We start from the raw sequence: 288,358 nt of genomic DNA, 5'->3' as shown, positions 1-288,358 counted from the left end.
TGGACAACCAATTGTCTGACATGGTGTAGGGTTTCCTGCTTGGATGGAGGTGGATCCCAAACTAAATTTGCTCTGATTAAATAATGTAAACAGAAGGGCACCATTTCTCACTTATTAATGAAATAAGATTAATCTTTAAGCCCAGTTTCTTTCCAGATGTGGAAAGAGGAATGGACAAATTTTTATCCTTCAAGTTAAGCAGGAAATTGCCTTTGAGCCGGCTCTGCTTCTGAGCCTCCAAAGATGACAAATATAAAATATAAAATAAAAGGCCAGGTAGATTACTGTAGAGATATAGTTTTATAAAACATTTCTAGTTTAATACTTTTCAAATGGAAAACCATATGCTATAAACTGCTGGGCTGAACAATAAAATCTAATGGGATATAATACGAAGACAATGCATATTTAGAAGTGAAATCAATTTCTTTGGAAATCCCTTCTGCTAGCATAGGAAAAAAATGTTGATATTCCCACACTAGAAATAATTGTTTATGTTCTCAATGAAGAAATCAAAAGTATCCTGTCCAGAGCAGCTAGATTTTTGCAATAACAGCTGACAAAGGGAATATACCCATGCTAGTAATGTGGAAAAATAAAAGAAAACATTTTTCAGTTGACCTACTCAGAAAGTCATTTAGCTAACAGTATGCTGACAGCATGAAAAGTAAATCTCCCAAACCTCCTCAGGAGATTTTTCATAACTGTAACTGTTAAACATAGATCCAGTTAAGTAGGTGAACATAAATTAAACAGTTAAACATAAAATTGGTTAATGCAGTTATCTTCCTAGCCAGCCCTAATTATCTATTGGACTCCTAACTATCTCTGATTGCAATGTTGTTGTTTTTTCAAAAGGTCATAACATACACAGCATACATTGAAAGTTTCTCCCACCAGTCCGTTGTTAATGAGGATATATATGCTCTAAACAATTACATGTTAATTCAGATAAAAGAATGTTTCTGTAACTACAGTGTGATTTTTTTTTTTTTTAAAAAAAAGTTCCTGCTAACAAATGAGTTAATTCATTCATTCAAGACTACCTGGGCTACAATTTATTGCTATTCGAGGCAAATCTTGTCTGTAAATATATACTACATAATAAGTACAGAGGCAATCATACTTCTATGGAGATTCATGGGCTGTTTTTGCATATTACATTAAGCCATAATATTACTTTTAAAAAAAACAATTAATCACATGTAATGTATGAAGTCACCTATGATGTCACAGTTTAATTTATACCTCATCTTTCCTTGGAAAATGTAAGAATAGTGCATCCAGTTACAGACCACCCGCAACAACTGTCCTGTAAGATAAGTTTGGATAAGAGATAATGACTAGTGAGAGTTATCCATTTAGGATGAATTTGAATCTGGGTTTCCTTACCCTAAATAAGCACCTTACTTTTACACTTACATTTAAACATTGGGATCCTAAGGTTGCCAAATAGACCATGAAAAAGAGGCTATATGTCAGATCTGCCATCTTCAGCCTTGCCCTTTGCTGGTATTCTGTCATAAATTGTTGGGAAGGACAAAGAAGGGGTAGCAAACTATTGGCATGTAGAGGGTAGATATGAGCAAGTGGGTGGGAGGGCTGACAGGCTTGGTGAAAGCCATAGGTGTGAGAACTGGTCTGTTCCAGTCTTCAAGGCTGCAAAGCTTGGAACATAATGCAAACTGCGCCAAATGGCACCAATCAGCAGAGCTGTTCCCAAAACACCTATGCAGCATGCCATTGGATGAAGACACACCAGTCAAGGGGGAAGTGCTTGAGAGAAGGGAATGCTTTGTGCAGGAAATTAAGTTCTAGCCTTGCTTTTGCCATAACCAGCAAAAGAACCTATCATTTCAATCAAATGGAGCCAAGGGTCTTTCTTTCCTAGAGAATGAGCTGGGGCAAGCCTGACACTATATCAATATTAAATATCTGCCTTTCCTTAAAGAGATTTATGCATTCCATCAGGTCGAATAGGATGAATACCTAGTTCTTTCCCTAAAATATTGTTATCCAATGAGAGCAACCCTTTTCCATGGCAGTCTCTGCCCTTTGAAACATCTCTCCCTGTGAAGTCCAATAGGCCTTCACCCTTTTTCCATTCTGTAAAGCCTTAAAGACCTGGTTTCCCCCTACCACCCCATGTCTTGGGAGATGAGACGATGGCACATTGGCATGGACTGATGCCGTTTTTAATATTTTATGCTATAACTGATTGTGCTTTATAGTTTTTACAATGATTTTATACGTTTAAAATTTTTGATTGTGAGCTGCCCAGAGTTGGCTGAAAGATGGGCGATTGTGATCAATGTTTTTGGTAGATAGACAAATAAATATAAACCAATTGTTTATATAAGAACATAAAAATGCTAATAAGTCTGAATATTTTTCCATTTAATATATTTACAAAACTTGTGTGCAATCATAAGCAAATAAAGGATATTTAATTTATTAAATATTAAATTTAATAATTTATATTAATCTTTAATTTAATTTAATAATGAAAAGAAGGACTAGGGGAGAATTGATAGCAGTGTTCCAATATTTGAGGGCTTCCACAAAGACAAGGGGGTTAAACTGTTTTCCAAAGCAGTAAAGGGCAAGTTAAGAAAAAATGGATGGAAATTAATCAAGGAGAGAAGCAATCTAGAACTAAAGAGAAATTTTCTGACAGTGAGAGCAATCAACCAGTGCAGAAGCTGTGGGTACTCCACAACTGGAGGGTTTCAAAAAGAGGGAGGTCAACCATTTGTCTGGTATAGACAAGTGGTATAGAGACTCCTGCTTGAGCAGGGAGTTCCAAGGTCCCTTCCAACTCTATAATGTTATGTTCTATGTTCATAGGATGGAATCTAGACAAAGAGATAAGATTCTTTAATTGAGTCTGGGACTACAGTAGAGGATCATGACACAATATGATTCTATTTGTATATATCAAATTGGTGTAAGCAACCCACAGAATAGAGAGCTTCATAAAGAAATAGTGCAAATTGTCCTAGAGAATCAATAGAGGAATTGATTGATTACTAGACTTTCAACACTTACAATATCATTCCATAATCTTAATAGGAAGCATCAATAGGAGTCTTGACATAGTGAGAGGTGGAGAAACTTGTGTGGGTTCAGCATGGAAATTGTACTTGTATGCAGTGTGAAAAGTCAAATGTTATGAACAATTTCCTCTCATCACTTTCTAAATTTTATATGTGTATTTCTCCAACTATGTAGACTATGATATTGTTCCAAGGTTGTACACCAAAAATTAGATTCCAGATTTAGAGGAGTATAAATTTAATATTGGAAGATAACGACTCAGCTATCACAGGAATAAAAACAAAGTCAAATTGGGAAGTAGGAAGGGAGACATTTTTAAAAAAGATTTCAGAAGTGATATTCCCATTTTAAAAATAGCTTTCTATGCTCTCAGTAGAAGTTTGACACTGAGAACTTTTAAAAGAAAATTGCAGAATTTGAAAGAAACCATGCAGGTGAGCCATATGGGAAATCTTCTGATAAAGCTTCCAGGAATTATCTCAATGCAGTTTCATAAGTACCTGAGCCAATTAACTTGCATACTCAAATCTTGCTGAGAAAGCACTTCATCAAGTGGATTGTTTTGAATTTCTTTTTTTAGCCTTGGATAATTTGGGAATATATACCATGTGAAGAGTATTAAGATTAATTTACAGCATCTACATGTTATAACAAATGACATAGAAGACCAGTTTTAAGCATCTAACAGCAATAACCTATGAATTTTTATTCAGAAGTAAGTAAAAGTGATCCACAGAAGGTATTTCCACATTAGCATGACTCTGTGTTCTATATCTTAAATGTAAATAATAAAACTACTAAAAAGGAATAAAACAGGAATAATGTTCATATAAGACTGAAGCAACATGTTTAATAAAAGTCATGTAAATTTCAAGACCTCAGAGATTTGGTTAGACTGCCCAAAAATTTGGAACCCACAATTAAAATAAACATTTTCAAATGTTTCATAGACAAGGAATAAAATCATAGAATTAAATGATTATAACTTACTATAAGTAATATGGGATTCTACTTTATGGAGCTGAAACAGAATAAGAGTAATAGTGTTGCTTGTAGGCAGTAAAACCCTGACAAATTTGATATCCAAACAAACTTTTTTTTAGGGGATGGGATTTCCTTCAAGTCATTATATACTCTGGAGACTGTCCTTGCAGTTTTCTTTCTTTTCTTTCTTTTTTGAGGAGAGAAGTATATGATTTGTATTAAAACTTTTAGAAGGAAGATAAAAACTAATAAAAGCTACTTAAAATACATAGTAAGAAAGAAAGAAAAGAAAGCTAATAATGCAAGAAAAGGAAAAAATAAAATAAAAATAGAATTAAGATACAAAGAAGTGGCTTCCAATGTTCTCCACAGCAGTTATAAGCACAATAATATCCAACCTCTCTAAAGTTACATCATGTTTCTCTTCTTTCTATAATACAGGGGTGTCGTCACGGCATCATCACATGATGTATCATGACTTTTACCCCTTCACTAAACTAGGCTTGGGGATGGCCAGTGCATCACGTATCTGGCCCACAGGTTGTTAGTTTGACAGTGCTGCTATAATCTATCCTATTTAATCATCAAAACCATAAACCACTAATACTTTTTTTTCACTTTTACACACATAAAAATGGTGTTCTTGCAGTTTTCTTGACTTTGATTTTGGATTGCTATTGTCTCGTTCCTGGGGCTAAATGAGAGTCAGAGGCCAAAGTCACCCACATGGCTTTGGGTCTAAGACAGAACTAGAACTCATGGTCTCCTGTTTTCTAGCCCAATGCCTCAACCACTTGCTCTAGTGTACACCAAACTTACATCAACTGAGTTATTAATTGGTGTAAAACAAAAGTACATCAACTGAGTTATTAATATCCTAGTCTTCTTCCAGGATCCATCATTCTGGCAAAAAAGGAAAAAAAAATCACACAAATACACTATTTTTGATACTTACATTTGAGAAAATCAATAGATGTTCCTTTTTTCTTATGGAGAAAATATTTCAGTATTTTCTGATCAACCACTGTGCTGAGAAAGAAAAATCAAAAGAAAGTCATTAATATTTTTTCAGTTTCTGTTTCTCCAGCCTCTCATTGTCACCATAACTTGTGTTATATGAATCTTTGGTATATTGCTGTTTCGATAATTTGATCTGAAGTTGCATTTGCACTAATCTGCTATGCTTCAGAAATCCAATCAAAGGCAGAAGGCTGCAATTGCCAGTGGAAGAATGCAATAAAGAATAGACTGTAAAAAAGAGACATAAATCCCACAAAAATGTTACTTTAAGTCCAATTGCAGAATCAGGTTGATCTCTTGAGTATCTTTCACTAAATCCAAAGTTTTTTTTAATAATTCCTGAGATCTGTATGTAGCTTTCAAGGCCAACAGTTTTCAAAGGATGAGATTCAGAACTCTTTTCTAGTCAATAGATCAAACTATTTTTTCTTTGACTTAACTTGTTTTGCTTTGTCTTCTTTATGAGAAGAGCACTGCGATCTCTGCACACTCCAGGAAATGCAATTTGTCTACTTTGACTCAAGTCTTAGTATTGATGCCATTCTAGGTGTGACATTGCAGTCCTGTGTTTCCATGGTATCCTCTTCCTTTGGCAACAAAGTCATTCCCCGCTCCCAGTTTTCCCATAACACAGCTTAAATTTTGGGCCACCTTTTGATAGTGATGAGGATTAGTAAATTGTGGAGATATTATAAAAAGTCAGTGGACTCTTCAATTAATCCTGAGAGTTATACCAAACAAATGAGTCTCACACTTGGTTAAACCAATTCAACATCATGAAAATATCAGATTAAGAAAATTATCCTAACTTCTTCCAGAAAAAAAGAGTTATAGAGTTAAAAACAGCTGTTATTTTGTATTCCCTCCTGGAATTGTGGTAGTCACTGAATATTTCTCACTAATGGTTAATAGCTACATGGAATGTCCCTCTCCCCGAAACCCATTTATTGCAGATATGGCTCCTTTAAGAAGTTACAACCAACAAATAAGTCAAACTGGAATTAATTCCCAGGGGCTCCTCTGATACTTCTGTTCTGAAAACATTAACACATTTCCAAATTAGCTGTACCTAAGTAACACTCTGGTACAAATAGTCCTCACAACAGTTCATTTAGTGACTGTTCAAAGTTGCATCACTGAAAAAAGTGACATGACCATTTTTCACACTTACAACCATTGGCAGCATCCCCATGGTCACATGATCAAAATTCAGACACTTGGCAACTGACTCATATTTATGACAGTTGCAATCTCCCAGGATCAGGTGATCCCCCTTTGCAACCTTCTTGACAAGCAAAGTCAATGGGGAAGCCAGATTCACTTAACAACCATGTCACTAACTTAACAACTGAAGCCATTCATTTATTAGCTGTATCAAGAAAGTTTGTAAAATAGGGCAAAAGTCACTTAACAAATGTCTTCCTTAACAACATAAATGTTGGGCTCAATTGTGGTCTTAAGTCAAGGACTATCTGCATAGGATTCCTAAACGTTTTGGGCTCACATCTCCCAATAATCTTAATGTGCATATCTCCCCTAAAAATCCAATCACCCCAATGAATAAAACAATACAATTAAACTTTATTTTGAATAAAGACATAAAAAAATAGGCGCAACATTTGTACCTTCTCCATCAGAAATAACTCTCTTGAAACCAGTATTTTGAGAAAGGTGGATTTATTCTAACAATGTAGAACTAAAAGATTTTTCACACCTCCCGTGGACTCTGTGTGCACCTCCCCAAGTGATGTAGACCTCAGCGTTTGAGAAAGCCTATTCTAACAGCTCGATGTGAAAGAGACATCTGGTGTCTCTGTTCTTTTCCAGTGGCTTTTTATCCTGGCTGTGTATCCTAGCTATCACGGATGTGTTGCAGGTTATTTATACATTATGCCCTTCCTTGTCTCCTTCTGGCTTTCTTTAGGTAGCTTTGGACATCTGAAAGGAGATGGTGTTCTTTTTTGCCTACCCCATTAAAGACTACTTTTTCTTTTTTCAATATGTATTTTTGTTCCTTTAAACAATTTTCTTCTCCTTGGCTTGATTGCTGGGATGTACAGAGCACATTGAAAGGCTTTTCGGCACTCTGACAGCATTTGCCTTGATTGGCAGTGTTGTGGCTGATGCTGAACAGGTATTGTCAACATGGAGGATGGGAGAAAGGGATTTGAAAGAAGGCCAAGCATAGAGACAGGCAGCCAGAATCAGTGGAAATTGCAAGTCTCTTTCTGTGAATCAGAACTTGGCTAGCTGCCGGTTTCCATTTTTATCCTTTCCAACCCAATGGAATATTGGATATAAATTATGTAAAAGGCTCAAGATGTTCTTGCCCATCTGTCCACCAGCAGGTTAACTCTGAGAAAACTGAACAGAACTGAACCAAATTTGGTATGGCAAGAGAGGCAGTGGATGAAAGACTGAGTTGGCAGAGGGGCTAGATCTGGCTGAGAGTGCAGGATTAGCATTTTAGCACACACACACAAAAAAAAGTCAATGGATCTCTCTAGGACAGCCTATTGGACCACAGGTTGTAATGCTGTTGATGGCTGCATTCTAAGCCCCCTTCTCCTGTTCCTCCTGAGTATACCCATCCGCAATGTGACTTGGGATTTACAAATGCAACACAAGCGGACTGGCAGAAACATACCTGAGTAGCAATAGCAATACCACTTAGACTTACATACTGCTTCATGGTGCTTTATGGCCTTCTCTAAATGGTTTACAGAGTCATTATATTACCTCCAACAATCTGGGTCTTCATTTTACCAACCTCGGAAAGATGGAAGGCTGAGTCAACCTTCAGCTGGTCAGGATTGAACTGCTGGCAGTTGGCAGAGTTAGCCTGCAATATTGCATCCTCACCACTGTGCCACCATGGTTCTTCTGCAGTAAAGATACTGCAACTTGTTACTCAGGAAAAAAAAACCAACAGCCCTTTATAGCCACTGCTAATAAATAAATAGGTTAGAAAAAACTCCAAAAGACGTTCTACCTGCTTTCCCTACCTTGCTCCCCGACTCTTTCTTTTTCCTTCCCATATCAACCTGCCTGACTCAGATAAAAGGAAAGGTGAGGAATAAAGCTTTGTCCATACTTTCCTGGAACAACGGCTCATGAGAAAGAAACAGATTGTAGTTGGGACATTATGCTTCTGGAACAGTTTTTTTAAATATATATATTTTTTATACATTTTTCTTTAGAATATATAAAACTACACGAGCAGTGTGTTGTCTGGGTACAATTAATGTTGAAAAATAATAATAGTAATAATAACACTAATATTCATAACATTAATGATAATTGCATAATGATAATAATATTTGCTTATCCATACTAATAAACCTTCATTGTATAGTTGATTGTTCTCTTAAACATTTGAATTTCTAACTTCTGTTTCTGTTAACTAACCCTGTTGTCCAGAATAATGAGTTTTGACCCAGGTAATGCCCACTGCCTGAAGCACTCCAGGCAAGAGCTAGTAGCTAAACAGCTTAAGAACATGGCAATAACTGGCCATTAAAATTTTACCTGATGGCCTTGAGGCCCATGTGATGGGCAGTCATACAAATACACGCACACTATACATACATACATACATACATACATACATACGTGTGTGTGTGTGTGTGTGTGTGTGTGTGTGTGTGTTTTCTTAAGTTTTTGTGGATACTTACATGTATGGTATTCAGCTTTGTTCAGGTATTTTCCCATGTCGTTATAGTTGTGCTTTTAAAGTTGTAGCAACGTTTCGACAGAATCTCATCTGCCATCATCTGGCTTCTGTATTGTGTTCGTCTGTGAGTGATGATGGCAGATGAGATTCTGCCGAAATGTTGCTACAACTTTAAAAGCACAACTATAATGACGTGGGAAAATACCTGAACAAAGCTGAATACCATACACATAAATACCCGTGAAAACTTAAGAAAACAAATATACATATGCATATGCATATGCATATGCACATACGTACATCTATCTATCTATCTATCTATCTATCTATCTATCTATCTATCTATCTATCTATCTATCTATCTATCTATCTACCTATCTATCTATCTATCTAATAAAAGGCATGATTGCTTGGAAGAACTTTTCATAAAAAAACAACAACCTGTCATAACATGCCGTGGTCACAGCTTTCAATTGAAAGTTGTATTCAGGAATAATGATGACTTGGTGGCATTATTCCAATAGCTCGTTTTTTTTCTTTTACAGCCACAATACCCACAGTTCAAAGCACATAGTGAAAAGACAGTGAAGCTTTCTCTTTTTTTTCTCTTCCTGTATGGAACTAAAGGAATTTTTTTTAAAATTCAAGAGATGACATTGTTCAGGACGTGGAGATTGATTGATGGTTTTTCTATTTGCCTTTCATTGGCTGGAGGAAACACTGATTGGCTCGTAGTTCTTCCTGCTTATTCCAAGGTCAGCAGGCATGAAGGCAATCATATAGTCAGCTTCAAAATACTGTGGAGGAAATGTAAACAGTGCTGTAAAAGTGCCATCATTTTCACAGAAAATCCTCGGAATAGTTCTAACTATAGTCATTTTGCTGGCAGGTTCTTTCCTAATTGGAAGTTTATAAGCTATTTATTTCAATATATGGCTTTCTGAATATATTTTCCAAATGCTTCTACTCAGACATATGGTTTTCTTCAGTGGCTGTTCAGAGGTTGTATTCAGCAGGTTCTGACCAGTTCTGGAGATCCGGTAGTGGAAAATTTGAGTAGTTTGGAGAACTGGCAAATCCCGCCTCTGAATGGCCCCACCCCATCTACTCTCTGCCTCCTGAGTCCAAGTTGATTGGCTGGGTCTTCTTTTGTTGCCCTGCACAGGAGAACAGAACTGGAAAGCAGGTTAGTGGGGTGGGGAGGGAATGGGGATTTTGCAGTATTCTTCCCCTGCCATGCCCACCAAGCCACGCTCACAGAACCGGTAGTAAAAAAATTTGAATCCCACCACTGTGGCTGTTGATGAATATGATAGCCTTATGTAAACACCTCCCATTTGGTGAGATTTTCATCTTGCAAATCTGGTTTAAGGTGCAGGTTTACTTATTCCTATATCTGCCTGCTTTGTGTGCAGAACTAATTCAAATAACCCAGTTACATCCAGACATAATAGAATACAGAGTTGGAAGGGACCTTGGAAGTTTAGTCCAACCCAGCACTCAAGCAGGAGATCTTATACCATTCCAGACAAATGGCTGTCCAGTTTCTTCTTAAAAACTTCCAGTGATGGAGTATCCACAACTGCTGAAGGCAAGCCATTCCCACTGGTTAATTGTTCTCATTATTGGCAAATTTCTCGTTCTAAGCTGCTTATCTCCTTGTTTAGGATGTCTCTCTCTCTCTCTCTCTCTCTCTCTCTCTCTCTCTCTCTCACACACACACACACACACACACACACACACATTCAGTAAGTACTTCAATTTTCTGTTCTCAAGCTCTTCTCCATTTCTCTGATTCAGCTGCTAACATTCCCCCAATGTCTTCCCCAGAAGGTGTAAGTGCTCTTACATCTATTTCCTCCTGGCAGTATGAGTAAACACTTGGGTTATGTCCCTTGTCAAACTAAAGATATAACCTTTTAACCTATTAGATATACACTATTAAATGTACACTATACATTTCTATGGTGTGGCTATCCTGAACCTCTTTCCCTTTCTCCAGGGGTGGGATTCAAATTTTTTAACAATCGGTTCTGTGGGCATGGCTTAATTGATGGGCATGGCTTGGTGGTCATGTGACTGGGTGGACGTCGCTTGGTGGTCATGTTATTGGCTGGGCGTGGCCAACTCAATATCACTTACATCGTGGCACGCATCTCCTCACCTGGCCTCTCATGACTGTTGGGATGCTGCAACAGTTGTAAGTGTGAAAAATGGTCATAAGTCACTTTTTTCAGTGCCATTGTAACTTTGAATGGTCACTCCGCATAAGCAAAGTACCAGCAAAGGAGGGGAAAAATACTCCAGAGAGGTTCCTGAGACAGGAAGTCTAGTCCTGCCAAGAATGTAATAAGGGTTAACGGAGAGGCAGTTTCTGTAAGCAACACCAGAATGTTTCCTTCCTGCCTTCCTTACAGGATTAGGCCAGTAATTTCTTCTAACAACCGGTTCTCCAAACTGCTTAGAATGTTAGCAACCAGTTCTAGAGAGTAGGTGTGAACTGGTAGAATCCCACTCCTGCCTTTCTCCATCCAGCTCAGACTGCACAGTCTCTAACCTGGGCCTCTCTCTTACTGCCTCCTTTCTGGGAAAGCTTTTTGTTGCCAAATTATTCTCCACTGATTTTCCAAGTGTAGATTTCATCACAGGTTGGAACACCCTTGATGGATCTCCCTAAGCACATTAGCCATGGTGCCTTAGTTTCTTTTAGCCCAGATTTTTCCCTTGAATTCTGGGCTGATAATGAAGATTGCTTTTAAAGTCCATGGATTCAACCCATAGTTTATCTAGACACAGAGAACAAGAATTATATTTCAGGGTTATACTCTTTTCTACTGTCATAAAAATAAGCAATGCTTCATGTTATAGTAGGTTGTTGTGGAGTGATGTAAGATTCTTATCTCTTGCAGTATTGTAAATATATTTCTGTCTCCAATTTGATATGCTTTTGTTTTGACACATAGGTTTAATCTTTCTGTGGTGTCCTAGGCTAGGCTTCCTGTCAGGACATAGCTTGAACAGCATTTAATTTGGTCATTTTATTGGTTATTTCACAGCCAGGTGGCAGCATCCATTGATTTTCCCCAGTGTTTTTATTTTTTTACTAGTCCTGCAAGTTCCAACACAAATCTTTTCATCTCTGTTAAAGAATGATCCCCCCTCCCACTTTTCTATTTTGTTCTAGCATATAGGGCATAGTAGTTTGATGTATAGCTACATGATGCTGGTTTGAGGCAAGTAATGTGAATTCACCCCATTATCTGTCTAGTACATGAGTATTGCTCATTAAAACTACATATTTTTCAATCCCTATGTGCTCAACTGTTTTTTCCTAGCACGTGGCAAGAGGCAAAACTAGATTAATCAGCAATGATTATTTATGGTATAATGCTATTATACCATAATATAATATAATGCATTTATGATATAATGCTATCATCATGAATAGGGAATGCTTCATGTAGCATGTGCACGGATAAAGCTGGTAGCCTAAACTACTTTTTTTCCTTTTATTAACAGGCATAATGTGAATAGGGCAGTATATATTGGCATATATGATAAGTAACTAAGGCATATAGAAGATGGTATTCTGAGAAGTAAGAGAAGAAAATAATCCACGCAAAGAGCATGGACTAATACTTGAAGGGGAGGGAGGAAGGAAGGGAGAAAGGGCTGTTCATGAATGAAATTAAAACAAAAGGAAAGTATGTGAGAATAGAATGAAAGCGGTCTGATCCCATGGAGTGGAGTTGATGAAAGCATTCGGGGAGGGATACATTAAATTGTTAATGAAAGATTATATATAAAAAATCTTTATATACACACACATATATTATACACACACACACACGCACACACGCACACACACACACACACATACATATGAATGAATGAATGAGTATTCTGACCCAAATCTGGTTCCAAAAGAGCAAACACAAGACAAAGGCAGCAGTATAATCTTTTTAAGTTTCAGCTAAGAATCCTGTTTCTTCACAGATAAAAGGCTGCTTCCAACTAATTAGCTCCAACAAGAAAGAGCCTTGCCAAGTTTTTTCAAGTCTGACAAAAAACAACAGATAAGAAATAGTTTACAAGAGTCTTCAAATACCAACTGTCCACGAGGCTGAGTTCAAAACTTCTTTTCCTTCTGCAAAGTGCATTTGTTCACAGCTGGCTTTTATCTTCTTGAAGGAAGGGGCCATTACCTTACTCCCAAGTTGCCCGTGCTGTTGTTCTTTCCTCCGAAGCAATCCTGCACATACGTGCACTTGGCACAGGCTCCTCGGGAACCTCCTCATCACTGCTGCCAGCCCCCACTATCTCTGAAGGCAGCAGTCCACTCTCTAATGGTCCTGGCCCCTCGTCTGAGTCCTCGCTCTCCTCAGCCATCCACACCTGCTGCCAGCTAACCACAACAATGAGTGAGTGAATGAATGAATAGATGTGTGACTATGAGGTTGTATATGAAAAAAAACTAATCAAGCAATTCAACAAACCAAGAATTAATGATAATGGTGATTGGTGAGTTTCCTGTATATGAGTACCTTCTTGTGTATGTGTATGCACATATGTGTGTATATATGTGTGCATGTGTATACAAAAGCACACACATTTGTTAAATATGTGCAACAAATAAATTAACATAAATCTAAAACATGACTAATGTAATTACTTATTATAAAAGCTTTTGATAATTCATTAAGGATACGGGGTGATGAAGGGTTCTAAATGTGGGAGAGATTATTATTTGGTAGTATTAAGAATGGCTGTTTTGCAAAAATGATGTGCAGCTACTGTGTTTCTCCAACAATATGGCCTCCCCCAATAGGAAGTCCCAGCATGTTTTACAGGCATAAAATGATATTAAGCCCCTCCCCCCAAATTAAGGCCTATATTAAACATGCAAAATGGGGGGAAATGGTGGGGGGGCTTGCCGTTAGGAAGTGGTTTTGTTGCATACCCAGATATGGTGCTGCCTGCATTGACCTCGGCGTTGGTGGGGCACTTCATATCGGGAGACCTTCCGCCACCATTGCTTTCCCTTCTCCCTGTGCTGCCGCGGCGTTTAGAGCAATGCCACAGTGTTTGGCGCAGACATGTGCGGCCAGCCAGGGCTCCTCCCTGCAACCAGAGCCCGGTGGAGACACTCGGCTTCAGGCGCTCCTGTCGCCGCCTTCCTGGGCATCATTCAAAGGCAAAGCCCATTCTTATAAAGATGATGCCCTACTACCAGTACGACAAAGCCTCCCCTGCCCAAGAGGGCAGCCCAACCCTATGTGGGGAGGCGAATCTCCCAGGGTTGCAGCGCAGGATTCCCCCGCCTCGGGAGAAGCTCCCAGCCGCCATCCCTGCCTGGCGCTGGGCAGAGCACGAAGAGCTTCACCTGGGGCACCCAGCGCAGCTGACAGGTGGGCCCTCCTGCCTGGCGGCAGAGCTCTTGCCAAGACAGCGAGCGCCTCCCCGCCGGGGCCTCCGCTCATCCTGCCAGGGCCGCACTGGAGAAGGGTGGGCTGGGCAGAGCTGGGAAAGCGAGCCGCGGGTGCGCACCCGCCTGCCAAGCGAAAGAGCCGGGCCGACCCGAGCTTGGCTTCCCAAGTCCCTCCAGCCCGAACCCAAAGGGACCACTGGGAGAGGCTGCCCAAGGCAGTGATAGTGCCCACCCATCCTTTCCACCCCTCCCCCAGCCCGTCCCCGTCCCCACACATCTCCAAACGTGCTGATAGTCAGGCAAAGAAGAGCATCATGAGGTAAAGAAAAGAAAAGAAAAAGGTAGGGGGGAAAGGGAAACTCCCCCTTCACACCCACTGCAACCAATCACAGCGCAGATTGCCTCATGCAGGAGCCAGCTGTCTTCAACCAATATAACTGTGTGTTCTGATTCACAGCACAACTCTGCTTCTCCAGCTACTAAATTCTTAATTTGGCCACCATTTAGAATGTCATGAACCCTTTTATGGAACAATGGGATGAAGCGGGGGGAGATATATATTGCAATCACTTGGTCCAACATTTCTCAGATAAAATCCCTCACATTTGCTCCAATTTGAAGCCAGATGTATGGCATTCGTGGCTTATAATATTATCTGTGAAGTTTTTGAGCTAATGGATCTTGAAGTAGACCAAATTTTCTCTGGTGGTGACCTTAGTTCTGTCCTATGTATTTTGGTTTCTTGCCTTATCTGTCTGGGAATAAAAGTTAGAGTAGGGACCAAGAGTTGGATTCATAGATCATCAATACTTTTTAGAAGAGAAGTTTTCCTTATGGAATGGCTATGCAATCTGTTTGATGTAGACTGAATATTACCAGATGATGGAATGAATGCTGTTATTATTCCATTATATTTAGAGAAAGGTACCAAATTGGAGACACGATTGACCTCTTTTGTGTGCCCAGGAAACAGTAAGGCAGAACAGAAAGGTTATAAAAAGTGACATGTTTGGGAAATATGGTGTGGTTTTATGTCAAACAGGCTACATAGACCACATGCTACATAGACTAGATTTTTGTTCTTCAATAGGTCATTGAGGAATGTATGAATGTAATGGGGGTGGGGGGTGGGGGGGTGTCAAAAGATTGCTTATTTATTAGTTTGAAAAACTATGCGGTAAATTAAATAGACTTGAACTATGGAATATTTCAAGTAAATGTGGAGTTAAAAGTTGATTTCTAGATGTAGTATTAGCAATGCATGATAAAAGTAAAAATGGGTAAAGAAATCAAATACTATTAGCAAATATTGAATTAACTATCAGCAAATAGTTTAACATTGAGCACAGAGTAAGACAAGGATAGGGTGATATTCCTTTAGCTGTTTAATATATTTATAGACACGTGTACAAGGAATGTTTCTGGTGACATTAGAGATGTGTTGCTGAATGTTTGCAGATTATGTTCTGTTTTGTCATGGAATCTGAACAATTTACAGTACACAAGTAAGATGGATTTTATAATGCAACAAATGTAGAACTAAGAATTAATTCATTAAAGATTAAAGAATATGTGTTTCGCACAGAAACTGGAATGAAAGGTTGCAACTTACAAATAAATGGAAATAAACAAGTGCAAGTACATTAAGTTGAAAACCTTGGTTGAATTTTAGAGAAAGGAATTATAAGCTGTCCTAATGCTTGTAGAACTGTAGTGGATGCTATGTAAGAAATGAAGGTTTCTCAGAGGAAGGGAAAATGTGTAGAATAACATTTTGCTATATGGAAGTGATAATCAACTACCATAAAACATGAATGACAAATGGAGTGCTTAAAAGTGTTGTGTGATAAAACAAAGAGAGAAAGAGAAGTCAAAGTGTTGAATTGATGTGGATTAAATGCAACAATATATCTCCACTGTGAAAGAGAGTGAATGAGCCAAGATATAGGAGAAGACTGAGAAAACCATGATAAGATAGAGTTCCCACCAAAAGAGATAAAAAAGGGAAGGTGTAAATCAGTGCATGCACATGGGACAACATCTCTGGTTCACAAAAACACCAAAACACAGAGAGTTTCTTTTTGTTGAATTACTACCTTTTACATTTTTCTGCAGTCTGCATGATATTGATCACACTAAAAGTGAATAGCATCAGAGGTGGTATTCAGTAGGTTCTGACCAGTTCTGGAGAACTGGTTGTGTAAATTTTGAGTAGTTCAGAGAACTGGCAAATAGCACCTCAGATTGGCCCCGCCCCATCTATTCTCTGCCTCCTGGGTCCCAGCTGATTGGCTGGGTCTTCTTTTGTTGCCCTGCACAGGAGAATGGAGCTGGAAAGCAGGTTAGTGGGGTGGGGAGGGAATGGAATTTTGCAGTAACCTTTCTCCAGGAGTGGGGTGGGAATGGAGATTTTGCAGTATCCTCCCCTGCCACGCCCACCAAGCCATGCCCACAGAACCAGTAGTAATTTTTTTTTTTTGAATCTGGCCACTGAATAGCATGATCTATGTGTGAATACTTTTATTTTTGGGGGGTGATCTACAATATTCTTTGAAATGCATAGTTCTTCAAAATCCCTAGTAATCTATACAAATCATTTCCCAGTGTAATCTTTCACCTTTTAACTTTCAGTTAGATAACTGGTACATAAGCTTCTACTTATATCTGTGTGACATATAAATAGTTCCATTGGACAAATTGCTTCTGTGATAGACAGATGCAATATCCTTAGTAACAGGAGCACTCAAGCATTTAAGTCTGTATAAATGCAACGCCTCCCAAGTAAACAGGTTTTTATGCAAGAAAAAAATTTATGTGACATAAATGGAAGAAGCAGATCCTATTGTACAGTATATAAAAACTCTAGGAATATGATAATATTTTAAAAAGACAAAGAAAGATGTCTTCAAACATGGCAAAACCTTGTCCTTCTTTTAACAATGCTTATTTATGAAACAATAAAATTTTAAAGGCGTTTCTGAATTCAGTCCACAGGGGAAAAAATGACCTTAACTGTGATATATGAAATTTGTCCGAAAATCAGTACAATGCTCTGCACACTTGAAAGTGGATTTTCAAAGCTTCATGTACTGTCCTTTTTGCAATTTTCACTGTTTGCAAGCGTTAAAAAAATATTTCAAAATTCAGGTCACTTTGCCCTCCCTCTGAACTAGCTCTACTGCCTTTTCTTTGTCACATAATCAGATATGATTGGCTAAATTGCATCAAATGGTGCATGGCAAATTTGTTGGATGGATTTGTCTATACTCTGTCTCTAAGAGCTTTTTTTTGCAGCAATTACACAAAGGTTTGTTTAACAATTACTCCAGTGATTGTTTCTACTACATTTGCTTTCTTGTAACTAATGTTTGTGGGCCTTCTCTCCTTTTTTCATTCTAGGATTATCCAATATTCCTTTTCACTTGCCTTCAAAGCAGCATATTCTGTCAAGCATGCAGCCACTTTACTTGAATTTTTAATGGTACTTCTCTTTAGCTTTCAATTTTAAAAAAATATCCCTTTTCCTTGTAAATGTAATAGATCATTAATTTTTGCTGCTTGATGCATTTTCCTACAGCTCTTTACAACCCATGCTATTCCTGTGGCTGTTACCCAATGCATGACTTAGACATTGGATAATAGTAAAAATATTTGATGTAATAGTAAAAATATTTGTTCAAACTTTGTTCTAATATAAATAAAAACATCATTCAAGCAAAACTATGAGAAAGAGAAATAGTTCAGTCCTATAATCTCACAACATTTCAGTTATATTTTATTAAAACTTTCCACATATTCATATATCTAGGAAGAAAACAATACTGTTAAAAAAATGATCAAGACCTGGATTCAACCAAATCAATTTCCACTGAACAGGCACAATGATAACAGACTGAAATTCTTAAGATGAAAATTACTGCAATTTATGACAGGTAATGAATTGGAAACCTAATTGCTAATGCTGCTTTTGGAAACATTTATCAAATACTTTTCTTGCTTTTTTTTAAAAGACATAAAGTATGCTGCTGAAAAACAATGCTGAGAGGTAAAGCTCATTTGAAAATTAGCCTTTAAACATTTTTCTTGCTGAGAGGTGAATAGAAATTTAGTTTGGCCAGGAAAAAAAAAAGGAAAATGGCCATATTTCATAAAATACATGCTTTGCATAATAAAGTGCCTCTGGTTCAGACTCTAGCATTCCCAGAAAAAAAATTAAAAATATATTTATTTCAGTGCTGTATGATTGCCAGTCATGCAGAATAGAAGTGGGGTTTCAAGCTTAAATTCCTTTCTTGGGAACTTTCCAAAGGCCACATGTCAGAGATAGAAACCTCCTCTAGAAAATGTTATTGTGGTGAAAGCTGGCACAAATAAATTCAAACTAAGTTACATACACTCGTAATTAGCATAATATCAGATTTGGAAGGTACCTTGGAGGTCTTCTAATCCAATCCCTCCACTGAAGCAAGATTTTACAAAATTTTCAGGTCTTGTATTTTTTTTCCATCTTGAGAAGTGTTCACCATACTAGGATGATAAATAGCAATGGAGCCTTCTATTTGAAAACATAAAAAGTAGGCAAGAGGTGTTTTCTAAGTTTGATTAATATTTAAAATGTTTAATGCACTTATAGTCATAATGGATTCTTCTCCTGTCTCAGATTCTAGAGTCAGATGCTAGACCTGAAGCTGAAAAAAAATGTTCCAGCTCAACCTTTGGAAGGACAGGAAGGACAGGAAGGACAAAGCCAGTTACATTTGATGCTGATCAATCTCAAGCACCACCTGAGAAGCTGGACCTATCCAGTGAGGATAATCTAAGTTCTCCTAGTCCTTGAACCAGACAAGTAGAAAAGAAAGCAGAACAGAGGAAGTCTATTGGGTTCCTTTCCAAGCAAAGGAGTAATTGTTCTGATTAGTGACAGCTTGCTGCAGCCTATAACAAAGACTTGCTTTACATTTTCTCTTTGCTGGAAATAATGTCTGGTTTGTGTGTGAATTCTATTCTAGACTCTTGGACTGACTGACAACCTTGATCTAGCTCTTGAAACTTACACTGACTTTGCACAATTCTTCTGTATTCTTCTGTATTCTTCTTTGAAAATGAATTTTGCTTTCTTTGACATTTGATTTTGTGTGTCCATGTGTGGTGGTATTCAATTTTTTTTACTACTGGTTCTGTGGGCGTGGCTTGGTGGGTGTGGCTTGGTGGATGTGGAAGGGGAAGGATACTATAAAATCTCCATTCCCTCCCCACCTCACTAACCTGCTTTCCAGCTCCGTTCTCCTGTGCAGGGCAACAAAAGAAGACTCAGCCAATCAGCTGGGACTCGGGAGGCAGAGAATAGATGAGGATGGGGACAGTCAGAGGTGGTATTTGCTGGTTCTCTGAACTATTCAAAATTTCTACTACCGGTTCTCCAGAACTGGTCAGAACCTGCTGAATACCACCACTGGTCCTTTCCTTTCCCTGCAATCACCATTAATGTGTTCTTTGCTTAGGCTTTACTGGCACTGTTGTATGTATTCCAAGTTTCAAACTGTTATAACTGGGAAATGATCTGTGGCTACTTCATACTTTAAAAAAAAAAAAAAAAAAAGAAAAATTAGCTAATCCCTTTATATATTTATGTGTATGTACATAAAAAGAAAAATTAATATTGGCTTGATTTTATTTATGGCTCATTCAAGTTTGGGTTTGTGCTGTGGGAACATTGAGAGATTCTAATACTTTGGCAAAAGAATTAGCTGCAATGAGATTTGAGAGGGGAAAAAAATCAGACATTAAAAGAAGGAGAAAATGCTGTGTCATCTGACCATCCCCTTATTTCCAGATGAAAACAGCTTCCTCAGAGGATGAGGCTTTTAGCTGCCAGATCCGCACCAGCTTTTAAAGCCTGTTTTAAAAGAAATCTTACCTTCGGGAAGTGAAGTTGATGCTGCTGATTGGGAAATTTCAAATGGGTGTGTTGGCCTTTCAGGTTTGGATCTGAATCCAGACTCTCTTGGACTGTGCCTGGGATTACAAGATTCGTCAGGAAAATGAGAGAGGATGAGAGAGAGAAAAATGGGATAAAGAAAGCATTGACACAACAAACGGGAGGCGAGGCAATATTGTGAAAAGATGTGATCTAGTTGAGAGTTAGTTTTGACCATCAGTTATAAAAATTGACCTGTGTTATTAACATGTCCTTTATTTTGTTGGGCTTGTTCTGTGAGTTAAGAGGCAGAATAAAGAACTGGGATATAAAACAATGTGATTTTTTTTTAAAAAAAATCCTTCCTGGAAAAAAAATCTAACTGAAGTGGTAGCAAAATAGGTAGATTTGTAAATAGAAGTTCACCACTCCTGAATTATATGAATCTAAATCTGAAAATCCATTTCTGGTTGGGAAGGCTGTGTGTGGGTTTAATAACTACTAATTAATAGCTATAGAAACCATGCATGTTAACAGAACAACAAAATTAACATCCAGCAACAGTAACAACAGTACAACCAACTTTTTTTAAAACTGAACAACAAATAATCATTAAGGTAAGGTTTGAATGAGAAATGTGGATTTGTCAGAATCGAAGTTATTTATTATCTTTTCTCCAAGATCATGTCCTTTAATACATTCTGTGGCATTATTCCATCAATCTGATGATCTAATGTTAGTGGCCAAATACTTTTATCTTATTTTTTAAAGGATTGCCGAACTTGGAGGAACTAAGTGTTGAAGAATTAAAATAGATAGTAATAAACTTCTAAGAAGCTAAGCACTACCACCTGATCTTTAATTAATCCCACCTAATCCCAACCACATGCACCAAACACATTCCGGATACCTCTTTTCCACTAGCTGCAACTGTCTCTGCAGAGTTTGCAGATCTTTTATGAATGGTTTGATTTAAATGTCACCTAGAGATATTTTAATTGGGCAAATTTTTATAACATCTGTCCTATACAGATTTTTATAACAATTGTCCCATTGTCATCCATCTCTGTTTGCCTCCCAGGGCAAACCAGGCAGGAATTGCAACATGATCAAATTATATTTAATCACAAGGCTACATTGGCAGAAACTTGTAAGTGTGAAGTAGAATTCTCTCCCCCACTCCATCTTTATATTGCCCATGAAACTAGGGAGAGTGTCTTAGAAGCCTCTTGCCCCATACAACATCTTGATGAGGGCTGTTCCCTTGGCTGCATCTCTTTGCACAGCTTCTTAAGGTCTTGCATACAATTACACATACAATTACAGAGTAACAGCATAACAGAGTTGGATGGGACCATGGAGGTCTTCTTATCTAACCCCCTGATCAAGCAGGAAGCCTATACCATTAAAGACAAATGGCTATCCAATCTCTTCTTAAAAACTTCCAGGATTGGAGCACCTACAACCTCTGAAGGCAGGTCATTCCTCTGATTAATTTTCTGTCAGGAAATTTCTTTTTAGTTCTGGGTTCTCCTTGATTAATTTCCATTTGCTTCTTGTTTAGCCTTAGCTTTGGAGATTGGGTTGACCCCCTCTTTTTGTGGCAGCCCCTGAGATATTGGAACACTGCTATCATGTCTCCCTTAGTCCTTCTTTTCATTGAACTATACATACCCAATTCCTACAACCATTCTTCATATGTTTTAGCCTTCAGTCCCCCAATCATCCTTGTTGCTCTTCTCTGTACTCCATATTCTGCCTCTGGTTCTGTGTGTTTATGCCCCTACCCTATCCCAGTCTGATGCCATTCTTTTTTCTTAATTTTCTTCATCTATAACTTCTGAGATGGCAACTGTATATTTTCCCCTAGGCATTTGGAAAGAGACATGAAATCTATTTCAAAGATAATATTCTTAGAAAAAGTATTGAGAAGTAGAACATAAGATTTATTTGCTATTTCAGCTAAATGTGAATGATAAAATAGTATGTTGTTTGCTTTTTACGTTTTAAAATTCTATCCCAAATAGTCATATTTTTATATTTTTGTTATGAATCAGACAGTAGTTCCAAATGTATTTATTTATAAAAGTTATTAGCTGCACATTTTGCCATCCGGTAACTCTGGGTGGCTTAAAATGTCAAAAGATAACTATAAAATTTATATTAATATAAATACAACACTATAAAATCAATCTAGCTAAAAAGAATGCATGTCTTTCATGTTAAGACCAAACAGATAAAAATTATTTTATTACATAAAGTATCATAATGTATTATTTATCTGGTTCTGCAAACTACATTCCTCCTATTTCTTCAGAAATGGGAATGAAAGTGAATATATACACACATTCAAACTCAGACATATTTATCCACATATTCATGAAAACAATACATAACATTAAGTTCTATTTAGTATTTGATCTGTATTTAAAGCATGTTCATTCTTCATTACTGGATTGAACAGCCAGACTTTAATAAATAGTAATGCATTCTGTTAGCATTACCTATGTTTGCCAATCTTATTTCTATGATATAAATTGCAATGCAATCTTTCCCTCTCCTTCCTTTTCCATGCATCTAGTTAGATTCACAAATCTGACAGAAGGATTTCGTTATTTTTATTCCAGGTATGAGTCCTTAATAAACAACAAAGCCTGGCAGTCTATCATCTACGGATACCAATTCCTTCATATATCTCTTTAAACTGTGGCTTTAAACTGAAACTGTTGCCTGCATCATGAAAAAATAATACTCTTTTTGGCACATTTATCATTGGTCTGCTGTTATATCTTATTTACAGCTCTTCTCTTATGATAAATCCAAACTTAATCATGGATAAATCAAACAAGCAGGTTTGTTGTATTTATTCATTAGATTTATATTTCACCTTTCCTTCCGGAGCTAAAGGCAGTATATTCTTTCAATTTTATCCTACACAATAGCCAAGCAAAGGTTGATGTGAAAGAGTAAGTGCCTGTAAGTTATGGGTAAGTTTTCATGGTTACGGGTAAATTTGAACCTGGTTCTCCCCAGGTCCAGTTTAACAACTTAAGCCACTGTAACACACTAGTCTGAGAAATCCATAAAATTCTGTAGGGTGAAAATATATTCACACAAAGTGAGCAGTGGAGCAGAGGGGGAGAGAGATATCTGAAGTAAGGAAAAGTGAATAGTATTTTTCAATGTTGGCAGCTTTCATATGTGTGGGCTTGAATTTCCAGAATTTCTCAGCCTGTAAATAATAATAATAATAATAATAATAATAATAATAATAATAATAATAATAATAATAATAATAATAATAATAATAATAATAATAATATTTGAATTATGTGTCCCCAGATAATTTGTCATCTGTGAATGGAGAAGCACTTGGGGGTTGGGCTTATTTTACAGTGTTCATTTCAGTTTTGCCCAAATCACCATGATTGGAGATTTTGTTACTTTCTTGGTCAGAAAAATAACAAAGTTCTGAAGAACCCCCAAATGAAGATTCCCATTCTTGGAACAGATGCCAATTGTAGTTGTTTGGAAAATAAATATTGTTAGTAAGAACAAGGTACACAACACAACAGTCATTCCATATAAGGTATTATGCAAAGAAATTTCCTTTACAGTATCAGTATCAGGAAAGGTTGTAACAGCAGCTTACAGTGTGAATGTATATATTTCTCTCAGATGAACAGTTTCTTGAAGGAAAAGGCATCTTAAAGGAAAAGGCATGCATGTGTTAGGGGTGTCTACTGTACATCAGGGGTCTTATTCAAGCTATCCAGAAATAAAAGAATGAGTGTGTAAGAGAGAGACAGTGAAGCTACCTGCTAAAGCTGGCAATTCAAACTACAAATTCTCTAAAAGAGTTTAAAAAACTCAATTTAACCAAATCTGTGACAGGTGATAGTCATCAATATCTATGAGCTTATTGGGGATGACCATACAATATAAGTTTGATTGTAAAGAATAGAAATTAATGAATGAAATGAAATGAATGGCCTGTGAAACTGATCATACAGGGATAGATGTAATACAGGGCTGTCAAACACCCGGCCCGGAGGGCAGATGTGTCATGCATTGGACACACCCATGCTTGATTTAGCGAAGGGGGAAAAAGTCCCAATATGTCATGTGACACTGTGGTGATGACATGAGTTTGACACCCCTGATGTAATAGATCTGAGCAAAGGTGGCTTGATTTTGTGAAGAGGGAAGCAGGCAGGCAGGCAGGCAGGCAGGCAGGCAGGCAGGCAGGCAGGCAGGCAGGCAGGCAGGAAGGAAGGAAGGAAGGAAGGAAGGAAGGAAGGAAGGAAGGAAGGAAGGAAGGGGAATTTGTAGAAATATGTATTGTATTCTTAAAATATGCTCATGAGTAATAAGTTGAGTGGAATTGAAGTGAATTTTATAAATGTTAGTATTTAAAAATATGCCATACATACTGTAAGAATAATGAAAAATAATAAGTCTACAGGAATAGGCTTTCTAACTGGAGAAATGCTTTGCTATTGACATGCTTGCTTATGTAGTATTGTTGCATTTAACATTGTATTTTGATTAATATAAACCATAAGGAAAAAAGGAATAAATATTTTAAATATAAAAATGTATGCATATAAACATTCAAAAACTATAATCAATAAACATGGAAATAGTTCAGTTTAAATAGCTAATCACACATTTTAGAACAGATGTGATAGAGATTCAGTTTATAAACATGGAATTAAAACTTACCAATGCAGTTTAATGTTGTTTAGTCTTTGAATTATACAATTAAAAAGCAGCTCACAGGTGGAAAGTGAGCACATACATAAGCTTGGAGTCATTGTTTCTTTCCAACAAAAGAAGAGAAATCCAGAGATATTTATAAGGCAATCCAGAGATAAATGCCAGTTATCAGTATATATACTTCAGCATCACATCAATATAGCTTAAACTTATTTCTCTACACAAAATAGTATTACTGATGGTTTGAATATTGGCCCCAAATGCAAGTACTGTAGAGCAAGTCAATTTCATACGTGCCAGAATCTCCCTAAATATATTACACCTTCAGGCTAAAAAGATTGACACCCAAACCTTTTAAAACATCTGCAGAAGTGTCCCATAAATATAGAATGTATCTTTTGATGAATTAGTCTCATTTTAAGATTTTAAGATTCCTTAAAGCATGAGATTATTGATTTATTTCAACTCTTTATTCCAAAGTTCTTTTAAATTACCAGTATCTATCTTAGTAATACTTTTAAGCTGTCTGGTTTTTTTTTAAAAAAAAAAACTACACGTTTACAATCTTCTAAAATATCTTCCAATAAAACAAGTAATTTGAGAAGTTTAGAGACTGGTAAGGCACTGAGCCTGAACGGAGCAGTCAAAAGTTTTAACTGAATGTATTGCTACTTGGCAGATTGATGAAGCCTACGTTCTTTTTGCAATAGTTAACTGTCTTGAAAGAATTATTAACAATAAGATTATTTAAGATATTACCGAGCTTCTCTATCCAAGTTCTCTGGGGAAAAAAGTACATTCATCTGAATCTTTAAACTGCTATTATCCAAACTGTCATTTTTTCATGTGAATAGAGATTAAAATGAATTTTTTCTCAAAAACCTTCTAAATGTGTCTAGCAACTTTTAATGCTGGGAAAACAACTGTCTTGATTAAAAGAAGAAATGTCCTTGCCAAAACATTAAAATCCAAGCAATAACTTTCCAGTTGTTCCCTAATGAAAAAAATCCACAAAGAATCAAAAATGAAAATATAAACCCAACAATATAGCTGAAAATACAGAAAAGAAAGGACACTTCTTCACATATCTGTGTGAGACTATTGTAGCGACTTGACCTATAATGATGTTTATACTTCAACAACTTCCTGATTTTGGGATCAATTCCCAATTTTTTATCAATGGTTATGCTGACTGGGGAATTCTAGGACTTGGAGAATATATCTGTGGAAATTGCCTATACAATGAGAAATGAAAGAAGTTAAAAAAAAATGCCAGCATTAGTTTGATAAATGTTCTGTGGAAACCAATTGGAATTCTTTGAAAGGATATAAGAGTTGGAGTGTAGTCATGGAAGCGAATGATAAAGAGCCCCCCCAAAAGCATAATTACATTGTCTATAACAGATGTATCCAACTGCACCATGTGCTGTATGTGGTGCCAGAAGATCACAAAAATATTTAAAAATGAAAAAAGCTTATTATTCATATACATTTACATACATTGTATATATTAACTATATTATATATTCTATAAACCAGGGGTGTCAAACTCACAGCGTCACATTGTTGTCACATGACATATTTTCTCCCTTTGCTAAAATGGGGATGGGCGTGGCCAGCGTGTGACACATCTGGCCCACTGGCCATGAGTTTGACACCCCTGCTATAAGTGATGCTCCTTTGTTTCTTCAAGCACACATTCCATCACACTATCCAATCCCTAATCCTTGGCAGAGGATCCAAATAGGGATAATCTTAATCCATGTAACAATATATATTGTCTCTTATATTATGTAAATTATATATCATTGTGGAGATTACAGGTTCCTGAATGTTAGCACTGAACAAAATATCTTCTAGCTATTGGATGAACACAACCTATCGAAATAGGGAAAAAATGGTCTTGTTCACAGAAAGATACATTTTGCTCAATATTTCCGTTCAGCAACTTCCCACTAGAAGTTTTTGATATCTTTTAAACAGGACGTTATTGTGGTTATAATCCGTTGTAGTTTTATCTTGGATTTGATATTGCTACTCTATTTCAAGTTATCTTTTGTCTTGTGCCTGATATTTTTGGCCTGTATGCTCAAATAATTAGAACAGCTGCAGAGATTCACAGATAGACATAGCAAAATGCAAGTTTTACCTTTAGATTGTGTCCTTGTATATAATTACCATTGCTTAGAAAAAAAGGATAAGGTTTTGTATATAATTGTCTAGAGAAATGCCACATTATCAATATACAAAGCTCAGGGTTTGTTTTTTTCTAGGAATAGTCATAGCTTTATTTTGTTATCTTCTACATTTAGAAGAAAGGATATTTTTCATCACTTTGCAATAATGTTCAGAATTAGCCAGATTGTAGGAAAAGAATCCAAGGTTCATGACAGGTAACTCAATGAATATTTTGTGACTGCTCAATTTGCTGCTGCAGTAATTAAAACTAATAGAGTGCTCTTGGGTATGGATTAGAGAATCCCATAAAGATGTCAAACCAAATATTGCAAGTGCTTTTTTTCTCAGTCAACCAACTAATTTCCTATTGGAATAAGTGTAGGAACTTCTTTAGTCAAGTACCTATCATCCAATAGCAAGCTCACAACCTCTGATTGAGTACACTTAGTGTGGGGATCTATGAAGCAACTGAATTCTCCAAGTTAAAAAAAAAAGAATTCCTATGTCCAATGGAAAATGATGTGTATATTCTACTTCTGTAACCCACCAAATTTCTATTGATGTTGATTTTATTTTCTTTTAATGATCTTGTCATCCCTTGCATTGAAATGGAGTCAGGATGACTGAAAGGAGCTGAGTGTTTACTGGCTGGATACCCTTCCTGATACCTACATGAAGTTCACAGCAGATATTTTCTCTTTTTTCCCAGAGAGAGAATTATCTAGCTCTACTTAGGATCGAACTCACAGCTTCCTGATTGTGAGGTGAGAGCTCCACCTCTAGGTCATAATGCATTATTAATTCTTTATTAATTGTTACCTGTCCCAAGACTTATGCATAATTGATGAGACTATTCAATAAGTAAATTATGTGTAAATTAATGATTCATGGTCCAACAGTGATTTATTTTATTCAATAATGGCATAAATCATGGCAGTACATTTGCATAATTATTATTTATATGCAAATTGTCACAAAGGGTGGTATTTGATGTAAGTTGCATCTTAGTTATTGGTAACCATCATGGCCCAGAGAAATACTTTTGTCAGCCATAAATCAACTCAGAATCTTCATGAACCCCCATCAGTGTAAAAGATTTTATAACAACTGTAAGTTGATAGAACAGTTTGGCACTTTTTTAATTAGAATGTAGTTGTTTAGTTACTTTTAATTTCTCAAAGACTACTGAAGGCTTTTAAATTCTTACTTTTGAGTAAACTTTATTGAACTCAATGATTAGTACTATTACAATTACATTTCCCAAGGCAATCCATTGCAGCAAATTATACAAATGGCTAATTCAGCCGACAGCTGTGGTAAACAAACAAAATAATTAAAAATAGAGACAATATAAAAAGATGCAACATGTAGAAGGTTGAGTTGGTATTTATTCATTTCATTGTAAGTAAACAGGACCAAAGGCATTATCTGTTGACATTTCTTATTTCTCACTTGGGGTAAGCAAGCATTCCAGATTGGTATTTAATATGTGATATCCTACAGGTATTGATATTAACATATGACTACATATTTTTGTAGTTATAAAATCATCCATATCTATCTATATCTATATAGATATATAATGTAAACTGTTCTTGATCCAGTGCTATAGCTTAAAATTTATAAAATTATCCAAATTTCTTATATTGAATTTTGAATGTATTTACAATAAAATCAATGACTTGTTTTTTTAATATCATCTATTGTAATGGATGTGACTTTCAAGATTGTTATTTCACATTACTAAAGTAAAAACTATTCCTTGAATCTTGATCTATGTTTGTTCCCTATGCCCAAGGTCAATTCTAAATTCTTTTATGTAAAAATATCTTCAGAGAAAATAGGTGTGATTAATTAGGGTAGCTATTTCTTTGGGGATTTTTAGAGAATATTAGAGACCCTGTATTGGCATAGATATTAGAGCTCTTCAATTATCTGTATCTGTATAAAAGATTATAACACCTATGGTTGCACATTTTATACCTGTTAGCAATAATCTAATAAATACCCTATATTTATACCATTAATCTATGCCTATTTATTAAAAGGTGTTTCTCAATAAAACTTGTCCAAGACTCTTAGTAGACAATTTATGCATCTTTTCTCATTTTGCTTCAGTCCTATAGAAAATCTTCTTGAATCTATGAGATGGGAGGAGGCCTTATTGGCATTATAACAATACAAAAGCAATATCCAGCAAAAATTACCAACATCTCTTTTGAATGCCATTTTGGGCTGGGGATGCTTGGAGCTAAAGCAATTGGCTGATAACTTGGATAGATTGGTTAACTAAGTTAGGAGGAAAAGAAGATTTTTTTAAAATTATTATTATTAAGCAGAGGCATGATGAATCTAAGACTAGCCACCAGAGAAGTGACAGTTGAATTCTTGGAAGACCAGATCCAGTGGTAGGATTCAGCTGGTTTGCACCAGTTCAGGTTAACCGGTTGTTAAATTATCCACCCTCTGCTATCAAAGTGCATCCTTGGAGTGGCTCTGTGCTGCAATGGAGAAATGGGCAACAGAGTGGCTGGCATGAGGGAAGGAGAAGGCCGCTTTCCCTCTTTCTTCTCCTTGTTCCTCCTCCCTTCATGCCGGCCGCTCTGTTGCCCATTTCTCCATTGTAGCACAGTGCCCAGGATCCACTTTGATAGTGAGGGGCATAATTTAGGAACCAGTTCACCCAGGGTCAGGTTGGCCATTGCGAGAGGCTCTTCCGGTATGTGCGGCGGAGGTGGAGGATGAGGATGGGCCATGCTTCCCATGACAGCCAACCTGACCTTGGGCAAACCAGTTGTTAAATTATTTAAATCTCATTACTGATCAGATCCCATTATTTCTGGGGCAAAAACCATACGCACAGACACACACACACACACACACACACACACACTAAAGTAAAATAAAGATAAGAATCCTCATTTAGTTCAAACTTCCAGTTTGTCGGCTTCGCCAGCGGCAGGGATTCGCGATCCTGCGCGATCCTTGCGGCGCTAGCCGTCTTGGTGCCTCCGATCCTGGAGGCTAAGGCTGCCCCGCAGAGGCAGCCGAAGATAAGGGGGAGCTGGTGAGGGGTTTGGGGGTGTTGCAGACCCCCTCTCCAGCCGGCAAAACCCCCTTTTCTCAAGGCGGTCGAGCGGCGGTCTGTAATGGCCGCCACAAAGAAGCTGGCAGCTGGGTAAGACTGAGCAGGAGGAAGAGAGGAGAAAGTTTCAGAGAAAGTTTTTTGGCTGACCCAGGATTTTAAGAGACGTCTAATCCTGAAAAATATGACTTCTTGAACGATACTTTGTTTCCAGAGGAGAATTTCAAGTGGCAAAATTGAGGTTCTGAAATGGAAAGTTTACTCTCCTTCCCTATGGAATCAACAAATGGCCATTGAGAAACCTGTTGTTTTTTATAAAAGGTAAAAACTTGGCTTCTTGTTATAAGTGGGAAGGAGAGGACAAAAAAATATTAAGATCTTGCTGGAGGAGATGCCTTGAAGATCTTGAGACTAGAAATTAATTGCAACAAGGCTTTAAAATACAGACTGGGCTTTTTTTCTTTTCCTTTTTACTGATACCACCCCAGGAAGAGAAAGTGAGAACTTTGTGCTTTGTCTGGACTGATTGATGTCTCTGGGACTTTGGGGAATTGTTTTAACTTTTGAAACATCTTGGTTGCTTTAAGAAGAAGAACAAAGAAAAGATTCACAATGGCTTTACCTGTTGATGAACTTAGAAAGGAATATGGAGAAAGAAAGAAAGAAAGAAAGAAAGAACGCTGTGAAAGAAGCCTTCCTTTTTTTAGAAATGCCGCTTGCTATTTATCAGCAAACACAACAACAGATGGAGGAAATAGAAGAAGAAGAAGAAGAAGAAGAAGAAGAAGAAGAAGAAGAAGAAGAAGAAGAAGAAGAAGAAGAAGAAGAAGAAGAAGAAGAAGAAGACGCCATCTTCAATGAATCTAAAAATTTAATTAAGAGAGAAAAGAGAAAGAAAGGAAGGAAAATGAAGGACTTAAGACTTAAAAAAACACTTAAGAAAGAGAAAAATAAGATGCAACTCAATGTTACTAAGCAAAAGGAAAAAGGAATACAACAGAGAGGGGAAGCTAAAAAGGCGGAGGTTAGTAGAGGGGAGGGTAAAAAGGCCAGGTGGGATAAAAAAGGAAGGGAAAAGGGAGGAAAAAGCCACAAAGGTATGAAACAAGATGGGAAAAAAGGAATTTTTTTAGGGATAAAGGGTAATGTATAATTTCTTTAAAAAAGAAGATTCTGCAAGGTACATAAGATGGTATTGTAGTACTTGTATTAGAAATAGAAAACTAGAATGTTATAAGAATTAATAAAAGACCAAAATATTGAAATGTTTAGTAACGACAGATTTTAAAATTTAACAAAATATTAAAAGGAATGTTTAAAATACTGAGTTTAATTAAAAAGTTTAATTGACTATTGTTTTGATTTTACTATAAACTCATTATTGTAGCACTTGTCCTTTGAAATAGACAATTGGAGTGTTATAAGATTTAACATTTAGATTTATTATTTAATTATATTAATTATTATGGACTTATTTTTTTTTCTCTTTTTAAAGGTTAGCAGGTAGAATGTACTAAGCAGAATCAGATTGGGTACTAGGCATTATTTTAAATATTAAGTTAGGGGGAGGATAGAAAGGCATCATACTCTGATCAGTGATTTCAGGAGAAATCCTTTCTTTTTCTTACTGTAGGGAATGAGATAAATGGATAATTTGGAAAGAATGGACAAAAAATACAAATACAATGATTTAAATTAAAATGAATTAAATAAAATAGAAATAAGAAGTGTGAAAAGCGGGAGAAGTTATATAGAAGATATAGAATGGTAAATAAGATAGGTAATGGTATATAAGATGAGCACGAATTTAATTGAAGTCCATACAAAGAGAGGTAATCTGGGGCCAAACTACTTTCTTAAAAGAAATTTTATATTTTTGTGTTTTGTGTGTTCATGTTTTGTTTGAGAATTAATAAAACCTCGGAGGAATGTTGGATGAGAATAATGGTAATCAAGTCAGAGAGAAATGTAGATGATGATTATAAATTGGATAAATATAGAAAATAATAATAATAATAATGAAATTGAATATGAAAAGAGAAATAATGAGAAATTTGTTAAGAGATATCTATATGTCCATATTGAAATGGTGTAAAACAGAATTATGTTGTATAAAATAATATTTTACTTGATTTGTAAAATTAATAATGGAAAGAGGTTTTATGTATTAAATGGTTAATGATGGTTTGTTTGTCTTTAAAATCAATAAAATTTGTTTCAAAAAAAGAAAAAAAGAATCCTCATTTAGTTCCCTAGTTGGAAGCATTAAAATCATAAACAAAAGATAAAAAAGATGAAGAAAACAACTAATCATGGTTGGTGATAAGAATGAGACATGTGTAGGGCTATAACATAGGTATATATATTTATATACTACTGTATTGGGTGTCATTACAGGTGGAATCGAAACAGCGTTCAGGGGAGAGGTTCAAAAATTATCCTCATGGTGCCTAGAAAACAACCTGCACCTGAACATCAGCAAGACAAAGGAGATTGTGTTTGACTTCCAGAAGAGAGAGGAACCTGCCCCAATTTACATCAAGGGGGCTCTGTGGAGAGAGTTTCCTCCTTTAAATTCCTGGGAGTCTATCTCAGCAAAGACCTTACCTGGAAAATCAACACAACCCAGGTGACCAGAAAGGCCCAACAGAGATTCCATTTCTTTAGGGTCTTGCAAAAGAATAAAGTGGGACAACGACTGATGACCTCCTTTTACCGATCCACAATAGAAAGCATCTTCTCATTACAGTGCATTATGGTGTGGTATGGTGGCTTGACAGCCATGGATAGAAAGACAATAGAAAGATAGATAGAAAGATGTAATTCCCAATTGTAACTTCAAAAAAGGCAACTATGATCTTATACACAACGATCTCTCATCCCTTGATTGGCAATCTCTATTCACTGGATGCAATACTGTTGAAGACCATTACAACATATTTTTACTTGAAGTCAAAGAGTCATCAAACTATATGTACCAACAACAACTCCCAAAACAAAACAAAAAAGCAGATTACCCATATCAATAAAGGAAACTTCAATCCAAAAAGAGATCACTCTGGCAGAAAAACAAATCTGGTCACGTTGCCAATTTCAAAACCGATACAAAAATTTATGCCACCAGATAAAGACCGAATGCACCAATTATCACATTAAACAAGAGGAAAACCTTCTAAGCACCAATTCCACCGTGCTTTTTACAATTTTGTAAACAACAAACTAAAAGACTCAAGGTCCATCCCTCCCTTGATAGGACCTGATGGTAAAGATTACTTGACGACACCATTAAAGCCAACATCTTTAACACATTCTTGGCTCAGTATTTGTAAACAGCAATGGATCATGCCCAGTATTTCCTAGCCGTACCACAGATAACAACAATGATCTAATACATATCGATTTCACAGAAGACAATGTTGAAAAAGCACTACGCAACCTAAAACCATCTCTATCTATTGGACCGGATGGAATATGTGCCTACTTCTTAAGAAAGCTATCCACTGCCATAGCCAAACCTCTAAGCATAATCTTTGAAAAATCTTTCAGAACCAGCTCCTTGCCTAACCTATGGTCACAAGCCACAGTCATCCCCATCTTCAAAAAGGAGACCCAAGAAACTTCCGGTTTGTCGGCCGCGACGGCAGGGATTTGCGAAGCTGCGTGATCCCCTGCGCTAGCCGTTTTGGGGCTCCGACCCAGCCAGTGCAGGCTAGGCTGCCCTGCAGGGGCAGCTGAAGGTAGGGGATCCGGAGAAGGGTTTGGGGTGCTGCAGACCCCCTCCTGGCCGGCAGAACCCCCTTTTCCCAGGACAGTGCAGCGGCGGTCCGTAATGGCCGCCACAAAGAAGCTGGCAGCCGGGTAAGAATGCGCAGGAGGAAGTGGAGAAAGTGATTGAGAGGAGAAAGTTTTCTTGGCTCCTAGGACTCTAAGACATATTTAATAAAATTCCTGAAAAGTATGACTTTCTGAATAATACCTGCCAGAAGAGGAAAAAAGCGGCTGCTTGAAGGTGCTGAAAGGATAGCTTTCCCTCTTTTCCTACGGAATAAATAACTGGATATTAAGAAACCTATTTTTAGGTGGAAGTTGGTTTTAAGCGATGAGTGGGAAGAGAGAGGATTAAAAGAAAATATTTGTATGCTAAGATTTGTTGGAGCAGATGCCTTAAGGATTTGAAGACTAGAATATATTGTAACAAGACTTTAAACAGATTTGGACTTTCTTTCTCTTTGATTGATATCACCCCAGAAGGGAAAGTGAGAACTCTGCCTTGGTTTGGACTGATTGATAACTTTGGGACTGTTTTATCTTTTTTATTTTTCTTTTGAATATTCTGGTTGTTGTAAGAAGAAAGAAGGAGAAAAGAAAAGAAAAGATTTATAATGGCTCTTTCTGTTGAGGAACTAAGAAATGGTGTGGAAGAAGCTTTCCTTTTCTTAGAAATGGCGCTTACTAATTATCAACAAAAATTACAACAGATGAAGACAGCAGAGGAACAAGAAAGAAAGGAAGGAGCCATCTTTAATGAATCTCAGAATTTGATCCAGAAAAAAAGAAGAGAAAGAAAAGAAAAGAAGAAAGAAAGAAAACTAAAGGATTTAAGGACTTAAGATCTAAAAAACATTTAAGAAAGGGAAAAATAAAGTGCAAAACCAATATGATGATTGTAAACAAAGGGAAAAGAAATACGACAGAGAAGGGAAGCCGGTAAGGCAGAGGCTAGAAGAAGGGGGTAGAAAGGTTTGTTGGGAAAAGAAAGAAAGGAAAAGGTGGAGAAAAGCTACAACGTTTTGAAATTAAATGGAAAAAGGAATTTTTATGGATAATGGATAAAGTATAATTTTTTTTTTTTAAAAAAAAGATTTTGCAAGGTACATAAGATGAGATGGTAGTATTGCAATGGTTTAAGAGTTGATAAGAGATTAAAATGTTAAAATGTTTAAAAATGATTGGTTTTAAAACTTAATAATAGGAGGGGTTTAGAATATTGTTTTAATTAAAGAGTTTAATAAAATTATGGTATTGATGTTATTATAAAATTTTTATTATAGTATTTCTTTTTAATATTTGGATTTATTCTCTAATTATGCACTTAATTGTGTTGGATGTATTAGTTAGATAGAATGTACCAAGCAAAATCTGATTGGGTATTAGATATTATTTTAAAGATTAATTTGATTAACTTAGGGGGAGATAGAAAGGCATCATACTCTGATTAATGATTTCAGGAGAAACTGATTTTCTTTTTTTTCATAAGGGATGAGACAAAGGGATGATAAAAATGGACAAAAGATACAAATATAATGATTTAAACTAAGATGATTAATTAAGGTAGAATTAAGAAGTGTGAAATATGTGGAGAAGTTAATATAGAAGGTTTAGAATGGTAAATAAAATAAGTAATGATATGTAAGATGAGCATGAATATAATTGAAGTCCATGAAGAGAGAGACACCTGGGTCCAAGTTACTTTCAAAAAGATATTTTTTTATGTTTTGTGTGTGTGTGTATATGTCTTTTTGGGGGAGAATTGGTAAAAACTTGTAGAAATATAGAATGAGAATAATGGTAACTAAGTCAGAAAGAAACAGATGAAATAATAATAATGATATTGAATAAGAGTAAAGAGAAGTAAAGAGAAATTGAATAAGAGGTTTTGGTATATTATATGGAAATGGTTTAAAACAGAATCATAATTTATCTGACTTGTTAAATTTACAAGGGAAAAAGGTTTAAACATGTAATGAATAATGATAATTTGTGTGTTTTAAAAATTAATAAAACTTGTCTTAAAAAAAAAAAAAAAAAAGGGAGACCCAAGCCTAGTTGAAAATTACAGGCCAATCTCCTTATGCTGCGTCACCTGTAAAGTCATGGAATCAATTATTAACCAATCCATCATCCTTCACTTAGAGACAAATAACCTACTCTCCAATAAACAATTTGGTTTCAGAAAAAAACTATCCTGTAATCTGCAACTCTTACACTGCAAAAACATATGGGCGACACAACTCGACCAGGGCAAAGCAATAGACGCAATCTACATAGACTTCTGTAAAGCCTTTGATTCAGTGGTACACGACAAACTACTCCTAAAAATAAAATCCTATGGTATCTCTGGACAACTGAATAACTGGATAGAAGCATTCCTGTCAAACAGACAACAAATGGTCAAAATCGGGAGCGTACTATCAAATCCAGTACCTGTCAATAGTGGTGTTCCCCAAGGCAGTGTTCTAGGACCAACTCTCTTCATACTCTACATAAGCGACCTCTGTGATCATATTAAGAGCAATTGCGTTCTCTTCGCTGATGATGTAAAGCTGTTCAATACCACAGACAATACTGCTACCCTACAAAAAGATCTTGACTATGTATCAGAGTGGTCAAACAAATGGCAACTTCAAATCTCAACAAATAAATGCTCTGTCTTACATATTGGCAAAAAAATCAGAAAATAAAATACAAGCTGAATAGTCAAGATCTTGTTGATGACTCAAGCTCTGTAAAGGACCTTGGAATACTCACCTCTAATGATCTAAATGCTAGAGCCACTGCAACTACATAGCCAAAAAGGCATTAAGAGTTGTTAACCTAATCCTACGTAGCTTTTTCTCTGGTAATATCACACTACTAACCAGAGCATACAAAACATTTGCTAGACCAATACTCGAATACAGTTCATCAGTCTGGAATCCACACTACGTATCTGATATTAGCACAATTGAGAAAGTCCAGAAATATTTCACAAGAAGAGTTCTCCACTCCTCTACTCATTGTAGAATACCTTATGCCACCAGACTTGAAATTCTAGAACTTGAAAACCTTGAATTATGCCGTCTTCGGTCTGACTTAAGCATGGTATATAAAATCATACATTGCAATGTCCTACCTGTCAATGAATACTTCAGCTTCAACCATAACAACACAAGAGCACACAATAGATACAAACTCAAAGTAAACCGCACCAAACTTGATTGCAGGAAATACGACTTCAGCAATAGAGTGGTCAATGTCTGGAATACTCTACCCGACTCTGTAGTTTCTTCCCCAAACCCCAAAAACTTTAACCTTAGACTGTCTACTATTGACCTCACCCCTTTCCTAAGAGGCCTGTAGGGGCGTGCATAAGCGCACCAACGTGCCTACCGTCCCTGTCCTATTGTTTCTCTTATTCTTTTATTTTTCTTGTATGTACCCATTTCATGTATTCACAACTATGTATACATTTATACTTATTATCTTGTAAACAATTGGCAAATCAAATAAATAAATAAATAAATAAATAAATAAATAAATAAACATTACAGAGGGTGGTGAGCATAGCACAAAATATTGTGGGCTGTTCCCTAATACCACTAGATGACATCTCTAGGGCTCGCTGCCTTAGAAGAATGAGGAAAATTCTCAGGGACGACTTACACCCTGGTCAGCACTTCTTCACTCTCCTACCATCAGGTAGGAGATATAGAAGTATAGCCAGTTGCACCAACAGGCTGAAGAACAATTTCTACCCGTGGGCTGTCAGACTTCTGAATGGAAAATAACTTCATGTCAACATAGTATGATAGACTTGCGGGGCTGGCACGTTGTGCAACAAAGTCACTTAGTGTAATAAGATTGGGACTGGATGAAGGACTTCTGTCTTCACTGTGAGTTGTGTTGGGGAGGGGTGCATGAAGGGAGTCTCAACCAATCTCATTGTACACATGTTGTACTCTGACAATACAGATAATAATAATAATAATAATAATAATAATAATAATAATAATAATAATAATAATAATAATAATAATAATAATAATAATAATATAGACCTAGCCTTATGGAGAAAAATGTAAGTATTATACATAAAAATCTCTGGTGAGAATTTTGGGTGTAAATCCTTTCAAACAGGAGCAATAAAAAGTCAGTGAGTTTGAAGGGTGCATCAATTGAGAAGCTAACACTGGCTGATTGCTCAGCCTTCCTGTGTCTCAGAATATCTTTTGTTTTATCTGGTTTTATCCAGTTCCATATTAGGTTCATTTGCTTGATTGCTTGTCTTTTTTTTGGATTTTTGCAAATGGGCGGGAGAAATGTGCATGTTGTTAATAACACTTCTCATTGGTTTTTCTGGAGTTTTACTGGTTACTTCTGGTGATTATGGTTGGCTTTATGCTCAAATCATGGTTTTCATCATTTTGATTAAAGAACCACAAGGGTAACTGCGGACTCCTACAAAAAATTCCTTTATAAAGCTCCAGATATAAATCCCACTTACACTCTTAGTATTCCATAGTTCTTTTTTTTTTTTAATCCAAGTGATGCCTTATCATAAAGATGGTAATTCATGTAAACACCTTCTCCTTCTCACACCTTGTACATTCTTATAATTCTCCTTGAAACCCATGACAATGAAATTTATATAATATTGATATGGTGGAATTACAGATATGAGATCAATGGCAATTCCTTTGAATAATATTTGACCATGGAAATTAGAGTTGGATTAGAGATGTAGTTAAAGCATAATTGAACATTTCTACAGTTTGGAATAGCAAGTTCTTATTGCTAATATGAGTAGTAAAAATAAAAAACTAATTCAACTTTCTCTGGAAAAAAAGATTTGTATATTATGTAGATTTTGGATAGCAATGAGAAGTTACAACTCTTTAGCATTCAGATTACTTAGAAATGAAAAGATAAATAACAGTATAGCATAATGGAAAATTGTCCATAATAAGTCTAGGGTATTATGATTAGTTAGTCTGCCCAGAGGGTAGATGTGACTAAGCTAAAACAAATAATATCACAAAAGCTCTATGAGTTGTAATTCCATCATGCTCCTGGCATTCTTTTATTGGCTTTCCTGCTTATACAAATTTTCATCCTGGAATATTATTAAAAACAAAACAAAGGAGAATCTCATTCTTCAGCACATCAAGTTAAAACCTCAGTGGATTTATAGAAGGCAAATAAACAATGCTTGCTTCTTTGAGGAATTGTCTTGGAAGAATATGACATATGGCTGTTCTGCTCTTCTGCAACAGCTATCTCTAGAGTAAATACTTAAGACTTTTAGTAACAGGAGTTCAGAATAATAAAATTGTAGAACTAAGGAAAAAGAAAGTCTGGAAATAACTGTGGAATTATTATTATTTTTTAAATGATATGCTTACACCAAATGATTTTATATCCAGATTAAATATTCTGCAAGCAAAGTGAATTAGCACTCTCTAATTCATATGGAATAAAGATAAACTGTAGACTGATTCAGATGTTATCATATACTGGGCTTTGCTTATAATGATTCTGTATTAGTTATATGCATTGTTTATTTATTTTTATTCTTGTGTAGAAGTGTATTGGATACATACCTTTAAATAAACATCTATTAGGATGCAAAATGTGAAGTAACATACTTTTCTTTCACTGAATTTGTCCTGCTTTCCTAGATTTATGAATAGTTACAAATTATATCAGCACTAATTCTATTATTAAATATTAAATCCCAGTTCACAATTATACTAGGTCAAAACATGTTTAACATGTTTTGCCCAATATTTTGACATCCTTACCCCTTCCCCTTAGAGACAACCTTGGCCTAATCACAATTCCATGACCCCCATGGTTAATAACAATTGCATATTTATGTAGGAACAAAGTTACCATATTAAATAAACAGTTGTTTTTAAGTCTTAAAGTAAAGCTATAATTTCTTCTTTGTCATAAAACAGATTTCCAGAAGATATGCTTTGATAACAATGGCTGTCATGCTTGATATTTATCATATATTTAAAAAAAAACTAAGGATGCTTAAATATTACTATTTGTATTCCAAATTGATATGATTTTGTACTTTTGTAAAGTTTACATTTTAAACTTTAAACTGTCTCTGTTCCAATTTTGGCTGACATTGAAAAAAACCTAAGCAGAATTCACTTTAGTTCTAGTTAATATTTGGATTAGAAATCACTAAGACTGATATATTCAGAAGAAAGCAATGATACAAGAAAACTACTTGAATGGGTCTATATGAATACCATTGTTATTGTTTTTATTGCTTCTCTATGATTTTTTTTGGGTCCTGTGGATTTATTATAATTGTTTTTTACCATGGATTTTTTTTAAGCAGCAATATATTGCAATAATATGTCATGGCTTCTAACATATCAGAGTACAAATTTAATGAATAACTTAACTAATCATTAGAAGTTGTATCTATTACAGTATATTCTCAGAAGCAAATTGAAATGGCATGTATTTCTTAATTTCATAATAGAAGCTAATTGAAGTGGGTATCCCAAGAAATTTCCTAGTTCTTGTATTTTCTTTCAAGTTGCTTATTTATCTTATAGTTATCTGAAGATTTGCTTGATTGTGCAAGGAATTTAGTGGCATTTACTGTTTTATTGTTACTGGCTGACATGCAGGGAAGTACAAGTTGGCAGAACCACTTCAAAAACAGGATACTCAGCTATTTTTTGAGTGATGAACTAGCAAGCCTTAGTTCAAACTGTGCCTTTTCCATCCATGAACATAAGATGGAACTGTAGATAAGCTGTATTATTTCAAACTCAATCTGTCCTTTGACTTGGGAACCTGAGTGAGTTCTGTCAACCAAGGTTGTTGTATCAAGGTGATGAATCTGTGCCCCCACAATAGTTGTTAAAATGTAATTCCTACAAGCCTCAGCCACAGTGTCGGTATTCAGCCGGTTCGCACCACATCGGGCAAACCGGTAGCAAAGATTTGGCATGGGTCACTGAACCGGCAGTAAGTTCTGGCTGGCCAGGCCCCTGACCCGGTCACTCGGTCTCCACCGGGTCGCTTGACCCATCCACCTGATGCTCGCTCACCCCACCTGCCTGCCACTCGCCCATAAAGGTATTTCTTTTTTTCCCCTCCTGATAATTAGCTGTTCATACAATCAGCTGTGCCGGATTCCCTTTGCTGACACTCAGGAAGACAATAATGGAGGGAGGGGCTCCATTTTTTGCCTTTCTAAGCCCCAGAGGAGCCTTCTGGGAACAAAAATGCCCTCCAGAGGCTCTTCTGAGGCCAGGAAGGTCCCAAAACAGAGAGTGGAGGGGGGGCTGCGTGCCCCCTCCAGGCTCCATTTTTTTTCTTCCTGAGCCCCAGAAGAGCCTTCTGGGAGCAAAAACACCCCCCTAGAGGCTCCTCTGAGGCCCAGAAGGCCCCAAAATGGGGGGGGGGACTGCAAAAAAAAGCCATGCCCACCCAGTCACATGTTCATGCCCACCTAACCACGCCCATCAAGCCATGTCCACAGAATTGGTAGTAAAAAAATTTGAATCCCCTCAATACTCAGCCAGTATTGTCAATAATAAGAATGAAGGGAGTTGGAAGGTCATCCTGACAGGTATAAACATTTTTAAAAGTATGAGATATTATGTATGTTCTAAGGTTGTAATCTTCTGGTCATTCATCTAAAAGAAAGCTTATTGGATTTTATTTCTCAATAAACATACGAATAGCTGTAACAGGTAAGGTTCCAGTTTAGTGTAGTTTCTGTTGATTATTTTCAGAGTAACAGAATAAAAGAATTAGAAGGGACCTTGTCAATCTTCTAATCCAGGGGTGTCAAACTTGTGGCCTACAGGCCAGATGCATCACGCATTGGCCACACACACACCCAGTTTAGCAAAGTGGGAAAAAATCTCAATACACGACACCACCATGATGACATGAATTTGACACCTCTGTTTGAATCCAACCCCTTGCTCAAAGGAAACTCTATGCCATTTCAGAAAAATGGTTTTCCAATATCTTCTTAAAAGCCACTAGTGTTGGAGCACCCACAAGTTCTGGAGGCAAGATGTTCCTCTGTTTAATTGTTTTAACTGTCAGGAAATTTCATCTTAGTTCTAGGTTGCTACGTTTCCATCCATGCTTCTTGTTCTGCCTTCAGGTGCTTTGGAAAAAAGATTGAACCCGTCTTCTTTGTGGCATGACTTGTATCATGTCACCTCTAGTCATCTTTTTCATTAAATTAGACATACCCAATTCCTGCAACCATTCTTCATATGTTTTATATCTTTTCCACATTTTACATTTTTGTCTTCCAAATATAATAGTGAGAACTGTGCACAAAATTCCAGATGCAGAACAGTGGTGGCATTCAATTTTTTTTACTACCGGTTCTGTGGGCATGACTTGGTGGGCGTGGCAAGGGAAGGATACTGTAAAATCTCCAATCAGAGGTGGTATTTGCCGGTTCTCCAAACTACTCAAAATTTCCACTTCTGGTTCTCCAGAAGTGGTCAGAACCTGCTGAATACCACCTCTGATGCAGAAGGACCACATATTTCAATAAGGTTTTCTAGTGGTCATTGTATTTTCAGACTCTTTGTTAATGAACCCTATGTCAAAATTTGCCTTTTGGCAACTGCCAAATACTGAATTTATAATTCAACTAAACTGTCTCTTATGATTCTTTATTGCTTTTTTGGTTTGATACAGATCTGCATTTTATATATAGCTTCTTGGAAGCTCTGTTTTTTGATAGGCTACTTGGTTTAAACAAGATTTCTGCATGTAATTTTTAAGCATCCCTTTTTTCTGTGTTTACTGCTTTGAGTGGGAAATACACGGAATGATTCTTTAATACACTGCTAAGAAGTTTTTTTTCTGGGAAGCTTCGCAAATGTTAATTTTTAAATGATTGTGTTTCAGCTTCTCCTAAAATACCAGAGGGGACCAGTTTTCAGGAGGCTGTACGAAAACAAACAGAGTAAAAAGAAGAAAATATGACTATAATTAAAAAGTGAAATACCAGGATAATGGTTTCTGCATGTCAACAAATCACCTTATGATTTACAAATAATTCACCTTAAAGTAACATCAGAGCCAGCACTCATAGGAAAAAAAAGTCCCCACAGGATTCATGTAGATTTAATTTAATATTCCAATTAGGAGATTGCCTGACTTTGTGTGACTGCTAATTTACAACGAAGTGGAATTAAAAATAACATATATCAAAGAAAATAAGAGCTCCATATTGTGGAAGCTCAGCTTCTCCAAACATTGGGTTACAACTACCATGCGAATATGGAGGTCAAAATCAAAGATGTAGGATCGTTCAGAAGGCCACATATGTTCCACCTCTGATTGTTATTTTATAAGATGTAGAAAGTGACTTCCCTTGATGGTAACAATTGTGCTAGCTCAAATTGTACTACTTTTCTTTGAGAACTGTACAAAAAAAATGAAAGAATGTTTAAAAGGCTAGGCAAACCATTGCTCTGGAAGAACGAGTGCTCTTGCAAGTATCTGACATGAGCTATAAAAGTAACAGATTTTCTGAAACTGGGAAGCAAGAAAAGATGAAAGAGAAAGAGTAAAAAGATGGTTATATTTGGTGAGAAGTCAAGAGAAGAATTAAATGGTCCCTTATAGGCAAATATAGATAAGTCCCCTATTATATTTTAGAAGGACGGAAACATCAGCTACTGATATGAAACTAATCCCAGTTGCAAATAATACAGGTTGTCAATGCACAACAGCTGAGGTAGTTGTAATGGTAAAGATTTAATTTACTTTTGTGTCATTAACACAACAGATGCAAACAATAAAGACAAATGTGTTCTATTCGGTTGCCAATTAGATCTGGGAGCAAGTTTATTTGCTCTGAATAATGCATTCAGTTAAAATACTTTTTTGTTTTTGCAAATACTTTGTAAACATTGGTATGGTGATTTTCTTTTCTGAAATAAGACAAGAATTTCAAATAAGAGAGACATAATATATGGTAAATAGCCTTTCATCTAAAAGATTTGTTCCTATTATTTTTAAATAGGTTTTACTATGTCAATATTTTTTGTAAAAAAATAAAAATAACATATTATTCAGTCTCTCTGACACAGAAACAAATTCTCTCTCTCTCTCTCTCTCTCCCTCCCCCCTCTCTCTGAATTAAGCCCATTGATATTTTCTCAGTCACATCCTTGAGGATTTGGTCTCAACCTTCATTTTTAGTCACTGACAATGTAAAAAACTCTCAGTTGAGAACTTCTATGAAATTATATCAAACAAGGATTTGTTTTCATGGTAAACACATTAAAATTTTCTTGAAACTCTGGAAACATTATTTATGTTACATATTTATGCTGCACTCTCAACTTTCTTCATTTCCTGAAATGGAGAAACTTACTTTTTGAAAATATAAAATAAATAAATCTAAGATTCCTAATTTTGTAATACTATAGTTCTTCCTGATGGAACCAATCCATCACATTTACCTTATGCAGGTAAAAATCTTCCAAGTTCCTATCCTGGGACCATGCAGCTTATCCTGGAATGGGAGATCTTGACTTGTGTGTTCAGAGTATCTTCAAAAAGTAATAGGCAGTCTATAATAAAAAATATATACATACACACATATATATGTTTATTTACTTAATGGTTTCCTCTTTATGTCACATTAATTATTAAATATAGTAACAGCTTTCAGACACTTCTAGGGTTTGTCCTCAAGCTTCAAATTCCTCAGATGATGCATCTCTGATCTTCAGAAAATACTTTTAAATGTTCCTTAAGGTAAACATTAATAGAGATTTTGCTTTATCCTTGTAGCAGTTTGGAATTAGATTTATTGGGCGTGATGAAGGGAGCATATCTCTAAGTTCTGTAATATCAACTCTGCTATTCAAAAACTCAATGGAACACGTGTCATTTTGAATTTAATTGCAGAGTTGAGTAAATAACCAAGAAATAAATACTACTTATTGTCAGCATTCCAGCAAACCTCCATTCCAATCAGTAAAACAAGCATAATCTCAAAAGTACCTTTATTAGAATAGCACTTGGCACATCTGTGGAATCTCGAACTAACTTTTCCCAGACTTCCCACAATGTCCCAAACTACAATCCATCCCCCTTTCCCCTATCATCACATCACATGGACTAATCATGATCCGTCCCAGTGTAAAATCCTTTTTCTCTGCTGCGCCACACTTAATCACCTTGAACTAAGAATTTTTTTTCATTTTGTCTACTTAGAACTACTCAATTGAAATCACCCCCCTCCCACTTTCTCAAACTATGTGGCGGCGTGGAATATGGCTTCCAAAGCTGACACTTATGACAATTGAGCCCCAAATTTCTGTTGCTAAGTGTGACATCTGTTAAGTGAGTTTTACCCCACTTTATGACCTTTCTTGCCACAGTTGTTAAGTGAATCACTGCAATTGTGAAATTAGTAACCCGGTTGCTAAGTGAATCTGGCTTCCCCATTGATTCTGCTTGTCAGGAGGTTTCAAAAAATGATCACATGACCCTGGGACACTGCAACCCGTCATAAATATAAGTCAGTTGCCAAGTGTCTGAACTTTGATCATGTGACTATGGGGATGCTGCAATGGTTGTAAGTGTGAAAAACGGTCATAAATCACCTTTTTCAGTGCTGTTGTAACTTTGAACAGTCACTAAATGAACTGTTACAAGTCGAGGACCACCTGTAAAACACAGCTCTGTGACTAGCCTTAATCTGGATCCAGAAGAAACAATGTTTCCCTATCTTTTTAGTATAAGAAGTGAAGCAGAAAGCAGTAGCAATAACCCTAATTTTGTTTCCAGAATTATACCAGCTGGTAACCTTGACAAATCTAGACAAATGTAGTGGCTGATCTGCAGAAGGAAAGTTAGAAGGTCCCTTAATGGGAGACAATCCCATAACCCTTGTTTCACAAAAGATAGGGTGCAATTTGAGCCAACCACTATCTGGGCAGTCAACTTTGTTGAAGGTTCCCTTTGCAGTTTGATTTTAGCTATATATTCCTTTGAAGACCAGTGACTAAAAAGGACCCAGTTTAAAGGCTGGTATCTCTGGAAAAAGCTTGTCTCAAAGAGGCAACTGGACTGTTTTTTCCTTGAGGAAAAAGAAGAAAAGGTTTTGCTTCTCATCCAGGAAGCTTCATCAGTTCTGATGATCAGTCCACTTGCCCCTTTTTTTTTTTTTTTTTTTTTGTGGAAGAGGGTGGAAGCACCTTTGAGACAACTATGACCTAGATGACTGAGAATCCCCACAGATATTCTGGAAAAAATTCATCTTAAAATTGAAAGAAGTGAAAAGCCAAACCTCAGAACAAAACTCTGGTTTAACAGATTTATTGTTGATTTCATTGATTAATAAAGTGCATTTTTATCCTCTTTTTTTCTAGAAACTCAACACAGCATACAATGGTAGCTTCACCTTTTCTTTTATCACCAGATAAGAACATTTTGAAGTGTGTTGATACTTAATAAAGTAAAATATTTGTAGCTCAGGGTTGGAATGAGGGGTCCTTGGTGCTCTCTGAGCTTGCTTGTTTTCTTGCAGAAGTTTCATTACCCAAACTAGGTAACATCATCACTGCTGAAATATATTGAATTGAGAAAGCTCAGCCTTACCAATGGATCAGATAGGAAAAATGACCAGATGAACTAGTTCTGTTTAATTGCACATTTGAAAGTACAATTCTCCTGTCTCTTTACACCTCAAGAAGTTAGGGAGGCTCTGTTTTTTGTGTCTTGCCTCATCCATTATCTGGCTGTAGACTATGCTCTTATCTGACCTTTCCCTGGCAGCATCTCTGGACTCAGTCTCCCAAAGCCATTCCCACTTATCATTACAAAGATATTACCTGGTCTGAAGTCTCCCAGTGATGTCCATGACTGAGTTCCTTCACAATTTTCCACATTCCAATTTTAGCCTAGCAATGGCTCCATAATACTGGCTGTCTTGGCAATTCCTTGCCTGTGATGAACTGTTCTTCTTTTTGTGTTTTTACTTCCTTTTATTCCTGCATTTTACTCCATCCTGCAATGGACTAATGTACTGTCAAGTAAGTATAGGACAGCAACTCAAAACTGAAGTCACCTATGCTTATACAGAATTGCACAATATCCCATTGGAGCTAGCAAGATCTCCGGGAGCTCCGTGGATTGTTATTGGATTAAGCAAGCGTAGAAGATGTAGAAGCGTAGGGAGAGAAAACAGAAGCGGGGATGCAGAGCGGGTCTGCTAAATCAATTGAGGAAGAGACCACAGAAACCCCCATTACCATCTATGTTCCTTACAAACGCCAGATCCCTCGTAAACAAAGTGGATGAACTACAGCTGCAGATCTCCCACAATCACACAATTCGTGAGTGCTGTCTACTAATCGTCACAGAATCCTGTCTGCACCCTCAATCCCTGATGTTACAATGGAGCTAGCAGACCAGACCTTGCACCGTCAAGATCACAATATAGCCTCCGATAAGAGAAGGGGAGGGGGCCTAATTATTTATGTACATAAAGACTGGTGCACAAACAGCAAAATAACAAACAGCCATTGCTCACCAGATTTAGAGGCCATGGCTGTTCAGTGTAGACCGTTTTATCTGCCACGGGAGCTAACAGTAGTTACCATCACTGCTGTATATTTACCTCCAGATGCTAATGTTAGCATGGCGCTCAGTCACCTTCAAGACATAATTACCATGCAACAGAGAGTTCATCCTGAGGGCATTCACATCTTTGCTGGGGATTTCAACAGAGCATGCCTAAAAACTGTGCTCCCCAAACTTTACCAACATGTTAAGTGCCCAACCAGGGGAAAAAACACACTTGATCATGTGTACTCAAATATTAAGCATGCTTATAGAGCAAAACCTCTTCCCCACTTAGGACAATCAGACCATTTCACCATGCTTTTACTAACAGCCTACACTCCCCTTAGGAAGAGAACAAAACCTAGCAGTCAAACTATTAGATGCTTGCCTGAAAATGCCCTCTCCCAGCTTCAGGATTGTTTTGGCCACACAGATTGGAGCATCTTCAAACAACAGGACTTTGAGTTATACACAGAGACTGTGCTTTTCTACATGAAGACCTGTGTAGAAAATGTCACTGTGGACAAACGCATATGGATTTTCCCAAACAGGAAACCCTGGATGACCAGCGAAGTCCAGACTCTGATCAGGGCCCATGACCTGGCTTTTAGAGCAGGTAACACCTCACAGTACAGCAATGCCAGAGCTGAGCTGAGAAAGGGCATCAAACATGCTAAGGAGATGTATAGGAGGAAGGTTGAGGGCCACTTTACTGACAGTGGCCCATGGCAGATGTGGAGGGGGATACAGTCTCTGACCAACTATAAAGGCCAGGGCCCAACAAACAGCGAGAGCAGTAGTACTCTGGCAGAGGAGCTAAACAGCTTTTTCGCACACTTTGAGACCACCAAAAACCTGGACATACTGCCTCACGTGGACCACAATGCTGCACTTCTCTCTCTTCAGGTGCATGAGGTGAGAAAAACACTGACAGCAGTAAATCCCAGGAAAGCAGCTGGCCCTGATGGCATTCCTTGTGCAGTAGTTAAAGCTTGTGCTGACCAGTTGGCAGAAATACTTACAGAGCTGTTCAATCTATCTTTAACACATGCCATCATCCCACAATGCCTGAAGGCTGCAACCATCATCCCCGTTCCCCCAAAAAAAACCAAATATAAACACTCTCAATGACTATAGGCCCATAGCGTTAACAAGCTCCATTATGAAGGTCTTTGAGCGACTAGTTTCACAGCACATCAGAGACTGCCTCCCGCCCTCCTTTCATCAACATCAGTTTGCTTATAGAGCAAACCGATCTACAGAGGATGCTATGGTCATCACACTTCATAGAGCACTGCGTCATCTGGAGAACAAACAGAGCTATGCGAGGATGCTCTTTGTGAAATACAGCTCTGCATTTAACACTATCATCCCAGATACACTAGTAACCAAACCATATAATCTGCAGTGCCCACCCCCACGTGCTCCTGGATTAAGAACTTTTTGACAAACAGACCACAGTCTGTTAGACTTAGCCCCCACCTTTCTTCCACTATTACACTCAGTACGGATTCCCCAGGGTTGTGTCTTGAGCCCCTTGCTATATGCCTTGTACACCTTTGACTGCTCACCAAGCCACACACCAAACATCATCATAAAGTTTGCGGACGACACGACCGTGATTGGTCTCATCTCCGGAGAGGATGAGACGGCATATAGGGCAGAAGTAGAGAACCCGTCTGTCTTGTGTTCACAGAACAATCTGAATGTCCATAAAACCAAAGAACTGATTATGGACTTCAGAAAACATGGACAGGGCCATGCCCCACTCATCATCAATGGAGAATGAGTGGAAACTGTCCCTACAATCAGATTCCTTGGCATCCATATTTCAGCTGATATCTCCTGGTCCCCGAACACCAAGGCCATAGTGAAGAAGGCTCAGCAGCGGCTGCACTTCCTGCGGGTTCTCAGGAAAAACAATCTGGATAAGAAGCTGTTGCTGGCTTTCTATAAAGCCTCTGACATACTGTCTGGGTGTGTGGTATGCAGGGTCCTCAGCTGAGGACAGGAAAACTGTACAGAGGGTGATAAACACAGCTCAAAAGTTCATTGTTTGCCCTTTGCCCTCCCTGGAAGACTTAGCCAGGTCCCGCTGCCAAAGCAGAATCAAGGCCATCATAGAAGACCCCTCACACCCTGGCAATTATCTTTTTGACCTGCTGCCATCTGGACGGTGCTTTAGGTCAATAAAATCCCACACCACTAGACTAACAAATAGTTTCTTTCCCTGGGCCATCCGAACCGCAAATAAACACAAAGTCACTACTTTATTAAGATGTGAAAAGATGTGAAACCTCAATATCTCATTCAGATGTATAATAACATATTACAGTACAATCCATCTCTTGTGTATTACACTCGGCAAAGCGTCACAGTCAGTGTTGGATGTATATTTTGTGTATATTCGTAGATATTGTACTCTCTAATTGCAAATGGAGATGTGGGTACTCTGTTTTTCTTATCTTCATTTTTAAGTGCTCTGGTTTTATTGTATTGCAAACAGTTGCTGGGGTGCATCCACAGTTTTGTTGTACTTGTACAATGACAATAAAGTTCTTCTTATCTTCTTATCTTATCATTTGAAAACAGGTTCTTGTGACAATATATGGCTATATATGAAAGTCAGGACATGTGTATGCCTATATTGAACATTAGCATCATTTTTTTGCTTTGACTATGCTAACTACTGGCATTGGATGCAGAAGTTAAGCATGAAGAAATATAGCTATTGGGTTAAAATATTTTTCCATCATTATTTGGTGTATTCCATTCCCTAAAAAATGCAAATCACTTCCTTTCCATTATTTTTGCTTTACTACATGAATTCTATATAATTACAAATTTAATTTTAGTGTAATTTTAGTAAATAATTAAATGGGTGATTAATTTTAGCTTAGACTACTTATATTCTTAGAAAAGAATGAAAATTGGATAAGGTTACAGGTATACTAATGTGCAAATAAAGTAAATACTTTGAAATCTTTCTTGTTGCATTACAAGGGATGCAAATGAATGAAACAAACTAATGTTGCATGTTAATATTTAGAAAGATCCCTATTATTTTGGCATTTTATTTCCATAGTCAAAATTTTCAGAGACTTTGATTCCCGGAGGCAGCACATTTTTTAGCCCGATTAATTCAGACATCTGGGCATATATCTTGTCCCAAGAAATTCATCTGTACAAACATACATGAATAACAGTTACATATTTTGACACATTCCCCCATGTAGTTTCAAATTTAGGCTCTAATTTTTTTTTCTGACTGGAATCCAAATTCCAAATAAAGAATTATTTTATTTATTTGTTTACTTATTTATTAAGCATGCCAAAACAACTAGACACAAAGATATTTTTCCCATCATGCCATCACAGTGCTAATTCCCACAGCACTGTCTTATATCTAAGTATATTTACCCATGTAGTAGAGTTTGATTACTATTATCCTTCTCATCTTTCCTATTATCTTCTACTATTGCTATTTTAAGATTATATTACTTGTTATTTGTATGTTCATGCCTCTAAAGTCAACACACAATTTCAATCCGCCATCTTTCTTCTCCACTTCTCCACTTCAAAAATCACGAGAACCAATTAACTGCCACTGGAATTTCTTAATATGACATACAGAATAACCCTGAACTTTTCAACTCCTCCAACTCTCTTAAAAAAATGTGGCAGCTGAATTTCAAAGCTGACAGAGTATGGCAGCTTAAAAACACTAAAACTGCTAGACATTAAAATAATAAATAATGACAATAATAACAAGTAAAATTAATAGATGGAGAAAACAGGAGCACTGAGTACACAGGGAGAGGTCAAGGCTTTTCTTATTCCAATAGCCATCTCCAGAATGGTGCACTCCCATTTTGATCCCAGGCTAATTGGAAAAGTCTTCAGGGTCTTAAGGAAGATCCACAGGTGAAGACCTCACCTTGGCATCACAATGTGGTGAAGATCTCACCTTGGGGACCACAATGTTCCTAAGGGCAGTCTTCTGGACTGCCAGTCTTCTGGATCCTGCCTGCTGAAATTCCTTGACTGCTGGGGTTTACAGCATGTTCCTCCTACTGCTATGGGTAGGGTGGTCCAATCCCACTGGGTTGAAAATGTTCTTCAGATAACCTGGACCTATGCCATGAAGGGCTTATGGTGGCATTTACCAAATTATGCAGATATTTTTTCCCCTCACAGGAGTAGGAAGAGTACAGTTGGGCTTACGGAAGAGCTTAAAGATCCTACAGGAAGCCATAGGAGCCAACCAACCATATCCCAGATGTAAACATTTTTATTTTATTTTATATGTCATAAGTCTCACTACCAAAGCAACTTTGGCTGGCTTACAATACAATAAGTCAGGGGTCCCCAATCCCTGGGGCTCTGCCCACTACTGGGCTACAGCTTGTTCGAAACTGGGCCACAGGAGAAATGGCCAAGTGCTTGCATGTGAAGCATCACTCTTATAAGTGTAGAGTGCTTGAACTCATGTACGGACCTCCATTTGCATGAATGGAGCTTTATGGGTGAGCACCCTCCACTTGAGCAAGTGGAGCTTCACGTGCAAGCACAAGTGCCTACTTCTCACATAAATGGAGCTTCATGTGTGAGCACAAATGGCCTCCACTCAATGCCCTCCACTCGCACAGGGCCTTCTGCTTATGCAAATGCCGCTTCGTGTGTAAGAGCAAGCACCCTCTTCTCATTTACAAAGCTCCATTTGCACAAGTGAAAAGTGTGCATGCAAATGGTGCTGTGTATGCATGTGTGCACCTGCCATGTATAAGCCCCCCTCCACAGCTGGGCCATCAAGATGGAAAAGTTGGGGACCACTGCAATAAAGGCAGAAATACAAAAACATTAAATTCATGTTCACCACCTGTCATAGATGGTATAGCTGTGCTGTTTTAGAAGAATGCTTGTTTTGTAGATGACAGCTAACAAAGCTTATTAGCAATCCTAGATTTTACAGAATCATAATTTAATCAGAACTAACACTTGGTAGAACATTCATGAAGGACTTCAAAAAGATATTCAGATGCCATAAAGATCCCTCCAAAATCAGAATTGTTCAAGCCACACTATTCACTGTGAGACTCTACAAAAGTAAAAATTACATTTGAAGAATCAGGTAAGAACAATATTGACACCTTTGAACTTTAGTTTTGAAGAAAACGCCAGACAGTACTGTAGGCAGCCAAGAAAACAAATGACTCATTGAATAAATCAACCTAAATTTCTTGCTGGAGACAAAAAATATTCAATCAATCAATCAATCAATCACCCTTTATTTCAATAAAAAACAGCATAAGGAGGTTGAACACAGAATTTTTTTAAATAAAAGATACAACAGAATAAAAACTTTACCTAAAAATAAAAATGAGCCTCTAGTTCCTTATTTTGAATACTCTGTATTATGTTTGTTTTGCCATGCTCCCTTACATTCATCTATTGCTACTATAGTACTTCTCCATTTAAATTCTTTTTAGAGTTTTTTAAATATATATTTGTTTTTATAATGTTTATTTGTATTCAAAAGAACTTTTGGTATCTTTTAATTTTTTTAATTCTATGTATCTATGCCCCTTATGGAGGTCTTTTACTGTAATAAAGGTTTAATTGGTCAATTGACTAGGCTTAAATTATCCTTTAGATACATTACATGTTCCCAGTATTAGAGCCTTCAGTAGAAAACGAGGTGTTTGATAATGTGTCTGAAGGATAATTTGAGCCTAGTCAATTGCCTAATCAAACTTTTATTATGGTCAAAGACCAGCATAAGGGGTATAGATACAGAGAATTAAAAAGCATAAAAGAGAATAAAAGAATGTGTAACAGCAAGGTGGACACCTCAGTTAGAATAGTACATTGTTCAATCCCTCACATAGATTATCATAGAGACTATGTGGTTGATAAATTCTGATTTGATGACATACACTCAATCAATAGCAATAACACTTAGACTTATATACAGCTTCACAGTGCTTTACAGCCCTCTGTAAATGGTTTATAGAGCAGCATATTGCCCCCAACAATCTGGGTCCTCATTTTATTGATCTCAGAAGGATGGAAGGCTGAATCAACCTTGAACCTGGTGAGATTTGAACTGCCAAATTGCAGTCAACTGGCAGTCAGCAGAAGTAGTCTGCAGTACTGCATTCTAACCACTGTGCCATCACTACAAGCCATTATTCAATTAATTTGCAATAACATAGAAAAAACTAGTCAATGAGGTATAACACCTCAGAAATAAGCTGACACAAGACAAGTGAAATGGCATTGGTAACTTTGCCATCTCCTTTTTTTAATCAATCAATCCTTTAAGTCTGGTTCCATGAGGGTAGCCCAGTATCCATTTTCTCATTGTTGAGTCATTGGCTCAAAAACCTGCCTCAGTCAGGCTGAATGTAAAAGTGTAATGCTAGCTGGACTAATCAGCCCTGATCCCATATTCAGAGTGCATAGAGCAGAGAGCTGGGAGCAGAATTGTATTTGTAGTGGCAGGATCAGTATGGAGCAGATATTTCTACTACCTTGAGGGACAGCAAAACTGAGACTTGTAAGCTGGCTGCATCGAAGAAGTTCAAAGCTGAGAAACTGAAAGATGCCCAAAGGAATGTTAGCCTTGCCATCCAAGAAGGATTCTGACAGGCAGAGAGTTTAATGAGGTGATAAAACTCACTGGATAGCAATTCATATCATTGTCAGGGAGCCCATCACACCCTTCAACAGTCTACATATCCAGAAGCAAACTTATAACATCTGTAAAGTCTGTAAACACTCCAGAAGTAGCAGAAAAGCCATTGGCTCTGCAAAGACTTTGAAGAAATGCAGTCTTTTAAAGCCACTATTTTGATTTGTTGTTTTAAATTAAGGTTCATAAATCTGATTTGAGTGCTTGATTTGACTCAAATGGAAGCCCTCTTTGAACCTTTGAACAGCTTTGCTGTTCATAGCCAGTACCTCCAGACTTTCCCATAATAAATTTATTAGGATTAAAATCAAAATCAGGTGTTAATGTCAGACCTAACTTTAGCTTGAGCCTCTAAGTAACAACAATCCTTAACACCATTGGGTTGAGAAAAGTATAGTTTACCAGAAATCAAATGAAATACAATAGTACAGATATACAGATTAGATTAACAGAGTTGGAAGGGACCTTGTAGATCATCTAGTCCAACCTCCCACCCAAGCAGGAGACCCTGCACCATTTCTGACAAATGACAGTCCAATCTCTTCTTGAAAGCCTCCAATGGAAGCCCCACAACTTCCAATGGCAACTTCTGTTCCATTAGTTGATTGTTCTCACTGTCAGAAAATTTATTCTTATTTCTAGGTTGAAATAATCTCTCCTTGTTCAGTTTCCATCCATTATTCCTTGTCTGGCCTACAAGTGCTTTAGAAAATAGCTTGACTCCTTCCTTTTTGTGGCAGCCCCTCAAATATTGGAATACTGTTATTATGTCTCCCCTGGTCCTTCTCAGTGGTGGGATTCTTTTACTACCGGTTCTGTGGGCGTGGCTTGGTGGTCATGGCAGGGGAAGGATACTGTAAAATCTCAGTCAGAGGTGGTATTTGCCGGTTCTCCAAACTACTCAAAATTTCCGCCACCAGTTCTCCAGAACTGGTCAGAACCTGCTGAATACCACTTCTGGTCCTTCTCTTCACTAGACTAGCTATGCCCAGACTAGTGCAAAGCCAGAACTGAAATTCACATGCCAAAATTCCAAGTGTAACTTTTCCTTCTGGAAAGTGCCTCCCACAGTTGTTCCCAATTGGTTGATCCTGACACAGCGCTTGGAAAGGAATGGTGAACTTTCATTGCCCTAAAATTTATTCCTCTCCCATCTGGCCCTTAAAGTTCATGGCAGATTGGCACTGAAAGAAGTTTTCGAAGCACAGTAGCAGAGTATTGAGGTGGCAGCTGATCAGTAAATGGCAATTATGCTGCCTGAAAAATTTGCACGTTGGGAATGGTCCCCAGCTAGCTCATTTGAAAAGAATAAAAGTTGGATATGGTTACAGGTACATGAATGAATAAATAGAAGAAATATTTTGAAATCTTTATTGTTGCATTACAATGAATAAAGCCATGAATCAAACTAACATTGCATATTAATATTTAGGAATATTTAACATTACCTATTATTTTATCATTTTAATTCCATGGTAAAATTTGATTAACCCAATGTTAACTTATATAAACATGTATAGTACTTCTCTCTTTTTTTTATTACAGTTCATTTTAGTAATTGTGATGTCCCATGGCTTAAATGTTTTAGTGATAGATTTTTGTAGTGTCCTACCAAATCTTAGAAAAAGGTTGTTGCAAATTATTTTGAATATAACTGTTTACATAAAATAAATAACACGGCAACATAAATGCTTACTCTATGTTTTTGGTTTCTTTTCCCCTCATGCCTAGCAGAAAAATTATTCTTCTGTTTGCTATATTTGCTGAAGAAAAAAAAATCATCCAAGAATATTTATGTTTGTTCCATGAATTGATAATAAAATATATGGACATCTAAGTATAAATTGATGCTTTGAAGTAGGAATAATGTCTACAGCCTCAGCTAAAGCACAATGCATCATCAAAAGGAAGCTGACAGTTGCTGCAAAATTCTTTTTCTGCAAGAGAGAAATAGAATAAACTTGGTGCAACCAATGGCTGGTAGGGAGTTACTTCATATACAGAGTCCCATAGCTGGTTGCATATTGTTTTCAGGAATTTGGTTAGTTCAGGTATATTTTCATTCTTTGGAATGAAAGAACTGGGAAATATTTCTAAGTGCAGATTATCAGGGATCACATTGTGATAGCAGAAACATGTAGCTGTCTGTATTTAATCCAGATAAAATATTAATTTAAAGATTAAATCCATAGTATTTAAGGAAAATTTTGTAGCTACTGTTGAAACTAAATTATTTCCTGAGCATCCTGAGTATTATTGGGACAATCCAGATTTTACTTCTTCTTGTTCGGATTTGAAAGATTCTTGACTTTTCACATGCTTAATGTACCTGAGCAAGAGTCCTTTGTGTGATGATATAGGACAACAAATGTCTCTGCTTGACAAACTTACATTTGGAAGAATATCAAATTGCATTAAATTTTGCCATTAATGTTAGAGGGTTCTAACAACTTATTTGTTTATTTTATTTTATTTATTTTGATTTGTCAATTGCTTACAAGATAATAGGTATAAACATAGTTATGAATACACGGGTACATATAAGAAAAATAAAAGAAACAATAGGACAAGGATGGTAGGCACGTTTGTGCGCTTATGCACGCCTGCTATTCAGCCATGACTTGATGTAGCCTTACAAGTAATAGATGCTGAGATGAATAACAGGTGCAAGGACATTCCCATAAGAAAGGCAGAAAGGGATGCTGATACTAGGCTAGCATTAGAGACCAACTCTTAAATTACCAGAAGAACTTTGGGCAAGAGAATTGGGAAAGAAGTAAAATGAACAACAGTGGCAGGCAACTAAAATGAGCTGTGGCTGCTCTCTTTGTTGAAGATTTGTGCTTTTAATAATGAACAATATACCCAAGTTGTATCCCCAAGTTGGATTCAGCAATGTTTATATGCTGAAGGCTTGTTAGTTGAAAAATGGCCTTAAGTTCACAAAGTGGAGGCAGCCAAGTCCAGGAAAGATTGTCAAAGAAGAAGAGGAAAAAGTATTATGGGACTTATGTACCCAGTACAGTGTGATGCACATTGATGAAGATGATGGAAATTCAAAACATTTAGACCAATACTCAATGAAATTCATAAGTGCCACCCACATTACACTGATATTAGGACAATTGAGAAGTCCAGAAATATTTCACAAAAAGTTCTCCCTCCTCTACTGGACCACAACTTGAAATTTAAATAATAACTGGTATAGGTAGTCTGACTTAAACATGAAATAAATTCATACATAGCCAACATATACAGCTTAACATAACATAACTGGATGTCCTCAAAGTAACCGCACCAAACTTGATTGAAAATATACTTCACAATAAGTGTCAAGAATATTACCAGTAGTTTCTTCCCCCAACCCCAAAAACTTTACCTTAGACTACTATTACCTCACCTCTTCTAAGAGGTCTGCAAGTGCTGCCTACCGTCCCTGTCCCCTCTTATTCTCTTTTTTTTTTATATGTACCCATTTCATGTATTCACAACTATGTATACACTTATACTTATTATCTTGTAAACAATTGGCAAATCAAATAAATAAATAAATAAAATAAATGTACCCAGTACAGTGTGATGCACATTGATGAAGATGATGGAAATTCAAAGATTTGACTATTCAATGAAATGCTAAGTGCCACCCAACACGAAGGAAATTGTTTCAAGTATCTGTAAAATTCTTCCTAATGTTTTAAATAAGGTATAGGTAGCGATTAGAAATAAATTTACATAGCCAACATTACAGAATGCATATACTGGATGTCCTGAGACCAAACATTGATATACCACATAATAAAACCAAAAGTTCAGCTCCTCTACATTTTAGAATCACAAGTGGCTGTGTTTATCTCACAGTGGGCAGCAGAAGATAGGAGAAATGTAATGCAGCATCCTTATTATAAATCATCCTCACTAAGCTCGGCTAGATGCAGTTTATTTGTTTAATAACATGGAAGCATTCTGAAATGGGATTTTGCACTACTGTATGTTTCTGTCAAACTGTGATCTTCACATAAAGCCCAGTCACAGCCAACTTGAATCTCATTTCATAAAGATGGCATTAGTTCAGCTATAGAGTTATTTTTTCCCCAAAAATAAATCTGGTAAATCAAAACATTTTTGGCTAAAATTATTAGCTTGATGAATCTGACACAGTGGTTACCCATAATAAATGAAAGACCACACCGTATAAGAAATTTGTCTGATTTCTTAGGCATATAATTGCAGAAGATCATATAGAAGGTGTTGGTTTCTGGAAAGATAGGCTATATGAATGTAATAAATAATAGATAAAAATGTGATAAATAAATAAAATCATTTTAATTGAAGATTCAGAATAGAATATAGAATAATAGAGTTGAAAGGGACCTTGGGGGGTCTTCTAGTCTAACTCTCTACTCAAGCAGGAAACCCATGATTGTCACGTTGCCATCATGTGACGTATCGTGATGTTTTATTCCGTTTGTAGAGATGGGGTGGGTGTGGCCTGCATGTGATGCATCTGGCCCACAGACCACCAGTTTGACACCCTATACCGTTTTGGACAAATGGCTGTCCAGCACCCACAAGTTTAGAAAGCAAGCCATTCCACTGGTTAATTGTTCTCACTATCAGGAAATTTCTCCTTAGTTTGCTTCTCTCTTTGATTAGTTTCGTTCATTGTTACTTGTTGTGCCTTCTGGTGTTTTGGAACATAGATTGACTGCCTCTTCTTTGTAGCAGTCCCTCAAATACTGGAACATTGCTATCTTGTCTCCTCTAGCCCTTCTTTTCTCTAGACCAGCCATACCCAATTCCTGAAACTGGTCTTCATGTTTTTGTATCCAGGCTCTTAATCATCTTACTTGCTCTTCTCTGTAGTCTTTCCTAAGATTAAACTTAAGTTCTTGTCCTATACCACTGAACTGTTGATTTTCTTCTATATGATCTTTACATTAGAAAATAAATTACGATATTGTGCAATATTTACTTATTTGTGTTTTGGATGGAAGAAATACATCTTCATTTTATGCCTGATCTTTGCCTTTGGTCATCCCAACATATGCAGAATGTCTCAGCAGAAGGTATAAAATGCAGGCTTGTGGGAACAAATCAAATAAAACTTCAAATCCATGTTCTATCACAATGATGAAAGGGAAACAAATCATCTTTAAGTCAAATTAGTTTTGGCAGCCTCATTCTTGCAGCCTGAGTCCTATGGTATTTTTTCCATTGATTGTATTTATTGGTTCAAAGAAAACAAACTGCTAGCTACAGATGAAAATAATTAACAGCAAGAGGAAAGAGGTGGTGAGAATCAGCTGTCAAGTAAAGTAGTGCCTTAAAGGAGATATTGATGTCCTTTCACAGAAGTGTCAGGAAGAAATGGAAAGATAGCTGGGCAATTTCCTTTGCTGTTAAAACTACAAAAAGAACCCTCTAAATTCTAACAATCATATATACCTAGGATATAATACTGCTTTAGAAAGAAAGTTCATCTGGTATTTTCTCTGAAAGGGGAGGGGAAGAAAGAAATGAAACAAAGATAACAAGAAAAATGTTTGTCCTTTTGGGATGACTGCAGCTTTGTGTCACTGTGAAATTGACAAAAAATGAATCTACATATATATGGCATGAGACTGAAGGACTCGTTGAAAAAAAATATTTCCATCATTCATCCATTGGGTTTCTTTTTTTCCAGTGTTTAATAATTTGGGGGAGAAATGTCCTTTAGGTATAATTTGATATGTATGTTTCCCCATAAGACATTTTATACCCTTTATAAGGTAGAAATTTGAATTTGTTTGTAACCAGAAAGTGGTACTGGAATATTCTGATGTGCAGGTAATCAACGGCATGACATAAAACCAGTCCTAGAATGTACTCTTTAGAAGTCAGAGTTATAGAAAGGCAGAAGTGCAGAAGGAAGTAATCTGTCTTATATGAGAAGTGTGTAATCTTGATAATGTTAAGACTTGTGGACTTCAGCCCCTAGAATCCCCATGGCTGCCTGGGGAATTCTGGGAGTTGAAGTCCGTAGATATTAAAGTTGCCAAGGTTATAATCACCCCTGGTGTTATAATCACATAAAGGTAACTAGTCCAAAATTTTGAAGCTATAGGAAGCCTCCCCTCCAAAAATCTTAGTACACCTGAAAATTTATCCAAATATTGCTAGAATGATTCAATTTTTATTGAATTCTGCATAGTAATATATTTCCTTTAATGTAATTCTAATTACATTTAAGTACAATGTATTAAATATTTGTGTTGGGTCCATTCTCTTTGTGGTCCTTGTTCTGCCTGCTTATTTGACTGTAGATCTTAACCTAGCCGACAGGCAGAAAAAGGTTGACTCCACCTATCCCATTGGAAAATAATGAGAGTAAGGCAGAAGTTATTTCTTGTGACATCTACAGCTAGAACTGGACAATTGCCCTCGTCACACCAAAACTTTATTACAACTTTCCAACCAATGATATGCATTGCAGGGAAATGAAAAATGAGCAGGGTGACAATGGAAAAAAACTTCTGCCAAATATGAAATGGGTAACTTTTTTTCTACTTCCATTGGGCTAACACAATATTCCTGGTGGGGGAAAGCTGTTTTAAGGGGTAGAAAGTACCAGTTGCCCCAAGATTAGGAGATGAGAAATTGCTATGATAGGATACATGTTCATAATATGTTTGTTGATAGCATGGATGGATGTCACTTTGTAGTAATGACAATAAGTATTAAACAAGTTGATTAAAAAGGACCAGATTAGATACATGCCCTTTGGAGCTTTATTCCATTTTGCATATAAGAGTTGCTAAATGACTGAGTAGCTACAGATGTTGTAAATGTTCCCCTTTATTATAACAGTTCCTCTATACTAGATGATAAGAATACTCTTCCCAGGAGAGTCCAAAAATGAGTTCTCTTATTCATTATCATTTATCATCAGAGGTAAAGCTCTGATGGTAAAGCACTCTACTCTCATCAAGAGTGGGTTAAGAAAAAAAAGTCAAGGAAATAAAATGAACCAAATATGCAATTAAGGACTGGGATCAAGAAATCAGAACTCAAAAACTGATTATCAAGAAGGAACTAGAGTTTCACAGAAAGCAACAGCAGAAGGGCCAGTAAATTGCAGTATCTGAAACCTCAGCTCTTTCTACACCAGTGGCCAGATTATGTTAGGCAATCAGAACTAGAGATCCTAACTCAGAAAGAACTATCATGTGATGGGCATCACTGAAACTTGGTGAGATGTTATTCATAATTGCTAGATAGTACTAGACTGCTACAATTTATTCATAATCCGATCATGGGACTTGCAAAATGAGTTCACGAGTATGTCTGCTTTTTCTTTTGATCTTTGATCATAGTTTTAGAATCCTCAGTCTATGTTGTTAAATAAAATAATGTTCATGGCTCTTCTCATAATTCATTAGTATATACATCAGTATTATATATGGATTATATTTTATTGTTATTTTCCCTTGAATTTCATATGCTGACTCTGGCCTTGATGCAACAAATTGATGAATTTGGATGAGTTGTAGTACACTGTTAATTAGTCTATGTTAGAACCAGATGGGGAGAAAACAATTCTGGCTCTATCCTATCAAGAATGAGTGGCTTGTTAAATTGCTGATGCTTGTTACATTTTGCAGGCCTAAGAACTCCTAGTACCCACTTTAGACATAGACTGGCATTTCTGCTCTGCCCCATGGATTCTCAACTTAGCAGGAGATTGAACACAATGACCCATAATATCCATTTGAACACTGTGATTCAGCATCAAATATGGATATAGAGAAATTATTTTATCATTGTCATTGTTAAACAAGTATGAGACAGATCAGAAATCATGTCCTACTTTACCTTCAGTACAACCCAGGATTTCTCTTTTGGTTAGCACAGGGGAAATTTATCCTGCCATGATAATTTTCCATAGCTTTTATGTGCTCTATTAATTTTTTGAAAAGCAAAAAACAACAACCGATTGTGCAATTTTGTTTACTTGACTATGATAATAGTGGTACTGTCTAGGATATGGTATATGGCTAGGTTCTTAAATCCTGCTACAAATTGTAGCATATAGGTCAATAGTAAATTCAATATTTACTTTAGGTGACAGTAAAGGTTTCCCTCGCACATATGTGCTAGTCATTTCTGGTTCTAAGGAGTGGGGCTCATCTCTGTTACAAAGCCAAAGAGCCAGCACTGTCCAAAGACATTTCCATGGTCATGTGGCCGGCATGACTAAATGTTGAAGGCATATGGAATGCTGTTACCTTCCCACCAAAGTGGTCTCTATTTTTCTACTTGCATTTTTACATGCTTTCAAACTGCTAGGTTGGCAGAAGCTGGGAACACACTCTGTTATGCGGCACTAGGGATTTGAACCACTGAACTGCTGACCTTTCTGATCGACAAGCTCAGCGTCTTAGCCACTGAGCCACCATGTCCCTCACTGTCCCTCATATTTACTTTAAATTTATGTAAATTAACTAGTAATTTGCAGAGAGGAAAACAAATTGTATATGCTGGATAGTTTTGCTATTAAAAATCTGATTGTAGGTCCTACAGTGTATCAGTAGGTATCAGACTGTAAACAAAATGGGAAAATATGCATTATGTACAACTATAGATTGTTTGAAATACTTCTGAACTCTTTGTATACTCTACATTCTTTATAGGATGCCATATCTCCTCCTATTCTATTTAAAATCTATGAGAAACCAAAGAGTGGGGTGTAATAAATTAGGTATCAGTGGCACACTGTTAATGCATTTCAGTTGCTATTTGCCCAAAGGATGTTATCAAAGTTGATGTGCACATATTTACTGTGAAGTTGCGGAACTCTGTATGGGAAGGAACAAGCTCAATTTTAGCAAGACCAAATATGTATGATTCACTGGATCTAGAGATTATCATTGTTAGTCATTGTTAAACTCAGGCTGCAATGCTCCAATAAAAACTAATATACAATCTGGATAATCTCTTGAAGATCCTGCTTGACTAGGTAGTATGCTTTGTACAAATTCATCTTATAAATCATTTGCAACAATTCCTGGTTTAAGAGGACATGCCTACTCTGTCTCATTGCTTGGTGATCTTTATCTGAATTATTGCAATACATTCTACAACTTGACAACTAGTCATAAACTATAACTGGTTCAGAATTCAGTGCATATAATTACAAACACACTTTGGCACACCCATGTAACACTGGTACTGTAGGTTCTCAGATGCAATTCAAGCTGATGGTTGTCACATACATGGTACTTCATGGTACCGGGCCAGGATATGTCAAAAACTATCTACCCCCAATTGCCTATCCAGCAAGATCAGGCAGAGTGGGCCTTTCTACTAAACAGTGCTATCTACTTAGGCCTTTTAATATCTGAGAAGTGAATTTTGTAACTGGGTCTGTTAGCATTTATAGTTTTCTTGTAATTTTAGATTTTTTCTTTTTGGAAGGAAGAAGTGACACATATTTTGGGAGTTTAGTTGCCCATACTATTCTCAGAAGTCTTCTCCAAGCACCCTTTCCTGGCTCTAGTGCAAAACTAATATTGGGAGTGATCCAACCTAGAATTAAGGAGAAAATACCTAACAGTAAGAACAATCAACTAGTGGAATGACTTGCTTGGAAGTTGTGGATGCCCCATCACTGGAGGCCTTTAAGAAGAGACTGGACAGCCATTTGTCAGAAATAGTACAAGTTTCCTGCATGAACAGGGGGTTGGACTTCCAACACTGTTACTGTTACTGAACTAACTCTTATCAGAATGTTAAATTGATCTTTTGAATAGAGATTTTTAAATAAAACCATAAATCCCATGAAATTGAGAAAACACATTTTTCCCAATTCTGATGTAATGAAATAATTTTAAGAAGATATATTCTAGAAAATTTTAACAATTAAAAACACAACTCTTTCTTATATATGGAGATATCATTACAGTATTGTCAATCACTTGTTCTGGATGTCCACAAACAGGATGGCTAATTAGGGAAATTCAGTATGTTGTTATTCAGATGCCCAACTTTAATGAAATGAACAAGTTAGAAATTAAATAGTATAGAAACAAATATTGACTATGTCAGTGACTGATGTTAGGCATTATTTGACAGAACAAAGGGATACTATTATTGTTAAAGCTGTCAAGCTTTATATAGCTCTAGAAAAATAATTGTGTGGTCTCTCAGGCTTAGTTAATGTTTCATACAACAAATTTCTAGGTCATAATATAGAATGTGACATTGATTTACTGCCAGCACACCACATAGTAACAGAAGGAAAAGCCCGCTTGCCTATTGTATACGGGAATGGTGATTTACTCCCATCATTCTGAGTTACAATTTCAGGATATAATTTCAAAGATCCATCCTTGCTTTCAAAAAAGGAAGAACAGGAGACACGTGCAGGCTTTTTCTAAGTTTTGTGGCCATGTCCCCAGAAGATCTTGTAAAAATAACTCTTCTTTCACCTGTACTTGGAAGAAAAATGTACATAAATGTGAAGGGAGGAATAATGTTAGCTAGAAGATTAATACATTCATTTTTAATAAACCCCCTTCCCTTAATTCACGTATAAATCTATTTGCCAGCTAAATCACCCAAAGCTTCTTTGACAATGAAGCTGTACCAATTTTCCTGGATTGTATGTGTAATTAACTTCATTAGCATGGGGATTTTTAATAGGATTACAAATGTCTGCTTTATGTATTTCCTTTGTTACTGGACATGCCTGTAAGCTGTCATCTTACATTTCATCCAAATTTTAGGCACTGCAGTTATTACAGTATTTTGCATGAAATCTGGAGCGAACAAAAGGTTTTCACTTTGAGCTGCTTGGTTTCATTCCTTTCAGGTTATTTATACACCTTCACTGTTCGGTATCTAGTAGAAGAACTAAAGTGGCTGCAGATGCCACTATGTGCACTTTAATAGCTTCCAAAGCTGTATTACTTAATAAGTAGAACTCCTTACAAATGCATTAAAACACATCAAAAAATAGCCTGCACCATTTTGTAAAAGAGGGGAGACTAATGTATTCTGCAAATGGACTAAGTAACCAAAATTTCAGTTCTCAGGGCATTTAGGCATTTTGCCTTAATATCTAAAAGTACTCCTTCTGGATTATTTTATTCCTTTCCGCCCCTTAAAACCAAGTTACATTTTGGGAAATATTTTTGTGCATTTCTTACAGAAAAGGTCCCATAAGGATGCACAGAATACTTTAGGAGATGCCTTTCTTAACTAATATCACAGCCCACTGAATAATGGTTTAATTTAGAATAGGGCAATAACCACATCATTTCCCTATTTCTTTTAAATAATGTATAGTAGCTGGCTGCAATCTCCTATCCCATTTACAGAATGCACAAGTGGACCTTAACTTCCAGACTCACAGTACTTTGGTCACTTGAGAATTTCTGGATTTTTTTTCTTCAAAAACAAGGGTGAGAATGAGAGCAAGGACCCTCCCACAATGGTTTCATTAATACATTTCCGTCTTTGTGTTTACTGGCCCCCTCTCCAGCAATTATTTTAAAAAATACATTGCTGAAATGTGATTATGTCACTGAATATAACATTATTTCAAGATGTTTCTGTGGTTTGGATTTGGATTCTTACCTATACCAGTCATGAAGAGATGCAGACTTAGTTTCTTCTACTTTTTTCAATGCTATCGCGTAATTCTTCTGGTGTACTCAGAGTCATATTTACATTGGCATGTCCCACTCAGTCTGGCAGGGAATGTAAGTTGCACACCCCTTAACTTAAAGAAATTCAATTCAGAAAAGCATGCAATCTCACCCCATTATGAAGAGGTCTGTAAGGGGTATGAATAAGTGCACCAACATGCCTACTGTCCCTGTCCTAATGTTCCTTTTTATTAATATCCATTTCATGTATTCATAATCATGTTTATACATATACATGTTATCTAATACATGTTTGACAAAATAAATAAATAAATAACCTTGGGGCTGTCGAATGTCCTGAAAAACCTTACAATGCATTTTAACAGTGTCTAATCATCACTGCCCCATTCTAAACATTTTAACTTTTGTATCCTGTTTTTATATTTTAATAATTTCTTGTACTCACCTTTGACAAACATGAGTGGTTTCAAAATGTGAAACATAAATAAATAGTAATTGGTGGAAGGGATTTTTTTGTGGTCCTCAACCCAACACACTGTTTCCCAACCTTGATTTAACATGAGAAATAGAGTATGATTTTTAAAATGCTTTCATACAGGCTTTAAAATTTCTCCCAACTTTCTGTGGGAAAAATACCCCAGTGTTTATTTATTTGGAAGCAGGCAGGGGTGCACAAACATCCATGTTCATGATACTAAGGTTACTATTTAACCATCCAATTTGATGGGGAAAAAAAAAACAATTGTCATTTTTTCCCCAAAGGAAGAGAATATTACCATATAATATGTCAAAGATTCTGGTAGATATTTGAGTGATGAGTTTGACTTATTCATGTGAATATCCTTTCCTCCACTGTATAAGAATTTCCGTAGTGTTTGTAGCATCTTTGACCTCCTACGTTTGAATGAAATTCTACAGAATTCTTGTGATAGATTCCCAGAGGGTTTTTTCAGATCAGAAATTAGAATCAACCAGAGAAGAATGTTCAATACTGTAGAATAAGATGAACTCCCAATTCTGTTCTGAATTCTGTCTTCCAATTTGTTTCTCTCCCTCTTCTTTCGGTAAAACAGTTGTGTTTAGAAATACATTTTTGAGCCTTCTGTGGCTGTATCTCTTCTTGGCTTCCTTCTAGAAAATAAACAATTGATGGCAACCTTCTTAGCTCTCTTCCATTACTATACAAAAATAAACTAAACTGAACAGCCTGAGCATAAATACAATCTCAAGCAAGTTGGGAATGAGAAAGAAAAACAGAAAAAAATGGCCAGAGAATTGGAACACAGATTTCAGCACAGCATTCACTAGTAGAGCTGCAATGTTAGACCACTTTGGAGCATTATGCCATTGAAGGATCTTCTGTTGTCCTTTGTTTTGTTCAGGAAAAGACCATATTATTGTATAGGTTCATTTTTTAAGTTTTGATAGGAAACATGTAGATATACTGTAGCATATACATGCATCATTCTAATAAGTTTATGAAAACCAGGATTAAAGAAAATCCTGAACATGCATGTATTCATGGTCTCTGAGATATGTTTTTGCCCAGGAGTATGGCACTAACTAACTGATATGGTAGGCACTAATACAATAGCTCACACTGTGGACTTTATGCACACTATCTGGTTATCTTGTTGCAAGAAGCAACTTTTTTATTTCTGAGGGGCAGACTAGATAGTACTAGTCTTTGGTCATCTATCTCCATGCCATATGCAAACTCTGGAGGTTTCCCCTACTGTAGTTTTAAAGTATGTTTTTACTGCTGATTGTATGGCATGCTTTACTACCTTACAGCTGTTCCCACCAGTTCATTAGATCCTTTCCAGACAAAGGACACCTCCCCACACACCATTATTTTCCAAGTGGTTAAAAAACAATTTGCTCTAGGTTTCAAACTGGGGACATTTTTCATATGATGCAAATGTTCTAACAAGACTGCTATTGATGGTTGACTCAGCTTTCCATAATTCCAAGGTCAGTAAAATGAGGACCCAGATAGTTGGGGGCAATATGCTGACTCTATAAACCACTTAGAGAATGGTATGAAGGGGTATATAGCTGTATAGTAAGTGCTATTGCTAAAGGTAGCAATGTTACCCCAAAATCCTTGGAAAAAATACTTCAGAAATGCAGTAACTGCATTTAATAATAAGACTGGAGTGTGTCTGGCATTGCTTTAAGGTGAGAGGACATAGAATAGCAATAGCAATAGCAACAGCATTTAGATTTAAATACAGTTTCACAGTGGTTTCTGCTCGCTCTAAGCAGTTAACAGAGCCAGCATATTGCTACCAACAATCTGGGTCCTCATTTTACCAACCTCAGAAGAATGGAAGGCTGAATCAACCTTGAGCCTGGTGAGATTTGAACTGCCAAATTGCAGGCAGCCAGCAGGCAGCAGAAGTAGCCTGCAGGATTGCATTCTAACCACTATGTCATCTGGAACCAATAGAATTGTCCAATAGAAGATATACACCATTGTGGTATAGATTGAATGCTTTCCAAGATTTTGCCAATGTGACTCAATTCAAACATCTTTTTCTTCATCTGGCTTAAACTGCCGCAAACACAGGAGAGGAACAGCTTAAAAGAGCAATGCAGCATAGATATGCCCCCCAAAAGTATTAACATGCAGCCCACTAAATATATATGTCAACAATGAAATTCATATAATTGCCAAATCTGTGATTATTTGTTGTAGACAACACAGATATAATAACATTGCAGGCCTTTAGTGACAGGAAAAAATAAAGCATCTCAGCTAATCATCTTCATTGTTATCTGAACACCATTACAATTGGGAAGATTAAAGCTGGCCTCCAGATATTTCTAATAAGAAGTACTTCTTGTATTTGTGCTTTCATATTGTGCTTAATGTTATGCTTCTTCAATGAAGAGGAAATATTATTTCAGAAACAATTGAAATGAGAGATTTTATTTTTGGAATTACTACCGGATTGCAGAAAGGCTGCCCATGGCTGTTTTATGTTGCAAGCACGCAAACTGAATGATAGTTTTGCGAAGATAGATTTTGTGCTAGAGGATGATTTCTAATACAGCAATGATTAAACATTATTTATGTGTTAATTGCATTTCTTACTTCTTAGTGGAAATCATGTTTTATCTAGCAATTAAGTCAATGAAGAAATCATTTAATTAATATTTCAAAACCAATATTCTTTGTTTCTTACATTCATGAAGTACAAATGAGGAGATGAAATAAAACCGTAGAAATTTGAGGATGAAGTGAATTGGGGTATTTCTTGTAGATGAATGCACTGAATCAAAATTTAAATCTTAACATGGAGAACAGTTTTAATTTCATTGTACTACAAGGAAAGTATATTTTCTATTCTTATGTGGGTCCGCTTTGAAGTTCCAATTCCAGTCTGTTTCTTCAGATATTTGATGAAATACAAAGGGCAATAATATAGCAAAAAACAAAACGAAGCCCCATTTCTTGCACATCTGATGTTTATAGGTATAACAACATCTGAATATCTTTTCATACTCCTTCATAACTCCTGTATCAATTGCTAATCTACTGTGTATTTTATATTATCATGGTAGACACCAAAGCAGAAGCTATTAATCAGTTCAGTATCTTAATTGTTAATTAGAAGGCTGATTGCTATACATTGTGATGAATTTTTTCTTTTTAAAATTTAATTTCAGCTCCACTTGTTTCACCATATTTTTATGATTGTCTTCATTCAGTTTTGAAACCATTTTTCTTCCAATCTATCTGCTCTCAATACATACTCAATATAAAATTTGAATAAATGAGAGGCTAGTACACAGCCTTATCTCAATTCTTTTGATTTATGACAAGTAATTTAAAATGCTATAATTGACATATTGCGTATAACATTTGGGATAACTAAAAGGAAGTATATGCAAAATATGAAAAACTTATAAGTCTGCATGTTTCAGTGCAACACAGAAAATATAACCATATCTTTGATAACTTCCTGAATATATAAACTGGTTTGATTAGTCAATGCTCAGTATAGACTGTATGGGAAAATTATAAAATAAAAACTCCCTCATGATAAATCCCAAACTATCACATGGGGAAATAAAAATTAATGTCTTCACATATGCCATGTCTTTCTCCACCAAGCTTATAGATCTTTGTTTCATTTCTCTTGAGTTCCAAAAACCTGGAACATTGCATAACACTATTATTGCTTCAGTGTTCACTGTTTCAAGTTGGATATCATCCTCTTGTCAGTATCTGAGTACCTTCTTTTTAGAGGGATGATTAGGGTATGTCTTGTTCAATAATATGGTATATTCCTCAGCACCTCCAATTTCTTGACAGCAATACCTCTTGAACAGCTGACATTTTTGAATCAAGGCCTGACAGCTAGTAGAACAACAATTCCTCTTGCCTATGAATACAAATCTAGCTTCACTCAGAGCACTAATTTGATATTTTGCATTGTTGCTGATTCTCATATTTCTGATAGATATGTATGCTCAGGGGTGGGATTCTACCAGTTAGCACCTATTCACTAGAACCGGTTGTTAACATTCTAAGCAGTTCAGAGAATCAGTTGTTAGAAGAAATTACTGGCCTAATCCTGTAAGGAAGGCAGGAAGGAAACATTTTGGTGTTACTTATAGAAACTGCCTCCCTGTTAACCCTTATTATGTTCTTGGCAGGGCTAGACTTCCTATCTCAGGAACATCTCTGGAGTTTTTCCCCCCTTCTTTGCTTGTACTTTGCTTGTGTGGAATGACCCTTCAAAATTACAATGGCACTGAAAAAAATGACTTATGACCATTTTTCACACTTAGGACTGTTGCAGCATCTGTGACAGTCATGAGAGGCCAGGCGATGAGCTGCGTGTCTCGATGTGAGTGATATTGAGTTGGTCATGCCGAGCCAATAACATGACCACCAAGCCATGTCCACGTAGTCACATGACCACCAAGCCACACCCACCACCTAAGCTACACCCACAGAACCGGTTGTTAAAAAATTTGAATCATACCCCTGTGTATGCTGATCCCATGCAAATAAGACATTACATTGAACAGGAAATGAAATGAAACAGGAAATGAAATGAAAACTGAAGAATTGCAACAGAAAGACATTGATGGCAACTTATATTAGCAAATCAATACATAGGAGAGGCATTCATAAGAAAGACCAATTTAGTTCTTCTAGTTTTCCCTGGTTTATTTATCTAGTTTATTTCCTGAAAATAAAGAATAAATGAAGTAGCAAATAATTTCAACTATTTTAAAAGTTAGATTTTTTTTCTATATCTCTAAAAAGAAGTTAACAGAGCAAAGATGAAAAATTGAGATTTTCTTTCTATCTTTGTAATAGTCATTCTTAATTTAGTAGGATTTGGGAGTAATAGACCAAATTTATTTAGCTTTTATTATAGGGAAGCACTCTTTTATATACATTTATTAAATTTATTGAATTGCGCAGTTAGAAAATATTTATTCCCTTTAATCAACTGTTGATTCATATTTGTTTGGACATTAATTCATCCTGCAAATTGAATCTTCATGCACAAACAATACTTTGCCTTTATTTTCATATGTACTTTTTATTAATTTTCTACTACAATTTCACCTAACATGCGATTTTCTGCACAATAATTCTAAATGTTTTCAAACACTGTTTTTGAATACTTATATTTAGTCAGTGTAGGTAGTACTGAACAATTTTGGCCTAAGAATCTCAGGTTCTCAACTAAGAAGCTCAGTTTAAAAATGGTTACAGGTTCTCGACTTACAATTGTTGCTAAGCACAAAATTATGGTCATAAATCATGGTGGTTGTTAATTGATCAATTTTACAACACTTTTTGCTATGGCCATTAAGGAAATGCTGCAGTTATTATTTGAATCCATTGTTTGCAATATGTGATTTTTGCTGTAAACCAAACATAAATGTTGGGTTTTGGCAAAAACCATAAGTTGTTATCAAATGGCTGTGCGACACTGCAAACAGTTGTAAATGTGGTCCAATTGCTGAGCATCAGTGCAATGCTATCAAGCAAACACAATGGGAGGTTCAGCCATTGGAATTTTGAATCCATGTCATAAGTAACATTGGGGAGGTCCATCATAACTTTGAATGGTTTTTAAGTAACTGGTCATAAATCAAGTATTACTGCTATATTCTTAAAGGAAGCTTCAATGAAAAATAGTGTTCTTTATATTTGAATAGTGTGATTTATATTTGAAATATTAAGATAACTATGAGAAAACTAATTTCTCCCCATAACCAACCACTTTTGAATAAAGTGTCATAATTACTTTAATTTAAGTTCATGGTCTTTTCAATAGAAGAAATATGTCCAAAATTACAGATAAAAGAACTTGAATTCTCAGAAAATGTTTTGTAAGGCATCTAGAGTAACCCCACAGCAAGGTTGGCAGTAAATTTAAATAATAAACAAACAAACAAACAAACAAATAAATAAATAAACGTTCTGGTCATTTTTGTGATATTTTTGATATCTTTCGTCTTTTACTACCTCTTTCTTAATCTTGTATTAAATATCTGTAACTTCTAAATGACTTCTTTTGAAATTGCTTATTAATTGCAAAATGTGTAATTATTAATGTTTTGAGATCCTTACATTAATCATTTGCCTTAGTATTTAGTCTTTAAAAAAATTAAGACTGTCATGCAAGCTGTACAGGTAATCATGCAGATAATTAAACCTACCCTTGATCAGAATATTTGAGACAAACTTAGTGAAGATATCTCCCATCAAGTTGAATAGAAGCAATCACATGTTACAGTTTGCTTATCACAGCTTTTCAATGTGGTCATATCCCTTTTGCTGTATTTTTTGAAAATGCCTTTGCAAATGCTCTTTGCAATTATCTCCCCCTCATCATTTTTATCATTTTATCATTTTTTGCTTTGCATGTATACTGTCATCTTATGCACCAGAGAAAAAATTCCTTGTGTGTACAATCACACTGACCAATAAAGAATATTCCAATTCTTTTCAACTCTTTTCTAATCAGCTTCATCTTTTCTAATATCCACTTTCCATTCAATGTTTTGGGAAACTAATTATCTTCTAAAATCTTTTCAACCTTCCACTTTTTCTTTATGTACACTTGATGCTGTTGAAAAACACTCCACCCCCCCCTTTTTTTGCTTTGTGTATATATGAATTCACCTATGCTTAAAGCATACATTTGAAACAATCAGTCCCTTTCTAAATGTACAGTTTTTCAAAACTTCAAAAACAAAAAAATCCTTACTGTTTGTCAGTCACCATAAATATTCATTCTTATCCAAATAGCCCAATCCCTTTTTTGGGGGTACTTTCTATTTAATTCACAATTGTCCATTTATGTCCCTATAATATTTTTTTCCCATTGGATTTCAGTCAAAATGGTGTAAATTTTTCCCCAAACCATCCCTATAAATGTAGGATATTAATTTCTTACCCATTACATCCAAGCTTATAACAGTCTATGGAGATTGTCAGTAGTCCAGGTCGTGGTTGTCCCAAAGGTGCTTTTTTGAAGGCAACTGGACTTTCTTTATTTTTCCTTGAAGATGTTTTGCTTCTCATCCCAGAAGCTTCTTCAGTTCTGATCATCATAACTGAAGAAATTTCTTGGATGAAAAGTGAAACGTCTTTAAAGTAAAACAAAGAAAGCCCAGTTGATTTTTGAAAAGGACCTTTGCGACAAGTATACAATAGCTCATCTGTTCATTAGAATTAGAATTCTTTTATTGGCCAAGTGTGATTGGACACACAAGGAATTTGTCTTGGTGAAAATACTCTCAGTATATATAAAAGAAAAGATACATTCTTCAAGAGTCAAGAATCATGTAAATAATAGTCATAGGGTACAATAAGCAATCAAATCATACTAGGAAACAGTCAGTATAAATCGTAAGGATATACAAGCAACAAAAGTTACAGTCATACAGTCATAAGTGGGAGGAGATGGGTGATAAGGAGTGATGAGAAGGTTAATAGTGCAGACTTTGTAAATAGTTGGACAGTGTTGAGGGAATTATTTAATATTTTGATAATGAAGTTAAAGTTTTTTCTCTCACCTGCATACCATATCCACATCCCCTCATGCAATTCACACCTTCATTTTATCATGGTAAACAGTATGGCAGGGGAGTTTTGAAAAATTCAGTGGAAATGGAATGCAGAAGTAACTAAAAAGCCATCAACATTGAATTAAAATATCCATTTTCTGTACCTTCATAAGTTCTTCAGTATATGTACTTTTTACCCCTTTCACCTGTTTTTTGCTCAAGGAATGTTTTGGCAGGTATATCAGTTATTATATGCATATGGGAGAAGTACAAACAATTTTAATAGCTTATCTAGAAATTCCTAGAGGAGACCCATTTTTTTTTGTTTAGTGTTGCAACGTATAAATAATTGAGCTTTAACAATTTTTACCTACAGGGTAAGCTTGGAAGATCTCCACTCCCAGAAGAGTCATTTACCTGGAGAAACAGATCTGACACAATATCAGACTGCTGATTGTTTCTGAAGGTGTGGGAGAGAAAAAGAAATTAGAATCAGGAGCCAGTCTATTGCTATCAATTTGCAGTTCATATACAAAGATATTTGGCTTTCCTGACCTTACCACATTAGCTCTGTTGCTTTGAAGACAGATTTAATTAACAAAAGTGATGAGGGGAAGTGACCTTTTGAACACTTGCTGTTCTATCCTTGATTCAATAGTAAATTCTGCCGGAATGGGAGGAAAGATGGTTCTTTCTTTAATCAATATGGAAGCAATGAATAAAAATTCCCCAGTTGCTGTTGGAGAAGACAAGGATAATATCTCCATCAGAAATTATACTTTATAGAAGGAACAAAAATGAGGGCCAAAGAGTGGATCATGTGTATCTTTTAAAAACGAGGGGAAGTATTTTGGAGATCAGGGAGTTGGTAGAAATGATTTTGTTTGGGGAAATGATCAGACTTATTATTTAAGATAAAATTCAATGTTGGATTATTTCCCGCACAAAAGCGAGCTCAAAAGCACCTTAGTCAACAAATCCAATGACATTTCTGTTTGCTGAAAAATGATAAAGTCTGAGGAAATAGAAAGTGTGAGTATTTAACCCAGCTTTAGCATGCAGCTATATCAGACTGTACTATCTGATTGAACTGTTTACTGTCAGCCAACTCTAAGCCTGAAGCACTTCAGGCTGAGATCATATGGTACAAAATCACTACAGATCGCTCTTCAGAAATTTGGCATCGGATAGATATATTGAACTTCTTTTCTTAGGAACTCCAGCCAGGATGGTCAATACCCATGTTGTTTTTTGTTGTGCTTCTTGCAAGTTAAGAGAAAGTAAAGAGGGCTTAGAAGTACATGTGGAAGAAAAAATAATAATAATCTGATTGAAGGAATAATTGCCAATTGGAGCTCTCTCTCAGGCTCATTTTCCTAATATAAGTAATCCTTGGCTTATGACCACAATTGAGGGCAAAATTTCTGTTGCTAAGTGAAACATTTGTTAAGTGAATTTTTCCCCATTTTTACGATCTTTCTTGCCACAGTTGTTAAGTGAATCATTGCACTTGTTAAGTTAGTAACAGGGTTGTTAAGTGAATCTGGTTTCCCTGTTGATTTTGATTATCAGAAGGTCACAGAAGTTGACCACAGGACTCCAAGGCACTGCAACCATTTGTCAACCTGCAAAACGACTTCAGCTGATGCCATGCTTACTTCTGCTTCATTTCTTGGTTGCTATTCAAGGGGGGAGAGGAGAGAGCTTGGGAGGGGGAACTGAGAAATGTGGTGCCTTAGCCAGCTAGTCACAACATCTCCCAACTGGCCTGTGAACCAAGGTCATTTCAACGGATGCTTGTCGAAGTTGAGCAGGTACCTACACCTGGACTGATTGGCCAATATGACCTGAGAAACAAGGGCGGGGGGAGATTTTATTCTTTTAACAATCCCTAAGTGTGAGAATAATTTAGAGCTAGCTTCACCTTTCTAAGTACCAATATGATGTACTCAACCTGCAAAAAGTGTCAGAGTCCTGACTGCCTGAGTTCATTATTCAGAGCAATGACATCATCATAAATATGAATCAGTTACTAAACATCTGGATTGTTATTGTGTGATCATGGGAATACTCCAATGGTCATAAGTGTGAAAAACGGTCTTAAGTCATTTCTTTTCAGTGCCGCTGTAACTTTGAATGGTCTTTAAAGGAGCTCTGGTAAGTCAGTCTTGATAGTCTGTTGCTCTCTAGCTCCATCTAGTGGCTGGAAGAACTAATACCAATTATATTGTTTGAAGCTGATCCAACCCCTTTACACATCAGCCTACACTTTCAAAACAAGTACACGCTGGAAAGCCAGACTCCATTTGCCTTTAGCATTTGGAGAAGGCCAAAGCACAAAGAAGAATCCATTTTAATCTGTGGCACATGGTCATCTAAGGACAAACCCACATCCCATACACAGGCATCGCTGGTGAGATTTAGATTGCTTGTATTTATTTATCGTTATGTTCAGCAGTAACTCAATATTGCCTATCTTGTATTTGGTTCTCATTGTATGTATTCCTATTTTCCCCAGTTTCCCCATATCCTGTTCTTTCAATAAAGCATCCAGATCTATACACACAGTCTGTTTATGGAGGATAGGTGGGTTTAGCTGCATGTTGAGTTGCACGCAGACTAGTTGCACGTAGTGAGGACAGAACACGAGGGCTATCTGTAAAGTAATATAATTTATTGTATAAAACAAGTCAATTCATCTTTTTTTAAATTCCACCTTTATTATTATTTTTAATCAATAACTCAAGGTAGCAAACGTACCAAAAATACTTCTTCCTTTTCCTATTTTCCGCACAACAACAACCTTGTGAGGTAGGTTGGATTGAGAGAGTGTGATGGGCCCAAAGTCAGCCAGCTAGTTTTAAAGGCTAAAGCAGGACTTGAATTCATGGCCTCTTGCTTTCTAGCACGTACCTCAACTGTTAGACCAAACTATGTGATTTTTTAAAAAGTAAATTAAAATAGCTGGGAAATAGAGGGATTGTAAGGGAAAACTAAAGGCTTGATAAGAACTGCCATGCACTCAGTTCATGCATTATTCACCTTTTAAATTTCCATCAGCATTAAATATGCCATATAAAGAATATATGAGTTTGGAAATACTATAGTTTTCCTACAATGTTTGAGCACTTCCCTACAGTGTTAGGAAAATAAGTAGCAATGAGGGAGGGAACTAAATTGCTAAAGCTTCACTATTGATATGTTTTTTCTTTCTTTCTCAACTTCCATTCTTTTTTACTTGGGCAATCTGTTTTTTCAGACAGATCTAAATATGACTATTTTTTGCAATTTTATTACAGTGATGGTCCCACCCTCAGAAGTCACTTGTAAATAAGCTAACAATATCTCAAACTTTCTCAAAGCAGTAGTCAAAGGACACAGTAGTCCCAAAATTGGAATTATTAGGAGAAAGTTTAGATAAAGGGCTAGTTAAATAATTGGTAGCTATATTGAAAAAAATAACCTGACCCAAATGATTTGAGGGGAAAAAAACTTATGTACATAATGAAACTTCATGTGAATTAATAAGATAGGTATTATCCAACAAACAAAACAAAAAACAAAAAAAAAAATCCTTCAGCAACAGAGTGGTCAATGTCTGGAATACTCTACCTGACTCTGTGGTTTCTTCCCCAAACCCCAAAAACTTTAATCTTAGACTGTCTACTATTGACCTCATCCCTTTCCTAAGAGGTCCATAGGGGGCGTGGATAAGCACACCAATGTGCCTACCATCCCTGTCCTATTGTTTCTTTTATTTTTATTTTTCTTGTATGTATCCATGTATTCATAACTAAGTTTTACTTATACCTATTATCTTGTAAGCAATTGACAAATAAATAAAATAAATAGCTACCCATCTTACCAGAAGTGACTTCAGGTGAGACACAAAAATAGATTAAAAGCTAATAAATGTCATTTTACCAAAAACAACCAAGTCATAGATAAAGGGATAACAACAACAACAACAACAACAACAACAACAACAACAACAACAACAAAGATCTTTTCAACAGTGGAACTGTTGTGTTGGCTGATGGACACACCAGGCAGACACAGTGCTGAAGAATAACGTTCTTTTATTTGAAAGATAACAGGTTCTCGTGGCTGCCCAGCTGGGCTGGCAGCCAGCTGGCTGGAGCAGCTGATGCCGTTTGACAGCTCCTTTTATAGTCTGCTGTCAAACGGCACCAACCAATGGGAACAGTCGGTGCTCCCACTCAGAATGCGGACCAGATTGAAGACTTAGCTAGTCAGGGACACCGCAGGAACCATCTAGAGAAGTCTCTAATTCTGTGGGAGCCAGACCTGGTCACACAGCCAATCTTAAGGACTTTCAAAAGATCTAATTTTGGAGGAAAGAATAAGGCCACATAATAAATAAATAAAATTCAAACATACAAGAGGACAGCTTAATTTGGCAGCTGTAAACCTCCACCCACTAAAATAACTGGATTTCTGGACACCAAAGCCAGACTATGATGACTATAAACCTGTGGTCAGCAAATGGTCTTCATGATTGCTATCGATATACCTGGTTCATTTGTGAAGCAAAACTCTCCTGCTTCAGAAAAACTTATCTTACGTAGTTAAACACCTTGAAGCAGGTAAATGCTCTCATTGCTTTCCTAGTGCAGATAATATGGGCTAGAAGAAAGTCATCTGGGCTGTGCTTTTCTTAAAGGATGTTGCTCGCTTGGCGCTGAGATTCCATGGGAATCCCCTAAATCAGGAAAGGACACATTACAAGATAATGTGCATGCACACTGAACCACACATATATCTGCAACATAATTTAACTATGATTAATAGCAGCCCAGAGAAAAATAATCAAGCAACATAAACAGGGTTTATAGGTCTTTAGTATTTGCATGTTTCCTTCTGATTTTTCTCCTTTGAACACAAAAGGGAGCAAGTGAAAAGTACCGCAGTTTCCTATTAGGTCCCAAGCAAGAGCACAGTACTTTATCCTAAGTCTAGTTAAACAAAACAAAGCTCCCCCCCCCCTCAAAAAAAATATCTCTGAGGAAATAAAACACAGCATGATCCTGTTTCAATTCAGTTAATGAAAAATATAAACTACAATTCCTTAAGGTACACAGATTGATATTTGCTTAACACCACAGTGGAAAAGAGAAGAGGAAGGGAAACAGCGTGAAGCCATGCATTGAAGGAATTGATTCAAATAACCTAAAGTGCAGCTCAAATTGGAAAATGAATAGCCCTACAAATGTTGGTGAATGCTAACTTCCATCATTCATATATATATACATATACATATACATATACATATACATCATCTACATCTACATCTACATCTACATCTACATCTACATCTACATCTACATCTACATCTACATATACATATATACATACATACATACATACATACATACATACATACATACATACATATATATATATATATATATATATATATATATATATATATATATATATATATATATATATTAAACATTGGTAAGGTACATAGAGCTGGGGTGGCGGAGTGGTTAGAATGCAATATTGCAGTCTAATTCTTCCAACTGCCAGCAGTTCAACCATGATGGGCCTCAGGATTGAGTCAGACTTCCATCCTTCTGAGGTCAGTAAAATGAGGACCCAGATTGTTGGGAACAATATGCTGACTCTGAAAACTGCTTAGAGAAGGCTATAAAGCACTATGAAATTGTATATAAGTCTAAATGCTATTGCTACTCCTGCAAATTGCAAATTGTTATGGATTATTCTTGGTAAGATCTGGACTAATCACCTCCTAAGACTCCATCACTGCTGCATACTAAGATCATGAGCTGAAACCTTAAATGTTTGCTGGTTTAAAATGAAATAACTAGGGTCATTGAAATGCTGATCCTTACGCAGTTCAAATAGCACTACCTACAATGAAAGATAAATATTAATAGATTGAGGGAATCCCAATATTTAGTGTTTAAAATTCTTTGAGGAAAAAACACAAAGTGTACAGGGAAGAGACAAAAATCGTTGGATCAGAACTGATCATATTGAAATAACATGGATGCTGATTGGAATTCTAAACAGGATCACTGCATGCTGCAAGTTGTTGCCCGCATACTGGATCCTTTATTTATGCTCAGTACTCAGCTTAACTATTGATCATCAAGATAGTTTTTAAGACCAACCTTATAATGGAAATTTTGCTGATATTATTTCTTGCATAGATCTGTTTTGCTGTTGTTGTTTTGACAGAAACTCCAGGCTTTTCTGCATAACTTATTGAAGTGTAAATTAAAGGTGACATGTTGATTTGCTGCAGACTTTGAAGTTTTCTTTTTATGCTTTCTGCCTCTAGCATTATACAGTCCAGTGAGCAAATAGCTTGTATATGAATCTGCTTCCCCCCCTCCGTACTTCCCCCTGCCCCTTTTCTAATCTGGGAATTTTGTGATTTTCATTCTAATGCCGTACGTGGTGAATTCAACCAACAAAGCAGAGAAAAAAAAGTGATGGAACTAATGCCAACAAGACTTGTTCATGATCTAGAGGCAAAGCATTTAATCGCTTTAAAATGGTCATTGACTTCGTCTGCAATGTACAATATGGGTGCCTCTTCTGCATATGCTATGACATTACTGATAAACTGAGCTCAGATAGAAGAAGCCTTAACTTCATCAGTGGATGAAAAGATGAATGAGCCCGTTCCATACTAACTTCTCTTGTCTTATTGCGCTCTTTTGTAACCTTATAGAATTAGAATATATAGAAGGGAATAGGGCCCTAGTTCACTGGCAGAACACTTATTTTGCCTGCAACTCATTTTAGGTTATATAGATGCATCCTTCCCTTCAGACTATCACTGATCTACTAAAAACTTTATGCATGATTGGCTCATTGACAACACTGAATGAAGTTTGTTGATTTCATGCTCTTCAAGCATTCAAAAATGTAAGGACATGTAGTCCTTGACTTACAGCAGTTCATTTAGTGACCATTTGAAGTTACAAGGGCACTGAAAAAAGTGACTTATGACCATTTTTCATGCAGCCATTGCAGCATCCCCATGGTTACATGATCAAAATCGAGAAGTTGGCAACTGACTCATGTTTATGATGGTTGCAATGTCCTGGGGTCATGTGATCACTTTTTGCGACCTTCTGACAAGCAAAGTCAATGGGGAAGCCAGATTCATTTACCAGCTGGATTACTAGCTTAACAACTGCAATAGTTCACTTAACAATGGTGACAAGAAAGGTCATAAAATTGGGCAAAACTCACTTAACAAATGTTTCCCTTAACAACAGAAATGTTGGCTCAATTGTGGTTGTAAGTCAAGGGCCACCTGCATTTCACAATGCAGATATCAAGTGTCCAGTTCAGACATTTTATTTCTAGTTTTGTCTCTAATATGTAAAGAAATGATAATCGGAAGGAACCCAATTCATTATTTAATTGGGCATTTTCCCCACATGTAGTATTTTACTGTAATAATCACACTAAATACAAGTAGCATTTGCTCTATCTAAACAATAATATTAAAACTTTCCATCTGATAGCCCAATAGCCATGGCCCTCGATGGTACTTTAAAATCTTCTAATGGCATTCCTCATTATTATTTTGATCTTGATGCTTCACTAATGGTCACCTTGGAGCTTGGCAAATAATCTCATTTGGATTCAATGCATATCCATTTTTTTCCTTTATTAAAATTAGAGCTACTGTTGAAGCACTTGGAGACACCTTCAATTTTCTTAATATTTGCTTTGTATTCCTGCCATTTGCTTTTCAGTTATCTCTTTCAACCAGAGCAAGTTCTTTTTTAAAGAATCAACAAATAAAAAGGTAGCAAGTTGGAAAGAAGACTTTTAAAAACAAAACAGTTAGGTTTTCTCTCAATATAAGCACCCTAAATTCATGTGATTACATTGATATCCCATTTACTTTCCTGTATCAATGAAATCTGTAAAAAATTATATTATAATGTATAAGTTATAAATTACTTTTGGTGTTGCTGTGACTATGAATGGTCACTAAATGAATTGTTGTAAGTTAAGAACTACATGTATTCTTAAGTAAAAACATTCCATGGAAAAGCTTATATAGGTCCTGATCTTGCTATAAATATCCCAATGCTTTATCAAGGTTTCTGGAAATGCTCAGAGTACATAGTAGTTCTATAGTTATATCATACCTGGGCTGCAAAAATCAGGACAACTACCAGTCATCAACAAATTTGCAGCCATGCTGCAATTGTCTGATTGTTTCAGCCAAGAAACAATATGCCCAATTTTACACTTAAAAGTTTAACAGCTGGAGACATTCTATTAACGTCAATAATTAATTACCTTTATTGTCAGAGTACAACATGTGTACAATGAGATTGGCTGTTTTAAAAACCAGCCTGTTTTAAGCCCAAGATAGTGGCAATGAATCCAGCACCATTTCTTCCTGTCCTTGTTCAGAAGGATAAGTTTTTGGAAATTAAAAGATGCCTATCTCTATTTTAATAATTTATTTAAGGATCCAACTGACCATAATATTAGGTGAGTCTTCTTTTTTATCTGGTCACTATTAGGATCATAAATAGACATACCAGTAGATTGCAGAAGTCTTCCTCTACCTGATTTGCTGCAGAATTACTCTCACACAAATAAATGGAATTGGAGGAAAAGTAAGATCAGTGGTGTCATGATGGAAGATCTTTATTTTTTTTCAGTTTATGCAAAAATGAATGAATTGACTGAAGGGTCTACAATCTGTGGGAAGAATAGTGTCCCCCCCAAACTCTATTCTCTTCTCCCCTGGAGAAACTCTATTCCCCTGATTTCTTTCCTGAACAGCAAGGGGTTAAAATTAAAGGTCAGGAAACAAACCCAGAGATCAAAAATACCATCTCCTGTTTTCTTTCTTCTCATCTCTTGCTTAATACAAAATCACCACAGGTGCCTGCACAAGCCCCATTCACAAAATAATTCATTGTTTTCTCTGTAAACTGAATAGCTCCAGTTACAATAACAATATCTTGGGCTGACTGGGTCATTGATAAAATCCAGCTAAAAGTCACAGAGGAACCAAAATTAATAGAATTAAAACAGCTACACCACTTAACATGATTAAGGTCACATTATCTGACAGGAATAAGAAAATGGCACTACTTGACAAGTTTTGGACCAGGGGGAAAACATTGCTCTAGACTAATTAGCAAAATTTGGGAAACAAACACCACCAATCAAATAACACAGATATACAGAATCAAACCTCAGCTTTTACAACACTGTAAAGGATATAAAAATATCTGTACTCACCAAGTCAGTTGTCCCAGAAGCCACTGCTGTTCCAGGACCATTGGATTCCAAAATAAAACCTCCTTTCTGAAAAGCCTGCTTCCCAATTCTTTTTACCGCCAGCCCTGATCGCTCCACCCTGGCTAGAAGAATGAACCCGAGGAACTTTTCCTTCCAATAAATCTATGTATAATGTTCCAAATATGGATCAGGGCACTGATTGCTTACAGTAGGTTTAAAAAGAAACAAACAAAAACCACACTAGAAAGCCATCAGATTGGTGTATAGTATATAATGATTAAATATTAAGACAAATTTTATATGGTGTGAAAAGTACAAACATGTCAAAGATATACAGACTTTGTAATGGACAACTTGAGACTAAAAGGGAGACAGTCTGGTCAAAATAACAAACAAACAAACAAACAAAATCAGTAGTATGTTTTTGACATCGATGGTGAAAACAAAAGAAAATTTTAGTTTTAGTATTATAATAAGATTGAATATGTATGTATGTGCCTTAGAGTTATTGTTGATGCGTGAGAGAGTGTATAGATTAGTCTCTGCAAGTTTCTTGGCAAGATTTCTAAACTGGTTTCCCCTTGTTTTGATCCCAGAGAGAGTGACTGGCCCAAGATAATTTTTCTCAGACCATGAAAAAAGGTAAGTTTGTGGGTCTGCCTATGTGTGATATTAGTTCTTGCACTGTCATCTCTTTCTCCCAATCAGATAGGTACCTGACTGAAAAGATTCATCATCATCATCTTCTTTTAATGACCCCATAATCCCTTGCAGGGCTGGGCAACTGAATGGAGCTAGCAGAATTTTAATGGCTAGATACCCTTCCTGTCACCAAACCTGATTGAAAAGCTTATTATTAAATAAATGAAAACATTAAAATAAAGCTACAAACATGCAGCTATATTTGATGGAAATTATTCCTATTCAAGCTTTCATACAATCACATTTTATATGACATTGCTCAGAAGTTATTTCTGGGTCAGCTGTTGATCAACATCTTCAGTAATGAGGTTGAAGTTTTCAAGTGGAGTGGAAAACACTGATTCTGCAAACTTTTTAAAGCAAACATGAAATACTAAAAATGAACTCCAGAAATGACTGACCTAAGGTGAGGAAACTCAAAAATGCATATAAGGAAAACAAACTTAAATAACTAGCTTGAAAAAAATAAAATGCACAAGAAAATGACTACTGGGCATAAAGTATCATGAAGAGCAGAACTGAAATAACAAAAAGTTGATCCTTTGAAGGTTATTGCAATGATTAGAATGCCATCTTAAAATTCTTATTGCTATAGGTGTGAAGGATTGGTTAAATTTGGACTTCTAAGCACAGCAAAATATCTCCATTCATTTTAAAGGCTGTAATTTCTGTCCAGAGAAACTGATAACTTCAATACTGCAACTAAAAGGAGAATAGAAATAGTTCAAATAAACAGATGACATACTGAACCTTTTTTTTTTTTTACTGCTACTTAATGTGCTTTGTAATGAGTGAATATAGATTAAAAAAATAAAGCTAAATGTTTCTTGTCAGTTATGTCTGACTCTAGGACATGGTGCTTATCTCCATTTCTTGGCCAAGGGAGTCAGCATTATCCAAAGACAATTTCCATGGGCATGTGACCAATATCGCTATAACCTAAAGGCACACGGAATGCCAAAGTGGTACCTATTAATCTATTTGTATTTGCATGTTTTCAAACTGCTAGGTGGCAGGAAGTTATAGAATAGAATGAGTTGGAAGGGACCTTGGAGGTCTTCTAATCCAGCCCCTGCTCAAGCAAGAGAACCTATACAATTTTAGATAAGGAGCTGGAGTAAGTAACAAAAGCTCAACCTGTTGTGCAGATCTTGGGTCTCGAACCTGGGCTGTCAGCTGACAAGCTCAACATCTTTAACAGTTGAGCCATGTCGCCATGAAAATAGACAAGACAAACAATAATAGTTTGGAGAAACCTCACAGCTGAAGGTTCATTTTCAAGGCTGAGCATTTACTTTCAAAATTGGAAATGCGTGTGTGCATGCACACGTGTGTGTGTGCATATGTATAATGGGGGAATTAGAACAAACGTGTTATCACCAAACTTCTGACACCATAGTGATTCACATGGTGTTGACTAATCTGTCATATAATGGCAATATTCCTGTGTTTTCTGGTACTATAATATTTTTATATAATTTTAGTCCATTGATCGCTAAACTATTTTATTTTATCAATAATATCTGCAATGATTTCTTCTGTTGCTTAAAGAATTTTTATTTTGTAAAATTTCATTTATGTAATCAATTTTTGAAGGAAACCATCAAAAGACATGTAAATGATATGAAGTACCATTTTAGCGCTGCTAGATGTATCAATTTTAAATTAATTAAAGAACATATTCCAGTCTCTTCCAGAATACCTGGAACATTGTGAGTAGATGGCTAACAGTGGTGTAAATGGTCATAGGTCTAACAAAAAAAAACACCTACAAAAAATTGTTGCAGAGACCAATAATTTTAGTGTTTAAGGTATGTTGCTATAGCATTAACACCTACAAGATATCTTTAGTAGAGGAACTCAGAAAATATATTTGTGGAAATAATCCAGGCTGAATATTTTCTATTTTTCTGACATATTGAAGCCATTACTAAGCCTTGATCTCTGCAGTCACCAAGAAGAATGCTATGTTTTTTTAAAGCTGATAATTAGCATTTCAGTTATGTGTTCTCCAGTTTAATTGCAAAGGTGATAAATGCTGTAGTTTTTCTTTCATGATAAATGTATGCATACCTTTGTTATTACTTACAAATAGATCTTGTTCTTGATCGAAGCAGGATGGACTGTTAGAATAATAAAGGGCTTTTTCTCTTTATCTCTGGTCTTCTGCATACTCTTACCACTCATTCAATAAATTCATCCTGACTCGCCCATGAGAGACCATGAACTTTTACTTGTATTATTTGTTTCTATTTTGCTTTGACCAAATCACCATGAATGATTCTGTTAAAATGAACTATTAATGCAAACATTCCCAAAAAATTGTCAATGTGTAGGTCATCAAACAGATTATTATCACCTTGAAATGATAAAACTTTTGAGTCAGGAAATAAGATAATACCTAATGAATATTTTAAACATTTCTTCCCAGTTTGTTGCTTTTGTTAAGTTTTGTTCTCGACCACAATTATAAGGCATTAAGTTGCTCAGGAAGGGGGAAAAAAAGGTCCCCAGGCTAGACTGAACAGCTGGGTCAGCATAGATCAGTTGCATCCCAAGGACATTAAGACAATGGCCAAATATTCAGTAAAAAGTTGGAAGAAAGAATTTAAACCCTAAAGTACAGATCTTGATAAAATATTTCACTTCTATGCAATGGGCAAATCAATGCATATACACCTTCATTCTGGTTTGAAAGAAGCAAAATAAGTTGAATCTGAAAGCCTTCTGCTGAATAAAGCAATTCCTGAGCAGGGTGTTAAGTGCCTGGAGAGCTGGGATTCAGAACCAAGGTTGGGAAGGAGCCTGATACTATCTACTATATTCGTGATGGCAAACCCATGGCACACGTGCCACAGGTGTCATGCAGAACCATTTGTGCTGGCATGTGAGTTGCAGGCAAACTTACATCACTGTGCATGTGCGACTCACAACTGATTTTCAGTGGGTTTGAGGCCTTTTTGCTTCCCAAAGGCTTGAGGAAGGCTTCTGCAGGCTTTGCATGCCGAAAACTAGCCTTGTTTCGTCACTTCCTGGTTTTCTAAAAGTACTGGAGGTGATGAAATGGGGCTAGTTTTCAACCTGCAAAGCCTGCAGAAGCCTTCCTCAAGCCTTTGGGAGGCCGAAAAGGCCTCAAACCTGCTGAAAATCAGTTGTGAGGCTCAGTGCAGGTAAGGGGCAGTGGGGGTGGGTGGGTGGGGATTGCGCGCGCATGCATAGGGGCGTGCATTGCCTTCTGGGTGCTGGCATGTGAGTGCGAGCGTGCAAGCATGCACACAATTTTTGACACAGGAGCCCAAAAAGGTTAGCCACTACTGTACTATATTGTTTATCATAGGACTGGATGTAGTGGTAACAAATTTCATACCCTATGTTCTTTTAACGCTTTGGAACCTTATGCCTGTGTTTTTCAATACTTAAGATGAGTGGACTTCAACTCTCAGAATTCCGCAACCCACATGCCAGTAAAATCAAGGGTGTATTGCATGCTGGCTGGGAATTCTAAGAATTGAGGTCCGCACATTTTAAAGATGCAAAGGTTGAGAAATGCCATTTATGCCATTTATTGACATTTAATCCTTAGCATTCCTTTCTACCAGCAGAGAGCCTTGTTTTTGTCTTCCCTTAGAAAACTGATATAGGAAACAATCCAGAAATAGACTGATAAGACATTTGGTAATAGTTCTTCATTGGAAGTCCATGTTTGAGAATTCAAGAATCATGCCCCCAAAATCTTTTCTTTAAATAAAAGTTTTATTTAAGTTTTCACAAAACATACAAATACAAATAAAATATCTTTTTTTGAGAACAGTGTGCCCTGGATTATCACTTCTCCATACAGACATAAACTCAATACATATTTATCTTATACATTCTAATCCATATCTTATAACTATTTTCGCAATGTTTTCAATAGTTTTTCCCTTTCTTTACTTCCTATAGCCCTTGTTTTAAATTATCTCATTCCTTTCTTAATTCAATTACATATCTTTTTCTATTTTTAAAAATCTTTCTAATCAATGTTTTTATACTTTCGTCTGTCCTGTTTACAATTTCATATTATCTTTTCTCATAAAACAAATTTTCCCCTGTAATTACTAGACTGGAGTGTAACACCTTTGTATCTTTTTTCAAATCTTGTTTAAAAATTTAAGTTACATCTTTACAGTTATAACATTCATTTTCTAACCTCTATTTTATAACACATACCTATTTTCAATTGAATTCTGCTTGGTACATTCCCTTAAAATACACAAAATTCTTAAAAGAAAAAAGTATATATGTATATATATATATGTGTGTATATATGTAGAACAATAGTAAATGGAATAATTATTCTATTCAAATACAGCTCTGCCATTAATATTAATAACAATCTTTTACATTTCTATTTCTTTTAGCAAACATTACCTAGTAATATCAGTTGTCTTTCACTTTAATCATCTATATTTCATATTTTACTTATTACTGTCTTTAAATAAAAAACAAAACAATAGTTATTAACAGTAGTCAATAAAGTTACTATTCTTATTCAAGTTCATCTTGTCAACTGATAAAAATCTTCCATGTTTCTTTTCAGTTTTTTTAAACTTTCTTTTTAAATCATTGACAGCCTTATTCTCTTTACAAACAAATATTCCACTACACATCAATAGAAATTTTTTTCTATCACTTTAATCATCTAACATATTTTCTAACCCTTTTCTATTTCTAATATAACAATGCTATCCCATGCACCCTTGCAGAATACTCTCAAGTTAAATTTTAACCATTGTCTCTGTGTCTTTTAAATAGGTTTATACCTTTAATTCTTGTACGTTTTCTTGTACCTCTATATCTTGTTTCTGTCTTTTGTAGCTTCTTTTCCTTTCCCTCTTCCCTCTCTTCTTCTCCCTCCCCTTTTTATTCCCTTTTCTATCTGATTCTCCCTTCTGTGATCCTCCCTTCTGCTTCTTCCTAATATTATGATTACTTTTCAAATTACTCTTTTGTTTTGGTTGTTGCTTCAGTGCTTAAGTTTTTAACTCCCTTTCCCCCCTTTCCCTTTTTTACCCCACTTAAAATTGCTTGATCATTAAAGATGGCTTCTTCGTTGTCCCACCCTTCTTGTTCTGCCAGCGTTTCTTGTTGTTTTTCATAGTTCAAGATCTCCATTTCTAAAAATTGAAATAGGAAGCCAAAAGATGCTCTTCTATCTTGTGCCTTTTCTTTTTGTTCTTTAAGTCTCATTTTTAACTCTTCAAGGAGTGATGCCATTTTAAAAAAAAATTAAACAACTTCCAATTGATTTTGTTTTATTTCATTAGGATCCTCCATTCAAAGTTCCAGGAATCATCCAATAATCCAAAACTGTTTCTTGCTTCTTTTCTCACTTTCTCTTTCCAGGAGCTTTGTTATCTTGTAAACAAAGTTTCAGCTACAATGTATCTTTTGCAAGCCTTGTTAAAATTCCACTATCATTTTTTTTAAAAAAATTCCAGGTGGTCTCCTCCACTTTCCAGATTCCACCCTCTTTTTTCCTTTTCCCCTCCACTGCTTTCTTTCTTTTTTTTAAAAAAAAGTTTTTAAATTATCCAAAATTCTTTATCCCTCTGACACTTTATTTTCAGCTAAAAATAGCCTATTAATGTCAAAGTGGATGAGTATCAATTTCTTATTCGAATCTCTTCTTCTTAATGTTCCAAGTCAATTAAAACTATCAATGTTAGAGGGAAAAAATCCAATTCCGTTTCCTTTCCCTTTCTCTTTCGCAGCTTAAAATCTTTTTTAGGAATAGTATTAGTCTTTAAAATTCAGGTTCCAGGTACCTTAAATAGATGTTCTCCATTCAACCTGGTCAGTCAAACTTTCTCCTTGAAACTTCCTCCTGCACAATCTTGTCCAGTCGGGTTCTTCTTTGAGGTGGCCATTTCTGACCACTGCTGCAACCGCCTTTGGGAAAGGGAGTAATGGCCAGCTGTAGAGGAGGGATGCAGCTCTCCTCAACCCCGCTGATGGGTCCTCCTTCTTCACCACCTCTACGGGGTGGCTTTAGCCCTGAATCTGGGCGGCTTGGGGCGCTCCAGCGGCGAGCATGGATCAAAACTGCGGACGATCGTGATTTCGGTCCGTCGCCGAAGAAACCCAAACCGGAAGACAATGCCCCCCAAAATCTTATGGAATATAATTTGTTCCAACATCAGGATATTATATAGAACAATTTTTGTAGACCAGATTCTGCAGTCAGATTAGATTATGACTTTTTTTTGAAAAACAGGAATTAAGTAGTATATGGTTATCCTACCCTATAATCTTCCCTCCTCCTCCATTTTTCTTTTGCATGTGCTGAGATAGTAATGTTAATAATATTCTTGAAAATACCATATATGCAGTGGTACCTTTGTACTCAACTACCTTGAAACACAACTCATTGTTTGTTTGGTAGTCAATGCACAAACTAGAACTTGTCAGTTTTGGCTGGCTTGTGATTCACTACATTATTCCTTATGGGAAAAATTTGTTTAGTACTCACCGTGCTCCCCACAACCAATTAACAATAAGTACCAAGGCACCTCTGTATGTTATATACCAAAAAATAAGTATGTATAAGTCAATTTTGATTTGTTTTTCCTTAGAACTTAATAGTTCTAAATAGAGTAGTCTGGCTTTCACTTTCTGTCACATCCTCCAACATCTCATGAAAAAGTTCACTATCTCTCCATAGATAGTCCTTCCTTATAACTATATCACTCTATATCACTTTTTCTCTTTTAATGCAGATGGATCTTTAATATCACAAGCTCTCATTGCAAAGAATTAACAATAACATATTTAAGAGGATGCAAGCAGCAAAGCTAACAGACTTGTTTCTCCCTCAATGTGTGTAGGAGTAATACATTGCTAATAATATCGATATATGTTTCATAATATCTGAAAAAGGCTGTTATTCAAACCAGCAATTAAATAAGTTAGGAAGACTTCAAATCCCAAATCATAATTTTCTATGCAATTGAAGGTTTAAGAGCATTTTAATAATGAAAATATCAACTCATTCTAACTATGATATACATTTATAACACTAAAAATAATTTGACTTTTATCTTAAAATACACAGATATATATGGACAGACTGCTTGGCAGATCTATTTTCTACTTAAAGTTAAATTGGGATTTATAAATTTAATTTCACTTCCACTTCATTTAATAATAGAATACGCATTCCATGTGATAATTTCCATTTTATTTGTATTTGATATTATAATTTCAATTGTTTTCTTATACTTTAATAAATGATAACATTTACATTGTGGGCATTAAGCCTTTCAGAAAAGTTACACATTTTTTTTTAATAAGTATGTGAGTCATAAAATGCAATACTGTGAATATTGAAATAATGAAATGAAAACATGCACACAATCCTGACAAGGAAAAGCACGACATGGTCAATTTCTACAAAAGATCAAGGGGAAAGGGAGTAAAATTAAAATTTGGAAATGGCTTATAAAGTATAGTTTGTGCAAAGAAGCAGAAGAAACAGATTATATACTCAGTTCATGCAACAAGATTACACAAACTGATCATTAATAATAACTTAAAACCTTTGTCAAAACGATTCACTGTAAAATTATCATGTAATTAAAAAATGTAAAAATTATCATGTAACAAGAATAAAAGAACTAGTTAAAATATATATTTTTAAAAGTAAATGAAAATGGGCAGGTGAAAATATTCAGGGCAAAGACAAGCTACTGTATTTAAATAGGGAGCAGATCCCACATTCACTAATATTAATAAGATTATCTAGTCAGGTAATGAAATCGGATTCCACGCACATATTATTCACTATAGAAGAAATGTTTTTATATCTTTGTTGTTTATAATACTTTGTATTATTGTTTTTTAAAAGGTAGTACACTTACACATGTATAAGTCTACTTTCTTAAGTAATAAATATATTCACAGATCCAAAAGCCAATATGGAAAAAGTTATTCCTCAGCTAATGGAGGAAACTAACGTACCTACTTCATTGCTAAAGCCTAATAATTTCATTGGGGGGGATATATATGGGGCAGGGTGAATGTAGCAAGAGGCACAAATCTCATGCAAAGATGGAAAATAACTTCCTTTGCAATAATGGATAACATATAGAGTAGATAGAGATATTTGAATTTCCATATATTTTTGAATTTTTAGGAAATCCAGCTAGCATGGTCAGTGGTAGAAGAATAAGAGAAAAGAAAAGAAAATCCACACAACACTACAACAGACAGCACACAGTAAGTTCAATTTAACTTAATTTTTTAGGATTTTCCCTCCTCCTCCCCAAATGAATTTGACAACAAAATGATGCAATACAATCAGTCTCCATTTGCCATAAAAGCTGTTAACACTAAACATTGCTTTGTCTTTCTAAACCTTGCTTTCTTACTTTCATTTTATTTTTTATCAAGGTGCTCTAACTTTGCAGTCACTTCTGGAAGAAGTCACAAATATCAGGAGGCTTAGCCACTTAAACCACGAGCTTCATTCAGACAGTAGCTCAAATTCAAGAAGGGAAACAGCACATATAAATCAAAGAATCATTTGGGACACACATAGCATATACTTTCATGGTCAGAGTTCCCAGCCAACTGCCAAAATGTTAGCAGCATTGATCATCTAGAATAGATACGTATTCTTTACCTTTACAACACAATAGTCTCTTCCCACAATCTTTCTTCTCATCCCCAGAGCCCTTCTGCCATTTAGGAGGCAGTTTTTCCTCCATTTTGAGGGAATAAAAACCAAACCAAACCAAAAGTTCACCATCACAATCTGTTGTGAACTAAAGAAATGTATTTAATAAAGATTCATTTGCATAGCAGGATCGTAATCCTGCACTTCCTATTGGCCCACATAATGGCAAGTTATGATTGGTCCATTCCGAGCAATCTGATTGGCTGTTGGCGGGCCGCGCCAAGATTCAAATGCTATAACGCTATCCATTGGTTATCCGGATAGCAGCTTACTCTATAAAAGAGTGACTGCTAGCTGGGTTTTTTTTGTCTCTGTTATGCTTGTGAATAAAGAGCTGAAGTTCACGGTTTACAGTCTGGTCTCCGTTCATTAAACCCATGCCTCAAACATAACACTGGCGACGAGGATGGGATACGGAGACAAAAGAGCTGACTAAACCCTACAGAGCACCTACCGAAGCATGTGGCTGAGAGCGCATCTACATCAGCAGGATGTCAGGTGGTGCTATACCACCCGCTCCTTTTGACCCGGAAAAGGAAGACTGGGAGTCGTATATGGATCGGTTTCAAATGTTTCTAGAAACCAACAATTTTGCGCCGTTCAAACACCGGCAAACGGAACTATTTTCCCAGAAGGGCTGCATCCTATGGGGAGATAGAGTCATCGTGCAAGAGAGACTACAGCGACTCGTGTTGCAAACCCTGCACGAAGGACATCCGGGCATCGTTCGCATGAAGGCTCTCGCTTGAAGTTACGCCTGGTGGCCAGGCATCGATAAACAAATTGAAGCCTGGGTAACCACGTGTAGAAACTGCCAAGAGGTCAGCAATGCCCCACTGAGAGCAATTCCCACCGAATGGGAAACTCCTCGAGGCCCGTGGTCCCGCATCCACATTGATTTCGCGGGACCCACTAAAGGACACACCTTTCTTCTAACCGTGGATGCTTACTCCAACTGGCTCGAAATCCACAAGATGAAAAGCACGACTACTGACTCCGTTATTAAAAAACTAGATAGATTATTTGCAACACACGGTTTCCTGGACGTTCTAGTTTCCAACAACGGACTCCAGTTCACGGCCCTCACCTTCGAACAATACCTGGCGGACCGGGGCGTCTGCCATGCCTTAACTTCGCCGGCTCACCCTGCGGCAAATGGTAGGGCGGAACGGATGGTCCAATTCGTTAAAAAGACACTACAAAAAATGGATCCTGGGGACATCGACACTAGATTGAACAAAATACTCTTACTACAGCACATTACCCCCACAGTGTCACCAACAAGACTCCGGCCGAACTTTTAATGGGGCGGAAGCTTCGCTCCCATCTCGACCGATTACACCCGTCTTATTCGCCAGAGAAACCTTGTGGATCCAGCGGAACGTATCACCAATTCAAGGTAGGCGACTTAGTCTATGCCAAAAACCTTTCCGGCGAACCGTTGTGGGTCCCAGCCACCGTAGTCTACCTCACTGGCCCTAGATCTTACCGCCTTAAAAGCGACAGGCGGCAAGATATGGAAACACCACATAGATCAACTTCGATCTCGTTTACAACCCAATATCCGCGACCCCCCGGACTTCCAAACTCAAGGGGGAGGGAATACCGAGAGGGACGAAGGCCGTATAGACGACAACATAATCGAGGACAGACGGCAGCTAAACCGAATACTCGCGCCACCTGAAGAAGGTCAGGGATCAGGGGGCATCCTCCCCGCAGAGGAACACCGTAGTGGAAACATGCCCGCCTGATCCAGGAGTGGACTTAAGGGACCCTGATAGTATCGAAAACAGCACCACGGAATCAACCCCGTGTGAAGACAAGCCTTGCGTTTTACCGGAACCGAACTTTAAACAAAAACCGGTGGAACAGCGAAAATCAAATAGGCAGGTAAAGCGACCTGCATACCTGCGTGATTACATCACCACGGCCATCAAACGGAACCCAGGGGGGAGGGGTGTTGTGAACTAAAGAAATGTATTTAATAAAGATTCATTTGCATAGCAGGATCGTAATCCTGCACTTCCTATTGGCCCACATAATGGCAAGTTATGATTGGTCCATTCCGAGCAATCTGATTGGCTGTTGGTGGGCCGCGCCAAGATTCAAACGCTATAACGCTATCCATTGGTTATCCGGATAGCAGCTTACTCTATAAAAGAGTGACTGCTAGCCGGGGGTTTTTTGTCTCTGTTATGCTTGTGAATAAAGAGCTGAAGTTCACAGTTTACAGTCTGGTCTCCGTTCACTAAACCCATGCCTCAAACATAACACTGGCGACGAGGATGGGATACGGAGACAAAAGAGCTGACTAAACCCTACAGAGCACCTACCGAAGCATGTGGCTGAGAGCGCATCTACATCAGCAGGATGTCAGGTGGTGCTATACCACCCGCTCCTTTTGACCCAGAAAAGGAAGACTGGGAGTCGTATATGGATCGGTTTCAAATGTTTCTAGAAACCAACAATTTTGCGCCGTTCAAACACCGGCAAACGGAACTATTTTCCCAGAAGGGCTGCATCCTATGGGGAGATAGAGTCATCGTGCAAGAGAGACTACAGCGACTCGTGTTGCAAACCCTGCACGAAGGACATCCGGGCATCGTTCGCATGAAGGCTCTCGCTTGAAGTTACGCCTGGTGGCCAGGCATCGATAAACAAATTGAAGCCTGGGTAACCACGTGTAGAAACTGCCAAGAGGTCAGCAATGCCCCACTGAGAGCAATTCCCACCGAATGGGAAACTCCTCGAGGCCCGTGGTCCCGCATCCACATTGATTTCGCGGGACCCACTAAAGGACACACCTTTCTTCTAACCGTGGATGCTTACTCCAACTGGCTCGAAATCCACAAGATGAAAAGCACGACTACTGACTCCGTTATTAAAAAACTAGATAGATTATTTGCAACACACGGTTTCCTGGACGTTCTAGTTTCCAACAACGGACTCCAGTTCACGGCCCTCACCTTCGAACAATACCTGGCGGACCGGGCGTCTGCCATGCCTTAACTCGCCGGCTCACCCTGCGGCAAATGGTAGGGCGGAACGGATGGTCCAATTCGTTAAAAAGACACTACAAAAAATGGATCCTGGGGACATCGACACTAGATTGAACAAAATACTCTTACTACAGCACATTACCCCCCACAGTGTCACCAACAAGACTCCGGCCGAACTTTTAATGGGGCGGAAGCTTCGCTCCCATCTCGACCGATTACACCCGTCTTATTCGCCAGAGAAACCTTGTGGATCCAGCGGAACGTATCACCAATTCAAGGTAGGCGACTTAGTCTATGCCAAAAACCTTTCCGGCGAACCGTTGTGGGTCCCAGCCACCGTAGTCTACCTCACTGGCCCTAGATCTTACCGCCTTAAAACGACAGACGGCAAGATATGGAAACACCACATAGATCAACTTCGATCTCGTTTACAACCCAATATCCGCGACCCCCTGGACTTCCAAACTCAAGGGGGAGGGAATACCGAGAGGGACGAAGGCCGTATAGACGACAACATAATCGAGGACAGACGGCAGCTAAACCGAATACTCGCGCCACCTGAAGAAGGTCAGGGATCGGGGGCATCCTCCCCGCAGAGGAACACCGTAGTGGAAACATGCCCGCCTGATCCAGGAGTGGACTTAAGGGACCCTGATAGTATCGAAAACACCACCGCGGAATCAACCCCGTGTGAAGACGAGCCTTGCGTTTTACCGGAACCGAACTTTACACAAAAACCGGTGGAACAGCGAAAATCAAATAGGCAGGTAAAACGACCTGCATACCTGCGTGATTACATCACCACGGCCATCAAACGGAACCCAGGGGGGAGGGGTGTTGTGAACTAAAGAAATGTATTTAATAAAGATTCATTTGCATAGCAGGATCGTAATCCTGCACTTCCTATTGGCCCACATAATGGCAAGTTATGATTGGTCCATTCCGAGCAATCTGATTGGCTGTTGGTGGGCCGCGCCAAGATTCAAACGCTATAACGCTATCCATTGGTTATCCGGATAGCAGCTTACTCTATAAAAGAGTGACTGCTAGCCGGGGGTTTTTTGTCTCTGTTATGCTTGTGAATAAAGAGCTGAAGTTCACGGTTTACAGTCTGGTCTCCGTTCACTAAACCCATGCCTCAAACATAACACAATCATCTCAAAATAGAAAAAGAAAAGAATATCCCAGCCTCACTGACATAAATAACCATCTTCTTTATTTCACTGTCCTACCTCATTCCAATAGTAAATCTGGTTCTCATCTTCTTCTTCAAGGTCATTCACACTTTTTTTTTGTAGGCATGCAGACAAAGAGCTACCCTGTTTTTCATGATTCTTTGGAGTTTCAAAATTCAATCAACTACTATTTTAGATGATCCCAATGCACAGAAATATAACAGACTAAAATATTTATCAGAGATGAAAACATTTTTGTATATTAGAGTCTCGTATATAACATCATTTATGTTTGGAGGTAGCTATGAGGTAACTAAATCATGAAAGGACTGAGTTCTTTTCCTCTCCTGAAGATCCCCTCCATTGTTACATAACTATTACATAGTAAATGTCAGGGAATTGCACAGCTGGTATCCAAATGAAGGCAGAGATGCTGGCACAAACTTGTTGTTTTATACAAATAAATATATTTTCATCAAATAAGATAGTCAAACAGGAGTATTGTCAGGTAAATCAACACAACAGGAACATCTTGAGGTAAATTCCAAAGCACAGAAGAAAAAGAAAGGAAACAAGGAAACTCCCCCTTTACCCTTAGCAACCAATCACAGCTCAGATTACCTCATGCAATGGCCAGCTCTCTTTAATTAATTAGATATAACTGTGTGTTCTTAACTCATTGTCCAACCCTTCGCTCCTCTCGCTATTAAATTAAATATCTTAACATTAAATAAACATTACTCTTAATAACCTGCTTTTTTATGTTTTAAGAAAGGCTCTTTTTTGTAGGTAGAAAAAATAACCCTTTACTATGGTCTTTGATCAACATGTGTACACATATATACAGTATATACATACATAAAACACATAATGTGTGTATTAAGGATGGAAATTACTTAAGATATATGAGTTAAAAAGGAAGGAAAAAAGGAAGGAGAAGAAAAAGGCACAATTTTGCTGGACAATATTTGTTGCCTTACTCTTGTAGCAGTGAGGCAAAATTTGGCAATATTATGGGGATAGTGCTTTTATGGTCTGCTAAAATATGGGAGATACACTATTGGTTCTCTCTTTATTCCTTTATGAGTGGCTAGATTAATAACTCAAGTTCAAGTAGAAAATGCAGATGCTGAACATCCTGTTTGGTATGGGAGTTCCAGGGGCAAAGTCATTTGTGAAAGGGTTTTTGGATATTTATCATCAATAACTGCTGAAGGGAATACATAGCCAGAGCAAATTCAGTGTCTGTGTTTTATTAGAGATTTGCAATAATCAGATGGCTTGCTGGTAAAAGACAGTGTCCAAGATTTATGCAGAAATAATGTAGAGAAGTTTAATTAATTGTTTGCTTATAGTTGTCATTATTTGAATTATTTGAAGGACTGTCTTTTTTTGGTTACATCTTCGTGACCCACCAGAGTGGGGAGGCTGGGAATTTTTTGGGTCCCCTCTCCAAAGTATGTCCCTCTAGCAGAATCAAGAAGAAGGGCCTCCTCTGCGGTGGCTCTCTCCCTGTGTATCATTATCCCTGCAGAGATAAGATTGGGCCCAGGGATGGGATGCTACCAGTTCTGCCTGGTTCTATAGAACCGGTAGCTCTGAAGAGCAGCAAACACAGAACCAGTTCTGTGTTTGCAGCTGTTTGGTCCACCTGCATGCTCGGGCTTTTACCTGTCCTTTATTTCCTGCTTTTTCAATCACAGCTGCTTTGTGTGGCACAGCTGAGGTTGAAAAAGTAGGAAAAAAGAGGCTTTTCAAATGCTGCGCACCTGCGCACAGCGCTTTTCAGCTGTCCGAGTGGCACAGATGATTTTTTTTACACACATGAGCAGTAATCACTGAACCCGTAGTAACCCCAGTTGAATCCTACCCCTGATTGGGCCCCACTTTGACACTCTTTCACAAGGACCTGAAGTTCTGGTTTTGCCAACGGTCTTGGGGACCCCAGAATGGGATGGAACTATTAAATGGCCTTTTTGATTGTTATTGCCAGGGAGATTTTTTTTAAAATTGTTTCTATATTTTGTTTTTATTATTGTAAGCCACCCAGAGTATATTTGGGTACCAATATACATTTTCTTAAATAAAATAAAAACTGTGCATGAATTCACCTCTGGACATGAAGCGATTAAAAGTATAAATTGAAAACATGAAGGTCTCCAGATTTTCCTTTCTATCCCCTTTTGTGCCATCATTGCTCTATATCATTTCCTTCCTTCCTTCCTTCCTTCCTTCCTTCCTTCCTTCCTTCCTTCCTTCCCTTCCTTCCTTCCTTCCTTCCTTCCTTCCTTCCTTCCTTCCTTCCTGCTTTCAGCTGCTACCACTCCACATCCTTCTTTGTCATCACATATGCATGATGGCTTAAATCAGGCTTGTCCAACCCGCGGCTCGCGGGCCGCATGCGGACTCAGGTCACCTCGTAATGCGGCCCAGTGCCCACCCCAACCTTCTGGCAAGAGCCAGCGAGGAGGAGGAAGAGAGGCAGGCGCGAGGCGGGGCGAGTGCCATGCCAAGCAGCAACAGAAAAGGCGGGCGGCGCCTTTGCTGCTTCTGCCCCCTGCCGCTTCTGCCCCGCCGCCGCCACCGCTTCTGCCCCGCCACCGCTTCTGCCCCGCCACCGCCGCTGCTGCTGCTGCACCGAGCCTCCCGGTCCTCGCCTTCCAGTCCTGCCGCATCCAGCCGGGCCATTTGCAGGAGGAGAGGTAGGCGCGAGGCGGGCGAGCTTTCTTCCCCTCCCTCCCCCCACCCGCAAATTAATAAAAAAGAAATAATTTTAATAAATAATTAATAATAAATAATAAAAATAATTTATAATTTATTATATAATTTTATAATATAATTATTTTATAATAATTTATTATATGTGCGGCCCAAACCAAATTTTCATCTTCTAATGTGGCCCAGGGAAGGTGGAAGGCTGGACACCCCTGGCTTAAATAAACAAAACCATTTTATATGTGCACATGTAGCTTTGGCATGGCTGGACACAGTTTGTGGTTCATAGGATCTTCACATTAAAGGTCATGTTAAATTGAGATAAAATTGTATCCAGAAACAAAACTATGTTTATAAATTTAGTTCTTGCATACATTTTACTTTACTGCCTCAGGTTTCTAATAGAACAACTGTTCTGTTTATGTTGCATTTTAGTAAAACATATTGCAATGTACAATAGGAGTTAAGGGCACCCCAACTATAGACATTTTTCAATAAGCAAGATGCTTATAACCATCACAGTGCAGAATGTGATTGTTTCATTGCAAGATAAAATACTTTCCCAGAAAAGTTCTTTCCTTTTGGCAGGTTTTCAAGATAAGAATAGAGATCCAACAGAAAACCATGTGGATCAAAGGAAGAACATTAATTCTATATTTTGCTGTGAAAAATCTGTAGAGGTTAAAATATTGAGTTTTACAGGGAAAGCACAATTTAAGTCTATCTTCAGTGATAGAAGCTCAGCCACTTTGCCATATGTGTTTAAAAAACACATATTTTTGTGCATCTTCATGTATGCTTCTTAACTATTTAACTATCTGGAAACCTAGTTCTCATCAGTTTATTGAAACTGTCATTCACTGAAAAGAGAAAATCCTATAAGAGCAGAGAAAATCAACCTGAAAATGTTAATCTGCATTTACTGTGTTGTCTGTTGTAATGTTGTGTGGATTGGGCCAAGAGTTCCTCAGCAGTCAAAATAATCTTAAACTCATCATGCTTGGCAATTTCTATATTTTCCATTGTGAATCCAACTGCATAATAGTGAGAAGTCATGGCAAAATGGTTTGCAGAAAGGCATACAAATTGCGTTTTCTGGAGAGATTTCTGGATTTTCCCTGGCCTCTGAAAAGTAGAAGGGTTAGGGTTAATAACTCTCAATAATGCTTTATAGCCTGCTAGTTGCCAAACTGTTCTTGAGTCAGAATAGCTTCTTTCCACTCAGAACAAATGTTGTACTCTGATGGGATGTGTTGATGGGAATTGTTTTGAAAATACTTCTACTAGGGGGAAAAGTCTGCAGAAAACTTGAAAGTCTGCAAGGCTGAATTTCTGTAGAGCTTGATTCTGCATCCAGTCCATTCAACATCTATATTCCATGAGATGTACATAGAACAAAGCTTTGGCCTTACTTAGTAGTTGCTTCAACTACATCCAGCTAGACACTATGCACATGGATTTCCCCCTGCCTCGCCAGTCCATGTATAATACCACTCTTTTATAGAGATTCCTTTTCTACACTACAACAAATGGAATTTCATTAATGCAAAAGATAGTAGAATTTCTGTTGTACGAAGTTAATTTTCTATATCCAAATTTATTACTTTTCATTTCATATACATTTGAATGCTGTCGGTATATCAATACAATTTTGCTCTGTTTGAAAGGTTGATTTATCTAAATATACCAGGCAAACTACTTAAGCAAGTCCGGTCATGACTTTGCTTCTAAACAATGCACTGCATATCGTAGCTATAATTATTTTGGGAATATAAAATCTGTTTGTGTCTTTTAGTTCACCTTGCCATTTAATCTGTCAGAAAATGTTTGTTTTGTGATGCAAATAATGTATATTATTATCTGCAAATGCAAATACTGTAATCATATACACTATGAAAAGGAACAGAATTTAATATGCATCATGTTTTCAGGAACTATGAGGCAGGTACATTCAAGATTCCCCCAATAAGTTGTCAATTTAATTTGGTAGGTTATTTTGAGCTGTCCATAGTTAATAATTGCAGTGTTTGCTATAAGGCCAGTCCACAATGCAGAGTTTCTAAGATACAGATAAGCCCATCATCATGGAGATTTGTGTTAGGTTTACTTCCCCCACAACAACCCCCCAAAAAAAAAAAAACAAAACAAAAAAAAAAAAAAAAAAAAAAAACCGTAAACTGTACTGCACCCATTGTTAGTTGCCACAATATAAAAAAATGATGTTGCATATAGAAAGAGTCCAGAGAAGAGCAACAAAGATGAATTGGGGACTGATGGGTAAACATGAAAAATGGTTGCAGGGATTGGGTATGTCTAGTTTAATGAAAAGAAGGGTTAGGGGTTGACATGATAGCAGTGTTCCAATATCTAAGATGCTGAAACAAAGAAAAAGGGATCAACCTATTTTCCAAAGCACCTGAAGGCAGGACAAGAAGCAAAGGAAACTAACTAAGGAGAGAAGCAACTAAGAACTAAGGACAAATTTCTTGACAGTTAGAATAATCAATCAATTGAACAATTGCCTCCAGAAATTGTGGGTGCTGCAACACTGGATGTTTTTAAGAAGCAATTGGACAACTATTTATCTGAAATGATATAGAGTTTCCAGCATGAACAGGTGGTTGGATTAGAAGACTTCCAAAGTCCCTTCCAATTCTGTCACTCAGTTATTCTGTATACATTAAAAAGCATTAAATCAGCCTAGGTACAATATCATGAGACTATTTCAACAAATATGAAATGGAGAGTGAATGACAACTGGTGAGAATCCTTCCCTTCCCCTCCCTTTCAGCTTGGGGTAAAAGTCCTGATTTATTATTTCTTTTATAAAATAATTTCCTGTGAGATCCAAGAATTGCATTTGATCTGCTATTTACAGATCAGGAACACACACACCGTTTCATAGGAATGGTAGTCTTATGATCTTCGTTGCACAGTCTATTTTCAGTCTACACTCATGGTCATATGAATAAATTTTTGAATACAAATTAGCCAGGTGGATGGCCTTTTATAAGTGTTTTCCACCAAAGGAAAAAATGTTATTTATTATTATTTGTTATTCATTCATTAGCATTATATCCTATCTTTCCTAAAGAGGACAAGGTGGCAAACATGATAAGGCTGTGCCAAGCTGCAAAAGAGTGCTTCAATTTTACAAAGTTTTAATTAAATCATCCCATTATGGCAGATTTGCAAATCAAGTGGGGACTGGTATTCAGGCAGGAAATTGAATCAGTGGCTATGAAATACAATTGATTCAATGGCTTTTCTTCTGCTTCTGAGGTTACTACTGGTGATAGAAAATGTTGTATATTAGAGATGATATATAATGTCACATGTATATATGAAGAAAACTGAGAGAGTTGTAATGCTGCAATGGGTTCTCTGATTGACAAGAGTAACCAGCCAAAGAGTTTTACCACCTCATTAGCTAGCCAATTCTTTTGGATAAGTTGGTTAATCTTCTTTTGGGCTTCATTCACTTTCTCAGCATATCTCTCTCTCTCTCTCTCTCTCTCTCTCTCTCTCTCTCTCTCTCATATTAATGGCATGTTTCACTTCTGGCCTGAATCTGTCATTACATTTGGGAGTTCAACACAGCTTCGAGCACTCTGTACATAGCCTTAAGGCTGATCAGTCCAGTAAGCATTCTTGGGTCAACGTAGTACATAATTTTGAATCAGTCTGAACTTTTAAATTCTGCATGAGAGCAGAAGGTTCAAAATTCTTAAGAATGAGTAAAAAAAAAACCCACCTGGCTAACATTAAAGTCAGTTGTTAAGAATCAAGGTTCCAAGGTTATCAAGGCCATTTTTGCCAAGCTAGACTCTTTCTTTGTGATCTCCCTTTCTCAGTGGCCTTGTTCCTCATAGGATTAACCTATTCTTGCTGTCTCTAATAACTAAACAACAGTGATAGTGAATAACAATAGTGAATAACAACCATGACAATTGCAGGACTCAATATGGGTCAGTAACCAAGACCAGAGGTTTAGACTTCCAGGCTTTCAGACTCATGCTGAAGTCCATCCTCAGGGAACTTCTCTCTCATCAGATTGTATGAGAGACACTTTGGTGAGAGAAATGGGCTCCAATAGAAGTCCGAAAGCTCAGAAGACTAAACCTCTGGTCCAAGTGACTGACCCAAATGGATCCTGCAACATTATCCTGGGACATGTATATTTGCCTTCAACCATGGCAGAGTTTGTTGAATAACAATAGTGAATAAGAACCATGACTTTAATGATGATGGTGTCTTTAGAGAGTTGTCAAGCTTCCAATCAGTTAAGCTAACTCTCCTAATACTCTATTAAACCCAGTGATGTGTGTGTATGTCTGCCTTTAAGTCTGTTGACACCTGGCGACTATTTGGAAAAGTCCCTGCAATTTTCATGGCAAGATTTTTGGAAGTCAATCAATCAGAATAGATATGGAAGAGACCTTGGAGGTCTTCTAGTCCAACCCATAGCTTAAGCAGGAGACCCTACACCATTTCAGACAAGTGGCTATCAAATCTCTTCTTTAAAATCTCCAATGATGGCATCACCCACAACTTCAGAAGCTGTTCCACCGGTTAACTGTTCTCACTGTAAGGAAGTTTCTCTTTAATTCCAGGTTGCTTCTCTCCTTGATTAGTTGCCATCCATTGTTTCTTGCCTTGCCTTCTGGTGCTTTGTAAAATAAATTGACTCCCTCTTCTTTGTATCAGCCATCCAAATATTGGGATAGTGCTATAATGTCATCCTTAATCCTTCTTTTCTCTAGACTATCCATATCCAATTCCTGCAACTGTTCTTCATATATTTTAGTCATACAAAAAAAAAAAAAAAGCGATTTGCCATTGGCTTCCTTCTAGGACTGAGAAAGAATGATTGACTCAAGTTCCTCCAGTTGGTTTTGGACTAGAATTCAGGGTCTCCCCATTTGTAGCCTGGTGCCTTAATCACTATGCCAAATTGGGTCTCTTAAACCAAGTGATTACAGATAGCAACATCACTCTCCACAAGAGCAAACAATGATTATTCTTCAGTATCACTCCATGCCTAGCATCTCAGAAAAGCAAATGGAAAAATGAAAAGTCTACTTTTTAAACAATTGTGAAAGTTTTTATTTTTAAGTTAATGGGACAGTTTCTTCATTGATTCGGTATAATTTTTCCTCTCTTTGCTGGATTATCTGTAGGCCGTTGTATGCTTGCTGTATTAATTCTTATAATAAATCATTCTTATACTGAAGGCATGCTGGCTTAACAGCAATTGTTAAAGAAACCTAATTAATTAGATTATTATTGTTAGGTATAACATTGATACCAAATATGGTTTGGGTGAATAAATATATAAAACTTAGATATCATGGTTTAAGTGCTTATCACTTTAAGCACAATGCAGCAGGCAATTAGCCGATTAAGGGTGCGGTTAGAAGTTACAATATAAGGAAGCATTAGAAGCTGGAAAGCTTACTGGCTGTATCTGTCTGTTACTGTAACTGTGTGCTGCTGCGACTAACTGTGATTACTGACTGTGAGTGCCTGTGACTGAACTGTTATTGTTTGCTACTGTTTGCTGAATATCCAGCGTTTGTTTCTCTGGAGAGTGAAACCGGAGGAGGAGAAGATATCTTTATCGGCTGATAAAGATATTGCAAGGACTCTTAACTTGGACTGTAATAGTGAGTCTTACTGGATGGAAATACTGTGAATGACTTAATGGACTGAATGACAATGCTTAAACTCTAACTGGATTAAAAACTATTTAAACTACAAACATTGTTTGTGTTCAGTGTGTGCATACTCTGGGGCCCTTCCGCTCTCCTTTGGTTGCCTGGCTTGACTACTGCTGCAATACTCTTCCAGGGTTAATCCCCAAACCCTAACATTGGTTATGGGCCCAGCAGCATAGTCTAACTAACCAGGATATAGCAGAGAGAGTTGGTGTGAGTTGCACATTACTGTAAAAACAAACTGTTTTAATTAGTTTAAAATAGTCAAAATATCTGAAGAGTAATGGCACAAGTAAATTTGTCACAACTGTCCATGATATCCAGGCTGGATGGAACAAACTATGTTTCATGGTCAATGAAATGTAGTTTACTTCTACGCAGAGAAGGATTGTGGGACATTATAGCAAACCCACCAGATGTGAGTAGCTGGGATCCTGCTAATGATGATGATAACGAAAAGTTACAAGACTTTAAACTGAAGAATGAGCAGGCTTTATGCATCATAGGACTGACTCTCTGTGATCAGCAGCTTGTCCATATTCGTGGAGAAGAAAATGCTGCAAACTGCTGGGAGAACCTCAGGAAGATTTATGTTCGGGACAGTGTAGGAGCACATATAAATCTTACACGGAAGCTTTTTCAACGCATCTTCAGAGGAATGGAGATATGTTAGTTCATTTAAACTGTATGAAGAGCATTTTTCAAGATTTGCAAGAAAAAGAGCTTATATTTAATGAACTGCAACAAGTCTACATAATATTATCTTCATTAGATCAAAGCTATGATGACTATGTGACTTCGTTAGAGGTATTGCCAAAAGAAAGCCTCTCATTAACCGAGATTACAGGCAGGCTACTAGAAGAAGCCAGAAGAAGGCGTGAGCGTGACGAGCTGAGAGAAGATAAGAAAGAGAAATTATCTTCAAAGCTTGAAAGAAACCAGCAAAGAAAATTACAGCACCTGGAAGAAGAGAATTTATCTTCAACGGCATACACAATTAAAAAGTGTTTTAATTGTGGAGGCAGAGGACATTTGGCAAGATTCTGCAAAAAGAGAAAAAGCCAGAATGTAAAAAAGCCAAAGAAAGCATTTGAACTAGCCACGTTTAGCAACTCTGATGTGAAGAATAATTTATGGGTGGTTGACAGTGGCGCATCCCACTGCATCACAAGAGATAAGACAAAATTTATAAAAATGTCTAAAAGCTCTCAACATATATCTCTTGCCAATGGCTGGAACCTGAAAGCGAAAGGTCAAGGTTTTGCACGTTGTCCGTACATAAACCAGGATATAAAATGTTGTATGTACCGCAACTAAAGTTTAATTTGCTTTCAGTAAGGGTATTAGATAAATTAGGTTATGTAATTACTTTTAAAGATAATAATTGCATAATTGAAAAAGATAACAAAAGGGTAACTGCAGCTTTAAATGGAACATTATATGTCTTAGATAATAGTAAGAAAGGGGAGGCTCAAACTGTATTTAATAATATAAAGCCTCATGAAGAATGTATCCATTTATTGCATAGGCGTTTGGGGCATGTAAATTTTAAAATGCTAAAACGTACAGTTGAGTTATCTGAAGGAATAAGGTTAAAACCTTGTGATAAATATTTGCGTTGTAATGTTTGCTGTGAAGATAAGAGCAAAGTATTGCCTGCAAATAGGCTAAATGGTTTCAAAACAAAAGAACCTTTAGAAGTAGTATTTGCAGACATAATAGGTCCAAAGAAACCCAGTATGGGGGTGCTAGATATATACTGAGCATTATGGACCATTATTCTAGATATGGGTTTTGCTATTTAATGAAAAGCAAAACTGAAACATATCAACATTTTTTCAATTGGCTTAGGTTTGCTGAAAGAAAGTCTAAACGACAACTGATAACCCTGGTGACAGATAATGGTACGGAATTTATTAATAACAAATTCCAGAACAGACTTAAGATAGCTGGAATAGAGCATAAGAAGTCTGCTCCATACAGGCCAGAACATAATGCTTTTATTGAAAGAAGAGGCCAAACACTACAGGCAATGGTTAGAACAATGTTAAATGATTCTGGGTTACCTGATTCTTTGTGGGGAGGCTACAATGTGTGCTAATAACATATTGAACAACGTTGTTAATACAACAACAGGTGAAATACCATTTACCAGATGGCATGGCAGGAAACCTGATCTAAGTTACCTGCACACATTTGGTGCACCAGCATGGGTGCATATTCCTCCACAACTCAGAAAAAAAGGGCAACATAGAGCTAAAAGATTTTTCTTCGTTGGTTATCAGGCAAACCATAGGGCATATAGATTTTGGGAGAAAAGCACATCTAAAGTGTTATGTAGTGCTAGTGCCCAATTTCTAGAACATGAAGGATGGGAGAAATTAGAACAGGATGCCAATAAAGATGTAATTATTGAATCCTATAGAAATCCCATTAGTTATCCCTGTAACTTTAAAAATAAAGTAAAGAGACAAATACAGGATGAAATAGTGCCCATAAAGGAAGAAACAGATTCAATAGCTGAACAGGATGAGGAAGATGAACAGGTAGTAGTTCAACAAAGTCCTCCTGTAAGCCCTTTAATTCCCAGAAGAACTACACGTATATCTAGACCGCCTGATAGGTACCAGGCTAACACAGTGTGTCAGATTAATCAAGTTCCTAATTCTGTTGAAGAAATTAAAAAGTATCCTACTAAGGAAAAAGAAAGTTGGTATGCAGCAATGAATAAGGAACTGAATTCATTAAGAGATATGAAGGTGTATGAAAATGCCAAATTACCTGTAGGAAAGAAATCCATTGGCTGCAAATGGATATTTAAGGTAAAAATAGATAAAGATGGTAATTTAATCCATAAGGCAAGGTTAGTAGCCCAAGGTTTTAGGCAGAATGCTAATGACTATGATGAGGTGTTTGCACCTAGTCTTAAGGCAGCAACCTTGAGAGCAGCTTTAGTGTGGGCAGCTAGTAAAAACTATATAGTTAACCATCTAGATGTGGAAACTGCTTACTTACACGCCCCATTAAAACATATTATTTATATGAAAAAACCTGTTGGTATTAAAAGTGAAAATAAGGATAATAATGATTGTTGGTTGTTAAAGAAAAGTCTCTATGGTCTTAAACAATCAGGCTATGAATGGAACCAGTATATTGTAAAGGAACTAGACAATATAGGATTTAAAGCTGGTTTAGCCGATCCATGTCTGTTTAAGAGGGAGACAAATGGGAAAGTATCATTATTATTACTATTCACAGATGACATTGCATTGATAACTGAAACTAATGATGAAGCAAATAAAATAATAGCATCATTAGGAAAGAGAATTAAGATCAAGCAATTAGGGAGATAAAGAAGTATCTCGGTTTGAATATAAAGAAAACACGGAAAGGTTTTAAGATATCTCAGGAAGATAAGATAAGCAAATTACTAAAAGATTACAAGATGGAGCTTTGTAAGCCAGCTAAGACTCCAATGAGTCAGGAGTTTAGCAACACTGATGAACAAAGCCCTGAGTTTGATAAGGTGATTTATCAATCTTTAATTGGTAGTTTGAGTTATATTAGTAATTGGTCTAGACCAGATATATCGTACTGCGTGAATCAGTTGGCTAGATTCAATTCTGCACCATGTGAAAGACACTGGATTGCAGCTAAGAGGATATTAAGATATCTTAAAAAGACAATGAATTATTCATTGTATTTAGAACCAAAGGGTGATTTAATTTTGAGTGCTTATGCAGATGCTAGCTTTGCATCAGAAAGAGACACTAGAAAGTCGACTTCAGGAACAGCCATAATGCTGGGTAATACATTAATAGGCTGGAAGTCAATAAGACAACAGCATATAAGTTTGTCTACTATGGAGGCAGAATTCTCCTGTTTATCATTGTTATGTACAGAGTTAATAATGTATAAACAAATGTTAATTGATATAGGTATAACTGTAGATTATCCTATAATTATACATGAAGATAATCAGGCAGCAATTCAAATGGCCACAAATATTGGAGTAAAAACAAGGAGCAAGCATACAGATCTAAGATACCTAAACGTGAGACAATCTGTAAGAAGTAAGATGATTCAGCTAGAGTACTGTATGTCGGAGGACAATTTAGCTGATAATTTTACTAAAGCCCAAGGTGCCAGTAAGCACCAGGAGAGTTGTGAAAAATATGGGGTTAGATTGTAAAGGTATTATATATTTATTTCACCCAAAAGGGGAGTATGTTAGGTATAACATTGATACCAAATATGGTTTGGGTGAATAAATATATAAAACTTAGATATCATGGTTTAAGTGCTTATCACTTTAAGCACAATGCAGCAGGCAATTAGCCGATTAAGGGTGCGGTTAGAAGTTACAATATAAGGAAGCATTAGAAGCTGGAAAGCTTACTGGCTGTATCTGTCTGTTACTGTAACTGTGTGCTGCTGCGACTAACTGTGATTACTGACTGTGAGTGCCTGTGACTGAACTGTTATTGTTTGCTACTGTTTGCTGAATATCCAGCGTTTGTTTCTCTGGAGAGTGAAACCGGAGGAGGAGAAGATATCTTTATCGGCTGATAAAGATATTGCAAGGACTCTTAACTTGGACTGTAATAGTGAGTCTTACTGGATGGAAATACTGTGAATGACTTAATGGACTGAATGACAATGCTTAAACTCTAACTGGATTAAAAACTATTTAAACTACAAACATTGTTTGTGTTCAGTGTGTGCATACTCTGGGGCCCTTCCGCTCTCCTTTGGTTGCCTGGCTTGACTACTGCTGCAATACTCTTCCAGGGTTAATCCCCAAACCCTAACAATTATATGACTGAAAATAAAGCAGTATGTCTGCAAATTTATCACAGACCCATAATTAAATACCTTTCTCATGGATTATTATTTTGGATGAAGGGTATACTTGCATTCTGGCAAAAATGCAATTTTCTGAAATCTATCTCACATGCCTTTTGCTTATTAGAATTATGTTAAGAAAACTATTTTCCCAATTCAATAATGACACATCACCAAGCTTAGGGATCTCCAATATTTGCATCATAATTCCAACACTTCAACTAATTTAGTTAATGTTAAAGGTTGTGAGAGTTGCAGTCCCAACTAGCAAGAGAACAACCTCTTGATTTCCTTTATCTTAATTCTAAATGGCTTGAACTACTCTTGCTAAAACAAGAGAAAGAAGCACATAATAAATTGGAGAAAATACTAGCAAAAAAAGAAGAAAGAAAATACTGCATGGTAGTATTATTATAGATATGGAAACCTATCTGCCATGTCAGGTGCCAGACAGTGTTATTAAGAGCAATGGCAGGATCTAAGGAAGAGAAAATGTCCTTACCTTATCTTTCCCACATTTTAACTTCTTTATCATCTCTCCAAGAGTATGCAAGAATAGCAAGAATCAGGTAGATTTAAGAAATGGAGCAAGACTTGAAATAACAGACTTTTTTGAAATTCTCCACCATAATATGGGTAGGACAAAGAGGTGAATGACATTTCTGAATTCTTTCAAGGAAATAAGAAACAATCCAATGATACTCTCCTTGGCAGTGATTTTTTTTTTTACATTTTTTCTAACCATCATTAGTGAAGCTAGTGAAAACATTCCTTATGATGCCTAGACCTTTCTTTCTGTTCATTGTTCTTTTAATTCAACCTTTCTATCTTCACTGCTCAACTTAGTGCCATGATACCTGCAAAATACACATAATCTCCTATTAAGTATACCATAATAGCATTGTTTGTATTCTCTGCTTATTTCTTTGGTGAACTGTGACTGGTAAACTTTTCCAGTGACCATCATTATTTTTCTATTACCAGATCTAGATGCATACATGGTATCTATCAGTAGCCCACTGTAAATAAATGACTCTTCATTCCTTCCCACAGTTGATGGTCTACAGTGAATGTACGGCAATCAATGGAGTATAATTTGTTCCTAACACCTGAGAAAACATAATAAAGATATAGAGTAATTTGGTGAACACTCTAACTCTCTTTGCTATGTTTTTCTGTTACGTGCTGAAGAAATAACTGATCACTATAATAAATGCTAGATGGTTGAAATTATTTTAGAGTCTGGGGAGCAGTGCCGATGTTCTAGGTCTTTAAAATTAATAAAATTTATACGTCATTAAATAAAATAGTGTAGTTAATTGTTTATTGATTAGGCTAATAACCGTGTCAAATAAAAGAGATCAAATGATCTGCTATATGCTGATATTGTGTTGAGAACCATGAGTAATTGTACAGTGTAGAAAGCCTTTGAGATGCTAATGGCTTAATTTAGAAGAATGAACATGAAGAAGAGGCCGAGCCAATTATTTCTCTTTGTGCAATATCAGTCAGTCAAGGACAAGAGAAATCATGAATCTTGAGTCATTCCTTCTAACAGCAATTTTGGCCTAATGAAGATTCTAATCACTGGCAGAATGTTTGCCTAGGGACATAAAAGTGTCCCAACACAGAATTCCTTTGGGATGAAACTCTGATGGCTCAAATCAACCAACTTTAAGGCTACTACTGGTAGATCTTGGCTAGGCAAAACCCAGATGACAACTAAAGGGCAGCAAATAGTTAGTGTTTTCTACACCGCCTGCAGGCCCTTGACTGTTTGGATGGTTTATTTACAATTCAGATCTGGCAGCTCTAGTTAGACATGAATGTCAGTAACAAACAAACAAAATCTGTTAGAAAGCAGCTGGCCCTAATCAAAAATTCATGAGTTCACATGCACATGCACTCATACACACATACATGCATAAAAACTGGAGAAAAAAACATCTACTGAAAGCCACTTTGAAATCTTAGTTTTTACAAAGAGCTAATATGGGTAAAAATATGTTTAAATAATCTCCATTGTGCAATATGGTATCAAAGAATGAAAGTAAGATACCCTGAATTAAATTGGGTAGGGAAAGCATGCATGTCATGCTTTTTAGAATTTCCAGTTCTCCAGCTAATATGTCCAGGAGTAGGGCACAGCTTAAACTGGAGCAATCATAAGAATTTTAAGTTGTTATCCCTTTTATAAGGATATATTGGGGATTCTGTTTTTTCTATTATTCCTGGATACATTTGGCTTGTATCCAACTTGATCTTTCTTTTGCCAGTTTCTCTTATCATGCTAGAATTGGTTCCATTCCATTCTGTTTTCAGAGAGTTACTTTCTGCTAAAGAGAAGCAGATAGTCAAATGAATCCTAAAGCCTTTTATACAATTTCTGTCTCACATTCTGTTGGATTGGAAGGAATAAAAAAGAATTACAGCAACGTCAAATGAAAAAAGGTACATGCAAATGACAAATGGCATTATTAATCATATTGTTCTATTGATGTTCTCCTAGGGACATGCCTTAACTGCGGATTCTTAAGAAGTGAGCGTGACCTGAAGACTGATAATAAAATAGATAGGTTTTTTTACTGATCTGCTCATTTCTTCAGTTGCTTAATTCTTATTCTTCTTCCTCTCCTTCTCCTCTATCTTGTCTAGAGATCTGCAAAAAGCTTAGCACTTGGTTTATGAACAGTTTAGCTTTTTTTTAGCTGGTGAGTATTTTGATTTCTGGCACTGCTATTGTTTTGCTTGGTTTACTGTAGGTAGTATCTTCAAGCTTAATCTGTTTAAGGTTACTCACGTTATTTAAGATAGACCAGAGGTTCACTTGTTTGAAGGACAAAGTTGGCTTCTAAGTGGTAAACTCCAAGTCTGGGTGATACTAGAATAAAACTACAACAAAAGTTGTGTAGAGTACAATTTAATTAATTATATACAGCTAATATGATTGTTCTCATGTATTTAATAAGCTTTATCTCTCTGGCATTAAAAACTACAATTTGGAGAGACTAATGCACCCCGACCTAAATTCTATTGGTTGGTTTGCCATAGCAAATAATTTACAAGTATAAATACAATGACTCAGCTATTATGTTTGAAATCAGTAATTATCCTCTCATTACCACTAGAACCAGGTACAGGCAAGGGGAAGAAAATCAGCATCATGCAGATTATCAAATTATCCAGCAAATCACATGATTTATTAAAGGTATCTGCCAGGAAGTGGTATCAATGATGTCATGTTTTAAGTAAGAAATATCTTGCTTTATAGGAAAGGTGTACAGGAAGGCAGCTGTTAGATCAAAATTGGTATAATTATAGTCTTAATAAAGAACAAGTAGAGTGACATATTTCATTACAGCTTGGACAGGAGCATTAAAGAGGATAGAGAAAACTAGATATATAATCTGAGAAATGCCAGTCTGATATTAGCAAGGTCCCCAGAGTTTCTCCAGTTTTCAACAAGATGTGTAGCAGTATTGGCATTTTAGAAACAATTGGTAGGTTACAGTGATGAATGACAAATCAGTGGGTGCATACTGCAACACACCTTCTTCCCAACAAATGAAGTTAAAAATCAAATGCTTAGTTGAAACAAAAACACACATTGAAAACTATGATAAAATTTGTGCATGTCAATTCATCATAATATGTTAGCCTATGCTTGTGTAAACATATTTTCAATATTAATCATAATTGGAAATATCCTTATTTCTTCTGTGAAAATAAAATGTTTTGTCTTTCTGAAAAAAACCACCTGATTTGCACCTATGCACCAATTTTGGAAATCTATTAAACCAATAAACAGAGCAAGCAAATACATATAGCAAACTATTTCATTTAAAAAAATGCTAGAATCCAAAAAAAGGCTTGGAAAGTGAGCATTTTTAATTGCATTGTATAATTTATATTTTATGTATTAGATTTATACCGCATTTTTCTACTCTGGCAGATAGTCAAGGCAGCTAACAAAAGAAACATATACTGGAAACTCAAATCAATACTGAAATCATGTCAATATGAAATGCCTGGTAAAAGAGAATTTTCTTAAAGCTGACAAAGTGGGGGCCAATTCAGCTCCTGAGAGAGTGTGGTTCCTAGGTTGAAGACAATGCAGGAGAACCCTATGCCAACCTGTGAGAAAAATGGGTCAATGGCATTTTTAAATGGACTTTAGTCATGTCTGTTCTAATACACAAAGTATTTTAGATACAATCTTTTTCCTTTTTCCCCATTCATATATTTTGGCACGTTTGAAAAACAGGTTCAAGAGATGGCTCTTAAGATGGCTCTTCATTCTGATAACTGATTTGTCTTTATTCAAAGAATGTTTGGGATGTTTGGGAATCTGAGATGTGTGCTACCCATAGTCACTTGTTTGTGAGAGAACTATATAAGTTAGATAGCCCTTAGCAATAGCACTTAGATTACATACCACTTCATGGTGCTTTACAGCCCTCTCTAAGCAGTTTACAGAGTCAGCATATTTTCCCCAACAATATGGGTCCTCATTTTACCAACTTTGGAAAGATGGAAGGCTGAATCAACCTTGAGCTGGTCAAGATCAAATTGCTGGCAGTTGGCAGAGTTAGCCTGCAATATCACATTCTAACAACTGTGCCACCATGGATAAAGAAATAGCTTCTCATCAAAGTGCCCTTAAACTATGAAGTGTTTCAGATCTTAAGAAGTTAAATTTGAAATATTAGAAACACAGTATTTTTCTTAGTCCAAACATCCTATACTAGACCTTCAGATTCTTAGGTGTGAGAGGGAAAAATGATAAAACACATAGCAATGGCACAATACAAAATTCTGCCTCTTAAGTTCTTGTATCCTATGTTGGAAAACAAGTATAAATGGGAAGAACTTGCACTGAGATATCACAACATATGTTTTGACATTTTAGCATCATTGTTTGAAACAGATGCTTGTATCTGTATTATCAATGTGCAATCCAGTAAAGTTGATACAAGTCAAGAAAGGTTTAAGTTTCATGGTTCTGGATATTGATTTCTCTAAAATGGGCAAGTAATTTGAAATATAGTTGGTGGAAAAGAACAATAAAGTACTTTCTCTTTATAGGAACTGCTGAATCAGGGTTATAACTTATGGCCAAGGGAGAAAGGGATTTTGGAAATTGCAGAGAGAAAGCTTAGATACATATATAAGACCTCAAGAAGAAAAGGAAAACTAAGAACGTAAGGGCATTTGAAACTAATTGGGTAGGCAACTTCCAGAGGAAGAATAATGAACTGAAGATGGTTCCATGAAAAGTGGAACTCACCACCATAGTGAAGACAACTATGACCTCATTGGACAAGGATAGGATGAGAAATTGCCTACAAGTACTCCAGAGAGTTGTTTAAGGCTGCAAGATAGAGGTCTCCAGTGAGCACTGAGAGACAAAAAAAATATTCATCTTGTTCAAACCATGGACAGTACCTTTGAAAGGACTAAGGACTACTTGCTTTTCTAATCACCATTGGAAATTGCTTATTAACTGCTTTTCAGCTACCAGAAACCTTTGGGTCAACAATTTTGAAAGCACCAGGTGAGTGTGCCTTCAACCCTTAGCAACAGAAAGATTTAACTACAAGCTTAAGAACTTGTAGTTAAAAAAACAAATAAATAGGAAAAGGTTGATTAAAATTTTGATTTTAGAAAGCTACACATGGTATAAGGACCAGATAAATCTAAAAAAGACTTTAAAATTAATTTTAAAGAATCCTCCAAATGGGATAATGTTTTTGTTTTTATTGTTTTTTAATATACAATAAGATAAGATTTTAAAAGCTAGACATTAGAGGGAACAAACAAAATCAATTAATGGAGAAAAAACACATAAACTTGATTAAGAGTTTCAATGGTGCAAAATATTCTAAACCAAGAGAGTGACCTGAATAATTTTTCTATATTTGACTTAAAAATGATTTTAAAGCTTTGAAAGATCATATGAGAAAGAACAAGGAAGAAATAAAAGAAATCAAGTTCTAGAACATTATTTAAATGGATTAAAGATTAAGACTGTTAGAAATAACAAGAGGGAATATAATGTTGCTTTATTGGATCAAGGTTACAAAATATATCATTATTTTGGGGAACCCTTGATGGACTTTTGCTAATTCCAGGACACAAATGACAATGTTTTATGTGTTTGTTTATAAATAAGAAATCGGATATGGAAAAAATAAATTTGTTGTAATTTAAGAGGAGGTAAAAAAAAGTTGCTAAAATTGCTTATACTTGTGGTGGAGGTTGGAAGCTACTTTTATATTTATTTTTCTTTACTATATTCTTAGTTTTCTTTTTTAAAAATTTCTATTCTTTACATCTTTCCCCTTTAACTTTCATTCTGTTTCTCTATCATTCTTTTCATTCATAATAGTTTTTAATATTATAATATTTAATAAAATTATTTGGGAAAAATAATGGAACTAAGAGGTAGAAAGCCTTGGCACAAAGATTACTCATGACCAAGATGTAAGAAAAAAGAGGTACTAGACTTTGTGCGAAGAACACACAGCAATGGGTGGCTACTGAGTCAGTTTGAACTGTGAAAGAGTTGGAAGTTTTACATGTAAAGAGACAAGCCAAGAAGCACCTGGAGATCTATCTCAAGAGTATGAAGACACTTTCAGTGACATGGAGATGAGAAGAATTGAAGGACTAACCTAGGAGGGGAAAAGTGAGCAGCCAGGTATATGAGACTCTGGAAGAGACAATTAGAGAGAACACATTATGAAGGAGCAAGGAAGGGTTCTTTGGTTAACAGACAATCCATTTAATACCTTAATATTATTTAAAGTTATTGGTGAGCATAGTGTTCATATATCTACCGTGTTTCTCATATAATAAGGCCAGGTCTTATTTTTTTTTGAGCCCCGAAAAAATGGCTAGGCCGTCTTTTCGGGGGTGACTTAATTCCCCCCCCCTTGCATCATTGGGCGGGCGGCGACGGCTTGGATGTTGACCTCAACATTGGTGGGGCACTTCATATCGGGGTCAACGCAGGCAGCACCATATCCGGGTGTGCAACAAAAGTGCTTCCTAACGGCAAGCCCCCCCACCATTCCCCCCATTTCGCATGTTTTAATATAGGCCTTAATTTGGGGGGAGGGGCTTAATTTCATTTCATGCCTATAAAACATGCTGGGACTTCATATTGGCGGAGGCCGTATTGTTGGAGAAACAGGGTACTTATTGTGTTTAGAGATACAGGTTAAAAGTGATTTATCAGGCTTTCAGAACAGAATGTTTGAATAGCAGTACTATGAAGACAGTGACTATTTAACCCTGTACTTTTCCAGATCCAAAAAAAAAGTACCTTCTGAAATGAAGAGTTGATGGCACTAATTGGCAGTATTGATTTCACTCAGGGTACAAAGTAATAAATAATTTCAAGTTGATTCTCACATGGGATTGGCATCCATGAAGTATTTACAGTGAGTTCTGTATATATTTCTTTAGTCAAAGAGTCCAAGCTTCTGATTTAGAATTTGGAGAAGACACCTGAGAGTTTCCCCAGAGATACAGGAGCATTTTGATCTGTGAGAATAAGTTCCTGCTCACTTTGAAGTTTTTACATACTATATAACTGAACTGATTCAGAGATAAAATATTGATATAGATTAAATCAGAGAAGCAGGTCTAGAATACACTAGAATATAGTACAGATACGGAGATAGGGAGAGGTCTCCTTTCATTTCTGTGCCAATACTCTCTTTTAATTTAAGCATGCTATATAGCATAAATCATAAACTGTATAAAAGTTGCCTTGGTGCATATTGATCGAAGCCAGTCCATAAAAGGGATTTGTTTATCAGGGTCATTAAGAGCATCTTAACTCAAGGGAGAAGAATTGTGGAAAAAATATGTACTACAATCATGCGGAACAATGCAGAATTTATCAGCTCATGTTTTAGCCTTTTAATCTAAAGTGCAGTAAGATCTACCAAAGAAAATTTCAAAGGATGGATTCCAAAGGCATGCAGTAACATTTCACTTGTATGAAGGGATTTTCACCATCTGTGACTGAGCCTGTTCAAGAAGCTTGTAACTCTGGAGCAGTTTTGGAGGATGATTAGGATACTGTGTGGCATTTCACAGAGGAAGATGTTGGAAGACTGCTATCATGTCATCCCTAGTCCTTCTGATGAGAAGAAGGACTAGGGGTGATATGATAGCAGTCTTCCAATATATCAGGGGCTGCCACAAAGAAGAGGGAATCAAGCTATTCTCCAAAGCACCTGGGGGCAAGACAAAAGCAATGAGTGGAAACTAATCAAGGAAAGAAGCAACTTAGAACTAAGGAGAAATTTCCTGATAGTTAGAACAATTAATAAGTAGAACAACTTGCCTCCAGAGGTTGTGAATGCTCCAACACAGGAAGTTTTTAAGAAGAACTTGGATAACCATTTGTCTGAAGTGGTGTAGAGTTTCCTGCCTAATCAGGGGGTTGGACTTGAAGACCTCCAAGGCCCCTTCCAACTCTGTTATTCTATTCTATTATTGTACCCCCTTTTATCATTATATTTAAAATTAGATTATTGAATTGCATTCATAATGAATAATTTTATTGTTTACTTATTTGATTTCAATAAGCCAGACGTGGTATTCAGCAGGTTCTGACCAGTTCTGGAGAACTGGTAGCGGAAATTTTGAGCAGTTTGGAAAATCGGCAAAAAATATCTCTGACTGGAGATTTTACAGTATCCTTCTCCTGCCACACCCACAGAACCGCCCACAGAACTGGTAGTAAAAAAAATTGAATCCCACCACTGCTATAGGCATTCATCTAATGTGCACGAGTTTGAATGTGTATGTGGGTTAAAGAGAAAATCTAGAAAGAAATATAATATCAATTCTTTTCACCCAGAAAAACTGAAGCTTCTCCTTTGTGGACCTTATTCTAGTGATGTCTTTCACCTGGAGATGTTAACTGTTCAGTGCAATCATTTTTAAGATGAAATCCAATCTTTTCATTTACAGGAGCTTTGTCAGTGGAAGACAGAAGTTATTTAGAGAAGTCCTGTGGTCAATGCTTTCCCCTTTCCCATATTGACAATCATGATTCCTCTTGACTGGCATGACTCCAATAACATCTGCATGGATAAGCCAATTTGCATACAACTGTACAGTCATTTGTGAAAGAATGCCTGCAGGAGACTGCTGACATGAAAGGGCAAAGGACTTTATTTATTTATTTTTTATATTTTATATTATTTTTTATTTATATTTTTATATTATTATTTTTCTTATATGTATCCATGTATTCATAACTATGTTTTTACTTATACCTATTATCTTGTAAGCAATTGACAAATAAAAATAAATAAAGAAAAAATAAACTATATCCTTTGAACGCATGCTTTGGATTTTATAAGATGTGAACAGCTATCTTCGTCTCTGAAGCATTGGATAAAAGGCATGCGCCTTATTAATAATATTGTGCTGGATCCCTGTTTCCAATTTGTCAAAATATTACTTTTCCTGGAAAAGATACTCCTTTTTAACATTATTTTTTGGGAATGCATTTCATTTATTTTGAAAGTGGCATTGGCTTACTTTACTGTTGAGGGCTGGAACAACATATTGTAAGGAGGAAGGGATATTGACAAATTTTTGTTTGTTTTTGTCTATCACTTGGTGGCACCCGTGCTATCCATGCTTTGTAATCTGAAAGCTTCATAGGAGGAGTTTCTTTGTAATGTCTTATATAACTGAAGCAGGGGAAGTGGGGGAGCTACAGATCCCTATGTCAAAGATTATACGTAGAAACATAAGACTCTTGACCATCTTGTAACTAAGATAAACATATGGATTTTCATCCAATCCACAATTTAACCCATAATTTGCCCTGGGTTAAAAGAATCTTTTTATCAAGTTTAAAAGATTACCTCTATCATCTCAACAGAATAATGTTTTGGACAGTACTAGCAAATGGACAGAACTGTAAGGAAAAACAATTTTCAAGCTTCCTCCTTTTACCATTACAACCTTTTTTGCTGAAAGTTTCTCCTCCTAAATAGATAATGTGCTTGGATTAATGAGCTACTTGTAAATATCTCCCCCACCCACGTCCCTTATCATTAAGTCCACTAGAATTAAGGTAAGTAAAATTCCATATGCATTAAAATTACTTCTTTTTAGCTTGTCAAAGGTCATAGTGTTACTGATTTCCAGTTGGGTAGAGTAGTTGGATGACAAAGTAAAATAAGTAAAAAGGAAAGGCTGGGTACTTAAACGAAGTAAAATGATTAGATGGCATGCAAAAAAGTTTCAAGCTGTTGTTTCTTCTTGCTGGCTAGTCTTCTCTTCAAGCTTTCCCTTTTGTTAATCAGTAATGAACAAATGTTCTACATGGCACTGCATCAAGCTGTAAACAAGAGTTAGAAAAATTATATATGATGGGAAAGCAGCAAAGATTACTGAATGCTAGAGGGTATAACAAAATAAAATTCTGTAAGCTTGTCACAGTGCCCATTCTTCACCATATCTATAATAAACCAGGCTGGAAACATAAAATATATGAATTTTTCTAATTATATTTGCTTTATGTACTGCAATTTTTGCCTCTTTTAAAAAAATAGAAAGAATAAAAAATAGAAATTAATGGAGGTGACATGGGAGTCTTCAGATGAAGAAACTTGGTTTCCTCTTATTTGCCTTTCACCCCCCCCTCCCCCCCATCTCATATTGATGGGTAAAATTCACCTAAAATGAAATCTGGGGAAGGAAATTAAATTAAGTAGGTTTCTGATTAAAAAAAGTAATGATTTCATAGGAGAAGGAGGTGTGTGTGTATGTGCACGCAAACACGCTCACATGTGTGCATACAAGCACAGAATTTGCTTTTTTTTTCATGTCCTGCTGAGTTGCACAAGAAGCAAAATTTGGCAGGAATTAGAACATATTTTCCAGCAAAACTTTAGTAGAGATTAAATGGATTAAATAACTAAACAAAATCAGAATGCTTTTACATTTATCTAAGCATAAATTTCACAGCTGTCTCTAGTACATAACATAACATCACATAGCACAATGCCCTAGGGAGCTTGAGATTAAAATCCAACACACTGGACACATAATTTATATTGTTCACCCAGTATTATGTATGATGGTATAAGTCCATTTACACCAGGGATATATAATGAACAGTGAAAAAACATATTTATTGCAGTGATGAGAAATCACTGACAAAAATAAGTTGATGTTTTTTAAAACAACAACAGAGAATTTCAGAAGCAGGCATGTATCCTCTTGTTCTTTTCCACAGCAAAATAAAAACTTAATCATTTGAAAGAATGCTAGTCTGTGTGGAACCCTAATCCTACTTGTAACAAGAGAAAAAGGGAAAAAATCCTGTGCATTTCTCACAACTACATTCCTCATGGTATTTACAATAGCCCAGGCAGGAGGTATAGAAGAGGCTAATTTACTCTGTAAATTTACTACTAGTATGGTAGCGGCCAGGAGCATCTATGGAGTAGGTGAAGATTGTAAAAAAAAAAAGTCAATATTGAAGGATCAGAAAACCAACATGGCGCCATGCAATCAAAGATCTATTCCTTTACACACAGTTTATCAGACAAGACTTGTTGAGCCAAAGAGAGGAGTCAAGTCTTAAATCTTTATGCAGGCACAAAAAGGAGGTTTGACCCTTCTTGAATGCCATTTATCTATTCTGGCCCAGCAGCAAAGCTCAGGAAGATTCCTATGAAACATGCATGAGCAAGAACTAATTTAACGCTTCACTGTAAATTTGATTGTTCATGCCTGATCACTGTATGACACTCATACATAGGAACAGGGCATTAGTTTTTATTTTATTTATTTATTTATTTATTTATGTCAATTGCTTACAAGATAATAGTTATAAGTAAAAACATAGTTATGAATACATGGATAAATATAAGAAAAAAATAAAAATAAAAGAAAAGAAACAATAGGACAGGGACGGTAGGCATGTTGGTGCGCTTATGCATGCCCCCTACAGACCTCTTAGGAAAGGGGTGAGGTCAATAGAAGACAGTCTAAGGTTAAAGTTTTTGGGGTTTGGGGAAGAAACCACAGAGTCATTGACCAGACATTGACCACTCTGTTGCTGATGTCGTATTTCCTGCAATCAAGTTTGGTGTGATTAACCTTGAGTTTGTATCTATTATTTGCTCTTGTGTTGTTATGGTTGAAGCTGAAGTATTCATTGACAGGTAGGACATTGCAATGTATGATTTTATATACTATACTTAGATTGGACCAAAGGCGGCGTAGTTCTAGGTATTCTAGGTCTAGAATTTCGAGTCTGGTGGCATAAGGTATTCTGCAACGAGTAGAGGAGTAGAGAACTCTTCTTATGAGATATTTCTGGACTTTCTCAACTGTGTTAATAATAGATACATAATGTGGGTTCCAGGCTGATGAGCTGCATTCAAGTATTGGTCTAGCAAATGTTTTGTATGCTCTAGTTATTAGTATAATATTACCAGAGAAAAAGCTACGTAAGATTAGGTTAACAACTCTTAATGCCTTTTTGGCTATGTAGTTACAGTGGGCTCTAGCACTTAGGTCATTTGAGATGAGAACTCCAAGATCCTTGATAGAGTTTGGATCATCAACAAGGTCTTGACTATCTAGCCTGTATTTTATTTTAGGACAGAGCATTTATTTGTTGAGATTTGAAGTTGCCATTTGTTTGACCATTCTGATACATAGTCAAGGTCTCTTTGAAGGGTAGCAGTATTGTCTGTGGTGTTGAATAGCTTTACATCATCAGTGAAGAGAACGCAGTTGCTCTTGATATGATCACAGAGGTCATTTATGTAGAGTACGAAAAGAGTTGGTCCTAGAACACTGCCTTGGGGGACACCCCTGTTGACAGGTACAGAATTTGATAGGATGCTCCCAATTTTGACCATTTGTTGTCTGTTTGACAGGAATGCTTCTATCCAGTTATACAGGTGTCCAGAGACACAATAAGATTTTAGTTTTAGAAGTAGTTTGTCCTGTACTACTGAATCAAAGGCTTTACAGAAGTCTATGTAGATTGCGTCTATTGCTTTGCCCTGATTGAGTTGTGTAGTCCATATGTTTTTGCAGTTTAAGAGTTGCAGATTACAGGATAGTTTTTTCCTGAAACAAAATTGTTTATTAGAGAGCAGGTTGTTAATTTCTAAATGGAGGATGATGGATTGGTTCATAATTGATTCCATGACTTTACAGGTGACGCATCATAAAGAGATTGGTCTGTAATTTTCAACTAGGCTGGGGTCTCCCTTTTTGAAGATGGGGATGACCATGGCTTGTGAACATAGTTTTGGCAAGAAGCTGGTCCTGAAAGATTTTTCAAAGATTATGCTTAGAGGTTCGACTATTGCAGTGGATAGCTTTTTTAAAAAGTAGGCACATATTCCATCTGGTCCAATAGATAGAGATGATTTTAGATTGCGTAGTGCTTTTTCAACATTTTCTTCTGTAAAATCGATATGTATTAGATCATTGTAGTTGTCTGTGATTCGAATAGGAAATACTGGGCATGATCCATTGCTGTTTACAAATACTGAGCAAAGAATGTGTTAAAGAGGTTGGTTTAATAGTGTCGTCGTTGCAGTCTTTACCATTCGGTCCTTTCAAGGGTGGGATGGATCTTGAGTCTTTTAGTTTGTTGTTTACAAAATTGTAGAAAGCTTGGGTGAAATTTGTGCATAGAAGGTTTTCTTCTTGTTTAATGTGATAATTGGTGCATTCAGTTTTTATCTGGTAGCATAGATTTTTGTATCGGCTTTTGAAGTTGGCAATGTGGCCAGATTTGTTTTTCCACCAAAGTGATTTCTTTTTGGATTGAAGCTTCCTTATTGTTATGGGTAATTTGTTTTTTTCTGGTTTTGGGAGTTGTTAATGGTACATATAGTTTGATGACTATTTTGACTTCAAGTAAAATTATGTTGTTATGGTATTCTACAGTGTTGCATCCAGAGAATAGAAATTGCCAATCAAGGGATGAGAGATCGTTGTTTATAAGATCATAGTTGTCTTTGAAGTTATAATTGGGGATTCCATCGTTGTGATGATTTTTGTGTGGATGTATGTTGGGACAAAAGTCAATCATGTTGTGGTCACTGTTGGAAAAGGGTTCTTTAATTTGTATTCTGTAAATTGAATTCAAACTATTGCAGAAGATGGGATCAAGGCAGTTGTTAAGTCTAGTGTTGTTGGTTACTAGTTGTTCTAGTCCAAGATTTGTTACTGCATTGTAGAAGTTTGCATGTGTGGGTTCAGTTGTACATTCGTTAAGGGTCCAGTTAATATGAGGTAGATTGAAGTCACCAAGAAAGATAAAAGCGTGTGGGCAGGATGTTGCCCATGTTAGTATTTAGTTTGTTTGCATGTTCGATGTCATAATCAGGGGCTCTGTAACATAGTAAGAACTGCAATGTGATATTTAAGGACAGTTTACAGATGATGGTCTCAGGAATAGCAAGATGGTACCCAATCCTTATATTCTGATCAGTCAGTTATGTCGTTCATTTATTTGGTATACTGTTATAGATCTTAAAGCAGCTTTCTTTTGCATTCTCAGGTCTCCTATAAGCCAGATCTAAACTACCCAAGTACCACTGGTGCCCAACGTCCAATCCACATGGATGGGACATACATTTAATTTAGTGTAATTTATATGTAAATTAATTCAATTCAATTAATAGTATTAATCCCTATATATGTAATTAATCTAGGCAGAAGTATAATGTGTTATGTACCTGATTTTTGTTGGTACAGGATCTGAGAATATTTTTAACATGACTCTAATTTGAAGGGGAAAATATATAAAAAAAGATTTTATTAAAGAGGCTGACACACAATCGTTGTTCTGCATTTGCAAGGCAAACACTGTTCTCTTTGTTGCCTTTTGTAAATTACATCACAAATTCATTTTACCTTATCTTTCTTTTGATTCCTTTAAAAAAGATAAATTCAGGATGGAATCAGTTAGGTCTTAAACCAATTACCAACCTAATAACATTCACCTCTGCTGGCAGTGGCATTAAATTCATTTGGCTAATCCTGCTATCATAATATAGTACCATGTGTTGGCTTGAATGTTACTTTGGATAAATTCTCTCATGTATCTTCAGTTGGGCTATTAGGTGAATTATAATTCATTTTAATAATTGTTCTGAGATGGGCAGGATACAAAGGATACTATGTAATATTAACTCAACTCCAATGCCAACAAATGTACACACACCAGTGCAATTTTTGAAACTGCCTAAGAGATAGGAAATTGCATGTAATGCTAAAATATATCAGTGAAGCTTCTCACTATATCTCTTTTAATTATCCCAGAACCTCAATTTTTAAAGGAAATCTGGTTTGTTGCAAATACGGTTCCCTTTTCAAACTTTGAAAGATTACTTAGAAAGTTTGATTTCTTCATTCTGTGGATAGAAATATATTACTAATATCTAAACACAGGTATTCATAGGAAGGCAAGGAGGAACAAGCAACAAAAAATATGTTGCAGTTTTGTAACACAACTTCATCATACCATGCATACCATGTGGCAAAAATATAGCCAAACATAACATTTTCTCATCATGTTTCATCATGGATTCTTCTCTTTCTAAAATTATTTAGTATGCTGTTTTTTTAGAATGCAATGGAAATGGAGGAATGCACTGAGTTTATAAAACATGGTAAAACAGGAATAAGGATTTTCTTTAATTCATTTCTCAAGAAAGCACTAAAGGTTTATTTGATTGCTCTAAGTCAGGGTGTCAAATTCAATTTCATTGAGAACCACATTAGGATTGTTTTTGACCTCAGAGGGCCTTGTTATGACCATGGTGGACATGATACGGGACTTGTGTCGGGGGCACCATTGGTGGCCAAGTGCTAAGGCAAGACTGAGTCCCTTCCTCATTCTCATCCCTCCCTCCCTCCCTCCCTTCTTTCCTTCCCTTCTTCATTCTTTCTTCTTCCTTCCCCTCTTTCTTTATTTTTTCTTCCTTGGTCTGTTTCCATCTTTCCTTTTTTTCTTTGTCTTTCCTCTTTCCCTTTCTTCTTTCCTTCCCCTTCTTGCATGTTCAAATACAAAAGGGGAAACATTTCTCCTTTTGTTTTGTTTTTTTCATTTGTTCTGGCAGAGACACCACGGGCTGGTCCTTTGCTGTTTCCAGGTTGGCCCCACGGGCCAGATCTAACCTGAGGGCCAGATCTGGCCCATGGGCTTTGAGTTTTACACCCCTGCTCCAGAAGTGTTATTCAGCAGGTTCTGACCAGTTCTGGAGAACCAGTCGAAGAAATTTTGAGTAGTTCGGAGAAACGGTAGCGGAAATTTTAAGTAGTTCAGACAGCTGGCAAATACTACCTCTGGTTGGCCCCACCCCCATCTATTCTCTGCCTCCTGAGTCCCAGCTGATTGGCTGGGTCTTCTTTTGTTGCCCTCCACAGGAGAATGGAGCTGGAAAGCAGGTTAGTGGGGTGGGGAAGGAATGGGATTTTGAAGTATCCTTCCCCTGGAGTGGGGTGGGAATGGAGATTTTACAGTATCCTTCCCCTGCCACACCCACCAAGCCACGCCCACAGAACTGGTAGTAATTGTTTTTGAATCCCACCACTGCCCTGCTCTAAGTCATATGCCCTAGTTCCCCAGATTTTTTCTGGAATATCCATGATAGTTTGCCTATACCTGTTAGATGAACCTTACTGGGACTTCTCCAACTAGTATTTCAATATTATGGTATTTATAATAGTGCTGGGGGGTTTGGTATAAAAACCATATTTTTCTTTTTACTTTTCCAGAACTAGTGAATGGTTTCAAATCCACTTGTATGGGGGGGGGAGGTAAATAAAAAGAAATGGTCAGTTAATCATTATTAAGTAGAAGACTTGAAGGTCATCATCAATCAAATTTGCATCATAATTTTTCAGATTCTAAAGACCCTAAACATAAGCCCTCCTTTTACTTCTTTTAACCCATTGACAAATCTTTCATTATACTCTTCCATCCAATATTTTTTAAAATTATAATAGAAGTCATGGAATACTAGGCCACAAAGTTTCATGCTTCAGTCCAACACAAGTTTAAATCACAATTCTCCTAATGATTGACCCATTATTCAGGAATTGGCTCTCAGTCATGATTTAGGTACTATGGCTACTTTAATGCAGACCAAAAAGAAAGCCAATTCAATTGGCATCAGAACCAATATGTTGTAAACATCAGTGCATTGGGATTTAATTTTTTATTAAATTTAAATTCTATTCTTGCTTTATAAGCTTACAGATATTTGACCTTGATAGTTCAAGGTCAGAAAAGAGGGCTGGGATATGTTAACCTGAGAATTGTCACTGACTGCTAGGTTTGCTTCATTCATAACACATGAATTTTATGTATTTTCCCTTTCTTGTCTGTCTTTTTTCCCCTTTTTCTGTCAGTTAAAAAAACATCAACTGCTTAACACTATAGCAGAAGTTAAATCTGGTTATTTACTGTTAGGGTCATCAAGGAGTTTTCTTGAATCTAAAAGTATCTTTTTTCTAATAACCCAGAAGATCTTTGGTTTTAAACTGTCCAATCATATTTTACCATGTTAGTAATTCTTTCTCCTCTGCAACTTTTGAGAATCCAAGCAGATTCTAAATGAACAAGCTTAAGAATCTAGAGCCATCCACTTTCATTGGCATTCATTTCTACCTTGACAAGCTTAAGGAAAAGGGTGGGGGAAAACACGCCTATAATATTCATCTAAAGCTACGTGGGAAATAGTATGAGAACACTTGTTTTGGCATTCTAGATGTTAGATGTATACAAGATTAGTTGCCAGGCAATTGTAAAGATTTTTAGATCTCCCCCAATAGTTTTGCAGAAAAATGTTAGTAAGATATTATCCTCTTGCTGTTAAATGTTTAAGTAGTTTTGAGCAGTCTGATGTCTTCTGTTACATAAAGGGCATTTGCCTGAAGAAATGTGCAGTATTAAAATGTTATAAACTATATTTGCAAATGTATTACCTTTTTTTAAATGACATCAGAATTGTGATACAAAAAATGTGGTGTGAATAACTAATACGTTTCAATTCTGCAAGTATTAATACTTAAATAAACTACTGGTATGTATAATCTTAAACTATGTATATTAGAGATAGAAGCAGAGGGCTTAGTGTACATTGAATCAATTTTATTTGAATTTGTGGATCAATATAGGGATTAGTACTCCCATATTCTGATAGTGTGTGAGAGTGTTTGGTTCAAGGCTGAAGTGTGGGCTTCTTTGTGTTCTCTGAACTTTACTTGCAGACATTTCATTACCCAACTAGCAACATCAGTGTGGGTTTTGCTTCTTGTTTATATACTGTAGTGCTTAAAAAATTGGAGCTGGACTTCTGTGAGAAAGAATCTGGGAGGTAAGCAACCAGAAATCCAGAGCAACAGCTAAAAAAAAAGAAAAAGAAAAACAAGAAAAGGTTAACTTAGAAAGAGATATCTTAAGAAGATAAAAGAAAAAAAGATTACTCACAAGTAAGAAACTAGTATGAGTTTTTTCTCAAAGTAGCACCAGGTGGGATTTTACTCTCCACAGCTAAGAAGGAGAGAGAAAAAGAATTAGGAGCCACAGTTGGCAACATTCAACCAATGTGAAGAGAGAAAAAGAAAGGGTGATTGTGTCACTGCTGACAAAATCACCCAGTTAAATAACTGGGAAAGGATGGAGGTTTGAAGAACCAAGATACCTGGGCTAGATCAGATGGTCCAGAAAGAGGGATGAAGCAGCAGGTAGAAAAAAAGAGTTGTTTTAGACATTTTAAAAGGGATGAGAAGAGGATGTACTCTATTTTTAAGGAGATCATTTAGTCTTTTGTTTACAAGTGTGTGTGTTTTAGAGAAAGGGAAATAAAATCCTTTCCCAGAAAGCTCTTTCTTTGGAACTCCAAGTTCAGTATTTTATTGCTGCTTAAAGTTGTTTGATGATATCTGTATGTATGCTTGTACTATCCTAATGCATATTGTAAAATTGTTTTTGTCTATTCATAATGATATATTTTATTTTTATTGGACTTTCAAAGGAAAGGAAAGACATTGCCCCTTAGAGCTCTGCCATGCCTGCTCTGAAGTGAAAATATCCTCTTTTTATCTCATTGTGGGTCCGTGTTGTGAATACCATTGATCTCTACACTTCCAGTTGGCAAGGCTTTTCTGAAAACATCCTCTTGGTTTGTTGGGTTTTGTTTCTGTTTTGTTTGGTTGGGGAAAAATATCCTTTACATTTTGAACTGGGATTGAGCCTATTAAGGTCAAACTCTCAGCGGTTGCTATTGGTATTATTTCTATAATAGCATGACTCGGAGGCTACAGAGGAATGATATGCAAAATGTCTAAAAAGATATAGCTCAAACTGGTCTTGGAAATCTGTAATTAATCACATCCAAGAAGCTATCAAATTAAGATGTACAAGAGAAATTAGGAGATCTGGGAAGGGACAAGAATTTGAACCTATGTGATTGAAAATAAAATCACAAAATTTGAACCAATTTTACAGAAAATTAGACCAGACTAGGGGGGGGGGGGGAATCTGAATTCACCCAATCAGTTATATAGTGGCTTGACATTAAAATCTTATCAGGTTATCTGTTAATTAGATCTTGTACTCAGTGAGGACAATATTTTAAGGTTCCTTATTGCCCATAGAGACTAGATTTTTTTTAAAGGAAGCAGTTATGCAAATTGATTTTTTCTAGTTTAGCACTAATCTTCTTGGAAAGCAATTTGAGGTGTCTTTCATTTTAGGGATTATCGTTATCGGTGGCTAACACCAACTAAATCCTATATGAAAGATACAACGAAAGAAGAGGGCAGGCCCTGAAGTAAAGGAGAAAAAAAATACATTGCAGAAAACATGTTCTATTTTTAAGGGCTCTTCTGAAATATCACTGTGCTCTTGAGAAAAAAATATATTTCCTAAGCTACTCAGACCAATTTTATTTTTTAATTGACACATGGGATATATATAACTGGACTTAGACAAACTTTGCACTGAATATCTATCTATCTATCTATCTATCTATCTATCTATCTATCTATCTATCTATCATCTCCCAATAAACTTTGTACTGTATATATATATATATATATGGTATTCAGCTTTGTTCGGGTATTTTCCCACGTCATTATAGTTGTGCTTTTAAAGTTGTAGCAACGTTTGGGCAGAATCTCATCTGCCATCATCAGGCTTCAGTATTGTGTTCGTCTGTGAGTCAGACTTTCACAGCCGTTTCAGTTTTAAATTTGGGGCTAGCCTACTGCTGTGCCAGAATGGTTTTTTCTTCATCCTGATTGGTTGGGAGTCTTGGTCTGTGTTTATTGGTCTTGGAGTTTGCTGTGTTCTGCTTGATTGGTGTTTCTAATATCTTCTGTCTGTTTTGTAGCTTTTTTTTTTTTTTGGTATTGATTGGCTGGCAACATTGTGTTTTCTGTATTGGAGGCTTTTAGTGGTTGGCTCTGAGTAAATGAATGGCTATCATTTATTACAAAGCTAGGTTTCATCTGGGGGCCTGGTTGGGGTGTGTTTGAGCTAGAGGTATCAGGGGGGGTCTGTTTGTGCCCAGGTGTTTGCCTGGCTAGTGGTGTGGAGATTTTTTTGTTTGTGAGTGCAGGCTTCCAGATAATTGACACTCTGGTGGAGTCATCTCTTCTATTCATGCTTTCAGGTCTTTTTTCAATCTCTATGGCTTCTCTGATAATTCTGTAGCTGGGGTTTTCTATAGTGACTAGGGTTTTGGTGCCATTGAAGTTGATGCTATGACCTGTGGCTTTCATGTGTTGGACTAGTGAGGAAGTGTGTTCCAGCTTTTTTACTGCATTTTTGTGTTCATCCAGGCGGGTACTTATTCTTCTATTGGTCTGTCCAATGTATGTGGCATGATGCACAGGGGACTTCATATATGCCTTGGTTTTCCAGGTCAATTTTATCTTTGGGGTTTCTTGGTATGGCTGCTATTTTTCTGTCTGTTTTGAAGGCAGTCTTGATGTGATGCCTGTGTAGTATCTTACTGATTTTGTCTGTAGTACCTCTTATGTAGGGCAGGACAGCTGTTCCATAGGTCTGTTCATCTTCTAGGTCTCCATTATGTCTCAGTGTGTTTTTGTGGATCAGGCCACTGATTTTGCTTTTGTGGAAGCCATTGGCTATCAGTACTTTAGTCAGGATGCATAGTTCAGTCTTTATGTGTGTCTTGTCTGCCAGGCATTTGGTTCTGGCAATTAGTGTTTTGGCCACGGAGTTTATCTGTGCTGGATGGTGGTGGGATTGGGCATTGAGGTAGTGGTTGGTGTGTGTTTTCTTCTGGTATATGGTGTGTCCTAGTGTGCCATCTGTTTTTTTGTTTTTTGTTTTTTGTTTGTAGATTAGTACATCTAGGAATGGTAGTTGTTTGTTTCTGTTTCCATGGTGAATTTGATTTTTGGGTGTGTGCTGTTTAGGTGTTCGCAAATTGTTTAGGTTTTCTTTTATATGTGGCCAAATAATAAATGTGTCATCGATGTATCTTAACCATAGTTTGGGTTTGTAGGTGGCATTGACTAGGGCTCTGTTAACTGTTAAGAGTTACGATGTAAATAAGATTTCTCTGTCCAAATGTTTAAGTTGTGACAATTTAGGCAAAGACTATAAGAAGGGGTGTCAAACTGGCGGCCCAGGGCCAAATGCCTCCTGGGCAGGCCATGCCCACCCAGATCTGCAAAGGCAAAAAATGTGATATATCATGTTATGTCACATGATGTGATCGAGTTTGACACCCGATCATAGAAGCCAGTTTGGTGAAGTGGTTAAAGCACCAGGTTAGAAATTGGAAATAGTGAGTTCCAGTTCCTTCTCAGGCACAAATCCAGCTGGGTGATCTTGGACCAATTCCTATCTCTCATCCTTAGGATGGAAGCAATGGCAAACCTATATGAAAATATTTGAAGAAAACAACAAGGATTCATCCTGGCACTCACCAGAAGTCAACATTGACTACTACCTCCAAACCATAATAACATAACAATGACCCCTTGAATTCCATAGCAAAATACCTTGGACTTAGACAAACTTTGCACCGACAAAATTTCTATCTGTCAATTATAAAAGGACATATTGTTTGGAGCACATACTACATTGTACATTATGATAACTTAGATTCTAGGGAAGAATTTGATGCAGATGAAGGCCAACACCAGCTAAATAACTGGCAGCTTTGATTTTGCATTTTTGTGTACACAATACATATAATATTCTTACTGAAAGCTTTTTTCGCTCTCTTGTCTAATAAGTAAGAAGGATTGTGTTGCTATTGTTACTTGAAGGCACTTTCTTAGCAGGCTGTACATTCTGAACAAATCCATTGATGGTCTTCTGAGAGGCAAAGATTGCTCACCAGAAAGAAAAAGAGCACCTCTTAGAATAATACATCTAAGTTCATGTTTATATTTTTTGGCAGTACAATTTGATATTAGCCTTAGGCAATGTCTAAAATTGTGCTTCCTTCTTCTGCCTACCAGATGCTTATGCAGCTTTGTTGAATTAAAATCTTTGATGATGCTACATCCCTTTGTAGATTGGAAACCACATGACATGAATAAACAAATCTCTGCATGTTTAAACTTATGTTCTACATATTAAAAGTTATGTAGTAGGTGATCCAACAAAGAAATGTCAGGATCTTGCTGCTATTGCAGGAGCTGTATTATTGATTAAGTGTACATAAGGATGTAAAACAGAGAAACCTACCTTTACAATCACAATAGGAAAGTTATCAACCTCAAACATTTAGTATACACCCAGGGTAGTGTGTTAATAGAGCCTTGCCATAGTCAATCTGACTAATGCGCATGAGACCAATCTTACAATACAAAACCAAAGAACAATCTAAGAACCCCATTAAAACTCCCTAACAGAGGCTAAGCCACCAGAATAATAATTTGGGAGGGAAGAGAGTGATAATGTAGGCAGTGAGGAAAAGAAATAAAGAAGGAAAAAGGAAGGGGTTGAGCACACATATCGTTCTACATGCTTTTTTCTCCAAAGGTGAACAAATTAGATTTTCACTCAAGTATTTTTTCTGTCAAGCACTCTCTAGAATTTTACAAGTAAAAATGATGAGCTTATTTATTTAGGAGTCATCAGTTGAAAAGAAAAGAGGAAGCCACATTTGGATAGCAAATCATGAGGCAACAGTAGTTCCTCAAAATATATTTTAAAGCACGTGCAAATCAAATCATTTGCTTTTTGAGTGTTCTGTTCCCCCAAAATTTAGTAAGTATTAAAGATCTTCTCAAATATCCTGGTTTTAATTCTCCAGGTGCCCTGAAGTCAAGTTGCTTTTCTCAAAGGTGAGTACAGAAAATGCTCTTAATTTCAGGACTAGCTGAAATACCATTCTCACCATTTCTTACCTAGCTTTACATCTGAGACTTATAGATTTGCAATATCTATTTAGTATTATTTTTAGTATTTATTTGATTTTCAATCACTTACAAGATACAGGTATAAGAATAAATATAGTTTTGAATACATGAGATAGATACTTATAAGAAAAATAAAAAACAATAGGACAGGGACGGTAGGCACGATTGGTGCACTTATGCACACCCCTACAGGCCTCTTAGGAAGGGGGTGAGGTCAATAGTAGACAGTCTAGGGTTAAAGTTTTTGGGGTTTGGGGAAGAAACCACAGAGTCAGATAGAGTATTCCAAACATTGACCACTCTGTTGCTGAAGTATTTTCTGCAGTCAAGTTTGGTGCGGTTAACCTTGAATTTGTATCTATTGTGTGCTCTTGTATTGTTATGATTGAAGCTGAAGTATTCATTTGCAGATAGGACATTGCAATGTATGATTTTATATACTATATTTAGATCGGACCGGAGGCGGTGTAGTTCTGGGTTTTCTAGGTCTAGAGTTTCAAGTCTGTTGGCATAAGGTATTCTTCAATGAGTAGAGGAGTGGAGAACTCCTCTTGTGAAATATTTCTGGACTTTTTCAATTGTGTTAATATCAGATATATTATATGGGTTCCAGACTGATGAGCTGTATTCAAGTATAGATCTAGCAAATGTTTTATATGCTCTAGTTAGTATTGTGATATTACCAGAGAAGAAGCTACGTAAGATTAGGTTAACAACTCTTAATGCCTTTTCGGCTATGTAGTTACAGTGGGCTCCAGCACTTAGATCATTTGAGATGAGTACTCCAAGATCCTTGACAGAGTTTGAATCATCAACAAGGTCTTGACTATTTAGCCTGTATTTTATTTTAGGACAGAGCATTTATTTGTTGAGCTTTGAAAGTTGCCATTTGTTTGATCATTCTGATACATAATCAAGGTCTTTTTGAAGGGTAACAGTGTTGTCTGTGGTGTTGAATAGCTTTACATCATCAGCGAAGAGGACACAGTTGCTCTTGATATGATCCCAGAGGTCATTTATGTAGAGTATGAAGGGAGTTGGCCCTAAAACACTGCCTTGGGGGACACCACTGTTGATAGGTACAGAATTTGATAGGACTCTCCCAATTTTGACCATTTGTTGTCTGTTTGACAGTAATGCTTCTATCCGGTTATATAGGTGTCCAGAGATACCATAAGATTTTAATTTTAGGAGTAGTTTGTCGTGTACCACTGAATCAAAGGCTTTACAGAAGTCTATGTAGATTGCGTCTGTTGCTTTGGCCTGATCGAATTGTGTAGTCTATATGTTTTTGCAGTGTAAGTGTTGCAGATTACAGGATAGTTTTTTTCTGAAACCAAATTGTTTATTTGTAGGTTGTTAGTTTCTAAGTGGAGGATGATGGAATGGTTAATAATTGATTCCATGACTTTACAGGTGATGCAACATAAAGAGATTGGTCTGTAATTTTCAACTAGGTTGGGGTCTCCCTTTTTGAAGATGGGGATGACCGTGGCTTGTGACTATAGTTTTGGCAAGGAGCTGGTCCTGAAAGATTTTTCAAAGATTATGCTTAGAGGTTTGGCTATGGCAGTGGGTAGTTTTTTAAAGAAGTAGGCACATATTCCGTCCAGTCCAATAGATAGAGATGGTTTTAGATTGCGCAGTGCTTTTTCAACAGTGTCTTCTGTAAAATCGATATGTATTAGATCATTGTAGTTGTCTGTGGTTCGACTAGGAAGTACTGGGCTTGACCCATTGCTGTTTACAAATACTGAGCCAAAGAATGTGTTAGAGAGGTTTGCTTTGATGGTGTTGTCATTGCAGTCTTTGCCATTCGGTCCTTTCAGGGGTGGGATGGATCTTGAGTCTTTTAGTTTGTTCTTTACAAAATTGTAGAAAGCTTGGGTGGAATTTGTGCGTAGAAGGTTTTCCTCTTGTTTAATGTGATAATTAGTGCATTCAGTTTTTATCTGGTGGCATAGATTTTTGTATCGGCTTTTGAAGTTGGCAACGTGACCAGATTTGTTTTTTCACCAAAGCGATCTCTTTTTGGATTGAAGCTTCCTTATTGTTATGGGTAATCTGTTTTTCCTGGTTTTGTGAGTTGTTATTGGTACATATAATTTGATGGCTCTTTTGATTTCTAGTAAGAATATGTTGTAACGGTCTTCAACAGTATTGCATCCAGTGAATAGAAATTGCCAATCAAGGGAAGAGAGATCATTGATTATAAGATCATAGTTGCCTTTTTGGAAGTTATAATTGGGGATTTTGTCATTGTGATGATTTTTGTGTGGACGTATGTTGACAGAAAAGTCAATCATGTGATTGACTTTATCAGAAAGAACAAAGGTCCCAAGCTCTGATACATTTTCCTTACCATTCTCTAGGATTATGTTTATTGTACCTTTTTAAGAATGTTAAATGCATCAATAGCATCATATTCATTTTGGTTCTTATTGTGAAGGGATCAAAATAGAAGTTGATACATACCATCAATAGTTAAGCAAAGTGAGGGATTTTATTCTGGATATTGTGATACCTATACTAATGAAGTACTGTATCCAATAATAAATACAAGTGAATGTATTATTTACAAAACCAGCATTTGTTCCTTTGTATGGACAGAAAAGAATAAGAACTATAAGAACTTAACCTATTTAACCTACTCAAATTTCTTCTCCTTTAAGCTTATTTCACTCACTTTACCTTGTAATTTACTACAGCTTCTTCTCTCCCTGCTAGTCTCAATTATGAACACTGGGAATGTCTTAAATAGATCAAGTGTGACTTCATTTCACAATAATGCCATGATTATGATTAGACATTTCAGTATTATCACATTTTGACTTTGTCCTGAGCCATTGTGGTGTAGTGGTTAGAGTGGAGTACTGTAGGTGACTTCTGCTGACTGCCGGCTGCCTGCAATTTGGCAGTTCAAATCTCACTAGGCTCAAGGTTGACTCAGCCTTCCATCCTTCTGAGGTGGGTAAAATGAGGACCCAGATTGTTGGGCGAAAGAAGCTAACTCTGTAAACCACTTAGAAAGAGCTGTAAAACGGTATATAAGTCTAAGTGCTATTGCTGTTGCTACTGGATCACATTATACATTAGGGTAGTATAATTGAATGAACAATTATAAAAGAAAACAAATATTAGTCTTATTTTATGCACCAGGAACAAAGAAGATAATAGATGGTCAAACAACAGAAGGCCAGTCCTAGCAGGTATACTCTTTATTACTTGTTCTTGTTTTTATAAAAGTGTTACAAGATATAAATCCTTGGAGATCTCCTTAGAAATCTACAATGTACATTCTGCCCGGTGCTGCAGTAGTATTGATTTGTTGGAAAGTAAATGCTATTCAGATAAAAATGTTGTGATGATTTTTTTTTTCACCAAGAGCAATCATATATTGCCCTAACTGTCTGAATTTATTCAGGATTTTTTTAAAAAAAACTAAATTCATTGTCTACAAAATACTGCTTTCAGCAAAAATAGGGATTTCACATTCATTCCACAGCAAAGCACATTCTTAATACCAAGAATGGGCAGGTTTACAGAATAATTCAGTAAATCTGAGACTCAACTGCTAGCTTGATACAATGGCTACTTATACCAATATTTAATTCCTCACAAGTGTCAAAAAATAGGGCCAGTTCTGCAATGAGTCCGAGTTTGAAACTTATTGAAATCATCAATGATTTCATCAAATGTAGTAATCCTAACTCCAATAACCTCAAATGTATTCCTCCTCTTTTTTTTTTTTTGCAAAGAATTTGTTGCAAATAATTGCTCCATTGTCCATTCTCAGCTTATTTTTCTAATTTCCTCCATGAAAAGAACATACAGAAGGGACTGAGATGATAATGATGAACAGCTGTGGAGTGGTTGAACCAACAGTTCATATAATTTGATGAATGGTGGTGATGGGAACTGAAGAAGCTTCTTGGATGAGAAGCAAACTGTTTTCAAGAAAAAAACAAAGTCCAGTTGCTTTTGGAAAAAGCATCTTTTGGGATGATCACAATAATTCAAGTGGTTAAAATGGTGTTGAGAAGTTTGTACTTTGAGACTTGCAAGTCTGATGCCAGCTCTTCCAGCCAAACACAAGAAACACAACTAGATAAACTAATTCTACTTGTAAGGCTATATTAATAACATCTAGCAAATTAATATCTGATGATTAAACTCCTGGGGCTCCTGACTGTCTTGTTTGATTGTTTCTGAGGCAGCATCTCTTCCTCTTATTCCCCAAGGTCATCCATACATTCCATTAATGGTCCATGGTGCCTGCAAGATATACCATATCAACTCTTGCTGGAAATTTACAATAATTTCTTCATTTAATTGATTCATTTAGGGAAGGGCTTTCTGTTAAACTTGACGTCTGTTAAATATGAGTGTGACTTTACACGAGCATAAAGTGATGAAAAATGCTAAACAGATGTCCAGTAAATCAAAGGTTTACAAAATCAAATTAGTGTAACTGACAAATCCATGTTAAATAATATCATTCGGATTAGAAATTAGATTATGAGTATTTGCAAATTAGTAATAAATCAGTGGAAATAAGATGTGAATCAGATGAATATTGATACATTGCAAAAATAATGTAGCTTTTTTTTTTTTAGTAAAAATGACAGAAAGAAATTACATTTAAAACACGGAAATATAGTTCTGATAATTCCATTTGACATTTGAAGTCTCCTGAAGAATATTGGTTCCATACAACATACTTTTTCTAATGAATCTGAATCTGGAATTTGGAGCCACATTCTATGAAGCTCGTGGTCTTTTTGCAGAAAGGTTCATGACAGAAAGGAACAACTGTATCAATTCTAAGTTCATATTTATATTTGTGACATTTGTAATGCTATGGTTATGCATTGGGGATATTTGAAAAGTATGAAACATTTAGATTTTATTTGAATCAATCAATTTCTCCTACACTAATTACTAGAATGTAGTTATGTGTCAACTTTCACAATTCCCAAATATTTTGAATTAATTCATAGAGTAAAAAAGAAGAAGAAACAAGCAAAAAATAATAATACCCTGAATGTGTCTCTACATTGCTTATGTCTCCTAGTTGATGGATTGCAAGTTGATTATATTCACTAATCTCTAGTCTCCTGATTAACAACACTAGAATGCATAAAGTACTATAAGTATTCTTAGAGCAAAAATGCACTCATGCTAAACTGGCCAAATGATCAGCTCTTACCATTGGTAGGGAATACTTCATTCGGCAGAGTTATAGATAATGCTGCATTTTCTGTATCTTATTAAATATATAACATTAAAAGATATTCAATTTGTTTGCCAGTTAAACAAACACATGGTAGAATACAAAGATAATTTTTTGGGTCAATCTGATGATGACATACTAGATGCTAAATGTCATAAGTCAGTGAATGAAAGGCTAGGAAAGCATATGTCATAAAAAAGAGAGGACAAAAAAAGTTATAATGATTTTTGTGAAGGTGTCAGATCTCATGAATTACATACATGCAGGCAAGTAAAATTGTAGCTTTAAATTATGAACCACAGATTTAAATGTATGTTGATTTGAGTGAGTGTGAAAGTTGATACCCATAGATAGTAATTGCACGCTATATTCCAGAGAATGATAATAGAAAACCAGAGTTAAACCTCTGAGAACTGAATGCAACCTTCTGAATGAATACCATCTAGTTGATGTTAATGGACAAAGACAATATGGTTGCACAGAAAGTATAGAAAAAGTGACATTTGGATTCCCAAGAATGAATGAGAATGGTCACCAACTATGAAATCACTAGGAATCAAGCTCAATTCAGAAACTTTATTTAAATTACCAATGTAGGTGGGAAAAGAACAGATTGATCAATGAATGTATAATTACACAATTGTTCTCATTACACTTATTGAAGACAAATTTATTGTACTAAATAATTTTCCTACCTTCTTGCATGTGCATAATGAACTGTTCTGTTCTGACATGAAAGTACAGTGAGTCATGGGAAATTTCAGTGCAGTGGCAACTATTTGTGTACCTGTTACATCTTTTGCCGGTGGATGTTTCATATACTCTCTTGTACTTGCAGTGGTACTTGTGCAAGATATTGCTTGTTTTATGTGCACATCACAGATAAAGCAGATGTTCTCATAGAGCTCAAAAGACTCCTAAAAACAACAAAAGAGAATAACACCTCCCCCTCCATATTGTAGGAGCACATTTTCAGAAAGGTGTACAAGAAAATGGCCAAATATTGTAAAATGATAGCTGAGCTTTCAGCAATTGCTATCAATGCAGATTTCATCAAATTACCTTTAATTAAAAGATGAATACATGTCTGACTGCATTATATGTGAACTCCATTTCCTTCCATACCCAGCAACATTTGGCATTTGAGAAATAGAGGGATTTTACTACTTCTAACCTTTGCTCCAACTGAAAAGCTTCAGAGCTCAAGAAGCAATCTCTGCCTGCATTTTCCTTTTTTCTTCAAAGTCCCTTCTTTAGATAAACTGATATGTGCAGAGAATGGAATGAAAAGAGTGGTTGTTCCTGCTCTAAGCAAGAATTGTCTACAAGGTTATATCTTAGATGGCTTTGGTGAAGTAATCCCTAATTATTAGTTTCTATTAATTATGTCTCACCCTCTTGGTTATGGGAGAGAGAGAAAGACTCTTCATGGCTCTCCAATAAGACCTGTCCAAAGTGGTTGGACCCCTGACACAACTCTCCTTATCCTCAGAATACACAAGACCCATACCCACATCAAGGTATTCCCCCACTGGGGAAATATTATGATGGTTGCATTAGCAAAATAGCTTATCAAGTGATATTTTGAGGAGAAACACTTACGTTGGATTGAAAGAGCATCATTTTGAGGTGTATTGTAAGAACAAATCCCACCAATGACTTTATCAAATAAGGGTTTTTTTAATTAAAAAAAAATTGCTGCCATTTCTATCCTTTTCTAATGATATAAAAGTGATGAAGAAGCAAAGATGAAATTAGAAACTTGGGGGGGGGGGGTAAAACCTGGTAGGTTTTCTTCAACATTTAGAAACACACATATACAGGTAGTCTTCGACTTACAGCAGTTCATTTAGTGACTGTTCAAAGTTATAACGTCACTGAACAAAGTGACTTATGACTGTTTTTCAAAGTTATGACCTTTGAAGCATACCATGATCATGTGATCAAGGTACAGATGCTTGGCCACTGGTTCATATTTATGATGGTTGCAGTGTCCCAAGTTCATGCGATCCCCTTTTGCGACCTTCTGACAAGCCAAGTCAATGGGTAAGCCAGATTCACTTAACAACCAGATTACTAACTTAACCACTGCAGTGATTTAACTATGGCAAGAAAGGTCATAAAATGTGGCAAAACTCACTTAACAAATGTCTCAACAACATAAATTTTGGGCTCAATTGAGGCCATAAGCAGACGACTTCCTGTAATATAAAAATGACAATTTGTCTCTCTAGTTCTAATTCTCTCTTCTGCATTTCCCTCTTCTGTTGCTTTCTGATTTTATACTTATTTTTCACTCTATTTTTGGGGGGAGTTGTTTTTCCCAATCTTAAACTTTCCATTCTCTTTCCCCCCTTTCCTTTTTTCTTCCATCTAAGATTACTTGTTCATTAAAGATGGCTTCTTCTTTGTCTCAATCTTCTTGTTCTGCAGGCATTTCTTGTTGTTTCTCATAATTCCAAATCTCCATTTCTAAAAACTGAAATATGAAGCCAAAAGAAATATATAGGCATTCTCAAAAATTAGGCTGATGTGGAGACCAGATAAAGGCATTAGAATTACCACTCAAAGGAAGTCTAGACTCTGATATTTTAAATTTCTCTGCAGCTGGGCTGGCAACTATTAACCACCTGTCTTTAAGATTTTTAAAGTGAGAAATATTATCTAGATACTGCATAATTTACAGATGGATGTAACCAGAAATGACAGGATACCTGAAACTATTTATTTAAAATTCCCAAGGAGAGTTTTCTTTGTCCCCTGTTTTGAGGCAAATTTCTTGTTGCAGTTGGAATTTGGAGTGACTACATTTGAAATAAAGACTAGGCTTTGCAGTTTGAATTTCTGACTTATATCAGTCCTACTAAATCTAAAGTAACCTTGGATGTCCAGGATGTCTCTGTTTCATTCTTGCAAAAAGAAATTGAACAAGAAATGTGGATATTTTTCATCTCAGTTGTTCACTGATGTGTGGGAAAAGCAGTAGGAAATGAATGTTGATATTGACCATTGAAAACTCTGTTACTATATCACTTATTGGCCCTTTATTTCTACAAGCTATGATTGCAAGAATTGTATTGTCCAGTTTTTTTTAAAGTTCAAAGATTGAGAATTAATATGTTTTTCAAGGCAATATTTATAATCAGATACACCAGTGTTTTTCCATGAGCAGATAATAGCAATAGCACTTAGACTTCTATATCACTTTACAATGCTTTACACCCTCTCTAAGCAGTTTACAGAGTCAGCATATTGTCCCCAACAATCTGGGTCCTCATTTTATGGACCTTGGAAAGGTCTTTGAGCCTGGTGAGATTTGAATTGCCAATTGCAGGCAGTTGGAAGTCAGCAGAAGTAGCTTGCAGTACTGCATTCTAACCACTGTGTCACTGCAGCTCAATAATGAAAAATTAATCATTATGGCAAGATTGTAATCACAGTAAGTTCATAAATAGATAAATTACAGATGTTACAAATGTAATTTAAGAAGTTATTGGCCTCTTTTAATATTATCTTCCTTCTTCGGAAGATAGTTCATCATAGTAAGAATAACTAACCAGTAAGAAGCTACTGGAAATCATGCTCAAAGCTTCTGACTAATATATCTACAAAATTATTACATCTCCAATATAAGCATCTTAACAACTAACTTTTCAAAAACATGTAATGAGTTCAAGAGATCTGAATGTTTTGAATTAACTTTGTTTTAACCTCATAAGAGATGTGTGTAATTATATCTGAGATCCTCAATTTTTTAATGTAGGAAACTCCAGTGCCCTATTCCAACTTTCTTAGAGAAGTGAAATATTTATTTTAGTAATGTCGTTTAAGAAAACAATTTTGTTCCAGTGGTTAAGGAAGGAAATGTTATTTCTAGTTCCATTCTAATCACAAAAATCAGCTGGGTGATCTTGGGTCAGTCACTCTCACTGGGATAGGAAGAAGCTAATAATAACTCACTTTTCGAATGCTGATTAGAAAACATGATAGATTTGTCCATATAGTCATAGGGAGTCAACTCCCATCCAAAGATAAAAAGGGGTCATTTTTTTAGCTATAAAATTGAATTATTGATTTATCCTAGGTATTAACAAATTTCCTTAACTTAATAATTTCGTTTTATTTATGGATCCCAGTCCAATAAAACACACATTTTAAAATACTATGTATGAAATAGAGAAACCCTGAAACAATTAATGTATCTACATTACTAGGGTTTCTGAAATAGCAAGCACTTCTGGTCCAAAGAAGATAACTTCTGTTTAGTGGATGGGCAAATCGTATTTGTTTGTAGTTTTCAAAAGTGTTTAAAAAATGCTTATCATTAATAAGCAGTGATTAGGGGTAATTATTTTCAGCATACACTTTCAACAATGACAACAAATGTAATATAAACTTTCTACCTCTTTTCAAATAAAAATTATTCCAAAGGGTTAGTTACTTATGACAGCAAGGATCAATTTTAATTTTTTTACTCATAGATACCCAAATATATTTGACCTGTTTGATAACCTCCAGTACTGGAAATACAGTAAAGTACCTCCAGTATTTTCAGAATGAACACATTGCCAAATCGTCCCTCAATTTGGCTGTGCACTACAGTCAATGCCATTTTCATTCTGATACAATGACAATGTTGGTAGGTGTGTCACTGGTATGCAATTTATTATTTTGGTAAGCTACTGTATGTGTATATACAATATCATCTATTGTAAGTGATATGACGAAATCATACAATTGATTTAATATAATGGGGAATATCTTCATTATTTTTTGTGTTCTTTCTCTTGAAGGGTTCAAGAGAAATTAATTCACCTTTACAGGATAGAGTTCACAATTTTCATATTATTGGGTAGGGGCCGCTTTCCATATACATCACCACTAGCAATAATATTTATTTTTGTTCAAGTTTAATGTTGCTCTATATACGTTTTGCAGGATATTTCATAGTGTACAATACAGTGCCACAATGTATTTTTTTTTCAAATAAAAGAACTACTAGGGAAACCTGGAGTAATTCTGTCACATTACTTTTCTTTATTTATAAGAGCTTAAGTCAAATAAATTAAAAGTAAGAGCCACTGTATCACACCCTATTTATATGGAATTATGATTATGATTATGATTGTGATTGTGATTGTGATTGTGATTGTGATTGTGATTATGATTATGATTATTTAAGGGACCTGCATCCAAATGAGAAGTTATGATTTGTTTACATCACATAAATCCTATGCCTCCCTTCTAAAGATATCACGTTAGGTATTAAAAGAACAACAAAGCAATTTATCAAACCACCACAAATAATATATGCAGACACTCATTCCCTTATCTATGATAGCTCAAAAAACAGATTAAAACAGAAGAACTTGAATGCCCAATTCAGACCTCACTGGTTTTCATGGGTAGAACATTCCAGAATTAGGATATATAAAAATAGAAAAATCCTTCTACTCTATCTCACTGTTTAATTATGTTGAGTCATATTGGACAAGACAGTTATTGGAAAGAATTACAGTATATAAAGAAAAACAATCCTTCATGCTATTGTATTCTAAGATCTTTACATATAAATACAACAATATATACAAGATTATCAAAATAATCATAATGAAAGACAATCCCTGTACATTATATGTATTATTGCTTGATAATACCATAGGCTTCATTTATACTGTGCCCAAAATATAAATAAAAGAACTATTGCACTGAAACACTACAATCTGGCTCTGTGTGTGTGTGTGTGTGTGTGTGTGTGTGTGTAATGATTCCCATAGGCTTTCATTTCAGAAGACTAAAAACCAATAATAGGCAGAAGAAAGTATCTTTTCAGACAAGACAGACTCTATGTACTACAAAATATAGATGGGGCTCAGCAAGTCCCTGCTCCTGTTTTATTGACTTTGTGATCAGTTCTTGGTTTACAGAATTGCCTAGGAGATATGAGAAATTTTGCTCAATCCAAATTACATCAGGGAAGACAATGCGGAGATTATAGCCGCATGGAAGTCAACTTCTTTCTTTTGAAAACCACACAGTATTGTAATCAGAGATTCTTTTTTTAAAAAAAAAATTCAGAGCTGATGTCAAACTGAACCATGTCAAACTGAACAAGAACAACCTTGACGGATTGCTTGTTCAGAATGGGCATTGACAGATTTGTCCATTCCTACTAAAGAAACATGTTCCATTTCCCCTCCCCCTGGGGCTTGTGCTAGTGGATTTTCTTTGAGAACAGTATTTCAATTCATCCTTGGCAGTCAATATAGCAAACTATTCTCCTCATTAAAATTATTCTATGGATTTTGATGTTCTAAAGTGCTACTTCAAAAGGGGAATCGAACATGCTTTTGTGTACATTGTAGATATGTAATTACCTCCTCTCTGCCTATCATCACTTCGAGTCAAATGTAGGGTGAAAGTTTCTGTGAAATCTGTATTTCCTGGACTAGTGAATGGAATGTAGAACTTAACTGCAGAATAGGTATATTTAAAAAGAAAAGCTCAACCACTTGCAGGCTCTTTGGCCCATAATGGAAAAAAAAATCAGCCTCTACCTTCTTCAGAAGTTATCAACATGCAAATCCTAGGTGTAAGCAGTCCCTATATATGAGGTCTGCAATTTAAAGCCAATCTATTGTAGACTGTGGTAAGTGTTGTTTCTGTTGTGGATCAAAGAATAACAATTGGTTAACCACCCCTATCCTGTTTTTGAAAAGAAAGGGTCTATTTCTTTCCATGACCAAAGTGCCAACAGAAAGCAAAATTAATCTAATATTACAATTTATCAGAAAAGCCACAGTGAAATCATGTGTAGCCTGATAAGAAAAAGTCAGTTAAGCAAAATAATGGTATTACTTGGAGGACTAAGCATAGATTCTTCTTTTTTATATAAATGTGGGCAAATGGTGGATAGATTCTGCCTTATGTTTAAAGGCACGCGTGGTTCAAAAATTGACTAGACCAGTGATCCCCAACCTTTTTGGCTTGGTGGCCTGGCTGGATGGGGAAGAGAAGAACTGGGCTGCATGAGTGGTGGGCCAGTATGCATGCATACAGCTTGACTTGCACAAGTGATGGGCTGATCTGTATGCAGCAAGTGCCCACCAGCTCACCACTCGGGCAAGTTGAGTTGCATGTATGCTCTGGCTAGCCACTCACATGGCCCAATTCCAAATAAGCCACAACTTGGTAATTGGCCATGGCCCACAGGTTAAGGACTCCTGGACTAAACTAATTCTGCAAGTGAAGTCTGAATAAACAAATTTACACACATATTGAAATGATTGTCTTCAGTTTGCTCTTTCCATTAAGGATTGGGGACAGGATAAAACTCACTGATGAAAAAATAATGACATGGATGTACTTCAAATGGAACACAAGGGATATTTCTTTGCCTTACAGCAAAACACGTCTCATAAAGATTGCAGCACAGAAGTCTGTATCACCATGAGATTCATTTACTGCCAAGCTAAAGTATGAACTTAAACTTGATATAAACAAAATGCAAAAGTCAATGCAAAAGTCTGGGGGGGGGGAATATTTGGAAAGACTTGCTTTCTCTTAGAAGAACACTGTGCAGTTGAGTTAACCACAGGCTTCCCTTTACCTCAAAGAAGGCTTTATCAAATAAAAATGCTTATTTATAGATGGCAGGCCTGTCTGTGGTGTGTCGATAAAAAAGCATTACCAGCATTATCCTCATCTATTCAAATATATCTTGTTAGCATTTGTTATTTGCCAGCTCAGTTTTTCAAAAGAAGGCAATCTGAATCCGGACTATTTATGATTATGTGGAACTAAAATAAAGCTGGAAGAGTGGCCATGTTTTCCCTCCATTTTTAATATGGAATTATGGCTGTTTAATGATTTCTATCAGCTGAAGGAATTACATCTGCAGCTGAAGATTTTGTATTATTGTTGATGTTTAAGCAAAATTATCATGTGCAGGTTCTGCTGAATTTTGTCTTAAATTTCCATACTGCATCTCCAAAACTTCATTACAGGTAGTTCTCAACTATGACCACAACTGAGTCCAAATTTTCTGTTGCTATGCAAGACATTTGTTAAGTGAATTTTGTCCCATTTTAGGACCCTTCTTGTTAAGTTGCTAAGTGAATCACTGTAATTAAGTTAGAGTCACAGTAGTTGAGTCTGAGTTTCCCATTGACTGGTCACAAAAGGAGATCACCTGGTCCTGGGATATTGCAACTACAATGGTTGTAACTTCAAACAGGCACTAAATGAACTTCTGTAAGTTGAGGACTATCTTTATCTTTCCTTCTCCTTTAAAAAAAACATGCATGCATGCATGCATGCATGCATGCATACATACATACACTTTTGATATCTATCTATCTATCTATCTATCTATCTATCTATCTATCTATCTATCTATCTATCATCTATCTATCATCTATCTAATCTATATTTATCTATCTATCTATCCATCTATCTATCGCTATTGATAAACTCAAACCATTTAAAACAAAAGATCACAAATACAATAACACAGTGAAATATTGTTGATGAATAAAAAGTTAAACTCAGTAAGATGTATAATTGAGTATGAGTATGTGGCTATGAGATAATCTGATAAATGTTAATACAAACAAGAATATCTTAAATTGCTATCAGAAACTATCCTCTTTTGGGAACACTCACTCCACATAATGGGTACCACACAGGAAAGTATCACTCTCTGCATTACTAAATGAGGATCACAATTTTACTTAAGATGGAAAGAGACATTTAGAAGTTGGATCCAAGTTGTTGCTCAGTGCAGGAATGGAATCCAATTAAAGATTATCTGGGAGACGGCTGCCTCTCCTCAATTTAAAACATTTCGCGTGAAGGAAAAGCTCTCCTGGGTAATTTATTTCACTGTTGAAGTATTTCTACTCTAGCTTCTTCTCTCAAACTTCCAGTCAGATTTTGCCTTCCCCTAATGTCCATCCCTATGATCTAGAATGCCTGTAATCTAGACTACATGTCCAGTTCTTTTTCTGTATGATATTCTTCCAGGTATTTAAAAATGCTATCCTAATAGTCTCTTTTCTAAAGCTAAATTTGTCCAATCTCTTCCAACTATTTTTCAAGAGACTTGGCCTTTAATCCCTTGATCACCTTCATTGTCCTTCCCAACCTGTTCCAGAAATACAGAGTATTCAGTGATGAACCTAAAGTGGCCCTCTGTGACTTTAAAACATTTATTAATGCAGTTTAAAATTATACTTCCCTTTTTATAGCAGCTGTATCCTCCTAAAGCTACCTAGTTTTCAAACATCTTTTTTTCCCCAAGCATGATCACTACGGCAGGTATTTTCCTTTCTTGATCTGTGCATTTGAATTGATAATGAATATTTTTTTGTATGTGAACAGGCTTTTCAGCCCAATCCTTTAATCAGTGTTTCTCAACCTTGGCCCCTTGGCCCCTGTAGATTTCAATTCCCAGAATTTTCCAGCTAGGAAATTCTGAAGTCCACCCATCTTCGAGGGGCTTAGATTGAGAAACATTGCTTTAACCTATCAAGCTGTATTTTTGCTTTGTACAGTATTTTATATTCCCGATGATTTGGGTCATCTTTGAATCAGACTGACATTTCTTCTATCCTTCCTCTAAATCATTAAGAAAACTTTAAGAACATGTGGTATTTCTCTCAATACAAATCCAATCTGATGAGGAATCACTGATAAACATTCTTTGAATATGCTATTTCAACCAGCAACTTAGTTACTCAATTACTACTGATTAGTGTTACTCAATTACTACTGATTACCACAAAATTACTACTACTATTATTACTAGTAATAGTGATTATTACTAATTAACTACTAAACTAGAAAACCATGAGTTACATCACTGAAGAACGTCCACATTTCCAAAACAATAGACTTCCAGTGCCTTCTTTGTGCTAGATTCTGCACTTCCAGACTGGGAATGTACTTCCATGTCCATAGATGAAATGCACAATAGAGTGTCTTATTTGAACCCAAAGGACTATCATATATAGCTGTTCAATATTTATGTTAACCAGCCTACAATAACTTGCTAATCAAAATGTCATAGACATCTTTGTAAAATATTTGGCTAAAATTAAGCTGTCATTCTAAAGCAGTCCCACAATCTGTTAAAGAAATGGGTGGTATATACATTTAATAACAAATACAATAAAATAAAAAAGAATTATCACACAAGATTGTTCTTGACAAATCCCCAATTACTTTTGGTAACTGCAGAGCGTCCTTGATTTACGATCACAGCTGACCCCAAACTTTCCACTGCTTAGCAAGAGAGTTCTAAAGTGAGTTTTGCCCCATTTAATGACCTTTCTTGCCACAGTTGTTAGTGAATTACTGCAGTTGTTAAGTTAGGAGCATGGTGTTCAATGAATCTGGATTCTTCATTGATTTTGCTTGTCAGAAGGTTGCAAAAAGTGATCACAAGATACTACAATTCTAGCAAATATACATCAAGCGTTTGAATTTAGATCACAGGGATGACCATTGGGATGCTGCAAGATACATGTGAAATAAGTTCATGAGTCACTTTTTTAATGCTATTGTAACTTCAAGTGGACACTAAATGAATGGTTGTAAGTCCTTTATACTGGTCTATTCTCAAATATCAATATCAAGCATGACTGAGTTGTATTTTTCGGTTTTGAAAGCTACTAGCAAGATTTGTTCTCCTACAGTAACTGACCCTTTACCAGTTTCACCTGTTATTCTCTATGGTAATCAGGGGTGGGCTGCTTAGGGTTCGCATGGGTTCAGGCAGGGGATGCGTGCCTCGATGTGAGTGATTTTGAGTTGGCCAATAACATGACCACCAAGCCACGTCCACCCAGTCACATGACCACCAAGTCATGCCCACCAACTAAGACACACCCGCAGAACCGGTTGTTAAAAAATTTGAATCCCACCCTGGGCTTCAGGCAAACCCTTTGTACTGGCGATTGGTTGGGCCCACCCTCCTGCCCCTGTCCTAAAAGTGCTTTTTCTGGACTTTCATGAATGTTGACATGAACCTAATTAGCCAGTTATATTCTGAAATGATTAACATAGTATTATTACATTAATGGCAAAATATATTATATTAACTAGCTATATATTTGTAGATATATACACACAAAGACCTGTACTATCAAGCTTAGGCAAGAATGTTGCTCATTTGACAACACATTGATACATTTTGACCTCCCTCCAAACACAAACTGTAATGATATTTTTGCCCATTTTAAAACTTTATTGTTATTATGGTGTGCATTTAAAGTCCTTATGCTAAGTTTTGAACAGACTGCATTTCTTTCAGCTAACCTACATACAATAATGGTTTACAGCTGCAAAGCATTTTAAATACATTTGTTAATTATACCTCATAATCTTTCTGTAATAGAGGAGAAATGAAACATTATTTCTTCCATGTTGATAATAAATCACTCTAAGCTTATGTTGACCTTGATGATCTCGAAAGGATTAAAATGCACACTTTACAGATTAATTATATATATTTTTGAGAAACATCTTTTATGCTACTGCTTATTATTTATCATGCATTGCAAACATATTTTACAATTAAGAAGGACATTCTTTTTGTTTCATATATCCAGTATTATAAAGCTCTGTTCTATTCTGATTGACTGGGCTCCAGTTTGAAAACTCTGTTGTTCTAAGCACCACATTTTAAGATGTGCACAAATTTAAATATATTGAGTGAAGAAGACAATTAGATAAATATTCTGGTAACTAAGCCCTATAAGAGACTGGCTTACAATTAGCCTTACAATGATCATTGAGTATCTGAAAATCTGTCCCATGGAGAAGATAGTGAAGACTTCTTTCTTTTTTTCTCAAAAACTAAAATTGGAATTAATGAATAGAAACTTTAGGAAAGAAAATTGCTTTAAAAAATGAAATAAAATCAAGATGTAGGGTAAGGGAAGATCTATTTGGCAATGCCAAATAACTTTTGGGTGTGATTGGCTTTATTAAAGATATTTAAGCAGAAGCTGAATTATTGTTTGTAGAAGATACTCTACCAAATCTTAAATTGCAGATGCATCAACAAGAACAATGATGAATTGCGTGATTTCCAAACTCCTTTCCAGTTTAATGATTCTAGCCACATCTACTGAAATCAATAATAAGTACAGTTCTTATACTACAGTGGAAAACCTACATATAGAGTATAAAATGCTTTGTAACTTCAATTTCTGAATGTGCTCATGGGAAGATACATAGTAGGCTCAAAACAAGTAATACTTTGTACATAAGTCTTATAGAAATTGAGAGACCCAATTTGATGTAGTGGTTAAGGCAGTGGACTAGAAGGTACAAAACCATGAGTTCTAGTTCTGCCTTAGACACAATGCCTGCTGGGTGATTTTGGACCTATCACATTTTGTCAGCCCTAGGAAAGAGGCAATGGCAAACCACTACTGAAATCCTGTCAAGAAAAATGCACGAATTATTCCAGGCAGTCACCAAGTGTTAGTGAGTCAAGGGCACATGCACAAATAGAATGTGTGTGTGTGTGTGTGTGTGTGCGGTGGGATGCAATTTTTTTTACTACCACTTCTATGGGCGCGGCTTGGTGGGCATGGCAGGGGAAGGATAGTGTAAAATTCCCATTCCCTCCCCATTCTTAGGGGAAGGTTACTGCAAAATCCCATTCCCTCCCCACCCCACTAACCTGCCTTCCAGCTCTGTTTTCCTGTGCAGGGCAACAAAAGAAGACCCAGCCAATCAGCTAGGACTCAGAAGGCAGAGAATAGATGGGGGCAGGGCCAGTCAGAGGTGGTATTTCCTGGTTCTCTGAACTAGTCAAAATTTCCACTACCTGGTCAGAACCTGATGAATACCACCTCTGGTGTGTGTGTGTGTGTGTGTGTGTGTGTGTGTGTGTGTGTGTGTGTGTGTGTAAAAGGAAGAGGAATAATACTCAACAATATTCAACTTGTTAAAATTATATGCATACCAGAGCAGCAGATCTTTTTACCCTATTAATGGGGAGGATTGAAATTTTCCAGTACTTCAGGAAAAACTTAAAGAGTAAATACACTCCCAAACCCCAACTTATTACTCTACTGCTTTGCAAACAGTAGCAATTTTATGGCTATTATCCTGACAAGATATCTAATACAAAATTTTAGAGCTGTAAATTTTGAACAAACTATAGTCCTTAAACTGGGGAAATAATACATGACTTCAAGCTTTTATCTGTTGCATTTTTAAAAGCGGTGAATTAAATGAAATGTGTAATGGAATGTGTGGATGACCTTGGGAGAAGACGGAAAGAGATGCTGCCTAGAAAATAATCAAACAGAAGATGGGGTGATCCCCAAGGGCTTAATGGTCAGACAAAGAAACTTAAGAACGGCCCTTAACTTACAAATTTATGAGGCAGGAAAAAGTGCTGGGCATATGGAATTTGTGCCTTCAGATTTGCATGATTTTATTAATGTAGCCTTACAATAAAATAGAATTAGTTCATCTAGTTGTGTTTCCTGTCTAGTTTGTCCATGTAGTCTTACAACTTTTCTAGTGCGCTGAGAAAAAATTGTTGATTTTAAATAAAGATGAATTTTAAAAGTGTATAGAATTTAAAATTATTCTGGGAAAGCACATTCCAACTGTTCTACTTGCATAATTTCACTGAAATGGTTTAGAACAGAAATGGCTTCATAAATCTGTAATCTATCCGGCATAGATAGTGGACCAAAGCTATAATATAAATACTACACAGAAAGGAATTGTACTGACCAGTCTTTTGTTATTGTTAATTTTGTTATTTATATGCCATGAAGGTAAGCAATTAGTAGTTTTAAACATTATATTTTCCAGGCTTGATAAATGCTTAAATAAAAGATATGGAAGTTCATTTAAGAATTATATACATAGATATATTTAAAATAGGAAAAATTGGCTTCTTTTTTATTTGTCTCCTTCAGTTGTTTTCATATGAGTTCATATCAGTATTTTTTAACAGCTAATCCATATTGCTTCATCAATATCAGAAGAAAATTGATATAATTATCATTATGTTAGTACTGTTGAGCAAGTGCTGCTGTTCAGTTCAACAACCCAATCAGCTTACCCACATGTGCATAAATAAAAACATAGTTTTCAGTTCATATAAAGAAAAAAAAAACATTTTTCTTCCTTGTGAAAAGAAAAAAATGACAAAGAAATAGCCAACCTGACCTTTCTTACTAAGAGTTCCAAAAAATGAGAGTAATCACAAGAATGGTCTTCTTTTAGTAAATGTATTTTTGATGGTAGAGTAAACATTGGACTGTAGAAATCTTTGATGGGATGTTTCACTTCACTGAAAGCACTCCTTCAAAATATGGCTCTTTTCCTTTCCTTTGCTTCACAGCTCTTTCTCAGCATGATAAATTTTGCTGAATATTAACTGGAAAACTTTCTCTAGTACTCTACCCACCTAGTGTTCCAAAAAGCACTTAAGGGTCAGCTTTCCCCTCCCACAAATATTGTGAGAGGATTACATGGCAAGAGGACTTAATGATGATCTTGGGGGTGGAGCTGGCGTCGCTACGATACGGCATGTGATCCCGGAGGTCTGAGATCGCTGCCGATATCTTTGCTCCTGGACAGTCCAAGTGGATCTAAACCGTCCCAAAGAGACGGTGAATGTAAAGAGCGCATCCTATCAATCCCAGGGATATCTCAAAGTCCCTGGTAGATCCAGGAGAAGCTCTTTTTGCCAGCGGCAAAGAGGCAGCCATTAAAGGTGCTGAAGTTGGGACAGCTCCGAAATGAAAGAGAACGAAAGAAAAAGTGTGCCGGTTTGGTGAGAACTTTTCTTTATTTAAAGATTTGAGAGGACACCCTAAGGCAGGGGTGGGCAAACTATGGCCCACGGGCCACAGACCCGGTGTCCGCGCACATTCGCCGGGCTCCACCCAGTTGTCCAGGAGCCGCCCGGCGCGCTCGTGTGGCTCACAAGCCCTTGAAGGAAAGGCAACCAGGAGCCACGAGCCTGGCCTCGCGCCGCGCTCCGTGGCAACCCCGCGCTCTTCCTTGCCTTCCTTCGAGCCGGGACTGGAGCGGGCCGCGCGGAAGCAACCCTGACTCAGGGCCGAGGGAGGGAGGAGGAGAGAAGGGGGCGATCCAAATCTTGTGCTGACCCCTGGCCCGTCGTCAATTAAAAGTCCCCTGACCAGCCACCCCCTAAGGGAAAGAAAGAATCTGTAAAAGTTTTTTGACAGAAGTGAATAAGTGGAGATTTTAAACAGGAATGTCAAAGTAATATTTTATTTTATTTTCTTATTGCTGATGATCCTATATTTCGAAACTGGACTGGTTTTTTTCCCCTTTTTTTAATCTACTCTTTTCTTTCCCCTTTTTGATTTTATAATATATTAAGTCTTAAGTCTTTTAGTCTTTTTTTTAAAAAAAAATTTTTTTCTTCCTTTTAAAACTAATTCTTATTATACTCTGCCGGAAAAGGAGGGGGAAAGTGAAAGCTAAAGAAACTTTGTAACACTGCCAACTAGAGGCTTGGAAATACTTTTCCTTTGACCAGACAAAGCTGAGAAAGAATTGATACTTTTTTTAAAGGATACTGCCTGTTTGATAAGATAGAGGGAAGAGCATGGGAGATTATTATTGCAGGTGCTCTTCTGGGTTTCTATCAACAGCTGGAGTCTGGTGTTGAAACTTAGGGGGAAAGAAAGGTGATAAGTTTTTGGAGAAGAGAGTTATAATAAGAGCCTTGGATAATTAAACAAAGTGCAGTGTGCTCTTTCTACTTTTTCTAAGTTGTGCTATCCCTCCTCACCAGCTTTATTTTATTTCATTTTATCTTTTTTTTTTTTTTGCAATAGCTATTTGGATCTTTGGCTTTGTTGGAGCTGGTCTTTGTTTTTCTTTTTCTTTTCTTGGGAAGTCCAATCTCTACACTTGCTTTTTATTTTAAAGGGAAAGCTTTAGTATTAATGTCTCCCTTTTTTTTTTTAAGGGAATAGCCTTTTTTTTCTCCTTTCCTGGTATTTTTGTTTTTTCATCTACCTTTCTGGTTTATTTTTATGCACTCTTTTCTATTTGAGACCTCTCAATTGGATTAAGGTGTTGAAGTACCTGAAGAATTTTTCCTTTTATTTCTTTTTTTTCCAAGCCTTTTTCTTCATCTAACCATCGATTGGATTAAGGTATACAAGAACCTGAAGAAATTTTGCCCTCCCTTTTTTTTCCTTCTTTTTTTTATCATTACTATTTGGCTTCTTTTTTCTACTATTTTTATTTCGAACTACAATTGGTTATTTCACAATTGGATTAAGGTTTAGAAGAACCTGAAGATTTTGAATTGCTTAAAATGAGTAGGAAACTAACAGCTCCTGGTCCTTCAACTTCTACTTCCTCCTCTCCACCATCTGGAGGACAACGTTCAATACAGACAATGTTAAAGCAAGAAAAAGAACAAGAAAAAGTGACTCTGCAGATGATTATGCAAGGAATTCAAAATATTCAAGCAAGATCAGAGAATATTGAAAAGAGAATAGAGCACATTGAACAAAGAACAGAGAACATTGAACAAAGAACAGAGAACATTGAACAAAGAACAGGGAAAACCAATGAAAAAGTGGAGAACATCCAACAAATGATGTTGAAGTATGATGAGATATTCCAAAAAATTGAAGAAGAAGATAAGCAAAGAGACAAGAAGATTGGAGATATTGATAATAGATTAAGGGTGGTTGAACAAGATAAAAGTGTTATGTTGAGATGGGAGATGGATAGATAGATCAGAATTCTATCTTAGATTCCAAAAGATAGAAGAAGAAAAAGGACAAAACATAGCTGAGATAATGATAGAAATACTGGCTGAAGCTTTGGAAATAACTCAAGAGAAGATGATGGATGGAATAGATGAGGTTTATCGAGTTTTCACAAGATATGCGATGAGAAATAGCTTACCAAGAGAAGTTCACATTAGATTTACAAAGAAAGCCATTAAAACGCAAATATTGCAAGTGGTATAAGAGAAAACATTGAAATATAGAGACAAGGAGATTGTGGTCTTGAAACAAATACCCAGAAGAGTGAGAGAGATGAGAAGAGAATACCGATTCCTGACTAAAATGCTACTTTAAAAAGAGTTGAATTATAGATGGCTGATTCCAGAAGGTTTAATGTTCACATGGCAAGAACAGAGACATAGAATTGACTCAATTGAGAAAGCGGAATTATTTTATACAATTTTTTTTGGAGGAAAAGAGGAAGAGGCAGAAAAAGAAATCTCACTAATTGAATTCCATGAGGACTGCCAAATGGCGATTGAAAAAGAAGAAGGTGCAGTAGGTGGAAAGGTGGAAGCCAAAGAACAACGTTCTTTGTAGTTAGGCTGCTAAACCTAACTACAAAATATAACCATGGAAGAGAAAAAAACTGATTACAATTAATATAAATGGACTTAACTCAGCCGTTAAAAGAAGGAAAACCTTTCATAAATTAGAGAAATTAAAATTTGATATAATTTGTCTACAAGAAGTACATATTAAAAAACAATATGAACAATTGTTGATACAGCCAAAACTAGGGAAAATATTTACTTCCTTGACACAATGTAAGAAAAGAGGAGTGGTTCTATACATTAAAGAGACCATCCCAGCAAAATTGATTTATACCGATGATGACGGAAGAATACTAATGGTGGAAATAATGGACAATAATACGAAAACACTCCTGATTGCAATCTATGCCCCGAATGATAAACAAGAAGAATTCTACAAAAAATTACATATGAAAATAATTGAACTGGACTATGCTAATGATGGGAGATTTTAATGGACTTGTAGACAATAAATTGGACTATACAGCACAGAAAACAATAAAGCAAAACAGAAAGACCCTCCCTAAATCTTTTTTTAAAATGGTAGATGAAATAAACTTAAAAGATACATGGAGAGAAAGAAATGCTAAAACTAAACAATACACCTTCTATTCAAATAGACACTCATCATGGTCCAGAATAGATATGATATGGATGTCAACAGAATTAATAACTAATATTCAAGAAATAAATATTGAAACAAGTACTTGGGCAGATCACAATCCAATGACAATTAAATGGAAAGGACAAAAAAGAAGATCTAGATGGACATAAAATAATACTATTTTAAAGGAAAAAGACTTCACACAGTGGATGGAGAAAGAATTGGCTTTTTTCTTTAGAGAAAACAAAAAAGAAGATACATCAATTCAGAATGTATGGGATACAATGAAGGCATATGTTAGAGGCTTGATAATAGACTATACAAGGAAAAGAAATACTATGAAAAGATTAGCCTCTAAGGCCCTAGAGGATGAATATAAAAGACTTGAAAAAGAGCTACAGAAAATGCCACAGAAAAAGGACATCAAGCTAAAACTGGATATAGTTAAACATAAAATGGGTCAAATAGAAAAAGAAGAATTAGCACAGAAAATTAGAGGTGCTAAACAGAACTACTTTGAAGACACAAACAAACCAGGTAGATGGTTAGCATACAAATTGAGAAAGGAGAAAGAATCAAGGAAAATATTACAATTAACAGATGACCAAGGCCAAGTTTGCTATGGTTGTAAAGAGAAGAAGGAAATCATTCGAGACTTCTATGGGAAACTATATATGCAAGAGAATATTGATGAGGAAAGAGTTAAACAGTGCTTACAGAATGCTAATTTACCTCAGATACCTAAAGAGATTGAAACAATGTTAGACAGCAATATAACGATGATGGAGTTAACTGAAGCATTCAAGAAGCAAAATAATGGAAAGGCACCAGGCCCAGATGGACTTCCGGCAGAATTTTACAAAACATTACAAGAATCGCTGAATCTTCCATTGCTAGAAGTTATGAATGAAGTTATGTTAAAGAAGAAGATACCTAAATCATGGTCAGAAGCCTATATTACACTTATTCCAAAAGAGGAGGCCAATCCATTACAAATTAAGAACTATAGACCTATTTATCTACTAAATGCAGATTATAAAATCTTTGCTTCAATATTGGCAGAAAGACTTAAAAAAATCTAAATAATTTTATTCATCCTGATCAAAATGGATTTCTGCCAAAGAGACAAATTAAAGATAATATGAGAGTAATCTTGGACACCTTGGAATACTACGAGGCACATCCTGAAAAACAAATGGCTCTGATATTTCTAGATGCACAGAAGGCATTTAATAATGTGAATTGGCGATTCATGTTATTACTGCTGGAAAAGATGGGCTTTGCTAGAAAATTTATTCAAGCAATAGAAGCTATATACTATAAGCAAATGGCAAAGGTAATGATAGAGGGAGAACTGACAGAACTGAAAAGGAACAAGACAAGGGTGTCCACTATCACCTTTGTTGTTTGTGTTAACTTTGGAAGTGCTAAACATAAATATTAGAGATGAAAAAAATATAAAAGGAATGAAAATCAAAAAGGAAGAATTTAAGCTGCAAGCATTTGCAGATGATCTTGTTTTCATCCTAGAAGACCCTCTAGAAACAGCACCAAAATTGATAGAAAAGATAGAGACATATGGAAAGGTGGCTGGTTTGAAAATAAATAAAGATAAGACAAAGATCTTGACAAAGAATATGCTATTAAGACAAAAGGAAGAACTGGCAGACCTATTGAAAATTCAGGTCACGAATAAGATCAAGTACTTGGGGATATATTTGACAGCAAGATGTAGTACACTAAAAGAGAATAATTATATCAAACTTAAACAGCAGATAGCGCTAGATCTGGCAAAATGGGAAAATTTACAACTGTCACTAATAGGGAGAATTTCAACAATCAAGATGAATATATTACCCAGAATTTTATATTTGTTTCAAACAATTCCAATTAGGCTTGGAAAAGATTACTTTGAAGATTTAAATAAAATTGTGTTGAAATATATATGGCAAGGTAAGAAAGCGAGAATAAAGTTAAAACTTTTGCAAGATGCTAGAATTAGAGGAGGATTTGGTTTGCCTAATTGGGAGTTGTACTATCAAGCTACAAATCTGATGTGGGTTAACGAATGGATAACACTAAGAAATACTAGATTGTTGACATTAGAAGAACATGATTTGTTGTTGGGGTGGCATGCTTTTTTATGGTATAAAGGAACTAAAACACAGGGGTATTTTAGAAGACATTATATACGGGAGTCTCTGTGGTTAAACTGGGAGAAGATTAAGACAATGTTATTTGAAAATTCCAGTCTGGCTATCGACTATTGAAGCATTTTCTTATCCTATAATATACAAAAAGGAACAAACAGTTTGATATGGTGAAATATTGAATGAAAAGGGTGAACTCAAATCTATACAAAAACTAGAGGAACAAGGTATAAAGATGAATTGGTTTTCATATGCGCAAATACATTCAAGGTATGATAAAGATTCTAAAATGGAAGGTTTCTGTGATAAATTGACTGATTTAGATAGGTACTGATGACAGGTACTGATGAAAAGGTTATTAAAAATTGTATGGATATTTATTAGAAATTAAATTAGAAGAAGAACAAGTTAAAGAAACTATGATTGCTTGGGGGAAGAATTTTGGATATGGGATTGATTTAGAGAAATAGCAAAAATTGTGGTCTCAAAATTATAAAATGACAATGTCAACAGCATATAAAGAAAATTTGTATAAGATGTTTTACAGGTGGCATTTCCCCCTGACAAGAATAGCAAGAATGTTGAAGAATAAATCCGAAAAATGTTGGAAATGTCATCAGACACCTGGCTCATATTAATATGTGGTGGACTCGTGCGGATGCTAAAAAATACTGGACTAAAAGCCACATGTTGTTGGAAAAAATGACAAAAAACATATAGACTTGAAACCAGAGATATTTTTATTGGGAATTTTACCTGAAATATATAGTAAAGATTTGAAATATCTGATTGTAAATGTATTAACAGCGGCTAGGATTGTATTTGCCAAAAACTAGAAAAATGAGAAAACACCATCACAGGAGGAAATCATTAAGAAAATATTGGAATGTACTGAAATGAGTAGATTGACATTTGAAATTAGAGAACAAGAGGATAAACAATTTTATAAAATTTGGGATCTATTCTATCAATGGTTAGACAATAAAATACAGTAATGAAATATGTAGACTTTTAGAAAATAATAAATATATAAAGATGTGCTTCTTTCTTATATCTACAAAATGATTTTTGGATAGATTTGGGATGATAATATGAACTGTTATAAAACAAACTAAGTAAATTATGATTATCTTGTAAAACATGAATGAATAAAAGTATAGTCAAATGATTGATTAATAATGATACTAAGGTATTTAATTTTTGATTGAAAATACGAGATTATATGCAATGTAATTATAATTGAAGACTACGAAATGGAAGCACAAAACAATTTGTAAACCAACATTTTATGAAATAAAGATTGGAGATATGATGTGGGGGGGAATAACTGTGGAAAATATAACTATTATTAAAAAGATATGATATTAAATTGAATGGATAAAATGGTTAAGGTATAAAAGAATGTTGGGGAGAGGAGGAGAAGGAGGATTACCTTAATGAAATAATGATTTAAAATATGTGATGTGGGGAGAATAATTGGAAAGTAGGTCCTCCCACAAAAGTATGTTAATTAATTGAAAAGCAATGTGCTAAGTTTTTTATGTTATAAAAGAATATGAATATTAATGAATAGATTAGTTCTGGTAGTGATAATATTGTATAATTTTTGAATGTACCAAGCAGGATCCCAATGTAAATTAGGTGTTTTATATTAAATATTATAAATGTAGAGGAAAGAGGTAAAGGCGTTATACTCCAATTAGTGGACAGGAGAAGTTTTTTTATTTTATTTTAAGGAAGAAAGCAAATGGATAGCTGGAAATAAACAGACAAAGAATAATAAATATTATGATTTGAACTGAGATGATATGAATAAAATAAAATTAAGAGAATTTAAGAGAGAAAAGAAACTATATATAAAAGTGAAGATGGTAATAAGATATGAATGATATATAAAATGAATATGAATTTGAAGTTGTGTCTGTATAAAGAGTTTTGACCCGGGATTGAGCAACCTTCAGAAAAGATGATTTTTTATTTTCTTTATGTTATGTCTTATGTTATATGTATTTGTGTTTGTTTTTAAAATTAATAAAACTTGTTTTAAAAAAAAAAAATTTGTAAACCAACCGGCACACTGTATGTATACATATGGAAGACGGCTTGATGTTTTTATGTTTTGTTTGTTTATGTTTGTTTTAAAAAACCAATAAAAACTTAAATAAAAAAGAGGACTTAATGATGAACTACATGTGAAAGCTTATCTTTGATGCCAAGTTTTAATGTTTGTGACTTTAATAGAGTGTGCTATATATTAACATATATTGATGTTGTTTTAACTGTTGGTTGGCAACCATCCAGACTTCAATATAAGATAGGTGGCCATGTAAATGTTTTAAATAAATATTAAAAAGTAAATAAAATAATGTAGGAGGATGTGATACTTGCTTCTTCAAGCACCTCTAGGGAAAAGCTATGATATCAGCCTCCCAGTTTCTTTCAACTTCACTTACCAAGAGAAGAGAATATTTGTGACTCAGTTTTGACAAAACAGCCATCAACAGGCACACAAAGGTAAACATCATCTACATGTCATTCAAAAGAGACTATCAAGAAGCTAAAAGACTACAACACCATTTCACCAGCAATCAGATAAGCAGAGGGTAGCATCAAGATTAGTACTAGTCCAACAATCAAGCAGTAAACAATATCCCAAACTTTAAGACTTGTGGACTTCAACTCCCAGAATTCCCCAGCCAACATGGCTGGCTGAGGAATTCCAGGAGCTGAAATCTACAAGTATTAACATTGCCAAGCTTGTAGACCCCTGATGTAGAGTAATAAACCATCCTGTCCTGGAGCCTATTATTTTTAAGATTTGTATGGTCAAGCCTAGATATAGATCTAGAAGGGAAATACTCTTCCAAAGTCAGGAGCAGCTACAGAGATGCTGCATAGCTGAGATATCAGCAGATGAGATTGTTTCATTGAAAGGACCTTGAGCCTGCCAACATGACTAGGTCTATTTATATTTTCTTATGATGTTCTGAAAGGGGAAAAAACATGTAGTACTTTTTCTGATTCTATCTTTGATGGTTCTTGTTAGCTTCTAATAAGTGTTTTGTTTTATTCCAGCTTTCCTAATTTACATAAAACCTTCTTAAGTATGTTCTGTCATTCATTATCAAGCAAACTCTCTCTGTTTGTTGTTGTATACTACTGAATAGATCTCTGAGATAAAACAAACTCCTTGTTAGAGGCACAATAACAAAAAAGATGGGTTGAAGGGAGAAAAGGTATTTTGCAGGTAGGTAGTACTCAGGCGACTGCCTTTCAAAAGCAGAATACATGAAATGCAGTACAGAATTAACTTGTTCTGAATACTAAATCAAATCCCTAATATCAGGTGATAATGATGGTTGAGAACTACAAATGACATTTTTTTAAAGAAAAACCTTTTAAAATAATTTTATTTATAGTTTTTTTTCTTTAACATCCAGAAGTGCTTGGTGAACAGTGCATTGTCTGGGTCAATATACACAGTACTACTACAACTAATATTATTTAGATATACATAATCATAATCTTTCAACTGCTAACATGTGTGTATACATAGTAATTATAATGTATTCTATTATACATCAATATACATAATACTATTTCCCTAATTTCTTGTGTTCATACTGTTTTCAAAGGGCAGCATGTTGATTCAGTGGTTAAGACACTGGACTTGTTTGCTGAAAAGCTGGTGGTCCAGATTCAAGACTTGAGTGCCATGTGACAGAATAAGCTCCTGTTCTTGCTTCAGCTCCTGCCAACCTAGCAGATTGAAAGCGTGCAAATGCGAGGAGATAAATAGGTACCAGCTTGGTGGGAAAGTAAGAACACCCCATGACATTATGCTGACCACATGATGTTTTGGGACAGCACTGGCTCAATGACCTTGAAACAGAGATAAGCACCGCCCCTATAGTCAACAAGGACTAGTGGAATAAAATCCACAGGGACTTCTTTACCTTTACCTTACTGTTTTCAAGTGATGTTTTCCAGTGTTTTCAAAGTTTTCAGTCTATTCTATATTGTAACTGGGTTTCAAACAGCAAATATAAGAACTGGTAGAGCAGAGGTGTCAAACTCCTGGCCTGTGGACTGGATGCGTCACATGCTGGCCATGCCCACCCCCAGTTTAGGGAAGGGGGAAAAAGTTGTGATATATCACATGATGACATGACAAACATGAGTTTGACACCTCTGTGGTAGAGGAACAGATATATGATTAAGATCAACAATATGGCAGTGGAGGAAATAAATACCCTAATAAATGTATTATGGGATCTGGAATCGAATGAAAACAATAGGCTTGTATCAAGTATTAACAGGAGGCACAAAACAAAGTAAGTGCAAAGGTAGCCTCATGGAGAAGATAATGTTGGTAAATAGAAAAGAAAAATTCTGAGTAAAATTTCACCAGTTTTCTAAACTAGTTTAGAATTTGCAGGATACCATAAATATTCTCTTCACTTTTACTATTCTGAAGTAAGAAGTGAAACAAGAATAGAAACAAACAATTATTAATAGGACTAGTCAGAATGTTGAACTACTCTATACATACTCTCTCTATATTTTTGTACGTTCTTATGTTTTTTTTTCCTCGTTATTTCAGCTGCATGGTAAACAATTCTTGCTGTGTTTCTGGTGACCATTTAGGTAAGATCTCCTTGTTGAATATTTTAAGAGGGATTGACTGTTCTCAGACTCAGAACTGTTTCTCTTTGTTACCTCATGCTAAAAAGAGTCCATATAAATGCCTAAAGCAATCAGAATTCTCCAACCCACATTTAGCACACAATTATGAGTGTTCCAATACACTGAACAGGGAAAAATTTCCTCAGACATTACTATTGGGGTTAGTTCCCTCTCAATTCCCAACACTGGATGTATAAAATGTTTTTAAAAACGTTGGCTAATTTACAGATTTACCAACTGATCATGATGCAAACTAGCTCTTCAGCAAGTAATTTGTGCAATTTTTCAGGGTTGAAGTTCCACACTGACTTCCTGGAGGGAGGTGGTGGTGGGGAATCTATTCCACTTCTTCATTTTGTCTTCTATGGTATCAACTGCTATTTCATGCTTTCATTTTTCTGTCTTGCACACACAGGGTACACAGCAGGACCAGTTCTTCTTCTCCATTCTTGCATGCAAATGTCATCCAGACTCAAACATACTTTGTATCAAAGAGATTTTTCTCATAATTGGTTGCTCCTATTTTTGAAATGTCAACATCATTGTGGTCTACCATCTAGCGTTCTGTTCTGCTTATTGAAGAAACAGTTGGCCAGCAGTTAGAATAGTGCCACCCAAAAGGTGACAGTCAGTTGCATGAAATAATAAACAAACTGTTGAAAATAGTTTGAAAAAAATATTTTGCATAGGGAATGACTCACATGGAGTTACTGCATAGGTATCCACCAGCCTTAAGTTGCAGGGCATGTAAAAAGTTCCAGTGACCATGTAAAAATTCATTTTGGTTTTCATCCAGATATCCCACAGTCACTGTTTTCCTACTTTCCTAAGCCTATTCTGCTTCCTGATCTCCCTGTTACCAAACTTGCACAACTTTTCTATTCAAGGTAATCAAATTACATCTGACAGTACTCCATAACCTTCTGTTTTCCATAGTTGCTTTAACTATGCTGGAACAGTTTAAATCTAGTTTACAGCCTACCACAAACAGGACTTAGATTTGCTTAGCCATACAAATAATATGCAAATATTTATGTATAAAGTTTCAGTACAAAAATGTAGCATTTCTTCTTCAGTGTTGCTTTAGTTAAAGCAACAGGTAAAGCTATAGCAATTGGAAGAAGCGTACAAAGGATTGTCTTGTTTAGATTATTTCTTTCTTTCTTTTTTTCTCTCTCTCCTTCCTTCCTCTTTCCCTCTCCTTCCTTTCTTCCTCCCTCCTTCCCTTCCTCCCTCCCTCCTTCCCTCCCTCTCTTTCTCTTTCCCTCTCTTTCCTTTCTTCTTTTCTTCCTTCCTTCCTCCCCCCTTCCCTCTTTCTTTCTTTCTTTCTTTCTTTCTTTCTTTCTTTCTTTCTTTCTTTCTTTCTTTCTTTCTTTCTTTCTTTCTTTCTTTCTTTCTTTCTTATATGCTACCCTTCTCACAGTTAATGGACTCTAAATAAAATATACTGAAGATTAAAATATGTTTCCTCATATCCTTATTATCCTTAATTCCAGTTGTGGTCCATAAGGCATGAGATACCTGCATCAAGGAACAGATTTAGGTTCCACATGCCTACAAGAAGTTGTGAGTTTTAAAGCGAAAGTAATTTACATAGAAAGGATGAGACTTGCTTTAAGTCTCTAGTAACAGCTATGTGTGTTTCTTCAGAGTTGGGTGTAAGAAGGCTCAAGCCTAGTTAATACACTACTTGGATGAGAAATCCCAGGGGAATCCCAGGACTGTAGGCTAGACTGAGTAGAAAAACATGTAAATGTGTCCATGAAGTTACCAGGAATGTTGCTAACTTCACAAGGAATGTCTCTGTAAGAGAAAAATGCTCATTTTGCAGAACACTTTGCATCACATACAGCAGAGAATTCTTTTTTTTCAGAAATAACCCCTTAGCATAGCTTACAATGTTCTTTTTCATTACAATATTTTTATTCTGTTATGATATTATATAAAGTTCGATAGTAAAAAAATCAAAATGAAGATTCAGAAGAAAATGCCAATACAGGATGAGGTTCTTGATCTTTTTGCCTTATTATCATAAGCAACTATAAATGAGTTATTTCTTTTTTAAAAATCATGTTCTTGATGAAACATTTTTTTCCTCCAAATGCAAGAGCATTAGAGGTTTTGTCACATCTTGCATTTGATTAAATGATTTTGCAAAAGCTCATTTTTATTCCATTGCCATTTTAATTGTTAACATTTGCAGACAAGCAGGCAGAGTCTGTTGTGCTCTCATACTCTAGAATGCCAAACTAAAGAGATAATCATTGTCTGCTCAATATTATTTTATTTTTTTCCCTGTTCAGTGTCACCATACAAACATTTTAAACAATGGCAGTGATATGCCACCAGTTTATGGTTTTATTTCCAAATGCACTGTCGGTAATACATGGCTTACATTCTGGAGTGCTTTTTTTTTGGACTAGCAATGAATTTGTTATCAAACAAAACAGCAGCAATGATCTCTTTTTTGCATTATTCTGAGAATGGTGGTCATTAAAAGATTGTCATTTGCCTGGAATTATGAAACATACGATGAAGGAAAATGAAAGACATTAGCTACGCAGCCACAACATTAAAACATTAGCTACACTACCACAAGTTGTCTCAAAGGTGATTTTTCAAAAAGCAACTGGATTGGGGTTTTTTGTCCCCTTGAGGAAGAAGAAGTTTTGCTTCTCATCCAAGAGGCTTCATCAGTTCTGGCAGAATGGTGGGGGCATTGGAAGGATCATATTTCTTTGCAGTCATCTATTCATTAGCACTCTCCATGAGAGCCCTCCAGACCTCCTGGGTCTTTATCAGTGCCCACAAGTTGTTTTGATACTGTGAAAAATTCAAATGCAATCCTGTTCGCTGCATGTGAATTAAACATATTTTTACATTTTTGTCAATACCAATATAAGTGCATAGAAATTCATTCCATGTCACATTCATATTTTAGGCAATTCCATTAAATTTTCTACGCACTTTAACATTTATTCTCCTTCACCTCAGCATATGCCATACACATCATATTTAGCTTTCCCTCATACATCCCCAGTGGGCATATCTCTCTCCCAAATGTATATACATTTATATACAAGTTGCCTTATTTAATATATCTTGAATGTGAGTTATTTTCTAGTATATTTTTCCTATGCAACCTTCCCATGTATAAATAACTTTCTGTGCCATTTCCAAAATGAAAAATATTTTGAAACATATGCTAGCAATCTTTTGCTATATGGTGCTCAATGTCTTAAAATGTTAATAAAATCCAGGGACTTTTAATGTTTAAGTTATCTTTGCCAAAGAGATAATTATATAAAAAAGAACGGCCAGTTTAAATTGCTAGGGTCATATGCAACACTTGAAAAACCACAAGGGCAGTCCAGTCAAAGGTTGTGACCATATTGTAATTTTTAATATGACTGAGGTGACAAAATAAAGATGTGTAATATACTTCTAGAGGAAATTTAGTTTAGTTTTTGTCCTTGAATCAAACTGAACAGAATAGATTGGGCATTTAATAAATAAAACTACTGCAATAAAGCAATGATATGTATAAAATTAAAAAGGCAATAAAATTATTTTATATGGTGTGAAAATCTTCACATCAGAACATTAGGAAGCCATACTACATGGCACCCACATCAAATATATCTACATTTGTCAACTAGAAGGTAGCTAGAATGGTGCAAAAAAAAAAAATGACAAAACAGATTTGGACAAGTATTTTGAAGGCTTCCAAACAAATAAACTTGCATTGAATACACATGACAGAACTAGACCAAAAAAAAACTAGACATAACTGAACAGAAGAAAAAAAACTAATGAAGGAGAGAACCATCTTAGAATTAAGGAGAAATTTTCTGACGGTGAGAACAATTAATCAGTGGACTGACTTGCCTTCAGAAATTGTGGTTTCTCCAATACGGGATGTTTTAAAGAAGAGATTGTATAACCATTTGTCTGCAATGGTATAGGACAGGGGTCCCTAACCCCTGGTCTATGGCAGCCCTTTCAGAACCATGGGTGAGCATGTGCCTGCTTGTGAAGCTACATTTTGAAAGCAGTGTGCATGCATAAAACTGTCTCCTCTAACCTTCCCCTCTATCGCCTGCACCAGTCCACTGAGCCAGAAAGGTTTGGAACTGCTAGCATAAGGTTTCCTGCTTGTACTCTCTCTTTTTTTTTAACAGATTAATAGAGTTGGAAGCAGTGGTGGTATTCTATCGGTTCGGCCCAGTTTGGCAGTAGCCCCAACAATCATCTGTGAGCAAACCAGTTTGCTCCAATGATCAGCTGCTGGGCCCTCCCAGCCATCCTGGCTCTATACTGATCTTTATTTCCTGCTTTTCAACCTCAGCTGCTTCGCACACCACAGCTGTTTGCCGTGTGTCAGCTGTTTTACACACAGGGCTTGCAGCAGAAGGGAGTTGCAAATGCTGTGCATATGGAAAAGTGAACTGATAGAAAAACTGTTTGAAACCCACCACTGGTTGGAAGGAATCTTGTAGGTCATCTAGTCCAATCCACCACCCAAGCAACCCAACCTTATACCATACCTGACAGATGGCAGTCCAGTCTCTTCTTGAAAGCTTCCAGTTATGGAGCTCCTGCAACTTCTGAAGGCAAGCTCTGTTCCATGGGTTGATTGCTCTCACTGTCAGAAAATTTCTCCTGATTTCCAGGATGACTAAGGCCCCTCCTAAGTCTGTTATTCTGTTATCTGTTAAGCAAATGATGGCACATGCCACCATCATGCAAATAATATGTCTTATGTACTTGCATCAAATGTCATGACATGCATCACTTGATGTCACTGTGGCTTGCTACAGATGCCGCTAGGTGAAAACCAACCAATCCACATTTGGGAGATCTATTTTTGGTCCACATATAAAAAAAGATCAAGAAGTTCAGTTCTAAAATATGCTGTCCCACCTACAAATATGAAATATTATATTTCATCAGGACTATGTGCTTAGCAAGTGCATGCTATGGAAACATTGTTAAACTAGGCAGGTGAACGTAGATTAGAGACCTGTCAGTTCAGATGATAAAGTTCTGGTGACATTTGTAGCAACAAACTATTGGAGGATTGCAGGATCATAAAAACTGAAGGCACTTGAATATACAATGCATCGAAGCCTGCAAAAGGATATTAGAAATTAAGCAGCATAGTAATGATAATATACAATTAAAAATGATCTCACTAATTTCACCACTTTAAATGCATAATAAACAAATCATTGCCACATATTTTTCAGCATAGGTACTGGTAGCATGAAATGTTTCCAGATGGGCAGTAGCGATCACATGTTAATTGCTCTTAGTGATGCTGGACAATTTTAGAAGAACTTATCTGGTTCCATAGCTGACTTGCTACTTTTCTTGAACTGATTCTGTTGAAGTAGAACAAATTCCTTAAATATCTAAACCAAGGGTATCCTACACTGATAACTTTAAGACATGTGGACTTCAAATCCCAGAATTCTCCACCCAGCCATGTTGGCTGGGGAATTCTGGGAGCTTAAGTCCACAGTGGCCAAGGTTGGATACCTCAATTTAAACCATTATTGTTTTACAACATAAGAATTAATTTTAGAAAAGCCAATAATTAGATACAGTGTAACCTGAGGGGCTCCCTCAGGCTCATAATTATTGATTGATTGGTTTTTTTCTAAAAAGTCCTAGGAGTGCCACCTATAATCATCTTTTGAATTCTAGGACAAAACCAACTAAAAAAAAGGAACAAATCTGCAGGGTGATATAAAATCCTTAGAAATAATTCAGCCAGGGCTTCCGGTTTGAGCTTCTTCGGCGACAGACCAAAATCTGTGGTCATGTACAGTTTCAATCTGCGCTTGCTGCTGGAGCGCCCCGAGCCGGCTGGTTTCGGGGCTAAGCCACCCCGTAGAGGTGGTGAAGAGGGGGAAGACTGCCAGCAGGGTCAAGGAGAGTCGCATCTCTCCTCCCCAGCTGACCATTACTCCTTTTCCCGAAGGCAGTTGCAGCGGTAGTCAGAAATGGCCACCTCAAAGAAGAACTCAACTGGAAAAGAATGTGCAGGAGGAAGATAAGAAGAGAAAGTTTTGGCTGACCGGGTTGAACTGAAAAAGCAACAATATAAGGTACCCTGGAATTTGAATTATAAAGAACAACATTGTTCCCAAAGAAGACTTTGAAGCGGCGAATGAGAGAGGGAAGGGAAAGGATTTGTTTTTTTTTCTTTTCTTCCCTATATTGACAACTAAGAGATTTAAGCAAGAAACCAGCAAAAATCCACTTTGACATTAACAGGTATTTAAGCTGAAAATAAAATGTCAAAGGGATAATAAAGATTTCTGGGTTCTCAAAAACTTTAAAAGAAGGAAAAAAACAAAAGGATGGGATCTGGAAAAATGGAGGAGACCACCTGGAAATGAAAGAAATTAACAGTGAAACTTTAACAAGATTCCTAAAAGATACATTTTAACTGAAACTTTGTAACAAGATAAGAGAACCGCAGGAAGAGAAAGTAGAAAAAGGAAGCAAGAAGAAACAGCTTTGGATTATTTGGATTACTTGGCGATTTTTGGATTTTTGGCTATTGGATCTAAAGGGCTAAAATTAATCAAGTGGTTGTTTAAAAGTTTTTAAAATGGTATCACTTTTGGGGAATTGAGAATGGAACTTAAAAAACAGAAAGAAGATGCACAAGAAGGAAGAGGTTCTTTTGGCTTCGTATTTCAATTTTTAGAAATGGAGATCCTGAACTATGAGAAACAACAAGAAATGCCTGTAGAACAAGAAGGGCGGGACAAAGAAGAAGCCATCTTCAATGACCAAGTATTTCTATGTGGGGAAAAGAAAGGAAAGGAGGGAAAGAGAGTGAAAAAATTAAGATTTGAAAAAACAACAAAAAGAATAGTTTGAAAAGTAATTACAACATTAGGAAGAAACAGAAGAGAAGAGAGAATCAGAATTAGAGAGAGAAGGGGTCAAAAAGGGAAGGGAGAAGAAGAGGGGGAAGAGGGAAAGGGAAAGAAATTATAAAGGACAGAAACAGGACATAGAGAAACAGGGAAAACGTACAAGGATTAAAGGTATAAGCCTATTTAGAAGACACAGAGATAATGGGTGAAAACTTAATTGAAAGGGGGATTCTGCAAGGGTACATAAGATAGTATTGTTATATTAGAAATAGAAATGAACTTTGAAAATATGAAAGAAGTGTGATTAAAATGATAGATAAAATACTCATTGTAATGTAATGTTTAATAAATAAATGAAATAAAGAGAATGAGAGAATGAAATTAGGAAAGGAGGGGAACATTTTAATTATTATAAATGTGTTATAAAAATTTAAGTGAAGAGGAATATGAAAGAAACATGAAAAAAATATGGAAATATTATAAGTGTTCCTAGAAGTATGATACTCTAGTGAAAAGAAATGTTAAAGATGTCAAAGATTATAACTAACATTAATGATAGAGCTGAATTGGAATAGAATAAGTATTTTATTTATTATTGTTATATATATATTTTCTCTTTAAGAACTTAGTGCGTATTTTAAGAATGTACCAAGCAGAATTTGACTGGAAGTTATGTGTTATATTGAATGTTATAATTGTAAAGGCATAAATTGAAGTTTAAATAAGAGTTGAATGGATAAAAATTAAAACATACAAAGGTGTCATACTCCAATTAGTAACTACAGGGGAAAAAATTGTTTAATGAGAAAAGAAAATATGAAATTGAAACAGGACAGACAAAAGTATAAATATAATGACTAGAAAGATATTGAAACTTAGAAAAAGATATATATAATTGAATTTAGAAAGGAATGAGATAATTAAAAGTAAGATTGAGAAAATTAAGGGAAGGGAAAAATTATTGAGAAAATGTTAAAATAGTAATAAGATATGGAATAGAACACAAAGATGAATATGAAATTGAATTTGTGTCTGCATGGAGAAGTGATAACCTGGGACCGTGCTATTCTCAAAAAAAGAAATTTTACTTGTATTAAGTTTTGTGAAAACCCAAATAAAATTTTTATTAAAAAAAAAAAAAAATCAGCCATTGGAGTTAAGTCTTTTGAAGACAAAAGGATAAATCTTGAATATTTTCCTATTCAAACCATCTTCAATAAGTTTCCATTTCTTCTAATTTGAACTCTAATGCTGATAGGCAAGCAGCAACTTGAATAAGGTGAACATTTTGTCGGGATGTGCAGTGCAACATGAAGCAAGATGTTGAACTGGGCTATACTTCAGCTTGGCCTGTGATCAAATTGGAACAATTCCAGCCAGGATCTAATGTTGAGCAGAGGAGTATAGGAAAATTCCAGTCAAATATTTCAAAATTTATACAAAGGAGACAGAAGTTTTTTAAAAGTAAAAGAACATCGATAAAAAAAGAGTTGAGTGTATTTCAACCATACAGAATTTCTGTTGTACATGACAATCTCTCTGTATTGAGTGTGTACTGTGTGTTTGCAGAGTTTCCAGTGCATAATATCTGTCCAGAAGTTAAGCCACAAAATAAACAAGTAGGTCCAGTCCTGTGTCAAACATGATCCAACTAAAATTGACCACTTTTATGTTCCAGTGTTTGAGCAAAAATATATGTTAAACTCTTCTGGCTGAAATCAGCATAACATCCATTTCTTTCTTTTGAAGGATTTTCACCAAAAGCAATAAGACTGTTTTGGTGAAAACTGGAATTAGACATACTGAAATCATTAGGAATTCTTTAAATAGGCTTTCTCTGATGAGTATATGCACAGCATGTAGAGACATTAAGTGATTAGTATTGATTGTCATAATGCCTCAGTTGTCTCATCATGCTGTTCAAAAACAAAATGATGAAGCAAAAATGATGAAGCAACTTACTGTGCAGAAGCTTCTTTCAACTAATTTCTCTGTGCTTTTAAAACAAACATTTAAAGTGTCGATACATATCATCATTTCTGTTGTAGGTTGTTGGAAACAGTCAGTTACAGAAAAAATGCAATGGTATAGTAGCAGCCAAGTTGATTTTACTAGACTGATGGTACAAACACGCTCTTTGGCCATTTTATGGAGCATATCTCCTATTTCTTGTCCTTCAGTTCAGATACCAAATGTGTTAATTCAGCTAGGAACAATGCTATAACCAAGTATTATGGAAGGATGTTCAGGTAGATTTCCCCCCTTTAACTTTATTAACTCATATTAAAATAATGCAGTGGCTTTGGGTCCAATTTCTTTGGACTTCGATGTCTACATATTCCAACAAATTTGCTTAGAGAATGGAAAGTAGGCTAAAGCATCCTGCTGCCATGGCAACTGTGGATGGGGTCAATTTCTGTAGTACCACTGTCCCAAGGAGTAAGACTTCTCATTGTTTTAGTCAAGGAAGGAAGGCAAGAAGGATGGAAGTTAAATTTATTTATTTATTTAACAAAATATATATTCATCAAAGTGTTAAATTTATATATCTATTTATATTTATAAATTTATCCCAATGACTCTGGCAGTTCACAAGTAAAGGAACATTAAAAGCAAGGGGAAAATACATACTGGACAAAAATAAAGGAATGAAAGTTGACAAGAGCTACAAAGGTACAAGAAAAATAAAACAACTCACACAGCATTGTTCCAATATCTAAGGGATTGACACAACAAAGAGGGAGTCAACCTCTTCTCCAAAGCATCTGAAGGCTGAACAAGAAGTAATGGATGGAAACTAATCAAGGAGAGAAGCAACCCAATTTTTTTTTTTTACAGTTAGAACAACAAATCAGTAGAGCAACTTGCCTACAGAAGTTCGGAATGTTCCAACACTGGCATTTTTAAAGAAGAGATTGGACAACCATTTGTCTGAAATGGTATAGGTTCCTGCCTAAGCAGGGGGTTCAACTAGAAGACCTCTAAGGTCCCTTCCAACTTTTTTTTTCATTTACATTTTATTTGATTTGTCAATTGCTTACAAGATAATAGGTATAAGTAAAAACATAGTTATGAATACATGGATACATATAAGAAAAATGAAACAATAGGACAGGAACAGTAGGCACATTGGTGTGCTTATGCACGCCCCCTACAGACCTCTTAGGAAAGGGGTCAGGTCAATAGTAGAAAGTCTACGGTTAAAGTTTTTGGGGTTTGGGGAAGAAACCACAGAGTCAGGTAGAGTATTCCAGACATTGACCACTCTGTTGCTGAAGTCGTATTTTCTGCAGTCAAGTTTGACGCAGTTAACCTTGAATTTCTATCTATTGTGTGCTCTTGTATTGTTATGATTAAAGCTGAAGTATTCATTTGTAGGTAGGACATTGCAATGTATGATTTTATATACTATACTTAGATCGGACCAGAGGCAGCATAGTTCTAGGTTTTCTAGGTCTAGGTCTGGTGGCATAAGGTATTCTACAACAAGTAGGGAAGTGGAGAACTCTTCTTGTGAAATATTTCTTGACTTTTTCAATTGTGTTAATATCAGATACATGATATGGGTTCCAGACTGATGAGCTGCATTCAAGTATAGGTCTAGCAAATGTTTTGTATGCTGTAGTTAGTATTGTGATATTACCAGAGAAGAAGCTACGTAGGATTAGATTAACAACTCTTAATGCCTTTTTTGGCTATGTAGTTACAGTGGGCTCTAGCACTTAGATCATTTGAAATGAGTACTCCAAGGTCCTTGACAAAGTTTGAATCCTCAACAAGGTCTTGACTATTTAGCTTGTATTTTATTTTCTGATTTTTTCTGCCAATATGTAAGACAGAGCATTTATTTGTTGAGATTTGAAGTTGCCATTTGATTGACCATTCTGATACATAGTCTTTAATAATGACTTTGTTATTCTGTTAACTCAAAAGGAGTTTCAATCAACTTCTCCAAAGGCCTGGAGAAGACCTATGTCTTCAAAACCCTTCAAAACATTCCAACCTTGGGTGAAACTTCATTCCAATGGGCAGACACTTCAACAGAGAAAGTACACTGCTAAGAGTGCTAGAGATGGCAACATTTAATGGAAGGAACCTGGATTGTGCCTAAAAAATCAAATTAGCCAGGCAAATACTATGGCAGACAGGCAGTGCCTTAAGTAACCTATGTCATGTTGGGTTTTATAGATTGCAACCAGCACCTTGAATCATGTTCAGAAGCGAACTGGCAGTTAGTACAGTTTGCAAAGCAAGTGTCTTACATAGACCTCCTTTACTACCTGCCTCTCTGTATTCTGGACCAGTTGAAGCTTCAGGTTGGTCTTCAGTGACATCCCCATGTAGAGTGTATTGCAAGAGTCAAGCCAGGAGGTTGTCAGATTGCTGCAAGTTTTGCAGCTATAAAAAAAGGGAAAAGAATTAACATTTGGATTCTTGAAGTTTTTTCCCTGCATTAAATGGAAAGGCTCCAGTCACAGTGTAAACTTGGGATGTTTTTTTGTTATCATTTATTAGATTTATGCCTAACATTTCTGCACTATATTATTAGATCACCCTAAATGAAAAAAGTATATTTTTTATATTTTCTCCTGCCTAAAACTGAATAACTGCATATCATATGGGAAAATACAACTGGGTAAGATGTTATCTATTTCAAGGTGCATTTACTGTATTTTTGCTGAAAAGGACAATGGGATGTTCTCCTGCAACATGGCAACCACATTTTTCTTTTCAAATTTTAGTTCTTAAGTCCATTTTCCCTGCTTCTTTTAACCCTTTATGTTCTGCTTCCAAAGATCAGTTGTGGCGTCTATCGTTTTGCAGTAATACACTGGGTACTATTAAATAATGGTTTGCTATTTGCTCCAAAGGTATTAAAGGTCTAAGAGCCTGCAACCTTCTTTCTTCAGGGTGCTGTAAAATATAATTCAATTGTGCTTATTGCAGCCTATATAAATTATATCTTAACTGGTGTTTTCCTGCTCTGTTAGATTTGGAGATAAATTCTGAATCAAAATGTTCTGAAGGCTTTTCCTTTCCTTTCCTTTTTCTTCTTTTGCTGATTTGGAACCAACTTACATTTGCTGGAAAAGAAAGTATGAGCCAGCAAAAAAAGTCAAAGGGGAGTTGTCTAGATTAAACTGTGCTTTTTTTACATACTGAAAATATGACCCATATATTCAGCTTTTGTAGTTAATGCGGCACACAGGTAGTCTATGAGTTATGACCATAATGAGCTTACCAATCATGGTTACCGTCTGTTTTGCACTGGTCATTAAGTGAATCTGCTGTCTTTAAACAAATGCCATGGTTGTTAAGCAAATACAGGTTTGGTGTGGGTGCAGTTTTGTGTGATCATATTGCAAGTACAGTCTTGTTGGAAAATGAATATTTATTTTTATTTCAGTCATTGACTAGGCTTGCAACAAATGCCTTAAAAATAAAAATAAAGTACCAAACTAGATAAATTATTACAACTGATAATGTGTTCATCAATGAATAATAGAACTCTGCCTAATTTTACAGGCAGTATAACAAAATTAAGTTACATTCAAGGACACTGAATCATACTGATCTGATAATAACTACATTAAAAAGGTCAGAATTCCCAATGTATTTTACCGGGTATATTCCAGGTAAGGCGTTATAAGATGGGTCCTTTTAAAGGATTCAGTAAAGCAAGACATGAGCTGCATTTTCAACAGCCTCTTGTCCACAGGGGTGTAGTTTCAGCACATGGGGGACTTTTTTGTACTGGCTTTACAAAACTGTTGTAAAAAAAGTGTTGAAGCGTATTAACATGGTGCTCTTTAGAATTTGGAAACAGTTATGTGGTGCAAGTATCTCACTGGTTTGTAAAAAGGGGCTTGACTGTGAGAAAAAAAATATTTTTAGATAGAGAACATTAGTTCTGTTGGTCTTTGATATGTTTTTTAAATTCACAGAAGGCATGTTCATAACCCACCACTTGAAATGGCTCCCTATCAAAGCCTTGATGTTGAATTTTTTGTGAAATTGCCTTGAATCATATTGATTTGTAATTGTCCTCAATAAGAAAAGAACTCAGATCTATGAGAAAGAATAGTAAGATGTTTGTAACATGGATAGCAATATAAATTGGACAATAAAGAAACAAACTTCAATTAATTTGCTATAATACAATTGTATGCATCTATTTTGATTGTAGATAGCTTGCTTGACTCCTTAATACTAAATTTGGAGTGCAACCAACCACTCGGAATATTAGAATTTAAGAATTTAGATTGGAATCTTTTAAGAGGATTAAAGAAAGTGTAAGGTCCTAGTGAAATGATGGAATTATGACTTTTTTTAGCATTTTGGATGACATAATTGAAGTCAGCGCTATGTTTGATATGGAAAACCATGCTCAAATATTTAAAATATTTCACTTGTTCAATACTCTTCCTATTTATCATCCAGGCATGCAGTTTAGGTCTCTCTACAAAGATCAGGATCTTAGTTTTACTATGGTTAATTTCAAGTGCTTCTTCAGAGCCATAATTAGCCAGAGCATTCAGAACTCATTTAAATCCAATTAACGATTGTGATAGAAGTACTATGTCATCTGCAAACAACAAAGTTGAAATATATGCTTGCTAGTGGGGAGGGGAATGATATTCTAATTTATTTATTTTGACCATGAGTGGATTTATGTACAGATTAAACAGCAGGGGAGATAAAATATATCCCTGCCTCACTTTTGTGTAAATTGGATTATCATTACTGTTGGTTGCATGCAACTTTGATTCTACAATTCTTACAAAGTTTATTAATACATAACATTAACTGACTACAATTTATAACAGTGCAAATTAGAATATCATTAGTCTGGTGGCCTTGCGTACTGCAACTTTGATTCCACAATTCTTACAAATATTATACATGCATATATATACATACATGCATAGTAACTGACCAGCATTTATAAACTTAGTCCATTGCTTTGATAACTAGATTGAATGTGGATGTAGAATCAATAAATGTGGTGTATCATATTGGGCCTGTTTTAGATGTTTGATTTTTGGCCAGAACTGAAGTAGGATATCATTCTCTCTCTCTCCCTCTCTCTCTCTCCCTCTCTCCCTCCCTCCCTCCCTCCCTCCCTCTCTCTCTCTCCTCCGGTATTTCACGCATTGTAGTTGTTCTTTAGTTGTGCAACGTTTCAGCAGAATCTCATCTGCCATCATCAGATTCTGCTGAAACGTTGCTACAACTCTCTCAAAACTTAAGAAAACATATATATATATATATATATATATATATATATATATATATATATATATATATATATATATATATATGGCATTCGGCTTTGTTCGGGTATTTTCCCATGTCATTGTAGCTGTTCTTTTAAAGTTGTAGCAACGTTTCAGCAGAATCTCATCTGCCATCATCAGGCTTCTGTATAGTGTTCGTCTGTGAGTCAGACTTTTACACAGACCAAGACTCCCAACCAATCAGGATGAAGAAAAAAACCATTCTGGCACAGCAGTAGGCTAGCACCAAATTTAAAACAGAAACGGCTGTAAAAGTCTGACTCACAGACGAACACTATAGAGAAGCCTGATGATGGCAGATGAGATTCTGCTGAAACATTGCTACAACTTTAAAAGAACAACTACAATGATGTGGGAAAATACCCGAACAAAGCCAAATGCCATACATGGAAATACCGCACTTTAGCTAAAAACTTAAGAATATATATATATATATATATATATATATATATATATATATATATATATATATATATATATATATATATATATATATATTCTTAAGTTTTTATGGTATCTATATGTATGGTATTCAGCTTTGTTCGGGTATTTTCCCACATCATTATAGTTGTGCTTTTGAAGTTGTAGCAACGTTTCAGCAGAATCTCATCTGCCATCATCAGGCTTCTGTATTGTGTTCGTCTGTGATTCAGACTTTCACAGCCGTTTCTGTTTTAAATTTGGTGCTAGCCTACTGCTGTGCCAGAATGGTTTTTTTCTTCATCCTGATTGGTTGGGAGTCTTGGTCTGTGTTTGTTGGTCTTGGAGTTTGCTGTGTTCTTCTTGATTGGTGTTTCTAATATCTTCTGTCTGTTTTGTAGCTTTTTTTGTTTTGATTGGCTGGCAACATTGTGTTTCCTGTATTGGAGGCTTTAAGTGCAGCTTGGCTCCGAGTAAATGGACAGCTATCATTTATTACGAAGCTAGGTTTCATCTGGGGGCCTGGTTGGGGTGTGTTTGAGCTGGAGGTATTGGGGGAGTCTGTTTGTGCCCAAGTGTTTGCCTGGCTTGTGGTGTGGACATTTTTTTGTTTGTGAGTGCAGGCTTCCAGATAATTGACACTCTGGTGGAGTCATCTCTTCTATTCATGCTTTCAGGTCTTTTTTCAATCTCTGGTTTTCCAGGTCAATTTTATCTTTGGGGTTTCTTAGGATGGCTGCTATTTTTCTGTCTGTTTTGAAGGCAGTCTTGATGTGATGCCTGTGTAGTATCTTACTGATTTTGTCTGTAGTACCTCTTATGTAGGGCAGGACAGCTGTTCCATAGGTCTGTTCATCTTCTAGGTCTCCATTATGTCTCAGTGTGTTTTTGTGGATCAAGCCGGTGATTTTGCTTTTGTGGAAGCCGTTGGCTGTCAGTACTTTAGTCAGGGTGCATAGTTCAGTCTTTATGTGTGTCTTGTCTGCCAGGCATTTGGTTCTGGCAATTAGTGTTTTGGCCAGGGAGTTTATCTGTGCTGGGTGGTGATGGGATTGGGTGTTGAGGTAGCGGTTGGTGTGTGTTTTCTTCTGGTATATGGTGTGTCCTAGTGTGCCATCTGTTTTTTTGTAGATTAGTACATCTAGGAATGGTAGTTGTTTGTATGTTTCCGTTTCTATGGTGAACTTGATTTTGGGGTGTGTGCTGTTTAGGTGTGTTAGGAAATAGTTTAGGTTTTCTTTTCCATGGGGCCAAATCACAAATGTGTCATCGATGTGTCTTAACCATAGTTTGGGTTCGTGGGTGGCATTAGCCAGGGCTCTGGATTCGAATTCTTCCATGAACAGGTTTGCAATGATGGGTTACAGTGGTGATCCCATAGGGGCTCCTTCAATTAATGGTGTGGGGTGGCATTTCTTTAGGGGGCGGCACAGCCCTCCATGGGCTAGCCAGAGGTAGCCTGACTGCCATTAGATACCGAGATGAGATCCTCAGACCCCTTGTGAGACCATATGCGGTTGGCCCTGGGTTCCTCCTAATGCATGACAATGCTAGACCTCATGTGGCTGGAGTGTGTCAGCAGTTCCTCCAATACGAAGGCATTGATGCTATGGACTGGCCTGCCCATTCCCCAGACCTGAATCCAATTGAGCACATCTGGGACATCATGTCTCACTCCATCCACCAATGCCACGTTGCACCACAGAGTGTCCAGGAGTTGGGGGATGCTTTAGTCCAGGTGTGGGAGGAGATCCCTCAGGAGACCATCCGCCACCTCATCAGGAGCATGTCCAGGCATTGTAGGGAGGTCATACAGGCACGTGGAGGCCACACACACTACTGAGCCTCATTTTGACTTGTTTTAAGGACATTACATCAAAGTTGGATCAGCCTGTAGTGTTTTTTTTCCACTTTAATTTTGAGTGTAATTCCAAATCCAGACCTCCCTGGGTTGTTACATTTGATTTCCATTGATAATTTTTGTGTGATTTTGTTGTCAGCACATTCAACTATGTAATGAACAAAGTATTTAATAAGAATATTTCATTGATTCAGATCTAGGATGTCTTATTTTTGTGTTTCCTTTATTTTTTTGAGCAGTGTGTGTATATACTTTTCTTCCAAATATGTTCTAGGTTGATCCAGACAATTAATTTATATAGATGTCTGGCATATAGCTTACTTACTATACTTAAAATTACAGACCTAAAATTAGCAGGCAAGTCGTTTGAACCCATTTTATATAAATGTGCATTAGGATGTCTAGGCCCCAACCCTCTGGGTTATGTGCAATGTGATTAATATAAATAAACAGCGAAGAAAGAACTTGGGTCCACCATTCCAAATTATTCTATAATGGCTCAGAAGTAATAAAGCCATCATTTTGTTGAGATTATTGAAACAGACTTGCTTAAGTCTATCTCACTTAAGTCAAAATATTTACAATAAATAATAACTACTATAAGCAAGCTTATGGTCTTGTTACCCATTAAAATTTCCAAAGTATACCAATAGAAGAGAATATTTCCTAGTATTTCCACCTTTCCAAAGTGTGGTTGTGATGTGAACATTTCTCCATTCAGATTAAAATATAATAGCAATAGCACTTATGTTTATATACCACTTCATCATGCTTTACAACACTCTCTGAGCAGTTTACAGAGTCAGCATATTGCACTCAACAATCTGGGTTCTCATTTTACCAGAAGGATGGAAGGCTGAATCAACTTTAAGCTGGTCAGGATCAAACTCCTAGCAGTGAGTTAGCCTGCAATACTACATTCTAGCCACTGTGCCACCATGGCACCAATACATTCTTATATATCTATATAATTAGGATTTAGGGTTATGAATACATATATTGTACATGCAACAAAATTGGATGGAACTAATTTATCATCATCTCTCTTTCTTTGAATTATGTAGCAGGAGTAGAGTGAGTAATTGTGATGACCCGGGGTGTAGCACAAAGGCAACACAGCCAGAGAACTGTATGAGTCCCTTTTTTGGCCCCAACTTTGCCCCCAACTTCCCTTTCATTCTCAGCCTGGAGAAAAGCTCTCCCACAAACCTGCAACAGCCTCTGGCTCAGATACTCCAGTCCAAACACTGTAAGCAGGCTGACTGCAATCAATCATTCCAGTAGGGCAAGATGATAGAAGCAAGGCAATAATTCAAACAGTCAGGAGGAAGCCAGGAATGCAGCCCACAGCTCTCAACACTAGATGAATCCAGTGTTTGTTGCCAGCAGAGGCCCCTCCCAACTGCCTCTCCTTTAAACTCCATCCCCAGGTGTGCCTTGTGAAGGGAATTGGGGCCCTTTTCTTCCTCATAAGCCATGCCACCCACATTGCTTTCTTCTGCATTCTTCCCTGCATGCCCTAGGATGAGGAGGGGGTGGGCCTTGGTTTTCATCTCCCTTGTTCTATCTCTCCCTTGCTCTGCCCAGCCTGACTTTGCCCTTCCCCAGTTTCCTCCACAGCCAATGGAGCCACTGTCCCGCTCTCCGTCAGCTGTTCATCTTCCATCTCAGATTCAGGCTCTGACAGGGCATGACAGCAATGCTTAATTTTCTAGGTGGACATGATTTTTGAGATTCTTCTCTGTGCCTTCTGAATAAAGTTGACAACTAGATATTTATTATATCTTTTTTGCCATTACAAGTGGAAATCATTTTGAAGTTTGAACATTGAGAACTATTAAAATAGCAATAGGGGTTATCAAGTTAGGAGCTAATATACCCAAATTCTTTATTTCGCTCATGACACACTTAAGAGCTTCATGAGGCCTGTATGTCAATTAAGACATCTTTTCAATGTATTAGCTGCCAACTTATGCATATGATAAGTTTCCAATCTGCCACTTATGGAGGAATTTCTCACATACTGTGATAATTATGCCAGGGTAATTAAGATAAGTGTTGCCTGCAAATGAATATTGACTCACTAGTAATATAACCTGGATTTGGCAGATTTTCTGACAGGTGCAGGACTCCCATATTGTGGGAAAAAGAAGATCCTGATGGAAATGTTTTAATGTTGCATCCTTGGAGAAACAATAGAATCAAATAATAGTCCTTACTTTGAAAATCCCTTTATTGGCTGGGGTAAGCAGCCATTTCTACTTGTGTTTTGAAGGTATGTGCCATAAGCAAGCAACTCATAATCTGAGATCTCTTTGCAATTATCCTCTACAAAATAAAAGATTCTGGTACTTTGGTGAGGACTGTCATGTTTTCACTAGCTCTTTCATCAGCGTGATGAGTTGTCGTGCAAGAGCCAAATTGCTGGTATCATGCTGCCATTAATGACGAAAAACGCAAACCATCTGCTTTATCTCAGATAACAAACCATGTGTATGATTGCTAGTAACCATTGGGAAGGAGGCGGATGAGATAGTAAGAGCAGATATGAGGTTAACTATCATGTACATAAGTATGGGATTGTGATGACCTGGGGCGTGGCACGAAAGCAACACAGCCAGAGAAAAGGTCCAACTCCCCTTTATTGCTCCAACTTTGCCTCCAAATGTCCCCACATTTACTGCAAGTCTTGGAGCAAAGTTCTCACATGCACCTTCAGCAGCCTCTGCATGCAAGTAGTCCAGTAAGCAAGGTTAGCCAAACAGTAACCAGGGCCAGCAGTCCAATAAGCCAGGTTTAGCCAAACAGAAACCAGGGCCAGCAGTCCAGTGAAGCAGGCAAACCAGGCAAGCCCCACAAGACAGAGCACAGTAATCACCAGGCATCAGAAAATGTGCCCAAGGCTCCACAGATTCAAATGCCCCTGACAAATGCCCCTGACAAATGCCCCTCCCACTGGCACCTACTTACATCTCAGTCCCTAGGTGTACCTTGTGAAGGGTGGCAGAGCACTCTCCTCTCTCATAGCCAGCTCAGTCGGCGTTGGTCTCGCCTTATCTTCTCTGTGTGATCTAGGATCAGGAGGAGGTAGTCCTTGCTCTTGGCCTGTCTCTCCTCCCTGTCTGCAAGCCTTTCCATTGGCCAGTTTTGTCATGGACTTTAGGATTACACTTCAGGACAGTGCAATCAACTATTGAAAACTTATACAAATGGAAAATTGGTGCATGTCTGCAAGCATTCCCCAAGAAGATATCTGAATTAGCAAGTAATTCAGGTAAGGACAATTTACTATTGTTATTATCGGATTGGTTTGTATGCATTGACTCTCCTAATCCAGAAGAAGGGCAGACTTTAAATTGGAAAGTGAAACAATTATTTTAAAAGATATTTTAAAACATTATTTTACAAATGTTTTGGCTCATTTTAATAGACCATGATTTTAATAAGAGAATTATCTGATTATGTTAATGGAGGTGGGGGGATTTCCTGCTAAATTAGCAACTTGATCAAATAATAACTTCTGGAGAAAATGGTGTTTCCAATTCTCCTTTTAACTCTACTGCTGCTTGCCTCCCTACAGTTGTTATTTACCATTTTTTAAATCTGCATATTAATTGCATTTGGAATTTTGATGGCACATTTGCTTTGGATCTTTAACAAATATTTATTTATTCACTACAAATAAAGAGTTTAAAGGAACAATTTAGGCTATGGTGAGATTTTGTTTCAACGGTCCTGCTCGTTCTAGTCTTCCCTTCCTGCATCTGCTTCAATGTTTTTGAAAATTGAAATTGGACACAGTACTTCAAGTGTATTAAGTCATTTTTCCCGCATTCTATACCTATACATTTCAAGAAGTTTGCAATTTGTTAATTTTATTATTTTCTGCCCTCTTTTCTAAGATTTCAAGATAGTATTTTACAGTATCTTAGCTATTTCATCAACTTGAGTCATTTGCAGAATTCAGATAGATAATAATATACAGCAGATTGATAATTGAGCAGCTGGAACTATTTTCATAGCTATTCTGTGATGTACAGTTTGTGCCTTCTATCCTTGTACAAGCAAAGGAAATTACAATAAAATCAATAAAACATCAAAGGAAAAAATAAAACAAGGAAAGAGGAGGAGGAGGAAGAGAAAGAGGAAGAAGAGGAGGAAGAGGAAGAAGAGGAGGAAGAGGAAGAAGAGGAGGAAGAGGAAGAGGAGGAGGAGGAGGAGGAGGAGGAGGAGGAGGAGGAGGAGGAGGAAGAAGAGTGTTCTCACTGTCCCTTACAAAAGGCTTAGGTGATCAGACAGGTCTTCATGGTTCTTCTTAACAACAGCAGAGTGGGTGCTATACAGATCACAGGGAGCCTCATTGCAGAAGGCAGGAACTGCTGTAGACAAGGGGCATTTTTGGAAATCTGTTAAATCTGTTAAATCATGAGAGATGATATAGTAACCCCTCCCCCGTGTGCTTCTTTTTGCCTCATGGGCCTCAGGGAAGCCTCTTGGATGAAGCAGTAAGACAGCGAGGAGGATCCAGGCACAACTGATCATTGGAACAGCTGATCATCAGGAAAAAAGAAAAAAAAATACCAGTTCAGCCAAACCGGTAGCTGTTTTTTTACTACCAGTTTGGCCAAACTAGCATTTTTTTACTACCGGTTCTCCCGAACTGGGCCAAACTGGGAGAATACCACCACTGGGGTAAACTGTGGACCCAGATTGTTGGGAGCAATATGCTGACACTGTAAAGCACTTAGAGAGGACAGTAAAGCACTGTGAAGCTCTATTTAAGTTTAAGTGCTAAGTGCTATTGCTAAGGTATTATTGTTAGGACTTTATTTGTCTCCTGAAGCCCAGAAATAGTATCTCTTCCTTGTGGATGAAGTGAAATTAGCTAGCAAGGAAATCCCCATTTATACTATATTTGATGATCTTGATGGTTTTCCTTCTTTGTAACTTGGCCAGATTAATATCTTTAAAAAATAATACTTTATCCCTATCTTAATATACTCTTTTCAGCCCACAAACTGTTTGCAAACTTGAGTCACACAAACATTATTAAAACCTTCTTATTAAATCTCTTGGGATTTGTATCCAATTGAACCTAGAAGCAAAGTCTCGATGTGTGCATTCCACATCATTATCTGAAAGTTTTAAATCCAGCAGTTTATCACTACATTTTGTGGTAAGATATCCAATTAAATCAGTGTTTTCTATATTTTTTCTAATCCCTTTATTCTCAAATATTTTTTCTGTTCTGATCTTATACATCAGCCAATCCAGTCTAATGTCTGCAATATCTTTGTATATTTTTCTAATATAAAACTCATTTTTCATAGCAGCATCATATGCATTACTAAATGGACTTAGCAACCGCAGAAACTTGAGACAACAATTCTTGTAGTTTATTTAATTATTTATATCCCATCTTTATTGTTTTATTAACTTGTTCAAACATACCTGAAAAGTTATGCTGGATGATATTTGCTGATTGATCCCATTCTGCCCTTTGTTCTTTTTTGAATTACTAAATTAATACTTACTAAATTGTATTTCCTAAAAGACAGGTTCAAAACTTCATCTTATTTTACTCAATTTTTGTGTGTTTCTTCAGAATGTCATAGTCCTCAACCATTTTCTTTTCATTGTTAAAATGAGGTCCATTTAGTTAGTTGATTTACATCTATACTTGTTTGAGAATTACTTTCTTTAGATATCTTTCTATTACCAATTAAATTTTGCACAAGAGGAATTACTCCCAGGGGCATGCTTACTCAGGAAGGAACTCTCATATAGTGAGTGGACTTGATAATTGGTAAATGGGTAAATGAGATTGCTGACAATCCTATTCAGAAATAAGCTTTATTGAATTTAGTGAATTTAAGTTTATTTTGCTCTGTGATGTAAAGAAAGCAGAGCAAAATGTATTACAATTGGTCTTGCTACAAATAATTATACTAATTACATTAAATTATAATAACTTAATGCCCTTGTTCTGAAGTTAGGTTCTGGATTTTATATGAAAGAAGATGTTTTATGTTATCACTTATGTTCCAATAACATAAATAAAACCTGCTTAATATACTGAGCATTGTATCCACTATTCAATGTCAAATCTAGAGAAGGTTCCTATATCTATATAATTGCAGATGATTTCACAAAGGTGGATGAGATACCACTAGTTGAAAGGTTTGGTCCCTGTGATTCTGGAGGATATGTCCTTCGTCACTGCTCTTTTTTTAAATACATTCAGACAAAAAATGTTTTCATGGTAATTAATAGATATCCTGACCATTCCAATACCATTTATCTTCAGTAGCTGTTTAAAAACGAATGGATCATAGTCACATTATGGTAGCTAGATTCTATGCAGCAGCACTGAAGATTCATTGGAACCTGGTGAATAATCCATTATAGCTATTTTACACAATTAATGCACTAAATCTTTTGGTGCTATCACCTTGTTGCATTTTAGTATCTAATGACTGTAGGTCTTCACAATTTAAGGATCAATATTATATTATAGCTTGGTCCGTGTTCTTCTTTACATGCAACTGACAGATAGGATGCCAAATTATGATTTTAACATAGATTTTGTTATTTTTAATATTTTATTATAGAATTTTTAACTAGATACTCCTTAAATATTTTTAATTGTACTGGTCTTTGACTGTAATTAAGATTGAACCAAAGGTAGAACATTTTCCAAATATCATAACAGAAGTAAAATTAGCCAACGCATTTTTGTTACATGAAGAAACAGTCCTAGACAATGCATCTGGTAATCCCAACTTCTCTTGTTCTAGTTTTTCTTTGGTGCAAGAAAGAAGTGTTGTTTAGCTGAATAGATTGACAAAAAAAGCTCCAAGATGGATGAAGAAGGAGAGCACATAATGTATGGAGGCTGCTGTCACAAGAAGTTGATGGCCGTGAACTTATGTGGTTTAAAAGGGCATTTAGCCAAATCAGTGGAGAAAAGCTCCATCAATAGCTGTTGGACACTATGATACATCTAAAGGCAGCAAATCTCTACAAATACCAATTGCTGGAAATCAGCAACAGAAAAAGGCATGAGATAAGTGCCTCTTAAGAAGCTCCTCGGAGACTTCTAGTTAGTCATCTGCTGCTTTGCTCCCCATTATTGTCTGCCCACTGTGGCATCTATAGAAAGCCAAGGGAATTAGACTGATAAAAGCAGCCTTGAAACATCACAATGCAAATTCCACTTTCTATATTTTTCTGTGATGTTGTCCTCCCTTGCCTCCAAAAGGCAATGCTGGTTTTGTCCTTCTGACCAAGGCAGTGAGAACTTGTAGAGGCTACTGAGTACCACAGTTCCTTTCCTCCCAGTATATGAAATAAAGTCATTTCTTCTGTTCTGAACAAAGGGAAAGTTATAGAACAGCAATGTCAAACTCACGGCATCACATTGTCATCACGTGACGTATCGTGACTTTCCCCCTTTGCTAAAATGGGTGGTGGGGTTGGCCAATGTGTGGTGCATCCGGCCCGCAGGCCATAGGTTTGGCCCCTCTATCATAGAAGGACCTTCTCCACTGTGAAGTCACATCTCCTAAATTCAATTGGTTCATATAGGGGAAATAAAACCGATCCCTGGGATAAATGTTTGGTTTGATTATTTAGGATTCTATTTTTTATGAAGTGAAATGATTAAAATAAATAAGTTCTTCATTCTAGTTTCTGTGGAGATTCTAAGACATCCAGGTCATGGTTGTCCGAAAGGTGTTTTTTTCAAAAGGCAACTGGACTTTCTTTGTTCTTCTTTGAATACATTTTGCTTCTTGTCCAAGAAGCTTCTTCTGACTGAATGGTGGAAGATGGAAGGATTTATATTCCGTGCAGTTATCTGATCATTAGGACTCTTTCTGAGAGTCTTTGAGGCCACCTGGAAATGTACCTGTGTCTCCAGGGTCACCCGAATAATGCAAATGGGTGTGGAACCTTCTTGGAACTGCTGAAAGGACTTGCAAACAGCATCTTTGGGTCTTCATCCTAGTGTTTCCCCACAGGTGCAGGTTTTCAAATCAACATAGACCATTTCACAAAACTGAATGCAGCAACTGGGCCCAACTGGATGGTTTTTCATGTCTGCATTAACTGTGTCCTCTCATCGTTGCTTTGGTTTTCTGCACGGGCATTTACCATCAATGTTAAAATAATAGGCATGCCGGCAGCCCCATAAGATGCTGCTGGTAGAATGTGGCCATACCACTGTAAACACGTTTCTTGCATTTTCATTGTTATTTGCAAAAATGCAAATAAATAAATTTGGTTAAAAGAAAAATAGAAAAAAATAAAAAAGAAAGAAAAAGTAAGAATATAGTAAAGAAAAAGAAAAAAGATCACGACATTTGTCCAGATTTTAAGAAACCTCTTTTATACATACAATTTAAGAAAATTATCCAGGTAATTTTTCTTGATTGATATTTGCATATCCCTTTTAATGATTAAGACATAATTTGGTTTCTTTTGTATATTCAGTGTAGCATCTTTTTCCATATCATTCTTGTAGCCTGTCAATTTTCAATCCACTTTCAGATTAGTTTCACTTTTAGTCATGTGTGGTGAAACTTGTTCCTCTTCCATAATGTATAGACTTTATCTATAGAGGCAGACAATCTTAAAATTAACTTTTGGCTCTATTTTTCAAAAATACCCTTCTATAACTTAAAACAGCCTGCTTCATTCTGCTTTAGTAAGTGAAATATAAATGTTCTTCTCCTTTCTTTGTAATTTTTACTTCCTTCTGTTTGTTTCTAGTCTCATTCTTCACAAACTCTTTACAGCAGTGATCCCCAACCTTTTCGATGCCGCGGCCTGGTACCGGCATCAGCTGGGCGCCGTGGCCCGGTACCAGCATCAACTGGGCGCCGCCATCTTTTGACGAAAAAGTGCTTCCGGTGACGTCACCGGAAGCACTTTTTCGTCAAAAGATGGCGGTGCGCTTCGGTGAGCTTTTCGGGTAGAAATGGCTTTCTACCCGGAAAAGCTCACGAGAGCAGCGCCGCCATCTTTTTGATGAAAAGTGCTTCTGGTGAGCTTTCTACCCGGAAAAGCTCACCGGAAGCACTTTTTACCAAAAAGATGGCGGCGCCCAGCAACCAGTGGCCCGGTAAGACTTGTTCCGCGGACCGGTATCGGTCCGCGGACCGGCGGTTGGGGACCCCTGCTTTACAGTCTCATTCTATCCTTTTTAAAAAAAAAAAGAAGAAGAAGAAAAATTCAACATTCCCATGGGAGAGATTCTTATAACTAATTCCAAAATCTTATTTCAAATCCATCTGGACTTTTAGTCCATCTGTAACTTTCCAAAATCAAAATGTTAATCAATCCTTTTCTGTTTATCAGTAATCTCTGTTTTGTTGTATACAATGCTACCTCAGTACTCATTGTTAATTGGTTCTGGGAGGCATAACAAGTACTAAAAATGATAAGTGTCAAACAAACCACGTGCCTTACCATGTGTTCTTTTGTTTCGACAGGGGAGGACTTCCTATATGTCCCATTTTCTATGTCAGCTATCTTCCCAGCATGGTGAACGTCTTGTCTGCATGGCTGTTCCCCTTTTCCTACTGAAGCACACTGAGTACCAAATAAACAAAGAGTACCAGACATTTTCATGTCAAAATGCATCAAGTACCAAATTTGATAAGTTTTGAAGCAGTCAAGTACTGAGGTACCAGTATATTTTTTTCAAAAAAAAAACCTTTAAATGTATTTAAAACTTATTTCACTAAGGATTGTGGAAAACTCACCAAGTGTTTTGAAACTTGACCCAAAGTCTCTATTAGATAAAAAGCAGTTAACAATCAATCTCAAAAAGTGTTTGAAAAAGGAAATATGTGAACAGAGTTAATGACTCCAGTTGTGGTTTAAGCAAGATGGCTATTCTCTCATCTCCCAGAGCTGGAAACCCACCAGAGACCACTGTCTTGTAATCTCCTTATAAGAAACAGCTGTTGGGAACACCTCTCAAGATCTTTCCTTATCCAGAAAAGAATTACAACGAGCTGGTCTAGTCATTGGCCCTTCATTTCTCCATGGTCACTGCTGTCTTAAGTTCATCTTTTCTTCTCTGGAAGTTTATTTATTTAGGGTTCTAAATATGTCATGAATGAATTAAACACACACATATACATGCACAGAGAGATACATATATACTGTACATACAGTACATAGAGACACACATTTGAAAAGAAGGAGCAAGCCAGAATTGCCTCCTTCTTTTTAAGCAAAATATTCTTCCTGTGGCTTAGAAAGTACTTCAATGGCTTTATCTGTGTAACATTTTACAGAAGATAATTAAAAACTGCCAAAAATGTGGGAAATGCTTTGTTTTTTCTATTCATGTTATTGCCAGCTAGTAAATTATATAGCTCCAGAGAGTCAGCATTCTGATGGCATTTTGTACTCATGTTTTATAGCTGACATTCAATTGATTATTTGCAAAGAAGCTCTACAGCATCATCTCTTTTCAAATTTAACAGCAGCTAACTCGTATTTTTATTGGTTTGTGTGAAGATTAGTATCCAGTATAATACAGTACTGCAGCTTCCTCATAATGCTACACTGGAAAAGGATTGTCTATCCTCCTTAACTTGTTTAAGAAAATGAATATTTACATTTCCATAATCTTTTATCGTAGTTTTATCTGAACGTAGAGTTTATTCAATTTTTAAAATACCACAAAGAAACCCGATCAAATCAAAGATGGCAAACTCAAAACTAAATCAGCTTCATAACAGTTTTTCCTTGACAACTGGCCTGAAGAAGTGAGATACAGAATCTAGAAGATGCTAGAAGTGAGATACAGAATCAATCAACAATGGTAAATGGTAAATGTGACCTCAGGGTTGTCTTAATGCATGGACCTGATGGGCACTTGCCCATGGATCCCATGAGCATAGGGACCCCATACTAATCTGTGTATGTTAACCCTTCAATGCACCTTGTGTCATATAAATACAGCAACATATTTATTACATTTTATGGCATTTTTAAATTAATACTAACATGCAAATATATGTTTAATTTTATTGACCATTTACATTCTTATTCCTCTGAGTAGTTGTCATAGGGACCCCAGTACACCGCTTTGCCTGGGGCCCATAATGCTGTTAGGATGGCCCCGAATGACCTCTATAAAACTTATTCTGGCATTATGGTAACAAAATAAAAATTGTTACCACAGCATCAGGCAATTTCAGAAAAATCTCTATGATCCTCATTAATGTGTGATCAGTGCCTCTCAGCATCTCCATTGAGGTGGTTGCATAGATTTTCAGTAGCTGAGTCAATGATCAGTTTTGCTTGTCTAAAGTTAGCTGTGTGAGTTTCCTCTGAAGCAGATATCTTCCCATTCAAGTAAGCTTTTGTCTCTAAGATTTACCCACTCGCTTTTGCATCCCTTGGGAATACATGCTCCCTTGACACCATCACTTCAGTTGCTTCAAGTGGCAGTTTGGTTGTGCTTTTCACACAGTGGCTGGTTGTTGCTCTAACATTTTCGACTCTCAATGCAAAAAGTGAATGCAACAAGGGAAGAAAAAGGCTGGATGCCGTGCCTTTGAAATAGGCCAGATCAGGATGCAAATACTGCCAGAAAAAAAAATACTGCAATTTTATTTTATCGACATAGGATATAGTAATAGAATTTTGAAAGCCCAACAATAGTTTCCTTTCTGTCCTCTTATATTAAAGAGATTGAACTGAATCGGAACCAACTGAACTCATGTTTACTAATGACTTCTGCAAAAAAGATGAGGAGAGACTACTTTGCAAAAGGATAGTTGTTAATTTAATCAAGTTTACTAGAGATCATAAATAGCAATCAAATAGTATGGCATAATTTAAAGACAAGGTTAACATTTACTTTTTTTTTAAACCACACATGATGCAGTCGATTTAATTTCTTATGAAAGGGGGAAAATGGTGCTTGTTCCAGAATAATATTAATAGGCATCATAGAATAGCATGTGATCATAATTGTATGCCAAATTAATATTCCCTATAGAGCTTTTCCAGAAAGAAGATCAGATCTAATTATGGAAAAGACATTTCTGAAAAACAACCTAGGAGTTGTTCTGAGTGCTTCCAATTTGAGTTTTGAGGGGGGAAATTTGGGGTGTGTGTGCACAAAATATGGCACCAATTTTTAATAAACTGATATTCAGGAATCTCCAGTAATTTCAATAAATCACCAGAGATATATCACATGATCCTTCCAGTTGCATTTTCTCTTTTCTCTCCCTTTATTCTCAGCATTTCTGTGACTGCATCCAGAAATTTGCTTCTCACATTATAATTAGGACAAATACATAAAAGCATTTCCTATATGATAAAGCCAAATTTATATGTGAAAAATCTCTATTAAAGAGCTTTCTTTAACAGTTGTAAAATTTGAAAGGGGGGGCAGGTCTGGGTTTTAAGTAGTGCTGAGTAGATTTTGTCACAGAGAAATATGTGAAATTGTATTGAATGAATGTTCTACATTTAGCAGGCCATCAAGACTGATGGAAATACTTCAAGTCATCAACCTTTCTCACCCTTTGAGTGAAGGATACAGTATCTATTCCATTGTTATACATTGTTGCAGCATCCCCACAGAGGCCAGGCATGATGCGTGCCTCGATGCGTGCCTCGATGTGAGTGATGTTGAGTTGGCCACAGCTAGCCAGTCACATGACCACCAAGCCATGACCACCAACTAAGCCATGACCACAGAACCGGTTGTTAAAAAATTTGAATCCCACCCTTGATTACATCCCAATAGAATAGAATAGAATAGAATAGAATAGAATAGAATAGAATAGAATAGAATAGAATAGAATAGAATAGAATAGAATAGAATAGAATAGAATAGAATAGAATAGAATTCTTTATTGGCTAAGTGTGATTGAACACACAAGGAATTTGTCTTGGTGCAAATGCTCTCAGTATACATAAAAGAAAAGATACATTCATCAAGAGTCAAGAATCATCAGGTATAACACTTAATCATAGTCATAAGGTACAATAAGCAATCAAATCATACTATGAAACAGTCAATATAAATCGTAAGGATACAAGCGACAAAGTTGCAGTCATACAGTCACAAGTGGGAGGGGATGGGCAATAAGAAGTGATGAGGATATGGTAATTAAAAAAATACATGAATGTGCTGAGATGGATAGCCTAACGAAATTGTTAAAAAATAAACAAGATAGTGACTATTATGAAATATGGAACATTTGGTATGATTGGTTAAAGAAAAGGTAATATTTGATATTTGGATAAGTTATGGAAATGATGGAATATGTGCATTTAATTATAAACTATATAGAGAAATTAAAATATTAAAAGAACGAAGGAGTTATTATAACAAGGCAGATCACATCAATGATAAAGATAAAGAAAAAAAAATTAACCATTGCTCAATATACGCTGTAAAATGTATGTATGTATGTATACATATACATATACATATACATATACATATACATATACATATACGTGTGTGTGTGTGTGTGTGAGTGTGAGTGTGTGTGTTGATTTGTCTGTTTTAAATGTATGTCAAATAAATGTTTTTTTTCTAAATAAAAAATTTGAAAAAAAAAGAAGTGATGAGAAGATTAATAGTAATAGCAATAGCAGACTTTGTAAATACCTTGCTTGCATTGCAATACAGGTAGTCCTTGACTTATACCAGTTCATTTAAAGATCATTCAAAGTTACAAGAGCACTGAAAAAGCGTCTTATGACCATTTTTCACAGTTATGACTCTTGTAGCATCCTCATGATCATGTGACCAAATTCAGCTGCTTGGCAACTGGGTCATATTTATGACTATTCCTGTATCCCAAGGTCATGTGTTCATCTTTTGCAACCTTCTGACAAGCAAAGTCAATGGGGAAGCCAAATTCACTTAGCAACTAGGTTACTAACTTATCAACTGCAGCAATTCACTTAACAACTGACACAAGAGAGGTTGTAAAATGGGACAAAACTCACTGAACAAATGTCTCCACTTAACAACAGAAATTTGGAGCTCAATTGTGGTTGTAGGTCGAGAACTACTTATACACATTTAAAGGAGTATTTCATATTTATGTAATTCACCAAAGAAAACTATGCTTAAGGCATTCAAGAGGAAAAAGAGCTGAAGATCACCTCTAAACATAAGAATAGGAAGGTGACATAAACTGAGTCAAACACTAGTTCATCAAGTCACATTGTGGACCCAGATTAGTAGCAATAAACCAAGATATTTTTGCATTCTTTTTAAATTTTAGCTTTTCTTAGAGATCCTGGGATTTGATCCTGGGATCTTCTACATGTGAAACACATGATCTGCCATCCCTCTCTGTAGTAGATCATGTTAGATAAGATGGTTCATCCACAATCTTGCATTTCCCAGCTAGCTTTTCAAGAAAAGAAAAGCTACACTAGGTTTTTCTTTTAAGCAGAAGCAAAAAGCAGAGACATCACCCTGCCAACAAAAGTGTGTATAGTCAAGGTTATGGTTTTCCCAGTTGCAATGTATGGCTGTGAAAGTTGGACCATAAGAAAGGCTGAGCACCAAAGAGGCCTTTGAACTATGGTGCTGCAGAAGACTCCTGTGAGTCCCTTGGACTGCAAGGTGATCAAACCGGTCAGTCCGAGAGGAGATCAACCCTGACTGCTCTTTAGAAGGCCAGATCCTGAAGATGAAACTCAAATACTTTGGCCACCTAATAAGAAGGAAGGATTCACAGAAGAGCCTAATGCTGGAAAAGACTGAGGTATTGAAGAATGGGACAACAGAGAATGAGGTGGCTGGATGGAATCAATGAAGCTATTGGCATGAGTTTAAATGGACTCCAGAAGATGGTAGAGGACAGGAAGGCCTCAAAGAACATTGTCTATGGGGTTGCGATGGGTCAGACATGACTTTGCAACTAACAACAACAACATTAGGTTTGTGTAGCTTCTGCGTAATTTGCTGATAAGATATTAATAGGCAAAGCCCTCATTTCGGCACCAAACACAGATAATAAACTCAGGCAGGTGTTCTTCAGGGCATTAACCTGATTCAAGCCAAATTTTCAAGAATTGAAACAGATTTTGGGCATATTCCTTACTGCGTGTTTCTCAACCTTTTCTTCACCATGGGTCGAGGTGTGGGTTTCTACCGGTTCTGTCCACCTCTGTAGAACCGGTAGCTCTGAAGAGCAGCAGACATAGAACAGGTTCTATGTCTGCTGATATTTTTGCTCACCCGCCCACCTGGGCTCTTACCTGATCTTTATTTCCTGATTTTTCAACTTCAGCTGTCGAACGAGGCATAGCTGCAGTTAAAAAAACAAGAAAAGAGGGCTGTTTCAAAGGCTGCTTCTCGGCAGGCGGCGTGCTAATGACGTGCTTATGGCGTGAGGCTCACAGCGGGCAGGGAAGCTCGTAAATCCCAAACTGGTAGTTAACCCTTTCGTATCCCACCCCTGCATGGGTCCCCTTTAAATACATTTTGGGTCCACAGATCATGACCACGGAACCCTAAGACTTAACTCAAGATTTCAATCATAAGATTTGTTCAAGCCGTTGCAGACCTCCTGTGACGACATCATGTGACCCCAGGTCACAGGCCTTACTGCATATTATGGCAAATACTCTGAAAATATGTTTCGTAGTTACTTCTGCATGAAAATTAAACAGAGAATGCTCTTAAATTCTCTTCAATGCATATTTAACATATATGCTATAGGCACATACACTACATGAAACACAACTTCAGGCAGGGAGAGGCCACCAGAGACATAATTTAACATCTACCTTCCACCTCTTCTGCTCAGTTTCACTCTAAAGTATGCATATATTATTGTGGAATTCATTTGAAACATAAGACTAAATCAGTATAAATTGGTATGGGGTATCAGAACTTGCTAATGATTGCATTGTACATTATTTCACTTTTGGGGGGATCTCTTAGAGTTCTTTAATTTTCATTAAAAAGAAGTAAAATTATTTTTAATGAACTCTGTCTCATGACTTTTTCTCTGCATGTGTATTTGCCATTGAAGCAAATAAAAACAAAAAGTTACCATGTCCCACAGTAAATTTCTACTCCGAAGCCCTGTGACTTATACAGCAAGGCCTTCGGTTCTCAGTAATTATGTCACGTGGGGATTGAACAGATGTATATTTTACCTGACACCTCAATTTGCCCTACTATTTTGAAAATCTGAGAGTAATAATCTTATCATATCTGAGCAAGGGTGGGTGGGGTTTGGAGAAGAACTCTTTTTCTCCCTGCCTTTTGATTTGGAGTCTGTGGGCATAATATTTCGTGCAAGTTGAATCAGAATAGCTGTTGGAACAAATTAGTCGCTTTCATCCAGAACTAGACTGGGATTCATTAAGCGTTGCATTTATGCATATTCATGCAGCTTTCCTAACCTGGACTAAACAAGGGTTGTTCTATTTTGAAATGAATAACAGTGATTACCTAGGGCTGATGTACGTTTAAAAACACTGAGGTGTCTCTCATGATTTCTATGCAAATTGCAGAGACGGTGATTACAAGTTAGAAGGAGCTGCTGTTCTCTTTCCCATGATATAGAATAGAGTGTCAGCTTCTATAAAGCCATACCTTCATCAAGCATATTTTGCCCGACCATGCTGGCAGCCTTATGAAATAATAGAAGTTCAAACTCATTAGTAGGTCACATCATCAGTCACATCATTTTACGCTGGAAAAAGGAATGATGCTTCTCCATCCATCTTCAAGTTCTTGATAGGACAAGGGAGAGTACAGGTGCTCGGATTGTGCTGTGGAGATGATGTAAATAACTGGAGGGGGGGGGGAAAGTGCCATAAAATAAATGGGTACTTGATGGAGTGTAAAACAAGAGCAGTCAAGGACAGGTGTAGGATATTGTCACTTACTAGGTGCTTCTGCATTTCCTATAACTCAGTACCATCTGGGCTTTTGTGTGCTATGGAAACTAAGCCATTGAATGTCACAGAAATGCCTTGAGAGAAGAGAAGAGAAGCTGTACTATTCATCAAAGCGTAAAATAGTGAAATGAACAATTTTTTTAAAGAAAATAAGGCATGTCGTAAAGAAAAGTCATCCAACTCTGCAGCCAACACTTGCCTTGCTGTGCTGTAGATCCCATGAGCTACCTAATATATACACACACACAAAAAAGTGTGATAGATGACAGGAAAATATTAATTAAGAGCTTGATCATCATATTACAAAGGGGATAGGAGGCATAGATGGCTCATTAGTCAGGAGTACATTTTATGCATTGTATTAAATTTTAAAACATGGGCTAATTACCAAATGTCTCTGGGACATGCATCTCTTGAAAAAGATAGAATATATGTAGTTGATGCATTCAAAGGGAGAATGTTATACTTTGACCAATGCAACATTAACATTTGTTGGCTAATAAGAAGCAGTATATAAATATATAAATTGATATAAATATTTTGAGAAAGATCTGTTCCTTAAAACTCATTGCTGATGCTCTACCCCTAAACAATCAACCTGGCTAGCACGTAGAATGAAACTGTCAGGATTTCAGCAGTTGCCGTAATTAAACCATGAGCTTCAAAAACTTCAAAGAATTTATTAGGAGTGAACATGTCAGTTCCTGTATCTGTATGAAGCCGATTCTGAGACATGTAATTCACTATCACAGGATCAATGACTCGACAAAAATCCTATGCACTTTTTCCATAGATTACTCTTAAATTCCTTCTGCTATATAACAATAAAGTTATATACTTAATTGATTCTTCACACTTCCCTTTCTACCTCCCTTTGTCGTAGACAGACTTTTAGCCATTGGTTTCTAAATTCTTCAGTAGCCTTCCAATCTTTCTCCCTCTGTCCCATTTTCATTCCTTTTGGTGCCTTTTGGACAAAGGAGAAAAGGAAGATAGACCAGTTATTGCTCTGCCAATTTCCACAATCCAGTGATATTAAATATATACAGGTAGTCCTCGACTTGCAACAGTTCACTTAGTGACCATTTGAAGCTACAACAGCACTCAAAAAAGTGACTTATGACCATTTTTCACACCATTGTGGCATCCCCAAGGCCAGGTGATCAAAATTCAGACACTTGGCAATTGATACATATTTATAATGGTTGCAGTGTCCCAGGGTCACGTGATCACCTTTTGTGACCTTCTGACAAACAAAGTAAATGGAAAAGCCAGATTCACTTAATAAACGTGTTACTATCTTATCAACTGCAATGATTCACTTTAAAAAATTGGTGTCAGGAGATTTATGACATCAAGCAACCGTTGAATTACTTCTATTGGAGAATATGACTTTGGGGGGTTGTTTCTAACTTCTAATATTGTGGGGTAATTCTGAGTTGTATCAGGTCCGGAATAATGTCAGGTTTCCAAGTGATGAAATCCATTTAAAAAGAAAAGAACAAAGTCAATCTTCCAAAACAAATTCTTTTATTTAGGAATAAAATGAAATTTTATTTTATTGGCAAAGTCCATGGTAATTCCGGATCTGACACAACCCGGAATTACCGCACAATATTACAAGTTAGAAACAACCCCCCAAAGTCACATTCTCCAATTCAACATTGCGTGATGTCATAAATCTCCACCTCCGGGGGCCCAAGCACAGACAGCTTGTTTCTCACGCGAAGAAAGCTCACCTAGCCAAAACAACTCTCTTTATCTCCACTCCTCCCTACTTAGGAATGTGGAAAGCCCGAAACCCTTCCCCCATGACTGCCACAGAGAAAGTAAGAAAAAGAATATATACTAAGCCTAACTAAAGGCCTGAAAGGTAAGACAAAGGGCAGGGGTGGGCTGCTGGGGGTTTGCAGAGGTTTGGGAGATCCCCTAGCTAAGATTCTGTGCAGTTTGGAGAATCCCCAAATCCCACTCCTGGCTGGCCCCACCCAGCCCTCCCCTCCCAGGAATATCCATGCAGCCCATTTTGGATGCAGGTAAGTGCAGGGTGTGTGCAGAGGCGTGGGGAGGGTGAAAAACGGGCCTCCCAAAAATTCAAGAAGGCCAGAAATGGGCCCGTTTCCGATTTCCAGAGAGCCTCCGGAGCCCAGGGAGGCTATTTTTGCCCTCCTGGAGGCTTAAGGAAAGCCTCCGGAACATGGGGAGGGCAAAAACATCCCCCCCACCAGGAGGCCGACTAGGCCACGCCCACCATGGCCAGGCCCATCCAGCAACCAGACAGAGAACCTGTTGCTAAAATTTTTGAAGCCCACCCCTGAGTAGGTATCTGTATAAAGGGTTGTTATTCTGACAGGGGAAACAAAAGTATGAATCAATGAAATATTAACAAAAAAAAATATCATTCTTGCTTAGTTGAGGCAGAATTAGCAAGGAGGGAGAACAAACTGGAGGAAGCTTTATTTACCCCAAATTCATTTCTTTATAAAATTACAATAATTGGAAGAACTTTGATGACCCAAGCCTTGTGATCAGAATGTAAAACACTGAATCTTTTCTTATACTTTTTCCAATGTTTCCTTATATTGATTTGTGCAATTATATTTTGCAGATGCCCTGACTGGTTCCTGGCAGTCTTGAAACATGAGCAGATTGATGCATTCTTCTCCCTTGACTGGATTTCCAATTGAGAAAATCCATAATCTTTCCAAAGCAGGCCACTTGGCTGTAAGTTTGGGAATCAATCAAATCCAATAAAGATTTGACTATTCACAGAATAAAATATTTGGAAGTGAACATTAAAGTAATAGCTGAGCAAATAGGGTGCAAATATTTTAGCCAGTGATTTCTGGAGTTCTTCTAAAAGTTAATGCTGATGTGTAGGTTTTAGGACTCTAGTTCTGTACATTATTCGAATACCAAGCTTATTTCTCAGATCATACAAAGTTGAACATCCATGAGCTATAGGTAGCATCTATTATTGAAAGATGTGCCTTGTCAGTTCAAAACAGAACAAAAACATTTACACATTATCCCCGGTTTCTAAAATTCTTATTATTGTACAAATAAAATTAATACCGTGTTTCTCATATAATAAGGCCGGGTCTTTTTTTTTTTTTGAGCCCCAAAAATATGGCTAGGTTGTCTTTTCGGGGTGACTTAATTCCCCCCCCTTGCATCTTTGGGCGGGCGGGCGGCGACAGCTTGGATGTTGACCTCGGCACTGGTGGGGCACTTTGTATCGGGTCAACGCAGGCAGCACCATATCCAGGTGTGCAACAAAAGTACTTCCTAACGGCATTGCTCTTGGTGGTACAGTGGTTAGAATGCAGGCTAATTTTTCCAACTGCCAGCAGTTCGATCCTGAAAGGTTCAAGGTTGACTCAGTCTCCTTCCTTCTGAGGTCAGTAAAATAAGGACCCAGATAGTTGGACAATATGCTGACTCTGTAAACCACATAGAGAGGGCTGTAAAGCACCGTGAAGCAGCATATAAATCTAAGTGCTATTGTTATTTATTTATTTATTGTATGCAGGTAGTTCTTGACTTACAACAGTTCATTTAGTGACTGTTCAAATGTACAACGGACTTGAAAAGGGTGACATGAACATTTCTCATACTTATGACCATTGTAGCACCCCAGTGATTGCATGACCAAAATTCAGACACTTGACAACTGGTTCGTATTTATGATGATTGCAGCATCCCAGGGTCATGTGATCATCTTTTGTGATCTTCTGTCAAGCAAAGTCAATAGAGACCCATGGCTAGTAAGAAGCATGTCACTAGCTTAACAACTGAAATAATTCACTTAACAACTGTTGCAAGAAAGATCATAAAATGGAGCAAAAATTACTTAACTGTCTTGCTGAGCAACATAAATGTTGGCCTCAATTATGGTTGAAAGTCTAGGACAAGGATCTTCAAACTTGGCAACTTTAAGACTTGTGGACTTCAACTCCCAGAATTCCCTAGCCAGCATAGCTGCCAAGTTGCCAAGTTTGAAGACCCCTAGTCTAGGACTACCTATATTTTTCTTCTCTGTATGACTCTTACTATCTTGTATTCCCAGCTTCCGAAGAAATTTAAACGAAGTAAAAACTGAAAGATATTGATGGTTTCTGACCAATCTAGAGCTATTCATTCAGCCTAATAGCAGTGTATTATGACACTCAAGAGATTTGTTGATTTCTAAATATTTAAATTGTGCTATGTAAAAGTAGCCCAAACAAGCTAAAATGATGTATATTGCACAAGCTTAGAACAAAGACGCAAACACCATCTGCTTGTCATTTGAACTAAAATATGTATTTTTGATTGTCATCAAATTGTTTTCGATTCTTAGCAACCACACGAATAAAGAGTAAATTGTCCAATTACTTTGCAATTTAAAAGAAACATTTATAAACATGTACATTATATTAACTTACTTATAATGCATCGAATTTAGTTAGTGGCATGAGATTTAAAGAATTTTATTCCATAGTTGTAGACAAAAATTTGTCTATAAAAATGTAAAATAAATTTATTAAAAATAAGAATTCTACAGAGGAGTTATTGAGTCTGTCATTTGTACCTCTACTAAGCAGGACATGTACAGACTTCAATGGATAGTTAGGACTGCAGTAAAAATAAATGCAACCAGCCTGCCTTCCATTAAGGATCTGTATACTGCACTGGTCAGAAAAAGGGCTCAGAAAATATCTAAATATCTTACATCCTGGACATAAGCTGTTTCAATTCTCCCATCAGGATGCCACTATAAGGGCATGCATGCCAAAACAGCTAGACAAACGACAGGTCCCTCTCCCCCCCATGCCATCACTCCGCTAAGCACCTAATTTCCACAGCACTGTCTTATGCCTAAGGATATCTAACCCTGTAGTAGGACTGTATTGCTATTATCCTTCTTATCTTCTCAATCTTCTCATTTTTCCTACTACCTCCTCCTATTGGTATCTTATGGTTTATCATTAATTTATATCTTATGATTTATGACTTACCCCCCCCCCCCTTTTTTTTTTTTGTATGTACACTGAGAACTTATGCACCAGAGGCAAATTACTTGTGTGTCCAATCACACTTGGCCAATAAAGAATATTCCTATATAGTTCTATATCCAGAAATGGAAAGTATGCAGCTATAATGCATAATGGTTTGCAGCATTCAGTGCTGACTTCTATAGCTGGATAATGTCTTTACAACTTTCTCCTTGCTTCATGCTCCAGGTATGAGGAAAAATTACCCAATGTATTTATGCACTTTGTGCAATGTATCTTGTGGGGAGGCAATTGATCACGGTGGTTTTTCATTCTTTGTTCTCTCTGTGTGCAGTGCTTTTCTTTGCTTTTTTCAATCACATGCATGTGTGAGCAATACTAGGTTAATTACATTTGTAGCAACAACTTTTCAACAGATGTTGCAAGTGTATTTGGATGGTTGCTCCAAATTATTCCAAGAATACGTATAATCAGAACAATAGCTGAAAATTGAGTTACATTCTATGTTAAACCTGCTTTACTTGAGGTTTCAGGTTCAGTATCTGGTGAAAAGTATGTTGGGACTTCGAAGTTAGGTGTCAGTCAAAGTAAAGCAAATGTTCTAAAGGTTTCTCTGAAAAGTTCAATTTGACTTTTGACACAATATTTTAGTTAGTGAAAAGAATCTCCATATATTTGTGGCAAACAAAAATGATATCCACAGTAAGGCACTTACCTATTTTTAATTTAAAATAGGTGGTTAGGGTTAGAGGGGAAAAAAGGATCAGATTAACAGATCTTGTTGGAGGTTTGAGTCTGTCAACACTTAATCTTCAGCATCCTTTACTGAGCACAAGGAGGGAATTGGGTATAGACAGGGATTTAAATATTTATGTTCCCTTGTTTTGCATTTTGTGTAAGAGATTATTAAATGTCTATGGAAATTCTCGGTCATCCAGGTCATGATTGTCCCAAAGTTGCTTTTTCAAGAGGCAACTGGACTTCCTTGTTTTTTCTTTGAAGACAAACACACCTTCCTTCCACTATATAACTCAGCTCAAAATAATATTTATTTCTTGATTGTTGATGTTTCAACAGGTGTTTAAATAAACAAGAAGTAAACAATACCCCAATCAAGGAGCTACCAATTCAGACCAACAAACTAATAGTCTAATTCAGGCCTGTCAAACTGGCCCATAGACCAGATGTGTCACGCACAGGTCACACCCACCCTGGTTCCACAAAGACAAAAAAACATTGTGATACATCATGATATATCATGTACACAATAGAGTTTGACACCTGTGTTCTAATCAAGGAACCATCAAGAACATTCCCATCAACAGTGACAGGTGAAAACCACTAGTATATAAATAAAGAACAAACTCTACTCTCTACTAGCACTGATAATGTTACTTAGTTTGGTAATGAAATGTTGCAAGAAAACAACCAAGCTCAGAGAGCACCAAGGACCGATTTGCATTAGTATTAAATATATATGCTGAGTCCCAGTGACTCTGGGTGGTCAATCTTAGTCAAGTATTTTGACTCCATGTTATTCTGTTAATATTATTTATTGTACTCTTCTTTTAGAATTGTTCAGTGAACATGTTAAAATCTCCAGATAAATACTGCTTCAAATTATTCTAAATGTTGACTGTCTTTCTAAAGCAGATTATCAGCATACAATAGCATGATTCTAGCTTGGACTGAATTGTTCCATGCTCTTCTCAGGAGAGTTGCAATTGATATAAACTTGGCTTGAGCCTCTATGATAGCGTACTATATGAGAATGGCTTGCAATTGTACATCAGTCAATATTGGGAGCAATTAAAATAATGAGGTAATTATAAAATAAGGCTGAGGAAAGAAAGGGAAGAGAATTATTGAAAAATTGATTAAATAGTGATAAGATATGAAAATGAATACAAAGATGAATATGTAACTGAGATTATGTCTGTATGGAGATGTGATAACCTGGAATCATGCTGCTCTCAAAAATGATGTTTTATTTCTATTATGTTTTGTGAGAACCCAATAAAACTTTTACTAAAAAAAGAGAACAAAATAGAATAGTTTATTGCCCAAAGTGATTGGACACACAAGGAATTTGCGTCCACAACAAACAACAACAAAATAATATTATCATATGATACCAATGGGAGAAGCAGAAAAGATGAGAAGATAGTAGCAGTAGCAGAAAAGATGAGGAGGTTAACAGTAATACAGCCATAGCACATGAGTAAATATCCTTAGACATAATACAGTACTGTGGTAAGTAGGTTTTCATCAGAATGATGGCCCAAGCGGGAAAAACTGCCTTTATGTCTAGTTATTTTGGCATGTAATGCCCTATAGCAGTGTCCTGAGGGGAGAAGTTGAAACAGTTCATGACCAGGATATGAGGAATCTGTAGACATTTTCTTAGCCCTCTTTCTGACCTGTGCAGTATATAGAAAGAGGGCTGAGAAAATACCTATATGATTCTAATATATATGTAACCTAAATAAATATACTATCAGTATAGCAGTCCAGTCTGCTGTTTAACCATTTCCACGTTCTACTTGCAAACCATTTTCTTGTGCCAAAATTTGCATTATATTTCTTTAAAGAATTCAGGAATCAATCTGTACTAACTGTACTATCATCATCCTTCCAATAGTTGATTCCCATCAAGTTCCTTTGGATAACTCAAAGGACATTTCATTGCCATTCCTTTGCAGCTATTCTTCAGCAATAGAAAGAAGAAAATATTCTGAGTAAGCCATGAGTTGACACTTTCAACCTCCCAGACTTATGAGAAGGGTCACGGTCATAAAATGTGATGAATTCTGTACCTTAGTTGCGCACAGACAGAAGGGAATACTTGCAGTGTGTAAAGACAAGAGATAAATTGGTGTTGTTGACCAATACGTCTTTTTATGATTTCATTCCGTGTGAAATTGTGAAACTGTAGGTAGACTGTCTGAAAGTATCTTGATTAAGTTAGCCTTTCAGTTTCAATCTGTCCTTGCCATTTTCTCTATTTGGAAAAATGAAGAAATAATAAAGTAAGAGTGGTAAAAGTCTGCTACCACAAGTCTGCCTATAGCAGCATGCTCAGATAAACTTGCAATATAACCAGTTATTAGCAAAGCATTTTAATAATAGTTCAGATTCTCTCTCTCTCTCTCTTTCTCCATGCATGATGTGTGTCTACATACATACATATGTACAAAAGCTAACAATACCATGCTGAAGAGATTGCTTTATGAAAAGTATAAATAAAGCATTCTAATAGAATTTGCTTTGTGTTCTTGTATAGTAAAAAGGTATGGCAAATTGTTACTAGTTGCTAAGTAACCCACAGGAACTCATTTCTTTTCAAAGAAAGGCAATTAGGCCTTGTAGTAGAAAAAAAATGAAGTTCAAATTTCTTGCATTTTTTCTGTTTTCCAGCCCCCCTCTCATCGTGAGAGTTTCCAAAATGGATTTTAGAACTTTCAAAATTAATTCCCCATCACCTGAGTTCTATGTTTTGACCTAATGTCTATTACTTCACTATATTTCAGTTTATTTGAATATATGCTTCTTTTCTGCAACTTTCCAATATTGTTTTCCTCTAAAAAGCATCCTACTCTCCAGGGTAAAATTTCCCCCCTTCCTCCTATCCTTCTCAAGGGACTTGATGACCTGGTTCTGCCAGTTGACCTGGAGACACAATGGTGGAGTTCTACCCTAAAGGTGGCTCTTGGATTGATTATTGACTCCACCTCTCTCCTCCCTCTCTGCTTTCCTCCTGTTATCATTTTGATGTATTCTCACTGTTTTCTTTTTTATTGTTTATTTTATTGTTCTATTATTTTACTTCTGTTTACACTTCTTTTTATTTCTTCATTTTGTAGAATAGAATAGAATAGAATAACAGAGTTGGGAGGAACCTTGGAAGTCCCCTAGTCTCACCCCTTGCTTAAGCAGGAAGCCTTATACCACTTCAGACAAATGGTTATCCAACATCTTTTAAAAAACTTCCAGTGTTGTTGTTCCACTGATTAATTGTTCTGCCAGGAAATTTCTCCTTAGCTCTAAGCTGCTTCTCTCCTTGATTAGTTTCCACCCATTGCTTCTTGTCCTGCTCTCAGGTGCTTTGGGGAATAGCTTGACTCCCTCTTCTTTGTGGCAGCCCCTGAGATATTGGAACACTGCTATCATGTCTCCCCTTCTTTTCATTAAACTAGACATACCCAGTTCCTGCAACTGCTCTTCATATGATTTAGCCTCCAGTCCCCTAATTTTATTGTTGCAAGCTGACTAGAGTAGCCGCACAGTTACCCAAAATAAATTTAACAAATAAACAAATATAAATAAATATTTTAGCATACAGTTCTTGGGTACAATTTGAAGAACCATGTATTCTTAATATTACCTGTGTTCCCATTTGCCTTTTATCTGGATTGCCTAAAGTTGGTTGATCTGCCTTAACCTAGGGGAAAACCAAGTCGCCTTGTTTCCCTGACATATATACACCAAACATTTTCCATTCTGGTCTGTTTTCATGTGTATTTATCTGGGAAGTCTTCTGAAGAAAATGTAACAAAAATATAATAGCAAGGTTATCAAATCCAGGTTCAGAAAAGAATATGTATCAAGTTGACTGTCCAATGTTTGGATTTAAGGTTTAAAATCTTTTTGTTTCGCATGAGTGCAAATGCATTTTCTATGATTAGGGGCAAAAAAAAAACTCCCTTTAAACAACATGATACAATTGCTGATTGTCAGATTGATTCTTGTCAGGGCTCTGAAGCATCACACTGATCCTCAGACTATTTTTCCCAGTGCCATAAAAAAGGTGGATTTTTATTTTTTTAGGGAGAAGGATTGCAGCTGAACTATGTTTGTTGTGATCTTTTTCAGCCTCCCAGGAAATCAGCTGGACAAACAACCCGTTTGTTTAATTTGTCAACTGCTTCCTAAGCTGGAGAGGCAATTTGAGGATAACAAAGTCATTATAATAATAAATAGAGCTACTCAGAAACAATAGGGGGAAAACTGCCACCCATCTGTGTTGTTACAAGACAGAATAAACAAAACATTTTTGGAAGCCATGAAATCAACAGATCAGCCCAGTACAGAAATGCTCTGTGTTCCCTTTGGCAAAATGTAAAATGGATGAACCACCAACTGGTAGAAAGATGTAAAAAAAATGACCCCTTAGGATATTTCTGAAGGTATGCTGATTTGCCAGATCGATAGCACACACACACACACAAAATGTGTCAATGGCTGGGAAAAACAAATGTTTGGAGATATGTTTGGAGACTGGTTGAAGTTTCTGGGCTAAGAGGGTAGCCCAAGTGGTAGATTTGAGTTTATACTGTTCAATGGAACCTAAAACAAATGCTTCTTCAATTGCCAGAGGGGCCCATTGGCAGTCAAGCTGATGGTTGCAGTCATCTCATCGATGCTTCATTGCCCTTACATGACTTAGGTAAGAAGAAGACAATTACACTGTCACAGTCTCCTCATTGACTTTTTTACCTGTGCATGTGCTGCTTCACCCTGAAGCCCATTTTCCACTGCAAGCCATTGCAACATTAACAGGGAATCTTCAGTCCTCCAGAGTAGAGTTTGGAAGCACATGAGAGTCAGGAGGAGAGGACAATAATTTTCACCTTTAGCATTCCATTCATTTTTCCCCCTCTTCATTGAAAATGAGATACAGCAATCTCATTTACATGCTGGATTGAACACCTAAACTGCTCCAGTCCAGTAGTCAAATGAAGCTTCTGCTCATGCCATTTTTAGTTGAACTGATTACAGCAGATCAGTTCAGTGCCAGTGCTTGGTTGTTACGGAGAAACATGTCTTATCAAGGTGAAGCATCATATCAAAGAAGAAATTTTATCACTGAGGCTGATGACTGGGAAGTTGCATACTCCTGTTAATTTAATAGAACCCAGAGAATGTATACAGATTATTATCTTGTGCACAGCTGCACATTTTAGGCCAGGCCTGTGACATCTAACAATCTAATATCATGGACTATTCAACCAGTTCTTTTGAAACCGTCTTCTAACCATCTCTCTCTCTTTCTCTTTTTCCCCTCCAACCATACTTATTCAACTCCTTCCCTCTGCTTGCTTTTATGATAGCTCTTCTGGACTACCCTAGCTTCTAATACATTTCAAGCATTCTAGCATTTCCAACTTTTTCATGGGAATGGTTTTTAAGGAATGGATGAATAGAAGGTCAATTTTGTGAATGTATGGTTAGATAGACAAAACTAACTGGTTTATTTTCAAAGGAAAGGAATGAGGCAGCAATGTTTCTTTGCACGGTTCATTGCACAGATAGCCCAGTTGTTCAGACTGGATTTGGCATTTTATCCATCTATCAAATCCCTCCCAAAGACACTGGATAGGCAGATGTGAGTGTTTGACAGTATTAAAAGTATTGTCGCAGAATGTAAGCTGTTCCGAGAAAAGCTGCCTTTTGCAACTGACCAATGGTGAATTTGTCAATGATGATGGTGTTCAAGTGCTGCTTCAGATTGCACTCAAGAAGCCTATTACTATTAATGCTGCCTTTGCTTTCTTTGCATTATTATTATTGTTATTATTATTGAGATTCCAAAAGAGTAAGAAGAAATGAAGATCCAAACCTTCTCAAACACACAGTGCTATGGTGTTACTTTTAAAATTCTGTTTAAATAGCATATCTATGGAACATTAAAACTCTTTAGGATAGCAAGTGTGGAATTTTGATGCCATTAACACATGGCTCATGCTACATGGTAACCCTTAGGATATATTGTAACTTCGAGCTAGTTGGTGTAGTGGTTAAAGACACTGAACTAGAAACCAGGGCAGCATACGTTGTAGTCCAATCTTAGTCAAAAAGTCATTTGGGTGACCTTGGATCATTCTCTCTACATTCTAGGAAGTTTCTGAAAAACAGTTCCAAGACACCTGTCTCTGTAGCTGTTAGGAATCAAGGGCACTTGCAAGTGTCTTTTTGCCCCAAATACTACACATTGCTGTTTGTTATGTATGTGTTGTTGGATAATGATTGGTTTTGCATACAAAAGGACACACAGTGAAGAGCCTTTCCTTGGACCCTGCAATTATTTAATTCTTTTCCTGATTATTCCAGTAGTTGTTTTGATTGCTACAAAAGTATTTTTCCTATCTTACAGAACTGGTTATTTAATAAATCTTCCAAAGATTTCACAAATCACATGCTGTTACAACAATAGCAATACAACAGCACTTATAAACAGCTCCATAGTGCTTTACAGATATCTCTCTAAGCAGCTTATAGAGTTAGCATATTGACCCCAACAATCTGGTCTCTCATTTTATCAACCTTGGAAGCATGGAAGGATTCATCTATGCCATAAAAACCATTCCCATGAGAAAATTGGTAATGTTATAATATTTGAAATGTACTCTCTTAAAAGCTGGGATAGTCCAGAAGAGACATCATAAAAGCAAGCAGAGGGAAGGAGGTGAGTGAGGAGAGGGCGGGATGGGGGAAGCGAGAGAGATGATAAGAAAACAGTTCCAAAATAACTGATTGAATAGTACATATTAAATTGTTAGATGTCACAGTGCTGGCATAAAATGCACAGATGTGCACCAGATAATTATCTGGATACAGTAAACCTTGAGCCAGTCAGGATCAAACTCTTGCCAGTGGGCAGAGTTAGCCTGCAATACTGCATTCTAACCACTGCACCATCACGGCTCCTCAGGGATACAGGGATACAGGTGAATGAAACCTTAAGGCAAGGAAAAGTTACTGCTTTCCACTTTTCCCCCATCAAAGCCAGACTTTTCTTAAATCCTAAAAAGTCATTCCTGTGTCTTGGTCCCTAGTTTTCAAAACTTAAGCAATTGCTTATTAGTATTTTGTGGGTCACTACCTTTCTGCCGGGAACAGCACAATAGGAATATCTAAAAATAAAATACAAACTATCCATCACCTGAAGCCCCAAAAAAGATAGAATGATTGACATTTGTATGTTTTCTTGCTTTTCATTTATATCAAGTAACCCTCCTGTCATCAGGAGTCAACATGGTATGAGTTCTGAATACAATGCCTCGAACCTACCATTTGTGTTTGTGTGCAGATGTAAATTAAAGCTCACATCTATTTTTCCTTTGATAAAGAGGGATCTGGACAAATCAATACATCTCATTTATTCATCAGGTTGCTCTTACTCTGCTTTTTTTTTAAAAAAACAAACAATTAATTAAAAAAAGAAAATCACTCTTAGTGCAACAATCATTGTTAAAAAGCTAAGATGCTACAATTAGGTAGTAATTGTAATCAAACATTATTAAAAAGGTAAAATGCTTTCAAATACTACAATTCCTTTGCACTATTTAATTTCACATTCAAAATGCTTTATCGGCAATGCAGTGCTGCACAAGCTCCCCTACCAACATTTTGTTAATAATTATTTCTTCATATCCCCAGAAAGCAGGAAGAAAATAATCCCATATTTTTGAAAAGAAAAATGTTTTACAGAGGTTCTAGATCAGTTTTCCTCCACCTTGGAAATATGCACGGACTTTAACTCCCATATTTCCCCAGCTAGTATTTAAAGAATTGAAATCCACACATTGTCAGTGTTCCAAGTAATATGTCTGCCAAAAGCAGAACTCTGAGGAAGGTAGATTCCTCAAAATATATTTATTGGATACATGATTGGCAGAGCTAGTGAAAACCAACTCTAAATGTTTCCACCATTTCCCCTCTAATTAAAGGAGCAAGTATTTCCTTCCCCAGATGTCACCAGTCACATTGTCCAATGAAAACAGCTGGCAGAGTGCTTGGTCACTCCTCTCCTTCTTCAACTGCCACCTGTTGGGATGACCTTGGTTCCCACAAGAAAACTTTTTGTTTTGACTGTTAGCAAGCTTATCTATTTCCCCCTCTCAGAGTTGTGGCAAGTATGAGGCAGCACAAGATGGCTTCAGCCAGGTTCACTTCAGAGTTGACACACATACTAACTAGAGAAGAATTGAAGCCCGCACATCTTCAAGTTGCCAAATCTGAGACACACTGTTCTAAATGAAGGAAGTAACTAAGTTCTCCTGGATTTGTACTGGGTACAGGGATTTAGCATTCCAAGAAAATGAAAGTGTCAAATTCTATGTCTTAGCCTTTATTTCCCATTGCTTCATGTATATTACACCTTATTGTCCTTCCCTAATACTACCATTGCTGAAAATGAATCATGCCAGCACATTGCTATCGCTTTTTGAAATTCCTACAGCTTCTAAAGCTGGTCCTCAAACAGTTCTTCAAGCACTCTGTGTGACCTTGTTGATATGATTGTGAACCCATGGGTTCAAAGCTAAGGAAAAGCAAGCACATCTTCCAAGGAGAATGTAGACCACCTCTCTAATCAAAAGTCAGCAAATAGTTCCTCTTTCTAGTATACCATTTCCTCAATATTGTTCAAGGAAAAATAAGCTCATTAGCATAAGAATGGATTACAACTGCAAAAAGATCATGTGCTGGAATTGCATTGCTGTCCCTAAGATCCTGCAGAATGTCAATGTTCATGCAAAGTCTTTTGGCCTTAAGGGAAATGTCCAACAATATTTGGGGGCAATTTCAAAGGAAGGCAAAAGAGAATTTTGCATGTTCCTTGTGGCCAATTTATCTTGGATGCAGTTATTTGAAATTATACCCATTTAATGTTGTTGGTAAATGATGATTGTTTGTTTGCTTATTACCACTCTCAAAGGCATGATAAACCTTTGAAAGAAGAATACTTAACTTCATGAGCTGGAATCATCAGTTGTGGTAAGCTCTGTAGCTTAATAGCACAGCCCCCAAGGCATGTATCTTCTGCAAAGTTTTTCAATCACAGCAACTGCCTTTAGCTGAGATACTGTGAATGTATACTGTGCAATAAATTAGGACAGAATCAATCCTTTGCATTCCATTATGCCAATTGACATTTAGAACAATAGAACTTGCCTTAGCTTAGTCACTCAACCAGAAGTAAGCTTTTGAAATGAAGAGAATTACTTGTTTTTATTTTCAAGTTTTGGTTTTTGAGATTTCCAAAAGCCCTGGAATCCCTGAATAGAAACTTAGGAAACTTGGAGATGTCAAGAAATCAATATCATTTGGGATATTCACACCTGCGGATGAGATGCAATCCTTGAAAGAATTCTTTTTCTTTGGTTAAAAAATGGAACCTGAAAGGGAGATTACACATTTCAAGGATTAAAACATTAAATTGGGGGCCAGGTGACATCTGAAGCAAATTGCTTCAGAGGACTCTATTCTGGAGCAAGAGAGAAAAGGGACAAAACACAGTTGAAGCCAGTTTGTAATTATATTTGTGTGATAATGTCATTAAGGGCGGGATATCATTCGGACATCACTGGGGAGCTTGGGGGGGATATTGCTACCTGGTTGTTCTTCCTGTACATCCTTACAGACCACTACAGAAACTCAATGGGAAGTATATGATTATCCTGTTGATAAGGTTAGTATGACTTTAACTAATACAGATAAGAATCACATAACAAGGACAATGATCCCATGATAAAGTATCCTTTGACTTCTTCATAGGATGCTTCTGATTGTACCAGTGCTACCAAGCTCATCAGAAATCAGGTTTTTTTTAATATACACATACACAGAAATACATCGACATATACCCCCACACAGCCTCAGCCATATATAGTAAATCTTGGAGCCCGAGAGTATATATGTATGTATTCCTTTCATTCTTTCTCTAATATGGGTCAGGAGACGAAATATGTTGCAGAGGAGGAGGGAAACCCTGTCCCACTTCCCCCACCCTCATTCCAGCAATTTTAATGTCATTTTAATTGATTGACATTAGGTGGGTCCAATTACCTTTTGGAAGGCAAGAAAGTAACTGAATGACAGTTAATGGCAGAAATATATCTGCCAGTGTTATTACAAGGTCTTTTCAGAATCTATGGTGAGACCAGTTTCTGCAACCCTGGAAAAGGTCAACTGAAATGATAGTAAACCAAAGAAACCAATTGTGTATGAGAAAAGAACTAAATTTAATCCTTCTGAGTTTAGAGAAAAACAAGTCAATACAAATACAGGCGATGGGAGACAGGACATTTTTTTTCATATTGGACATAAACCATGAAAATCATGTGTGTGCAATATGTGGTTTTAAAGGGTTTTTAAAAATCATTTTTGGCATTTGGTTATTGGAAACAAAGATATCACAAGCGGAAACAATAACATTCGGTTCGGTAGCATTATATTTCTATTTTGAGAATCACATACTTTTTTTTTTGCAACTTGGAGGAATCATACACTATCTTGTGTTAATACCATTAAATTTTTTTTCTCAGAAAAAAGATCCAAACCTGATTGGTTGGTTCCATTCCTTTTAGAAATATAGTGAAGAATAATACTACAGTACTAAAAGTCTTGCTTTTATGTCCGTCTTCTTATCTAGTCACCAAGAGCTACATTTTTGAAACAGTGGTCTCAGTCTGAGCTCAGGTCCTAGAAGCTGCAACCATGAAGTTTTCTTACCCTGTTGAGAATTGTAGGAATATTCTTCCCTTACAAAATGCAGAATGAAAAGATAAGAAGGAAAAGGTCTATATAAGGTTAAGATTATTGAAATAAAAAGATTATTGAAATGTCATTCAAAAAGTTGATCGATCACTGTGAAACAAAATTCAAAGATCTCTTTCTCTCTTTCTCTGCCTGTCATGCAAATCATCATCCATCCATTCATAAATGCATACATACATACATACATACATACATACATACATACATACATACACACACACACATACATACATACATAAAGGAACCTTTGTTTATTTCTTCTTCAAGCTGACAGAAATTAACCCAGGGCTGTGAACCAAAAGAACTATTATCGTAGTATCAAAACAATTCAGAGCAGAATCTCTATTATAGGTAATCCTTCATTTATAAACATTTGTTTAGCGAGCATTCAAAGTTACAACATCAGCAAAAAAAGTGATTTGTAGCCAGTTGTCATACTTATGACTGCAGCATTATCCTTGCAATCACACGATCAAAATTCAGGCAACGAATTGCTATATCTGATGGTTGCAGCATTTCACAATCATGTGATCACCATTTGTGACCTTCCCAGCTGGCTACTGAGAAGCAAAGTCAATGGGGGAAGCTGGATTTGCTTAATGTCCATTTGATTCACTCAGTGACAACAGTGATTCATTTAACAACATTGGCAAAAAACGGTTGTAAAATTGACATGACTCACTTAGCAACTGAAATTCTGGTCTCAATTGTGGTAATGTCAAGGACTACCTGAACATTAATGTATGTATGATTTGCAAGATTTATCCACTGCTGGAAATCTAATAGATTCTAGCTGAAGAAGCTTCTTGGATGAGAAGCTAAATGCCTTTAAAGAGAATTTTTATAAGATGATGTATTGTTGGTACTTAATTCCAGATAAGCTACTGTATCTAAGATGTATAAAGGCTGTAAAATGAATGCTGAAAGTGTAAAAATAAAAAAGGGACTTTTTATCATCTATGGTGGACTAGAGGTGATATTCAGCAGGAGAACCAGTAGCAGAAATTTTGAGTAGTTTGGTGAACTGGCAAATACCACCTCTGATGAGATTTTATAGTATCCTTCCCCTGCCACACCACCAAGCCATGCCCACAGAAGCGGTAGTAAAAAAATTTGAATCCCACCACTGTGGTGGACATGTGATAAAGAAAAAATTTTTTGGAGTATACCTCATATTTTAATACAGAAAATTCTGAAAACGGAGATAAAAATGAAACCAGAACTTTTTCTTTTGAGTCTAATGGAAAAAGAACTGGAGAAAAAAATTTGGAACTTTATTACTATATACAGTATATTGACAGTAGCAAGACTATTGTATGCACAAAAGTGGAAGGACACTTCAATACCTACCATGGAAGAATGGTTGCAGAAGTTAATGGAGTTGGCTGAAATGGCAAAATGACTACTTTGATTAAAGAAAAGAACACAACTATTTTTGTTTCCATATGGAAACTGTTCTGAACTTTGTGCTTGATGTGGAAAAGAACGAAACTTTGACTTTGGGTTTTACATATTAGACTGATAGAACTTTATAGAAATGATGTGTTCATGTTATTATGGAAAAACAAAAAGCTGTGACTTGATGCTAATACCTTATTCTACTGCAACAGAGAGAGACAGAAGTTAATGCTTCTTTTTCTTTTCTTCCCCATTTCCCTTCCCTCCTCATTGCTCTTTTATTTACTTTTTTTATTTTATAATACTTTATAACTTAATAAAAATGTTTTTTTTAAAAAGACTGGATTGGAAATACATAACTAAGAATAGCTGCATAATAATGATGTTCCACCTTCAATCCATGGATAACTCTTGCAGTGGCTTCATGTAGAACAGAGATAGGGGAAAGAACTGAATGCTGAGTTAAACCTCTGGATCTGCTCTTCCTTTCACCACAAACATTGTCTGGGTATTATGCCCAAGTCAGGTAGCACCATGCCCCCAGTATGATGTGGTTTTTTTTTAAAAAAAAAAACTGGGGTATATTGTTTTGCAAAGGTAGCAATTGACACAAAAAAACAAGACAGTGGAAGCTTTTCTGTTTTTTACTGTATATTGTGAAACTATTGATCATAAGTATATACAACACAATATTAGTGCAGGTCTTCTCCTATAGTCTTCCTGCCAGAGACTATTCCCTTGTACCTCTCCTGCTTCCTCCAGCTTTCTCTCCATTTTTCTTGCCCCATTTTTTGACAAGAGAAAGACTGAAGAGAACGAGCTGGGATGGTTGTAGTGTGCTCTGTGTGACTTGACCTCCTCCTAGAATTGCTCAGTCAAAAATTGATTGCTTTTTCATTGGAAGAAGAACCTCTCTCTCTCAGGAACTTCTGCTCCGTCCTTCCCCAGAGAGGGAGGCTTCTCCACCAATAGCCAATCTCCTCTTTCCCCTCTAGAGTCTTGGATGAAAAACCACCATCTATAATTCTGGGGTTCCCTTCTTCCTATTCTTGGGTGTTGGGTGGATCTCTCTCTTGTCCTCCTGGGTCTAGATTTCCCATTCTTCCAAGGAAGCTTCCCCTGGACCTTTCTTCTCCTTCCTCTACAATTGATCTACACACTTCTCGTTTCAACCACTATGCACAAACTTTGCTGTCCTCCCTTTCTCTCTCTCCAATTTTTAGGTAGACTGATAAGCATGTTATTCTATACCTCTATTTTGGCACAGGATGTACCTGGGTAGATTAGGAGAACCCTCTATGCTTTATAAAGAAAGTTCTGATGATATTGTATTCTGCAAGTTACTAAAAGAGTGCCAAATTTTATTTTTATGGGAATCAATTTTTATGCATCTCTCTCCTACTAAATTAGAAACAGTAGGATAAAAAAAGAAAGAAAGAAGAATATGGCCATTGGAACTTTCTACTCATTCTGGATTCCTTGTAATGATCTTGCTTGGAACTACACTGGAGGTTTTAGCAAGTCTATTCCAATAGAATTATTTCTGAGAGTGAGTCAGATTTTTTTCTTTTATTCAAAACTAATTAAAATAAATGGAGAAATTTACACTGATAAATGAAATTCCATTATCTAAGACCATTCTCTCTAATTAGAGTAACTCTGCTTTCATATTTGCACAGCAGACTGCTCAGAGCTGGAGGAAGCAACTCTACGGAGCAGCAAAAGATAGAATTAAATCATTAAAGAACATAAAAGAAGATAATATAAAGGGGCAATGTTTCATAATAGCATAAGAAAAGCTGACCTAAGCAATGATAATAGCATATGTTGTAATTCTACAACAGCAGAAGGGTGGTCTTATTATATCATAGGAAGGATATCTGGAATCAAATTGAACCAAACATTAATAAGTCACAATGTTGTCTAACTTGGCTGGCCCCATTCAGCTGTTGTTTTCTAAACAAGCTTACTGAATTGAGGTTTTACACAAAATTAGGGTGTTTAGTGCCCTCAATGTTTTTTTCCAGTCAAATTTTTAAACAAGAAATAACAATGACCTGGAATTATGACTGAATCTTACTGGAAAGATTCAGTACAGCCGGTCTTTGACTTACAATAGGTGTAGAGCCCAAAACTTCTGCTGTTGAGTGAGACATTTGTTAAGTGAGTTCTTCTCCATTTTGTGACCTTTCTTGCCACAGTTGTTAAGTGAATCGTTGCAGTTGATAAGTTAGCAACAATAATTTGTTAAGTGAATCTGTCTTCCCCATTGACTTTGCTTGTCAGAAGGTCGCAAAAGGGGATCACAAGACCTTGGGAAACAAAAACGGTCATAAATATGGACCAGGCGCCAAGATTATGAGAAAACATTAATATCACTTAATGTGACATTTAATGTCAGAGCACCCCAGTACCTCTTACTTATGCCAAGTACATAGTTTTGCAATCTTGTATTTTTTCTGGCAGAAAACACATTACATAAATGTTCTGAGCTTTAAAAGTTCAGACTGAGAACACAAAATGGCTTCAGTTTGGCTCTTTATATTCTCAAAGTGTAATAACCAAATTTTCACCTATAACACTAACTTTGAAAGTTCTGAAGCAGCTTACGGTCATTATAATATTTACTGTATAAACAAAAGTAAAAAAATAATTTAGAATTTTACTAAGGAATCTCCTATATTGGCCAAGTGGTCAAACTCACTGTCCATTCTCAAATAGATACCTCCTGAGGATCATTACTAAAAATATGCCATGGCCATATATACTGAGAGATCCAGCAGAACCAAGAAGTATTGTATTATTCTGCATTAGTCTTAACATGGGCCAATCTCCCCTGTTAAAGGGTTTGAAACCGATTAAAATGGGTTATCTAATCAATGAAGAAAACTATGGAGAAATCTATTTTGTGAGCACTAGGTGTCAAAAATAACTTGAAAGCACATACTTGGTTCTTAATCATTCATGCTGTGCTACAAGTTTCTTCTGCATTTATATAAAGTCCATCTCAGTACAATTTTATGGAAAAGAAATTGCTTTTATACTTTTTTTTTTCAAAAAAAGGACATTTTGCCATCTTATAAGTCAAATATGAGGTTCTTGAACTTTTTAGGTAGAAGATTACTGAGGTTCAATGATGACATGTATGCTCAGAATGATGGAAGGAGTAAAGATGATATTCTGTTACAAAAAATTGGAGGTTGTTTGGTTTGCAATGGAATATTGAATACAAAGTAGTTCAGAAGTACCTGCTGCTTTTTTAATGGAAGCGATTATAGTAATAATCAATTTGGAATCTCTATGTTCCCTATAAGAAACCTCACTCCAGTCCACTAGTTAGTTTGGATGAAAGAGTGGGTTTTGAAATAGAAGGATGGATTTAATTTAGAAGATCATAATCTGTGATTTGGGTTGTATGGTTATCTTTGGTGTTATAAAATGAATGTAGACTTTAAAAACATTATTTCAGAGATGTTAAACTTATGAGTATGGAATAAATATTTAGATTTTACCACAGTTTAATGGTACATTTTCCAATGCTGAACTGAATTCACTGAATCATTTGGAGTCACTAAGGAGTAATTGATTCCATTCCTGATAATTATAAAGAATTCAATACAAGGAAGCACCAATGCTCTCCAATGAGATTATGCTCAATTAATTGCTTTTTTAAAAAAGCTTTTTAAGGGCTTGAACTGTTGGCTACACCTGAAATAGATCTAGTCCTCCCTAAAACATTTTTCAACTTTTCTACTTAAAAGTAAAAGGACTAAGACAAAAAAAAGTATCATAAAAATTAAAAAAGTGTGCATATTGGGTTATAATTACATTTAAACTAATCTCCAGAGGAAAAAAAATCAGGTGAAAATGTCTATCTCAATTGAATTCAGGACTCAGAGTAGTTTCCTTATTCCGTCCACTCTGCCACAAATTTATTGTGGAATTGCCTATCCATTGTACTGTGAAAAAAGTAGAATTGGACATCTACATCATAGGTTTCTGCTCCAGATGTTCAGAGAATACTTTTTCCAATAAAAGAAAGAAACTTAACTATGTTTCCTGCTTTATAACTTTTTTCTTAGATATAGCCCCATAATAACTTCTTGTTGGTTTTTTCTTCTTTTTGAAAAAAAATACCTGATCCTGCATCACTCACATGCAAAATAAGAGCAAAAAGATGTCCTGCAGACTTCAACTTTTACAATACCCAGAAAGACCTCACTTAAACCAATTAATTCCGGGCACATCTAAAATGCAAATATCAGTCAACAACCTGTTTTCTGGTGACAGATTTGTACCATTTCCATTGATGTATAAAAGGGACAGCAAGGCCTCTCTTTCTTCCTTCAAAGCATCAAGATGGGCCAACTCATTAGAATCTTTTCCAACTTTATCCAGGGACCAGCTGTTCAGACAGCACAGTTGGAGTTTAGCAATAGCTAGCATTTACAAATTGCAGCCAATAGGGGAAGGGAGGAAAATTATTATCAGTCTACCCCAAATGTGCTGACAGGGATTGTATTTGTATCTGCTGTATAAGGAGTTTTAAAATAAATAAATAATGCTTGCTTTGGATTCCTTCTAGTGCAATAGTATCACTTCGAAGAATTTCCTTTCTCAAGAGAACAGCACCGAATACAGGACAATGGATGTAAAAAAAATGACCACAACAAATCATGGAGTCTGACTTAATTTCAAATCTAGATATTATTACAGCTTAGATCAAATGTTCACAAACAGATCCAAAATATTTCATGCAGGAAGTCCAAATGAGAATGGGCTGCATAATTATTAAATTTATTGTTGTATATTTTTCAATATCAACATCATCTTTTTGATTGGACTTAGAAGCAACTTCCTGTCTGCTTCCTCAATAACATAGAAGACTGTAAAACTATGAATAATGACAGAGATTAGACAAATTTATAAGGGAATTTCAATAATGCCACACATTTTTGGTGACACAAATAAGTGGAATATAGCAGTCCTTTCCATTATAGTTTTAAGGTTTTTTATTTCACAACATTTTTCATTAAGATTTATTGAATAGCTACAATATTTGGCTTTATCCTGCTAATCCATCAACTAGTATCTACAAATCCAAATGGCTGCATTAACATACCCCTATTAAGAAAACTAAAACAAAACTACAATATTGTTTAATGTGATATCTAACTATTCTTGATATCTTCAAAGGGCAGCTTCTGGACAACCAAGAATCACAGAAGGTTACTTGGGCTTCCTAGAAAGACATTTTAGATTACAGAAAGCTGTATCAGATGTATCTTTAATGCTATCCAACATGGATCTTTTATTCACTCCCTCCAGCAGGTGGACATAATATTATCAAACCACAGATCTACCAGTTTTATGCTTTGCTGTTTATAAAAACCCTTCAACAGTTCTCTTGTTTGGTAATCATGCATTTGGAGGAAATCTGCTCTGAAGGAGCAGATTTAAAGTAATGAGGGCCAAAGGAGATTAGTTGATACACTCCTATTTAACATTTTTTATTGAGTTATAAATTATAAAATACAAAATACAAACATAAATAGAAAAACAGTGGGGAGGAAATATATATAGGTATGTAGTGAAGATGCTTCTCTCTTTCTTTTTCCTATTGATTATTTTCCTAGAACAATCTGAACTATGGGAGAAGACTGTAGAAAATATTAAAGGTGTGGTAGACCACAAACCTACCTTGTTGAGAAATTAAAATGTATTTTGTTGCGGCTTTTCTTAGTACCTGCTGGTACTATAAGCTGCTTGGTTTGTTCCTTTTAAAATGAGGAAATTTAAGCTGTAAGGAGCAAAAGTGAAAATGCAATTCAAAGTTGTAATGTGCATTGAACTTCTTGTATCACTGACTTTGTTTCTCCTTTTTCCTCAATTCATGTCTTGACTGTAGTCGAAAATGAAAATGAGCTGATTCCTTGCCTACACAAATTGCATGCTTAATACACAACTGAGAAAATGCATCCTGGCAATGCCCACCAAAAACAAATCAAACAAAACAGTCATTTTTTTAAAAAAAAAGTTCTAGCAGTCTAGTTCTTAAATAAATCCATTGGAAACTTTTTTTTTTTTTTTTTTTAGCAATGCGGGAAAATTTCTTTTTCATGTTTTCCTGGAGATATAATATCTGTCACCTGGATACAGATCATTATTTGAAGCATCAATAACACTTACCAGCTGATGACTCCAGAAGACAAAGTACTTATTTTTTTCTAATACAGATCACTTAAAAATATTCATAGATCATAATACTGGTCTAGAAATTTAATCACTGAATAGGTTAAAAGACTTGCAATACATCAGGATGTTAAAATGACTCCCTAGATATTTTAAGTTGGTCAACTGGAAAACTTTCAGACTATTTTTTTTAAAGGTTCATGCTGCAGAAACAGGTTAAGTGTCACTTGATAATTTTGTGGTTTGTTTTTTTTTAAGTAAGCCACTGAATATGCAGGGATATTAAAATAAAAATGGATCGGTTTGAAATGTGCATTTTTAACTTTGGGAGGTTCATGCTTAGATCTCTGCAAAGTTAACTTTGGACTCAGTACTGGTCGTCCTCGACTTGCATCCACAATTGAGCCCAAAATTTTAGTTGCTAAGCAAGGCAGTTAAGTTAGATTTGCACCATTTTGTGACTTTTTGGTTGTAGCTGTTCAGCAAATCATTGCAGTTGTTAAGTGAATCATATAGTTCTTAAGTGAATCTGGCTTCCTCCACTAACTTGTCACTAAGCTTGCTGGGAAGGTTACAAATGGTTAATCATATCACCCTGGGACAGTGCAACAGGCATAAATACATGCCAGTTGACAAATGCCCATATTTTGATCACATGACCATGGGGACACTCAAACAGTCATAAGTGTGAAAAACATTCATAAGTCGCCTTTTTCAGGGCCGTTGTAACTTTGAATGGTCACTAAGCAAATGATTCTAATGTTGAGGACTACCTATAATAGAAGATGCATAGATCTTTCTATTCCTAAAGAGATGAAGTTTTTTTGGCAAATTGTCACATAAGAAAAATGTTCAGCTTTTACGACACAAAGTTGCATTTCACATCAACAATCAAGGATGTAGCTTAGGACATTTCTAACTCCCTAAGTTTGATTTCTAACTTGTATCTTTGACTTTTCTAGCTTTTTAAAAATTCTTATTCAATTCAAAGAAGAATCGGGCTACATTATACCAGTTAGGGCTACACCATATTGCTCCAAATCGTGTGGACGTGTATGGAAGATGGAATAATAAGCAGTTTGCCACCAATTACTATATATCATCATCTATAAAGATGGCACACTGATTTGTCATCTCCACTCCATTGAAAGCCTGCAGATCCAAAGCTGGTTTCGGGGGCAGCTGAAAAATATCTCTATTATACTTCTCTTGTCACAAATTGTAATGAAGATGCCTACAATATATTCTTCAGTAAATAGTAAAAACATTTTTCTGTAGTTTGTTTCACACAACTAGAGTCTATGATAAGTCATGGAAGATTTCATTGAGTTCAATTTAAAGACAGACTCCATTTGTGGACCACAAGCCATTGGGGACATTAGATACATAATTTTTGACTGCAAAGCGTACCCTGTAGAGATGGCTGCTTACTTGGAGTTTTATTTAAAAACTAAAAAAATACTGGGACACCTGAGATAAAGTGTTACTTTTTGCATGGAACAAACCTGCATATCATTTTAAAGACAACACTCTTTATTTCAAAGGCCATTTTGAAGAAAATTGAATGTTTAGATCTTATTGGAGTTAACTGAGGGGGTGACAAGTTACTATGAATATGTCCTGTCATTTTCTTTGTATCTACTTGCATATTTGTATTAGTTTTATATTTTTAATATTGTCACATGACTAAATCAATAAAGATTATCCTATCCTGTCCTGTCTTGTTCCACTCTGCTCCATCCCATCCCATCCCATCCAACATCTTGTAATATTTATAGTATGCATACTGAAATTTATTATGAGATTTATTATGAGTTACTCTGGCTAAAATGCAAAGTCTTTTTATTAACTTAGTCTATCAATAACTACTTACATATAGTTGTAATATGTTAAAGAGGTGTGGCATAGGGTTAGCTAAAAAGAACATACAAAGAAAATGTTAATGGTATCTAGTGATGGGAGAAGGCCACAAACACAAAACTGACAAAAATATGATTCATGGCTGTTCTATAACACAAGGCCATGTTCCAGTTTTTGAGAAGACAAATATAAATCTTCATAGAATGCATTATTGTAGCTTTATGATTTATTTTTGCTGCTCTGGATTTTAATGGAAAGCAAGACAGATTTTTCTCAAAGGTGAGGAATTGAGAATCAGGAAACATTATAAAGTTAATCTCATTGTTTTATTATTCTGCTTGACTTTTGAGGGAAGCAAAAGATGCTGATATTCTCAATGAGGATCATAATCAGAGAAGAATAAAATTCAATTTCTAGCCATACTTGGTATATTGGTAGGATTCCAGATTTGTATATTCATACGTGAATAGGAATAAATGAATCCACTTTAATTTTAAAAGACACTCATCTCTGCACAATTCATACGTATGACACTACTGTCATCTTTACAGAACAATGGTGGCACAGTGGCTAAAATGCAGTATTGCAGGCTAATTCTGCTGTCAGCAGTTTGATTCTAACTGGTTCAAAGTTGACTCACCCCTCCATTTTTCTGAGGTGGGTAAAATGAGGACCCAGATTGTTGGGGCAAAATGCTGACCCTCTAAACTGCTTAGAGAGGTCCATAAAGCACTGAATATAAGTCTAAGTGCCGGTGCTATCTTCCTATTCAGAAGTGTATTGTATCTTTGAGGGAAAACAATGGAGCAAAATGCAATAAAGTCTGCCCTTAACATGATAATGTTTGCATAGTTCTTTGAATGCCCTCCACTTTCCTCATGCCATATATAGGAGGAAGGCATAGAGCAATAACAGTTGCTAGTGGCATCATTTTTTTATGAATTTACTGCCATTCAACAGAGATATGAGTTGGATGTACTGAAGCTTACCAGTTTCTGGCAATTCCAGGCGGGATGGTAAATATCAGTTTTTGTGAAATACTAAAGAGCCATTAAACAATACAGACAGCTGGGTCAGAGTTTGAAACTCTGAAACTTATATTTTTACATTCCATAATTCTTGCATATAGATGGTGAATGAACCATAAAGGGAAATAAAAAAAAATACTAGTTAATTAGAGCATTTAGACACATTGAATCATGTTGCAAGATCTGCTAAATCTTTCTTGACAGTTGTAAGCTGGTACTTTGAATCCAATTTTACTTTGACACCTTGCTTCCCCACAAATTATTAGTGGGTAGTGTGCTTTTTATAAATATTTTTCCTGATCCATAAAAATGTGAATGGGTCTTCAAATTATATCCAGATTTAAAAATTTAGAATTGTCTCCTGAGTATTAGGCATTGCACATCATGCCAAAGGATATTGTAGAACAGATTTTTTTTTTTGACTGCTGATTGCTTTTCCTCAAGACTACTTAACTTTGAGGAGCAAATGTGACATTATGATCACTTTAATTAATGACATCATGATCATCAATTCTGATTGCTTTGCCCACGTGCAGCAACAAAAAAAAGGTTGATTTCATTTTCCACAAAATGAAATGTTGACATTTCCAGTCACTTCTAACCATTGTCAGTGATAGTCAAAACTGGAGGCAAATTGTCAAAGCAAGCAATAAGGAGAATAGGACCACATTTGTAAAATAAACTAAAATAAATTCAAGGGTCTTTTCCCAGACCTGACATCATGGTAACTACCAGAGATGTAACTGTTAGCCTTATTCAGCATTATTCTCAAAATGCTTAGTTTCCCGCACCCCATTGCCATATAAATATTTAGCGTCACTGTGACACAATTTCTGTAGTTGCTATGCTAGTTAAAAAAAACTTGATATAAAGCATAAATCTCACTTTTTTGAATGTATAGAAGAGTAACACAGAAGAATGATGTTCGTTTAATCACAAAAAATGCACATTCTTTTATCTTTCTCTTTCAAAATCTTAGTATCTGACAGGCCATCTCATCATGTTAAATATTTTCTTTTATTTTGAAAAGCCCATGGAGTAATCAGACTTTTAAAGTGATGTTCATCACAATGTGCTTGGTTGTGAGCTTAAGTGAAAAGAATTTTCTTTAAAATGTAGCATCCTACTTTTATTATATTTGATAGTGTTTGTCTGCTCTGGAGAAATTGGGACCTTATGCAAGATTTCAGCTTGTCTTTCATCATTCACATCATTCACACAAGTCTACTAGGATGTTAATTTCAGAGTATCTGGAAAACTGACTTTGCATTCTCTAAGAATCTACAAAAAAAAAAAAAAGAATCAAGGTAGAACTTTTGAAACAGACATTCAGGACAGACTCTAATGGAAAATGACGAAGGATTTTTGAGGAGCTATTACATACTGTACATTGTCAGTGAATCCAAAGACTATTTCTTTCTAAAATGCTTTTATGGTATTTAAGGGCATTACATGATAGTAGAGGTATTCTGTACCCATTGTAAAGAACATTTGAACTCTAATGGAAAGATAAGAGAGTTACAACTTCTCTGCCCTACACGTGACTGCCAACTTCTTTCTTTCTCTCTCTCTTTCTCTCCTTCTCTTTGTCTCATGGTATTAACTCCTAGAACTCTTGAGGATCATGACACTGAAATTGTATAGGATGGGGTTTTTTTGTCTTTTCTAACAAATAAGACAAAAAAATCCTAGCTATTTTCCACAAACAGAAACAGGGTGGATATTAACCCCACCAAATTTATTGAAACCACTATCCTTTCAACATGGAGCTGGAATTTTGAGTTCCACTACAAGGTTTTGGATGCTAAACCACACATACTTGAAAGAGATTCTCAGGGAAGTTTATCATACAAGTCATTGCTTTCATTGCAAAACAAACTTATAAGAGCATGGTACAGTAACAAGCATACTATTATGGTATGTGGGAATGACCTTGGGAGAGAGGAGGAAAAGCTGCACACTAGACAGACAAGTGTCAGCTGAGTCTGCAAAAGGAATGAAGATGTGACAAACATCTTACAACTGACCATCTCCACTTTCTTGCACAGTAAAAGTGAGGGGAGAAGAGATCTATTTACAGACTTGCAAGATTCCATCAATCCATAATGACACACAGTAATTAGAATGCAGTATTGCAGGCTAATTTGCCCAGTTAGTTCAATACAGTTCAAGGTTCCATCCTTCTGAGGTTGGTAAAACGAGGACCCCAGACTGTTGGGAGTATATACTAACTCTGTAAACCACTTACAAAAACTGCTGTAAAAGCACTATGAAGTGATATATAAGTCTAAGTGCTATCGCTATTGTTATAACATTAAAATAAAGTCAGACTTAAATATCTGGTATTAAATCAAGATGAAAACAGATATACAAGACAAAATACTGGTCCAGATTACTGCTAATCAAATATTCTCCAAAAAGAAGGATGCTATATTATGAAAGCAGAGATACACTGCTCCGATATCCAAGGTTATCAGTGTTCTGAATTGAATATCCTTTGAGTGCCTATGAGGTTCTAGGCTCAGTTTCACTTTTTAGCTTTTTAAAAAAGTTTCTTAAAAATACTGAGAGGGTAGCATGCTATAATGGAAAGTGATTCACATATCCCATTATATTTCATATGTTGTTTTTAAAAAATAATGTGGGTTTGGGAAAAATTAAAATGGGGATAGCAGGAAGCATTTTTCTATGGTTTGTATTCTGAGTACACTTTGTATGTATACTAGTCATATCCATAACGACAACCATTTTGTGAGAGCATATACAATATATTTTTAAAATCTCAAAGGTGGTCATTGGTTTAAAATGATGGGTTATCCATGATCCATATTTTAAAGATACAAGTAGCAACAATTAAAGCTGATTAACTGGGATATTTCAATTCCTAAATTCAGAATATATTTATTATTCATTTGCTTGTAAAATGGAACATCCTTCCAAACACACATATACCTTTTTGTCTTAAAGTAATATACAGAGTAGATCTTCCTCCCATTTTTGTCATGACAAATCTCTTGGGTAGCTTGGGTTGATGGCAAACTTGAGGGAGGGGATAGGGAAGGGGAAGGGGCTAGCCTACCGATTTCTCTAGTGTTGCAAAATCTAGCAGATTTGACATTTGCTCTTCAACATAATCATTTGTCTTGATAATGATTATTCTTTCTTGGTAAGATCACAAGTAGTCATTGTGAAGGAGTAGTCATGTTCAGTGGTGTGTTGTAAGGGTGTTCATTAAGATAGTGGAGACCCCTAACTGAAGATTAAAGCTCTAAATGTGTGCTGCAATTTTAATAAGTCGTGTGTGCTAAGCACTCACAAACTTTGTAGAAACATTTCTTTATTAAATTGTATTTTAATTCAGTGCATGCTATCATAAAAGCTACTTTTATATATAGAACTTCTATTTTGGCAAAGCAAAATAAATCGGGGAAAACCTGAGATCATATTATATACTTGGGATTGTTGAGCATTAAACTTTTTTTTTTAAATTCTTTCTTCTGGCCACATCCTTCTTAGTTTATTTTACTGCTTTGTTTAATGATATCTTATTTCTTTTAATTTTGTTTTAAAGTTTGTTCCCATATTATTCTGATTCAATAGTCTTAATGTTTTCTATTCCCAATATTTTTGTAGTTAAATTTTGCTGGATGTATACCTATTTATTTTAATCCCATGGTTCTAGCCGATATATCTATAGTTATATTTGCATCTTGATTTGCTCTCAGCTGGTTAATGACTGTAATATTTTTATGATATGATAACAAATTAGCTGGTAATATTTCATTTAGGAGCACTTCCTCTGACTCAATGCCTCCAATCTTATGGGCAAATTATATTTGAAACTGGCATCCATCATTTTCTTCTGAAATTTTAAAATTAATTGGACAATAAAATGGGAAAGTATCTGCTGGGTACACTAATATTTTCATCACTGCTAATAACCACTGTAGACCATTGGGCTGTAAGATACCTTCTTTATTCATACTGATTGATGGGTCAGTCTAAACCAGGGGTGTCAAACTGATGGCCCTTGGACTGGGTGCATCACACACAGGCCACACCCATCTTAGCTCCACGAATGGGAAAAACATTGCAAAACGTCATGTGATGGCAATGTTTGACACCCGTGGTGTAAACCTTCAAGGGTGGTGATCCATTTTGCTTCCCATAAGGGGAACAAAATTGTTGTGACAAATGATCACCCAATAAGCCTCCTGACTACAATTAGAAAGTTATATATACATCACACCGTCTTTCATGGAAACTCTCAAAGCTAGAAACTGTGTCAGCAGAGGAGCAAGCAGTTGTTAAAGAATGGGGATCAATGTATCATATTGTAGCTAAAAATTAATCCAGTAGAGATACACATTAAATAGGCATGGATATTTGACCTGCGGAAATTCAGACTGCAGAAGATGGCAAGCAATGAGTACCAAAATCCGCAACCACCTAACTCCCTTGTTCCTTAGTGACTTCTAAGTTTTGGTGAACTTTGCGACTTTATGTATTAACATTAATGTATCCACTTGAACTAAAGTTGGCATTTCTTTCAGCATTTTTTCAATTTCTTTCTTCTCTTCAAGGGCAACTTCTGATAGAAATTAGACCTCTCCTTAGTTCAGATTCTACTCCTCTTGATTAAAATATTGCACAAAGTACAAGTTGTATATGGCTGAACTCTTTATATAGAAAAAATAAGCAGGTCCCATCTTCTCTTAATATTTGTTTGCATTAGTCTTCAGAGAAGTCTTCAGGTCTGACACTGAAGAGTTAGATAAATATAAATTACTCTGGAATCGAGATCTGAGTTTTCTTGAAAAGTTTAATGGGCAATGAATTCTAATAGCAGATAAATGAAAGCAGAATCAAGTCATAGGTAAAGGTAAAGGTTCCCCTCTCACATAGGTGCTAGGCATTTCCGGCTCTAGGGGGCGGTGCTCATCTCCATTACAAAGCCAAAGAGCCAGCATTGTCCAAAGACATCTCCATGGTCATGTGGCCAGCATGACTAAATGCCGAAGGTGTACGGAATGCTGTTACCTTCCCACCAAAGTGGTCCCTATTTTTCTACTTGCATTTTTACATGCTTTCGAACTGCTAGGTTAGTAGAAGCTGGGACAAGTAATAGGAGTTCACTCCATTATGTGGCGCTAGGGATTTGAACTGCCGAACTGCCAACTTTTCTGATTGACAAGCTTAGCGTCTTAGCCACTGAGCCACTGCGTCCCCTCAGATAGATAGATCCATGTAATTTATCCCTGAACCGGGTTTTTTAGGTCTTCTAATGATGCACTCACCACACTGCAACTGAGTCCATCCACCTTGCTAGTAGTCATCCTCTTCTTTTTTTTCCCCTTTCTACTTCCCCAGCATTCAAGCCTTCCCCAGAGAGATAGATCTTTGCATGATATGTCCAGAGTGGGATAATTTCAGCTTGTCCATTTGGATGTCAAATGAGAATTTGATTGATTTCTTTGATGATTCATCAGTTTGATTTCTTGACTGCCCATGGTATTCCATGACTCTTTGCCTACATAAATTAAATGGTCATTATTTGATATAGACTTTCCAAAAATGTAGGCATAATTCCTAAATAACTTTGATAGTTGCATTAACTTTAAGAATTTAATCATTTTTCAGATTTGAAAGAAAGTCTGGGAGTTTTAAAAAACATTATTTTTAATCATTTTGTCATGTCCGACTCTTAGTGACTTTATAGGCAAGTGCACAATAATTAAATATTAAAAAATAAATTGAAACTTTTGTGAACATGACTTGGCACATCCCTACTATGATTTTAAAGATAATTTTTTTAAATGGGTAGAAAAATACCAGTCTTTTTTAAACCTAGTATGGAATTGCCATTTCATATTCACACAAGTTTCTATTGATTTTTTTCCAAAGCATTTTCAGGTTGCATCATTCTAATGATTATTTTTTCCAATGGAAATTGAAACTGGAAAAATAGTTGCAGGTAAAACTCAAATGTTGCCTGTGTAGTGTGTCTTTCCTAGGAGTGATCTTATTGTCCAAGGCAATTTGATTTAAAGTAGTCATTTGCACTGAATGAGATCAATCCTTCAAGGCCGATGTACCAAACTGGATCAAACAAGCACATATTAAATTAGATATCTTAATAAATGTAGTTTTGTGGAGGAAAGAAGTGTTTGCATCTTTTTGCACACATTCACCTGACTATTATTAGAATTTCATAGGGGTCCTGTTCACAGCTAAAAGTAATCTCAGTGAACAAATAACACTAAAGTCATCCAACATGTAATGTGCCAGGATGAACAAAAGAATATTCTCTCTAGCTCAATCAGTTCAGTTAAAAAGATAATAAGGAAAAGTTATGTCAGCATTTAATTGGAGCAGTGTGATGGCCTAGAGCAGGGGTGTCCAACCTTGACAACTTTAAGACTTGTGGACTTCAACTCCCAGAATTCCTCAGCCAGCTTTGCTGAAGTCCACAAGTCTTAAAGTTGCCAAGGTTGGACACCCCTGGCCTAGAGGTTAAGACCCTGACCTCACACTCAGGAGGCTGAGGGTTCAATCCTAAGCAGTGGCAGATGGGCACACAGAGTTTTCTGCTGAGAACTCTGCGTAGGCATCAGGAAGGGCATCCAGCTAGGAAATATTCAGCTCCGTTCAGTCTCCCTGATTCCACACTGATACAAGGGATTAAAGCAGAGGTCTTCAAACTTGGCAAGTTTAAGACTTGTGGACTTCAAGTCCCAGAATTCCTGGAATTCTGGGAGTTGAAGTCCACAAGTCTTAAACTTGCCAAGTTTGAAGACCCTTGGATTACAGGATCATAAAAAGAAGAAAAAAGTCAATAGTTAATTAGTAAAACTTTGGAATTTGCTATCATGAGGTGTGGTGCTGCCTACCAGCTTGTCTGGCTTTAAACCTGGACTGGAACACTTCATGAAAATCAGGGGAATCTGTGGCTATTTACCTCAGTGGCAATGTGACTGCTTCTGAAGGCAACTGCTGGAAAACTAGTGAGTTTCCTTATGCAGTTGGATGACTACTTTGAGAACAGACTATGATATTACATAGGTCAGGCGTCCAAACAAAAAGTCACTGCTGATTTTCTTAAACCATCAGGGCTTCCTTATGTATAAATCTCACAGAAGTTGGTTTTTTGTGCAATAGTTAAATTTTCACATCAGAGATTCTAGCAGCAAATATCTTTTTCACAAAACTATAATTAATAGAAGAATTTTTAAATATATTTTAAATATATTCAAATGAAACAAAAAGTTAACAATGAATTAAGAGCCGTGGTGGCATAGTGATTAGAATGCAGAATTGCAGCCTACTTTCGCTGACTGCCGGCTGCCAGCAGTTCAAGTCTCACTGACTCAAGGTTGACTCAGCCTTTCATCCTCCTGAGGTCAGTAAAAGGATTGTTGGGAGAAATATGTTGACTTTATAAACCTCTTAGAGAGAGTTGTAAAGCACTGTGAAGCAGTATATAAGTCTAGGTGCTATTTTTATTGCTAACAATTGCCGAACGAAACTAAATGGAGAATTCTTTATCTTCCCCCATTGTTTGAGACTCAGCTCTCCTATTGGAAAGTTTGAAAGTTCAACTTGTATAATTGTGTTCCTATTTTATAATTTTTCAGCCGGTTTTAGAAGGCTGCCTTATTCAGAAGAACCATCCTATTTTTCTGGTTCGCTGCATTGCAAAGTAAAAAAAAAGTTATAATGCAATATTTATTTGCAGATAGACATTATATTGAAGTTTTAAAAAAGTATCCCAATTTCTATTGACACAGACCCAATTTCTAGCCCCCTACATTCTAAAAAGAAACTATTTTTCTTAGAATCTATGATTAATTTTTTAAAAAAGCAATTTAAGACAGGTTTATGTATTTATTTAACAACCACAAACCTAGAATTCTAGGTCAAACAAGCTTCCGTCTCACCTATACCTTCTGTCACTCAACTGCTGTTTTCTAACTCATGGTAACTTTTTTGAAATAACTTTGCTCATTGCACAACATTTTTAAATCCTTAAAAAAAAATTAGGGTGAGCCACAGTGGTTTTGGCAGCCAGAATGTTCAGGAGTCCCATAATTGCTCATTTTTGTTTGGGAGCTTGAAAATTGAACAATCTTACATTATTTCTTTTCTTTTCTTTTTTGCACTAATAATGAATGATAGTGGCATCAACCTAGTAATGAATGATAGTGGCATCAGCCTTTAAGAACTTGTGTATTGTCCTCTCAAAAGTGGGATGGGTCTGGCTGTCACTTCATTCGACATGCATTCTCTCTATAATGCTCAAAAATTGTAGTATTGGAAGTAGTCATGTTGATCACGCTTGTATAACTCCTGTTCCATACAGGAATTAAAATATCCATGACAGATGACTTCCATAGTACCCAGTGAAGGGAAACCACTACTGGCTAGGTGATTTGTTCCACTGTGGCATTGTTCCGCTAGGAAATTTTTCTGGATATTCAACCAGAACCAGCTGTGCTGTAAGTGAAATCCTTTATTCCATGCCTGCCTTTGGGGAGAATAATATGAGAGCAATTGTGCATTCTGGAAACCCTGAAGCAGGAAGCATTAAGCTACTATACTTATATACTTCTTTACTGCTACTGTAAATAATTTTTAATACATAGAAATAACACTTGGACTTATATACTGCTTCACAGTGCTTTACAGTACTCTCTAAGTGATTTATAGAATCAGCATATTGGCCCCAACAATCCGAGGCTTTGTTTTACTGATCTCGGGAGCACTGGTGGGATTCATTTTTTTTTAACTACTGGTTCTGTGGGTGTGGCTTGGTGGGTGTGGTGTGGTTTGGTGGGCATGGCAGGGGAAGCATACTGTAAAATCCCCATTCCCTCCCCACTTCTGGGGGAAGTTACTGCAAAATCCCCATTCCCTCCCCACTCCTGGAGGAAGTTACTGCTTCCCTCCCCACCCCGCTAACTGCTTTCCAGCTCCGTTCTCCTGTGCAGGGCAACAAAAGAAGACCCAGCCAATCAACTGGGATGCGGGAGGCAGACAATAGATGGGGGCAGGGGCAGTCAGAGGTGGTATTTGCTGGTTCTCTGAACTACTCAAAATTTCTGCTACCGTTTCTCCAGAACTGGTCAGAACCTGCTGAATAACCACCTCTGCTGAGGAGAATAGAAGGCTGAGTCAATCTATACTGGAATTAAAAGCAAAACACCCTCAAACAATATAGGAGGATTTTTAAATATGCCAGTGTCAATTTTTAAAATGTTTTAGCATTCCGGATCAATTAATTTTTAATATACATCGACAGCTCATTTCATTTTTGCAGATGATCCCTGAAGATGAACTATGATACTCGGTGGCAGTAGAGTCTGTATGGCAATCAGTGCAGTTGCTGTCTATAGCTAAGCATCTGTTTTTGCAGTCATCTCTGATTAACTCTTTGAAAGGGAAAAAGAGGAGCATGAAAGAGGAGCAAAGTCCAGGAGGGCATTTCTTTGAAATGTACCTTGGATCATAGATGAAACATATTTAGCTGATAGAGTCAGTTTCATTCAAACTCGCTGATAGTTAAGCAAGAGCTTTTAGAAATCAGTTAAGGGAAAGAGAGGTCTTTCATTTATTTTAAATGCATACCGGGAATCATTAGCAGGTCAGATGAAAAAAAGCTGGTAGCATGCTGCTTGTAGTTGAACCGTAAAATTAAAATGATTCCCTTTTAGTAATGTTTGGCAACGGGAAAGAAAATCAGTGTAGCTTTTGAGTCTCAGCTATAGTCATGCTATTATGCAATTTCAGACTGAGCAGAACAGTATAACAGAGTTGGGAGGGATCCCGGAGGTCTTCTAGTCCAACTCCTTGCTCAAGCAGGAAACCTGTACCATTTCAGACAAATGGTTGTCCAATCTCTTCTTAAAGACTTAAACCATTCTTAAACTAGATTTAAACCACTCAGATATCTGAAAGGGCTCTGTTTTTAAAGAAGAATTGAATCCCACTAGTCCTTGCCCTGTTATGTCAGGGGCAAATAACCAGAAGCATTTGTTGAGTCCAAAGCATAGAATAGTTGATTCATTCTACCTATACACAAGAAGCTAGTCAACTAATAATCAAAGCTAAATTGGTGGTAGATAAGGATCACTGGAATTCAGAAGGTTTGGAAATGGCTCCCTTGTGGCAATGCAATGACTCCAAAGTGATAACTCGTTTAACCCTGTCTTCTAGTTCAGCCTGCTCTTCTACAGTTATGACATATAGTTTTATGATTTCAGTTTAGACTTTATGATTGATACTGCTATTGACAACAAATGGAATCTTTCCAGTATCATATTGGAATGACTACTATGCAAGCTTATTGAAGAATTTTAGAGGTAGCTTTGGATTCAATGGCAAAAAATGCTTCCATTGGGGCTAACATATGTGGGCTGTAAAATCTTAGGAACCACTAAATCGAAGCAAAAAAATGTGTTTTATCTACCTCTTTGCTGTCTCTTGGTATTATTCATATTTTTGCAGTCTAGATACAGCAGCCATAATTTCAGAGAGTGGTAGCACAAAGGTGACATCTTCTAAAGCTCCCTGTGTTTTATTCACAGCTCAGAATCACAATATTGCCCTTTGCTGTTGTCATGCAACTTCATGAACAAATTTGCTTGGTTAAAAAGTTTCACACAAATGCTACATTTGCATTGTCCATAATAATTGTTCGCCTTTGAATCCAAAGCACTGTGAAGTCCTAATGTTCAGTACATGCTGCTTTTGTGTTAATATATATGAAATATATGAATTGCACTGGCTCCCAGTTGCTTTCTAGGTCTAATTCATGGTGCTGGTTATCATCTTTATAGCCCTCCATGGCACAGGACCATTTTGCTCCTGGGACTTCCTCTCTCTGGAGTTATCTACTACTAACCTACTAACTTTGATCTGTTCCTGATCTCCTCCCGTAAAGCTGTGGTGGTGCAGTTGTTAAAATGCACATTTCAGGAAAAATCTGCAGGAGTTCAATTCTGTCCAGTTCAAGGTTGACTCAGTCTTCCATAATTTCAAGGTCAATAAAATGAAGACCCATATTGTTGGGGGAAATTTCCTGCCTCTGTAAGCTGCTTAGAGAGGGCTGCAAAGCCCTCTGAAATAGTATATAAGTCTAAGTGCTATTGCTATTGCTTTAACGTTATAACAAAGTTAGGGTTAATATTCTGGTGTGCTTCTTCTCTGGACTATCTGTCAAGGTACCATTGTGGAGTGGTACATAAGTCTAAGTGCTATTGATATTACCAAATCATACTTCGGAGTTATACCTTCTTATGGTCATCCCAGCTATTTGGGATAGGGATCCCTACTCTTTTCGCCTTCAAGAAGGCCTAGTTCTTCCCCAGGCATTGGATTAATATGAGGCTGAGCTGAGCAGCTATTTGGTCTGATGCCTGGTGGAAGGTTACTTCTACTTTTAGCTCTGGTTTTATAGATTGTTGTGAACCACCTAGAATCATCATGCGATTTAGACGGCCATAAAAGTCAAGTAAGTAAGTAAAAAATAATAATACTCATTTTCCACTAAATTTTGCCATGTAGCTGTGATCAGAGAGACGATTAGAATTTCATATAGTTTCCAAAATGTGGGTCCTATTCCTTTTTTCTGTGATATACTTAAGTGAAATTGCCAGAGACTCACCAAACTATACTCTGAAATCATTTCCAAAGTCATTTTTCTAAAGGATTGGCAAGCTCACTACCGCTAAGATTTATACAAATGATCAACCCCTCTGACTTTCAGCAAGTTATAATTTGCAGAATCAGGTCACTTTGATTTTTTTTTGTTGGCCTTTCATCTTGGAACTCAAGGCAAGAAATAAGCATCTTAGAGTAACTACCCTCTCTCTCTCTCCACTGACATTGTTCCCCTGCTGTCAATTAACCCCTTTCCTTTCTCAATAAATTTGACTTTAAGCTGGAAGGAAAGTAGAATATTGCATTAAAAAAAAATCTTTCTCCGCTTTTGGTCAAGCTTCTAAGGAAAAAAAAAAGTTGGCAAATAAGTATTATTTAAAGTAGATTAGTTCATAAAAGAAAATAAATGGATTAGGGGGAAGATGTTTGCTTTCTATGGCTGCCCAAAGTTTTGATGTGCAATTCACTGTAGCTACTCTCTTAAGCAGAATGGCACTTTCACTTACCAGATTAAAGCAAGGGTATGTTTTTCTGGGATTTCCTGGCTGTCCTTCACCACTGAAGCATGATCCTCGGAAAAGGTGTGTTTATTTGTCTGCTTCAGGGAGTTGCCGACAGGTGCTAAAATGTGTCTATGTGCAGCTCAAAGAACCATTTTCCTTTCAAATTCAAAACGCCTCATGGTCTTATTGATTATCATTTGAAAAGGGAGGAAAAACAGTTTTTGAGGAACTGATCTGACAACATCTTTCTTCCTCACCATTGCTCAAATCAATGCTTCTCCTGTGGAGACAAATGCTATAGTAATCACATGGTTTTTTATCAGCTTAGAGGAAAGTGTTTTAGTCCTCTAACTAAATGTGGTGTATTTGGCTTAATTGTGTGGTTTTTTTTAAATCTTCTCTAAAAGTGGCATCTCAGTTTGCTTTGTGCGAACACCATTTTCTCAGCATGTAAAGATTGAATTTAGGCAAACATGAGGAAGAAACAAAGCCAAACTTCTTGAGAATCAAGGCAGCATCCAGCAGGTGATACAAGTAGTTAGGATTCTGTGAACTTGTTAGATCTCGTTTTGTGAATTGAGCACAAAATAGCCATCTGATGCTACAACAGTATGCCAGAGCTATGGTTCTCAGGAAGAAGTTAAATAAACAGAGATAGTTGCAGAAAACTTAATAAATGAATGTCCGTGTCTGGGAGTGAGAAAATAAAATGGTCTGTTACAGAATAACCCTTGTGTAACAAGGATATGCACATGGAAACGTTTATGAGAGTAGTTATGAATAATTATTCAGCCACACACAGATACATTAAATTGAGTTAAAGTTTACTTTAAGAAATAGCACAGTCCAATAAACGGTCCAAGTCATACACGTTTTACAGTCCAAAGAATATCTGATTACAAAGTCTTCTTACCGGTTGCCTTTGTCATTTACAGTAAACAAAAATATCAAAGTATAAGCACAGCATAAATACAACAGAGAACCTTAGATAGAAACAGAATGTCAGAGAGAGCAAGCTATGATCTCTAGCTCCTTCTTATGGTAATTTGCAATATAATCAACCAATCAGAATATAGTATAAATCAATACAGTGATTTTGCCTTAAAGCTACAAACATACATTGTTGGTTTATATATTGCCAACCCAACTAATTGGTGTACAGATTCCTAACATGGTCTCACCAGTTTTAAATTTGACATGGCAAATAGGAGTAGTAGTACGCACTGCGAGATCACGGCGTGCCCGCTGGTACGCACTGCGAGATCACGGCGTGCCCGAGCTACTCGTACAATGGGTCCAACTCCTATACAGATGTCACAAAAGCCGTGTAAAAGCGGCAGCTGGGATATCAGAGGAGTTCAATATCACCGTCGACGTACACCAGGGCTCTGCTCTCTCACCACTGCTGTTCATTCTGGTGATGGACACAATTACACACGACCTGCACACGCCCGCCCCATGGACGCTGCTCTACGCCGATGATGTGTTCCTGGCCAACCTGCGCAAGGCTGAACTCGAGCACCTAGTCCAACAGTGGCACGACCGCCTCGAGCAGTTCGGGCTCCGGTTGAACCTAAAGAAGTCCGAATACCTGACCACTGACAACGAAACGACAGGCTCCATCCACGTGAATGGGCAGGAGCTACCGCGCGCCTCCACCTTCAAGTACCTGGGAACTACTCTTGGGGAAGAAGGCCTACTACAAACTGAGGTGGCAGCCAGGATCAACGCAGCGTGGGGCAAATGGAAGTCCGTCACGGGCGTCCTCTGTGACAAGAAGATGCCGATGCGCCTGAAGGCGAAAATCTATAACTCTGTGGTGCGCCCGTGGCCATATACGGTGCAGAGTGCTGGCCGACGACCAAAGAAGTCGAAAGCAGACTCCAGACAATGGAGATGCGAATGCTCCGATGGTCGGTAGGCCTCACCCTACTCGATCGTGTCAGGAATGAAGAAGTGCGCAGACGGTTCAACGTCGTGCCCATCCCCACGGTCATGAGGCAGTCCCGGCTACGATGGTTCGGCCATGTGAGTCGCGCCAAGGAAGAATCCATCATCAAATCTGCGATGAAGGTGATTGTCGGAGGAGCGAGACCGCGTGGTAGACCTAAGCAACGCTGGATGGACACGATCAAGGCCGATCTAGAGATCGCGAAGGCAGACCCGACATACGTGGCAGACAGAGAGGCGTGGAAGCAGTACTCAAGGACATTAGCGGACCTCGCCAGAGCGCGAGACAAACGCTGAAGAAAAAGAAGAAGAAAAATAGGAGTAGTAGCAAATATCCAAAGCTTTCAAGCTTTTTTTCTTCTGCTGCTGTATTAACACTACAGCCACTACATCAAACTGACTCTCATTCTGTATACATATATAAAATAATGACTGAAGCTGTTTCAATACTGTTTGATTTCAACTGATCATATTCTACCATTATTGAACTTTCAACATCTTTATTCCGAGTTTCCCTACACTCTTAAACTTATAAGTTTACTATTCCTACAACCAGGTATAAATAACACATAGTCATATTATTTGGTAAAGAACATTTAAAATTCTCTAATTCTAATTCTCAAGTACCTAGGACAATTAGGCCATGTCTTGCTGTTACAAGTGTTTTAAACTGAAAATATTTGCTTCTGCAATTCAATTATAATTTTATTTTATTAATTTATCTTAGATAGCAATAGCACTTAGACTTATATACCACTCCATAATGCTTTACAACCCACTCTAAGCAGTTTACAGAGTCAGCATATTTCCCCCAACAATCTGGATCCTCATTTTATCAAATTTGGAACGATGGAAGGATGAGTCAACCTTGAGCCAACCTTGAGGATTGAACTATTGGAAGCTGGCAGACTTAACCTGCTATAATGCATTCTAATCACTGTACCACTATGGCTATTAGATACGGTATTTATTTTCTTCTTCAGTCAGAAGAAAAAAGTTACGTCTAATTTCTCCAAAATAGATTCCCCCATAATGATAATTTAGCATAGCTATGAAGAATCAAACTTAAGTTGTACCTATCAAAGTCTAATGTATATATTTGACTGAACCCCATACGTCCTTATTAGTTAACATGGCATAAACGAATAATTGTATTTTCTATGAAGGTTACAGTAGATTCCAATACTATCCAAGTTGGTTTCAAATACAATATGCTGATTACAAGGTATCCTATTTTTTTGAAAGAAAAAACATTATGCTGTAAACATACATAAGACTCTCATTTGAAGCTTCCTACAATTAAATGTATAAAAAGGATTTCACAAAAAAAAAAAAAAAAACCATAAAACCCTGCATCAAATTTGGAAAAGCACACTTTAGAATGTATAAGGAATTTCTTCATGTTAAATGAATTACGCATGCCAAATATTCATTTTTAAATTATTTATTTTACTCTAGATACACAGCCTAAATGAGGCCCATCTATACTAATCTGTTCCCTCTTTCTATTAAAATATATATAAATTAAATTTAATCCTCCAAGATATATCTCTAGGAACTCTCAACCCAAGGTAAGTTATTGCCTTTGGATGCTATCAAAACTGTTCAGAGAAAGCTAATTTTGATAATATAGGAGTCTCAAAGGTATCACTTCAGATTTACAGCAGTTTATTTTATAGCCAGGAAAGGCATCCAAGTATTAATTTTACTAATTTGGAATGGAAGATTCAGATTTCTTATAAGCACTGCGGCTATGCATGTCTTGAGCATAATTTGTACACGTGCTTCTGAGTGGGATTGAATCATTTCATTACTTTTGAATCATTTTCAAAGCATGGTCGGCCTTTTGAAATCCCTTTCCCACAGCTAGCTTGCAGACAAGAGGCAGGGCAGCCAAGCAGCCAGTGGGAAATTGTCCCTCTGATCTGCTAGCCAAGGTCAGAAACAATATGTAGATATCTGTGTGGCTTTTGGCAGAGAGGCAAAGGGACAAAAAGATTAAAAGAAGGAAAAGAGGGGACTCAGGAAAAAAATGCATACCAGCGTGTTTCTTTCAGCATACCCTCACTTCAGTTTCATTTATTCTATTGATTGTTATTTATTTAATGAAATTTATATTCCACCTCACTGTCCAAAGTCACTGGGCAGCTTTTTATGGTTCTATAACTTTACGTAAATGGTTAGGTTGTTTGTAATGGAGAATTTGTCAGAATTAGAGTGAGTTAGAAATTCTGCAAACAAACGGACCGGCACACACAGATTTAACTGAAGTATTTTGGCTTGAAGCAATAGAATTTCAAGCAGATACTCTCATCAATCATTATTTTCATTCGTTCCTGGCCCAATCACCTTCTCTTTGTAAAATACAAGTTTTCCTTTTGTTCTTTTGATTTTATTAGGTTTTCCTTTTAGCAAAACTTTAAAATGGGTCAATCACGATTTACGTAAATCACGATTTACGTATAGCATAGCCTATTTTCAAATTCTTTAGAAACCAATATACTTAGATTTTTTAAAAAGGCGCAAACACCTTTGCCCTTTTTATAAATTAATACAATTTAGTAAGAATGAATTTACGTCAAACTTGAAACATTAGGATTCATGCAGCCATACCATGGGGGACAAATAGTATTCTAACCTTACATACATCATTGTTGTAAAGAATTTTGAATCGCAGAAAAAACTATGCAATCTGAAACTATGTGATGATCCCAGAGGGTGAAAAAAAAAAAAGACTAGAAAACAGAAATCAGGTTGGGATTCTTTTCCTTGGCACAACTGAAGTCAGCATAGGAGCATAATAAAGGACATTTTTTGTATTAGAAAGTTTCAATATCAATAGAAAGGATGGGCTTCCTTAAGAGTACAAATTTTAAAGGGATCATGTCAAGCAGCATTAAGATAATTCCATGTTTTTATTAGGGGATCCATTCTGATGGAAGGATTTAATGGCAGGTGGGAATGACCTTTGAAGGCAAGGAGGAAGAGACAACGACTAGAAAATTATCATGCAATCATGGGTGGGATTCTATCAGTTCAGACCAATTCAGGCAAACCCCTTGCTCCAAAGATCAGCTGGCAGCAAATCAGTTAGCTACAACGAGCATGTGGGCCCGTATGCCCTGCTTTTCCCTGTGCTTTATTTCCCTTTTAAGAGCACAGCTGATTCACGCGGCAGAGCAGTTAGCTTTGCCTCAGCTGTTTTATTCACAGGGAGTACAGTAGAAGGTAAGTATTAGAGCTTTTTCAAACACGGAGCGCTCACACAGAGTGCGCATTTGGTGCATATGTGCATGCAAAGTGCACGATTACCGAACTGGTTATTATACCAGTGGAATCCCACCCCTGCATGCAATAGTATCTCAGTCTACAAAAACAAAGACTTCATGAGAAGCATTTCATCACCTTCCCTGATTTTCCAGAGGGTAAAAGGGAAAGAGGGGAGAAATACTTTCAGACTTGGAAGTCTCTTACAAGTATAAATGATGAATAAATTATTATTTTTTGTTTTCTTGCAACCCTTATCTTGAAATGAATAGGTTTTGTTCTTAACGAAAGTTGGTAGTAATTTACTTTTTTGATCACTGGATTTTAATACTTTTCTTCAAAAGAAACTATTTTAAATAATTGTAACAACAACAATAATTGAAATGATCCAAGCAGAAATGAGAAATAACATCCAAAATATTTGTCATTCTGTCTGTCTCTATGTAGGTGTGTATTTGTGTGTCTTTGTGTATCAAGTACCAATTAATGGATGCAGGTTGAAAAAAGAGAAGACAAAGAAGGGTCCTTCAGAAATAAATACATATACACGTTCTGTTTTCATTTTTTCATAGATGATAGATAAATAGACAGATTTTTTTTTGTGTGAACATTTTGTTCAAACTCCTCAAAAGAGAAAAAGGCTAAAAAGTCTCCAAACATTAAATACATTTTTACATTACCTCTCTAAATAAGCTAATGCTTTATTTACCGGTAAATAATTGTTTTATTTAGTGGAAAGCAATTACATGTCACTGAACAGAAAATGTACCTCAATAACAGGGAAGGTGAGTTTTGGACAGTGCAAATGAAGACATCAAAAGTATTATTATTATTATTATTATTATTATTATTATTATTATTATTATTATTATTATTATTATTATTATTATTATTATTATTATTGGAAACACAAATACATATTTCCAACTAGTGGTTTGTAAAGTTAATTATTATATATCAATCATAATGAATCATGGCTTCAATTTATCAATATACATCTGTCTGCAAATAGACATTTTATATGTTTTTTTGTAATTTTTTCCCTTGTATAATTTTGTGTATTCTTTTTCTGCACTTTTTTCATTTGGTTAATAAATACAATTAAATACTTTTCTTTAAGATGTAGTCATATGCATAGCAATATGGAAAGGCCTTCAGATAGATAGATAGATAGATAGATAGATAGATAGATAGATAGATAGATAGATAGATAGATAGATAGAGATAGAGATATACAGTAGATATAGATATAGATATTTGTTTTCTTAAGTTTTCGTGTGTATTTATATACAAAATTTAAAACAGAAATGGCTGTGAAAGCCTGACTCACAGACGAACACAATACACAAGCCTGATGATGGCGGATGAGATTCTGCCGAAATGTCACTACAACTTTAAAAGCACAATTATAATGACGTGGGAAAATACCCGAACAAAGCTGAATACCATAGATAGATATATAGATATAGTTATAGATATAGATATAGATATAGATATAGATATAGATATAGATATAGATATAGATATAGATATAGATATAGATATAGATATAGACATATAGATATAAAAGATTTCAAGATGGTTCCTGCCCACACACATATGTCCCTTTGAAGATGATTTCCATTAATGTGGAACAATAGTTATAAAAATGTGCTTAAAGCCCTTTCCTCTTACCTTTAGAAAAAAACTTCAAAAACCTCTTTCAAGCCAGACTTTTTAAATGACAGAATGATCTGAACATTTTAAGGTGACTAGGCATACTTTAATGATGCTTGTTTGTGCTATGTATACATTTATATAGTTAGGTTGAGAGTTACCCAACATAACATCTGGAAAACATAAATTTTGGGGGGAGGGCTAGAAACTGGGACTGTATTATTCACATAGCAATCAAATCCAATGGAGAAATAATTTATCCTGGAGGTGAAGACTTCTGAATATCAGAACATAACAGAATAATCGAGTTGGAATGGACTTCGGAGGCCTTACAGTCTTCTAACTCTCAGACAGGAAACCCTAAACTATTTCAGACAAATGGTTGTCCAATCTCTTAAAAATTTTCAGTGTTGGAGCACATGGAGGCAAGTCATTCCACTGATTAATAGTTCTAACTCTCAGGCAATTTCTCCTTACTTCTAGGTTGCTTCTCTCCTCGATTAGTTTCCATCCATTGCTTCAAAATCTTTGGTGAACAGCAAAAGGATATAGACCTCTGAATGTTAATTATGAGCAGAAAATGCTTATCTAGATAAATCTTTGGCTTCATCGAGTTTTCACTATTGCTAATATATTCAGGTTTTCTACTTCTATGAGAGGAACTCAGTATCAAGAATGTAGCTGTAGAGGTGGTCAACAATATTAAGTATCTGGGGGTGCAGATAACTAACAATCTTAATTGGTCATCCTTAGTGAAGCGTGCAAACCAGTGTCTGCATTTCCTGTATCAAACCTTTTTCCTTCTGTCCTGGCCACTTTTAACAGGGGCACAAAGATAGAAAGTCCATACAGAGAGTGGTAAGGACAGCCGAGAAGATTATAGGAAGGCCAGTTATTCAGGATATTGCTTATAAGCGCTATGTGCTTAGAGCTCAAAGCATTGTCAGAAACCTCACTCACCCAATTTATGGTCTGCTTTTGTTGCTCCTTTCTGGAATGAAGGATTTCTAGCAGTTTCTAGCAGGACTAACAGATTATGTAACAGCTTTATTCCCAACAGTTGAGTAAACTCGCAAGATTCATTTTTCTTGCCATGTATATGTATACATCCGAACTAGACCATGTTGTTTCTCTGGCATATAATATATGTGAGTATATGCATAATTTTGTATGTATGTATGTATGTATGTATGTATGTATGTATGTATGTATTATTTATTTAGTCATGTTTATGTAGTGCATATTGGAGGTATTGACCCATTGAGAGCTGTATGCAATGAAATTTCATTTTAATGTATGCCAATTAGTGTAGATTCAAAGTGACAATAAAGTTATTCTAAGTTCTATCACTAATTTACTTGCATGTGCTGAGTATAATTTATAATCTGTGCTTTGGGCCCAAACAATTGTGATGTAGTCCATGAATGTATAGTGCCTATCCATAAAGCCATTCCTTCTGTTAAGGGGATCTGCAGGGATTTCATTCTGGAGACATTTCAAAAACATTATTAGTTTCTCAAATGGATATAACACTCTTCTCATGAGAGCTTTATTGCTTGATGCCTAGGCTTATCTTCTCACTGCAATTATAAAGCAGAGCAACATCCTTTCTTGACATATACATATGCTTCAAATCTAGCTTTAAACATGGATTTTATTTTATTTGATAAAGTCCTCTATCTCAAAGCTACTTATTATGTATAACCAAAGCTCATCATTATAAACACTTTGGTGTTTGTATGCATTTCTATTTCAATTTAAAATTGCATAGGTTCCGCACTATTATTTTTCGGTACTTTGTGGCAATGTTTTACTGCTGTTATTTCTCTTCTTCCATTTTCTGCATTTTAAAACCAAACTCTTAAAAGCAAATCACAAGGGGGAGATTTGGCATTGAGCCTGTGTGAAAACTATTTTCCTGTGTTTTATCTTTTGAATTTTGATTTTCTTTTTGTTCTTTGTTCTTAGGTTTTTTTTTGTTTCCATTGGTATCTTAATTCAGAAAAACTAGTGTTTAGCAGCTACAAAAGCAATATTTGAATATCAAACTGTAGAAAGTGTTACGGAGAGATAGACAACATGTGACAAAATATTGTTCTTACTTTCTGCAGATCAGTACACAAATTCAGCTGTTATGGAATTTCCCAAACTCTTGTAATCTCCACAAAAACTAGGGTTTTTTAAAAAAAATAATCTATATGCTGCTTTGTCAACCAAATAAAACCCAACATGCAAAAATAACAAATATTCAGAATAATTAAAATACGTGAATAGTCAGGGTGGTTAAATATTTAAATCAGAAAATATATTTAAATTTAATCCAGATTAAAGGATCTAACAAAATAGATAATAAAGGTAAGACTAAATTCACCTACTGGTATTAGAAAAATCTTTTTTCACAAGGAATGTGGGAGTACTGAAAAGCCACTGGAAAAGCCATTATTAAATAAAAATAAGTAATTGTTTTAATTATTTTTAATTATATAAATTAAACTTAAATCACAATTTTATTTTTGGCCTAACGCACTATTTTTTGTTCTTGTTCTTCTGCTTTTGAGCATACATACTGTGGATTGCCAAAAAATATAGTCAGCAATACAATGCAAATTTATGCTGGAGCCATTCTTTTCCCAAATGGTTTCATTAACATTTCAGTTTCCCCTGTTTAAAAATATTCCTCAAATCAATATATGCATATCTTTACTTCCCACAAAATACGTCTACAATGTTATGAATAATTATTTCAGAATATATTGAACACAATTGGATTTGCTCCTGAATAGACAATTTTAACTACTAAACTGTTGATCTAAAATTCATTAATCCTACATTTTTCCTGACTTATTGCTTTGAACTTATAATGAAAGTAGTCCTCATAATATTATCATAAATAAATAATTATAGAATGTAAGGGTTAAAAGGGAACTTGGAATTTTTCTAGTCCAATCCTGTGACCAATTGCAGGAATCCAATATTTTATAATATTTTTTGAGGTTTTCTCTTCAATTAACATATTAGTTTACTAGTTTATACTGTACATAAACAACATTTTGATATCCACAATATGCTATCCCAATCTGGTTTAGTCACTTTTGGCTTCTTGTCAACTTATAATTTGCAACCTGTTTTAGAATTATATAAAACCAGGCCACTAATGATTATACACCAGAGCTTGGGTAATCAAACCATGGCTAATGAAATTTACCTAGTATAGCACACATTTCATAAAGTTGTATCTGCATTTAAAATCATATGACCTAAGTAGTTAAGTTTCATTAAGAATTAATTTTATAAAGCTTCCTATCTGAGCCACTTCAATTGTCCATACAAAGATAATTTCAGTTTGGGAACCATGGGGCATGATTTTTATTATAGAATGACAAAGCTCTGACTTAATTTTGACCAGTAGTCATACTGGTCATTGTTAAGTACTTAGACATTTGAAAATGTCTGCTGATTTTTTCTTAAAGCATAGTCAGTGGACTCTTTCATGAAGATGTGTTCTTATTCTCTCCCTGTAATAATGGAAAAAAAATATTGGTAACTATAAAACAGTATAACAATCTTAAATCTATGTAGTTTTAATGTTTTAATATTTTAATTATTTTTCTATTTGTTTTATAACTTGTAAGCCACTCACAGTCACCTTATAGGGGAGATGAATGCCATAAAAATTCTAATACTTGGAAAGGTGATAGATTTTCATTATTGGCTAATGTTTGAGTGTTTGTTTTTATTTTGTTGTTAAAGGACTTTATCACTCTTGGATAAATGGTCACATTTAAATGCAAAATTAAATAACTGTGGTTTATTTCATTAATAGCAGTCAGTTTTTAATGCAAATCTTTAGTATTTAGTGCAAGTCTTTAATCTTCAGTCAGCCAGCCATCCCCAAACGTTATTCCAGTTGTCAAGATTGTTTTCATTTTACTTAACTTCCTTGAAATCAATGGAAAATCCTTAGCCTTGGGACTAATGTTAAGTGGCTCTCAAATCAGAATCAATCTTACTTTTGATGGATGAAAGCTATGCTTTTTCTAAAGGAGCTCCAAATTTTAAACAGTTCAATTGGTTTGATTTCTCAAATGATGGAATATTGTAAGAAATATTCTAGGTCCATACAATATGGAGTCCTATCTTTTCCCTACAAGCTGTATCTGGATAAACCTTTCCCCAAACTGGTGTTCTCTTGATATGGTAACCTGGGACCTGTAGTTCCAAAGAATCTGGAGGGGAAGACTGATGTAGAAAACAGTTTCTGGAATGGAACCTGTCTGGAACCATCAATGTCTGGAATGAAGAGACAGAGCTATTAATTCTCAAAGGTCAATTAAGTGATCTGGTGATTTTTTTCTATGATCACTAGCAGTGTCAAACATCATAATATGCAATATACTATAGTTACTAATATTAGGAAATGTCAGAAATTCTGAGTAACATTCCATTCATTACAGTGATCGCTTTTCAGATGAGGAAAACATAAGGACAGATTAGTTAATGGTGCCTCTCAATTCTGGTATGCATTTTCATCACTTAGTTGTGCAAAACCTGATGACAACCAGTGAAATATGTGAATGTTTCAGGCCAGAGCACATTTTGTTTGAAGTGATGGAAATGACACATCTTATTTTATTTTTGACACTGACAAGTGACCACATGAGGATTGTGCATGGTTTTTCTTCCATCCATTTTTCCCAAGAACCAAAACTTAAACAAGTTTATCATCCAATGCTAAAGAAGTTATATATAAACATGCAACAAATGTCACTGTAAATATTTACGCTTTGCACATAATTGTACACAATAATCTATGAATGGCAATTTTTTTTCTTTGAAGGGTCTAATTTCTATGAGAGTAATCAGCTGGGAATTACAGACTGGCCATGATTAGATGAAATGGTAACAACCAAAATCAGAATTCAGTACAGCCACCAATTTCTTTCTGGTAGGTGTTCTTTCTCTAGAACTGAAGTCCCACTTTCTACAAGCCTTCAACATCCTTTGTGAACCAACATAAGACATACTATACAAACCCTATTCATGTAGGATTTACCTGTGCATTCCTATACTAGTAAGAGCATGAAACACTATAGTCCTTTCAGGGGAAAAAATATAAAGAAGAATAAACAACTGCACCCTTCTTTGAAGCTCCTGAAGAGAATATAAAATACCAAAAGCAGCTGCCAAATGAGCCAAACTAATTATTTCTAAACATGTTATATTTATGTATTTATGTTAAGCTATGATCATAAATAGACATCCTGGATGTTTTGCTCTTATGGATTGTGTATATTCACAGTGATGAAATAAGAAGACTAATTTGTTTAGGACCAAAAAAAGCATTCGGGTTTTGGGCTAGGTTTATAACTTATAAACAAATCAGGAACAGCAGGCAGTAGGAAGATAATCTTGCTCTCTGATCCTTATGACAAAGATTAAACCTCACAAGCAGTCTCATAAATTTAAGAAAATTATGTATGTAAAGTATAATATGGAATTATAGCTCCTGGAATTTAGCCCAGTTAGAGTAGTCATAAAAGCACTTTTTGTTGCTAAGGAGAAATTTATAATGATAGTTCATTGCAAAAAGATTCTTTTAAAAAATCCAATTTTATGGTCTTTCTTTTCTGTGAAGAAAATCAAAGTAAATGTATAGTTTCTTTGATGTCACCACCCATTTTTAAACAGGGACTAATTCTATGGTAAAAAGAGATTGTTCCTTTTGAATCAATATCTCAAAGCAATATATTAATGCACTCCATTCTATACTCAATGTACTTCCTCAGGAGTCTCCAAACTTGGCAACTTTAAGACTTGAGGATTTAAACCCACTGAGGAATTCTGGGAATTAAAGTCCACAAGTCTTAAAATTGCCAAGTTTGGAGACGTCTGTACTTACTACTAGGGGGTAAGTGGTGATACAAAACTCATGTCATGCCCCTGTCGGAATCTGATTTGGAGGGGGAGGCCAAGAACCTGACAGGGAGTGGGAGTGTGGCTCTGTTACTATGCACAGAACTCAAAAATCATCTAGACAATGGAGAGAAGGACCTGTTTATTGATTACCGTGCAGACTGTATCAAAAGAAAGTCACACAACCCACAACTTAGTATCCAAACCTTCTTCAACCAATCCACCAACACCCAAGACTAGGCACGCATGCCCCCAACTATCTCAATTCAAACTACAACTGGCCTTAAATTCAAGCTACTCAATGAAAGAAGCCTTGAAAATAAAATACCTGAATTTCTCCTCTAACTAAATACGGCTAAATTCGACATCATATTTGTCTGTTAAACATGGCTTAATGAATCTCTCCCTGACTCCATTACTTCAGTAAGAGACTGTCATGTTTACTGATCAGATCGTGAAATCCGTAGAGGAGGTGGTGTTGCTATCTTCTATAAAAAGTCCCTACAACTAAAAAAACATCCAAGTTACCCAGGAGCTTGCTATTCCTGAGACCATCATCTGTGAATTGTCCTTAATATCGCATTTTGGTTCTTACTATGTTACAGAGCCCCTGATTATGACATCGAACATGCAAACAAGCTAAATACATTACTAACATGGGCAGCATTCTGCCCACACGCTTTTATCTTTCTTGGTGACTTCAATCTACCTCAAATTAACTGGACCATAAATGAATGTACAACTGAACCCATACCTGCAACCTTCTACAATGCTGTAACAAATCTGGGACTGGAACAACTAGTAACCAACAATACTAGGCTTAACAACTGCCTCGATCTCATCTTCTGCAATAGTTTGAATTCAATTTACGGTATACAAATTAAAGAACCCTTTTCCAACAGTGCCCACAACATGATTGACTTTTATCTCAACATACGTCCACACAAAAATCATCACAATGACAAAATCCCCAATTATAACTTCAAAAAAGGCAGCTATGATCTTATAATCAACTATCTCTCTTCCCTTGATTGGCAATTTCTATTCACTGGATGCAATACTGTTGAAGACCATTACAACATATTCTTACTAGAAATCAAAAGAGCCATCAAACTATATGTACCATAACAACTCCCAAAACCAGGAAAAACAGATTACCCATAACAATAAGGAAGCTTCAATCCCAAAAGAGATCACTTTGGCGGAAAAACAAATCTGGTCACATTGCCAACTTCAAAAGCCGATACAAAAATCTTTTCTTGAATACAGTTCATCAGTCTGGAACCCATATCATGTATCTGATATTAACACAATTGAAAAAGTCCAGAAATATTTTACAAGAAGAGTTCTCCACTCCTCTATTCATTGCAGAATACCTTATGCCACCAGACTTGAACTCTAGACCTAGAAAATCTAGAACTACGCCGCCTCTGGTCCGATCTAAATATAGTATATAAAATCATACATTGCAATGTCCTACCTGCAAATGAATACTTCAGCTTTAATTGTAATAATACAAGAGCACACAATAGATACAAACTCAAGGTAAACCGCACCAAACTTGACTGCAGAAGATAGAACTTCAGCAACTCTACCTGACTCTGTGGTTTCTTCCCCAAACCCCCAAAACTTTAACCTTAGACTACTATTGACCTCACCCCCTTCCTAAGAGGCTTGTAGGGGGCATGCATAAGCGCACCAATCATGCCTACCGTCCCTGTCCTATTGTTTTTTATTTTTCTTATAAGTATCTATCTCATGTATTCAAAACTATATTTATTCTTATACCTGTATCTTTTAAGCGATTGACCAATCAAATAAATACTAATAAAAATACTAAAAAAAAAATTTACTAAAAAATACTGTTGGCCAGGGAAGAAATTGGGGAAGGGCAAAGGCCGGCTGGGTAGAGCAAGGAAGAGGTAAAGCAAGGGAGAGGGAATTCAGAGGAAGACCCAGGCCCATCCCTCTTCATCCAAGGGCATGCAGGGAGAAACGGAGAAGGGAGGAACATGAATCGTGTGATTTATGGGAAAGGAAAAGGCCCTGATTCTCTTCATTAGCTGCAGCTGGGAATACAGTGTTTAAAAAGAGAGGCTGCAAACAGCAAAGTTGTTGGGAGCAAATAATGAACTATCTGATATCGTTGAGGCTTACCTGGGTTCCTGGCATCTTCCCAACTGTGTGTGTTTTGCTGGGCTTTCAAGTCTGCAATTCCTTCTCCTGCCCTGCCAAGTTAATTACTGCAGCGTGGTTTGTGTGGATTTTTATTTACAGTTTGTATGTACTTTATTTTTGGACTGAATTTCCTCCACTTAAAGACTGTTCTTGGGAGAGTTTTTTGGGAGAGTGATAATCCAGAATTAAATGTGTGTTTAACCTTCTGAATATATATGCAATCCATTGACAATGAGCCTTATGACTTCCCATTCAGGTATCAATGTGCCCAAAGATCCACTTAAATCCCAACAGTAACTTAATTTTTCCTAGAGGATTATCATTGTGGAAGGTCAAAACATTTCAAAATGAGTTTCATTAATTCTTCCCTTTAATGGATGATCCCTGATGGTACTTCCTATTATTATAGTACCATGAATCTCATTCTGCCATTCCAGACTCCAGAGAAAATATAGGTTAAGCAGCTGGATATTATTATTCCCAAAATCTCAGTGCATATATTCTGTGGTTCCTAAAATGAATTGTCCATTTCTTTACTAAATTAAAAAAAATATCTGAGATTTGAAGAAGGCATAATCTTTGTCTAAGCTTGCACATAACATCAAGCCATCATTCCATGTATGATATGCTATAAGAGAGACATCACACCATCTCATTTTATCCAGTGAACTGCATCTGGCTACGAAGGCTAAAAACTGCAGAATACCCTTATTCATCTGAGAAGAATGTAAGCCTTAAAATGGCTATAATGCAGCTAAGGCAGAAAACAAAGAAAAACATCCAATATTTTTTGCCATTTTCTTCTAGTCCTATTGTGGCACCATCTACTTCATTAACCTCAAATTCCCCACGAATATTAAATCATTTATCAAAAGATAGTTGGCCCTAAATAAATGGTGGTTTAAAATTAAGAAAAATGGGTTCAGAAATCATTAACCTATTTTTAGGCTAAACTATTTTTATGATTTACCATGATGCAGGGACACAACAACATGATAAAGGAAGGCCCATCCTACCATTCTATCAGTATGTAACTAGTTTCCTTTCTATCAAGAAGAGGTTTGAATTAGGCAAAGCCCTTGTCGTCTGCTGAAATGATTTTATACTGGTTTTATAAAAATAGGTAACTTTATACATATATTTGGACATGGCAAAAGCTACTGTGAACTCTGGTGAATCCAAAAGGAAGTAAACTTCTATACTTCTGAATTCGGATTAATCTCTAGAGAGCTTGTAGTCTCTCTATATGATGTAAGCATATAAGAAGGGGTGAAGAGAGACTTTAAGACTAAATAAGTTTGAGTCACAAGCCTACACCAAGCCACACTCCCTCCTCCTTTTTTAACCTAAAGGTGCTTTTTCACAAAAAGGCAACTGGACTTCTTTGTTTATTGCTTGAAGACATTTTGCTTTTCATCCAAGAAGCTTCTTCGGTTCTGAATGAATAGTGCAGAACTGAAGTGCATAATTTCAGACCTGAAGACACTTCTTGGATGAAAAGCAAAATGTCTTCAAGTAAAAACAAAGAAGTCCAGTTGCCTTTTGAAAAAAAAAAAAAAAAGTATCTTTGGGGCGACCATGACCTGGATGACTGAAAACAGCAACAACAACAAAAAAAACTGGCATTGTTTTGTTAGAAGACGGGCAGCAAATAAATTTAATAAATAAGTAAATAAGTAAGAAAATAAATAAATATGTTAAATAGTGTCTACAACTGGAATCATACTTATTTCAAATAATGACCTTTGGCTTCCACAAGGGCCCAGATCTTCTATGGGTTGTTTTGCTTCAGGTTTTGAGTAAACCAACATTTTGAAGGACTAATTTTAATACTGAAGTAAAGTAGCTGCATATTTGGAATTTCCTCTAGAAACCCAACTTGATATAAAGAGGTGAGGTATATCCAAATGACCTGTAGACTGTTCCTAAGCATGTACAGGACTGACAAAAGCAGTGGGAGTACTTGGCCAATACATGAAACTAAGCCTCTTCCTGGTATTGGAGTTATAGTTTTAAGATCTGAGGTGGTGTAAGGCACCCTGCTGATCCAAACTACAGTGCCTCTTTGCCTTGAGGAGTGAAATCTTGTGTTGAGTGCCTGGCAGATAGATAAATTGATGCAGGCCTCTCATAGAGAATGTTAAAAAATAAAAAAGGTTAAGTTCTGACAATCCGACTGTGCACTCAATGTTTCCTCCCCCAAAGAGACAAAGATAAACTAGCTGCTTAAAGATACTTTAGGACTGTGATTTCAAACCTATGGCATGCATGCCACAGGGAGCACACAGAGCCCTCTCTGTGGGCATGTGAGCCGTCACCCCAGCTCCACTCTGCTGTGCATGTGCATGCACCTCCTGCTGGCCAGCTGGTCTTCAGGCCTCTGCCCCACATGCGGGGTGGGGCACATTCAGGGGATACATGCATGGGAGATGTGCTTGCATGCACAGGAGATGCATGCATGGTGATGTGTCCGCATTGCATTTTGGGGATGCGCACGTACGCTTTGGGCACTCGGTGCCAAAAAGGTTAACCATCATTGCTCTAGGAGAAATTACAGAGCACCCTGTTGAAAAAAAAAATCTACCAATTTGCTTACTGATAAATATTATTTTGTGACTAGCTATTCCCATTTTAAAGTGAATTTATTCTGAGCAGAATATAAATGATATTTTTTTTTGTTCTATTCCTCTGATTTATTTCTTAGCAGGTTTCTTTTTTCTTTTTCTAGTAGTTTTCCATAATAAGAAGGCATATAACTGTAATTCCTAGGAAATCATTTTTTGAATGGGAATGTCTGCATTTAATGGATCCATACTTTCTCCAATCCATCCTGAATTTTAATATGCCCATTTCCTTTGTATGCAGCAGAATTATTCCAGAGCTGATTAGAACTATTAGCTTGATTTGAATAGTGGAGTGGTTTATATCAAAGCAAACTGATTCTATTATTTGAAAAACATATGCACACAAAGTCCATCATGGAGCTGAAATGATTCAAAAGTACTTGAGTAGAATTAATGTGTAAAATCAATTTACCAATCGAGTTTGAAGATGGTGATTCAAATAAATTATATTTGAAGCAGATCTCCAAATTGCTGCTTTGTTTAGTTCTAGTATGTAATTATTTTTTTCTTTTAACAATCTACAAAAAGTGTATAATTTAGCAGCCACTTTTAGAAAAGGTAGACAAATTTAAAGAAGTATGATTTGCCTCTAAGAATGTTTTTATTATAGTTTGGAATCTGAATGCTTCTTCCTCTTCTAACAACAGGTTGAAAATAATTGAACAATATTCTGATCTTCCATTTTCCCATATTCTTTGTTTTCTATTTGAAAAAGAAGTAGTAAAAATGCTCAGTAACATTATTATCATTCTAACTCATTACCTACCTGGGATAATGAAAACCACATATTAATCAACATCTTTCTATCCACACTAATGAATGGTGAATTTCATCCACTTGTAATAAAATGGGGGGGAAATGAAAGGGGGGAAAAGAAAACCAGATAAAGGTTTCCATCACAAAAAGACATGTTAAAAAAATGGTCTACGTAGGAGAGGATATCATGGCCCAGGACTCTGACTCTAAAGAAGCTGCTCCAACTAAACCTGTTGAATATAAGCCTCAGGAGATAAGAAGTCAGGAACTGAGGGTGATCAAGCACAGGTTTTCTCAGAACAGCTGGAACAGTCAGATGATGACATGTGAGCTCTAAGCCCTCCCACAGACAGCAAAGCTGAGAGAGCATAGACGTTCACTCAAGACCCTTGCCAAGTACAGGAAAAATCTTTTGTGATTAAAAACAGTCTGACTTAGCAGGCAGCTCTGACCCATGTAACTCTGGAGGAAATAGTTATCTGATTTGCAGATAAAGCTGGTTTGTTCTAGGTCTTGTTTCTGTGAAACCACTTTGGACTGGCTGACAAACCTGATCTGAACTTTGGGCTACTTTTATAGATGTTCCTCTTGAAAGTGAAGCCACTTATGCAGGTTTTCTTTTCAAGAGACTTTGTTGATTTATATTTCTTCCTTGTCTACTGTTATCTGTTCAGCCTTGAGTAAATTGCTTTCCTCACCTAATAACTGTTGTGGGTGAATGTGAGACCTGAAACAAGACACATTTGAAAGAACTTATTTGAAAGGAGTGAATGTATATCAGCACACGCAAGGATACATTATATATCCTTGCTGAACTCTATTTTGTTTTGTGGCCCAGATACTCCAGAGGTCAGTGAAATGAAGATTTGTATTCTATGAAATGAAGATTTGTATTCCATGACAATTAAACAAAGTATCAAATATAGAAGAAAATACAACTTATCTGTTAAAAAGGTAAAATCGGATTATTCACTTTTTCAAAACAATTTTGGGCATGGTTGATTTCATTGAAAAATTATTGCATGATTTCCTAAATGATTCTCATACTGAAGATTTTAAATTCAAGTTTTCTGTAATTAGTGCCTTCATCAATTTGTATATGTGATTCATATAAATATCCATATATATGATTAAAAAGGTTTGCAATGTTACCATTCTGTAGAATGCACTTAATCCCCAAAACAACTGACTAATTGTACATTAGATCTGTGTAGAATTTGTTGAAATTGTATACTGTTATGAAGGAAAGTTATTTCTATATTCTTGGTTCCTTTATTTGATACCACTTATATAAAATAGCAGTTTTCTTACAAGGGTTATGTTCAGTAAAAGCTCACATTTCCTAAGAAAGCTAGAGCTATATTCGATAGCCAGAGCTATATTCTGGGTTATTGGTTTTTATCTGTCTATCATCAGGAATATCCTGTTGAGCTTCCTATTACATCAATTTGCATTCAAGCAATCCTGGTGGATTATACCAAATATTTCTAATATAAGAGAAACCCTTTGGAAATAGAGACAGCAGTGGAATGAGCCCTCCCAATTTACTAATTCTGAAATGATAATGAGCTGTAATCTCATCTCCCTTCAACCTCCCTTCAAATGTTGGCTTAGCACATAATAATTCAGTGCCAGGCTGTGAGAAAATATTGTTAATTGACAGAGATGTCTCCAACTATAAGCTGCCGCTTACTTTCATCAATTATGCTACTTAATTGAAGTCTGGCAAGTGTAGTTTTTAATTCCTCCTTAAGAGAATAAACAAAATAAGCCAATATATTCCATAGGCTTCCTGTTTGCCACATAGACTCCCAGCATGGACACATGCTTGTTAAATTTAGACTCACATTTGCAATCAGGAATTTTCCAAGCCTAGTAAAGGATTCTCACAAATTTATGACCACGAGATGGGTCTCTCTATCCACAAAATTGTTAGCTAGAGAAGATGATGGATAGTTCCCTAGGCAAATGGATACACCTATCACCACCTCCAAACCAACAAAGGTTTTCCAAGCTCAGGCATGAGATTTAAATTCTAAAACACAGCAGTTCTTCATAGAAGGTAAACTGGCACTGGTAAAAGAAACCTGGCTAAGAAACTGACAAATCAGAGCTGGACCATCATGGCAAAATCTGGCCCTAGGTTCTGCCTCAGTTTACCTTTTTCAATAAATAAGATCATTTAAAAACAATTTATTAGAGGTTTTTTTTTTTAATAAAGTGGGATCTCCCTATGAAAAGGAAAAACCTCAGGACCAGAGGTGGTATTCAGACAGTTCGCACTGGATCAGGAGAACCGGTAGTGATAATTTAGCATGGGTCGCGACTTCTGGCTGACCACGCCCCTGAACCGGTCGACCAGTTGCAGTTTGCTCACTTGCCCCACCCACCCAATTCTCACTCATCCCGCCCAGTCACTCCTCACTCCACACTGGGTCCTTGTGTCTGCCTTCCCACATGGTGCCTGGCCCTGTGCCCCAACTGAGCAGCTCTGATCTTCCTGCTCACAGGTAAGCCTGTGATTCATGCTAGCCCCTCCCTAGCATCCCCGGATTTTGCCTCCCACTCCCCCACCATCCCCCAAGCTTGCCAAGGGCCCCCGCCCCCCCACCATTCCTGGGCTTGCTTGGCTTGCTTCGTTGCTGGCATGGCCCCATCCCAGGCGGGAATGCTGGCTGCAGCCTAGCTAGCTGTTAACCCCCATTCCTGGGCTCACCTGGCAGGACTGGGAGGGTGGATGTCCTGGGCTGCACATGTGTGCAATTTGCTAGGGTCGTGCCTTTTTTCCTTTCACCCCCGGGAGAAGGAGGACATGGGCGACAGAGGCCAGAGCAGCAGCGCCACTTGTTTTCTTCCTTCTCCCAGGGGATGTGCCACTTCAAGCCTGGCCTGGCCAGCAGGTGGGTGGGCAGCCGGCCCTTGAGGGGGGGCATTTCTACTGTGCTGGGGCAGAAAGCAGCGGAGGTACCCATGTGCAGCAGTCCCGGTACTTCTGTCTGACCCGCCCTCCCGGAATACCACTGCTGCGGACGTTCACTTTCTTCGTTTTGTCCCCTGGGACCACTGTCACACACATCCTCCTTCTCCTGGGAGGAAAGGAAGAAAGGCATGGTTGCAGCATGCTCCAGCTTCTGTTGCCTGAGTCCTCCTTCTCCCAGGAGGAAAGGAAGAAAGGCACAGGCACAGCATGCTCCAGCCTCCATTGCCAGTGTCCTCCTTGGAGGTTACCACCTTTCCCAGCTTCCTGTGCTGGATCAGAACACCCCGTTTTCTGAGAGTCAGTGGGGCTGCAGACAACGGAAGGCTTTCCTCTTGCTCGGGGAAGGGTACTGGGCTGTGGGAATCCCTCTGCAGCCAAAGGAGAAAGTGGCATCGGGCTTTTCATGAAGGGAGGAAACATGAAACATTGCATCCCCCCGGGAAAAGCTATTGGCAGTGGAGTGCTCTGACTGGGAGGGCAGGATCCTGGCTGCCTCCCATAGCAGTGCCCGCTGCAGCAGTGCCTCTGCCACCCTCCTGACCAGGTGTGTGTGTGTGAGTGTGTGTGTGTGTGTGTGAGAGAGAGAGAGAGAGAGAGAGAGAGAGAAGGGGGGAGGGAGAGGGAGAGAGTGTGTGACAGAGAGACAGAGACAGAGACAAACAGAGAGAGAGGGAGGGAGGGAGGGAGGGAGAGGGAGAGAGTGTGTGACAGAGAGACAGAGACAGAGACAAACAGAGAGAGAGAGAGAGGTCAAGAAAGAAAGAGGAAGGGAGAGAAAGAAAGAAAGAAAGAAAGAAAGAAAGAAAGAAAGAAAGAAAGAAAGAAAGAAAGAAAGAAAGAAAGAAAGAAAGAAAGAAAAAGAAAGAAGAAAGAAGAAAGAAAAAAAAGAAAAAAAGAAAAAAAGAAAGAAAGAAAGAAAGAAAGAAAGAAAGAAAGAAAGAAAGAAAGAAAGAAAGAAAGAAAGAAAGAAAGAAAGAAAGAAAGAGAAAGAAAGAAAGAAAAGAGAAAAAGAAATAGGAAGAAAGAAAGAAAAAGAATTTGGAAGTTAGGGGGAGAGAGAAAAACAAAATTTTGTGCTATTTTTCATTGATAAAGAATGGCTGGGAGGGGAGAAGCCAGGCAAGGCACCTCTTGAGTGAATCGCATTGAGTTGGCCACGCTCACCCAGTCACATGACCAACAAGTACGGCCACCCAGTCACATGACCAAGCCATGCCCACCCCAGTCATAGGACCACCAAGCCACACACCCTAAATAAGCCACGCCCACAGAACCAGTAGTAAAAAAATTTGAATCTCATCACTGCTCGGGACCAATCTTAAATTCCTTTTTATATTTAAGACATCAAAGAAAATGAAAGAAAAGAGCTGATTGAACAGGACAAAAATAACTTCCCCTTTGCATAGGAATCAGTTACATGTAGTCAAGCATACTACTTATTTGCATCCCATAATAACACATGTTTATTAAAATGAAGTGTGACGACAGAAACATGCTAAATTTTAGGATCTTAAAAAGCAAAAAACATTGTTTGGAGTTCATGAGACAAACCAGATACCGATTAGCATTAGCAAGCTCTCTCTTATCAGGAGACACTGTCCAGACAAACAATCAATTCATACAGCAATAATTTCAGTCTATAATGATCTGATATAACTTTATCACCCTTTTAAAAAAGATAAAAATAAGTCAAATTAAAATACAAAGTAACTATGTTATTTAACAATATTACAAAATCCATGTCATGTGCCCTTTAACCAAGAGCCCTAAATATCACATTACCTATTGATTTCCCCAAAGTAGCACAGGAAACTAATTGTTGATGCATATACCCAGCACTATAGGACAATCTTCTCTTATATAGACCAACAGACAAAGCATACACCATACAAATTAAGACAAAGTGCACATTTACTACTCATAATAATTGGCAGAAACACAAAACTATGAGGCCAAATGGAGATATTTGCTTACTTCTAGCAGCATTTTTATTTCTGCATGAAGCCAGCCTATTCTTTTCACTTTTGGGCAACCATAGGTGGTTTAAAGCCTCGGCTTTAAAAACAATACAATAGGCTCAGTGGTGGGATTCAATTTTTTTTTACTACCGGTTCTGTGGGCGTGGCTTGGTGGGTGTGGTGTGGCTTGGTGGGCATGGTAGGGGAAGAATACTGTAAAATCCCATTCCCTCCCCACCCCACCAACCTGCTTTCCAGCTCCATTATCCTGTGCAGGGCAACAAAAGAAGATCCAGCTAATCAGCTGGGACTTGGGAGGCAGAGAGTAGATGGGGGTGGGGCCAGTCAGAGGTGGGATTTGCCAGTTCTCCAAACTACTCAAAATTTCTGCTACCAGGTCTCCAGAACTGGTCAGAACTTGCTGAATACCACCTCTGAATAGGCTGCTGAATATTTAGGGAACCAGTCTCTGGATCTTTTCTTGATTTTATTGGTGTACATACTATTCAGAAAGTCTTGTGCAACTTCCCCATATCCACAGTTCCTCCAAATGTTGTTACTAAGCTTCAGTTCCTAACATAAAGGAAGTTTCCTGGATTCTCTCAGATACTGGTACTAAAAGGCTTGCAAATGGGTATGTAAGTTGTCATTGCTTAATAAGCTGGTTTTTACTGCAAATGGTAGATATGCCATTAATATGGGGAAAAAACCCAACACACATGAACAGTAGGACTAAAGTTGTATGTATGTGTATGTGTGTGTGTGTGTGTGTGTGTGTGTGTGTGTGTGTATATATATATATATATATGTATGTATGTATGTATGTATGTATGTATGTATGTATGTATGTATGTAAACAGACCCAAGTTTTGAATCATTCATGCCTCCTTACGAGTTGAAAATTATTAACTTTCCTGCAGGTCGAATGGTGGACATTGATGCATTGTTCCTGAAAAGGATCAGCTTGTTCCAAGGCCCTTTGCTTTTCACTTTATTTAATCTAGCTATCACAGAAATAAAAAATATTAAATACATGGAGAGTGATCATATGCACAGTTTGTAATTTAATTCAACTTAAATTAAATCAATTTAATTTAATGTTGTAATTTAATTCAACTGAAATGTGATTAAATTGAAATCATATTTAACTTGTGTTCAAGCGTGTATACTTTCTGGTCTGTGGCATGACACATGAATCAAAGACTGAATTTGAATTTTGTCCCATCAAGTATTCCATGTTCCTGTATCAAGGTCTGTGAGCTGAAGTTAATAAAAAGGTGTGTCCCTTTTAACTCCTTCAAATCTTTATTCCAGGCTGAGAGTATACACATTAAAATAATTACAGTTAATGATAAGGTTGTTAATATATGAAAAGTAATGAATGGGTGGTAGATAAAAGTGCAAAAGTCTGTTTCTCCTTTCTGTGTCTGTTGAAAGATTCAGGGCTGCTTGAAACCAAAGGAAAAATATTTCTAAATGCTATGCACATGGCAATCTCTTCAGTGGTGGGATTCAAAAAAAAATTACTACTGGTTCTGTAGCTTGGTGGGCATGGCAGGGGGAGTGTTGTGAATCAATAAAAGTTACTAGCATAAATATTGGTTATAAGTTTGAACTTATTGCACATGTCATTGGTTAACAAGGTAGCAGATAACCCTATAAAAGGGTTGCTGTTGCCCATAGCCTTGCTCTGTTCTGTTCTATTTACGATTATTAAAGAGTTGAAGTCACTGGTCAGATGTCTGGTCTCCATTATTTCCCAAACTTAACAGGGAGGTTACTGCAAAATCCCATTCCCTTCCCACCCCACTAATCTGCTTTCCAGCTCCGTTCTCCTGTGCAGGGCAACAATCAGCTGGAACTCAGGAGGCAGCGAATAGATGGGGGCGGGGCCAGTCAGAGGTGGTATTTGCCGGTTCTCCGAACTACTCAAAATTTCCAGAACTGGTCAGAACCTGCTGAATACCACCTCTGAATCTCTTCCATTTTCAGGCCTCCTACTCTATGCTGTCCATGAAGAAGGAATAGTCTGAAGATAAATTAAACACACATTTTGATCATCAGGGTCCTCAACCCCTGGTCTGTGGACCAACACTGCTCTGTGGTATGCTTGCAATCGGGCCGCACAAACAAGTGTAGTCCCACCCATGGGATGCAGGCAGCACGAAAAACCACGCCCACACTGATCCACAGGAAAGCCTTTCTCCATGGGACTGGTCCCTGGTGCCCAAAAAGTTGGGAGCCGCATATCTAGATTATCCACTGCATAAGAGTAGACAAATAGGGCAGACAACAAGAAAACAACTCTAGAAAACACCCCTAGGGGTGATGAGCAGCCATTTGGTAAAATTAATTCCAAAAACAAAAGAACAGAGTATGTTGGAAATGGTAGCTATTAACAAAGTGACTGGATTACTCCATGCCATTAAGCCAGTCAGTTTTGATTAGAAATTCCTAAAGTAATTGTTGAATGTAAAGTCTGCCTATGATTATATTTCCTTATCTGTCATAGCAGAACTGATCTGTGCATTGAGTGAGTTATGTATATTCAACGTTTTAGATACTTAAGGCTGGTATCACGGAAGGGGAGGTGTAAAATGAAAATATTTTTGAACAAAGATTCTCTGGTGCTTTCAAAGTTCTGTGCACAGTAGGTAGATTTTTAGAAAGAATCTGCAGTTCCATTTTTGCAAGGAATTGCCAAACTTGATTTCATTGAGGGCTGCATCAGGGTTGTATTTGACCATGGGGGGTGGGGTGGTGGTGGACGTGGCCAGGGAGTCATGGTCAGCTTGATGTCACTCATTGAGACTCAGTTTTCAGCCACAACAGCCCTCCCGGCCTCTGTTTTTGGCTGTGATGGCCTCCTGCAGCCTTGGGGAAGCTGCATATGGCCCACCTGACGTCAATTTTTGGCCATACCAGTGAAAATGGAGCTCAGACTTGTAGCCTGGGAGGCCGTGCATGGCTCTCATGAGTTCGCTTTTTTTAAAAAAAAAAAAAACAAGTTTTATTGATTTTCAAAACACACAAGTCATCATAAGTCTTCTATATTAACTTCTCCACATATTTCACTCTTCTTAATTCTATCTTAATTAATCATCTTAATTTGATCATGAGTTCGCTTTTCACTGGCAGAAGCACCATGGGCTGGTCCTCTACTGTTCCCAGGGCAGGCCTGCGGGCCAGATCTAAGCACCCCATGGGCCGGATCTGGCCCCCGGGGTCTTGAGTTTGACACTCCTGGTGTAAACTATAAAGGTAATGGAAATACCAACTTTCAGATTGGCCATGCTAAATGCATCAAGAGTCCAAGTCACAATGTCGATCTCACAGAACTAGAGATACTATAGGAGTTCACAGGTTTCATTGACAGTAAAACAATATATATCACGAAGTAGGCTGTGCCATGTCAACTGGTATTCATTTATCTCTAGTCAAAATCATGCAGGGTATATTTAGAGAGATACTTTTTATTTTTTTTTAAAAAAGTAGATTAGGACATTTTTAAAAGCAGAAGGAAGCATTTGAGAAGCATATTTGTGTTAAGAAGCATACCGGCTTTATATGTAAATGTAAATAAACAATCAGGATTTTTTTCTGTTCTATTTGTGTTCTTTTGAAAATATTTGAATTGAACTCACTGACTAAAAGCATCTTTTATAGCATAAAAGATGTGTCTATAGGCTCTGCAAATATTTAAAAATATTCAACATACAAGATTGATAAAAATGATTTCCATCAATCTCAACATTTGGTGCATATTGGAAATCTGGATTGGCTCAGTCTGACTAGCCATTTTATTCAATTTTATTTATCAAATAAAGTCCACCTGTCAAATCAGCTTAATGATTCTAACTGAATTGATTTGATTCTGATCAAGGATTATTCATACTTCATATGTGCACATATACGTGCATACGAAGTAGACAAATGATGCCACATATAAAATCAAGGATAAGTTTTAAAAGGAAATCAGTTCAAGGATATGTTTTAAAAGGAAATCAGTTCTAAAGCACTTATAAAAATGAACCATTATGTGGGAAACCAATTTCTTTTCATGGTCTAATTAATAGAACACAAATTGTGTAGAAGAATTTTTTTTTTGTGCTCATTTGAGCTAGTTGAATGAATTCAGCTGAAATTACAAGTTGTCTTGGAACAAATTCAACACAATATTCCTTTGTAGAAATAATTTGGAAAAAACTCCATGAAGAAAAAAATTGCATCTGTATTCATTTTAAAAGAGGTGTAAAGGCCATAATACTAAATTGTAACTTGGTTGTTCACTGGTGTTTTCTGCATATTCCATCCATAGAGTTTTTGTTTGTTCTGGTACAGTTCTTTCTGTATTCTTCTATAAGAGGCTTTCTCCCTCACCACCCACTCAAATACAGACACGCATAGCTATTGAAAAAGAATTATTTTAGTTTTGGTTTTCAGTAAAAAAAACAGTTTACACAAAGAATAGCTTATTGCTATTGATCCAAAGGTAGCACAGAATCATGTTAAGCAAAGGCTAGAATCATGTACGTTACCTAAAGGATTGTTTTCTTCAGAATTTTGCAATAGGTAATTTTTATAATGACAAGGTGGAAAGCAACGAAGAAGAGTTTGTGTTATGCAAGATACAATGGGATGAATTGAACTTTATTGAACATGTAAGCTTGTACCAAATGGTGCAAGGAATCTAGAATGAAAATACCCACAAAAGATTGCAATCCACCCTTAACTGGGATGTTTGTTGCAATGGAGAGATACCACTACCTCTTTCTTATTTTTAAAATTGTTTTATAGGTGGCAGGGGTGGGGAATGAAGAATTATTTTTATTTTATGACAAGGTGAAATTACCGAAGCCACTGCAGTGTTTGAAGAGCATATGACTTGCATATCTATATGTATTCATATGCTGAGTGATTGTTTATAAAAAATGTTGCTCTGTTTATAGATTTTGCTTGACAATTACTTTTTTTTTCAGATACAAGAGTATAACACCCTTTGGTATATTATTTATACCCAAATTCCTGTGGACAAATAATCAACATGTGCGGTGGCCAGGGGTGGGATTCAGCCAGTGTTACTACCAGTTCGATACTTACGTTTTGCTCTGTGAGCGTGTAATACATCAAAAGCTGTGCCTCCCAGACAGCTGATAAGTGCTGCGTGCAGGTGCGCAGCATTTGAAAAACGCCTTTTTTCCTGCTTTTTCAACCTCAGCTGTGCCGCGCAAAGCAGCTGAGGTTGAAAAATCAGGAAATAAAGGTCAGGTAAGAGCCTGGGCAGGCGGGTGGGCCAAACAGCAGCAGACAGAACTGGTTCTGTGTCTTCTGCTCTTCAGAGCTACTGGTTCTACAGAGGTGGGCAGAACCAATAGCATCCCACCCCTGGCAGTGGCTCAGTGGGTAAGATGCTGAGCTTGTGAATCAGAAAGGTCGGCAATTTGGCAGTTCGAATCCCTAACGCCGTGTAACAGAGTGAGCTCCTGTTACTTGTCCCAGCTTCTGCCAACCTAGCAGTTCAAAAGCATGTAAAAATGCAAGTAGAAAAATAGGGACCACTTTGGTGGGAAGGTAACAGCATTCTGTGCGCCTTTGGCATTTAGTCATGCCAGCCACATGACCAGGGAGACGTCTTTGGACAGCGCTGGGTCTTTGGCTTTGTAACATAGATGAGCACCGCTCTGTAGAGTCAGAAACGACTAGCATGTATGTGTGAGGGGAACCTTTATCTTTTTAATCCCTAAAAGCACTTTTCAGTTTTCTTTCTTCCTTTCCAGAACCTAGTAACAGGAGGATAAATTAGCAATTTTAGCTGAGAAGAATAATCAATATTTATTTTTAACTAAAAAGACATAAAGTGGAATGAAATGCTATGATGAATCCCAATTATGTTTTTTTTTGTTATGAAGTAGTTGTCTTACATGATTATCCAAAAAGAAAAAACACCATTTGGAGAAAATTTTGTAGGTAGGGTGAAAAATTTAACCCTTTTGCAGACATTTGCTGATCTCCACCATGTCCCCCAAAGATGGGGAATTTATAACTCTATTTGCTGCTTTTATGTCCACTTTTTGTCAAGAAGCTAAAGAGGAAAACAGAATTTGCCTCCTATTTCGGTTTGAGAAACAATGATCAAGTCCAAATCATCCAGTTATTTTTTTTATTATTTAGCTTATGATGAGAACATGACAGAAAAGAAATAAACATATATGCACAATCCACTTAATTATATACAAAACATCTACCGAGGTATGACAGTGGCCCTCATAACTGGATGTCCAATTCAGCTATCTAGATGATTGGGTAGCAATGGTTGCCTGCATCCATAGTATTTCTTAAGGTACATATTCTCCCCAGGCAGTATTAAATGGGTGACAGCAACCAGATGCAGTTGTGCTGCCCTCTTGGCCCTTGTGGCCATGACAAGTGCGTAAAATCAAATCACCCATGACTAATAATGTGTTGTCATAGAGCCTGGAAGAGGCTGAGTGACTGCTTATGTCCAACCATTTTTACCCATCTGGTACATACTTTCAGAGTAGTGAACCCTAGTTTCCATTTATTAAATGTTCTCATATTGCAGGTCCTAGGAAGTGTGCCTTTTCCCTCATGGCCTCCACTCTCTGGAACAGCATTTTCCCAGTAACAAGTACTTCTTTCCTAGAGGTTTGAAAAATTCTTAAAATCTGGTTTTGGTCCAATATTTAAGGTTAATATATTGTTGGAACAGGGTGGATGCTGTTTTGGTTTGCTTGGTTTACATCAGAGGTGGTATTCAGCAGGTTCTGACCAGTTCTCCAAATTTTGAGTAGTTCAGAGAACCAGTAAATACCACCTCTGACTGGAGATTTTACTGTATCCTCCTGCTGCCATGCCCACCAAGCCACACCCACAGAACCAGTAGTAAAAAAAATTGAATCCCACCACTGGTCCGCATCATCTTTAGATCATTTTAGTCCAGGCTGTCTATAGAGTTTCAGGCTCTATGTGTTGTAATGGATTCTTTATGGGAGTTGGTTGATTACTACCCATAGTCCAGAGGTGGTACTCAGCAGATTCTGATCAGTTCTGGAGAACCAGTAGCGGACATTTTGAGTAATTCGGAAAATCGGCAAATACCACCTCTGACTGGAGATTTTACGGTATCCTTCCTCTTCCACGCCCACCAAGCCACACCCACAGAAACGGTAGTAAAAAATTTTTAATCCCACCACTGCCATAGTCCATTGGAGTTGGACAACTATAATAAAACTTTAAATATATTGTTGGAACAGGGTGGATGCTGTTTTGGTTTGCTTGGTTTGTATCATTTTTAGATCATTTTATAGTCCAGGCTATCTATAGAGTTTCAGGCTTTATTGGTTGTTATGGATTTATTATGGGAGTTGGTTGTATACTACCCATGGATCGTTAGAGTTGGACAACTATTATAAAACTTTAACTAACTAACTAACATTTTGGATCTTTGTAACTGTATTCCTGCACCTGTCCATCACATTAAACCGACTCTCAATTATTTACCCTACAGCCTCCCCACCCATAGCTATTCTACTTAATTGCCTGGGTAGGATGACTTGGAATTGTAATGCAGCAGGATTGGAGAGCAAAAGGTTCTCCAAATCTCTGCATATTTAATTATTTTTTCCATACTGTTCCTAATCGGCATAGTAAAAAAACAAAGAAACAAAGCTAAGTGAATATGGGAAATAATCTGTGAAAGAAAACAATCTTGTTTTAAATTATTTTTCAGTCAAAATCTATCTACCCCAGCAGTTATGCTGTCATAATACAGATAGATGTGGCCAATGCACTAACTGAAAATAGGTCCTTACTATGAGATTACTTTAATGTTTTATCTTGAACATGATTTCTTCAGGCATTTATGTTACTATTCATAAAGGGTTACTCCTAACAGGTCATTTAGAGTGATTTTTCTTGTTTTAATCCTTCCCTTTTCCTTGTCATTTAATAGGTAATGAATCCTAATACCCCAATTTCATTTTCTCTATATACAATATTGGAAGTGTCAGGAATCCTTTCCTCCCCACCCCACAAAGGATATTTTTGCAAATGCAGAAAGAACTTCCCCAAACCACTTCCATATCAATTATTTTCTAATGTCCATATTATTTTATGTACTACATCTGAATTAAGTTCTTATTCCAAGGAGCCCAGAGCTGTGTATACAAGAATGATACTAACATAGTAACACTGGAGGGCCACTGATACCAACTGAAACATCTTTCTCTAGAAGTTGTGCAGGGATTAAAAAATAAATTTTTAAAAATTTCTTTTTCCTTGCCTTTACAGAGATATCACATCATTTTTTTTTTTATAGAAGAAAGGATAGGTTTTTGTTCATATTTGCACATCCAAGTAGAGAAGAATGGTAACATCTTGATAAATGTTGTCCCTGAAAAATACTGCTGAGATTGTAAATATATACACTGAAAAAGCCTACTTGGTCTTCTGTTTAACTGACATGTAGAAGTCATGTCCTCTAATGATTGTGACTGATGTAGATGTAGGAGGCAGAAGGAAGGGCCTTGAAGAGTAAGAAGAAGAACAGCTACTAAGGTAATGGTTAGACAGGGTTTGGGTCCATGCCATGAAATTAATTTTCAGTCAGGCCATTTTCTCCATCCTGAAGGTTCGAGAAAAGCCTGCAGAGCCTGGGGAGGGTGAAAATGGACTGTTCCTAATTCACAGGAAAATAAAGAGAGGGAAAAGGCACCACCATTTATTTATTTATGAAATTTATGTGTCTCCCATCTCACTGTTACAGTGACTTTCAGATATGTAAAATTTTACTACTATAGATGTTCCAGGAAAAGTCATTTTAGACCTATAGACATTGGTTTCTCAGACTGGTCTACCTTATACTGTACAGCTGACAATAGGTATGTATTTTAAATAGGTGCATTCAATACGGAAGTTGAACAAAACTGTATAAATTAGATAAATAAAATAAACTGAAACTATAACTTAGGATGTAATCTTATGAACACTACCGTGTTTCTCCAACAATACGGCCTCCACCAATAGGAAGACCCAGCATGTTTTCTAGGCATAAAATCAAATTAAGCCCCTCCCCCAAATTTAGGCCTAGTTTAAAACATGCAAAATAGGGGGAAGGGTGGGGGGACTTGCCATTTGGAGTGCCGTTGGAGCTACCACCGCCGTTTGGAGTGCCCTTGGAGCTGCTGCCGCCGTTTGGAGCCGCCACCGCTGTTTGAAGCTGCCGCTTCCGCGTTTGGAGCACTACCGCTGTTTGGAGCACCACTGCCACTCCAAACACGGCGGCAGCTCAAATACGGAAGCGGCAGCTCCAAAGCGTGACGGCGGCACTCCAAAGCGGCGGCGGCGGCTCCAAACGGCAGAGGCAGCTCCAAACAGCAGAGGCAGCTCCAACGGCACTCCAAACAGCGGCGGCAGCTCCAAACAGCGGCAGCTCCAAACGGCGGCGGTGGCTCCGCTTCCGTGTTTGGAGCTGCCTCTGCCGTTGGAGCCGCCGCCGCCGTTGAGTGCCGTTGAGCTGCCTCTGCCGTTTGAGCTGCCTCTGCCGTTGGAGCCGCCGCCGTGTTTGGTGTGGCGGTGGTGCTTCAAACAGCGGTAGTGCTCCAAGCGCGAAGCGGCAGCTTCAACGGCGGCGGCGGCTCCAAGCGGCAGAGGCAGCTCCAAACGGCAGAGGCAGCTCCAAACGGCGGCAGCAGCTCCAACGGCACTCCAAACGGCAGCGGAATGGGCAGAAGGGAAAGCAACAGAGGCAGGTGCCAAAGGTCTTGGGTCTGCAGCAAAGGTGTTTGGTGGGAGTAGGGAGCTCTCTGCGCTTCGCTATGATTGCCCGTTAGGAGCGGCTGGTGGCGAGGCTGCCCGCGGGGAGCTCTAGATGAGGATGAAAGGGGAAAATTAAGTTACCCCGAAAAGACGGCCTAGCCGTTTTTTCGGGCTCAAAGAAAAATAAGGCCCGGCCTTATTATGTGAGAAACACGGTAGGATAGCAGTCACTAAACTCATAATTGAATTGACCAATTTTTCTTCTTCCAAGATTGTATAAACTAACACATGTCATTGAATACTCTCCCTGGCCTTTTTGAGCTGGGAAATCTTGATCTCAGAAGAAACAAAAAGGAAGCATAATGATCATTATGGCAAGGATCTGATTGGGATGAATTCAAGATACTCAGTGTTTCCAGATTTATTTGTTCCCAACCCAAATTACTATCACCACAATGAGCTGCACAATAAGTGAGATGTTTAGACAGGATTTGGCATTTTTATCCATCTATCAAGTACCTTCCAGGACCTGGGATGACCAGATGTTGTTGCCTGATGGTGTTAAAGTATAGTTGCAAGAAATAAGCTGTTCCAAGTAAAGCTGTTCCATCATTTGACGGTGAGTTTGTCACTGCCAATAGTATTCAAGTGGTGCTCCAGCGATATAGTAAATAAGCATGCATAACCTTTCCCTTGATCCAGTTTCTTCTTTTTCTTTTTATGACCCTGAATCGCTTTTTTTAGAGTTGGAGCAGTTGAATGGAGCTGAGCATTTACTGGCTGGATGCAAGGCTAGGCTCCTACCGATTCACCCCAATGAACCCGTAGCTAGTTTTATGGCCAGTTTGGCAAACCAGCAAATCCCGGTTTGGAGTCCTCACATGGCCTGTTTGGAGGCCAGGGTCCACATCGAGGTTTTGGGAGGGCAAAAAATTGGTCTCCAGGAGGCTCTGGAAGGCTTCTGGGGCGTAGGTAAGGCCATTTTCTCCCTCCTGAAGGTTCGAGAAAAGCCTACAGAGCCTGGGGAGGGTGAAAACGGGCCTCCTGGAAGTTCTGGAGGACCTCCAGAGCCTGTGGGAGGCCATTTTCGCCCTCCAGAAGCTCAAGGAAAGTCTCCAGAGCCCAGGGAGGGCAAAATGTTGCCCTGCTGTGGTGCAGGAGGCCGACTAGGCCACACCCATCCAGCAACTGGGCAGAGAATCAGTTGCAGATATTTTTGAAACCCATTCTGGGGAACCCAGAGTAGGACGGAGCCAATCAAGTAGCCTATCTGATTGATTGTTGTTGCTAGGAAGAGGTGAGGGGTTATTGTTTTTATTGTTTATGCATTGGTTTTGTAACCTGCCTAGAGACACCAAGAGTGAGTATGCAGCCATCTAAATTTTCATAAATAATAAATAAGCAAATGATCAAATATTGTAATGGCATATAGATACAGTACATGGAGCTGTTTTGCAAATGGTGTCATAATGCTGCTTTTGTCATTTTGATGGAAGCACAAAATCATGGGAATGCTTCTCCTTCAAATATCTCTCTTGGTGCTCTCCACGTTCCATAGCTCAAGTAGACTGTTATTCTTAGAATCTTTCAGTAATACTAATAAAAGTAACAGGAAGCTAATATCTATCTATCTATCTATCTATCTATCTATCTATCTATCTATCTATCTATCTATCTATCTATCTATCTATCTATTTAGGCCAGCTGCCTATTTGCCCATGGCAAGTCGAGATGGCTTATTGAATGTAAAACCATATTTAAAACAAAACAAAAAACCCAATAAAAACTAACAAAAAGAATCAAATAAATTAATAAAGTACAATAGAACAAAATCTGGAAAAAATAAATAAAAAATCACCCCCCAGCTCCCAACCCCACCCCAATGATAGCAGATCACACGAGCCATTTGATGGGCTCCATTCCGCTCTGGGTTCCCCAGGCCCACTGGCAGAACCAGGTCTTCGGTGCCTTTCAGAAGAGTGCTAGAGTGGTGGCCATTCTAATCTCTGGGGGAATGATGTTCCAGAGAGACAGAGCCACCATGGGGAAGGCCCTTCTTCTGGGTTCCGCCAGGTGTATCTCCCTCAGGAATGGGACCCACAGCGTTCCCTGCCTCCCTGCTCTGATGGCTCAGGTAGATGTGACTGGCAAGAGACAGTCCTTCAGACAACCTGGTCCTAAACCATACGGGTGACAACCAGCACCTTGAATTGCACCCAGAAACAAATCGGCAACCAATGCAGCTTACGCAGAAGATGTGAAACATGTGCAATATGCTGCAAGTCAAAGCACAAGTCTTAAGCATAAACCATGTTCTCAATGTTTCTGGGCCATCATGTCCCAAAAGCATTCCTAACAAATGCAAACCCCAGGGAAGTTGATTTGATAGGCAACATCTCACATGGCTGAAGAGCATCTGGTCAAAGCTTGTTTTAGTCTCATTCATTTTGTGAGGGTGCCCATAAAATGCTCTCAAATTCAAATGTATCTGCCAGCTGCAAGGATGCTGGTTTCAAATATTTGAAGGACTGTCTATATTCCATTATATCTACCTGAGCCACAAGAGCAGGGGAGCCAAATTCCCTCTCTTAAGGAGATCCATCTGGTGGAACCAAGAAGAAGGGTCTTCTCCATGGTGATGAAGATCTCTCCATGGTCTCTCCTTATGTATCATCATTTCCACAGAAATACCCTGATATTCTTTCAAAAGGCCCCAAAGATCTGGTTTTGACAATGGCCCTGGGGACTGAGGATGATATAGAACCCACCAAGTGGTTGGTTTGATTGTTATCACCGGGGTGGGGGGGGAGGTTTAATTGGGTTTTGTATTGGGTGACATGGTGATTCTGTAGTCACCATGAGTCCATTGTGAATACATATACATTTTTTAAAAAAATAAATCAATATTTCTTTCTACACAATTGTTCTGAGGAAAACTGATTCCTCAAAACTGTTGTTTGTTGCAAAGTAGACATTGCAGATAGAGTTGCTTGTCAGAACAAACAGCTCTTGGTTATTTACATTGGGAATGTGATATTGGAAGAAATCACCTCTAATAAGTGATCTCAGATTGGACTAGGAGGGGAGCCATCTTCCTTATAGCTGCTTAAAAGAAATAAAGGCCCTTTTTATTAAGTTGCATTTTTTGAGGTTATCTTTGGATGTTTAACTGCATTAAAGATTAATGTCCTACTTTTCCCACATGGGATAACACTTGCTTATGTTTTACTATCCGTTCTTGACATCTGCCTGAGGTAATTTCTTGCTTTTCATAGTTCAATTGTTCCAAATAATCTGTACAAAGAGGGTGGAGACCAGGTTTGCTTCCAAGCTTAAAGGTTAACAAACAAAAGCGAAAAGCAAAACTGGCTTTGAAAAACATTTGAGACAGGTTTGCTTATTTCTTCATTGTATTATTTTTTTAAGAACAAAGGGGAAAAAAGATTCAAAGGGGAAAAAAGGACAGTAAATGTTTTTATATTTACTAATTTTATATATACCAACCAAAAAAATAAAAAGGTCTATTTGCAAGAATTGCCACCCAAACCACCAATTATTGCTAATTTGTTGACATCCATTATTGCTTAACATTCAACACTATTTTTTGTCTTCCCTTGATTTTTTTCTTCCTGTGTAGCTTGCTGAAAGCACCAGTGACAACACAACCATTACAGTACATTAGCTGAAGGCTACATACTACATGTCACCTGACATTGATTCAACCCAATATATGATACTTTCTCTTGTTTCTTCAGCAGACGTCACTAATAAAAATGGCCTTCGGAGCAATTTCCAGCAATTATTGTAAAAAGCATGCTTGCCAGCAGGAAAATGGAATATTCTCCCCACCAGCCTTTTCAGGAGAAATACAGTGGAGCAAAATGCACTAGTGAGAGGATGTCTTCCAAGGTACAAAGAGATAGAGAGAATTTAGACTGGAAATCCACAAGGATGTGTGAGTATTGCTTCTGCTGACTTCTTAAAAGAGGTTCTACTATATCTTTGCACCTATGAACCTTTTGACAAAGGCAAAGAAGTAGGGAACAGGAAGAATACTGTCGGAAACAAAAAATCAGGACCACACTATAAGTTCTAGTTATACTGTTTTATTACGAAAGTCATACATAAGAGCTGCCTGATATACTAAGACTCCCAAACCCCCAGGCTGTAGCCCACTACCAGGCCATGGCTTGTTTGGATCTGAGTTGTGTGAATGGTTGGCCAGTGCATGCATATGCGTGCCCCATTCTACTTGCATGAGTGGCAGGCTGGCATGAATGCATGCAGCTGAACTCACCAGTTCAACTCTGGCCAATTCTCTGGCCAATTCAACTCTGGCCAACTCTGGCCAATTCCAACTCTGGCCAATTCCAACTCTGGCCAATTCTCCTCTCCCCTGTGCTACCAAGCTATAAAGGTTGGGGATTGTAGTAGAATGTAGTCAACTAACGATCAGCACTAGATGGGTCCTAGATAAGAGTTAACAGAATTCAAGAGGGTCTGGATTTGGACCACTCGTGGGAACGTAACAACTGATTCCTCTCTTGACTCCACCCCTAGGCCCTGCTTGTCCTACTACCATCCCTATATCTATATCTCACTGGCCTTTTGTTGGTGAAATGATTTTCTGTGTTTAAGAGATTAAGAAACTTTCTCTGTGTCTTTTTCCCTTTATGGTCTTTTTCTCTCTTCAACATATCATTTATATTAGTGTTTTTCAACTTCAGCAACTTTATGCTGTGTGGATTTCAACTCCCATGATGGCTGGGAAATTCTGGGAGGTCCACATATATTCTTATTGCTGAGTCTAATAAACACTGTGTTAAATGTGAGGTTTTTGTATCCTGTATATTTCTTAATAAATCTGTTTTTCCACTTTGAATACAATGAATGTTTGTTAGCACTCTTTGATAGCTGGATTATACCAGTGGTGGGGTTCAAATTGCTTTACCACCAATTTGGTGGGTGTGCTTTGAGCATGCACACAGCAAACACGCACTTCATGCATGCACAGAGGCTTTCCTACTGACCTTCTCCTGCACTCTCCCTATGTCTTCAACAGCTGATGTGTGGCAATTCACTGTGCCACGTGATGCAGCTGAGTTTCAAAAGCAAGAAATAAAGGTCAGTATTGTGGTAATATATTTTATTAATCATTTTCTGTAAGGCCTTTGAATAACTAGCAATAAGTCTAGGGATATAGACATTCTTGGTGGGGGTAGGAGTACCTTTGCTCATGAGTGTCTCATCCTGTTTGATTCTGCAAGTTTAGAAGGAATAGGAAAATAAGATTAAGTTCAAGGTACACAGTTGTGCTTTCTCATGGGACTTTCCAAACTTTCCCATGAGACTTTCCGTGGCTGTATGATCTCATCCTAGTAAGGTAACATCTGGGACTTTCCAAGATTGTGTGTTCTCATGCTGGTGAAGTAATCTCCTGTTGAGGTCATTGTTTTCTGAATATGCATACTGTATTTTTGCTTGTGTTTTTCTCAATAAATACTACTACCTGAGTTCACTCAGGGCTGGCATTTTCTCAGACATTTCCCTGTGTCTCATTTCGAATGTCATTCCACCATAAATGGTGACCCCGACGTGATAGCTTGGAAGGCTATACGTTTCCTGCATCCTATACTCATCGTCGCGGACGTCAACTGGCCCTCATCTTCTTCGCTGGACGAAGATAGATTCTTTTCGTGAGTATGGGGGAGATCTCTCGAAGGCTCAGAAAGAGCACATCAGGGAATTGAGAGGGATCATTGGAAATAGTTTTGGATTTGGAATTGGCAGTAGGGGTTGTGCTGTAGGAAAGAAAGAAATTGAGGACTTACTACAGTATGTTTGGAAAAATATTAAGTCATATCCGGAGGGAGGTAGTATTAAAGTAGAGTCCTGGAAAAGATAGGGAAATTTTTGCACGAGGAACCTCGTGCCCCTTCTTCAATTTTGTTAACCTGGAGGGTGATTATGGATGCGTTAGCTACTTATGAACAACCGCTCCTAGCACCCCCGAAGAAGGTTTGCCGCTTTACCATGCGGTACGTTTGTTGCCGCCGACGGCACCTCCAGATAAATCTGGGGACTGTCCGGCGCTAGAAATACTTTGTCAGAGGATAAGAGTTTACCTTTAAGGGTTCAGGTGGATGCAGTTACTGCAGCTATTCAAGAAGCAAAGAATAGAGGGGAATTATCAGGAGATGATTTGGTGGAGTTTGGAGTAGAAGTTCAACTTAATCCAGTGGAAATTGTCATGGATGCTGCGTTGAATCCGCAGCGGGAGTGGAAGCCTTTACCTCTCAGGATTTTGAGGGAAGTTAAGCAAGCAGCAAAAGAATATGGTGTTAGATCGCCATATACTCAGGCATTGTTAGAAGCAGTTGGTTATGGAAATAAAATGATTCCGGCTGACTGGAAAGCTCTGTTGAATATGATTTTAACTCCAGCTCAATATTTGGTGTTAGATCAGAAATGGAGACAGCTGGCAGTCCAGAGGGGAACAGCAAATGTTACCCCAGATCAGCTTTACGGAGCTGGTAATTTTACAACAGTGGAACAACAGAGAGATGGTATGCCTGATGAAGGGTTCGTTCTTCTCCCACAATTAATTTTTCAAGCCATAGGGGCTCTCCCTGACGGCGAGGTGGTGAGAAGACCTTTACTAACATCAAACAAGGGAACAATGAACCCTATGAAAATTTCATTAGCAGACTGAAATTGGCTATTGAAAGACAAATTGATAATCAATTCGCCCAGAAAGAGTTGCTTTTTAAGTTAGCAGTAGAACAAGCTAACACAGATTGCAGAAAGATCTTAAATCCACTTGTAGCAAGTGGAGAGCGAGAAATCGCGGATTTGATTAATGCATGTAGGAAGGTAGGGAGTCAGTCTTTTAACATGGAGACTTTAGCTCTGGCTTTACAAACAGGACATGCTCAAAAGGGGAATTGTTTCAATTGTGGGAAGCCTGGACATTTTAAAGCGCAATGTCGGGCTCCTGGAGGAGGTCAAAGTCAGCAGAATAAGAGATCAATGGGACAGGGTGTTCGTCCTAAATCAGTATGTCCGAAATGTAAGAAAGGATACCATTGGGCAAATCAGTGCAGACTTCATTCTGAGGGAAAAAACTAGGAAGCAGGGATCAGGGCATTCTCCCTACTCTAAAGAGTGAGTAATGTCCGAAGGGTTGGAGCCACCAGAGAGAGGTAGGGATAAGATGTGGTCGCCAGCTACTAAAGGTTCAGCAGGAATTGATCTTCCATTAGCCGAGGATTTGGAATTGGGGTTTCCACATGTAGTTTGTTTGGGGTCAACGGATTTCTATGGACCGTTGCCTCCGGCTTCTGTGGGTCTTCTTCTTCCTAGATCATCGGCTCATAGGCATCAATTGTTTGTGGTTCCTGGGGTTATTGATTCGGATTATGAGGGTCAGATCAAAATTCAGGTTCACTCACCTGTCCCTCAATCTTTGAAAAAAGGGGATTGTTTTGCACAGCTTTTAGTTTTGCCAAATATGTCTTTGGGAGAGTCAGATGGAATTCGTCAGGGTGGATTTGGATCTACAGATATGTTTAAGGAGTCTAGTGTGTTTTCTATTATGCAAGGTATTAGGCAAAATGACAAACCAAAATTAACTCTTTTGGTTGAAGGCAGAAAGTTTACTGGAGTGCTGGACACTGGAGCAGATGTCTCTGTGATCAGTGAAAGTGAGTGGCCTAGGGAGTGGCCGACAGATCCTACACCGTCTGTTCGAGGAGTCGGAGGACTTCAAGACGCACGGGTTAGTAGGAAGATTCTTAGAGTTAAAACACAGCAGGGAGGAGCTGTTGCATTTGTCCAACCGATTGTTCTGCGCCTTCACGTTAACTTGTGGGGCAGAGATTTGATGCAACAGTTTGATACAAGGGTTGTCATTCATGATGACTGAACACCCACCTGTGGAGTTATTAAAATTACAATTACTCCAACAGGAGCCAGTGTGGATAGACCAATGGCCTTTGACTAATGAGAAATTAGTTCATTTACATGAATTGGTTCAACAACAATTAGAAAAAGGACATATAGTGCCTACCACTAGTCCTTATAATTCTCCAGTTTTTGTTATCAAAAGAAATCTGGAAAATACAGATTTTTACATGATCTGAGAAGCATAAATTCTATATTAAAGCCAATGGGTCCACTTCAGTGTGGAACGCCTAATCCTAATTTAATACCTGATGGATGGAATATAAGAGTGTTAGATTTGCAAGATGCTTTCTTCTCCATTCCTTTGCACCCTGAAGATGTAGATTTGTTTGCTTTTACTATTTTGAGTATAAATCAGGGGCAGCCCGCTAAGCGATACGCATGGACTGTCCTTCCGCAGGGAATGTTAAATAGTCCTACAATGTGTCAAATGTTTGTGGATTGGGCTTTACAACCTTTTCGGAGTAAATTCCTGGATTGGAAGGTTTATCATTATATGGATGATATTTTGATAGCTGCTAATATTTCTGATGATGCCATGAATTCTGCTGTCATTCTTTTAACTGCTATACTAAAGGAAAAAGCCTAATAGTTAGTCCTGAAAAATTGCAAAAAGAATATCCTTTTGCTTATTTAGGTCATAAATTATTCCTGAGTCACATTACACCCCTGAAATTGGAATTTGTTCTTCCTAATCCTTTAACCTTAGTGGGTTTACAACAATTTTTGGGTCATATAAATTGGATCAGGCCGTATTTGGGTTTAACTACCCTTCAATTAAGTCCTTTGTTTCAAGCTTTGGCTAGTGCTAAACAAGCATCTGACATAATAACCTTAAATGAAGAACAAAAAGGGATTTTGTCATTGATTGAACAAGTTTTAAGCCATAGATGGACAGATAGATGCTTGTTAGATTGTCCATTATCAGTGATTTTAATCTCAGAACGAAGGGCTACTGCGTTGATAGTTCAGGTAAAAGAAAAAACTGCTTTAAGGATTCTGGAATGGATTCATTTGTCTCATACACCATCGAAATCCATAAATTGTATCACAGAACAGCTTGCTGATATTTTTAATCGTGCTCGTCAGCGCTGCAAGGCTATTGCTGGTATGGAACCAGTAACATGTTATGTTCCTTTTGCTTTAGCTACCTGGGAACAGATGATTTGCAATAGTGAGTTTTTGCAGGTTTTGGTACATTCCTGGCCAGGAAGTTTTCTTGTCATCCTCCAGCTGATCCTAGGCTATCTTTGTATAAATCAGTCAGAATTAATTTAGCAAGTCTTTTTGTAACTCAGCCTATATCAGATGCTCCTACAGTTTTTACTGATGGAGGGAAAGTTTTTGGTGCTTGTGTTTGGAAAGATAAATCTGGAATTTGGCATACAAAAGTGACTTCAGAGCAGAAGTCTGCCCAGCAGGCAGAACTTGCTGCTGTAGTTTTGGCTTTTCAAAATTTTCACAATCAGGATTTTAATTTAATAGTGGATTCATTGTATGTGTATAATTTGTTACCCTTTGTAGCAGGTTCTTATTTGTCTCCTGGAATATCACCTGATATTTTAAGATTGCTTTTGCTGTTACAAGGATGTTTGGAGCAGCGTGTGAATGTGTGTTTTGTTGCTCACATTCGTAGTCATAGTAATTTGCCTGGAATTTTATCACAAGGTAATGCCAAAGCTGACAGTGCTGTAACTTCAGTCCTCACTGTCCAGCCATGGGACAGTCATAGTTATTTTCATCAAAACGCTAAAGCATTGGCACAGCAATTCAAACTTACTACTGCAGAAGCTGCTGCCATAATTCAACAATGTCCAACTTGTTCAAAGCAGGGCACGACTATCCCTATGGGAGTTAACCCCAGAGGGTTGAAACCCTCAATGATTTGGCAAATGGATGTTACTCAATATCCGTCATTTGCACCCTGGAAATATATACATGTGACTGTGGATACTTACTCAGGATTTTTAATGGCTACCCCTCAAAGAGGTGAGATGGTTAAACATGTCATCAATCATTGCATTAAGACTTTTTCAGTTGCTGGTACACCTAAAACTTTAAAACTGATAATGGTGCGGCTTATCGGAGCACCGTTTTTGATCAGTTTTGCAAACAATGGTCTGTGGAACATAAATTTGGGATTCCATACAATTCTACTGGGCAAGCTATTGTAGAACGTCATAATGCCACGCTTAAGACCATGTTGACTAAATTAAATAAAAAAGGAGGGAAGCTCCTGGGGCTTCCGCGATTCAAGATCAATTAAATCTAGCTTTATATACTTTAAATTTTTTAAATTTGTCTGGTAACCCCCTGCAGCGCGGCCAGCAGGCATTTTTCTTCTCCTTCTACAGATGCGGTGAGACCTCGGGTGTTGGTGCGGTTCCTTCCGGATCCGGCATGGGTTCCTGCTGAGCTGATAACGTGGGGACGTGGTTATGCAGCAGTTGAACATCTTGGTCAAATTCGTTGGGTTCCTGGTCGGTGTGTTCGACCTGATCATTCGCAGAGGCACCCGTGAAGGAAGTTTCGGAGGAGCAAGATGGTGTACCTGTGGTTCCTGATTCTCTTGATGCCGATGGCTCGGACGCGGCGCTGTGAAGACTGGGAAAAGATGACTGCTTACCTGAGATTACCAACTTGTATGCAGCAGGTTTCTTTGGGGAACCGGACTAAATTAATCTGCAAACAGCGGTATCCTTTGGTTTTTCCAGCATATTGGTCCTGGCATAAGGATCAAGACATTCTTTACTCGGGACCTGATAAGGATATTATATCTTCAGCCTGTGCAACAACTCTGATCCTGTTTAATGTTTCTGTTTCAGACTATGGACAATATCGGTGTCAATTGGAGTTGCCTAAGTTACATTATACAGACTCTCTTTCCATTCGTCTTATGCCTCCACGAACTTCGATACGGAGGCAAAGAGATGTTATTATCTCAAAAACTAGAGACCTTGGTGATAATTTATGGAAAGAAAATTCCTATATCAAAGATATCCGGATTGCGGCCAAGGGTTTTAATGTTACTAATTGTTGGCTTTGCATGCATGTGCCAGGAACTGGGGAGGGTGGTGTATTGTTGCATGCTATTCCTTTGGATGAGTCTAAAAGTCAGAATTTGAGCACATATAACAATTTTGTTTATTGGAATCCTGATCCGACAAAGAAAAATCAGACTTTGTATATGGCTAAGGTGACCTTTACCACGACAGCTTCGGTTTGTTACTATCGCCCTCCAGTTGCAAACTCTATTGAGTTAGGTAATAGTACCCTTTGTAAAACGGTAGTGCTTATGGAAGGAGGCTGTATGGAGTGTGCTGCTATTACTAAAGGGGAAGAGGCAAGGAACATTTCTGTTCCAGGCTGTGTCAATAATTCAAGAACATCCAGTTCGTTGTCTAAGGCTCTGTCCATCGCCGATGACTGCTGTGTTAATAGAACAACTACTAAAATGAAGGGAATTACACACGGGGCATATGTTCTTTGTAATTGGATGTGGTTGATGTGGAAGTGGGAAAGTCAGGCTGCGGCCAATACAAATCTGAGAAATGTGGTCTATTTTCCCTTCCTGATGGTCTATGGCTGCTGTGTGGAGACACGGCTTATCAGCAATGGCCAAAAATTGGACAGGGGTTTGTACAGTGGGTATGGTAGTTCCTGTTATCTATAAGCTGGATTCACTTCCTTCAGATACTCGGATCCGAAATCGTCGGGAATTGGATTCAGGTCTAACCAGGGGAGGTAATCTATGGACACAAATTTCTCGAGGTCTCATCCCGCCTTTGGGAATTGCTATGAACTATAGGGATATTCATATTTTAAATAATTTTACTGTTGCTATGTTTAATGATACTATAAAGAATATTAAGATGATTAATGTAGAAATGTCTGAAATTCGTAAAGTTACTTTGCAAAATCGATATGCTTTAGATATTATGTTAGCTGCCCAAGAAGGAGTTTGTGCTTTAATTCATTCGCATTGCTGTGTTTTTATACATAATTATGAGCCAAACATTACAAAGACTGTTCAGGACATGGAAGATTGTATTGCTCAGCATCAATCTGGAGCCGATGGGTTTAATGCATCATTCTGGGACAGTCTGTGGTCCTGGCTTCCTGATGGATCATGGTTTCGCTCCTTATTGCAAGGGGTTGTTATTATTATTGCTATATGTATCTTATTATGTTGTTTTATTCAATGTATTCCTAATCTATTACAAATGTGTACTTCAGTCTTCCGGCGTGTGGGATCAGGTCATGAGGGAACTGTGTACTATGCCACTAAAACACCCCCTATCTTTGAATAAATAAAAAAGGAGGGAATGTGGTAATATATTTTATTAATCATTTTCTGTAAGGCCTTTGAATAACTAGCAATAAGTCTAGGGATATAGACATTCTTGGTGGGGGTAGGAGTACCTTTGCTCATGAGTGTCTCATCCTGTTTGATTCTGCAAGTTTAGAAGGAATAGGAAAATAAGATTAAGTTCAAGGTACACAGTTGTGCTTTCTCATGGGACTTTCCAAACTTTCCCATGAGACTTTCCGTGGCTGTATGATCTCATCCTAGTAAGGTAACATCTGGGACTTTCCAAGATTGTGTGTTCTCATGCTGGTGAAGTAATCTCCTGTTGAGGTCATTGTTTTCTGAATATGCATACTGTATTTTTGCTTGTGTTTTTTCTCAATAAATACTGCTACCTGAGTTCACTCAGGGCTGGCATTTTCTCAGACATTTCCCTGTGTCTCATTTCGAATGTCATTCCACCATAAGTATGGAGCTGGGGCGGGCAGGTGAGCCCAGCAGTTGTTTGTCGGAGTGAAGCAGTACACTCCCAGATGATCTTTGGAGCTACCGATTTGGCTGAACTAGGATGAATATGACCACTGGATCATACCTAAACTGCTTTCAGGATGAGCAGATTAATTTTTCTTTGTCACTCCACGTGTGGTCAGGAACAGTTCTTCTAACAGTGGCTAGTGTGGAATTCAAGTGTCTATCATGTCAAAATGAAATACCTTCAGCTAACCTGACATTTTTTTTCTTTTTGAAATTGAACTCATTTATTTTAAAAATAATAATTAGGAAGTAAAATTATTATGTGATATCATTTTCTTGACCGAAACAAGCAAATAGAAGGAAGATCTAAATTAAAAGTAGCACATCTTTTAAAGACCTGAACTTGGTTTCTTTACATCACCTTAGATTGGCTTGAATCTTGAATAAGATCATGTTGCTTGAGAATAATTCATCAGTGTTTTGCACAGAAACAAGACACCTTCTGGACCAACATTTTTGTCATTGGAACCCTCTACAATAGTCAGAGTTTCAGCAAATGAGCCAAATAGCTAACTCATCATTTTAGTTTTAGCTAACATTTCTTTGTAAAATCCCAGGATTGCAAAGGCCACTGAGAGTGGAAAGAAGATAAATGAAGTGAAGTGACTGGCAGGTCTATTTCACAGTAAACAGTAATTGGGTCTTTTCAATCACAGTGTTTTGGCAATGGAAAGTTCAGTCTTATTGTAAGCTTGCAAACATTGGTGAGCTAACATTTTTGAAATTGTTAGCAGTTTCACTTAGAGCTTCAGTGGAAATGGGCACTGGATTCAGCTGAAACCCAGGTTGGAAGATGAAACACACCACCAGTGCCCATAGATCTCTCCTACAAACAAACACTATATTTTCTTTTCACTGCTCATACGATACTACACCAAAGAAGAATGGCAGAGTGGGAAGGACTATGAGATCCAGTGTGCAACAAATCAGCTATTAGATCAGAGCAATCCTTCAGATCAGTTGTTATTGACGATCCTAATCTCAATGTCTAAGGACATGGTAAATTCTTGGGGTCAGGGTTCCGACCAATGACTTAATAAAATTAAGAGTCTCAAGCCATTTAGCAAGAATAATCCCATTGTTTATTAGGAGCACCATGTCGGCACTACCTAGGTGAAGCCAGTTCTGCTTCACCCAATTCACGCTTTGCTTCTGACCCTATTTTCCCCTCCCCCTAGAGTATGTTACCAGTCACATTCTCCAACAAAGCAATTTCGCAGGTCATAGTTATCACTCCCTCCAGCCTTTATGGGTTTCTGTGGAGATGGTCTTGGCTTTGGCCAGCTAGGGCTGTGTCTGGTTTTGACTGAGGTATAAATTCCTTGGTGCAGCTGCGAGGTGCAATTCCCATCCCCCTGCCTATGGCAACTCGGGAGCAGGTCGGGAAAGCTTCGCGAGCTGACACTTGAGAAGAATGAATGAAATCCCTAGCTTCACCATTCACTCCTTGTGTTATAGTCTCTTCTCCAGAGCAGTTGTATGATGGTGAACTTCATTAATTCATTGATGAGCCATAATGACTTATTTTTTTCATGCTAGAAAGTCCAACAAGTACTCCCTTTTACTTCTCCAACAAACAGTGTTTGGGGAAATGACATTTGATAGCAAAAATAATAGAGAATATTTTAAACTACATAATTTATGCTTTCAGGGATGGGAAGAAGAAGAAAATAATGAATCAAAACATTCTTAGGAAAATGGCTTCTGAGATATTTCAATGCAACAATATGAACTGAAATTTCAGTTCTTCTGAGACATAATATGGAACAACCATAATAATCGATGTGTCTTGTTCATATACAAAACATCTATTTGTTACAGCAGTCCCTACTGCTCGGCAATTTCCTGGCTGATTAGTGACAGAAATGTACCTTGAGATATGTATGCGGACATACAATAACTGTAGAGCAATGGAAATGGTTAGCAATTTTCAGAGTGATAAAAAATAATCAAAACCTTCCATGGAGGAATAAAGGGAATCGATCCAGAAATTATATAAATTAGAGTAGGCAATATCAGTAGCAAACTTTAGCTGGGGAATGATAAGCTTTACTGCATGCAAAGCAAACAGATGCATATTTCATTATGTTTTAATTGAAATTATCATTATAAAAATATATACAGTACTGAACATATTTGTTTAACAAGGAAGTAAAATCCCCACCATTAATTATGATTACTGAAAACTGTAGCACAAGGAAATGTTCAAGCACAGTCACTTTTCTGTCTCTTTGTATGCTTTATGAATATATGCATTCAAACATCATGAAAGCTTGTCAAATAATATAAGCTGCAATTAAGTTTTGCTGGATCTAATCCCTACCTAGATAGAAGATTCCCTGTAAATTCTATGAATGTGGAGATGAGGACCATGATTGAAAATCAGGCACTATTTTGTCTATTAAGAATTATAATTAATCATAACTTATTGAAAGGTTCTAAATGCACACAATGTATCTGTAGGAGATGATCAGCCTGAACCCAAGGGAGGGGTCAAACGCATCATCAGTCATGAATCCTTTCACACCCACAAGACATCTAAGTCCAGCCCTCCTTGAATGTCTTTCTTATCTCCCTCTAATTTCCCTTGACTGTTAGTAGTTTAGATTCTAGTAGAGAATTTAAACTTGCAATAAAGCTTTATACTCATTTGAACTGTCTATTTTTCCAGTGTTTGATGATATCTGTACTTGTAAGATGATTATAGTCTTACATGAATATTTGGGAATGTGCAAATATTAAATTTGAGATCCATCCAGAGCGTGGCTTGTAAAAATAATTCTGATCAAACACCTTTCCACATGTTCATTCATTACAAAATACAAACTCTAAGTAACTTTTCTCACAGATATATTTTCAAAAGCATATTTTTATGGAAAGGAATGAAATGGGCTACTAAGGTCCACTTCATTCATAAAGATATGGAAGAGTTAGCTTACATATTGACTGAACAATGCAAATCTTCACTTATCTACTTCTCTCACAGAACAGGAAGCACATTTGTAAACTTAATAGAAAACATAGTAGAAAATGTCTTAATTCAATTCTTTTGTCATCTATAATGAGGTTATAAAATGATAAGCCAAGATTGCAAAATTGTGGCAAGAATCACGCATATCAGAAATAACTGCCAAAATAGTTCCATGCAATCTATGTGGGGGTTTTTGGTGTGAAACCCAAGCTTTTCTCCTTTCATTTTTAATAAAAGAATTTCATATCTGTCTTTATGTGTCTTTCCATCTTCTTTTCATGGGTCTGACAATTGCTTCCTTTTGCAATATCATATATAAATGGCAAACATTTGGGTTTATTTTCCATGATTTCATCTCCTGGGGGAATGGTTCATTTACCCAGAATATGGTGGTTATTTATCCATTTATCAGAAGGCAACCTGCTGAGGTTTTTATCACTCTTCCACCCCATCCCAGCCAATCATATTTTTCTCTATTACTCTTTCCATTTTTTTCAAGGCAACTAGGCATGCTTCCAAACAAAATCACATATTTTAACCATTCTAACAATGCATATGGAACCTACCTGGAACCCAAAGTATTTCTGTAAATACAGGTAGTCCTTGACATACAACAATTCAATTAGTGATTGTCCAAAGTTACAACGGCACTGAAAAAAGTGACTTCTGGCTGCTTTTCACACTTATGACTGATGCAGTGGTTCCATGGTCACCTGATCCAAATTTGGATGCTTGACAACTGACTCATATTTATGATGGTTGCAGTGCCTTAGGGTTATGTGATCACTTTATCTAACAATAAAGTCAATGGGGAAGCCAGATTCACTTAACAACCACGTTACTCATTTAATAAGTACAGTGATTCACTTAACAACTGTGGTAAGAAACATCGCAACATTGGGGCAAAATTCTCTTAACAAATGTTTCATTTGTTTCATCAATGTGGTTGATGTGCACTTTTGATGGTGCACTTTTCCACTGTGAGGTCCTTTACTCTGCCTCCAAAGGTTTTTCCAGGATTTGTGTGTGCTACATGTAGTAGTTGATAATATTAGGTTTTAGAGGGAGAATATTCTTTAGAGTCACAGAAGTTCTTCTTAAAACTCCATAAAGTGAAGGAAAACAGTGCAGAGGTTTTTTTCCCCCCAAACTCCAGCTGTCTGTACTATATTTATATACCATTATTAAATCAATATGACCTTCTTTAGGGAGATTTCTATAAGGTGCATTTCAAATGCACAAAAAATACCACCTGAAATGGAACGTTCTCCTGCCATTTCCCTTGGCTTCTCATCAGATGGATGCTTTGCCTTTCCTACGAGAGCTTTTTCAAGTAAAATATATGTTCACCTTTTAGATGGTGCTTGTTTTCAGCTGAGAAAAAACAGAGGACAGCTTACTTCCTCAAAGGTAAGCAGAAAGAAAGGCTGCCAATGCTTTTCAGCTTCAACTGGTAAAACTACAACTAAGGAAATGGCAAAAGAATGCTTTAGCTTCACAAAGTTAAAGGATTTCTTTATAATACACCATGGAGCTCATTAGTACAATTCAATTCCATCATTTTGAATTTGAAGCTCTGAATTAAATCTTTGCACAACTGTTGTAAATAGACTTCAAAGGATGTTATTTATTTCATGCAATATTTGCAAGTCAGTGCTTGTGCCGACTACGTGTGTGTTTTTCTCTCTCTCCTCCATCTGACTCCAAATGACTATGTGCAGCTTCCACTTTCAAAGCAGGTGCAGTTAAAATTAAGAAACAAATCATAGATTAAACCAAACATAGCAGTAACAAAAGAAGCCCCAGAGGCTCAGCAGCCACCATTTATTCATTTGTTATTTATTTGTTAAATTTATTTGCCCTCTACCTTGCCCTGAGGCTACTCCAGGTGGCTTACAATGATAAAAGGAAGAAAAATGAAAGAAGTACAAATAGGAATACAACAATAGAATGATAAACGTGCCAAAGGAACACAATGAGAATTATACATCCATATGATAAACAAAAAGATGGACAGGTGGAGAGCAGAAAGGATGGGAGATAAAGTCTGCCATCAATCTATCAGCCACCTCCAGCATGGAATTCTCCCAATATCACCATATCCCAGTGTATCCCACTTACTTACACATAACGGTGGTTTAGTGGGTTTATTAATATTCTGCAGCAATTCCCTTCACTAAAAAACCCACAATTGTCCTAATTAAGTCCAGCCAAAAGTAGGCCAATGCTAGTCCACAGAGCAATGGACAATGAGTATACAAGGCACTTGAACATTTCCCAAACAAGGTAAACCCACGAGGCAAGATTAAATCCACAATACAAGAGGGTTCATGAGACAAGAAAAGTCAAGAGTTCACAAGGCATGGTGTCAATCCAAAGCAAGGCAGAAAACACACAGCTAGGGAAATAAACATTTTATTCTCAGCATCACCTCCATCTGTCTGTTGTGCTAAATAGTGCAACCCATCAAGAAGGGTGAGGCTGCCACCTCATGAGTAATCTGGTTGACCTTCACTGCTCCAGCCTTTTCTTTGCCCTACATGTTCTTGGATCAGAGGGCAGTTTCTTTTCCTAATCACTGACTGACTGCAGCTGTGTGTTTTCCCACCCAAAGACTCAGTATTGTCTTTCTGTGTGTCAGCCAAATCCCTCTCAGACGGCTACTCAGAGCCATTGACCAACTCCCCCCCCTGATGTGCTCAGGATTGGTTCATCCTTCTCCAAACTCTGGAGTAGTATCTTGGGGATGTGAATAGGGGAGACTTCACAATCCCTGAGTCTAGGAGAACAACCAGGTTTTCATAAACTTTTAGAACATTATTGGGATATGGGTCATACAGGCCTCTGGAGGAGTAACTATTCCAGAAGTCAGGCACCGCAACAGAGAAAGCATGCTTCCTATTATAGTAGATGAAATTGAGGAGACCTGGAGCATACCTCTTTGCTTTATTTTACAGGCAGACAGCTGGAAGACCAAGCATACTGCAATATGTACATCATTGCTCATGCCATGCTAGTCTGGACTATTTGTATGCTTAAGGTCAGGGGTGTCAAACTGGTGGCCTGCAGGCCAGATGCATCACACATAGGCCATGCCTACCCCAGCTCCGCAAAGGCAAAAACATTGTGATACAACACGTGATGTCACGTGACATGATCGAGTTTGACACCCATGTTCAAGATGATCTTCAAGCAAAGATCCAATATGTAGAGAACATTACAGCAGCCTAACCATTAGGTGAGTAGGGCATGAGTGACCATCTGAAGGCCCTTCCAATTGAATTGGGTGCAGCTGGTGCATTAGTTCTCAGTGAACCATCTAATGCAGGGGTGTCAAACTGGCAACCTGTGGGCCAGATGCATCATGCACAGGCCATGCCCATCCCAGGTCTGCAAATGGGGAAAATGTGACGGCAATGTGACGGCAATGTGACACGGCGAGTTTGACATCCGTGATCTAATGCCATTTGTTCTTTGAGTAGGAGCTGTGTGATAAAG

The sequence above is a fragment of the Notechis scutatus genome, chromosome 4 (assembly GCF_049901735.1).
Source record: "Notechis scutatus isolate UNSWTSFEM ecotype Mainland chromosome 4, rNotScu1.2, whole genome shotgun sequence".
Lineage (NCBI taxonomy): Eukaryota > Metazoa > Chordata > Lepidosauria > Squamata > Elapidae > Notechis > Notechis scutatus.
This window is presented reverse-complemented; position numbering follows the sequence as displayed.